The sequence below is a fragment of the Furipterus horrens genome, unplaced genomic scaffold (assembly GCF_987537825.1).
Source record: "Furipterus horrens unplaced genomic scaffold, mFurHor1.1.pri manual_scaffold_16, whole genome shotgun sequence".
NCBI lineage: Eukaryota > Metazoa > Chordata > Mammalia > Chiroptera > Furipteridae > Furipterus > Furipterus horrens.
Window position 1 is genome coordinate 9,142,742 of NW_028327186.1, and position 288,358 is coordinate 9,431,099.

General features: G+C 46.9%; 4 long non-coding RNA genes across 5 annotated transcripts; all 4 read left to right on the forward strand.

The window, feature by feature from the left end:
* Positions 1 to 14,324: 14,324 nt before the first annotated feature.
* On the forward strand, positions 14,325 to 189,000 carry LOC149992057 (uncharacterized). Of its 2 annotated transcripts, none has more exons than XR_016508470.1 (3): positions 14,325 to 14,378; positions 20,517 to 20,672; positions 188,696 to 189,000. It is a non-coding gene; the product is annotated as an uncharacterized LOC149992057 (long non-coding RNA). The 2 variants fall into 2 exon arrangements; XR_016508471.1 differs by lacking the exon at positions 188,696 to 189,000 and adding an exon at positions 184,992 to 185,545.
* On the forward strand, positions 23,478 to 86,707 carry LOC149992058 (uncharacterized). The gene is made up of 2 exons (XR_016508492.1): positions 23,478 to 23,565; positions 86,660 to 86,707. It is a non-coding gene; the product is annotated as an uncharacterized LOC149992058 (long non-coding RNA).
* Positions 129,004 to 136,665, forward strand: LOC149992059 (uncharacterized). Its single transcript, XR_016508508.1, has 2 exons — positions 129,004 to 129,085; positions 136,618 to 136,665. It is a non-coding gene; the product is annotated as an uncharacterized LOC149992059 (long non-coding RNA).
* Positions 144,680 to 147,267, forward strand: LOC149992060 (uncharacterized). Its single transcript, XR_016508512.1, has 2 exons — positions 144,680 to 144,761; positions 147,220 to 147,267. It is a non-coding gene; the product is annotated as an uncharacterized LOC149992060 (long non-coding RNA).
* Positions 189,001 to 288,358: the final 99,358 nt, after the last annotated feature.

Genomic DNA, 288,358 nt, shown 5'->3' on the forward strand with positions numbered 1-288,358 from the left:
TTACAGAGTAGCTGTGTTAATGAGGACGTTTTCATGACTAACTAAATGCACAGCAATGAGCATTTTTATCATGAAAAGGGCAAATCTTCTCTACATAATCAAGCTCTTGTTATCAGCAAACTCCTGGTAAATAACTCCTCGTTCCTAAATGGAAGCCACACACACCACAAACTCTCTCCCTGGGGAAGCAGAGACTTTGAAGCAGGCATTTAACATAAGACACTCTCAGAAAGTGCTCCGAGGACCGAGGACTCTGCATTTCTGTCTTCCAGTGACTCCCAAGGCCCTCCCAGCCGAGCCCGCCAGTAGCAGCCAGCCGGCTGAGTTTCGGGACGCTTCCAACTCCCAGTGCGGTACTTCTCCAGGTACCACGCCACAGCTCTTCTTCCTGCTCAGCATAAAAACCAGCTAAGGCAGCCTCGTTTTCACCCTGGTCTCCAGACATCAGATTGACCCTGTGTCCCTGGAGTTGGTGAGGCTTTTGTGGCAGAGAGGCTTTGACACCTCGGCCCCCTGGCCAGACCCCATAATCCCATTCGTAATGACCTTCTCAGGAACGTGAGATGCAAAACCAGAAACTGGGACGGCTAATAGGGCACCCCTGCCCCGCCCTTCCGTGTACCATCTCTGGCACCCGTGGGTGTGCCTCCCCTGAGGTGTCCCTCCTTGGCCTAACCCAGACGGCTCCTTCTCTTTCCGAGTCTCTCAGTCCAGCTACTAAGACACTTCTAAATTGTATCTTGACAAGTGACTTCTCCGCCTTTCCCTCATTTCAAACCAAAGCCTTTTGCTGGAATCTTCTTTTCTCTCCCTCATTAAATAGGAAATTACTACACTATTAACACAAGCGCACTTCTTACAATCTCCCTTGGGCGCAGCCGGCGAGTGCTTTGCAGGGCAGAGAAGAGGGAGCCAGCAGCACATCCTGAGAGGGACCCACTGTCGCACCCTCAGGCCTGGGCTCCGTTTCCGGCCGCGCTGCGTAGCGGCTGTGAGGACCTGGGCAGCTTACGTGCTTCCACGGGGCGCTGCAGTCCTGGCCTGCACAGGCGGGTGGCGGGCCCGCCGGGAAGGTCGGCGAGGGCAGTGTCGGGGTAGGGGACGGAGAGCGTGGGGTGCAGTGCCCAGTGCATGGTGCTGCTCTTATTGTTTTTGTTTCTGATAATATTAGTTCAGCTGCAGGGCGGAGAGGTTGGCCTCTGTGTCTGGTATTGCGTGTTGGGATTGCTGTAAATTCAGAGACACCGTGACAGTCTGTACCCGAGATTTTCAACCCGTGTGCTCCAAGTATTCTTTAAATGTGTGATTCCTGGCTATTTAGTCAGGGACATTGGCCTCTTTTCCCTTAAATTGTTAAAAGAAATGACAACAGCCAACACAATAATAACCATCTGGTGTGAATGAATCAAAATTATACCTAATTTTTTGCCAGATCGGCCAAAAAAATGTTTTTTGGGGTGCCACAGAGTTCTAGTAAGTAGTTTACGTGCGCCACAAGACGAGAAAGGTTGGCAATCGCTCTTCATTGTAATGTCACAGCAGGGCTAATTTTTCAGTGTCTCACCTGGACCACAGCCTCCCAGCGTGGCTTTCATTTTTAATCTCTTCCAATTTATCATCCAACTCATTCTTTTCAACACTGCTACCGCCATGTCCCTTAGGGGCATCTGTGATTATGTCATGTGTCCATTGTGCAGGTCTCTAAGGGCAGACTGCATCACACTATCGGAACGTCTGCAGTCCGCTAAAGTCTCACTTCAAACTCCCGTTAACCTCCCAGCTTTCACCACAAGGCTACCCAGTGTGTCAGCTGTAACCCGTCTAGTGTCGTGACTTCTGTAGGGACCTGCGTTTAAGCCTTCAGTGCTGGGCTGGCAGCCACAGCGTACAGAATACAGCAGACACTGCTCACTGGTATCATGGATGCAACTTTAGACTTCAGGTGCTGCAACCTAGTCCTCATCCTGCTTGGTACTCAGTGTGCGGTGCTGTGAATGGTACCCAGCTTCCCGGGGCCCTGTTAGATCAGCAGTAAATGGGTCAGATCATAATGATCAGTCTGCCTCACAAAGTTGCGTCAGAATGAACAGAGAGAATAAGTATGGAAATGCCTTGAAAAATCATAAGTACTGTGTGCATGACTATGTGTTTGCTCTGGATTATTTTTCCATCTCTGTCCTAATTTTTCCCATGGTAATGACTAGCAGAAAGCAGAACATTAAGAAACAAGACAACAAAGTCAAAAACAAATCTAGAGAAGTCAAACCAATAACAACAAAAAAACTAGAATTAATGGGAGGAGACTCACTTCTAATAAACAAAATGATTATTTGATTGTAAATGAGTAGCATAAAACTTGGCATAATTATGCCATTTTTCAGTAAAATTTTAGATAACTTCAGCTCTATTTAAAAATGCCACTGATTAGCACAGGGGACTAGAAGTTGGCACACTGGGCCTTTACGAGAACTTTAAAATGAAGTGGCCACGCCTCCTTGGGCAGGCCCCTTCCCCCACGTGGGTCCGGTTTCCGTGGAGAAGGGATGTGCCGCAGTATCACCCCTTAAACGTCCCCATCTTGATACTTCCAGGGCATAAACTAAGAGGAAAAGCCCACCCCTCCTTGTCTGGGACATGGGCCGTCTGTTTCAGGCAGACCCAGGAAGTGTGGGCATCCGAGCAGAGCGCATTGCCTGCATCCCTTTGCATGTGGGACCAGACACGTTCCGCTGTTCGGGGGTGGCTGGAGGGCAGGCCCCGGGGCTGTGATGGCAGAGTTTATCCTTCCCATCGCAACAATACTGTTACTGCTCTGGGCTCCGAGCTCCTTCCGCCCTGAGGCGCTCAGCAGGTGAGGAGTGGAGGGGCTTGCTCAGTGCACCTTCGCCTGGGCAACCAAAAGGTCTGCCCCCGGTGTGCCCAGTGGTCACTCCCACTGCTACGTGCACTTCTTTTGGGATAACGATGGCACCCAGAGGAAGCAGCCATAACAGCGTCACGTTAGACCATTTGGGAGACATCTACCTGCCTCCAACAGGTCTCTAGCTCCTTTCCTTCCTCTGCCTCAGTTTTCGTATCTTTTAAAACTGTGTGTAAGAAAAGCACAAACTACTCAAGGTCAGCGTGTTTAATTGATTTAATTTTTGCAGCTAATAAAAGGAGCAGCACTTAATTCGGGGGCCAGCTCTGAGGAGCTGCCGGGCCCATGGGGGCTCCGAGTTTGAAGGGTGATCTGGCCTTGTGTTTTGATGTCCAAAGCTAATCTCATTTCACACGGAGATCTCAGATGCCCTAAGCGCAGTCTCTCCTCCCAGGCAGAGCTCTCACTGCAAAGCCCGTAGGCCTGAAGGTACTAGAGAAAGCACACCCCCTCTCCCCCAGAGAAAGCTATGGCCTTCAAAGTCCAAGGTAATAAGGTTCGCTGAGGAGCCATAGCGCCCTGCGCCTCCGTCGCCTGGGCGACCCCTGCTGTGCTGCTGCCTCTTCACTCAGAGGCACACGGCAGAGGAATCCAGGGACCTGTGGTTCAGGACGGACACGTAGATGCAGCATATCTGAGATCCCTCGTCTGGAGGAGGAGATGTTTCAGCAGAAACAAGGGACCGCTGAGGGTAGGCTTGTTCTCTGTAAATGTTTCTTTGGTCAAAACACTAAGATGCAGCCAGCCTTGCCGGGTAGTAGATCAGTTGGCTAGAGAATCATTCAATACGTGGAGGTTGTGGGTTCATTCTCCAGTCAGGGCACACACAAGAAACAGCCAATGAATCCATAAGTAAGTGGAGCAATAAATCAATGTTTCTCTTTCTCTCTCCCCCTCTCTCAAATTTTTTTTTTTTAAAAAGTGTAACTGATTGCCTCTCACTGACTCAGCAACATCCCCATCATCCCAACCCCAAGAAACCTCATGGATACGAGGATGAGAAGTAGGTAAACCCCATGTGGTCACAGTAATAAACACCAGAGTCCTGCAGGATTTAAGCTCTGGCCTCTTAGGAGATGACATTTTTATCCATCACCAGAGCACGAGACGAGGCAAAGCAAAAGCAGTGCCAGGGATTTGAAATAACCGGGCGCAGTGATAGAGTCGGAGCCTAGACAGGAAAACTAGGTAAGATTTTTGTCCAAAGAAAGCTGAGTGATGAGTTACAAGGGACCGGAAAACCGGGTAACGATGACCAGGTGTGTGTGCTCGGTAATTATTTCCTATCCCCTGTGTAACTGTGGGACTTGTTTCTGAGTCAAGAATCAATGTAGCTGAGTGTGGGCCTACATGGGGTCAGGCAGATTATGATGTTTATGGTAATGTCACGTTATTTTTAGTCTCCATTTGGGGCCAAAAATATCAAACAGCACCATTTTTAGACGCAGCAAGATCACATACTCCTACAGCAAAGGAGCCTCAGACAGCTCACCTAATCTTCATTTTCCAACTCCAGGCACAGATGAATAGTTGGAAGCGTTCCACTTGGACTCCAGCAAGGGCATTTCTCCAGGATTCCCCCACGGTGGCCTTACCCGCAGCTTCCTGGGGTTTTGATGATTCATCCTAAGTGGGCCGTGAAGGGCAGCTTGAGTAGAGGGTCCGAAAGCCAGGACAGGGTTTGAAGAAAGAGTCAGGGTATTGGATGCAGCACAGTCCTTACAGTCAGACATACCTGGGGTTCAACTCCAAGCTTAGCCAATTTTTATGTGAGCGTTGGCCAGTTATGCTAGCAGTGGGGAGCTAGCCGGGATTCAAACGCTGTCTGAATAGTTAAGTGGAAGAAAGTGAATTCAGGATTCACACAGGTAATGGGTGAGCTTAGCAATATAATAGGAGATAGTCAGGGGGTCCAGACATTAGTCATCTCGGGAAGCCACCGCTCCTAGACCAGAGGGGACAGAGGGAGAGAGTGCTAATGAGTGCTGTGACTCAGAGGCTGGGAGCACCTGACAGGAGCTGGTATAATGGCAGCCTCTGTGTCAGGAGCAGAAACTGAGGAAGAAACACAGCCCCTGCAGGAGACTCGGGGCAGAAACGGGGGTAGGAATATCCTGGCCTCCCTTCCACCGGCCTCTCCGCAGTTTCCTGTTCTTCCCTGGCCAGGCGCCTGCTCACGGGGGACTGTGAAGGGGTCCCTGCCCCGTGATATGGAGCTTTGCAATGTGGGTAGTCAGTCTTAAATGGTTATCGTTATTAAAACAGTCAGGGTCAGTATTTAAGGTCGAACCAGTGGTAAACCGGAGAACAGGTAACAGACTCTGTGGGGAAAGCCCTAATTCGTTGTTGGTTTCCATGGTGTGAATACCCCCCTCTGGCTAATTTCAAACATGCAGTGTGAAGGCAGTGACCATGGCTTTGAGGAGACTGGTTCACACAAATATATGTGCGTGACTCCGTCACACGTGAAGGCAAACACACCCGTGCAGTTCTCGAACAGCTCCAGGATCAGTAGATAGATGGATTGTTTCACTGCTCAGTTAAACATTCTCGGCTTTGGGCTTGTATTCCCTTTTGGGTCTGTTTGTTCCTCATCGCTTGGGGCCACATCAGTAGACAGTAGGGCATTCTTTACAGATGTTTTGGGGGAGCGCTGCATTACGTGGGTGGTTGGCCATAGGGTGTCTGAGTCTGCTCCCCAGAGACATGGATCCCAAGCCGCCACCCTGCTTTGCAGCCACGTAGCAACCATCTCTAACCCTCATTAGCTGCTCCTGATGTCACTGGAATGACATCAGCCCTTAATACTGGAACTCGCAGTAGGAGCTGTTTTGCATCTCATTTTTATGCCAATGACATCTTAATGCAGTCTTGCTGCTTTTGCAGACTTTCTTATTTCGTCTGTGTCTCTTATTCCCTTTGTCGTCCTGACTAAACGAACTAAGGTCAAGCTGCTAGAGCTCCTTGCAGCCACGAATACATTGCTGCTTGGTTACCGATTTGCTGATTTCTGTAATTATGTACAAGTGCCCCAGCCATCCCTAGACTGGTCCCTTCTTCTAAGGCGCTCCCCATGGAGCGGAGTCCCATCAGTGGGGCTCGGGTGCCCACCGGAGTGTGTGTGTGTGTGTGTGTGTGTGTGTGTGTGTGTGCGCGCACGCGCGCACTCCATGCAGGTCATCTGCACCTTCCTCTGCAGTTTGTCTTTATCTCTTACTTCAGTCACCAACCCAACGCTAAAAAAGCTACCATTTTTCCAAATGCTTACATCCTTAACACCCCCCCCACCCCCCGCCCAGTCTGCCGGAGTCTTCCTCAGGTGCTCTGATGTCACCACAGCAAGCTGATGAGGATGGACACACCAAGTGGGTTCCTCAAATAATAAGCTGTCCCTGTGGATGTTTGTGGAAGACCGTCTCTTCCTAATGCATTTGCCACAGAGACGGCTAAATCGGTTTGATTTTCCTCTGCCTGCCTGTCTTCGCTTCCCCATGGGAAGAAGACCTTTGGAGTTAAGACTCCTCCAGGGTCTTAAATCTGAAACTGTCGTTTTTGCCTCTCCTTGGGCTGGTCAGAATCTCTTTGAATTGCAGCCTTCTCATACCCAGAGGGGCCTCCCAGGCTTGCTGAGTGTAATAGGCCTCACCACATGTAAACCCCACCCCCCACCCCCGGGACTCCTGTGCGTAGCTCAGGCTGATCCCCTCTGACTCGTGTTGTCTCTTCCCATCTGCCTGTCTCAGCGATATTTCCTCCAGGTGACGAGATCAGAACACCGCATTTTGTTCCTCAGTTACAAAGGTGTAAATTTGCGATCCACTCAGAAGAAGTATCATTTAAAACAAACAAACAAAAAACATCTACAGTACGAAAGATGTCGTTATGAGAAAGATAGACTCAGACCTGGCTTGAGTGTCAGCCCTGGCCTGGATTTTAATCAGCGCAGCCTGTGACCAGGTTGGGGCCGAATTACTGTAACACGCAGCATGAAATTGACCAGGTCTGTACAACCATATAGGCCTGGTTGCACAATAAACAGAGGGCAAAAGTGAAGTTTTATTAAAATGGCCTCATGGTCAGGGGCCGGGGCAGATAACCAGGGTAGGGGCTTGAAGGACAGAGGTCGGAAGGAAGACGGCCCCGCAGCGGGAGGCTGGGAGGCACCAAGGCTGACCTGTTCCTACAGCTCTCACCGCGGACCCACACAGCTCTTAGCATCTCTGCAGACTGGGTCCTGGAGAGAAGACAGACAGTAAGACCTGGCGTCTTGCCCGGACCCTGGATTCTCCTCTAGCTGCCCCTCCGCCTAAACAGGCTTGCCTTCTTCCTGCTGCCCCCTGCCCACGTGCCTCTGCCCGCCGTCGCCCGTGATACATCAGGCTTACGCTGTTAGGCCAGGTTCAGCTTTATGGAACTTGCAGCTTGCAGGAGAATGGAGATCTTGGCTGCTTTTAGCAAACCCTTCACTAACCTGCCAACATAAACAGTGGCTGGATGAACGGACACATGATTCAGTAAACGCCCCTCCCCTGATGATCCCCTCACCTGAGCCTTCACGTCCAATTCCAGATGTCGCTCTGGGGCCTGGGAGCGGTGCCCATTCAGAGTGAGCGGGGCCTGGCTGACTGCTGAGTCTGCTCCGTGCTGTAAGAACTTTGAAACTTCGATCATCTGTGTTTCCTGCATCCTGGAAGCCTGGGCTTCCAAATACAGCCTTAGAGGAAGAGAAACCACTTTTTTGGGTTAGCAGCAAGAAGGCCCCTCAACCCCAGGAAAGGAAGAATTTAATGTTCCTAAACTCCATAAATCTGGCCTCATTCAACTTGAATCCCTGAAACCTGATTCAGATGTATTTTGTGAACCTACTGAAGCCATCAGGAGAGACGCTTAACCCCCCTCCCCATCCCCCACCGTGGGCCTGAGCTCATAGGAGAAGCCAAGAGATCTCTCCCGGGAAAGGCTAGGGGGTCCACTAAGAGGAAGCTGCTGGCGTCCTGCAAGCCTCGGTCAGAATCCTGGTTCTGTATTGCTTGGCTCTGTGAGATTTGGGATAACTTATCCCATTTTTGAGAGATCCATTCTCTCATTGGACTGTGGTGATGCTAATTCCTTGCCACTAGCCTTGCAGAGTGAGGAGTCGGTGGCCTGGCAGATGGGAATGTCTCCAGCATAATGCCTGGCATTCAACCCACGCATCTTCCCGCACCTCCCAGAGCAGCAGGCGCCTGCAGGCTGTCTCTGGGCCAAACTTCAGACGTTGGGCTGTCTTTCCTCCATCCCTTAAAACCCACGGTGTCAGAATCCTGGACTCCAGCTTCTGTCCTGCTCACTGTCCTCTCTGCTCTTTCAGTTGCCGTAGACCTTTTCAGTTACAGAAATCTGTTTTGAAAATCCCAGTGCCTCTGGCAAGTTCACGTTTACATTGAAAACTTGATTTTTAAAGTTTGAAATTACTCAGAGAGCTCCAAGGAACTTGACTTATAAGAAGAGTTCATTTATGTTGCAAGTTCTGCCAGACCCTTCCCTCCAGAATAGCCTGATCCCAGATTTATACATTAGGGTATATAACGACGCCATCTATCAAACGTGGGATTCCAGTTCCTACTGACATGATCCCTGAGCCAGTGCACGCCCAGGTATATATAAAACGTGGTTCTGTGGCCGCGTCAGCCAGTTGCGAGATTAATCAGAAATCAGATCTCGCGTTGCAATCTATTCATTACTCTTTTTCATTTTCTAACTTACCAATTTCCACTTTTACAATCATTTTATGAGCTTTTAAACCAACTCTGAGTATATTTTGATTTTTTTCTTCTTCATCAAATATGTAGAATTCACTTAATTTTATTTTTTTTTAACTTCTCTCCCGTTTTGCTCGTCTCCACCCCCGCCCCACTTCCAGTGGTCACCAGTTTGTTGTCTGTATCTGTTGATTGCTTTGTTGAAATTCTATATACAAGTGAGATCACACAGTATTTGTTTTTCTCAGCCCAATGCCCTCAGGTTCCATCCATGTTGTCACAAAAGGCAGGATTGCCATATATATGGAAAAATATATAGGGAAAAAATATACACATAACCACATTTTCTTTATCCATTCATCCATCAGTGCACCCATAGGGTGTTTCCATATATTGGCCATTGTAAATAATGCTGCAATGAATGTGATTTGAAATAGTGATTTCATTTTCTCCAGATAAATACACAAGAGTAGAATTCCTATGTCATATGGTAGTTTTATTCTTTAATATTTTGAGGAAACTCCATACTATTTGTTGCAGTGGCTGAATCAATTTACATTGCTGTCAGCAGCGCACACGGGTTCTCTCTGCTCCACGTCCTCACCAGCATTTGCTACTTTTGTTGTCTTTCTGGTGACAGTCATTCTACCAGGTGTGAGGTGATATCTCATTGGGGTTCTGCTTGCATCTCCCTGATGATTAATGAGGTTGAGCTTCTGTTCATGTGCCTGTCGTCATCTGCGAGTCTTCTTTGAAAGTGTTCATTCAGATCTTCTGCTTCTTTTTAATTGGATTGATTTTTCTATTAAGGTGTATGAGTCCTTTATATATTGGATATTAACCCCTTATCAGAGATATAATTTGCATATAGTGTCTTCCATTCTGTAGGGTGTCTTTTTATTTTGTTGGTGGTTTCTTTTGCTGTCCGGAAGCTTTTTAGTTTGATGTTGTTCGACTTGTTTCTTTTTGCTTTTGTTGCCTTTGCTTTTGATGACAAACCCAAACAATCGCTGGTGAGATCGATGGGTGGGAGCTTTCCTCCTCCGTTTTCTTGGAGGAGTTTGATGGGTTCAGGGCTTATGTTCACGTCTTCAATCCATTTTTTAGTTGATTTCTGTGTATGGTGTAAGATAGTGGCTTATTTTTGCTCTTTTCCATGTGGCTGCCCAGATATCAGGAGAAAGCGCTGTTTTTCCAATAGCGTTTGCTGGCGGAACCGCCCCGCCCCACACTCCGGCCACCGTGGCCCTGGGTTAACTGACCACAGAGGCGTGGGCTTCTCCCCGGGTGCCCTGTGCTGGGCCGTTGCCCTGCGAGTCAGTGTTTATGCTGCAGTGTAGTTTGAAACCCCGACGTGTGACGTCTCCACCTCTTTCTTTCTCAAAATTGATTTGGTTGTTTGGGTTTTTTTGTGGTTTCCTGCAATTTTCAGGGTTGTTTGCTCTATTTCTGTAAAATACGCCATTGGAATTTTGATAGGGCCTGCACTGAGTCTGCAGATTGTTTGGGTAGTGTGAACATATCACAGTATTAAATCTCCCCATCTATAAACACAGAATCTCTTTCCATTTATCCGTATTTTCTTAAGTTTTGGTCATCAGTGTCTTACAGTGTTCACTGTACCGGTCTTTCACTCCATTATTTCTAGATACTTTAATCCTTTTGATGAAGGATCCATTTAATTTTAATTACTTTTTTGTAATGATGATAGCCTTTGAAGCTATGAATTTATCTCTGTCTATAGCTCTAATTAAACTCTACAAATTCTGATAGGTATTGATTTCCTAATTGCTACACTCTTAATATTCAATAGTTACAGGTCTGGATGGCCTGTGTCTATTTAAGAAAATAAGATAAAACTAGTCGAGTATATTTTATTGTTTATAGCTTTGTTTTTAATTGCCATTTTTATTGATTGAAGAATCTTCTAATTTTTTAAATTAAGTTTATCTTTATAATCTAATATATGGACAGTTTTAATAAATTTTGAAGGTATGCCTGCTGGTCATGGACTAGTCTAGGTCCCCATTCTGATATGGTGATGACGAGGAAGAGAAACCTCCTTATCTGCAGTGAGTCTGTGTACTTCTCGTTACTGCCCACGAGAAGTTCCTTAAACAGCTCCCTGACCGTCCCAATTAGCATCTCTGGAGGGGAAAGCAGACCTCAGTGCCACGGAAAGCGCACTGAGGGGCCTGAGTAAGTGCGGCCGCCGCAGCACGTCCGTGCGCGGGCCATCCCCGCCCCACGCCGCGTGCCGGACTCCTGCTTTCTCTCCGTTTCATGGGCATTCTGCTTCATCTTGCACGCACACATCACGTCAGCTTGGTAACAGTTCTTAGGAACGACACAGTCATTTACTTATTTATGTGTTTATTTTTGAAAGCTGCCGTAAATCCGAGTTAGGTTTTCAGTTGTTGGTTTGGGTGGGGTTTGCCTGGGGACGCAGGAAAGGTGGGGAGAGTAGAGCACCACCCCCCCCTTTCCAGTCTGAACAGCCATCTGTTGGAAGTCTGGGGCCTCACACATTTCTCTGGTCGCCCCAGATGGGCATTTGCCAGGAAATGATTTTCGATCTGCTTCCCCTAAGAGCTGTGTGTGTGCCTTCAAAGCTCATGGCAGCAGCACCCACGGTCCCCCTGCCCAGGTGCCCCTCCTGTGGCAGAGTCTGTGGTTCTCGGATCTTCTCCTTGCTAGTTTCATGCTCTCAGCTCCGGGGACCACACGACTACTCCCCCAGTAGGGCCTCCCTCCTCTGGGAAGGCCCGCGGCCAGCCCGCTGAGGACGTTCACCTCCGCTGGAGCGGGGTGTCTTAGGCTGCGGCGCTGAAACAGCTGCCAGGACGAGCGCGTCCCAGGCGAGCCCGACGGGCCTCTGCTGCTGCGGGACCTCGCGGCCCGTCACCTCTCCGGGTTCCCTCACCGTCGTCCACCTTCTTCCTGGCTGGGTGTGCCGGGGAACGAAGAGGTTGAACCTCTCTCCTCCCTCTGATTCACGTCCAGATTTCTTTCAAGACTAATTTATATAAATTTGCTTCACAAAATACAAAGTGCCATAGAACCTCAAGAAATTTCTGATGATGTCTTCTAAAGCAGATTAAGCTTGCGCAAACATCTGCTCGGGCAGAAGGCTGTCGCGCAGGGACTAACCATGCCCTGGTAACTTCCAGAAGCCGCTGGCCCATCTCCTGCCATAGCAAAGCCACAAAGGCGGCATCTCTGATATTAACTTGATGCGATGCCGACGTTCCACGCGGGGCTTTGCTGAAACTGCTCTCATGAGGGAGGCGAGACGTGCCGTGTCTGCAGACTGTTGGAGTGGCAGCGAGGGAACGGGTACACCCGAAGGAGAGGACTGAGGTGTGTGTATCTTAGCAAGGCTTTCTTCTTGTACTACACAGTCACAGGCAATGCAGTTACTCTGTCTGAGAGTCACATAGCTCACCCTTCAAGTGTGCACAGAAAAATACACTCTCAGTGACTGTGGAGACTAGAGGCGCAGGTCAGTTACCGGGCACCACGCCCAGCACTGGTCAGGGGCCCAGCAGTGGTCGCTCATGTTATGTCTAAACGACCCAGGAGTCCTTTTGTTTGATGAGCACTATTCATGGTGGCTCTGTGGTCCCGTTGTTTCCCTTCCAGATCTATCTAGCAGCTCTGTTTAGGCACAAAGTTATACTTTAAACTTCTAGCTTAAAAAATCCCGTCAGCTAAAGTACAGAGACACGTTCTGATGAGAAAGCCATGGTCTGTCTCCATCATTCCAAGTCCTTGGCCAGGACCATGCCTCTTTTTATGGGTGTAGGCCCTGGTTCTAAGGTGAAAATGTAGAAGAAAAGATGTGTGTGTCACGGAACGCTTCTGTTGTTGCTCGTCCAGTGTCTGTTTCTCTCTCTCCGTAAATCGGCTTTCTGACTTTCTCTGGGGACCACCTCGCGTGTTCTCATCCCAGGTTGTATGACAGGTGAGAGGCAGGCCCCCCTCCGGTTCTGGCAGTCCTCACGCACGAGCTCACGAGCTAGCCCAGGCCAGAGCGACTCCACATAAGGCTCATCAGAGGGCTAAAGCTGTTGTCAACAGAGGGTGGATGTCTGTCACGAATGACAGCCATCTTGCTCCTGTTACAGGAAGCCAGACTGAACATGGACTCACACCGAAGGTAGGGGGAGAGAGAGAGATGAGGGGTGTGACACCAAGTGCCCACAGCACAACGCGAGGCCCTGGTCCAGACGTACTTAATTTTTCATGCTTTATTTTGTCTGCGTTAGAAGCTGTGTTCCTGTCACTTTCAACTAAAAATTACTGACTGACATACAGGGTGGGTCCAGATTTCGTGGAGCATAACGTTTATATAATTTGGGATGATCTCTTTTTTTTAACATTTTCTTTATTGATTTAAGAAAGAGGAAGGGGAGGAGAGAGAGAGAGAGAGACATCAGTTAGTTGTTCCACCCATTTATGCATTCATTGGCTGATCCTAATATGTGTGACTGGGGATTGAACCTGCAACCCTTGCCTAGCGGAACCACCAGCTGAGCTGCCGGCCAGGACTGGGATGCCCTCTTTAAGAAAAGAATACAACACTTTAGAAAGAAGATAACATGTAAAGAATTATTTATTAAAAAGTTGAGAAGAAATTATGACAAATGTAAATTTTAAAGGGCTAACAAATACCACAAACTGTATAAAAATAAAAAATAACATTTTTATTAAGTATTTATACATACCACTTCTTTAAAAACTATCGATTTGACTTTTGATTGTTTTTATTTGCCTTTTTACAGACAAGTATTTTTTGTTTCATTTTTCTAAAGATGGAGTGGCACTTATATTTTCTCTAACACTGGATCAAAATTTGTTTTTGTTTTAAAATTTTAATAGTTCAGACTTTTTTTAGATACACAAACCATTATTGGTAAGAAAAATATTGTGAAAAGGTGAATGATTTGGTATTCTTTCACATATGAACTGTAAGATTTTACAGAATTTCAAGTTTTCTTGTATAGTGACATCCTTTGCATAGCCTTTGAACTGCTGCCACTATTTACTTTGTCATAATTACTGTCGGTGTCACAGTTATAATGGTATAAATGAGTTTTCTTATCTTTGTCCATGTCAATATTTTATGTAACATTAAAAGAATATGTTTAATTATTTTCTAGCATGTTCAAACAATTCATTCCTCTTCATTAATTGGATTATCATGCAGTCCTAGCACCTACTTTTGTATGAAGTGTAGTTGACAAGCAATATTATATTATTAGTTTCAGGTATACAACATAGTGATTAGACATACTTTACAGACTGATCACCACTTCGTGTAATCTGTCACCGTACAAAGCTATTATGATATTATTAACCACGTCCCCTGTCCTGTGTGTTACGTCCCCATGATTTATTTATAGCTGCAAGGTTGTACCTCTTACTCCCCTTCACCAAACCCGCCCTTTCTCCCCCATCCCCTCCTGCAACATCAGTTTGTCCACTGCACCCATGAGACTGTTTCTGTTCTGTTTTGTTTTTCTAGATTACAAACAGAAGTGAAACCCTATGATATGGGCCTGCCTTGTCTTGCTGGGCTTTGCTTTATTGTATTTCAGAGATGCTGTGTTTTGTGCAAGTAGAAGGCAGGACTCTCCACCAGCAGGAAGACTACAACTCTCTTAGGATACTCACTTCACTGCCGTGATCTGGCCCCCAGCCCTCAGAGCTCCGAGGTATGTCTGTATTCGCCTTTCTGTGACTGACTTATTTCACTGAGCATCATGCCCTCTTGGCTTGTCCATGTTGTCACAAATGATAAGACTTCATTCCTTTGTTATGGCCAAGTATTCCCGTGTGTGTGTGTGTGTGTGTGTGTGTGTGTGTGTGTGTGTGTGTGTGTGAACCTGAAGCTTAATCTTCATTAAAATATTACCTGTGCCGATACAGGAGTTGTGGGGGTCCTGGAAAACTGTGGGACCTCTCAGTTGTAGTTCTTGGGCCACTGGGACCCGTCAGAAGGCGGGACCATCACGTGGACCCGTCACTGCTGTGAGGGCTCAGGACACTCCTTGAGCGGTGACACAACGGCCACACCTGTGATGCCCTGGTGGCCTCCCCGTGGCTTCTTAAACATTTACGCGGTGATCTTTGGGTTCGTGCTGTCGTATTGGGCGGCATGCCATCCCTGGTCCAGGCGAAGAGGGTGCCGTGCTGTGCCTTGGCTTCCACAGCAGCCCTCAGAGTCATTTTCGCGAAGACAAGAGACTTTCTCTTTATCAATCTCAAAAGATTAGGTTTTCTTGTCTAAATATCCCCGATATCCCATTGTTTTCCTTTTAGACCCTGAATTGTGTTCCTAGGGACTAAGTGACTTACATCTGAGACACTGAAAATTAATGAAAGACCTTGGATAATACAAGATCAATGTGAATAATAGGGGATTTGAAGGAGCTTTTTCCTAGGTCAGAGCAGGTCACATGCCAAGAAAGACTTACGCTGATTTAGTCGGAGAGGAGAAATTGTGGATTAGATTTTCAATTTGAGACACAAAATGGAGCATGGGGGATTGAATCGGCCATTCTTCGTGTGCTTCGCTAGTTAACCGCAGTCTCTCGCTCTGTCTGTTACGTGGAAGTAGGCAGAGTGAGTGGATCGTGACCGGTCTCTCTCCCGAGTGCAGACTGCAGGCGGGAGGCACACCTGCAACTGGAGGGCCTCTGGTCGGGGCCCCGCGTCCTCCCACGGGCCTGTCCCCCACACACCTCTCTGGAGGTGGCGGCAAGCACACAGCTGAAGGGCCAGGAGGCCTGGCGCCGGCCACGAAGGCTCCGCGCAGAAAACTTATTGGGGAACCCCCTGCGCCAGAGGCATGGACACTGCTGTGCGCGTCCCTTGTGACGTGGCAGAAGCTCAGCTGAACCTAGAAGGTGTAGCTCCGGATGAGGGTGGGCACAGCTCACAAGCCTCGCGGGAAACTGAGTTCCTGGCTGGTGTTGAGGACAGCTGAGCGTGTATGTCTTGTATATTCTTACAGGAGTCACAGTTTTCACATTACAGTCCAAGTGTTCATCAGTGCATCAGTGGTATTAGAACACGTTCACATTTTCAAAATAAGTGACTATATAGGAATCATGGCAACAGAAGACTATACACCTGGCTGGACGGCAGCCCTTGTCAAACATACATCAACTCCTTGACAGTGAGACTGTGTGGTATTGTGTGTGTGTGGGCGGGGGTGGGGGGGGCGTGCCCCTGTGACAGGAAGCTGTGTGGTCCCGGCCCCTGGACAGGGCTTCGCAGCAGCAGGCTCCCTCCGAGTCAGCGGGAGCCAAGGCTGTCTGGGCCATACTTCCTCAGAGGGGGGACAGTGAGGGAACAGATAGTCTGGGGGGGGGGGGTTCAGACATCCATCCTGGGGGTCAGTTTCTCACCTGGCAGTGGCCTGGGTAGCATAGATCTCTCAGTCTCTAAAACACTGTCTCACTCTGGTGTGTTTTTAGCCCCCAAAGAATCAGTGTTTCTTCCTGCTTTTTCTTGGGCACGATTGCCTTTGTCAGGTCAAAAGGAAGCCGATCTTTGCGGGAAGGCACCAAGTACTGCTCCCTAGCCAGGGCCCACTGCAGAGGGAAAAGTAACCCAAGAACGCAGTTTAATGAGAAAGATACACATGGCTATAAGTGAACTCAGATGAACTTTATTTTATAACCTCTATAATTTGGAAAGTGCCCCTGACTTCAATCCAACCCCTTCACGAGGTCACTTAAAGCCCAGCCAATAGAGAACGATGTCCAAGATCAAATAGCAATTTAGTGTCAGAGCAAAGAAAGGAAAAGAGCTCGGGCTCTCTTAACAGCTTTCAGTGTGATGGCTGTGTATAATTTTCAAATCTTATGAAACCTCAAAACCTTTTGCACAAAAATAGCCTTTTTCTAGCTGTCCTTCACAGCTGCCAAAAGAAAGTATTAAGAGACTGTATTAAGACTAGTTAATTCTGTCATTTCTTCAGCCATTCATTATTTCCCTCGCTGTTAACACCTGAAATGAACAGGAAGCTGGATGCATTCTAAGAGGGGCTAATGCAACAGGAGCGGAGAGAAGGAGGAGCTAGAGAAGCAGACATCAGTCTTGTGAAGTCACCCTATTTACAACCTCGTTCTTGGCCTCCCACCTTAGATTGAATCTCTCCCCCAAGGAAACGTGTTCTGAAAGACTTCATTTCCTCCTCTCACTACTGTGGTCCCAAGCACTGGACTCCTATGACATCAAGACCGGATAGTCGTTGTTTATTTTAAAATGGGGCTTTCCCATTGGACGGTTTGGAAACTCAGTCCTCAATCTTTTGCAATCTCTGCTGTAAAAAGGATCAAGTAGCCTTACCGTTTTAAGTTCCTTTCAGAAGATGTGCCATCATCTCCCATCATCAAAACCGAAGTGGTTACCATGGCAACCTCCTCCTCCAACCCATCACATTTTACGACAATACTGTTTCATTCTGTCCCTGGGATCACATTGGCGTTTCACAAAAAAATAATAATAAAACTCTCAAACATGAAGTTAGGAAGATACCAACAGGCAATACTAAAGTAAATGTAATCCCAGCCAATACCCTGAGCACAGTGAGACGGAGAGATGAAAACATGCCCAGGTAGTGGTGGGTTCAGGGTGTTAATGAAGGCGTCACACAAAGAGTGACAGCGTAAAGGGGGGGTGGGAGGACGGAGGCAGCAGAGAGCCGGCCACAAAGAGCCAGGGCTGCACCGTGGTTTGGGGCAGCGGCTCTCCTTCTTGCCTTGTCTTCTCTGATAAGCAAGCACTCGGTTGCCGGCATTGAAGCAGAATTACACGAAACCTGCCAGTGAGGCTTCTGCCAGGAGAGCTGACCCTTGCAGTGTTCAGAGCACGGCAGTTTCGGAAGGTGGGGCTGGAAGGACGGAAACTGCGTCCTCCTGTCACTCACAGCGCTGTCCGGGGTCAGGCTCTTGTGGTGGAAGTCAGGGTTTGAGAGGTGGCCAGGGCAGAGTCCACCTGTCTTACTCAGCAGTTATAGTTCTGGTCCCATCTAACATTAGCCAGTTCCGACTGTGACAAACACCCGTTTCTCCTCTGTAGCCTGGGCCGGGAGACTATCCATCTCTCATCTTCTGAATCCCAGTCTGCTTTAGTCAGGACGACCTCATTTCCTGGATAATTGATTTTTTTTTTCTTTATTTGTGGTCATCAATCCCACTGGGTTATGAGCTCTTTGGAGGCGAGGAAGGTGGTCCTCCCGTCCCCACATCCTGTACCATAACATCACCCTTTGGACTCCCAGGGACCCGAGTGTGTGTGATATGCACCCAGGGCAGGCAAGTCCAGCCACCGGTGGTCAGGATGCCTTCGCTCTGAACCCAGGAAATTGTAAAGAAAGAGGATTGGTTCCCTGGAGATTTTCTTCCTGTGGCATTGCCAGAAAAATAAAAAAAGGTTTTCATATCCAAATAATGGGTTTTCTTGGGGAAGTAAAGCCATGTAAGGGTCCAGTTCGGTGGCCTTACGGTGACACAGACATGGACCTTGTCAAAAACAGAATTCTTGACTCTAAACACAAGGAAAGATATTTGGGGAGTGAGTGACCCAACCTTAGAGTAAACATCACAGGCCACTGATTTCAGCTGATTTCGGTGTTGCTTCAAAAAAGGGAAGAGTTGGAAAGCAGTGGGATTATGGAGGACATTTTCATAAACTCCAGGGTGGATTTCCTTTTTTTATTTCATGTTTCACATAGTTTATGTTCAATATCATTCTGTATTGGTTTCAGGTGTACAGCCTGGTGGTCAGACAGTCACGTACTTCACAGAGTGGTCCCCTTCTTCCCTCTCTTTACACCTTACCGAGCGCCAGAATGGGGACGTGGGTTCTAAGCTATTTGTCCAGGAGAGGGAACCTCTCCCGGACATTCGATGTTGCCGCACGAGGGATTCTGTGGAGCGCTGTGGCAGAGACGCCTCGGGCTCCCGTGTCTCCGTGCGGACTTGAACCTGATGCGGAGACCCAGGGGACCCACCGTGCTGCTGTGCAAGCCATGTGGGCAAGGGAGACAGGCCTCACGTCTCAGCCCAGCTCAGCCTTGACTTATGCTAATTGCCTTCCCAGTGCTGGTTAAGAAAAACACATATTGCCAAGCTGGGGCTTTGAAAGAGAAAACAATGAATATATCTTTGCCCCCTTTTCTCCTTTCTGCTGCAACTAATTGGTCCATTTCTCTGCTGCAGTCACTGGGAAGATGGATCCCCCTCCTCTTCCATTTGTAGAATAAACTGAAATCTGTTTTTCTTCTGTGTCCATTGCAGCTACCTCCTCACTAATTGTGCCTAAAATGAGTGGGCCCTTCACTCATTACATTGGGGGAGTTTTTTGTTGTTCTCATAACATTTTTCAGAGGACTTTTTTCTTCCCCTTAAGAACTGAAGCAGTGCTTGGACTCTTTTACATTTCAAGTAAAACCCTTTCAAAATAAAAGGGAAACATATTTCAGACCTTGCCATTTCAAGCCCTATTGTGTCTGTGCAGCGGGAGCAGTTAACGTAGCACGACAGTCCACGGACACAGGAGCACCGCTTCCACGGATGCTGATAGGTTTCTGGGGGCAGGTCTGGTATTTAAGGCCTTGAGTGCGTCACTGTCACTAAGGTGACACAGGGGTGTAACAGGAGCGGTGAGGGAAGATACGCAGGTGTTCTGTCATCAAGGTACGCAGAACTCTCTGTGGTGTATACAGGCCAGCAGGGGGTGTGCAAATTGAATCTGTCAACATGTGCTCGCTTGATCATCATGTCTTTTGACTTTTTTTGAGTAATTATTAATGTAACAGCTTAGATTTTTATTTCACCTAACAGGAATGATACCCTAATTTCAAACTAACCTATCCACATGAATACATAAAGGGAAAGTACCTACCATAAGCTAACCTAGGCAATACCGCCTGTAAAAATGTCCGCAGACCTCAGCTGGCCTGGAACACTTGGGATGTCCCGACCGCTGACCTGTGAATGTGAGACACTGGCTAAGCTGGGCTCCCCGCTCTACTGAGAACAGGTATGCCCACTACATTTATCTTAACATTAAATGTTGTAGCGTTCGCATGGCATGTCAGTGTTTTCACACACTATTTTATTTAATCCTAAGTACAGGAGCCACTGACAGAAGTGTTAGCCCTACTAAGTGAGCACAGCTCATTTCTCAGGACTGCGTATTTTATGGAAATTTCATAAAATTGGACTATTTGTTACGTAACCTCTAAAAGAGTTGATAAACTGTGACATTGACCCCGACGGCCAAGACTCAGGAACACAAGCAGGTGTCCAGGAGGCTGCTGCACAGACAGGTCAGGGGCAAGTGAGTGACGTCTCTGTGCAGCCCCGTCATAGGATCCAGGGCCTTAACTGTCAGGTGATCCATTAGCATTCTTAGAGCTGGTCACCCATACTGTTCTTATCCCACATTCACGGAAGAGGAACGGACCTGGGATTCCCAGCCTGTGTTCACACCCTGCACGCAAGTGTCTGGGGAAGACTCTATTGGTCTGCGCGTCCACTACTCCTTTCTTCATCATTCGCTTGGGTCCTCAGAAAAGTGTTTTCGTGATTACCACTTAAATTCATTTTAGTTGCTTTATAGGCCTAACATGCGGGATGAGGTTCACAACAGTCTTATTAAAATGTAACAAGGTACCAAGATTGTAGTATTTGTTTACATCATTAGCTGAGAATTTCCTGCCAATTCTTTTCAATAAAAATGGTCTTCTTTTCTTTGTAAGGACTGGCTGTTATATTCAAGTTGTGAATGCTGAAGCTGAAAAAGACTTAAATGTTGTCATTGTTTTCCACTTCCAGATAAAAGAGAAAATTCTACAGCACCAACTATTCACTCTCCAAAGTGCTTCCGTACCAGGTGAGATTTCAGATGATCAGTCGCTGGATAACAACTCAGCTCGGACTTAAAAAATACAAAGAATACCAGGGAACTCAGAAATGTCTACAGAGTATCAGGTAGAAAATTCCTCTAATGCTTCAGTACATATTTGGACAAATTGGCCTATTTAGCAACTGCACACTGGTGTGCCTAGACTACTCCCGCCTCGCTTAGCCTGGCCAGGCCTCGTCGGCCCACCCTTGGCTCCGCGGCCGGCACCAGTGAGAGAGGCCTGCCTGCCAACCTCACACTCTGGTCTAGTCTACTCTAGTCTGGCATGGTCTAGCCTGGCCGCCTCCAGTCTCGCCTGTTCTAGTCTCAGTGGGATGTAGCCGCAAGGGGACGTTAGTGTGCGGAGCTGGGGGGCAGCTAGAGGTGTAAGGGAGACCGGGCAGCTGGGGAGAAGCTGCAGCAGGGAGCAGTATGGGGAACTAACGGGTGAGAGGGGCGAGCTGAAGTGGGGAGCCACGGGTGTAGCTAGACTGGGGAGTAAGAGAGAGAAGCTAGTGGGGTGAGCTGGAGGGGCACGAAATAGTGGGGGTAAAGTGAGGCGTCAGGGGCACGGACTAGGAAGGTGACCTAGCCTGGGGAGGGGGGGGGGACCTGGAGCAGGGAGCTAAGGGGCTGAACTAGGTCAGGGATCGGAGAGGGGAGCCGGGGTGAGGAGCCGGAGGGGTGAGGCAGGGGGGTGAGCCGGAGTGGGGACCTGGGAACAACCTAGAGGGTCAAGCTACGGAGGCAGCAAGGAGTCCCACCAGAGTGGGGACCAGAGGGGTGAGCTACAGCGGGGAGCTGGGCTGGAGAACTAGACGGCAGAGCTGGAGAGCAGGGAGAGGGTAGCTGGCTATAGCTAGACTGGGGAGTCAGGGGGCAGGTTCGAGGGGTGAACTAGAGTAGGGGGCTAGGGAGAGCTGGGTGGGAGCTAGGGGGGAAAGAGAGGAGCAAGCTGAAGGGGTGGGGGCGAGGCAGATGGGCAGCTAGCCGGTGGCGGGTGAACCAGAGGGGCCAGCTAGGATGGGGGAGACAGCTAGGCAGAGTGGGGAGCCAGTGGAGAACTAGATTAGGGAACCTAAAGAGTGAACTTGGGGTGCTTGCTAGGGGATGAGCTATGGAGACAAGCTAGAGTGGGGGGCTGAATGGAGAGCTGGGTCTTGATGTGGGGGAGCTGAACTGGGGAGCTGGAAGGGTGAACGGGGTGTGCGCTGCAGGGGCCAGTGGAGCCAGAGGGCAGACTAAGCAGCTGAGCTAGAGGTAACTTACGAGCGAAAGAAGGGAGCTAGGGGGCCAGCCGGGGAGCATTATGAGGGGAAAGCTGGAGCCAGGGACTGCAACGGGGAGCGAGCGGGGAGCGAGGAGGGTGCCCTAGGCTTGGGGTTAGAAGGGGCTAAGCAGGGCGGGCGGTAGACTAGGAATCTAGCTGGGGCAGGGACGTCCCTGAGGGGTGAGGCGGAGTGGGTGTCGGGGTTGGGAGCGAGGGTGGCACTCCAGCTGGGGGTCCAAGGCATCAGGCTGGGAAGGGCTGGGGGCGTAACCTAGCAGGGACCGCTGTGGGGAGCAGGCCCAGGGGGTGTCCACATTGGGGAGCGAGAGATGGCAGCCAGGAGGGCCACTAGGCAGGGAAAATCTTCTGGGGAACTAGAGGTTGAGCTAAAATGGGGAGCCGAGTCACGTGGAGGTGGGGTAGGTGGCAGGGGCAGGGACATGGTGTGGAAATAGGGGTGTGTGTGGTTATAGCACAGTGGGTGTTAGTGAGGAGTTAGGGAAACAGCCGGCATGGGAAGCTAGCCAGGGGTCAGGTGGGGAATGTTCCCATGGAGATCGGGGCGGGGGGCCCCCTACCAGAACGCAAGTTTAAAGAGCTAGGGGTCTAGTTAGAGGGCCTGGCCTAGGCTGTAGTAGGGGAGGAGCTGGGGGTAAGTTAAGTCATGTCAGGATTGACATGTTTCTGGGACTTCCAAACAGGTCAGGTGGTGAATGAGAGCAGGGAACTGGGGGTGAGCTAGAGGGGGGACCAGTGTGGGAAGCTACAGGCCAAGGTAGTGAGGAAGTTCAAGGGGTGAAATAAAGGTGCAGTTGAGAGAGGGAATCTAAACGGGGTAGCGAGAATGAGCAGCTTGCCTGGGTAGCTATGGGGCAAGGAGAGGAAGAGGCAGAGTGGGGTGCGATAGGAGCACGCGCGAGGGGGGACCTACAGCGGGGTAAAGGAGGGCACGGGGGCTAACTAGGGTGGTGAGGTACAATGGAGCCACAGGGGAGAGGTAGGAAGCCAGTCTAGAGGAGGCCAATATAGAGGGGGCCAAGCTAGAGGGTCTGTTAGCATGGACAGCTAAAGCTGTGAGTTGGGGGTGAGCTCCATTGGGGAGCTAGCAGAGGAAATTCGGGGGTGACCTACAGGAGCTAGGCTATGCTAGGCTAAGATAAACTACGATAGGTTAGGATAGACTATGTTAGGCTAGGATAGACTACACAGGCTAGGATAGACTATGATAGACTATGCTAGGCTAGGATAGACTACACAGGCTAGGATAGACTATGATAGACTATGCTAGGCTAGGATAGACTACACAGGCTAGGATAGACTATGCTAGGCTACGATAGACTACACAGGCTAGGATAGACTATGCTAGGCTAGGATAGACTACACAGGCTAGGATAGACTATGATAGACTATGCTAGGATAGGATAGACTACACAGGCTAGGATAGACTATGCTAGGCTACGATAGACTACACAGGCTAGGATAGACTATGCTAGGCTAGGATAGACTACACAGGCTAGGATAGACTATGATAGACTATGCTAGGTTAGGATAGACTACACAGGCTAGGATAGACTATGCTAGGCTAGGATAGACTACACAGGCTAGGATAGACTATGATAGACTATGCTAGGCTAGGATAGACTACACATGCTAGGATAGACTATGCTAGACTATGCTAGGCTAGGATAGACTACGATAGACTATGCTAGGCTAGGATAGACTACATAGGCTAGGATAGACTACGCTAGACTATGCTAGGCTAGGATAGACTACACAGGCTAGGATAGACTATGCTAGACTATGCTAGGCTACGATAGACTACACAGGCTAGGATAGACTATGCTAGACTATGCTAGGCTAGGATAGACTACACAGGCTAGGATAGACTATGATATACTATGCTAGGCTAGGATAGACTACACAGGCTAGGATAGACTATGCTAGACTATGCTAGGCTAGGATAGACTATGCTAGACTATGCTAGGCTAGGATAGACTATGATAGACTATGCTAGGCTAGGATAGACTATGCTAGACTATGCTAGGCTAGGATAGACTACACAGGCTAGGATAGACTATGATAGACTATGCTAGGCTAGGATAGACTACACAGGCTAGGATAGACTATGATAGACTATCCTAGGCTAGGATAGACTATGATAGACTATGCTAGGCTAGGATAGACTATGCTAGACTATGCTAGGCTAGGATAGACTACATAGGCTAGGATAGACTATGCTAGACTATGCTAGGCTAGGATAGACTACACAGGCTAGGATAGACTATGATAGACTATGCTAGGCTAGGATAGACTACACAGGCTAGGATAGACTATGCTAGACTATGCTAGGCTAGGATAGACTACACAGGCTAGGATAGACTATGCTAGACTATGCTAGGCTAGGATAGACTACACAGGCTAGGATAGACTACACAGGCTAGGATAGACTATGCTAGACTATGCTAGGCTAGGATAGACTACACAGGCTAGGATAGACTATGCTAGACTATGCTAGGCTAGGATAGACTACACAGGCTAGGATAGACTATGCTAGACTATGCTAGGCTAGGATAGACTATGTTAGACTATGCTAGGCTAGGATAGACTATGATAGACTATGCTAGGCTAGGATAGACTACACAGGCTAGGATAGACTATGATAGACTATGCTAGGCTAGGATAGACTATGATAGACTATGCTAGGCTAGGATAGACTACACAGGCTAGGATAGACTATGCTAGACTATGCTAGGCTAGGATAGACTATGATAGACTATGCTAGGCTAGGATAGACTACACAGGCTAGGATAGACTATGATAGACTATGCTAGGCTAGGATAGACTACATAGGCTAGGATAGACTATGCTAGACTATGCTAGGCTAGGATAGACTATGATAGACTATGCTAGGCTAGGATAGACTACACAGGCTAGGATAGACTATGATAGACTATGCTAGGCTAGGATAGACTACACAGGCTAGGATAGACTATGCTAGACTATGCTAGGCTAGGATAGACTACACAGGCTAGGATAGACTATGCTAGACTATGCTAGGCTAGGATAGACTACACAGGCTAGGATAGACTATGCTAGACTATGCTAGGCTAGGATAGACTATGATAGACTATGCTAGGCTAGGATAGACTATGATAGACTATGCTAGGCTAGGATAGACTACACAGGCTAGGATAGACTATGCTAGACTATGCTAGGCTAGGATAGACTACACAGGCTAGGATAGACTATGATAGACTATGCTAGGCTAGGATAGACTATGATAGACTATGCTAGGCTAGGATAGACTACACAGGCTAGGATAGACTATGATAGACTATGCTAGGCTAGGATAGACTACACAGGCTAGGATAGACTATGATAGACTATGCTAGGCTAGGATAGACTATGATAGACTATGCTAGGCTAGGATAGACTACACAGGCTAGGATAGACTATGATAGACTATGCTAGGCTAGGATAGACTATGATAGACTATGCTAGGCTAGGATAGACTACACAGGCTAGGATAGACTATGATAGACTATGCTAGGCTAGGATAGACTACACAGGCTAGGATAGACTATGATAGACTATGCTAGGCTAGGATAGACTATGATAGACTATGCTAGGCTAGGATAGACTACACAGGCTAGGATAGACTATGATAGACTATGCTAGGCTAGGATAGACTACACAGGCTAGGATAGACTATGCTAGACTATGCTAGGCTAGGATAGACAACACAGGCTAGGATAGACTATGATAGACTATGCTAGGCTAGGATAGACTACACAGGCTAGGATAGACTATGCTAGACTATGCTAGGCTAGGATAGACTACACAGGCTAGGCTAGACTATGCTAGACTATGCTAGGCTAGGATAGACTATGATAGACTATGCTAGGCTAGGATAGACTACACAGGCTAGGATAGACTATGCTAGACTATGCTAGGCTAGGATAGACTACACAGGCTAGGATAGACTATGCTAGACTGTGCTAGGCTCGGATAGACTATGCTAGACAATGCTAGGCTAGGATAGACTACACAGGCTAGGATAGACTATGCTAGACTATGCTAGGCTAGGATAGACTACACAGGCTAGGATAGACTATGCTAGACTATGCTAGGCTACGATAGACTACACAGGCTAGGATAGACTATGCTAGACTATGCTAGGCTAGGATAGACTACACAGGCTAGGATAGACTATGATATACTATGCTAGGCTAGGATAGACTACACAGGCTAGGATAGACTATGCTAGACTATGCTAGGCTAGGATAGACTATGCTAGACTATGCTAGGCTAGGATAGACTATGATAGACTATGCTAGGCTAGGATAGACTATGCTAGACTATGCTAGGCTAGGATAGACTACACAGGCTAGGATAGACTATGATAGACTATGCTAGGCTAGGATAGACTACACAGGCTAGGATAGACTATGCTAGACTATGCTAGGCTACGATAGACTACACAGGCTAGGATAGACTATGCTAGACTATGCTAGGCTAGGATAGACTACACAGGCTAGGATAGACTATGATATACTATGCTAGGCTAGGATAGACTACACAGGCTAGGATAGACTATGCTAGACTATGCTAGGCTAGGATAGACTATGCTAGACTATGCTAGGCTAGGATAGACTATGATAGACTATGCTAGGCTAGGATAGACTATGCTAGACTATGCTAGGCTAGGATAGACTACACAGGCTAGGATAGACTATGATAGACTATGCTAGGCTAGGATAGACTACACAGGCTAGGATAGACTATGATAGACTATCCTAGGCTAGGATAGACTATGATAGACTATGCTAGGCTAGGATAGACTATGCTAGACTATGCTAGGCTAGGATAGACTACATAGGCTAGGATAGACTATGCTAGACTATGCTAGGCTAGGATAGACTATGCTAGACTATGCTAGGCTAGGATAGACTACACAGGCTAGGATAGACTATGCTAGACTATGCTAGGCTAGGATAGACTACACAGGCTAGGATAGACTATGGTAGACTATGCTAGGCTAGGATAGACTATGCTAGACTATGCTAGGCTAGGATAGACTATGATAGACTATGCTAGGCTAGGATAGACTACACAGGCTACGATAGACTATGCTAGACTATGCTAGACTATGCTAGGCTAGGATAGACTATGATAGACTATGCTAGGCTAGGATAGACTACACAGGCTAGGATAGACTATGATAGACTATGCTAGGCTAGGATAGACTACACAGGCTAGCATAGACTATGCTAGACTATGCTAGGCTAGGATAGACTATGCTAGACTATGCTAGGCTAGGATAGACTACACAGGCTAGGATAGACTATGCTAGACTATGCTAGGCTAGGATAGACTATGCTAGACTATGCTAGGCTAGGAGAGACTACACAGGCTAAGATATACTATGCTAGACTATGCTAGGCTAGGATAGACTATGCTAGACTATGCTAGGCTAGGATAGACTATGATAGACTATGCTAGGCTAGGATAGACTACACAGGCTAGGATAGACTATGATAGACTATGCTAGGCTAGGATAGACTACACAGGCTAGGATAGACTATGCTAGACTATGCTAGGCTAGGATAGACTATGATAGACTATGCTAGGCTAGGATAGACTACACAGGCTAGGATAGACTATGCTAGACTATGCTAGGCTAGGATAGACTACACAGGCTAGGATAGACTATGCTAGGCTAGGATAGACTATGCTAGACTATGCTAGGCTAGGATAGACTATGATAGACTATGCTAGGCTAGGATAGACTACACAGGCTAGGATAGACTATGATAGACTATGCTAGGCTAGGATAGACTATGATAGACTATGCTAGGCTAGGATAGACTACACAGGCTAGGATAGACTATGATAGACTATGCTAGGCTAGGATAGACTACACAGGCTAGGATAGACTATGATAGACTATGCTAGGCTAGGATAGACTATGATAGACTATGCTAGGCTAGAATAGACTACACAGGCTAGGATAGACTATGATAGACTATGCTAGGCTAGGATAGACTACACAGGCTAGGATAGACTATGCTAGACTATGCTAGGCTAGGATAGACTACACAGGCTAGGATAGACTATGCTAGACTATGCTAGGCTAGGATAGACTATGATAGACTATGCTAGGCTAGGATAGACTACACAGGCTAGGATAGACTATGCTAGACTATGCTAGGCTAGGATAGACTACACAGGCTAGGATAGACTATGCTAGACTGTGCTAGGCTCGGATAGACTATGCTAGACAATGCTAGGCTAGGATAGACTACACAGGCTAGGATAGACTATGCTAGACTATGCTAGGCTAGGATAGACTACACAGGCTAGGATAGACTATGCTAGACTATGCTAGGCTACGATAGACTACACAGGCTAGGATAGACTATGCTAGACTATGCTAGGCTAGGATAGACTACACAGGCTAGGATAGACTATGATATACTATGCTAGGCTAGGATAGACTACACAGGCTAGGATAGACTATGCTAGACTATGCTAGGCTAGGATAGACTATGCTAGACTATGCTAGGCTAGGATAGACTATGATAGACTATGCTGGGCTAGGATAGACTATGCTAGACTATGCTAGGCTAGGATAGACTACACAGGCTAGGATAGACTATGATAGACTATGCTAGGCTAGGATAGACTACACAGGCTAGGATAGACTATGATAGACTATCCTAGGCTAGGATAGACTATGATAGACTATGCTAGGCTAGGATAGACTATGCTAGACTATGCTAGGCTAGGATAGACTACATAGGCTAGGATAGACTATGCTAGACTATGCTAGGCTAGGATAGACTATGCTAGACTATGCTAGGCTAGGATAGACTACACAGGCTAGGATAGACTATGCTAGACTATGCTAGGCTAGGATAGACTACACAGGCTAGGATAGACTATGGTAGACTATGCTAGGCTAGGATAGACTATGCTAGACTATGCTAGGCTAGGATAGACTATGATAGACTATGCTAGGCTAGGATAGACTACACAGGCTACGATAGACTATGCTAGACTATGCTAGACTATGCTAGGCTAGGATAGACTATGATAGACTATGCTAGGCTAGGATAGACTACACAGGCTAGGATAGACTATGATAGACTATGCTAGGCTAGGATAGACTACACAGGCTAGCATAGACTATGCTAGACTATGCTAGGCTAGGATAGACTATGCTAGACTATGCTAGGCTAGGATAGACTACACAGGCTAGGATAGACTATGCTAGACTATGCTAGGCTAGGATAGACTATGCTAGACTATGCTAGGCTAGGAGAGACTACACAGGCTAGGATATACTATGCTAGACTATGCTAGGCTAGGATAGACTATGCTAGACTATGCTAGGCTAGGATAGACTATGATAGACTATGCTAGGCTAGGATAGACTACACAGGCTAGGATAGACTATGATAGACTATGCTAGGCTAGGATAGACTACACAGGCTAGGATAGACTATGCTAGACTATGCTAGGCTAGGATAGACTATGATAGACTATGCTAGGCTAGGATAGACTACACAGGCTAGGATAGACTATGCTAGACTATGCTAGGCTAGGATAGACTACACAGGCTAGGATAGACTATGCTAGGCTAGGATAGACTATGCTAGACTATGCTAGGCTAGGATAGACTATGATAGACTATGCTAGGCTAGGATAGACTACACAGGCTAGGATAGACTATGATAGACTATGCTAGGCTAGGATAGACTATGATAGACTATGCTAGGCTAGGATAGACTACACAGGCTAGGATAGACTATGATAGACTATGCTAGGCTAGGATAGACTACACAGGCTAGGATAGACTATGATAGACTATGCTAGGCTAGGATAGACTATGATAGACTATGCTAGGCTAGAATAGACTACACAGGCTAGGATAGACTATGATAGACTATGCTAGGCTAGGATAGACTACACAGGCTAGGATAGACTATGCTAGACTATGCTAGGCTAGGATAGACTACACAGGCTAGGATAGACTATGCTAGACTATGCTAGGCTAGGATAGACTACACAGGCTAGGATAGACTATGCTAGGCTAGGATAGACTATGATAGACTATGCTAGGCTAGGATAGACTACACAGGCTAGGATAGACTATGATAGACTATGCTAGGCTAGGATAGACTATGATAGACTATGCTAGGCTAGGATAGACTACACAGGCTAGGATAGACTATGATAGACTATGCTAGGCTAGGATAGACTACACAGGCTAGGATAGACTATGCTAGACTATGCTAGGCTAGGATAGACTACACAGGCTAGGATAGACTATGATAGACTATGCTAGGCTAGGATATACTACACAGGCTAGGATAGACTATGCTAGACTATGCTAGGCTAGGATAGACTACACAGGCTAGGATAGACTATGCTAGACTATGCTAGGCTAGGATAGACTATGATAGACTATGCTAGGCTAGGATAGACTACACAGGCTAGGATAGACTATGCTAGACTATGCTAGGCTCGGATAGACTATGCTAGACTATGCTAGGCTAGGATAGACTACACAGGCTAGGATAGACTATGCTAGACTATGCTAGGCTAGGATAGACTACACAGGCTAGGATAGACTATGCTAGACTATGCTAGGCTACGATAGACTACACAGGCTAGGATAGACTATGCTAGACTATGCTAGGCTAGGATAGACTACACAGGCTAGGATAGACTATGATATACTATGCTAGGCTAGGATAGACTACACAGGCTACGATAGACTATGCTAGACTATGCTAGGCTAGGATAGACTATGCTAGACTATGCTAGGCTAGGATAGACTATGATAGACTATGCTAGGCTAGGATAGACTACACAGGCTAGGATAGACTATGCTAGACTATGCTAGGCTAGGATAGACTACACAGGCTAGGATAGACTATGCTAGGCTAGGATAGACTATGATAGACTATGCTAGGCTAGGATAGACTACACAGGCTAGGATAGACTATGATAGACTATGCTAGGCTAGGATAGACTACACAGGCTAGGATAGACTATGCTAGACTATGCTAGGCTAGGATAGACTACACAGGCTAGGATAGACTATGCTAGACTATGCTAGGCTAGGATAGACTATGCTAGACTATGCTAGGCTAGGATAGACTACACAGGCTAGGATAGACTATGCTAGACTATGCTAGGCTAGGATAGACTACACAGGCTAGGATAGACTATGCTAGACTATGCTAGGCTAGGATAGACTACACAGGCTAGGATAGACTATGATAGACTATGCTAGGCTAGGATAGACTACACAGGCTAGGATAGACTATGATAGACTATGCTAGGCTAGGATAGACTATGCTAGACTATGCTAGGCTAGGATAGACTATGATAGACTAGGCTAGGATAGACTACACAGGCTAGGATAGACTATGATAGACTATGCTAGGCTAGGATAGACTATGCTAGACTATGCTAGGCTAGGATAGACTATGATAGACTATGCTAGGCTAGGATAGACTACACAGGCTAGGATAGACTATGATAGACTATGCTAGGCTAGGATAGACTACACAGGCTAGGATAGACTATGCTAGACTATGCTAGGCTAGGATAGACTATGCTAGACTATGCTAGGCTAGGATAGACTATGATAGACTATGCTAGGCTAGGATAGACTACACAGGCTAGGATAGACTATGCTAGGCTAGGATAGAATACACAGGCTAGGATAGACTATGATAGACTATGCTAGGCTAGGATAGACTATGATAGACTATGCTAGGCTAGGATAGACTACACAGGCTAGGATAGACTATGATAGACTATGCTAGGCTAGGATGGACTACACAGGCTAGGATAGACTATGATAGACTATGCTAGGCTAGGAGAGACTACACAGGCTAGCATAGACTATGCTAGACTATGCTAGGCTAGGATAGACTATGATAGACTATGCTAGGCTAGGATAGACTACACAGGCTAGGATAGACTATGCTAGACTATGCTAGGCTAGGATAGACTATGATAGACTATGCTAGGCTAGGATAGACTACACAGGCTAGGATAGACTATGCTAGACTATGCTAGGCTAGGATAGACTACACAGGCTAGGATAGACTATGCTAGACTATGCTACGCTAGGATAGACTATGATAGACTATGCTAGGCTAGGATAGACTATGCTAGACTATGCTAGGCTAGGATAGACTACACTGGCTAGGATAGACTATGATAGACTATGCTAGGCTAGGATAGACTACACAGGCTAGGATAGACTATGATAGACTATGCTAGGCTAGGATAGACTATGATAGACTATGCTAGGCTAGGATAGACTATGATAGACTATGCTAGGCTAGGATAGACTACACAGGCTAGGATAGACTATGATAGACTATGCTAGGCTAGGATAGACTACACAGGATAGGATAGACTATGATAGACTATGCTAGGCTAGGATAGACTATGATAGACTATGCTAGGCTAGGATAGACTACACAGGCTAGGATAGACTATGCTAGACTATGCTAGGCTAGGATAGACTACACAGGCTAGGATAGACTATGCTAGACTATGCTAGGCTAGGATAGACTATGATAGACTATGCTAGGCTAGGATAGACTACACAGGCTAGGATAGACTATGATAGACTATGCTAGGCTAGGATAGACTATGCTAGACTATGCTAGGCTAGGATAGACTATGCTAGACTATGCTAGGCTAGGATAGACTACACAGGCTAGGATAGACTATGCTAGACTATGCTAGGCTAGGATAGACTAAGATAGACTATGCTAGGCTAGGATAGACTACACAGGCTAGGATAGACTATGATAGACTATGCTAGGCTAGGATAGACTACACAGGCTAGGATAGACTATGATAGACTATGCTAGGCTAGGATAGACTACACAGGCTAGCATAGACTATGCTAGACTATGCTAGGCTAGGATAGACTATGATAGACTATGCTAGGCTAGGATAGACTACACAGGCTAGGACAGACTATGCTAGACTATGCTAGGCTAGGATAGACTATGATAGACTATGCTAGGCTAGGATAGACTACACAGGCTAGGATAGACTATGCTAGACTATGCTAGGCTAGGATAGACTACACAGGCTAGGATAGACTATGCTAGACTATGCTACGCTAGGATAGACTATGATAGACTATGCTAGGCTAGGATAGACTATGCTAGACTATGCTAGGCTAGGATAGACTACACTGGCTAGGATAGACTATGATAGACTATGCTAGGCTAGGATAGACTACACAGGCTAGGATAGACTATGATAGACTATGCTAGGCTAGGATAGACTATGCTAGACTATGCTAGGCTAGGATAGACTATGATAGACTATGCTAGGCTAGGATAGACTACACAGGCTAGGATAGACTATGCTAGGCTAGGATAGACTACACAGGCTAGGATAGACTATGATAGACTATGATAGGCTAGGATAGACTACACAGGCTAGGATAGACTATGATAGACTATGCTAGGCTAGGATAGACTATGCTAGACTATGCTAGGCTAGGATAGACTACACAGGCTAGGATAGACTATGCTAGACTATGCTAGGCTAGGATAGACTACACAGGCTAGGATAGACTATGATAGACTATGCTAGGCTAGGATAGACTACACAGGCTAGGATAGACTATGCTAGACTATGCTAGGCTAGGATAGACTACACAGGCTAGGATAGACTATGCTAGACTATGCTAGGCTAGGATAGACTACACAGGCTAGGATACACTATGATAGACTATGCTAGGCTAGGATAGACTACACAGGCTAGGATAGACTATGATAGACTATGCTAGGCTAGGATAGACTACACAGGCTAGGATAGACTATGCTAGACTATGCTAGGCTAGGATAGACTACACAGGCTAGGATAGACTATGCTAGACTATTCTAGGCTAGGATAGACTATTATAGACTATGCTAGGCTAGGATAGACTATGATAGACTATGCTAGGCTAGGATAGACTACACAGGCTAGGATAGACTATGCTAGACTATGCTAGGCTAGGATAGACTACACAGGCTAGGATAGACTATGCTAGACTATGCTAGGCTAGGATAGACTATGATAGACTATGCTAGGCTAGGATAGACTACACAGGCTAGGATAGACTATGATAGACTATGCTAGGCTAGGATAGACTACACAGGCTAGGATAGACTATGCTAGACTATGCTAGGCTAGGATAGACTACACAGGCTAGGATAGACTATGCTAGACTATGCTAGGCTAGGATAGACTATGCTAGACTATGCTAGGCTACGATAGACTATGATAGACTATGCTAGGCTAGGATAGACTACACAGGCTAGGATAGACTATGATAGACTATGCTAGGCTAGGATAGACTATGATAGACTATGCTAGGCTAGGATAGACTACACAGGCTAGGATAGACTATGCTAGACTATGCTAGGCTAGGATAGACTATGCTAGACTATGCTAGGCTAGGATAGACTATGATAGACTATGCTAGGCTAGGATAGACTACACAGGCTAGGATAGACTATGCTAGACTATGCTAGGCTAGGATAGACTATGCTAGACTATGCTAGGCTAGGATAGACTATGATATACTATGCTAGGCTAGGATAGACTACACAGGCTAGGATATACTATGATAGACTATGCTAGGCTAGGATAGACTACACAGGCTAGGATAGACTATGCTAGGCTAGGATAGACTATGATAGACTATGCTAGGCTAGGATAGACTACACAGGCTAGGATAGACTATGATAGACTATGCTAGGCTAGGATAGACTACACAGGCTAGGATAGACTATGCTAGACTATGCTAGGCTAGGATAGACTACACAGGCTAGGATAGACTATGCTAGACTATGCTAGGCTAGGATAGACTATGCTAGACTATGCTAGGCTAGGATAGACTATGCTAGACTATGCTAGGCTAGGATAGACTATGATAGACTATGCTAGGCTAGGATAGACTACACAGGCTAGGATAGACTATGCTAGGCTAGGATAGACTATGATAGACTATGCTAGGCTAGGATAGACTACACAGGCTAGGATAGACTATGATAGACTATGCTAGGCTAGGATAGACTACACAGGCTAGGATAGACTATGCTAGACTATGCTAGGCTAGGATAGACTACACAGGCTAGGATAGACTATGATAGACTATGCTAGGCTAGGATAGACTACACAGGCTAGGATAGACTATGCTAGACTATGCTAGGCTAGGATAGACTACACAGGCTAGGATAGACTATGCTCGACTATGCTAGGCTAGGATAGACTATGATAGACTATGCTAGGCTAGGATAGACTACACAGGCTAGGATAGACTATGCTAGACTATGCTCGTCTAGGATAGACTACACAGGCTAGGATAGACTATGCTAGACTATGCTAGGCTCGGATAGACTATGCTAGACTATGCTAGGCTAGGATAGACTACACAGGCTAGGATAGACTATGCTAGGCTAGGATAGACTACACAGGCTAGGATAGACTATGCTAGACTATGCTAGGCTAGGATAGACTACACAGGCTAGGATAGACTATGATAGACTATGATAGGCTAGGATAGACTATGCTAGACTATGCTAGGCTAGGATAGACTATGATAGACTATGCTAGGCTAGGATAGACTATGATAGACTATGCTAGGCTAGGATAGACTACACAGGCTAGGATAGACTATGCTAGACTATGCTGGGCTAGGATAGACTATGATAGACTATGCTAGGCTAGGATAGACTACACAGGCTAGGATAGACTATGATAGACTATGCTAGGCTAGGATAGAGTATGCTAGACTATGCTAGGCTAGGATAGACTATGATAGACTATGCTAGGCTAGGATAGACTACACAGGCTAGGATAGACTATGCTAGGCTAGGATAGACTACACAGGCTAGGATAGACTATGATAGACTATGCTAGGCTAGGATAGACTACACAGGCTAGGATAGACTATGCTAGACTATGCTAGGCTAGGATAGACTATGATAGACTATGCTAGGCTAGGATAGACTACACAGGCTAGGATAGACTATGCTAGACTATGCTAGGCTAGGATGGACTACACAGGCTAGGATAGACTATGCTAGGCTAGGATAGACTACACAGGCTAGGATAGACTATGATAGACTATGCTAGGCTAGGATAGACTATGCTAGACTATGCTAGGCTAGGATAGACTATGCTAGACTATGCTAGGCTAGGATAGACTATGATAGACTATGCTAGGCTAGGATAGACTACACAGGCTAGGATAGACTATGCTAGGCTAGGATAGACTACACAGGCTAGGATAGAATATGATAGACTATGCTAGGCTAGGATAGACTACACAGGCTAGGATAGACTATGATAGACTATGCTAGGCTAGGATAGACTATGATAGACTATGCTAGGCTAGGATAGACTACACAGGCTAGGATAGACTATGATAGACTATGCTAGGCTAGGATAGACTACACAGGCTAGGATAGACTATACTAGACTATGCTAGGCTAGGATAGACTACACAGGCTAGGATAGACTATGATAGACTATGCTAGGCTAGGATAGACTACACAGGCTAGGATAGACTATGCTAGACTATGCTAGGCTAGGATAGACTACACAGGCTAGGATAGACTATGCTAGGCTACGATAGACTATGATAGACTATGCTAGGCTAGGATAGACTACACAGGCTAGGATAGACTATGCTAGACTATGCTAGGCTAGGATAGACTACACAGGCTAGGATAGACTATGCTAGACTATGCTAGGCTCGGATAGACTATGCTAGACTATGCTAGGCTAGGATAGACTACACAGGCTAGGATAGACTATGCTAGACTATGCTAGGCTAGGATAGACTACACAGCCTAGGATAGACTATGCTAGACTATGCTAGGCTAGGATAGACTACACAGGCTAGGATAGACTATGCTAGACTATGCTAGGCTAGGATAGACTACACAGGCTAGGATAGACTATGATATACTATGCTAGGCTAGGATAGACTACACAGGCTAGGATAGACTATGCTAGACTATGCTAGGCTAGGATAGACTATGCTAGACTATGCTAGGCTAGGATAGACTATGATAGACTATGCTAGGCTAGGATAGACTACACAGGCTAGGATAGACTATGCTAGACTATGCTAGGCTAGGATAGACTACACAGGCTAGGATAGACTATGCTAGACTATGCTAGGCTAGGATAGACTATGATAGACTATGCTAGGCTAGGATAGACTACACAGGCTAGGATAGACTATGATAGACTATGCTAGGCTAGGATAGACTACACAGGCTAGGATAGACTATGCTAGACTATGCTAGGCTAGGATAGACTACACAGGCTAGGATAGACTATGCTAGACTATGCTAGGCTAGGATAGACTACACAGGCTAGGATAGACTATGCTAGACTATGCTAGGCTAGGATAGACTACACAGGCTAGGATAGACTATGATAGACTATGCTAGGCTAGGATAGACTACACAGGCTAGGATAGACTATGATAGACTATGCTAGGCTAGGATAGACTATGATAGACTATGTTAGGCTAGGATAGACTATGCTAGACTATGCTAGGCTAGGATAGACTACACAGGCTAGGATAGACTATGATAGACTATGCTAGGCTAGGATAGACTACACAGGCTAGGATAGACTATGCTAGACTATGCTAGGCTAGGATAGACTATGATAGACTATGTTAGGCTAGGATAGACTATGCTAGACTATGCTAGGCTAGGATAGACTACACAGGCTAGGATGGACTATGCTAGACTATGCTAGGCTAGGATAGACTACACAGGCTAGGATAGACTATGCTAGACTATGCTAGGCTAGGATAGACTATGATAGACTATGCTAGGCTAGGATAGACTACACAGGCTAGGATAGACTATGATAGACTATGCTAGGCTAGGATAGACTACACAGGCTAGGATAGACTATGCTAGACTATGCTAGGCTAGGATAGACTACACAGGCTAGGATAGACTATGCTAGACTATGCTAGGCTAGGATAGACTACACAGGCTAGGATAGACTATGCTAGACTATGCTAGGCTAGGATAGACTACACAGGCTAGGATAGACTATGATAGACTATGCTAGGCTAGGATAGACTACACAGGCTAGGATAGACTATGATAGACTATGCTAGGCTAGGATAGACTATGATAGACTATGTTAGGCTAGGATAGACTATGCTAGACTATGCTAGGCTAGGATAGACTACACAGGCTAGGATAGACTATGATAGACTATGCTAGGCTAGGATAGACTACACAGGCTAGGATAGACTATGATAGACTATGCTAGGCTAGGATAGACTATGATAGACTATGCTAGGCTAGGATAGACTATGATAGACTATGCTAGGCTAGGATAGACTACACAGGCTAGGATAGACTATGATAGACTATGCTAGGCTAGGATAGACTATGATAGACTATGCTAGGCTAGGATAGACTACACAGGCTAGGATAGACTATGCTAGACTATGCTAGGCTAGGATAGACTACACAGGCTAGGATAGACTATGATAGACTATGCTAGGCTAGGATAGACTACATAGGCTAGGATAGACTATGATAGACTATGCTAGGCTAGGATAGACTACACAGGCTAGGATAGACTATGCTAGACTATGCTAGGCTAGGATAGACTACACAGGCTAGGATAGACTATGCTAGGCTAGGATAGAATACACAGGCTAGGATAGACTATGATAGACTATGCTAGGCTAGGATAGACTACACAGGCTAGGATAGACTATGATAGACTATGCTAGGCTAGGATAGACTATGATAGACTATGCTAGGCTAGGATAGACTACACAGGCTAGGATAGACTATGCTAGACTATGCTAGGGTAGGATAGACTACACAGGCTAGGATAGACTGTGATAGACTATGCTAGGCTAGGATAGACTACACAGGCTAGGATAGACTATGCTAGACTATGCTAGGCTAGGATAGACTACACAGGCTAGGATAGACTATGCTAGACTATGATAGGCTAGGATAGACTATGATAGACTATGCTAGGCTAGGATAGACTACACAGGCTAGGATAGACTATACTAGACTACGCTAGGCTAGGATAGACTACACAGGCTAGGATAGACTATGCTAGACTATGCTAGGCTCGGATAGACTACACAGGCTAGGATAGACTATGATAGACTATGCTAGGCTAGGATAGACTATGCTAGACTATGCTAGGCTAGGATAGACTATGCTAGACTATGCTAGGCTAGGATAGACTATGATAGACTATGCTAGGCTAGGATAGACTACACAGGCTAGGATAGACTATGCTAGGCTAGGATAGACTACACAGGCTAGGATAGACTATGATAGACTATGCTAGGCTAGGATAGACTACACAGGCTAGGATAGACTATGATAGACTATGCTAGGCTACGATAGACTATGATAGACTATGCTAGGCTAGGATAGACTACACAGGCTAGGATAGACTATGCTAGACTATGCTAGGCTAGGATAGACTACACAGGCTAGGATAGACTATGCTAGACTATGCTAGGCTAGGATAGAGTATGCTAGACTATGCTAGGCTAGGATAGACTATGATAGACTATGCTAGGCTAGGATAGACTACACAGGCTAGGATAGACTATGCTAGGCTAGGATAGACTATGATAGACTATGCTAGGCTAGGATAGAGTATGCTAGACTATGCTAGGCTAGGATAGACTATGATAGACTATGCTAGGCTAGGATAGACTACACAGGCTAGGATAGACTATGCTAGGCTAGGATAGACTACACAGGCTAGGATAGACTATGATAGACTATGCTAGGCTAGGATAGACTACACAGGCTAGGATAGACTATGATAGACTATGCTAGGCTAGGATAGACTATGATAGACTATGCTAGGCTAGGATAGACTACACAGGCTAGGATAGACTATGATAGACTATGCTAGGCTAGGATAGACTACACAGGCTAGCATAGACTATGCTAGACTATGCTAGGCTAGTATAGACTATGATAGACTATGCTAGGCTAGGATAGACTACACAGGCTAGGATATACTATGATAGACTATGCTAGGCTAGGATAGACTATGCTAGACTATGCTAGGCTAGGATAGACTATGCTAGACTATGCTAGGCTAGGATAGACTATGATAGACTATGCTAGGCTAGGATAGACTACACAGGCTAGGATAGACTATGCTAGGCTAGGATAGACTACACAGGCTAGGATAGACTATGATAGACTATGCTAGGCTAGGATAGACTACACAGGCTAGGATAGACTATGATAGACTATGCTAGGCTAGGATAGACTATGATAGACTATGCTAGGCTAGGATAGACTACACAGGCTAGGATAGACTATGCTAGACTATGCTAGGCTAGGATAGACTACACAGGCTAGGATAGACTATGCTAGACTATGCTAGGCTAGGATAGACTACACAGGCTAGGATAGACTATGATAGACTATGCTAGGCTAGGATAGACTACACAGGCTAGGATAGACTATGCTAGACTATGCTAGGCTAGGATAGACTACACAGGCTAGGATAGACTATGCTAGACTATGCTAGGCTACGATAGACTATGATAGACTATGCTAGGCTAGGATAGACTACACAGGCTAGAATAGACTATGATAGACTATGCTAGGCTAGGATAGACTACACAGGCTAGGATAGACTATGATAGACTATGCTAGGCTAGGATAGACTATGATAGACTATGCTAGGCTAGGATAGACTACACAGGCTAGGATAGACTATGATAGACTATGCTAGGCTAGGATAGACTACACAGGCTAGGATAGACTATGCTAGACTATGCTAGGCTAGGATAGACTACACAGGCTAGGATAGACTATGATAGACTATGCTAGGCTAGGATAGACTACACAGGCTAGGATAGACTATGATAGACTATGCTAGGCTAGGATAGGCTATGCTAGACTATGCTAGGCTAGGATAGACTATGATAGACTATGCTAGGCTAGGATAGACTACACAGGCTAGGATAGACTATGCTAGACTATGCTAGGCTAGGATAGACTATGATAGACTATGTTAGGCTAGGATAGACTATGCTAGACTATGCTAGGCTAGGATAGACTACACAGGCTAGGATAGACTATGATAGACTATGCTAGGCTAGGATAGACTACACAGGCTAGGATAGACTATGATAGACTATGCTAGGCTAGGATAGACTATGATAGACTATGCTAGGCTAGGATAGACTATGATAGACTATGCTAGGCTAGGATAGACTACACAGGCTAGGATAGACTATGATAGACTATGCTAGGCTAGGATAGACTATGATAGACTATGCTAGGCTAGGATAGACTACACAGGCTAGGATAGACTATGCTAGACTATGCTAGGCTAGGATAGACTACACAGGCTAGGATAGACTATGATAGACTATGCTAGGCTAGGATAGACTACACAGGCTAGGATAGACTATGATAGACTATGCTAGGCTAGGATAGACTACACAGGCTAGGATAGACTATGCTAGACTATGCTAGGCTAGGATAGACTATGATACACTATGCTAGGCTAGGATAGACTACACAGGCTAGGATAGACTATGATAGACTATGCTAGGCTAGGATAGACTATGATAGACTATGCTAGGCTAGGATAGACTACACAGGCTAGGATAGACTATGCTAGACTATGCTAGGGTAGGATAGACTACACAGGCTAGGATAGACTATGCTAGACTATGCTAGGCTAGGATAGACTATGATAGACTATGCTAGGCTAGGATAGACTACACAGGCTAGGATAGACTATGATAGACTATGCTAGGCTAGGATAGACTATGCTAGACTATGCTAGGTTAGGATAGACTATGCTAGACTATGCTAGGCTAGGATAGACTATGATAGACTATGCTAGGCTAGGATAGACTACACAGGCTAGGATAGACTCTGCTAAGCTAGGATAGACTACACAGGCTAGGATAGACTATGATAGACTATGCTAGGCTAGGATAGACTACACAGGCTAGGATAGACTATGATAGACTATGCTAGGCTAGGATAGACTATGATAGACTATGCTAGGCTAGGATAGACTACACAGGCTAGGATAGACTATGCTAGACTATGCTAGGGTAGGATAGACTACACAGGCTAGGATAGACTATGCTAGACTATGCTAGGCTAGGATAGACTACACAGGCTAGGATAGACTATGCTAGACTATGCTAGGCTAGGATAGACTACACAGGCTAGGATAGACTATGATATACTATGCTAGGCTAGGATAGACTACACAGGCTAGGATGGACTATGCTAGACTATGCTAGGCTAGGATAGACTATGCTAGACTATGCTAGGCTAGGATAGACTATGATAGACTATGCTAGGCTAGGATAGACTACACAGGCTAGGATAGACTATGCTAGACTATGCTAGGCTAGGATAGACTACACAGGCTAGGATAGACTATGCTAGACTATGCTAGGCTAGGATAGACTATGATAGACTATGCTAGGCTAGGATAGACTACACAGGCTAGGATAGACTATGATAGACTATGCTAGGCTAGGATAGACTACACAGGCTAGGATAGACTATGGTAGACTATGCTAGGCTAGGATAGACTACACAGGCTAGGATAGACTATGCTAGACTATGCTAGGCTAGGATAGACTACACAGGCTAGGATAGACTATGATAGACTATGATATGCTAGGATAGACTATGCTAGACTATGCTAGGCTAGGATAGACTATGATAGACTATGCTAGGCTAGGATAGACTATGATAGACTATGCTAGGCTAGGATAGACTACACAGGCTAGGATAGACTATGCTAGACTATGCTGGGCTAGGATAGACTATGATAGACTATGCTAGGCTAGGATAGACTACACAGGCTAGGATAGACTATGATAGACTATGCTAGGCTAGGATAGAGTATGCTAGACTATGCTAGGCTAGGATAGACTATGATAGACTATGCTAGGCTAGGATAGACTACACAGGCTAGGATAGACTATGCTAGGCTAGGATAGACTACACAGGCTAGGATAGACTATGATAGACTATGCTAGGCTAGGATAGACTACACAGGCTAGGATAGACTATGATAGACTATGCTAGGCTAGGATAGACTATGATAGACTATGCTAGGCTAGGATAGACTACACAGGCTAGGATAGACTATGATAGACTATGCTAGGCTAGGATAGACTACACAGGCTAGGATAGACTATGCTAGACTATGCTAGGCTAGGATAGACTATGATAGATTATGCTAGGCTAGGATAGACTACACAGGCTAGGATAGACTATGATAGACTATGCTAGGCTAGGATAGACTATGCTAGACTATGCTAGGCTAGGATAGACTATGCTAGACTATGCTAGGCTAGGATAGACTATGATAGACTATGCTAGGCTAGGATAGACTACACAGGCTAGGATAGACTATGCTAGGCTAGGATAGACTACACAGGCTAGGATAGAATATGATAGACTATGCTAGGCTAGGATAGACTACACAGGCTAGGATAGACTATGATAGACTATGCTAGGCTAGGATAGACTATGATAGACTATGCTAGGCTAGGATAGACTACACAGGCTAGGATAGACTATGATAGACTATGCTAGGCTAGGATAGACTACACAGGCTAGGATAGACTATGCTAGACTATGCTAGGCTAGGATAGACTACACAGGCTAGGATAGACTATGATAGACTATGCTAGGCTAGGATAGACTACACAGGCTAGGATAGACTATGCTAGACTATGCTAGGCTAGGATAGACTACACAGGCTAGGATAGACTATGCTAGACTATGCTAGGCTACGATAGACTATGATAGACTATGCTAGGCTAGGATAGACTACACAGGCTAGGATAGACTATGCTAGACTATGCTAGGCTAGGATAGACTACACAGGCTAGGATAGACTATGCTAGACTATGCTAGGCTCGGATAGACTATGCTAGACTATGCTAGGCTAGGATAGACTACACAGGCTAGGATAGACTATGCTAGACTATGCTAGGCTAGGATAGACTACACAGGCTAGGATAGACTATGCTAGACTATGCTAGGCTAGGATAGACTACACAGGCTAGGATAGACTATGATATACTATGCTAGGCTAGGATAGACTACACAGGCTAGGATAGACTATGCTAGACTATGCTAGGCTAGGATAGACTATGCTAGACTATGCTAGGCTAGGATAGACTATGATAGACTATGCTAGGCTAGGATAGACTACACAGGCTAGGATAGACTATGCTAGACTATGCTAGGCTAGGATAGACTACACAGGCTAGGATAGACTATGCTAGACTATGCTAGGCTAGGATAGACTATGATAGACTATGCTAGGCTAGGATAGACTACACAGGCTAGGATAGACTATGATAGACTATGCTAGGCTTCGATAGACTACACAGGCTAGGATAGACTATGCTAGACTATGCTAGGCTAGGATAGACTACACAGGCTAGGATAGACTATGCTAGACTATGCTAGGCTAGGATAGACTACACAGGCTAGGATAGACTATGCTAGACTATGCTAGGCTAGGATAGACTACACAGGCTAGGATAGACTATGCTAGACTATGCTAGGCTAGGATAGACTACACAGGCTAGGATAGACTATGATAGACTATGATAGGCTAGGATAGACTATGCTAGACTATGCTAGGCTAGGATAGACTATGATAGACTATGCTAGGCTAGGATAGACTACACAGGCTAGGATAGACTATGCTAGACTATGCTAGGCTAGGATAGACTACACAGGCTAGGATAGACTATGCTAGACTATGCTAGGCTACGATAGACTACACAGGCTAGGATAGACTATGCTAGACTATGCTAGGCTAGGATAGACTACACAGGCTAGGATAGACTATGCTAGGCTAGGATAGACTACACAGGCTAGAATAGACTATGATAGACTATGCTAGGCTAGGATAGACTACACAGGCTAGGATAGACTATGATAGACTATGCTAGGCTAGGATAGACTATGATAGACTATGCTAGGCTAGGATAGACTACACAGGCTAGGATAGACTATGATAGACTATGCTAGGCTAGGATAGACTACACAGGCTAGGATAGACTATGCTAGACTATGCTAGGCTAGGATAGACTATGATAGACTATGTTAGGCTAGGATAGACTATGCTAGACTATGCTAGGCTAGGATAGACTACACAGGCTAGGATAGACTATGATAGACTATGCTAGGCTAGGATAGACTACACAGGCTAGGATAGACTATGATAGACTATGCTAGGCTAGGATAGACTATGATAGACTATGCTAGGCTAGGATAGACTATGATAGACTATGCTAGGCTAGGATAGACTACACAGGCTAGGATAGACTATGATAGACTATGCTAGGCTAGGATAGACTATGATAGACTATGCTAGGCTAGGATAGACTACACAGGCTAGGATAGACTATGCTAGACTATGCTAGGCTAGGATAGACTACACAGGCTAGGATAGACTATGATAGACTATGCTAGGCTAGGATAGACTACACAGGCTAGGATAGACTATGATAGACTATGCTAGGCTAGGATAGACTACACAGGCTAGGATAGACTATGCTAGACTATGCTAGGCTAGGATAGACTACACAGGCTAGGATAGACTATGCTAGGCTAGGATAGACTACACAGGCTAGGATAGACTATGATAGACTATGCTAGGCTAGGATAGACTACACAGGCTAGGATAGACTATGATAGACTATACTAGGCTAGGATAGACTATGATAGACTATGCTAGGCTAGGATAGACTACACAGGCTAGGATAGACTATGCTAGACTATGCTAGGGTAGGATAGACTACACAGGCTAGGATAGACTATGATAGACTATGCTAGGCTAGGATAGACTACACAGGCTAGGATAGACTATGCTAGACTATGCTAGGCTAGGATAGACTACACAGGCTAGGATAGACTATGCTAGACTATGATAGGCTAGGATAGACTATGATAGACTATGCTAGGCTAGGATAGACTACACAGGCTAGGATAGACTATGCTAGACTACGCTAGGCTAGGATAGACTACACAGGCTAGGATAGACTATGCTAGACTATGCTAGGCTCGGATAGACTACACAGGCTAGGATAGACTATGATAGACTATGCTAGGCTAGGATAGACTATGCTAGACTATGCTAGGCTAGGATAGACTATGCTAGACTATGCTAGGCTAGGATAGACTATGATAGACTATGCTAGGCTAGGATAGACTACACAGGCTAGGATAGACTATGCTAGGCTAGGATAGACTACACAGGCTAGGATAGACTATGATAGACTATGCTAGGCTAGGATAGACTACACAGGCTAGGATAGACTATGATAGACTATGCTAGGCTACGATAGACTATGATAGACTATGCTAGGCTAGGATAGACTACACAGGCTAGGATAGACTATGCTAGACTATGCTAGGCTAGGATAGACTACACAGGCTAGGATAGACTATGCTAGACTATGCTAGGCTAGGATAGAGTATGCTAGACTATGCTAGGCTAGGATAGACTATGATAGACTATGCTAGGCTAGGATAGACTACACAGGCTAGGATAGACTATGCTAGGCTAGGATAGACTATGATAGACTATGCTAGGCTAGGATAGAGTATGCTAGACTATGCTAGGCTAGGATAGACTATGATAGACTATGCTAGGCTAGGATAGACTACACAGGCTAGGATAGACTATGCTAGGCTAGGATAGACTACACAGGCTAGGATAGACTATGATAGACTATGCTAGGCTAGGATAGACTACACAGGCTAGGATAGACTATGATAGACTATGCTAGGCTAGGATAGACTATGATAGACTATGCTAGGCTAGGATAGACTACACAGGCTAGGATAGACTATGATAGACTATGCTAGGCTAGGATAGACTACACAGGCTAGGATAGACTATGCTAGACTATGCTAGGCTAGGATAGACTATGATAGACTATGCTAGGCTAGGATAGACTATGCTAGACTATGCTAGGCTAGGATAGACTATGCTAGACTATGCTAGGCTAGGATAGACTATGATAGACTATGCTAGGCTAGGATAGACTACACAGGCTAGGATAGACTATGCTAGACTATGCTAGGCTAGGATAGACTACACAGGCTAGGATAGACTATGCTAGACTATGCTAGGCTACGATAGACTACACAGGCTAGGATAGACTATGCTAGACTATGCTAGGCTAGGATAGACTACACAGGCTAGGATAGACTATGCTAGGCTAGGATAGACTACACAGGCTAGAATAGACTATGATAGACTATGCTAGGCTAGGATAGACTACACAGGCTAGGATAGACTATGATACACTATGCTAGGCTAGGATAGACTATGATAGACTATGCTAGGCTAGGATAGACTACACAGGCTAGGATAGACTATGATAGACTATGCTAGGCTAGGATAGACTACACAGGCTAGGATAGACTATGCTAGACTATGCTAGGCTAGGATAGACTATGATAGACTATGTTAGGCTAGGATAGACTATGCTAGACTATGCTAGGCTAGGATAGACTACACAGGCTAGGATAGACTATGATAGACTATGCTAGGCTAGGATAGACTACACAGGCTAGGATAGACTATGATAGACTATGCTAGGCTAGGATAGACTATGATAGACTATGCTAGGCTAGGATAGACTATGATAGACTATGCTAGGCTAGGATAGACTACACAGGCTAGGATAGACTATGATAGACTATGCTAGGCTAGGATAGACTATGATAGACTATGCTAGGCTAGGATAGACTACACAGGCTAGGATAGACTATGCTAGACTATGCTAGGCTAGGATAGACTACACAGGCTAGGATAGACTATGATAGACTATGCTAGGCTAGGATAGACTACACATGCTAGGATAGACTATGATAGACTATGCTAGGCTAGGATAGACTACACAGGCTAGGATAGACTATGCTAGACTATGCTAGGCTAGGATAGACTACACAGGCTAGGATAGACTATGCTAGGCTAGGATAGACTACACAGGCTAGGATAGACTATGATAGACTATGCTAGGCTAGGATAGACTACACAGGCTAGGATAGACTATGATAGACTATACTACGCTAGGATAGACTATGATAGACTATGCTAGGCTAGGATAGACTACACAGGCTAGGATAGACTATGCTAGACTATGCTAGGGTAGGATAGACTACACAGGCTAGGATAGACTATGATAGACTATGCTAGGCTAGGATAGACTACACAGGCTAGGATAGACTATGCTAGACTATGCTAGGCTAGGATAGACTACACAGGCTAGGATAGACTATGCTAGACTATGATAGGCTAGGATAGACTATGATAGACTATGCTAGGCTAGGATAGACTACACAGGCTAGGATAGACTATGCTAGACTACGCTAGGCTAGGATAGACTACACAGGCTAGGATAGACTATGCTAGACTATGCTAGGCTCGGATAGACTACACAGGCTAGGATAGACTATGATAGACTATGCTAGGCTAGGATAGACTATGCTAGACTATGCTAGGCTAGGATAGACTATGCTAGACTATGCTAGGCTAGGATAGACTATGATAGACTATGCTAGGCTAGGATAGACTACACAGGCTAGGATAGACTATGCTAGGCTAGGATAGACTACACAGGCTAGGATAGACTATGATAGACTATGCTAGGCTAGGATAGACTACACAGGCTAGGATAGACTATGATAGACTATGCTAGGCTACGATAGACTATGATAGACTATGCTAGGCTAGGATAGACTACACAGGCTAGGATAGACTATGCTAGACTATGCTAGGCTAGGATAGACTACACAGGCTAGGATAGACTATGCTAGACTATGCTAGGCTAGGATAGAGTATGCTAGACTATGCTAGGCTAGGATAGACTATGATAGACTATGCTAGGCTAGGATAGACTACACAGGCTAGGATAGACTATGCTAGGCTAGGATAGACTATGATAGACTATGCTAGGCTAGGATAGAGTATGCTAGACTATGCTAGGCTAGGATAGACTATGATAGACTATGCTAGGCTAGGATAGACTACACAGGCTAGGATAGACTATGCTAGGCTAGGATAGACTACACAGGCTAGGATAGACTATGATAGACTATGCTAGGCTAGGATAGACTACACAGGCTAGGATAGACTATGATAGACTATGCTAGGCTAGGATAGACTATGATAGACTATGCTAGGCTAGGATAGACTACACAGGCTAGGATAGACTATGATAGACTATGCTAGGCTAGGATAGACTACACAGGCTAGGATAGACTATGCTAGACTATGCTAGGCTAGGATAGACTATGATAGACTATGCTAGGCTAGGATAGACTATGCTAGACTATGCTAGGCTAGGATAGACTATGCTAGACTATGCTAGGCTAGGATAGACTATGATAGACTATGCTAGGCTAGGATAGACTACACAGGCTAGGATAGACTATGCTAGGCTAGGATAGACTATGATAGACTATGCTAGGCTAGGATAGACTACACAGGCTAGGATAGACTATGCTAGGCTAGGATAGACTACACAGGCTAGGATAGACTATGATAGACTATGCTAGGCTAGGATAGACTACACAGGCTAGGATAGACTATGCTAGGCTAGGATAGACTATGATAGACTATGCTAGGCTAGGATAGACTACACAGGCTAGGATAGACTATGCTAGGCTAGGATAGACTACACAGGCTAGGATAGACTATGATAGACTATGCTAGGCTAGGATAGACTACACAGGCTAGGATAGACTATGATAGACTATGCTAGGCTAGGATACACTATGATAGACTATGCTAGGCTAGGATAGACTACACAGGCTAGGATAGACTACGCTAGACTATGCTAGGCTAGGATAGACTACACAGGCTAGGATAGACTATGCTAGACTATGCTAGGCTAGGATAGACTACACAGGCTAGGATAGACTATGATAGACTATGCTAGGCTAGGATAGACTACACAGGCTAGGATAGACTATGATAGACTATGCTAGGCTAGGATAGACTACACAGGCTAGGATAGACTATGATAGACTATGCTAGGCTAGGATAGGCTATGCTAGACTATGCTAGGCTAGGATAGACTATGATAGACTATGCTAGGCTAGGATAGACTACACAGGCTAGGATAGACTATGCTAGACTATGCTAGGCTAGGATAGACTACACAGGCTAGGATAGACTATGCTAGACTATGCTAGGCTAGGATAGAGTATGCTAGACTATGCTAGGCTAGGATAGACTATGATAGACTATGCTAGGCTAGGATAGACTACACAGGCTAGGATAGACTATGCTAGGCTAGGATAGACTATGATAGACTATGCTAGGCTAGGATAGAGTATGCTAGACTATGCTAGGCTAGGATAGACTATGATAGACTATGCTAGGCTAGGATAGACTACACAGGCTAGGATAGACTATGCTAGGCTAGGATAGACTACACAGGCTAGGATAGACTATGATAGACTATGCTAGGCTAGGATAGACTACACAGGCTAGGATAGACTATGATAGACTATGCTAGGCTAGGATAGACTATGATAGACTATGCTAGGCTAGGATAGACTACACAGGCTAGGATAGACTATGATAGACTATGCTAGGCTAGGATAGACTACACAGGCTAGGATAGACTATGCTAGACTATGCTAGGCTAGGATAGACTATGATAGACTATGCTAGGCTAGGATAGACTATGCTAGACTATGCTAGGCTAGGATAGACTATGCTAGACTATGCTAGGCTAGGATAGACTATGATAGACTATGCTAGGCTAGGATAGACTACACAGGCTAGGATAGACTATGCTAGGCTAGGATAGACTATGATAGACTATGCTAGGCTAGGATAGACTACACAGGCTAGGATAGACTATGCTAGGCTAGGATAGACTACACAGGCTAGGATAGACTATGATAGACTATGCTAGGCTCGGATAGACTACACAGGCTAGGATAGACTATGATAGACTATGCTAGGCTAGGATAGACTATGCTAGACTATGCTAGGCTAGGATAGACTACACAGGCTAGGATAGACTATGATAGACTATGCTAGGCTAGGATAGACTATGATAGACTATGTTAGGCTAGGATAGACTATGCTAGACTATGCTAGGCTAGGATAGACTACACAGGCTAGGATAGACTATGATAGACTATGCTAGGCTAGGATAGACTACACAGGCTAGGATAGACTATGCTAGACTATGCTAGGCTAGGATAGACTATGATAGACTATGTTAGGCTAGGATAGACTATGCTAGACTATGCTAGGCTAGGATAGACTACACAGGCTAGGATGGACTATGCTAGACTATGCTAGGCTAGGATAGACTATGATAGACTATGCTAGGCTAGGATAGACTATGCTAGACTATGCTAGGCTAGGATAGACTATGCTAGACTATGCTAGGCTAGGATAGACTATGATAGACTATGCTAGGCTAGGATAGACTACACAGGCTAGGATAGACTATGCTAGGCTAGGATAGACTATGATAGACTATGCTAGGCTAGGATAGACTACACAGGCTAGGATAGACTATGCTAGGCTAGGATAGACTACACAGGCTAGGATAGACTATGATAGACTATGCTAGGCTAGGATAGACTACACAGGCTAGGATAGACTATGCTAGGCTAGGATAGACTATGATAGACTATGCTAGGCTAGGATAGACTACACAGGCTAGGATAGACTATGCTAGACTATGCTAGGCTAGGATAGACTACACAGGCTAGGATAGACTATGATAGACTATGCTAGGCTAGGATAGACTACACAGGCTAGGATAGACTATGATAGACTATGCTAGGCTAGGATAGACTACACAGGCTAGGATAGACTATGCTAGACTATGCTAGGCTAGGATAGACTACACAGGCTAGGATAGACTATGCTAGGCTAGGATAGACTACACAGGCTAGGATAGACTATGATAGACTATGCTAGGCTAGGATAGACTACACAGGCTAGGATAGACTATGATAGACTATGCTAGGCTAGGATAGACTATGATAGACTATGCTAGGCTAGGATAGACTACACAGGCTAGGATAGACTATGCTAGACTATGCTAGGGTAGGATAGACTACACAGGCTAGGATAGACTATGCTAGACTATGCTAGGCTAGGATAGACTACACAGGCTAGGATAGACTATGCTAGACTATGCTAGGCTAGGATAGACTACACAGGCTAGGATAGACTATGATAGACTATGCTAGGCTAGGATAGACTATGATAGACTATGCTAGGCTAGGATAGACTACACAGGCTAGGATAGACTATGATAGACTATGCTAGGCTAGGATAGACTACACAGGCTAGGATAGACTATGCTAGACTATGCTAGGCTAGGATAGACTACACAGGCTAGGATAGACTATGATAGACTATGCTAGGCTAGGATAGACTACACAGGCTAGGATAGACTATGCTAGACTATGCTAGGCTAGGATAGACTACACAGGCTAGGATAGACTATGCTAGACTATGCTAGGCTACGATAGACTATGATAGACTATGCTAGGCTAGGATAGACTACACAGGCTAGGATAGACTATGCTAGACTATGCTAGGCTAGGATAGACTACACAGGCTAGGATAGACTATGCTAGACTATGCTAGGCTCGGATAGACTATGCTAGACTATGCTAGGCTAGGATAGACTACACAGGCTAGGATAGACTATGCTAGACTATGCTAGGCTAGGATAGACTACACAGGCTAGGATAGACTATGCTAGACTATGCTAGGCTAGGATAGACTACACAGGCTAGGATAGACTATGATATACTATGCTAGGCTAGGATAGACTACACAGGCTAGGATAGACTATGCTAGACTATGCTAGGCTAGGATAGACTATGCTAGACTATGCTAGGCTAGGATAGACTATGATAGACTATGCTAGGCTAGGATAGACTACACAGGCTAGGATAGACTATGCTAGACTATGCTAGGCTAGGATAGACTACACAGGCTAGGATAGACTATGCTAGACTATGCTAGGCTAGGATAGACTATGATAGACTATGCTAGGCTAGGATAGACTACACAGGCTAGGATAGACTATGATAGACTATGCTAGGCTTCGATAGACTACACAGGCTAGGATAGACTATGCTAGACTATGCTAGGCTAGGATAGACTACACAGGCTAGGATAGACTATGCTAGGCTAGGATAGACTACACAGGCTAGGATAGACTATGATAGACTATGCTAGGCTCGGATAGACTACACAGGCTAGGATAGACTATGATAGACTATGCTAGGCTAGGATAGACTATGCTAGACTATGCTAGGCTAGGATAGACTACACAGGCTAGGATAGACTATGATAGACTATGCTAGGCTAGGATAGACTATGATAGACTATGTTAGGCTAGGATAGACTATGCTAGACTATGCTAGGCTAGGATAGACTACACAGGCTAGGATAGACTATGATAGACTATGCTAGGCTAGGATAGACTACACAGGCTAGGATAGACTATGCTAGACTATGCTAGGCTAGGATAGACTATGATAGACTATGTTAGGCTAGGATAGACTATGCTAGACTATGCTAGGCTAGGATAGACTACACAGGCTAGGATGGACTATGCTAGACTATGCTAGGCTAGGATAGACTATGATAGACTATGCTAGGCTAGGATAGACTATGCTAGACTATGCTAGGCTAGGATAGACTATGCTAGACTATGCTAGGCTAGGATAGACTATGATAGACTATGCTAGGCTAGGATAGACTACACAGGCTAGGATAGACTATGCTAGGCTAGGATAGACTATGATAGACTATGCTAGGCTAGGATAGACTACACAGGCTAGGATAGACTATGCTAGGCTAGGATAGACTACACAGGCTAGGATAGACTATGATAGACTATGCTAGGCTAGGATAGACTACACAGGCTAGGATAGACTATGCTAGGCTAGGATAGACTATGATAGACTATGCTAGGCTAGGATAGACTACACAGGCTAGGATAGACTATGCTAGACTATGCTAGGCTAGGATAGACTACACAGGCTAGGATAGACTATGATAGACTATGCTAGGCTAGGATAGACTACACAGGCTAGGATAGACTATGATAGACTATGCTAGGCTAGGATAGACTACACAGGCTAGGATAGACTATGCTAGACTATGCTAGGCTAGGATAGACTACACAGGCTAGGATAGACTATGCTAGGCTAGGATAGACTACACAGGCTAGGATAGACTATGATAGACTATGCTAGGCTAGGATAGACTACACAGGCTAGGATAGACTATGATAGACTATGCTAGGCTAGGATAGACTATGATAGACTATGCTAGGCTAGGATAGACTACACAGGCTAGGATAGACTATGCTAGACTATGCTAGGGTAGGATAGACTACACAGGCTAGGATAGACTATGATAGACTATGCTAGGCTAGGATAGACTACACAGGCTAGGATAGACTATGCTAGACTATGCTAGGCTAGGATAGACTACACAGGCTAGGATAGACTATGCTAGACTATGCTAGGCTAGGATAGACTATGATAGACTATGCTAGGCTAGGATAGACTACACAGGCTAGGATAGACTATGATAGACTATGCTAGGCTAGGATAGACTATGCTAGACTATGCTAGGCTAGGATAGACTATGCTAGACTATGCTAGGCTAGGATAGACTATGATAGACTATGCTAGGCTAGGATAGACTACACAGGCTAGGATAGACTATGCTAGGCTAGGATAGACTACACAGGCTAGGATAGACTATGATAGACTATGCTAGGCTAGGATAGACTACACAGGCTAGGATAGACTATGATAGACTATGCTAGGCTAGGATAGACTATGCTAGACTATGCTAGGCTAGGATAGACTACACAGGCTAGGATAGACTATGATAGACTATGCTAGGCTAGGATAGACTACACAGGCTAGGATAGACTATGATAGACTATGCTAGGCTAGGATAGGCTATGCTAGACTATGCTAGGCTAGGATAGACTATGATAGACTATGCTAGGCTAGGATAGACTACACAGGCTAGGATAGACTATGCTAGACTATTCTAGGCTAGGATAGACTATGATAGACTATGCTAGGCTAGGATAGACTACACAGGCTAGGATAGACTATGCTAGACTATGCTAGGCTAGGATAGACTACACAGGCTAGGATAGACTATGCTAGACTATGCTAGGCTAGGATAGACTATGATAGACTATGCTAGGCTAGGATAGACTACACAGGCTAGGATAGACTATGATAGACTATGCTAGGCTAGGATAGACTACACAGGCTAGGATAGACTATGCTAGACTATGCTAGGCTAGGATAGACTACACAGGCTAGGATAGACTATGCTAGACTATGCTAGGCTAGGATAGACTACACAGGCTAGGATAGACTATGCTAGACTATGCTAGGCTAGGATAGACTACACAGGCTAGGATAGACTATGCTAGACTATGCTAGGCTAGGATAGACTACACAGGCTAGGATAGACTATGATAGACTATGATAGGCTAGGATAGACTATGCTAGACTATGCTAGGCTAGGATAGACTATGATAGACTATGCTAGGCTAGGATAGACTACACAGGCTAGGATAGACTATGCTAGACTATGCTAGGCTAGGATAGACTACACAGGCTAGGATAGACTATGCTAGACTATGCTAGGCTACGATAGACTACACAGGCTAGGATAGACTATGCTAGACTATGCTAGGCTAGGATAGACTACACAGGCTAGGATAGACTATGCTAGGCTAGGATAGACTACACAGGCTAGAATAGACTATGATAGACTATGCTAGGCTAGGATAGACTACACAGGCTAGGATAGACTATGATAGACTATGCTAGGCTAGGATAGACTATGATAGACTATGCTAGGCTAGGATAGACTACACAGGCTAGGATAGACTATGATAGACTATGCTAGGCTAGGATAGACTACACAGGCTAGGATAGACTATGCTAGACTATGCTAGGCTAGGATAGACTACACAGGCTAGGATAGACTATGAGAGACTATGCTAGGCTAGGATAGACTACACAGGCTAGGATAGACTATGATAGACTATGCTAGGCTAGGATAGGCTATGCTAGACTATGCTAGGCTAGGATAGACTATGATAGACTATGCTAGGCTAGGATAGACTACACAGGCTAGGATAGACTATGCTAGACTATGCTAGGCTAGGATAGACTATGATAGACTATGTTAGGCTAGGATAGACTATGCTAGACTATGCTAGGCTAGGATAGACTACACAGGCTAGGATAGACTATGATAGACTATGCTAGGCTAGGATAGACTACACAGGCTAGGATAGACTATGATAGACTATGCTAGGCTAGGATAGACTATGATAGACTATGCTAGGCTAGGATAGACTATGATAGACTATGCTAGGCTAGGATAGACTACACAGGCTAGGATAGACTATGATAGACTATGCTAGGCTAGGATAGACTATGATAGACTATGCTAGGCTAGGATAGACTACACAGGCTAGGATAGACTATGCTAGACTATGCTAGGCTAGGATAGACTACACAGGCTAGGATAGACTATGATAGACTATGCTAGGCTAGGATAGACTACACAGGCTAGGATAGACTATGATAGACTATGCTAGGCTAGGATAGACTACACAGGCTAGGATAGACTATGCTAGACTATGCTAGGCTAGGATAGACTATGATAGACTATGCTAGGCTAGGATAGACTACACAGGCTAGGATAGACTATGATAGACTATGCTAGGCTAGGATAGACTATGATAGACTATGCTAGGCTAGGATAGACTACACAGGCTAGGATAGACTATGCTAGACTATGCTAGGCTAGGATAGACTACACAGGCTAGGATAGACTATGCTAGACTATGCTAGGCTAGGATAGACTATGATAGACTATGCTAGGCTAGGATAGACTACACAGGCTAGGATAGACTATGATAGACTATGCTAGGCTCGGATAGACTATGCTAGACTATGCTAGGCTAGGATAGACTACACAGGCTAGGATAGACTATGCTAGGCTAGGATAGACTACACAGGCTAGGATAGACTATGCTAGACTATGCTAGGCTAGGATAGACTACACAGGCTAGGATAGACTATGATAGACTATGATAGGCTAGGATAGACTATGCTAGACTATGCTAGGCTAGGATAGACTATGATAGACTATGCTAGGCTAGGATAGACTATGATAGACTATGCTAGGCTAGGATAGACTACACAGGCTAGGATAGACTATGCTAGACTATGCTGGGCTAGGATAGACTATGATAGACTATGCTAGGCTAGGATAGACTACACAGGCTAGGATAGACTATGATAGACTATGCTAGGCTAGGATAGAGTATGCTAGACTATGCTAGGCTAGGATAGACTATGATAGACTATGCTAGGCTAGGATAGACTACACAGGCTAGGATAGACTATGCTAGGCTAGGATAGACTACACAGGCTAGGATAGACTATGATAGACTATGCTAGGCTAGGATAGACTACACAGGCTAGGATAGACTATGATAGACTATGCTAGGCTAGGATAGACTATGATAGACTATGCTAGGCTAGGATAGACTACACAGGCTAGGATAGACTATGATAGACTATGCTAGGCTAGGATAGACTACACAGGCTAGGATAGACTATGCTAGACTATGCTAGGCTAGGATAGACTATGATAGACTATGCTAGGCTAGGATAGACTACACAGGCTAGGATAGACTATGATAGACTATGCTAGGCTAGGATAGACTATGCTAGACTATGCTAGGCTAGGATAGACTATGCTAGACTATGCTAGGCTAGGATAGACTATGATAGACTATGCTAGGCTAGGATAGACTACACAGGCTAGGATAGACTATGCTAGGCTAGGATAGACTACACAGGCTAGGATAGAATATGATAGACTATGCTAGGCTAGGATAGACTACACAGGCTAGGATAGACTATGATAGACTATGCTAGGCTAGGATAGACTATGATAGACTATGCTAGGCTAGGATAGACTACACAGGCTAGGATAGACTATGATAGACTATGCTAGGCTAGGATAGACTACACAGGCTAGGATAGACTATGCTAGACTATGCTAGGCTAGGATAGACTACACAGGCTAGGATAGACTATGATAGACTATGCTAGGCTAGGATAGACTACACAGGCTAGGATAGACTATGCTAGACTATGCTAGGCTAGGATAGACTACACAGGCTAGGATAGACTATGCTAGACTATGCTAGGCTACGATAGACTATGATAGACTATGCTAGGCTAGGATAGACTACACAGGCTAGGATAGACTATGCTAGACTATGCTAGGCTAGGATAGACTACACAGGCTAGGATAGACTATGCTAGACTATGCTAGGCTCGGATAGACTATGCTAGACTATGCTAGGCTAGGATAGACTACACAGGCTAGGATAGACTATGCTAGACTATGCTACGCTAGGATAGACTACACAGGCTAGGATAGACTATGCTAGACTATGCTAGGCTAGGATAGACTACACAGGCTAGGATAGACCATGCTAGACTATGCTAGGCTAGGATAGACTACACAGGCTAGGATAGACTATGATATACTATGCTAGGCTAGGATAGACTACACAGGCTAGGATAGACTATGCTAGACTATGCTAGGCTAGGATAGACTATGCTAGACTATGCTAGGCTAGGATAGACTATGATAGACTATGCTAGGCTAGGATAGACTACACAGGCTAGGATAGACTATGCTAGACTATGCTAGGCTAGGATAGACTACACAGGCTAGGATAGACTATGCTAGACTATGCTAGGCTAGGATAGACTATGATAGACTATGCTAGGCTAGGATAGACTACACAGGCTAGGATAGACTATGATAGACTATGCTAGGCTAGGATAGACTACACAGGCTAGGATAGACTATGCTAGACTATGCTAGGCTAGGATAGACTACACAGGCTAGGATAGACTATGATAGACTATGCTAGGCTAGGATAGACTACACAGGCTAGGATAGACTATGCTAGACTATGCTAGGCTAGGATAGACTACACAGGCTAGGATAGACTATGATAGACTATGCTAGGCTAGGATAGACTACACAGGCTAGGATAGACTATGATAGACTATGCTAGGCTAGGATAGGCTATGCTAGACTATGCTAGGCTAGGATAGACTATGATAGACTATGCTAGGCTAGGATAGACTACACAGGCTAGGATAGACTATGCTAGACTATGCTAGGCTAGGATAGACTATGATAGACTATGTTAGGCTAGGATAGACTATGCTAGACTATGCTAGGCTAGGATAGACTACACAGGCTAGGATAGACTATGATAGACTATGCTAGGCTAGGATAGACTATGATAGACTATGCTAGGCTAGGATAGACTATGATAGACTATGCTAGGCTAGGATAGACTATGATAGACTATGCTAGGCTAGGATAGACTACACAGGCTAGGATAGACTATGATAGACTATGCTAGGCTAGGATAGACTATGATAGACTATGCTAGGCTAGGATAGACTACACAGGCTAGGATAGACTATGCTAGACTATGCTAGGCTAGGATAGACTACACAGGCTAGGATAGACTATGATAGACTATGCTAGGCTAGGATAGACTACACAGGCTAGGATAGACTATCATAGACTATGCTAGGCTAGGATAGACTACACAGGCTAGGATAGACTGCTAGACTATGCTAGGCTAGGATAGACTATGATAGACTATGCTAGGCTAGGATAGACTACACAGGCTAGGATAGACTATGATAGACTATGCTAGGCTAGGATAGACTATGATAGACTATGCTAGGCTAGGATAGACTACACAGGCTAGGATAGACTATGCTAGACTATGCTAGGCTAGGATAGACTACACAGGCTAGGATAGACTATGCTAGACTATGCTAGGCTAGGATAGACTATGATAGACTATGCTAGGCTAGGATAGACTACACAGGCTAGGATAGACTATGATAGACTATGCTAGGCTAGGATAGACTATGCTAGACTATGCTAGGCTAGGATAGACTATGCTAGACTATGCTAGGCTAGGATAGACTATGATAGACTATGCTAGGCTAGGATAGACTACACAGGCTAGGATAGACTATGCTAGGCTAGGATAGACTACACAGGCTAGGATAGACTATGATAGACTATGCTAGGCTAGGATAGACTACACAGGCTAGGATAGACTATGATAGACTATGCTAGGCTAGGATAGACTATGATAGACTATGCTAGGCTAGGATAGACTACACAGGCTAGGATAGACTATGCTAGACTATGCTAGGGTAGCATAGACTACACAGGCTAGGATAGACTATGATAGACTATGCTAGGCTAGGATAGACTACACAGGCTAGGATAGACTATGCTAGACTATGCTAGGCTAGGATAGACTACACAGGCTAGGATAGACTATGCTAGACTATGATAGGCTAGGATAGACTATGATAGACTATGCTAGGCTAGGATAGACTACACAGGCTAGGATAGACTATGCTAGACTACGCTAGGCTAGGATAGACTACACAGGCTAGGATAGACTATGCTAGACTATGCTAGGCTCGGATAGACTACACAGGCTAGGATAGACTATGATAGACTATGCTAGGCTAGGATAGACTATGCTAGACTATGCTAGGCTAGGATAGACTATGCTAGACTATGCTAGGCTAGGATAGACTATGATAGACTATGCTAGGCTAGGATAGACTACACAGGCTAGGATAGACTATGCTAGGCTAGGATAGACTACACAGGCTAGGATAGACTATGATAGACTATGCTAGCCTAGGATAGACTACACAGGCTAGGATAGACTATGATAGACTATGCTAGGCTACGATAGACTATGATAGACTATGCTAGGCTAGGATAGACTACACAGGCTAGGATAGACTATGCTAGACGATGCTAGGCTAGGATAGACTACACAGGCTAGGATAGACTATGCTAGACTATGCTAGGCTAGGATAGAGTATGCTAGACTATGCTAGGCTAGGATAGACTATGATAGACTATGCTAGGCTAGGATAGACTACACAGGCTAGGATAGACTATGCTAGGCTAGGATAGACTATGATAGACTATGCTAGGCTAGGATAGAGTATGCTAGACTATGCTAGGCTAGGATAGACTATGATAGACTATGCTAGGCTAGGATAGACTACACAGGCTAGGATAGACTATGCTAGGCTAGGATAGACTACACAGGCTAGGATAGACTATGATAGACTATGCTAGGCTAGGATAGACTACACAGGCTAGGATAGACTATGATAGACTATGCTAGGCTAGGATAGACTATGATAGACTATGCTAGGCTAGGATAGACTACACAGGCTAGGATAGACTATGATAGACTATGCTAGGCTAGGATAGACTACACAGGCTAGGATAGACTATGCTAGACTATGCTAGGCTAGGATAGACTATGATAGACTATGCTAGGCTAGGATAGACTACACAGGCTAGGATAGACTATGATAGACTATGCTAGGCTAGGATAGACTATGCTAGACTATGCTAGGCTAGGATAGACTATGCTAGACTATGCTAGGCTAGGATAGACTATGATAGACTATGCTAGGCTAGGATAGACTACACAGGCTAGGATAGACTATGCTAGGCTAGGATAGACTACACAGGCTAGGATAGACTATGATAGACTATGCTAGGCTAGGATAGACTACACAGGCTAGGATAGACTATGATAGACTATGCTAGGCTAGGATAGACTATGATAGACTATGCTAGGCTAGGATAGACTACACAGGCTAGGATAGACTATGCTAGACTATGCTAGGCTAGGATAGACTACACAGGCTAGGATAGACTATGCTAGACTATGCTAGGCTAGGATAGACTACACAGGCTAGGATAGACTATGATAGACTATGCTAGGCTAGGATAGACTACACAGGCTAGGATAGACTATGCTAGACTATGCTAGGCTAGGATAGACTACACAGGCTAGGATAGACTATGCTAGACTATGCTAGGCTACGATAGACTATGATAGACTATGCTAGGCTAGGATAGACTACACAGGCTAGAATAGACTATGATAGACTATGCTAGGCTAGGATAGACTACACAGGCTAGGATAGACTATGATAGACTATGCTAGGCTAGGATAGACTATGATAGACTATGCTAGGCTAGGATAGACTACACAGGCTAGGATAGACTATGATAGACTATGCTAGGCTAGGATAGACTACACAGGCTAGGATAGACTATGCTAGACTATGCTAGGCTAGGATAGACTACACAGGCTAGGATAGACTATGATAGACTATGCTAGGCTAGGATAGACTACACAGGCTAGGATAGACTATGATAGACTATGCTAGGCTAGGATAGGCTATGCTAGACTATGCTAGGCTAGGATAGACTATGATAGACTATGCTAGGCTAGGATAGACTACACAGGCTAGGATAGACTATGCTAGACTATGCTAGGCTAGGATAGACTATGATAGACTATGTTAGGCTAGGATAGACTATGCTAGACTATGCTAGGCTAGGATAGACTACACAGGCTAGGATAGACTATGATAGACTATGCTAGGCTAGGATAGACTACACAGGCTAGGATAGACTATGATAGACTATGCTAGGCTAGGATAGACTATGATAGACTATGCTAGGCTAGGATAGACTATGATAGACTATGCTAGGCTAGGATAGACTACACAGGCTACGATAGACTATGATAGACTATGCTAGGCTAGGATAGACTATGATAGACTATGCTAGGCTAGGATAGACTACACAGGCTAGGATAGACTATGCTAGACTATGCTAGGCTAGGATAGACTACACAGGCTAGGATAGACTATGATAGACTATGCTAGGCTAGGATAGACTACACAGGCTAGGATAGACTATGATAGACTATGCTAGGCTAGGATAGACTACACAGGCTAGGATAGACTATGCTAGACTATGCTAGGCTAGGATAGACTATGATAGACTATGCTAGGCTAGGATAGACTACACAGGCTAGGATAGACTATGATAGACTATGCTAGGCTAGGATAGACTATGATAGACTATGCTAGGCTAGGATAGACTACACAGGCTAGGATAGACTATGCTAGACTATGCTAGGCTAGGATAGACTATGATAGACTATGCTAGGCTAGGATAGACTACACAGGCTAGGATAGACTATGATAGACTATGCTAGGCTAGGATAGACTATGCTAGACTATGCTAGGCTAGGATAGACTATGATAGACTATGCTAGGCTAGGATAGACTACACAGGCTAGGATAGACTATGCTAGGCTAGGATAGACTACACAGGCTAGGATAGACTATGATAGACTATGCTAGGCTAGGATAGACTACACAGGCTAGGATAGACTATGATAGACTATGCTAGGCTAGGATAGACTATGATAGACTATGCTAGGCTAGGATAGACTACACAGGCTAGGATAGACTATGCTAGACTATGCTAGGGTAGGATAGACTACACAGGCTAGGATAGACTATGCTAGACTATGCTAGGCTAGGATAGACTACACAGGCTAGGATAGACTATGCTAGACTATGCTAGGCTAGGATAGACTACACAGGCTAGGATAGACTATGATATACTATGCTAGGCTAGGATAGACTACACAGGCTAGGATAGACTATGCTAGACTATGCTAGGCTAGGATAGACTATGCTAGACTATGCTAGGCTAGGATAGACTATGATAGACTATGCTAGGCTAGGATAGACTACACAGGCTAGGATAGACTATGCTAGACTATGCTAGGCTAGGATAGACTACACAGGCTAGGATAGACTATGCTAGACTATGCTAGGCTAGGATAGACTATGATAGACTATGCTAGGCTAGGATAGACTACACAGGCTAGGATAGACTATGATAGACTATGCTAGGCTAGGATAGACTACACAGGCTAGGATAGACTATGCTAGACTATGCTAGGCTAGGATAGACTACACAGGCTAGGATAGACTATGCTAGACTATGCTAGGCTAGGATAGACTACACAGGCTAGGATAGACTATGCTAGACTATGCTAGGCTAGGATAGACTACACAGGCTAGGATAGACTATGCTAGACTATGCTAGGCTAGGATAGACTACACAGGCTAGGATAGACTATGATAGACTATGATAGGCTAGGATAGACTATGCTAGACTATGCTAGGCTAGGATAGACTATGATAGACTATGCTAGGCTAGGATAGACTACACAGGCTAGGATAGACTATGCTAGACTATGCTAGGCTAGGATAGACTACACAGGCTAGGATAGACTATGCTAGACTATGCTAGGCTACGATAGACTACACAGGCTAGGATAGACTATGCTAGACTATGCTAGGCTAGGATAGACTACACAGGCTAGGATAGACTATGCTAGGCTAGGATAGACTACACAGGCTAGAATAGACTATGATAGACTATGCTAGGCTAGGATAGACTACACAGGCTAGGATAGACTATGATAGACTATGCTAGGCTAGGATAGACTATGATAGACTATGCTAGGCTAGGATAGACTACACAGGCTAGGATAGACTATGATAGACTATGCTAGGCTAGGATAGACTACACAGGCTAGGATAGACTATGCTAGACTATGCTAGGCTAGGATAGACTACACACGCTAGGATAGACTATGAGAGACTATGCTAGGCTAGGATAGACTACACAGGCTAGGATATACTATGATAGACTATGCTAGGCTAGGATAGGCTATGCTAGACTATGCTAGGCTAGGATAGACTATGATAGACTATGCTAGGCTAGGATAGACTACACAGGCTAGGATAGACTATGCTAGACTATGCTAGGCTAGGATAGACTATGATAGACTATGTTAGGCTAGGATAGACTATGCTAGACTATGCTAGGCTAGGATAGACTACACAGGCTAGGATAGACTATGATAGACTATGCTAGGCTAGGATAGACTACACAGGCTAGGATAGACTATGATAGACTATGCTAGGCTAGGAAAGACTATGATAGACTATGCTAGGCTAGGATAGACTATGATAGACTATGCTAGGCTAGGATAGACTACACAGGCTAGGATAGACTATGATAGACTATGCTAGGCTAGGATAGACTATGATAGACTATGCTAGGCTAGGATAGACTACACAGGCTAGGATAGACTATGCTAGACTATGCTAGGCTAGGATAGACTACACAGGCTAGGATAGACTATGATAGACTATGCTAGGCTAGGATAGACTACACAGGCTAGGATAGACTATGATAGACTATGCTAGGCTAGGATAGACTACACAGGCTAGGATAGACTATGCTAGACTATGCTAGGCTAGGATAGACTATGATAGACTATGCTAGGCTAGGATAGACTACACAGGCTAGGATAGACTATGATAGACTATGCTAGGCTAGGATAGACTATGATAGACTATGCTAGGCTAGGATAGACTACACAGGCTAGGATAGACTATGCTAGACTATGCTAGGCTAGGATAGACTACACAGGCTAGGATAGACTATGCTAGACTATGCTAGGCTAGGATAGACTATGATAGACTATGCTAGGCTAGGATAGACTACACAGGCTAGGATAGACTATGATAGACTATGCTAGGCTAGGATAGACTATGCTAGGCTAGGATAGACTATGCTAGACTATGCTAGGCTAGGATAGACTATGATAGACTATGCTAGGCTAGGATAGACTACACAGGCTAGGATAGACTATGCTAGGCTAGGATAGACTACACAGGCTAGGATAGACTATGATAGACTATGCTAGGCTAGGATAGACTACACAGGCTAGGATAGACTATGATAGACTATGCTAGGCTAGGATAGACTATGATAGACTATGCTAGGCTAGGATAGACTACACAGGCTAGGATAGACTATGCTAGACTATGCTAGGGTAGGATAGACTACACAGGCTAGGATAGACTATGCTAGACTATGCTAGGCTAGGATAGACTACACAGGCTAGGATAGACTATGCTAGACTATGCTAGGCTAGGATAGACTACACAGGCTAGGATAGACTATGATATACTATGCTAGGCTAGGATAGACTACACAGGCTAGGATAGACTATGCTAGACTATGCTAGGCTAGGATAGACTATGCTAGACTATGCTAGGCTAGGATAGACTATGATAGACTATGCTAGGCTAGGATAGACTACACAGGCTAGGATAGACTATGCTAGACTATGCTAGGCTAGGATAGACTACACAGGCTAGGATAGACTATGCTAGACTATGCTAGGCTAGGATAGACTATGATAGACTATGCTAGGCTAGGATAGACTACACAGGCTAGGATAGACTATGATAGACTATGCTAGGCTAGGATAGACTACACAGGCTAGGATAGACTATGCTAGACTATGCTAGGCTAGGATAGACTACACAGGCTAGGATAGACTATGCTAGACTATGCTAGGCTAGGATAGACTACACAGGCTAGGATAGACTATGCTAGGCTAGGATAGACTACACAGGCTAGGATAGACTATGCTAGACTATGCTAGGCTAGGATAGACTACACAGGCTAGGATAGACTATGATAGACTATGATAGGCTAGGATAGACTATGCTAGACTATGCTAGGCTAGGATAGACTATGATAGACTATGCTAGGCTAGGATAGACTACACAGGCTAGGATAGACTATGCTAGACTATGCTAGGCTAGGATAGACTACACAGGCTAGGATAGACTATGCTAGACTATGCTAGGCTACGATAGACTACACAGGCTAGGATAGACTATGCTAGACTATGCTAGGCTAGGATAGACTACACAGGCTAGGATAGACTATGCTAGGCTAGGATAGACTACACAGGCTAGAATAGACTATGATAGACTATGCTAGGCTAGGATAGACTACACAGGCTAGGATAGACTATGATAGACTATGCTAGGCTAGGATAGACTACACAGGCTAGGATAGACTATGATAGACTATGCTAGGCTAGGATAGACTACACAGGCTAGGATAGACTATGCTAGACTATGCTAGGCTAGGATAGACTACACAGGCTAGGATAGACTATGATAGACTATGCTAGGCTAGGATAGACTACACAGGCTAGGATAGACTATGATAGACTATGCTAGGCTAGGATAGGCTATGCTAGACTATGCTAGGCTAGGATAGACTATGATAGACTATGCTAGGCTAGGATAGACTACACAGGCTAGGATAGACTATGCTAGACTATGCTAGGCTAGGATAGACTATGATAGACTATGTTAGGCTAGGATAGACTATGCTAGACTATGCTAGGCTAGGATAGACTACACAGGCTAGGATAGACTATGATAGACTATGCTAGGCTAGGATAGACTACACAGGCTAGGATAGACTATGATAGACTATGCTAGGCTAGGATAGACTATGATAGACTATGCTAGGCTAGGATAGACTATGATAGACTATGCTAGGCTAGGATAGACTACACAGGCTAGGATAGACTATGATAGACTATGCTAGGCTAGGATAGACTATGATAGACTATGCTAGGCTAGGATAGACTACACAGGCTAGGATAGACTATGCTAGACTATGCTAGGCTAGGATAGACTACACAGGCTAGGATAGACTATGATAGACTATGCTAGGCTAGGATAGACTACACAGGCTAGGATAGACTATGATAGACTATGCTAGGCTAGGATAGACTACACAGGCTAGGATAGACTATGCTAGACTATGCTAGGCTAGGATAGACTATGATAGACTATGCTAGGCTAGGATAGACTACACAGGCTAGGATAGACTATGATAGACTATGCTAGGCTAGGATAGACTATGATAGACTATGCTAGGCTAGGATAGACTACACAGGCTAGGATAGACTATGCTAGACTATGCTAGGCTAGGATAGACTACACAGGCTAGGATAGACTATGCTAGACTATGCTAGGCTAGGATAGACTATGATAGACTATGCTAGGCTAGGATAGACTACACAGGCTAGGATAGACTATGATAGACTATGCTAGGCTAGGATAGACTATGCTAGACTATGCTAGGCTAGGATAGACTATGCTAGACTATGCTAGGCTAGGATAGACTATGATAGACTATGCTAGGCTAGGATAGACTACACAGGCTAGGATAGACTATGCTAGGCTAGGATAGACTACACAGGCTAGGATAGACTATGATAGACTATGCTAGGCTAGGATAGACTACACAGGCTAGGATAGACTATGATAGACTATGCTAGGCTAGGATAGACTACACAGGCTAGGATAGACTATGATAGACTATGCTAGGCTAGGATAGACTATGCTAGACTATGCTAGGCTAGGATAGACTATGCTAGACTATGCTAGGCTAGGATAGACTATGATAGACTATGCTAGGCTAGGATAGACTACACAGGCTAGGATAGACTATGCTAGGCTAGGATAGACTACACAGGCTAGGATAGACTATGATAGACTATGCTAGGCTAGGATAGACTACACAGGCGAGGATAGACTATGCTAGACTATGCTAGGGTAGGATAGACTACACAGGCTAGGATAGACTATGATAGACTATGCTAGGCTAGGATAGACTACACAGGCTAGGATAGACTATGCTAGACTATGCTAGGCTAGGATAGACTACACAGGCTAGGATAGACTATGCTAGACTATGCTAGGCTAGGATAGACTACACAGGCTAGGATAGACTATGCTAGACTATGCTAGGCTCGGATAGACTACACAGGCTAGGATAGACTATGATAGACTATGCTAGGCTAGGATAGACTATGCTAGACTATGCTAGGCTAGGATAGACTATGCTAGACTATGCTAGGCTAGGATAGACTATGATAGACTATGCTAGGCTAGGATAGACTACACAGGCTAGGATAGACTATGCTAGGCTAGGATAGACTGCACAGGCTAGGATAGACTATGATAGACTATGCTAGGCTAGGATAGACTACACAGGCTAGGATAGACTATGATAGACTATGCTAGGCTAGGATAGACTATGATAGACTATGCTAGGCTAGGATAGACTACACAGGCTAGGATAGACTATGCTAGACTATGCTAGGCTAGGATAGACTACACAGGCTAGGATAGACTATGCTAGACTATGCAAGGCTAGGATAGACTACACAGGCTAGGATAGACTATGATAGACTATGCTAGGCTAGGATAGACTACACAGGCTAGGATAGACTATGATAGACTATGCTAGGCTAGGATAGACTATGATAGACTATGCTAGGCTAGTATAGACTACACAGGCTAGGATAGACTATGCTAGACTATGCTAGGCTAGGATCGACTACACAGGCTAGGATATACTATTCTAGGCTAGGATAGACTACACAGGCTAGGATAGACTATGCTAGGCTAGGATAGACTATGCTAGACTATGCTAGGCTAGGATAGACTATGATAGACTATGCTAGGCTAGGATAGACTACACAGGCTAGGATAGACTATGATAGACTATGCTAGGCTAGGATAGACTACACAGGCTAGGATAGACTATGCTAGACTATGCTAGGCTCGGATAGACTACACAGGCTAGGATAGACTATGATAGACTATGCTAGGCTAGGATAGACTATGCTAGACTATGCTAGGCTAGGATAGACTATGATAGACTATGCTAGGCTAGGAGAGACTACACAGGCTAGGATAGACTATGCTAGGCTAGGATAGACTACACAGGCTAGGATAGACTATGATAGACTATGCTAGGCTAGGATAGACTACACAGGCTAGGATAGACTATGATAGACTATGCTAGGCTAGGATAGACTATGATAGACTATGCTAGGCTAGGATAGACTACACAGGCTAGGATAGACTATGCTAGACTATGCTAGGCTAGGATAGACTACACAGGCTAGGATAGACTATGCTAGACTATGCTAGGCTAGGATAGACTACACAGGCTAGGATAGACTATGATAGACTATGCTAGGCTAGGATAGACTACACAGGCTAGGATAGACTATGCTAGACTATGCTAGGCTAGGATAGACTACACAGGCTAGGATAGACTATGCTAGGCTAGGATAGACTATGATAGACTATGCTAGGCTAGGATAGACTACACAGGCTAGGATAGACTATGCTAGACTATGCTAGGCTAGGATCGACTACACAGGCTAGGATAGACTATGCTAGACTATGCTAGGCTAGGATAGACTACACAGGCTAGGATAGACTATGCTAGACTATGCTAGGCTAGGATAGACTACACAGGCTAGGATAGACTATGATATACTATGCTAGGCTAGGATAGACTACACAGGCTAGGATATACTATTCTAGGCTAGGATAAACTACACAGGCTAGGATAGACTATGATAGACTATGCTAGGCTAGGATAGACTATGATAGACTATGCTAGGCTAGGATAGACTACACAGGCTAGGATAGACTATGCTAGACTATGCTAGGGTAGGATAGACTACACAGGCTAGGATAGACTATGATAGACTATGCTAGGCTAGGATAGACTACACAGGCTAGGATAGACTATGCTAGACTATGCTAGGCTAGGATAGACTACACAGGCTAGGATAGACTATGCTAGACTATGATAGGCTAGGATAGACTATGATAGACTATGCTAGGCTAGGATAGACTACACAGGCTAGGATAGACTATGCTAGACTATGCTAGGCTAGGATAGACTACACAGGCTAGGATAGACTATGCTAGACTATGCTAGGCTCGGATAGACTACACAGGCTAGGATAGACTATGATAGACTATGCTAGGCTAGGATAGACTATGCTAGACTATGCTAGGCTAGGATAGACTATGCTAGACTATGCTAGGCTAGGATAGACTATGATAGACTATGCTAGGCTAGGATAGACTACACAGGCTAGGATAGACTATGCTAGGCTAGGATAGACTACACAGGCTAGGATAGACTATGATAGACTATGCTAGGCTAGGATAGACTACACAGGCTAGGATAGACTATGATAGACTATGCTAGGCTAGGATAGACTATGATAGACTATGCTAGGCTAGGATAGACTACACAGGCTAGGATAGACTATGCTAGACTATGCTAGGCTAGGATAGACTACACAGGCTAGGATAGACTATGCTAGACTATGCTAGGCTAGGATAGACTACACAGGCTAGGATAGACTATGATAGACTATGCTAGGCTAGGATAGACTACACAGGCTAGGATAGACTATGCTAGACTATGCTAGGCTAGGATAGACTACACAGGCTAGGATAGACTATGATAGACTATGCTAGGCTAGGATAGACTATGATAGACTATGCTAGGCTAGGATAGACTACACAGGCTAGGATAGACTATGCTAGACTATGCTAGGCTAGGATCGACTACACAGGCTAGGATAGACTATGCTAGACTATGCTAGGCTAGGATAGACTACACAGGCTAGGATAGACTATGCTAGACTATGCTAGGCTAGGATAGACTACACAGGCTAGGATAGACTATGATATACTATGCTAGGCTAGGATAGACTACACAGGCTAGGATATACTATTCTAGGCTAGGATAGACTACACAGGCTAGGATAGACTATGCTAGGCTAGGATAGACTATGCTAGACTATGCTAGGCTAGGATAGACTATGATAGACTATGCTAGGCTAGGATAGACTACACAGGCTAGGATAGACTATGCTAGGCTAGGATAGACTACACAGGCTAGGATAGACTATGCTAGACTATGCTAGGCTAGGATAGACTACACAGGCTAGGATAGACTATGATAGACTATGCTAGGCTAGGATAGACTATGATAGACTATGCTAGGCTAGGATAGACTACACAGGCTAGGATAGACTATGCTAGACTATGCTAGGCTAGGATAGACTACACAGGCTAGGATAGACTATGATAGACTATGCTAGGCTAGGATAGACTACACAGGCTAGGATAGACTATGCTAGACTATGCTAGGCTAGGATAGACTACACAGGCTAGGATAGACTATGCTAGACTATGCTAGGCTAGGATAGACTACACAGGCTAGGATAGACTATGATAGACTATGCTAGGCTAGGATAGACTACACAGGCTAGGATAGACTATGATAGACTATGCTAGGCTAGGATAGACTATGCTAGACTATGCTAGGCTAGGATAGACTATGATAGACTATGCTAGGCTAGGATAGACTATGATAGACTAGGCTAGGATAGACTACACAGGCTAGGATAGACTATGATAGACTATGCTAGGCTAGGATAGACTACACAGGCTAGGATAGACTATGCTAGACTATGCTAGGCTAGGATAGACTACACAGGCTAGGATAGACTATGATAGACTATGCTAGGCTAGGATAGACTATGCTAGACTATGCTAGGCTAGGATAGACTATGATAGACTATGCTAGGCTAGGATAGACTACACAGGCTAGGATAGACTATGCTAGACTATGCTAGGCTAGGATAGACTATGATAGACTATGCTAGGCTAGGATAGACTACACAGGCTAGGATAGACTATGATAGACTATGCTAGGCTAGGATAGACTATGCTAGACTATGCTAGGCTAGGATAGACTATGATAGACTATGCTAGGCTAGGATAGACTATGATAGACTAGGCTAGGATAGACTACACAGGCTAGGATAGACTATGATAGACTATGCTAGGCTAGGATAGACTATGCTAGACTATGCTAGGCTAGGATAGACTATGATAGACTATGCTAGGCTAGGATAGACTACACAGGCTAGGATAGACTATGATAGACTATGCTAGGCTAGGATAGACTACACAGGCTAGGATAGACTATGCTAGACTATGCTAGGCTAGGATAGACTATGCTAGACTATGCTAGGCTAGGATAGACTATGCTAGACTATGCTAGGCTAGGATAGACTATGATAGACTATGCTAGGCTAGGATAGACTACACAGGCTAGGATAGACTATGCTAGGCTAGGATAGACTATGATAGACTATGCTAGGCTAGGATAGACTACACAGGCTAGGATAGACTATGATAGACTATGCTAGGCTAGGATAGACTACACAGGCTAGGATAGACTATGATAGACTATGCTAGGCTAGGATAGACTATGATAGACTATGCTAGGCTAGGATAGACTACACAGGCTAGGATAGACTATGATAGACTATGCTAGGCTAGGATAGACTACACAGGCTAGGATAGACTATGCTAGACTATGCTAGGCTAGGATAGACTACACAGGCTAGGATAGACTATGATAGACTATGCTAGGCTAGGATAGACTATGATAGACTATGCTAGGCTAGGATAGACTACACAGGCTAGGATAGACTATGCTAGACTATGCTAGGCTAGGATAGACTACACAGGCTAGGATAGACTATGCTAGACTATGCTAGGCTAGGATAGACTACACAGGCTAGGATAGACTATGATAGACTATGCTAGGCTAGGATAGACTACACAGGCTAGGATAGACTATGCTAGACTATGCTAGGCTAGGATAGACTACACAGGCTAGGATAGACTATGCTAGGCTAGGATAGACTATGATAGACTATGCTAGGCTAGGATAGACTACACAGGCTAGGATAGACTATGCTAGACTATGCTAGGCTAGGATCGACTACACAGGCTAGGATAGACTATGCTAGACTATGCTAGGCTAGGATAGACTACACAGGCTAGGATAGACTATGCTAGACTATGCTAGGCTAGGATAGACTACACAGGCTAGGATAGACTATGATATACTATGCTAGGCTAGGATAGACTACACAGGCTAGGATATACTATTCTAGGCTAGGATAAACTACACAGGCTAGGATAGACTATGATAGACTATGCTAGGCTAGGATAGACTATGATAGACTATGCTAGGCTAGGATAGACTACACAGGCTAGGATAGACTATGCTAGACTATGCTAGGGTAGGATAGACTACACAGGCTAGGATAGACTATGATAGACTATGCTAGGCTAGGATAGACTACACAGGCTAGGATAGACTATGCTAGACTATGCTAGGCTAGGATAGACTACACAGGCTAGGATAGACTATGCTAGACTATGATAGGCTAGGATAGACTATGATAGACTATGCTAGGCTAGGATAGACTACACAGGCTAGGATAGACTATGCTAGACTATGCTAGGCTAGGATAGACTACACAGGCTAGGATAGACTATGCTAGACTATGCTAGGCTCGGATAGACTACACAGGCTAGGATAGACTATGATAGACTATGCTAGGCTAGGATAGACTATGCTAGACTATGCTAGGCTAGGATAGACTATGCTAGACTATGCTAGGCTAGGATAGACTATGATAGACTATGCTAGGCTAGGATAGACTACACAGGCTAGGATAGACTATGCTAGGCTAGGATAGACTACACAGGCTAGGATAGACTATGATAGACTATGCTAGGCTAGGATAGACTACACAGGCTAGGATAGACTATGATAGACTATGCTAGGCTAGGATAGACTATGATAGACTATGCTAGGCTAGGATAGACTACACAGGCTAGGATAGACTATGCTAGACTATGCTAGGCTAGGATAGACTACACAGGCTAGGATAGACTATGCTAGACTATGCTAGGCTAGGATAGACTACACAGGCTAGGATAGACTATGATAGACTATGCTAGGCTAGGATAGACTACACAGGCTAGGATAGACTATGCTAGACTATGCTAGGCTAGGATAGACTACACAGGCTAGGATAGACTATGATAGACTATGCTAGGCTAGGATAGACTATGATAGACTATGCTAGGCTAGGATAGACTACACAGGCTAGGATAGACTATGCTAGACTATGCTAGGCTAGGATCGACTACACAGGCTAGGATAGACTATGCTAGACTATGCTAGGCTAGGATAGACTACACAGGCTAGGATAGACTATGCTAGACTATGCTAGGCTAGCATAGACTACACAGGCTAGGATAGACTATGATATACTATGCTAGGCTAGGATAGACTACACAGGCTAGGATATACTATTCTAGGCTAGGATAGACTACACAGGCTAGGATAGACTATGCTAGGCTAGGATAGACTATGCTAGACTATGCTAGGCTAGGATAGACTATGATAGACTATGCTAGGCTAGGATAGACTACACAGGCTAGGATAGACTATGCTAGGCTAGGATAGACTACACAGGCTAGGATAGACTATGCTAGACTATGCTAGGCTAGGATAGACTACACAGGCTAGGATAGACTATGATAGACTATGCTAGGCTAGGATAGACTATGATAGACTATGCTAGGCTAGGATAGACTACACAGGCTAGGATAGACTATGCTAGACTATGCTAGGCTAGGATAGACTACACAGGCTAGGATAGACTATGATAGACTATGCTAGGCTAGGATAGACTACACAGGCTAGGATAGACTATGCTAGACTATGCTAGGCTAGGATAGACTACACAGGCTAGGATAGACTATGCTAGACTATGCTAGGCTAGGATAGACTACACAGGCTAGGATAGACTATGATAGACTATGCTAGGCTAGGATAGACTACACAGGCTAGGATAGACTATGATAGACTATGCTAGGCTAGGATAGACTATGCTAGACTATGCTAGGCTAGGATAGACTATGATAGACTATGCTAGGCTAGGATAGACTATGATAGACTAGGCTAGGATAGACTACACAGGCTAGGATAGACTATGATAGACTATGCTAGGCTAGGATAGACTACACAGGCTAGGATAGACTATGCTAGACTATGCTAGGCTAGGATAGACTACACAGGCTAGGATAGACTATGATAGACTATGCTAGGCTAGGATAGACTATGCTAGACTATGCTAGGCTAGGATAGACTATGATAGACTATGCTAGGCTAGGATAGACTACACAGGCTAGGATAGACTATGCTAGACTATGCTAGGCTAGGATAGACTATGATAGACTATGCTAGGCTAGGATAGACTACACAGGCTAGGATAGACTATGATAGACTATGCTAGGCTAGGATAGACTATGCTAGACTATGCTAGGCTAGGATAGACTATGATAGACTATGCTAGGCTAGGATAGACTATGATAGACTAGGCTAGGATAGACTACACAGGCTAGGATAGACTATGATAGACTATGCTAGGCTAGGATAGACTATGCTAGACTATGCTAGGCTAGGATAGACTATGATAGACTATGCTAGGCTAGGATAGACTACACAGGCTAGGATAGACTATGATAGACTATGCTAGGCTAGGATAGACTACACAGGCTAGGATAGACTATGCTAGACTATGCTAGGCTAGGATAGACTATGCTAGACTATGCTAGGCTAGGATAGACTATGCTAGACTATGCTAGGCTAGGATAGACTATGATAGACTATGCTAGGCTAGGATAGACTACACAGGCTAGGATAGACTATGCTAGGCTAGGATAGACTATGATAGACTATGCTAGGCTAGGATAGACTACACAGGCTAGGATAGACTATGATAGACTATGCTAGGCTAGGATAGACTACACAGGCTAGGATAGACTATGATAGACTATGCTAGGCTAGGATAGACTATGATAGACTATGCTAGGCTAGGATAGACTACACAGGCTAGGATAGACTATGATAGACTATGCTAGGCTAGGATAGACTACACAGGCTAGGATAGACTATGCTAGACTATGCTAGGCTAGGATAGACTACACAGGCTAGGATAGACTATGATAGACTATGCTAGGCTAGGATAGACTACACAGGCTAGGATAGACTATGCTAGACTATGCTAGGCTAGGATAGACTACACAGGCTAGGATAGACTATGCTCGACTATGCTAGGCTAGGATAGACTATGATAGACTATGCTAGGCTAGGATAGACTACACAGGCTAGGATAGACTATGCTAGACTATGCTCGTCTAGGATAGACTACACAGGCTAGGATAGACTATGCTAGACTATGCTAGGCTCGGATAGACTATGCTAGACTATGCTAGGCTAGGATAGACTACGCAGGCTAGTATAGACTATGCTAGGCTAGGATAGACTACACAGGCTAGGATAGACTATGCTAGACTATGCTAGGCTAGGATAGACTACACAGGCTAGGATAGACTATGATAGACTATGCTAGGCTAGGATAGACTATGCTAGACTATGCTAGGCTAGGATAGACTATGATAGACTATGCTAGGCTAGGATAGACTATGATAGACTATGTTAGGCTAGGATAGACTACACAGGCTAGGATAGACTATGCTAGACTATGCTAGGCTAGGATAGACTACACAGGCTAGGATAGACTATGCTAGACTATGCTAGGCTAGGATAGACTATGATAGACTATGCTAGGCTAGGATAGACTACACAGGCTAGGATAGACTATGATAGACTATGCTAGGCTAGGATAGAGTATGCTAGACTATGCTAGGCTAGGATAGACTATGATAGACTATGCTAGGCTAGGATAGACTACACAGGCTAGGATAGACTATGCTAGGCTAGGATAGACTACACAGGCTAGGATAGACTATGATAGACTATGCTAGGCTAGGATAGACTACACAGGCTAGGATAGACTATGATAGACTATGCTAGGCTAGGATAGACTACACAGGCTAGGATAGACTATGATAGACTATGCTAGGCTAGGATAGACTATGATAGACTATGCTAGGCTAGGATAGACTACACAGGCTAGGATAGACTATGATAGACTATGCTAGGCTAGGATAGACTACACAGGCTAGGATAGACTATGCTAGACTATGCTAGGCTAGGATAGACTATGATAGACTATGCTAGGCTAGGATAGACTACACAGGCTAGGATAGACTATGATAGACTATGCTAGGCTAGGATAGACTATGCTAGACTATGCTAGGCTAGGATAGACTATGCTAGACTATGCTAGGCTAGGATAGACTATGATAGACTACGCTAGGCTAGGATAGACTACACAGGCTAGGATAGACTATGCTAGGCTAGGATAGACTACACAGGCTAGGATAGACTATGATAGACTATGCTAGGCTAGGATAGACTATGATAGACTATGCTAGGCTAGGATAGACTACACAGGCTAGGATAGACTATGATAGACTACGCTAGGCTAGGATAGACTACACAGGCTAGGATAGACTATGATAGACTATGCTAGGCTAGGATAGACTACACAGGCTAGGATAGACTATGCTAGACTATGCTAGGCTAGGATAGACTACACAGGCTAGGATAGACTATGATAGACTATGCTAGGCTAGGATAGACTACACAGGCTAGGATAGACTATGCTAGACTATGCTAGGCTAGGATAGACTACACAGGCTAGGATAGACTATGCTAGGCTACGATAGACTATGATAGACTATGCTAGGCTAGGATAGACTACACAGGCTAGGATAGACTATGCTAGACTATGCTAGGCTAGGATAGACTACACAGGCTAGGATAGACTATGCTAGACTATGCTAGGCTCGGATAGACTATGCTAGACTATGCTAGGCTAGGATAGACTACACAGGCTAGGATAGACTATGCTAGACTATGCTAGGCTAGGATAGACTACACAGGCTAGGATAGACTATGCTAGACTATGCTAGGCTAGGATAGACTACACAGGCTAGGATAGACTATGCTAGACTATGCTAGGCTAGGATAGACTACACAGGCTAGGATAGACTATGATATACTATGCTAGGCTAGGATAGACTACACAGGCTAGGATAGACTATGCTAGACTATGCTAGGCTAGGATAGACTATGCTAGACTATGCTAGGCTAGGATAGACTACACAGGCTAGGATAGACTATGCTAGACTATGCTAGGCTAGGATAGACTACACAGGCTAGGATAGACTATGCTAGACTATGCTAGGCTAGGATAGACTATGATAGACTATGCTAGGCTAGGATAGACTACACAGGCTAGCATAGACTATGATAGACTATGCTAGGCTAGGATAGACTACACAGGCTAGGATAGACTATGATAGACTATGCTAGGCTAGGATAGACTATGCTAGACTATGCTAGGCTAGGATAGACTATGATAGACTATGCTAGGCTAGGATAGACTACACAGGCTAGGATAGACTATGCTAGACTATGCTAGGCTAGGATAGACTATGATAGACTATGCTAGGCTAGGATAGACTACACAGGCTAGGATAGACTATGATAGACTATGCTAGGCTAGGATAGACTACACAGGCGAGGATAGACTATGATAGACTATGCTAGGCTAGGATAGACTACACAGGCTAGGACAGACTATGCTAGACTATGCTAGGCTAGGATAGACTACACAGGCTAGGATAGACTATGCTCGACTATGCTAGGCTAGGATAGACTATGATAGACTATGCTAGGCTAGGATAGACTACACAGGCTAGGATAGACTATGCTAGACTATGCTCGTCTAGGATAGACTACACAGGCTAGGATAGACTATGCTAGACTATGCTAGGCTCGGATAGACTATGCTAGACTATGCTAGGCTAGGATAGACTACGCAGGCTAGTATAGACTATGCTAGGCTAGGATAGACTACACAGGCTAGGATAGACTATGCTAGACTATGCTAGGCTAGGATAGACTACACAGGCTAGGATAGACTATGATAGACTATGCTAGGCTAGGATAGACTATGCTAGACTATGCTAGGCTAGGATAGACTATGATAGACTATGCTAGGCTAGGATAGACTATGATAGACTATGCTAGGCTAGGATAGACTACACAGGCTAGGATAGACTATGCTAGACTATGCTAGGCTAGGATAGACTACACAGGCTAGGATAGACTATGCTAGACTATGCTAGGCTAGGATAGACTATGATAGACTATGCTAGGCTAGGATAGAATACACAGGCTAGGATAGACTATGATAGACTATGCTAGGCTAGGATAGAGTATGCTAGACTATGCTAGGCTAGGATAGACTATGATAGACTATGCTAGGCTAGGATAGACTACACAGGCTAGGATAGACTATGATAGACTATGCTAGGCTAGGATAGACTACACAGGCTAGGATAGACTATGATAGACTATGCTAGGCTAGGATAGACTATGATAGACTATGCTAGGCTAGGATAGACTACACAGGCTAGGATAGACTATGATAGACTATGCTAGGCTAGGATAGACTACACAGGCTAGGATAGACTATGCTAGACTATGCTAGGCTAGGATAGACTATGATAGACTATGCTAGGCTAGGATAGACTACACAGGCTAGGATAGACTATGATAGACTATGCTAGGCTAGGATAGACTATGCTAGACTATGCTAGGCTAGGATAGACTATGCTAGACTATGCTAGGCTAGGATAGACTATGATAGACTATGCTAGGCTAGGATAGACTACACAGGCTAGGATAGACTATGCTAGGCTAGGATAGACTACACAGGCTAGGATAGACTATGATAGACTATGCTAGGCTAGGATAGACTATGATAGATTATGCTAGGCTAGGATAGACTACACAGGCTAGGATAGACTATGATAGACTATGCTAGGCTAGGATAGACTACACAGGCTAGGATAGACTATGCTAGACTATGCTAGGCTAGGATAGACTACACAGGCTAGGATAGACTATGATAGACTATGCTAGGCTAGGATAGACTACACAGGCTAGGATAGACTATGCTAGACTATGCTAGGCTAGGATAGACTACACAGGCTAGGATAGACTATACTAGACTATGCTAGGCTCGGATAGACTATGCTAGACTATGCTAGGCTAGGATAGACTACACAGGCTAGGATAGACTATGCTAGACTATGCTAGGCTAGGATAGACTACACAGGCTAGGATAGACTATGCTAGACTATGCTAGGCTAGGATAGACTACACAGGCTAGGATAGACTATGCTAGACTATGCTAGGCTAGGATAGACTACACAGGCTAGGATAGACTATGATATACTATGCTAGGCTAGGATAGACTACACAGGCTAGGATAGACTATGCTAGACTATGCTAGGCTAGGATAGACTATGCTAGACTATGCTAGGCTAGGATAGACTATGATAGACTATGCTAGGCTAGGATAGACTACACAGGCTAGGATAGACTATGCTAGACTATGCTAGGCTAGGATAGACTACACAGGCTAGGATAGACTATGCTAGACTATGCTAGGCTAGGATAGACTATGATAGACTATGCTAGGCTAGGATAGACTACACAGGCTAGGATAGACTATGATAGACTATGCTAGGCTAGGATAGACTACACAGGCTAGGATAGACTATGCTAGACTATGCTAGGCTAGGATAGACTACACAGGCTAGGATAGACTATGCTAGACTATGCTAGGCTAGGATAGACTACACAGGCTAGGATAGACTATGCTAGACTATGCTAGGCTAGGATAGACTACACAGGCTAGGATAGACTATGCTAGACTATGCTAGGCTAGGATAGACTACACAGGCTAGGATAGACTATGATAGACTATGATAGGCTAGGATAGACTATGCTAGACTATGCTAGGCTAGGATAGACTATGATAGACTATGCTAGGCTAGGATAGACTATGATAGACTAGGCTAGGATAGACTACACAGGCTAGGATAGACTATGATAGACTATGCTAGGCTAGGATAGACTATGCTAGACTATGCTAGGCTAGGATAGACTATGCTAGACTATGCTAGGCTAGGATAGACTACACAGGCTAGGATAGACTATGCTAGACTATGCTAGGCTCGGATAGACTATGCTAGACTATGCTAGGCTAGGATAGACTACACAGGCTAGGATAGACTATGCTAGACTATGCTAGGCTAGGATAGACTACACAGGCTAGGATAGACTGTGATAGACTATGCTAGGCTAGGATAGACTATGCTAGACTATGCTAGGCTAGGATAGACTATGCTAGACTATGCTAGGCTAGGATAGACTACACAGGCTAGGATAGACTATGCTAGACTATGCTAGGCTCGGATAGACTATGCTAGACTATGCTAGGCTAGGATAGACTATGCTAGACTATGCTAGGCTAGGATAGACTACACAGGCTAGGATAGACTATGCTAGACTATGCTAGGCTAGGATAGACTATGCTAGACTATGCTAGGCTAGGATAGACTATGATAGACTATGCTAGGCTAGGATAGACTACACAGGCTAGGATAGACTATGCTAGACTATGCTAGGCTAGGATAGACTATGATAGACTATGCTAGGCTAGGATAGACTACACAGGCTAGGATAGACTATGATAGACTATGGTAGGCTACGATAGACTACACAGGCTAGGATAGACTATGCTAGACTATGCTAGGCTAGGATAGACTACACAGGCTAGGATAGACTATGCTAGACTATGCTAGGCTAGGATAGACTACACAGGCTAGTATAGACTATGCTAGACTATGCTAGGCTAGGATAGACTACACAGGCTAGGATAGACTATGCTAGACTATGCTAGGCTAGGATAGACTACACAGGCTAGGATAGACTATGATAGACTATGATAGGCTAGGATAGACTATGCTAGACTATGCTAGGCTAGGATAGACTATGATAGACTATGCTAGGCTAGGATAGACTACACAGGCTAGGATAGACTATGCTAGACTATGCTAGGCTAGGATAGACTACACAGGCTAGGATAGACTATGCTAGACTATGCTAGGCTACGATAGACTACACAGGCTAGGATAGACTATGCTAGACTATGCTAGGCTAGGATAGACTACACAGGCTAGGATAGACTATGCTAGGCTAGGATAGACTACACAGGCTAGAATAGACTATGATAGACTATGCTAGGCTAGGATAGACTACACAGGCTAGGATAGACTATGATAGACTATGCTAGGCTAGGATAGACTATGATAGACTATGCTAGGCTAGGATAGACTACACAGGCTAGGATAGACTATGATAGACTATGCTAGGCTAGGATAGACTACACAGGCTAGGATAGACTATGCTAGACTCTGCTAGGCTAGGATAGACTACACAGGCTAGGATAGACTATGAGAGACTATGCTAGGCTAGGATAGACTACACAGGCTAGGATAGACTATGATAGACTATGCTAGGCTAGGATAGGCTATGCTAGACTATGCTAGGCTAGGATAGACTATGATAGACTATGCTAGGCTAGGATAGACTACACAGGCTAGGATAGACTATGCTAGACTATGCTAGGCTAGGATAGACTATGATAGACTATGTTAGGCTAGGATAGACTATGCTAGACTATGCTAGGCTAGGATAGACTACACAGGCTAGGATAGACTATGATAGACTATGCTAGGCTAGGATAGACTACACAGGCTAGGATAGACTATGATAGACTATGCTAGGCTAGGATAGACTATGATAGACTATGCTAGGCTAGGATAGACTATGATAGACTATGCTAGGCTAGGATAGACTACACAGGCTAGGATAGACTATGATAGACTATGCTAGGCTAGGATAGACTATGATAGACTATGCTAGGCTAGGATAGACTACACAGGCTAGGATAGACTATGCTAGACTATGTGCTAGGCTAGGATAGACTACACAGGCTAGGATAGACTATGATAGACTATGCTAGGCTAGGATAGACTACACAGGCTAGGATAGACTATGATAGACTATGATAGGCTAGGATAGACTACACAGGCTAGGATAGACTATGCTAGGCTAGGATAGACTATGATAGACTATGCTAGGCTAGGATAGACTACACAGGCTAGGATAGACTATGATAGACTATGCTAGGCTAGGATAGACTATGATAGACTATGCTAGGCTAGGATAGACTACACAGGCTAGGATAGACTATGCTAGACTATGCTAGGCTAGGATAGACTACACAGGCTAGGATAGACTATGCTAGACTATGCTAGGCTAGGATAGACTATGATAGACTATGCTAGGCTAGGATAGACTACACAGGCTAGGATAGACTATGATAGACTATGCTAGGCTAGGATAGACTATGCTAGACTATGCTAGGCTAGGATAGACTATGCTAGACTATGCTAGGCTAGGATAGACTATGATAGACTATGCTAGGCTAGGATAGACTACACAGACTAGGATAGACTATGCTAGGCTAGGATAGACTACACAGGCTAGGATAGACTATGATAGACTATGCTAGGCTAGGATAGACTACACAGGCTAGGATAGACTATGATAGACTATGCTAGGCTAGGATAGACTATGATAGACTATGCTAGGCTAGGATAGACTACACAGGCTAGGATAGACTATGCTAGACTATGCTAGGGTAGGATAGACTACACAGGCTAGGATAGACTATGCTAGACTATGCTAGGCTAGGATAGACTACACAGGCTAGGATAGACTATGCTAGACTATGCTAGGCTAGGATAGACTACACAGGCTAGGATAGACTATGATATACTATGCTAGGCTAGGATAGACTACACAGGCTAGGATAGACTATGCTAGACTATGCTAGGCTAGGATAGACTATGCTAGACTATGCTAGGCTAGGATAGACTATGATAGACTATGCTAGGCTAGGATAGACTACACAGGCTAGGATAGACTATGCTAGACTATGCTAGGCTAGGATAGACTACACAGGCTAGGATAGACTATGCTAGACTATGCTAGGCTAGGATAGACTATGATAGACTATGCTAGGCTAGGATAGACTACACAGGCTAGGATAGACTATGATAGACTATGCTAGGCTAGGATAGACTACACAGGCTAGGATAGACTATGCTAGACTATGCTAGGCTAGGATAGACTACACAGGCTAGGATAGACTATGCTAGACTATGCTAGGCTAGGATAGACTACACAGGCTAGGATAGACTATGCTAGGCTAGGATAGACTACACAGGCTAGGATAGACTATGCTAGACTATGCTAGGCTAGGATAGACTACACAGGCTAGGATAGACTATGATAGACTATGATAGGCTAGGATAGACTATGCTAGACTATGCTAGGCTAGGATAGACTATGATAGACTATGCTAGGCTAGGATAGACTACACAGGCTAGGATAGACTATGCTAGACTATGCTAGGCTAGGATAGACTACACAGGCTAGGATAGACTATGCTAGACTATGCTAGGCTACGATAGACTACACAGGCTAGGATAGACTATGCTAGACTATGCTAGGCTAGGATAGACTACACAGGCTAGGATAGACTATGCTAGGCTAGGATAGACTACACAGGCTAGAATAGACTATGATAGACTATGCTAGGCTAGGATAGACTACACAGGCTAGGATAGACTATGATAGACTATGCTAGGCTAGGATAGACTATGATAGACTATGTTAGGCTAGGATAGACTACACAGGCTAGGATAGACTATGATAGACTATGCTAGGCTAGGATAGACTACACAGGCTAGGATAGACTATGCTAGGCTAGGATAGACTACACAGGCTAGGATAGACTATGCTAGACTATGCTAGGCTAGGATAGACTACACAGGCTAGGATAGACTATGATAGACTATGCTAGGCTAGGATAGACTACACAGGCTAGGATAGACTATGCTAGACTATGCTAGGCTAGGATAGACTACACAGGCTAGGATAGACTATGATAGACTATGCTAGGCTAGGATAGACTACACAGGCTAGGATAGACTATGATAGACTATGCTAGGCTAGGATAGGCTATGCTAGACTATGCTAGGCTAGGATAGACTATGATAGACTATGCTAGGCTAGGATAGACTACACAGGCTAGGATAGACTATGCTAGACTATGCTAGGCTAGGATAGACTATGATAGACTATGTTAGGCTAGGATAGACTATGCTAGACTATGCTAGGCTAGGATAGACTACACAGGCTAGGATAGACTATGATAGACTATGCTAGGCTAGGATAGACTACACAGGCTAGGATAGACTATGATAGACTATGCTAGGCTAGGATAGACTATGATAGACTATGCTAGGCTAGGATAGCCTATGATAGACTATGCTAGGCTAGGATAGACTACACAGGCTAGGATAGACTATGATAGACTATGCTAGGCTAGGATAGACTATGATAGACTATGCTAGGCTAGGATAGACTACACAGGCTAGGATAGACTATGATAGACTATGCTAGGCTAGGATAGACTACACAGGCTAGGATAGACTATGCTAGACTATGCTAGGCTAGGATAGACTACACAGGCTAGGATAGACTATGATAGACTATGCTAGGCTAGGATAGACTACACAGGCTAGGATAGACTATGATAGACTATGCTAGGCTAGGATAGACTATGATAGACTATGCTAGGCTAGGATAGACTACACAGGCTAGGATAGACTATGATAGACTATGCTAGGCTAGGATAGACTATTATAGACTATGCTAGGCTAGGATAGACTACACAGGCTAGGATAGACTATGCTAGACTATGCTAGGCTAGGATAGACTACACAGGCTAGGATAGACTATGCTAGACTATGCTAGGCTAGGATAGACTATGATAGACTATGCTAGGCTAGGATAGACTACACAGGCTAGGATAGACTATGATAGACTATGCTAGGCTAGGATAGACTATGCTAGACTATGCTAGGCTAGGATAGACTATGCTAGACTATGCTAGGCTAGGATAGACTATGATAGACTATGCTAGGCTAGGATAGACTACACAGGCTAGGATAGACTATGCTAGGCTAGGATAGACTACAAAGGCTAGGATAGACTATGATAGACTATGCTAGGCTAGGATAGACTACACAGGCTAGGATAGACTACGATAGACTATGCTAGGCTAGGATAGACTACACAGGCTAGGATAGACTATGATAGACTATGCTAGGCTAGGATACACTATGCTAGACTATGCTAGGCTAGGATAGACTATGCTAGACTATGCTAGGCTAGGATAGACTATGATAGACTATGCTAGGCTAGGATAGACTACACAGGCTAGGATAGACTATGCTAGGCTAGGATAGACTACACAGGCTAGGATAGACTATGATAGACTATGCTAGGCTAGGATAGACTACACAGGCTAGGATAGACTATGCTAGACTATGCTAGGGTAGGATAGACTACACAGGCTAGGATAGACTATGATAGACTATGCTAGGCTAGGATAGACTACACAGGCTAGGATAGACTATGCTAGACTATGCTAGGCTAGGATAGACTACACAGGCTAGGATAGACTATGCTAGACTATGCTAGGCTAGGATAGACTACACAGGCTAGGATAGACTATGCTAGACTATGCTAGGCTCGGATAGACTACACAGGCTAGGATAGACTATGATAGACTATGCTAGGCTAGGATAGACTATGCTAGACTATGCTAGGCTAGGATAGACTATGCTAGACTATGCTAGGCTAGGATAGACTATGATAGACTATGCTAGGCTAGGATAGACTACACAGGCTAGGATAGACTATGCTAGGCTAGGATAGACTACACAGGCTAGGATAGACTATGATAGACTATGCTAGGCTAGGATAGACTACACAGGCTAGGATAGACTATGATAGACTATGCTAGGCTAGGATAGACTATGATAGACTATGCTAGGCTAGGATAGACTACACAGGCTAGGATAGACTATGCTAGACTATGCTAGGCTAGGATAGACTACACAGGCTAGGATAGACTATGCTAGACTATGCTAGGCTAGGATAGACTACACAGGCTAGGATAGACTATGATAGACTATGCTAGGCTAGGATAGACTACACAGGCTAGGATAGACTATGCTAGACTATGCTAGGCTAGGATAGACTACACAGGCTAGGATAGACTATGATAGACTATGCTAGGCTAGGATAGACTATGATAGACTATGCTAGGCTAGGATAGACTACACAGGCTAGGATAGACTATGCTAGACTATGCTAGGCTAGGATCGACTACACAGGCTAGGATAGACTATGCTAGACTATGCTAGGCTAGGATAGACTACACAGGCTAGGATAGACTATGCTAGACTATGCTAGGCTAGGATAGACTACACAGGCTAGGATAGACTATGATATACTATGCTAGGCTAGGATAGACTACACAGGCTAGGATATACTATTCTAGGCTAGGATAGACTACACAGGCTAGGATAGACTATGCTAGGCTAGGATAGACTATGCTAGACTATGCTAGGCTAGGATAGACTATGATAGACTATGCTAGGCTAGGATAGACTACACAGGCTAGGATAGACTATGCTAGGCTAGGATAGACTACACAGGCTAGGATAGACTATGATAGACTATGCTAGGCTAGGATAGACTACACAGGCTAGGATAGACTATGATAGACTATGCTAGGCTAGGATAGACTATGATAGACTATGCTAGGCTAGGATAGACTACACAGGCTAGGATAGACTATGCTAGACTATGCTAGGCTAGGATAGACTACACAGGCTAGGATAGACTATGCTAGACTATGCTAGGCTAGGATAGACTACACAGGCTAGGATAGACTATGATAGACTATGCTAGGCTAGGATAGACTACACAGGCTAGGATAGACTATGCTAGACTATGCTAGGCTAGGATAGACTACACAGGCTAGGATAGACTATGATAGACTATGCTAGGCTAGGATAGACTATCATAGACTATGCTAGGCTAGTATAGACTACACAGGCTAGGATAGACTATGCTAGACTATGCTAGGCTAGGATCGACTACACAGGCTAGGATAGACTATGCTAGACTATGCTAGGCTAGGATAGACTACACAGGCTAGGATAGACTATGCTAGACTATGCTAGGCTAGGATAGACTACACAGGCTAGGATAGACTATGATATACTATGCTAGGCTAGGATAGACTACACAGGCTAGGATATACTATTCTAGGCTAGGATAGACTACACAGGCTAGGATAGACTATGCTAGGCTAGGATAGACTATGCTAGACTATGCTAGGCTAGGATAGACTATGATAGACTATGCTAGGCTAGGATAGACTACACAGGCTAGGATAGACTATGATAGACTATGCTAGGCTAGGATAGACTACACAGGCTAGGATAGACTATGCTAGACTATGCTAGGCTCGGATAGACTACACAGGCTAGGATAGACTATGATAGACTATGCTAGGCTAGGATAGACTATGCTAGACTATGCTAGGCTAGGATAGACTATGCTAGACTATGCTAGGCTAGGATAGACTATGATAGACTATGCTAGGCTAGGATAGACTACACAGGCTAGGATAGACTATGCTAGGCTAGGATAGACTATGATAGACTATGCTAGGCTAGGATAGACTATGCTAGGCTAGGATAGACTACACAGGCTAGGATAGACTATGATAGACTATGCTAGGCTAGGATAGACTATGATAGACTATGCTAGGCTAGGATAGACTACACAGGCTAGGATAGACTATGCTAGACTATGCTAGGCTAGGATAGACTACACAGGCTAGGATAGACTATGCTAGACTATGCTAGGCTAGGATAGACTACACAGGCTAGGATAGACTATGATAGACTATGCTAGGCTAGGATAGACTACACAGGCTAGGATAGACTATGCTAGACTATGCTAGGCTAGGATAGACTACACAGGCTAGGATAGACTATGCTAGGCTAGGATAGACTATGATAGACTATGCTAGGCTAGGATAGACTACACAGGCTAGGATAGACTATGCTAGACTATGCTAGGCTAGGATCGACTACACAGGCTAGGATAGACTATGCTAGACTATGCTAGGCTAGGATAGACTACACAGGCTAGGATAGACTATGCTAGACTATGCTAGGCTAGGATAGACTACACAGGCTAGGATAGACTATGATATACTATGCTAGGCTAGGATAGACTACACAGGCTAGGATATACTATTCTAGGCTAGGATAGACTACACAGGCTAGGATAGACTATGATAGACTATGCTAGGCTAGGATAGACTATGATAGACTATGCTAGGCTAGGATAGACTACACAGGCTAGGATAGACTATGCTAGACTATGCTAGGGTAGGATAGACTACACAGGCTAGGATAGACTATGATAGACTATGCTAGGCTAGGATAGACTACACAGGCTAGGATAGACTATGCTAGACTATGCTAGGCTAGGATAGACTACACAGGCTAGGATAGACTATGCTAGACTATGATAGGCTAGGATAGACTATGATAGACTATGCTAGGCTAGGATAGACTACACAGGCTAGGATAGACTATGCTAGACTATGCTAGGCTAGGATAGACTACACAGGCTAGGATAGACTATGCTAGACTATGCTAGGCTCGGATAGACTACACAGGCTAGGATAGACTATGATAGACTATGCTAGGCTAGGATAGACTATGCTAGACTATGCTAGGCTAGGATAGACTATGCTAGACTATGCTAGGCTAGGATAGACTATGATAGACTATGCTAGGCTAGGATAGACTACACAGGCTAGGATAGACTATGCTAGGCTAGGATAGACTACACAGGCTAGGATAGACTATGATAGACTATGCTAGGCTAGGATAGACTACACAGGCTAGGATAGACTATGATAGACTATGCTAGGCTAGGATAGACTATGATAGACTATGCTAGGCTAGGATAGACTACACAGGCTAGGATAGACTATGCTAGACTATGCTAGGCTAGGATAGACTACACAGGCTAGGATAGACTATGCTAGACTATGCTAGGCTAGGATAGACTACACAGGCTAGGATAGACTATGATAGACTATGCTAGGCTAGGATAGACTACACAGGCTAGGATAGACTATGCTAGACTATGCTAGGCTAGGATAGACTACACAGGCTAGGATAGACTATGATAGACTATGCTAGGCTAGGATAGACTATGATAGACTATGCTAGGCTAGGATAGACTACACAGGCTAGGATAGACTATGCTAGACTATGCTAGGCTAGGATCGACTACACAGGCTAGGATAGACTATGCTAGACTATGCTAGGCTAGGATAGACTACACAGGCTAGGATAGACTATGCTAGACTATGCTAGGCTAGGATAGACTACACAGGCTAGGATAGACTATGCTAGACTATGCTAGGCTAGGATAGACTACACAGGCTAGGATAGACTATGATAGACTATGATAGGCTAGGATAGACTATGCTAGACTATGCTAGGCTAGGATAGACTATGATAGACTATGCTAGGCTAGGATAGACTATGATAGACTAGGCTAGGATAGACTACACAGGCTAGGATAGACTATGATAGACTATGCTAGGCTAGGATAGACTATGCTAGACTATGCTAGGGTAGGATAGACTATGCTAGACTATGCTAGGCTAGGATAGACTACACAGGCTAGGATAGACTATGCTAGACTATGCTAGGCTCGGATAGACTATGCTAGACTATGCTAGGCTAGGATAGACTACACAGGCTAGGATAGACTATGCTAGACTATGCTAGGCTAGGATAGACTACACAGGCTAGGATAGACTGTGATAGACTATGCTAGGCTAGGATAGACTATGCTAGACTATGCTAGGCTAGGATAGACTATGCTAGACTATGCTAGGCTAGGATAGACTACACAGGCTAGGATAGACTATGCTAGACTATGCTAGGCTCGGATAGACTATGCTAGACTATGCTAGGCTAGGATAGACTATGCTAGACTATGCTAGGCTAGGATAGACTACACAGGCTAGGATAGACTATGCTAGACTATGCTAGGCTAGGATAGACTATGCTAGACTATGCTAGGCTAGGATAGACTATGATAGACTATGCTAGGCTAGGATAGACTACACAGGCTAGGATAGACTATGCTAGACTATGCTAGGCTAGGATAGACTACACAGGCTAGGATAGACTATGCTAGACTATGCTAGGCTAGGATAGACTACACAGGCTAGGATAGACTATGATAGACTATGATAGGCTAGGATAGACTATGCTAGACTATGCTAGGCTAGGATAGACTATGATAGACTATGCTAGGCTAGGATAGACTACACAGGCTAGGATAGACTATGCTAGACTATGCTAGGCTAGGATAGACTACACAGGCTAGGATAGACTATGCTAGACTATGCTAGGCTACGATAGACTACACAGGCTAGGATAGACTATGCTAGACTATGCTAGGCTAGGATAGACTACACAGGCTAGGATAGACTATGCTAGGCTAGGATAGACTACACAGGCTAGAATAGACTATGATAGACTATGCTAGGCTAGGATAGACTACACAGGCTAGGATAGACTATGATAGACTATGCTAGGCTAGGATAGACTATGATAGACTATGCTAGGCTAGGATAGACTACACAGGCTAGGATAGACTATGATAGACTATGCTAGGCTAGGATAGACTACACAGGCTAGGATAGACTATGCTAGACTCTGCTAGGCTAGGATAGACTACACAGGCTAGGATAGACTACACAGGCTAGGATAGACTATGATAGACTATGCTAGGCTAGGATAGACTACACAGGCTAGGATAGACTATGATAGACTATGCTAGGCTAGGATAGACTACACAGGCTAGGATAGACTATGATAGACTATGCTAGGCTAGGATAGACTATGATAGACTATGCTAGGCTAGGATAGACTACACAGGCTAGGATAGACTATGCTAGACTATGCTAGGCTAGGATAGACTACACAGGCTAGGATAGACTATGCTAGACTATGCTAGGCTAGGATAGACTACACAGGCTAGGATAGACTATGATAGACTATGCTAGGCTAGGATAGACTACACAGGCTAGGATAGACTATGCTAGACTATGCTAGGCTAGGATAGACTACACAGGCTAGGATAGACTATGATAGACTATGCTAGGCTAGGATAGACTATGATAGACTATGCTAGGCTAGGATAGACTACACAGGCTAGGATAGACTATGCTAGACTATGCTAGGCTAGGATCGACTACACAGGCTAGGATAGACTATGCTAGACTATGCTAGGCTAGGATAGACTACACAGGCTAGGATAGACTATGCTAGACTATGCTAGGCTAGGATAGACTACACAGGCTAGGATAGACTATGATATACTATGCTAGGCTAGGATAGACTACACAGGCTAGGATATACTATTCTAGGCTAGGATAGACTACACAGGCTAGGATAGACTATGCTAGGCTAGGATAGACTATGCTAGACTATGCTAGGCTAGGATAGACTATGATAGACTATGCTAGGCTAGGATAGACTACACAGGCTAGGATAGACTATGCTAGGCTAGGATAGACTACACAGGCTAGGATAGACTATGATAGACTATGCTAGGCTAGGATAGACTACACAGGCTAGGATAGACTATGATAGACTATGCTAGGCTAGGATAGACTATGATAGACTATGCTAGGCTAGGATAGACTACACAGGCTAGGATAGACTATGCTAGACTATGCTAGGCTAGGATAGACTACACAGGCTAGGATAGACTATGCTAGACTATGCTAGGCTAGGATAGACTACACAGGCTAGGATAGACTATGATAGACTATGCTAGGCTAGGATAGACTACACAGGCTAGGATAGACTATGCTAGACTATGCTAGGCTAGGATAGACTACACAGGCTAGGATAGACTATGATAGACTATGCTAGGCTAGGATAGACTATCATAGACTATGCTAGGCTAGTATAGACTACACAGGCTAGGATAGACTATGCTAGACTATGCTAGGCTAGGATCGACTACACAGGCTAGGATAGACTATGCTAGACTATGCTAGGCTAGGATAGACTACACAGGCTAGGATAGACTATGCTAGACTATGCTAGGCTAGGATAGACTACACAGGCTAGGATAGACTATGATATACTATGCTAGGCTAGGATAGACTACACAGGCTAGGATATACTATTCTAGGCTAGGATAGACTACACAGGCTAGGATAGACTATGCTAGGCTAGGATAGACTATGCTAGACTATGCTAGGCTAGGATAGACTATGATAGACTATGCTAGGCTAGGATAGACTACACAGGCTAGGATAGACTATGATAGACTATGCTAGGCTAGGATAGACTACACAGGCTAGGATAGACTATGCTAGACTATGCTAGGCTCGGATAGACTACACAGGCTAGGATAGACTATCATAGACTATGCTAGGCTAGGATAGACTATGCTAGACTATGCTAGGCTAGGATAGACTATGCTAGACTATGCTAGGCTAGGATAGACTATGATAGACTATGCTAGGCTAGGATAGACTACACAGGCTAGGATAGACTATGCTAGGCTAGGATAGACTATGATAGACTATGCTAGGCTAGGATAGACTATGCTAGGCTAGGATAGACTACACAGGCTAGGATAGACTATGATAGACTATGCTAGGCTAGGATAGACTATGATAGACTATGCTAGGCTAGGATAGACTACACAGGCTAGGATAGACTATGCTAGACTATGCTAGGCTAGGATAGACTACACAGGCTAGGATAGACTATGCTAGACTATGCTAGGCTAGGATAGACTACACAGGCTAGGATAGACTATGATAGACTATGCTAGGCTAGGATAGACTACACAGGCTAGGATAGACTATGCTAGACTATGCTAGGCTAGGATAGACTACACAGGCTAGGATAGACTATGCTAGGCTAGGATAGACTATGATAGACTATGCTAGGCTAGGATAGACTAAACAGGCTAGGATAGACTATGCTAGACTATGCTAGGCTAGGATCGACTACACAGGCTAGGATAGACTATGCTAGACTATGCTAGGCTAGGATAGACTACACAGGCTAGGATAGACTATGCTAGACTATGCTAGGCTAGGATAGACTACACAGGCTAGGATAGACTATGATATACTATGCTAGGCTAGGATAGACTACACAGGCTAGGATATACTATTCTAGGCTAGGATAGACTACACAGGCTAGGATAGACTATGATAGACTATGCTAGGCTAGGATAGACTATGATAGACTATGCTAGGCTAGGATAGACTACACAGGCTAGGATAGACTATGCTAGACTATGCTAGGGTAGGATAGACTACACAGGCTAGGATAGACTATGATAGACTATGCTAGGCTAGGATAGACTACACAGGCTAGGATAGACTATGCTAGACTATGCTAGGCTAGGATAGACTACACAGGCTAGGATAGACTATGCTAGACTATGATAGGCTAGGATAGACTATGATAGACTATGCTAGGCTAGGATAGACTACACAGGCTAGGATAGACTATGCTAGACTATGCTAGGCTAGGATAGACTACACAGGCTAGGATAGACTATGCTAGACTATGCTAGGCTCGGATAGACTACACAGGCTAGGATAGACTATGATAGACTATGCTAGGCTAGGATAGACTATGCTAGACTATGCTAGGCTAGGATAGACTATGCTAGACTATGCTAGGCTAGGATAGACTATGATAGACTATGCTAGGCTAGGATAGACTACACAGGCTAGGATAGACTATGCTAGGCTAGGATAGACTACACAGGCTAGGATAGACTATGATAGACTATGCTAGGCTAGGATAGACTACACAGGCTAGGATAGACTATGATAGACTATGCTAGGCTAGGATAGACTATGATAGACTATGCTAGGCTAGGATAGACTACACAGGCTAGGATAGACTATGCTAGACTATGCTAGGCTAGGATAGACTACACAGGCTAGGATAGACTATGCTAGACTATGCTAGGCTAGGATAGACTACACAGGCTAGGATAGACTATGATAGACTATGCTAGGCTAGGATAGACTACACAGGCTAGGATAGACTATGCTAGACTATGCTAGGCTAGGATAGACTACACAGGCTAGGATAGACTATGATAGACTATGCTAGGCTAGGATAGACTATGATAGACTATGCTAGGCTAGGATAGACTACACAGGCTAGGATAGACTATGCTAGACTATGCTAGGCTAGGATCGACTACACAGGCTAGGATAGACTATGCTAGACTATGCTAGGCTAGGATAGACTACACAGGCTAGGATAGACTATGCTAGACTATGCTAGGCTAGGATAGACTACACAGGCTAGGATAGACTATGCTAGACTATGCTAGGCTAGGATAGACTACACAGGCTAGGATAGACTATGATAGACTATGATAGGCTAGGATAGACTATGCTAGACTATGCTAGGCTAGGATAGACTATGATAGACTATGCTAGGCTAGGATAGACTATGATAGACTAGGCTAGGATAGACTACACAGGCTAGGATAGACTATGATAGACTATGCTAGGCTAGGATAGACTATGCTAGACTATGCTAGGGTAGGATAGACTATGCTAGACTATGCTAGGCTAGGATAGACTACACAGGCTAGGATAGACTATGCTAGACTATGCTAGGCTAGGATAGACTACACAGGCTAGGATAGACTATGCTAGGCTAGGATAGACTACACAGGCTAGGATAGACTATGCTAGACTATGCTAGGCTAGGATAGACTACACAGGCTAGGATAGACTATGATAGACTATGATAGGCTAGGATAGACTATGCTAGACTATGCTAGGCTAGGATAGACTATGATAGACTATGCTAGGCTAGGATAGACTACACAGGCTAGGATAGACTATGCTAGACTATGCTAGGCTAGGATAGACTACACAGGCTAGGATAGACTATGCTAGACTATGCTAGGCTACGATAGACTACACAGGCTAGGATAGACTATGCTAGACTATGCTAGGCTAGGATAGACTACACAGGCTAGGATAGACTATGCTAGGCTAGGATAGACTACACAGGCTAGAATAGACTATGATAGACTATGCTAGGCTAGGATAGACTACACAGGCTAGGATAGACTATGATAGACTATGCTAGGCTAGGATAGACTATGATAGACTATGTTAGGCTAGGATAGACTACACAGGCTAGGATAGACTATGATAGACTATGCTAGGCTAGGATAGACTACACAGGCTAGGATAGACTATGCTAGACTATGCTAGGCTAGGATAGACTACACAGGCTAGGATAGACTATGATAGACTATGCTAGGCTAGGATAGACTACACAGGCTAGGATAGACTATGATAGACTATGCTAGGCTAGGATAGGCTATGCTAGACTATGCTAGGCTAGGATAGACTATGATAGACTATGCTAGGCTAGGATAGACTACACAGGCTAGGATAGACTATGCTAGACTATGCTAGGCTAGGATAGACTATGATAGACTATGTTAGGCTAGGATAGACTATGCTAGACTATGCTAGGCTAGGATAGACTACACAGGCTAGGATAGACTATGATAGACTATGCTAGGCTAGGATAGACTACACAGGCTAGGATAGACTATGATAGACTATGCTAGGCTAGGATAGACTATGATAGACTATGCTAGGCTAGGATAGACTATGATAGACTATGCTAGGCTAGGATAGACTACACAGGCTAGGATAGACTATGATAGACTATGCTAGGCTAGGATAGACTATGATAGACTATGCTAGGCTAGGATAGACTACACAGGCTAGGATAGACTATGCTAGACTATGCTAGGCTAGGATAGACTACACAGGCTAGGATAGACTATGATAGACTATGCTAGGCTAGGATAGACTACACAGGCTAGGATAGACTATGATAGACTATGCTAGGCTAGGATAGACTACACAGGCTAGGATAGACTATGCTAGACTATGCTAGGCTAGGATAGACTATGATAGACTATGCTAGGCTAGGATAGACTACACAGGCTAGGATAGACTATGATAGACTATGCTAGGCTAGGATAGACTATTATAGACTATGCTAGGCTAGGATAGACTACACAGGCTAGGATAGACTATGCTAGACTATGCTAGGCTAGGATAGACTACACAGGCTAGGATAGACTATGCTAGACTATGCTAGGCTAGGATAGACTATGATAGACTATGCTAGGCTAGGATAGACTACACAGGCTAGGATAGACTATGATAGACTATGCTAGGCTAGGATAGACTATGCTAGACTATGCTAGGCTAGGATAGACTATGCTAGACTATGCTAGGCTAGGATAGACTATGATAGACTATGCTAGGCTAGGATAGACTACACAGGCTAGGATAGACTATGCTAGGCTAGGATAGACTACACAGGCTAGGATAGACTATGATAGACTATGCTAGGCTAGGATAGACTACACAGGCTAGGATAGACTACGATAGACTATGCTAGGCTAGGATAGACTACACAGGCTAGGATAGACTATGATAGACTATGCTAGGCTAGGATACACTATGCTAGACTATGCTAGGCTAGGATAGACTATGCTAGACTATGCTAGGCTAGGATAGACTATGATAGACTATGCTAGGCTAGGATAGACTACACAGGCTAGGATAGACTATGCTAGGCTAGGATAGACTACACAGGCTAGGATAGACTATGATAGACTATGCTAGGCTAGGATAGACTACACAGGCTAGGATAGACTATGCTAGACTATGCTAGGGTAGGATAGACTACACAGGCTAGGATAGACTATGATAGACTATGCTAGGCTAGGATAGACTACACAGGCTAGGATAGACTATGCTAGACTATGCTAGGCTAGGATAGACTACACAGGCTAGGATAGACTATGCTAGACTATGCTAGGCTAGGATAGACTACACAGGCTAGGATAGACTATGCTAGACTATGCTAGGCTCGGATAGACTACACAGGCTAGGATAGACTATGATAGACTATGCTAGGCTAGGATAGACTATGCTAGACTATGCTAGGCTAGGATAGACTATGCTAGACTATGCTAGGCTAGGATAGACTATGATAGACTATGCTAGGCTAGGATAGACTACACAGGCTAGGATAGACTATGCTAGGCTAGGATAGACTACACAGGCTAGGATAGACTATGATAGACTATGCTAGGCTAGGATAGACTACACAGGCTAGGATAGACTATGATAGACTATGCTAGGCTAGGATAGACTATGATAGACTATGCTAGGCTAGGATAGACTACACAGGCTAGGATAGACTATGCTAGACTATGCTAGGCTAGGATAGACTACACAGGCTAGGATAGACTATGCTAGACTATGCTAGGCTAGGATAGACTACACAGGCTAGGATAGACTATGATAGACTATGCTAGGCTAGGATAGACTACACAGGCTAGGATAGACTATGCTAGACTATGCTAGGCTAGGATAGACTACACAGGCTAGGATAGACTATGATAGACTATGCTAGGCTAGGATAGACTATGATAGACTATGCTAGGCTAGGATAGACTACACAGGCTAGGATAGACTATGCTAGACTATGCTAGGCTAGGATCGACTACACAGGCTAGGATAGACTATGCTAGACTATGCTAGGCTAGGATAGACTACACAGGCTAGGATAGACTATGCTAGACTATGCTAGGCTAGGATAGACTACACAGGCTAGGATAGACTATGATATACTATGCTAGGCTAGGATAGACTACACAGGCTAGGATATACTATTCTAGGCTAGGATAGACTACACAGGCTAGGATAGACTATGCTAGGCTAGGATAGACTATGCTAGACTATGCTAGGCTAGGATAGACTATGATAGACTATGCTAGGCTAGGATAGACTACACAGGCTAGGATAGACTATGCTAGGCTAGGATAGACTACACAGGCTAGGATAGACTATGATAGACTATGCTAGGCTAGGATAGACTACACAGGCTAGGATAGACTATGATAGACTATGCTAGGCTAGGATAGACTATGATAGACTATGCTAGGCTAGGATAGACTACACAGGCTAGGATAGACTATGCTAGACTATGCTAGGCTAGGATAGACTACACAGGCTAGGATAGACTATGCTAGACTATGCTAGGCTAGGATAGACTACACAGGCTAGGATAGACTATGATAGACTATGCTAGGCTAGGATAGACTACACAGGCTAGGATAGACTATGCTAGACTATGCTAGGCTAGGATAGACTACACAGGCTAGGATAGACTATGATAGACTATGCTAGGCTAGGATAGACTATCATAGACTATGCTAGGCTAGTATAGACTACACAGGCTAGGATAGACTATGCTAGACTATGCTAGGCTAGGATCGACTACACAGGCTAGGATAGACTATGCTAGACTATGCTAGGCTAGGATAGACTACACAGGCTAGGATAGACTATGCTAGACTATGCTAGGCTAGGATAGACTACACAGGCTAGGATAGACTATGATATACTATGCTAGGCTAGGATAGACTACACAGGCTAGGATATACTATTCTAGGCTAGGATAGACTACACAGGCTAGGATAGACTATGCTAGGCTAGGATAGACTATGCTAGACTATGCTAGGCTAGGATAGACTATGATAGACTATGCTAGGCTAGGATAGACTACACAGGCTAGGATAGACTATGCTAGACTATGCTAGGCTAGGATAGACTACACAGGCTAGGATAGACTATGCTAGACTATGCTAGGCTCGGATAGACTACACAGGCTAGGATAGACTATGATAGACTATGCTAGGCTAGGATAGACTATGCTAGACTATGCTAGGCTAGGATAGACTATGCTAGACTATGCTAGGCTAGGATAGACTATGATAGACTATGCTAGGCTAGGATAGACTACACAGGCTAGGATAGACTATGCTAGGCTAGGATAGACTACACAGGCTAGGATAGACTATGATAGACTATGCTAGGCTAGGATAGACTACACAGGCTAGGATAGACTATGATAGACTATGCTAGGCTAGGATAGACTATGATAGACTATGCTAGGCTAGGATAGACTACACAGGCTAGGATAGACTATGCTAGACTATGCTAGGCTAGGATAGACTACACAGGCTAGGATAGACTATGCTAGACTATGCTAGGCTAGGATAGACTACACAGGCTAGGATAGACTATGATAGACTATGCTAGGCTAGGATAGACTACACAGGCTAGGATAGACTATGCTAGACTATGCTAGGCTAGGATAGACTACACAGGCTAGGATAGACTATGATAGACTATGCTAGGCTAGGATAGACTATGATAGACTATGCTAGGCTAGGATAGACTACACAGGCTAGGATAGACTATGCTAGACTATGCTAGGCTAGGATCGACTACACAGGCTAGGATAGACTATGCTAGACTATGCTAGGCTAGGATAGACTACACAGGCTAGGATAGACTATGCTAGACTATGCTAGGCTAGGATAGACTACACAGGCTAGGATAGACTATGATATACTATGCTAGGCTAGGATAGACTACACAGGCTAGGATATACTATTCTAGGCTAGGATAGACTACACAGGCTAGGATAGACTATGCTAGGCTAGGATAGACTATGCTAGACTATGCTAGGCTAGGATAGACTATGATAGACTATGCTAGGCTAGGATAGACTACACAGGCTAGGATAGACTATGCTAGGCTAGGATAGACTACACAGGCTAGGATAGACTATGATAGACTATGCTAGGCTAGGATAGACTACACAGGCTAGGATAGACTATGATAGACTATGCTAGGCTAGGATAGACTATGATAGACTATGCTAGGCTAGGATAGACTACACAGGCTAGGATAGACTATGCTAGACTATGCTAGGCTAGGATAGACTACACAGGCTAGGATAGACTATGCTAGACTATGCTAGGCTAGGATAGACTACACAGGCTAGGATAGACTATGATAGACTATGCTAGGCTAGGATAGACTACACAGGCTAGGATAGACTATGCTAGACTATGCTAGGCTAGGATAGACTACACAGGCTAGGATAGACTATGATAGACTATGCTAGGCTAGGATAGACTATCATAGACTATGCTAGGCTAGTATAGACTACACAGGCTAGGATAGACTATGCTAGACTATGCTAGGCTAGGATCGACTACACAGGCTAGGATAGACTATGCTAGACTATGCTAGGCTAGGATAGACTACACAGGCTAGGATAGACTATGCTAGACTATGCTAGGCTAGGATAGACTACACAGGCTAGGATAGACTATGATATACTATGCTAGGCTAGGATAGACTACACAGGCTAGGATATACTATTCTAGGCTAGGATAGACTACACAGGCTAGGATAGACTATGCTAGGCTAGGATAGACTATGCTAGACTATGCTAGGCTAGGATAGACTATGATAGACTATGCTAGGCTAGGATAGACTACACAGGCTAGGATAGACTATGATAGACTATGCTAGGCTAGGATAGACTACACAGGCTAGGATAGACTATGCTAGACTATGCTAGGCTCGGATAGACTACACAGGCTAGGATAGACTATGATAGACTATGCTAGGCTAGGATAGACTATGCTAGACTATGCTAGGCTAGGATAGACTATGCTAGACTATGCTAGGCTAGGATAGACTATGATAGACTATGCTAGGCTAGGATAGACTACACAGGCTAGGATAGACTATGCTAGGCTATGCTAGGCTAGGATAGACTACACAGGCTAGGATAGACTATGATAGACTATGCTAGGCTAGGATAGACTATGATAGACTATGCTAGGCTAGGATAGACTACACAGGCTAGGATAGACTATGCTAGACTATGCTAGGCTAGGATCGACTACACAGGCTAGGATAGACTATGCTAGACTATGCTAGGCTAGGATAGACTACACAGGCTAGGATAGACTATGCTAGACTATGCTAGGCTAGGATAGACTACACAGGCTAGGATAGACTATGATATACTATGCTAGGCTAGGATAGACTACACAGGCTAGGATAGACTATGCTAGGCTAGGATAGACTACACAGGCTGATAGACTATGCTAGGCTAGGATAGACTACACAGGCTAGGATAGACTATGCTAGACTATGCTAGGCTCGGATAGACTACACAGGCTAGGATAGACTATGATAGACTATGCTAGGCTAGGATAGACTATGCTAGACTATGCTAGGCTAGGATAGACTATGCTAGACTATGCTAGGCTAGGATAGACTATGATAGACTATGCTAGGCTAGGATAGACTATGATAGACTATGCTAGGCTAGGATAGACTACACAGGCTAGGATAGACTATGCTAGACTATGCTAGGCTAGGATAGACTACACAGGCTAGGATAGACTATGATAGACTATGCTAGGCTAGGATAGACTACACAGGCTAGGATAGACTATGCTAGACTATGCTAGGCTAGGATAGACTACACAGGCTAGGATAGACTATGCTAGACTATGCTAGGCTAGGATAGACTACACAGGCTAGGATAGACTATGATAGACTATGCTAGGCTAGGATAGACTACACAGGCTAGGATAGACTATGATAGACTATGCTAGGCTAGGATAGACTATGCTAGACTATGCTAGGCTAGGATAGACTATGATAGACTATGCTAGGCTAGGATAGACTATGATAGACTAGGCTAGGATAGACTACACAGGCTAGGATAGACTATGATAGACTATGCTAGGCTAGGATAGACTACACAGGCTAGGATAGACTATGCTAGACTATGCTAGGCTAGGATAGACTACACAGGCTAGGATAGACTATGATAGACTATGCTAGGCTAGGATAGACTATGCTAGACTATGCTAGGCTAGGATAGACTATGATAGACTATGCTAGGCTAGGATAGACTACACAGGCTAGGATAGACTATGCTAGACTATGCTAGGCTAGGATAGACTATGATAGACTATGCTAGGCTAGGATAGACTACACAGGCTAGGATAGACTATGATAGACTATGCTAGGCTAGGATAGACTATGCTAGACTATGCTAGGCTAGGATAGACTATGATAGACTATGCTAGGCTAGGATAGACTATGATAGACTAGGCTAGGATAGACTACACAGGCTAGGATAGACTATGATAGACTATGCTAGGCTAGGATAGACTATGCTAGACTATGCTAGGCTAGGATAGACTATGATAGACTATGCTAGGCTAGGATAGACTACACAGGCTAGGATAGACTATGATAGACTATGCTAGGCTAGGATAGACTACACAGGCTAGGATAGACTATGCTAGACTATGCTAGGCTAGGATAGACTATGCTAGACTATGCTAGGCTAGGATAGACTATGCTAGACTATGCTAGGCTAGGATAGACTATGATAGACTATGCTAGGCTAGGATAGACTACACAGGCTAGGATAGACTATGCTAGGCTAGGATAGACTATGATAGACTATGCTAGGCTAGGATAGACTACACAGGCTAGGATAGACTATGATAGACTATGCTAGGCTAGGATAGACTACACAGGCTAGGATAGACTATGATAGACTATGCTAGGCTAGGATAGACTATGATAGACTATGCTAGGCTAGGATAGACTACACAGGCTAGGATAGACTATGATAGACTATGCTAGGCTAGGATAGACTACACAGGCTAGGATAGACTATGCTAGACTATGCTAGGCTAGGATAGACTACACAGGCTAGGATAGACTATGATAGACTATGCTAGGCTAGGATAGACTATGATAGACTATGCTAGGCTAGGATAGACTACACAGGCTAGGATAGACTATGCTAGACTATGCTAGGCTAGGATAGACTACACAGGCTAGGATAGACTATGCTAGACTATGCTAGGCTAGGATAGACTACACAGGCTAGGATAGACTATGATAGACTATGCTAGGCTAGGATAGACTACACAGGCTAGGATAGACTATGCTAGACTATGCTAGGCTAGGATAGACTACACAGGCTAGGATAGACTATGCTAGGCTAGGATAGACTATGATAGACTATGCTAGGCTAGGATAGACTACACAGGCTAGGATAGACTATGCTAGACTATGCTAGGCTAGGATCGACTACACAGGCTAGGATAGACTATGCTAGACTATGCTAGGCTAGGATAGACTACACAGGCTAGGATAGACTATGCTAGACTATGCTAGGCTAGGATAGACTACACAGGCTAGGATAGACTATGATATACTATGCTAGGCTAGGATAGACTACACAGGCTAGGATATACTATTCTAGGCTAGGATAAACTACACAGGCTAGGATAGACTATGATAGACTATGCTAGGCTAGGATAGACTATGATAGACTATGCTAGGCTAGGATAGACTACACAGGCTAGGATAGACTATGCTAGACTATGCTAGGGTAGGATAGACTACACAGGCTAGGATAGACTATGATAGACTATGCTAGGCTAGGATAGACTACACAGGCTAGGATAGACTATGCTAGACTATGCTAGGCTAGGATAGACTACACAGGCTAGGATAGACTATGCTAGACTATGATAGGCTAGGATAGACTATGATAGACTATGCTAGGCTAGGATAGACTACACAGGCTAGGATAGACTATGCTAGACTATGCTAGGCTAGGATAGACTACACAGGCTAGGATAGACTATGCTAGACTATGCTAGGCTCGGATAGACTACACAGGCTAGGATAGACTATGATAGACTATGCTAGGCTAGGATAGACTATGCTAGACTATGCTAGGCTAGGATAGACTATGCTAGACTATGCTAGGCTAGGATAGACTATGATAGACTATGCTAGGCTAGGATAGACTACACAGGCTAGGATAGACTATGCTAGGCTAGGATAGACTACACAGGCTAGGATAGACTATGATAGACTATGCTAGGCTAGGATAGACTACACAGGCTAGGATAGACTATGATAGACTATGCTAGGCTAGGATAGACTATGATAGACTATGCTAGGCTAGGATAGACTACACAGGCTAGGATAGACTATGCTAGACTATGCTAGGCTAGGATAGACTACACAGGCTAGGATAGACTATGCTAGACTATGCTAGGCTAGGATAGACTACACAGGCTAGGATAGACTATGATAGACTATGCTAGGCTAGGATAGACTACACAGGCTAGGATAGACTATGCTAGACTATGCTAGGCTAGGATAGACTACACAGGCTAGGATAGACTATGATAGACTATGCTAGGCTAGGATAGACTATGATAGACTATGCTAGGCTAGGATAGACTACACAGGCTAGGATAGACTATGCTAGACTATGCTAGGCTAGGATCGACTACACAGGCTAGGATAGACTATGCTAGACTATGCTAGGCTAGGATAGACTACACAGGCTAGGATAGACTATGCTAGACTATGCTAGGCTAGCATAGACTACACAGGCTAGGATAGACTATGATATACTATGCTAGGCTAGGATAGACTACACAGGCTAGGATATACTATTCTAGGCTAGGATAGACTACACAGGCTAGGATAGACTATGCTAGGCTAGGATAGACTATGCTAGACTATGCTAGGCTAGGATAGACTATGATAGACTATGCTAGGCTAGGATAGACTACACAGGCTAGGATAGACTATGCTAGGCTAGGATAGACTACACAGGCTAGGATAGACTATGCTAGACTATGCTAGGCTAGGATAGACTACACAGGCTAGGATAGACTATGATAGACTATGCTAGGCTAGGATAGACTATGATAGACTATGCTAGGCTAGGATAGACTACACAGGCTAGGATAGACTATGCTAGACTATGCTAGGCTAGGATAGACTACACAGGCTAGGATAGACTATGATAGACTATGCTAGGCTAGGATAGACTACACAGGCTAGGATAGACTATGCTAGACTATGCTAGGCTAGGATAGACTACACAGGCTAGGATAGACTATGCTAGACTATGCTAGGCTAGGATAGACTACACAGGCTAGGATAGACTATGATAGACTATGCTAGGCTAGGATAGACTACACAGGCTAGGATAGACTATGATAGACTATGCTAGGCTAGGATAGACTATGCTAGACTATGCTAGGCTAGGATAGACTATGATAGACTATGCTAGGCTAGGATAGACTATGATAGACTAGGCTAGGATAGACTACACAGGCTAGGATAGACTATGATAGACTATGCTAGGCTAGGATAGACTACACAGGCTAGGATAGACTATGCTAGACTATGCTAGGCTAGGATAGACTACACAGGCTAGGATAGACTATGATAGACTATGCTAGGCTAGGATAGACTATGCTAGACTATGCTAGGCTAGGATAGACTATGATAGACTATGCTAGGCTAGGATAGACTACACAGGCTAGGATAGACTATGCTAGACTATGCTAGGCTAGGATAGACTATGATAGACTATGCTAGGCTAGGATAGACTACACAGGCTAGGATAGACTATGATAGACTATGCTAGGCTAGGATAGACTATGCTAGACTATGCTAGGCTAGGATAGACTATGATAGACTATGCTAGGCTAGGATAGACTATGATAGACTAGGCTAGGATAGACTACACAGGCTAGGATAGACTATGATAGACTATGCTAGGCTAGGATAGACTATGCTAGACTATGCTAGGCTAGGATAGACTATGATAGACTATGCTAGGCTAGGATAGACTACACAGGCTAGGATAGACTATGATAGACTATGCTAGGCTAGGATAGACTACACAGGCTAGGATAGACTATGCTAGACTATGCTAGGCTAGGATAGACTATGCTAGACTATGCTAGGCTAGGATAGACTATGCTAGACTATGCTAGGCTAGGATAGACTATGATAGACTATGCTAGGCTAGGATAGACTACACAGGCTAGGATAGACTATGCTAGGCTAGGATAGACTATGATAGACTATGCTAGGCTAGGATAGACTACACAGGCTAGGATAGACTATGATAGACTATGCTAGGCTAGGATAGACTACACAGGCTAGGATAGACTATGATAGACTATGCTAGGCTAGGATAGACTATGATAGACTATGCTAGGCTAGGATAGACTACACAGGCTAGGATAGACTATGATAGACTATGCTAGGCTAGGATAGACTACACAGGCTAGGATAGACTATGCTAGACTATGCTAGGCTAGGATAGACTACACAGGCTAGGATAGACTATGATAGACTATGCTAGGCTAGGATAGACTACACAGGCTAGGATAGACTATGCTAGACTATGCTAGGCTAGGATAGACTACACAGGCTAGGATAGACTATGCTCGACTATGCTAGGCTAGGATAGACTATGATAGACTATGCTAGGCTAGGATAGACTACACAGGCTAGGATAGACTATGCTAGACTATGCTCGTCTAGGATAGACTACACAGGCTAGGATAGACTATGCTAGACTATGCTAGGCTCGGATAGACTATGCTAGACTATGCTAGGCTAGGATAGACTACGCAGGCTAGTATAGACTATGCTAGGCTAGGATAGACTACACAGGCTAGGATAGACTATGCTAGACTATGCTAGGCTAGGATAGACTACACAGGCTAGGATAGACTATGATAGACTATGCTAGGCTAGGATAGACTATGCTAGACTATGCTAGGCTAGGATAGACTATGATAGACTATGCTAGGCTAGGATAGACTATGATAGACTATGTTAGGCTAGGATAGACTACACAGGCTAGGATAGACTATGCTAGACTATGCTAGGCTAGGATAGACTACACAGGCTAGGATAGACTATGCTAGACTATGCTAGGCTAGGATAGACTATGATAGACTATGCTAGGCTAGGATAGACTACACAGGCTAGGATAGACTATGATAGACTATGCTAGGCTAGGATAGAGTATGCTAGACTATGCTAGGCTAGGATAGACTATGATAGACTATGCTAGGCTAGGATAGACTACACAGGCTAGGATAGACTATGCTAGGCTAGGATAGACTACACAGGCTAGGATAGACTATGATAGACTATGCTAGGCTAGGATAGACTACACAGGCTAGGATAGACTATGATAGACTATGCTAGGCTAGGATAGACTACACAGGCTAGGATAGACTATGATAGACTATGCTAGGCTAGGATAGACTATGATAGACTATGCTAGGCTAGGATAGACTACACAGGCTAGGATAGACTATGATAGACTATGCTAGGCTAGGATAGACTACACAGGCTAGGATAGACTATGCTAGACTATGCTAGGCTAGGATAGACTATGATAGACTATGCTAGGCTAGGATAGACTACACAGGCTAGGATAGACTATGATAGACTATGCTAGGCTAGGATAGACTATGCTAGACTATGCTAGGCTAGGATAGACTATGCTAGACTATGCTAGGCTAGGATAGACTATGATAGACTACGCTAGGCTAGGATAGACTACACAGGCTAGGATAGACTATGCTAGGCTAGGATAGACTACACAGGCTAGGATAGACTATGATAGACTATGCTAGGCTAGGATAGACTATGATAGACTATGCTAGGCTAGGATAGACTACACAGGCTAGGATAGACTATGATAGACTACGCTAGGCTAGGATAGACTACACAGGCTAGGATAGACTATGATAGACTATGCTAGGCTAGGATAGACTACACAGGCTAGGATAGACTATGCTAGACTATGCTAGGCTAGGATAGACTACACAGGCTAGGATAGACTATGATAGACTATGCTAGGCTAGGATAGACTACACAGGCTAGGATAGACTATGCTAGACTATGCTAGGCTAGGATAGACTACACAGGCTAGGATAGACTATGCTAGGCTACGATAGACTATGATAGACTATGCTAGGCTAGGATAGACTACACAGGCTAGGATAGACTATGCTAGACTATGCTAGGCTAGGATAGACTACACAGGCTAGGATAGACTATGCTAGACTATGCTAGGCTCGGATAGACTATGCTAGACTATGCTAGGCTAGGATAGACTACACAGGCTAGGATAGACTATGCTAGACTATGCTAGGCTAGGATAGACTACACAGGCTAGGATAGACTATGCTAGACTATGCTAGGCTAGGATAGACTACACAGGCTAGGATAGACTATGCTAGACTATGCTAGGCTAGGATAGACTACACAGGCTAGGATAGACTATGATATACTATGCTAGGCTAGGATAGACTACACAGGCTAGGATAGACTATGCTAGACTATGCTAGGCTAGGATAGACTATGCTAGACTATGCTAGGCTAGGATAGACTACACAGGCTAGGATAGACTATGCTAGACTATGCTAGGCTAGGATAGACTACACAGGCTAGGATAGACTATGCTAGACTATGCTAGGCTAGGATAGACTATGATAGACTATGCTAGGCTAGGATAGACTACACAGGCTAGCATAGACTATGATAGACTATGCTAGGCTAGGATAGACTACACAGGCTAGGATAGACTATGATAGACTATGCTAGGCTAGGATAGACTATGCTAGACTATGCTAGGCTAGGATAGACTATGATAGACTATGCTAGGCTAGGATAGACTACACAGGCTAGGATAGACTATGCTAGACTATGCTAGGCTAGGATAGACTATGATAGACTATGCTAGGCTAGGATAGACTACACAGGCTAGGATAGACTATGATAGACTATGCTAGGCTAGGATAGACTACACAGGCGAGGATAGACTATGATAGACTATGCTAGGCTAGGATAGACTACACAGGCTAGGACAGACTATGCTAGACTATGCTAGGCTAGGATAGACTACACAGGCTAGGATAGACTATGCTCGACTATGCTAGGCTAGGATAGACTATGATAGACTATGCTAGGCTAGGATAGACTACACAGGCTAGGATAGACTATGCTAGACTATGCTCGTCTAGGATAGACTACACAGGCTAGGATAGACTATGCTAGACTATGCTAGGCTCGGATAGACTATGCTAGACTATGCTAGGCTAGGATAGACTACGCAGGCTAGTATAGACTATGCTAGGCTAGGATAGACTACACAGGCTAGGATAGACTATGCTAGACTATGCTAGGCTAGGATAGACTACACAGGCTAGGATAGACTATGATAGACTATGCTAGGCTAGGATAGACTATGCTAGACTATGCTAGGCTAGGATAGACTATGATAGACTATGCTAGGCTAGGATAGACTATGATAGACTATGCTAGGCTAGGATAGACTACACAGGCTAGGATAGACTATGCTAGACTATGCTAGGCTAGGATAGACTACACAGGCTAGGATAGACTATGCTAGACTATGCTAGGCTAGGATAGACTATGATAGACTATGCTAGGCTAGGATAGAATACACAGGCTAGGATAGACTATGATAGACTATGCTAGGCTAGGATAGAGTATGCTAGACTATGCTAGGCTAGGATAGACTATGATAGACTATGCTAGGCTAGGATAGACTACACAGGCTAGGATAGACTATGATAGACTATGCTAGGCTAGGATAGACTACACAGGCTAGGATAGACTATGATAGACTATGCTAGGCTAGGATAGACTATGATAGACTATGCTAGGCTAGGATAGACTACACAGGCTAGGATAGACTATGATAGACTATGCTAGGCTAGGATAGACTACACAGGCTAGGATAGACTATGCTAGACTATGCTAGGCTAGGATAGACTATGATAGACTATGCTAGGCTAGGATAGACTACACAGGCTAGGATAGACTATGATAGACTATGCTAGGCTAGGATAGACTATGCTAGACTATGCTAGGCTAGGATAGACTATGCTAGACTATGCTAGGCTAGGATAGACTATGATAGACTATGCTAGGCTAGGATAGACTACACAGGCTAGGATAGACTATGCTAGGCTAGGATAGACTACACAGGCTAGGATAGACTATGATAGACTATGCTAGGCTAGGATAGACTATGATAGATTATGCTAGGCTAGGATAGACTACACAGGCTAGGATAGACTATGATAGACTATGCTAGGCTAGGATAGACTACACAGGCTAGGATAGACTATGCTAGACTATGCTAGGCTAGGATAGACTACACAGGCTAGGATAGACTATGATAGACTATGCTAGGCTAGGATAGACTACACAGGCTAGGATAGACTATGCTAGACTATGCTAGGCTAGGATAGACTACACAGGCTAGGATAGACTATACTAGACTATGCTAGGCTCGGATAGACTATGCTAGACTATGCTAGGCTAGGATAGACTACACAGGCTAGGATAGACTATGCTAGACTATGCTAGGCTAGGATAGACTACACAGGCTAGGATAGACTATGCTAGACTATGCTAGGCTAGGATAGACTACACAGGCTAGGATAGACTATGCTAGACTATGCTAGGCTAGGATAGACTACACAGGCTAGGATAGACTATGATATACTATGCTAGGCTAGGATAGACTACACAGGCTAGGATAGACTATGCTAGACTATGCTAGGCTAGGATAGACTATGCTAGACTATGCTAGGCTAGGATAGACTATGATAGACTATGCTAGGCTAGGATAGACTACACAGGCTAGGATAGACTATGCTAGACTATGCTAGGCTAGGATAGACTACACAGGCTAGGATAGACTATGCTAGACTATGCTAGGCTAGGATAGACTATGATAGACTATGCTAGGCTAGGATAGACTACACAGGCTAGGATAGACTATGATAGACTATGCTAGGCTAGGATAGACTACACAGGCTAGGATAGACTATGCTAGACTATGCTAGGCTAGGATAGACTACACAGGCTAGGATAGACTATGCTAGACTATGCTAGGCTAGGATAGACTACACAGGCTAGGATAGACTATGCTAGACTATGCTAGGCTAGGATAGACTACACAGGCTAGGATAGACTATGCTAGACTATGCTAGGCTAGGATAGACTACACAGGCTAGGATAGACTATGATAGACTATGATAGGCTAGGATAGACTATGCTAGACTATGCTAGGCTAGGATAGACTATGATAGACTATGCTAGGCTAGGATAGACTATGATAGACTAGGCTAGGATAGACTACACAGGCTAGGATAGACTATGATAGACTATGCTAGGCTAGGATAGACTATGCTAGACTATGCTAGGCTAGGATAGACTATGCTAGACTATGCTAGGCTAGGATAGACTACACAGGCTAGGATAGACTATGCTAGACTATGCTAGGCTCGGATAGACTATGCTAGACTATGCTAGGCTAGGATAGACTACACAGGCTAGGATAGACTATGCTAGACTATGCTAGGCTAGGATAGACTACACAGGCTAGGATAGACTGTGATAGACTATGCTAGGCTAGGATAGACTATGCTAGACTATGCTAGGCTAGGATAGACTATGCTAGACTATGCTAGGCTAGGATAGACTACACAGGCTAGGATAGACTATGCTAGACTATGCTAGGCTCGGATAGACTATGCTAGACTATGCTAGGCTAGGATAGACTATGCTAGACTATGCTAGGCTAGGATAGACTACACAGGCTAGGATAGACTATGCTAGACTATGCTAGGCTAGGATAGACTATGCTAGACTATGCTAGGCTAGGATAGACTATGATAGACTATGCTAGGCTAGGATAGACTACACAGGCTAGGATAGACTATGCTAGACTATGCTAGGCTAGGATAGACTATGATAGACTATGCTAGGCTAGGATAGACTACACAGGCTAGGATAGACTATGATAGACTATGGTAGGCTACGATAGACTACACAGGCTAGGATAGACTATGCTAGACTATGCTAGGCTAGGATAGACTACACAGGCTAGGATAGACTATGCTAGACTATGCTAGGCTAGGATAGACTACACAGGCTAGTATAGACTATGCTAGACTATGCTAGGCTAGGATAGACTACACAGGCTAGGATAGACTATGCTAGACTATGCTAGGCTAGGATAGACTACACAGGCTAGGATAGACTATGATAGACTATGATAGGCTAGGATAGACTATGCTAGACTATGCTAGGCTAGGATAGACTATGATAGACTATGCTAGGCTAGGATAGACTACACAGGCTAGGATAGACTATGCTAGACTATGCTAGGCTAGGATAGACTACACAGGCTAGGATAGACTATGCTAGACTATGCTAGGCTACGATAGACTACACAGGCTAGGATAGACTATGCTAGACTATGCTAGGCTAGGATAGACTACACAGGCTAGGATAGACTATGCTAGGCTAGGATAGACTACACAGGCTAGAATAGACTATGATAGACTATGCTAGGCTAGGATAGACTACACAGGCTAGGATAGACTATGATAGACTATGCTAGGCTAGGATAGACTATGATAGACTATGCTAGGCTAGGATAGACTACACAGGCTAGGATAGACTATGATAGACTATGCTAGGCTAGGATAGACTACACAGGCTAGGATAGACTATGCTAGACTCTGCTAGGCTAGGATAGACTACACAGGCTAGGATAGACTATGAGAGACTATGCTAGGCTAGGATAGACTACACAGGCTAGGATAGACTATGATAGACTATGCTAGGCTAGGATAGGCTATGCTAGACTATGCTAGGCTAGGATAGACTATGATAGACTATGCTAGGCTAGGATAGACTACACAGGCTAGGATAGACTATGCTAGACTATGCTAGGCTAGGATAGACTATGATAGACTATGTTAGGCTAGGATAGACTATGCTAGACTATGCTAGGCTAGGATAGACTACACAGGCTAGGATAGACTATGATAGACTATGCTAGGCTAGGATAGACTACACAGGCTAGGATAGACTATGATAGACTATGCTAGGCTAGGATAGACTATGATAGACTATGCTAGGCTAGGATAGACTATGATAGACTATGCTAGGCTAGGATAGACTACACAGGCTAGGATAGACTATGATAGACTATGCTAGGCTAGGATAGACTATGATAGACTATGCTAGGCTAGGATAGACTACACAGGCTAGGATAGACTATGCTAGACTATGTGCTAGGCTAGGATAGACTACACAGGCTAGGATAGACTATGATAGACTATGCTAGGCTAGGATAGACTACACAGGCTAGGATAGACTATGATAGACTATGATAGGCTAGGATAGACTACACAGGCTAGGATAGACTATGCTAGGCTAGGATAGACTATGATAGACTATGCTAGGCTAGGATAGACTACACAGGCTAGGATAGACTATGATAGACTATGCTAGGCTAGGATAGACTATGATAGACTATGCTAGGCTAGGATAGACTACACAGGCTAGGATAGACTATGCTAGACTATGCTAGGCTAGGATAGACTACACAGGCTAGGATAGACTATGCTAGACTATGCTAGGCTAGGATAGACTATGATAGACTATGCTAGGCTAGGATAGACTACACAGGCTAGGATAGACTATGATAGACTATGCTAGGCTAGGATAGACTATGCTAGACTATGCTAGGCTAGGATAGACTATGCTAGACTATGCTAGGCTAGGATAGACTATGATAGACTATGCTAGGCTAGGATAGACTACACAGACTAGGATAGACTATGCTAGGCTAGGATAGACTACACAGGCTAGGATAGACTATGATAGACTATGCTAGGCTAGGATAGACTACACAGGCTAGGATAGACTATGATAGACTATGCTAGGCTAGGATAGACTATGATAGACTATGCTAGGCTAGGATAGACTACACAGGCTAGGATAGACTATGCTAGACTATGCTAGGGTAGGATAGACTACACAGGCTAGGATAGACTATGCTAGACTATGCTAGGCTAGGATAGACTACACAGGCTAGGATAGACTATGCTAGACTATGCTAGGCTAGGATAGACTACACAGGCTAGGATAGACTATGATATACTATGCTAGGCTAGGATAGACTACACAGGCTAGGATAGACTATGCTAGACTATGCTAGGCTAGGATAGACTATGCTAGACTATGCTAGGCTAGGATAGACTATGATAGACTATGCTAGGCTAGGATAGACTACACAGGCTAGGATAGACTATGCTAGACTATGCTAGGCTAGGATAGACTACACAGGCTAGGATAGACTATGCTAGACTATGCTAGGCTAGGATAGACTATGATAGACTATGCTAGGCTAGGATAGACTACACAGGCTAGGATAGACTATGATAGACTATGCTAGGCTAGGATAGACTACACAGGCTAGGATAGACTATGCTAGACTATGCTAGGCTAGGATAGACTACACAGGCTAGGATAGACTATGCTAGACTATGCTAGGCTAGGATAGACTACACAGGCTAGGATAGACTATGCTAGGCTAGGATAGACTACACAGGCTAGGATAGACTATGCTAGACTATGCTAGGCTAGGATAGACTACACAGGCTAGGATAGACTATGATAGACTATGATAGGCTAGGATAGACTATGCTAGACTATGCTAGGCTAGGATAGACTATGATAGACTATGCTAGGCTAGGATAGACTACACAGGCTAGGATAGACTATGCTAGACTATGCTAGGCTAGGATAGACTACACAGGCTAGGATAGACTATGCTAGACTATGCTAGGCTACGATAGACTACACAGGCTAGGATAGACTATGCTAGACTATGCTAGGCTAGGATAGACTACACAGGCTAGGATAGACTATGCTAGGCTAGGATAGACTACACAGGCTAGAATAGACTATGATAGACTATGCTAGGCTAGGATAGACTACACAGGCTAGGATAGACTATGATAGACTATGCTAGGCTAGGATAGACTATGATAGACTATGTTAGGCTAGGATAGACTACACAGGCTAGGATAGACTATGATAGACTATGCTAGGCTAGGATAGACTACACAGGCTAGGATAGACTATGCTAGGCTAGGATAGACTACACAGGCTAGGATAGACTATGCTAGACTATGCTAGGCTAGGATAGACTACACAGGCTAGGATAGACTATGATAGACTATGCTAGGCTAGGATAGACTACACAGGCTAGGATAGACTATGCTAGACTATGCTAGGCTAGGATAGACTACACAGGCTAGGATAGACTATGATAGACTATGCTAGGCTAGGATAGACTACACAGGCTAGGATAGACTATGATAGACTATGCTAGGCTAGGATAGGCTATGCTAGACTATGCTAGGCTAGGATAGACTATGATAGACTATGCTAGGCTAGGATAGACTACACAGGCTAGGATAGACTATGCTAGACTATGCTAGGCTAGGATAGACTATGATAGACTATGTTAGGCTAGGATAGACTATGCTAGACTATGCTAGGCTAGGATAGACTACACAGGCTAGGATAGACTATGATAGACTATGCTAGGCTAGGATAGACTACACAGGCTAGGATAGACTATGATAGACTATGCTAGGCTAGGATAGACTATGATAGACTATGCTAGGCTAGGATAGCCTATGATAGACTATGCTAGGCTAGGATAGACTACACAGGCTAGGATAGACTATGATAGACTATGCTAGGCTAGGATAGACTATGATAGACTATGCTAGGCTAGGATAGACTACACAGGCTAGGATAGACTATGATAGACTATGCTAGGCTAGGATAGACTACACAGGCTAGGATAGACTATGCTAGACTATGCTAGGCTAGGATAGACTACACAGGCTAGGATAGACTATGATAGACTATGCTAGGCTAGGATAGACTACACAGGCTAGGATAGACTATGATAGACTATGCTAGGCTAGGATAGACTATGATAGACTATGCTAGGCTAGGATAGACTACACAGGCTAGGATAGACTATGATAGACTATGCTAGGCTAGGATAGACTATTATAGACTATGCTAGGCTAGGATAGACTACACAGGCTAGGATAGACTATGCTAGACTATGCTAGGCTAGGATAGACTACACAGGCTAGGATAGACTATGCTAGACTATGCTAGGCTAGGATAGACTATGATAGACTATGCTAGGCTAGGATAGACTACACAGGCTAGGATAGACTATGATAGACTATGCTAGGCTAGGATAGACTATGCTAGACTATGCTAGGCTAGGATAGACTATGCTAGACTATGCTAGGCTAGGATAGACTATGATAGACTATGCTAGGCTAGGATAGACTACACAGGCTAGGATAGACTATGCTAGGCTAGGATAGACTACAAAGGCTAGGATAGACTATGATAGACTATGCTAGGCTAGGATAGACTACACAGGCTAGGATAGACTACGATAGACTATGCTAGGCTAGGATAGACTACACAGGCTAGGATAGACTATGATAGACTATGCTAGGCTAGGATACACTATGCTAGACTATGCTAGGCTAGGATAGACTATGCTAGACTATGCTAGGCTAGGATAGACTATGATAGACTATGCTAGGCTAGGATAGACTACACAGGCTAGGATAGACTATGCTAGGCTAGGATAGACTACACAGGCTAGGATAGACTATGATAGACTATGCTAGGCTAGGATAGACTACACAGGCTAGGATAGACTATGCTAGACTATGCTAGGGTAGGATAGACTACACAGGCTAGGATAGACTATGATAGACTATGCTAGGCTAGGATAGACTACACAGGCTAGGATAGACTATGCTAGACTATGCTAGGCTAGGATAGACTACACAGGCTAGGATAGACTATGCTAGACTATGCTAGGCTAGGATAGACTACACAGGCTAGGATAGACTATGCTAGACTATGCTAGGCTCGGATAGACTACACAGGCTAGGATAGACTATGATAGACTATGCTAGGCTAGGATAGACTATGCTAGACTATGCTAGGCTAGGATAGACTATGCTAGACTATGCTAGGCTAGGATAGACTATGATAGACTATGCTAGGCTAGGATAGACTACACAGGCTAGGATAGACTATGCTAGGCTAGGATAGACTACACAGGCTAGGATAGACTATGATAGACTATGCTAGGCTAGGATAGACTACACAGGCTAGGATAGACTATGATAGACTATGCTAGGCTAGGATAGACTATGATAGACTATGCTAGGCTAGGATAGACTACACAGGCTAGGATAGACTATGCTAGACTATGCTAGGCTAGGATAGACTACACAGGCTAGGATAGACTATGCTAGACTATGCTAGGCTAGGATAGACTACACAGGCTAGGATAGACTATGATAGACTATGCTAGGCTAGGATAGACTACACAGGCTAGGATAGACTATGCTAGACTATGCTAGGCTAGGATAGACTACACAGGCTAGGATAGACTATGATAGACTATGCTAGGCTAGGATAGACTATGATAGACTATGCTAGGCTAGGATAGACTACACAGGCTAGGATAGACTATGCTAGACTATGCTAGGCTAGGATCGACTACACAGGCTAGGATAGACTATGCTAGACTATGCTAGGCTAGGATAGACTACACAGGCTAGGATAGACTATGCTAGACTATGCTAGGCTAGGATAGACTACACAGGCTAGGATAGACTATGATATACTATGCTAGGCTAGGATAGACTACACAGGCTAGGATATACTATTCTAGGCTAGGATAGACTACACAGGCTAGGATAGACTATGCTAGGCTAGGATAGACTATGCTAGACTATGCTAGGCTAGGATAGACTATGATAGACTATGCTAGGCTAGGATAGACTACACAGGCTAGGATAGACTATGCTAGGCTAGGATAGACTACACAGGCTAGGATAGACTATGATAGACTATGCTAGGCTAGGATAGACTACACAGGCTAGGATAGACTATGATAGACTATGCTAGGCTAGGATAGACTATGATAGACTATGCTAGGCTAGGATAGACTACACAGGCTAGGATAGACTATGCTAGACTATGCTAGGCTAGGATAGACTACACAGGCTAGGATAGACTATGCTAGACTATGCTAGGCTAGGATAGACTACACAGGCTAGGATAGACTATGATAGACTATGCTAGGCTAGGATAGACTACACAGGCTAGGATAGACTATGCTAGACTATGCTAGGCTAGGATAGACTACACAGGCTAGGATAGACTATGATAGACTATGCTAGGCTAGGATAGACTATCATAGACTATGCTAGGCTAGTATAGACTACACAGGCTAGGATAGACTATGCTAGACTATGCTAGGCTAGGATCGACTACACAGGCTAGGATAGACTATGCTAGACTATGCTAGGCTAGGATAGACTACACAGGCTAGGATAGACTATGCTAGACTATGCTAGGCTAGGATAGACTACACAGGCTAGGATAGACTATGATATACTATGCTAGGCTAGGATAGACTACACAGGCTAGGATATACTATTCTAGGCTAGGATAGACTACACAGGCTAGGATAGACTATGCTAGGCTAGGATAGACTATGCTAGACTATGCTAGGCTAGGATAGACTATGATAGACTATGCTAGGCTAGGATAGACTACACAGGCTAGGATAGACTATGATAGACTATGCTAGGCTAGGATAGACTACACAGGCTAGGATAGACTATGCTAGACTATGCTAGGCTCGGATAGACTACACAGGCTAGGATAGACTATGATAGACTATGCTAGGCTAGGATAGACTATGCTAGACTATGCTAGGCTAGGATAGACTATGCTAGACTATGCTAGGCTAGGATAGACTATGATAGACTATGCTAGGCTAGGATAGACTACACAGGCTAGGATAGACTATGCTAGGCTAGGATAGACTATGATAGACTATGCTAGGCTAGGATAGACTATGCTAGGCTAGGATAGACTACACAGGCTAGGATAGACTATGATAGACTATGCTAGGCTAGGATAGACTATGATAGACTATGCTAGGCTAGGATAGACTACACAGGCTAGGATAGACTATGCTAGACTATGCTAGGCTAGGATAGACTACACAGGCTAGGATAGACTATGCTAGACTATGCTAGGCTAGGATAGACTACACAGGCTAGGATAGACTATGATAGACTATGCTAGGCTAGGATAGACTACACAGGCTAGGATAGACTATGCTAGACTATGCTAGGCTAGGATAGACTACACAGGCTAGGATAGACTATGCTAGGCTAGGATAGACTATGATAGACTATGCTAGGCTAGGATAGACTACACAGGCTAGGATAGACTATGCTAGACTATGCTAGGCTAGGATCGACTACACAGGCTAGGATAGACTATGCTAGACTATGCTAGGCTAGGATAGACTACACAGGCTAGGATAGACTATGCTAGACTATGCTAGGCTAGGATAGACTACACAGGCTAGGATAGACTATGATATACTATGCTAGGCTAGGATAGACTACACAGGCTAGGATATACTATTCTAGGCTAGGATAGACTACACAGGCTAGGATAGACTATGATAGACTATGCTAGGCTAGGATAGACTATGATAGACTATGCTAGGCTAGGATAGACTACACAGGCTAGGATAGACTATGCTAGACTATGCTAGGGTAGGATAGACTACACAGGCTAGGATAGACTATGATAGACTATGCTAGGCTAGGATAGACTACACAGGCTAGGATAGACTATGCTAGACTATGCTAGGCTAGGATAGACTACACAGGCTAGGATAGACTATGCTAGACTATGATAGGCTAGGATAGACTATGATAGACTATGCTAGGCTAGGATAGACTACACAGGCTAGGATAGACTATGCTAGACTATGCTAGGCTAGGATAGACTACACAGGCTAGGATAGACTATGCTAGACTATGCTAGGCTCGGATAGACTACACAGGCTAGGATAGACTATGATAGACTATGCTAGGCTAGGATAGACTATGCTAGACTATGCTAGGCTAGGATAGACTATGCTAGACTATGCTAGGCTAGGATAGACTATGATAGACTATGCTAGGCTAGGATAGACTACACAGGCTAGGATAGACTATGCTAGGCTAGGATAGACTACACAGGCTAGGATAGACTATGATAGACTATGCTAGGCTAGGATAGACTACACAGGCTAGGATAGACTATGATAGACTATGCTAGGCTAGGATAGACTATGATAGACTATGCTAGGCTAGGATAGACTACACAGGCTAGGATAGACTATGCTAGACTATGCTAGGCTAGGATAGACTACACAGGCTAGGATAGACTATGCTAGACTATGCTAGGCTAGGATAGACTACACAGGCTAGGATAGACTATGATAGACTATGCTAGGCTAGGATAGACTACACAGGCTAGGATAGACTATGCTAGACTATGCTAGGCTAGGATAGACTACACAGGCTAGGATAGACTATGATAGACTATGCTAGGCTAGGATAGACTATGATAGACTATGCTAGGCTAGGATAGACTACACAGGCTAGGATAGACTATGCTAGACTATGCTAGGCTAGGATCGACTACACAGGCTAGGATAGACTATGCTAGACTATGCTAGGCTAGGATAGACTACACAGGCTAGGATAGACTATGCTAGACTATGCTAGGCTAGGATAGACTACACAGGCTAGGATAGACTATGCTAGACTATGCTAGGCTAGGATAGACTACACAGGCTAGGATAGACTATGATAGACTATGATAGGCTAGGATAGACTATGCTAGACTATGCTAGGCTAGGATAGACTATGATAGACTATGCTAGGCTAGGATAGACTATGATAGACTAGGCTAGGATAGACTACACAGGCTAGGATAGACTATGATAGACTATGCTAGGCTAGGATAGACTATGCTAGACTATGCTAGGGTAGGATAGACTATGCTAGACTATGCTAGGCTAGGATAGACTACACAGGCTAGGATAGACTATGCTAGACTATGCTAGGCTCGGATAGACTATGCTAGACTATGCTAGGCTAGGATAGACTACACAGGCTAGGATAGACTATGCTAGACTATGCTAGGCTAGGATAGACTACACAGGCTAGGATAGACTGTGATAGACTATGCTAGGCTAGGATAGACTATGCTAGACTATGCTAGGCTAGGATAGACTATGCTAGACTATGCTAGGCTAGGATAGACTACACAGGCTAGGATAGACTATGCTAGACTATGCTAGGCTCGGATAGACTATGCTAGACTATGCTAGGCTAGGATAGACTATGCTAGACTATGCTAGGCTAGGATAGACTACACAGGCTAGGATAGACTATGCTAGACTATGCTAGGCTAGGATAGACTATGCTAGACTATGCTAGGCTAGGATAGACTATGATAGACTATGCTAGGCTAGGATAGACTACACAGGCTAGGATAGACTATGCTAGACTATGCTAGGCTAGGATAGACTACACAGGCTAGGATAGACTATGCTAGACTATGCTAGGCTAGGATAGACTACACAGGCTAGGATAGACTATGATAGACTATGATAGGCTAGGATAGACTATGCTAGACTATGCTAGGCTAGGATAGACTATGATAGACTATGCTAGGCTAGGATAGACTACACAGGCTAGGATAGACTATGCTAGACTATGCTAGGCTAGGATAGACTACACAGGCTAGGATAGACTATGCTAGACTATGCTAGGCTACGATAGACTACACAGGCTAGGATAGACTATGCTAGACTATGCTAGGCTAGGATAGACTACACAGGCTAGGATAGACTATGCTAGGCTAGGATAGACTACACAGGCTAGAATAGACTATGATAGACTATGCTAGGCTAGGATAGACTACACAGGCTAGGATAGACTATGATAGACTATGCTAGGCTAGGATAGACTATGATAGACTATGCTAGGCTAGGATAGACTACACAGGCTAGGATAGACTATGATAGACTATGCTAGGCTAGGATAGACTACACAGGCTAGGATAGACTATGCTAGACTCTGCTAGGCTAGGATAGACTACACAGGCTAGGATAGACTACACAGGCTAGGATAGACTATGATAGACTATGCTAGGCTAGGATAGACTACACAGGCTAGGATAGACTATGATAGACTATGCTAGGCTAGGATAGACTACACAGGCTAGGATAGACTATGATAGACTATGCTAGGCTAGGATAGACTATGATAGACTATGCTAGGCTAGGATAGACTACACAGGCTAGGATAGACTATGCTAGACTATGCTAGGCTAGGATAGACTACACAGGCTAGGATAGACTATGCTAGACTATGCTAGGCTAGGATAGACTACACAGGCTAGGATAGACTATGATAGACTATGCTAGGCTAGGATAGACTACACAGGCTAGGATAGACTATGCTAGACTATGCTAGGCTAGGATAGACTACACAGGCTAGGATAGACTATGATAGACTATGCTAGGCTAGGATAGACTATGATAGACTATGCTAGGCTAGGATAGACTACACAGGCTAGGATAGACTATGCTAGACTATGCTAGGCTAGGATCGACTACACAGGCTAGGATAGACTATGCTAGACTATGCTAGGCTAGGATAGACTACACAGGCTAGGATAGACTATGCTAGACTATGCTAGGCTAGGATAGACTACACAGGCTAGGATAGACTATGATATACTATGCTAGGCTAGGATAGACTACACAGGCTAGGATATACTATTCTAGGCTAGGATAGACTACACAGGCTAGGATAGACTATGCTAGGCTAGGATAGACTATGCTAGACTATGCTAGGCTAGGATAGACTATGATAGACTATGCTAGGCTAGGATAGACTACACAGGCTAGGATAGACTATGCTAGGCTAGGATAGACTACACAGGCTAGGATAGACTATGATAGACTATGCTAGGCTAGGATAGACTACACAGGCTAGGATAGACTATGATAGACTATGCTAGGCTAGGATAGACTATGATAGACTATGCTAGGCTAGGATAGACTACACAGGCTAGGATAGACTATGCTAGACTATGCTAGGCTAGGATAGACTACACAGGCTAGGATAGACTATGCTAGACTATGCTAGGCTAGGATAGACTACACAGGCTAGGATAGACTATGATAGACTATGCTAGGCTAGGATAGACTACACAGGCTAGGATAGACTATGCTAGACTATGCTAGGCTAGGATAGACTACACAGGCTAGGATAGACTATGATAGACTATGCTAGGCTAGGATAGACTATCATAGACTATGCTAGGCTAGTATAGACTACACAGGCTAGGATAGACTATGCTAGACTATGCTAGGCTAGGATCGACTACACAGGCTAGGATAGACTATGCTAGACTATGCTAGGCTAGGATAGACTACACAGGCTAGGATAGACTATGCTAGACTATGCTAGGCTAGGATAGACTACACAGGCTAGGATAGACTATGATATACTATGCTAGGCTAGGATAGACTACACAGGCTAGGATATACTATTCTAGGCTAGGATAGACTACACAGGCTAGGATAGACTATGCTAGGCTAGGATAGACTATGCTAGACTATGCTAGGCTAGGATAGACTATGATAGACTATGCTAGGCTAGGATAGACTACACAGGCTAGGATAGACTATGATAGACTATGCTAGGCTAGGATAGACTACACAGGCTAGGATAGACTATGCTAGACTATGCTAGGCTCGGATAGACTACACAGGCTAGGATAGACTATCATAGACTATGCTAGGCTAGGATAGACTATGCTAGACTATGCTAGGCTAGGATAGACTATGCTAGACTATGCTAGGCTAGGATAGACTATGATAGACTATGCTAGGCTAGGATAGACTACACAGGCTAGGATAGACTATGCTAGGCTAGGATAGACTATGATAGACTATGCTAGGCTAGGATAGACTATGCTAGGCTAGGATAGACTACACAGGCTAGGATAGACTATGATAGACTATGCTAGGCTAGGATAGACTATGATAGACTATGCTAGGCTAGGATAGACTACACAGGCTAGGATAGACTATGCTAGACTATGCTAGGCTAGGATAGACTACACAGGCTAGGATAGACTATGCTAGACTATGCTAGGCTAGGATAGACTACACAGGCTAGGATAGACTATGATAGACTATGCTAGGCTAGGATAGACTACACAGGCTAGGATAGACTATGCTAGACTATGCTAGGCTAGGATAGACTACACAGGCTAGGATAGACTATGCTAGGCTAGGATAGACTATGATAGACTATGCTAGGCTAGGATAGACTAAACAGGCTAGGATAGACTATGCTAGACTATGCTAGGCTAGGATCGACTACACAGGCTAGGATAGACTATGCTAGACTATGCTAGGCTAGGATAGACTACACAGGCTAGGATAGACTATGCTAGACTATGCTAGGCTAGGATAGACTACACAGGCTAGGATAGACTATGATATACTATGCTAGGCTAGGATAGACTACACAGGCTAGGATATACTATTCTAGGCTAGGATAGACTACACAGGCTAGGATAGACTATGATAGACTATGCTAGGCTAGGATAGACTATGATAGACTATGCTAGGCTAGGATAGACTACACAGGCTAGGATAGACTATGCTAGACTATGCTAGGGTAGGATAGACTACACAGGCTAGGATAGACTATGATAGACTATGCTAGGCTAGGATAGACTACACAGGCTAGGATAGACTATGCTAGACTATGCTAGGCTAGGATAGACTACACAGGCTAGGATAGACTATGCTAGACTATGATAGGCTAGGATAGACTATGATAGACTATGCTAGGCTAGGATAGACTACACAGGCTAGGATAGACTATGCTAGACTATGCTAGGCTAGGATAGACTACACAGGCTAGGATAGACTATGCTAGACTATGCTAGGCTCGGATAGACTACACAGGCTAGGATAGACTATGATAGACTATGCTAGGCTAGGATAGACTATGCTAGACTATGCTAGGCTAGGATAGACTATGCTAGACTATGCTAGGCTAGGATAGACTATGATAGACTATGCTAGGCTAGGATAGACTACACAGGCTAGGATAGACTATGCTAGGCTAGGATAGACTACACAGGCTAGGATAGACTATGATAGACTATGCTAGGCTAGGATAGACTACACAGGCTAGGATAGACTATGATAGACTATGCTAGGCTAGGATAGACTATGATAGACTATGCTAGGCTAGGATAGACTACACAGGCTAGGATAGACTATGCTAGACTATGCTAGGCTAGGATAGACTACACAGGCTAGGATAGACTATGCTAGACTATGCTAGGCTAGGATAGACTACACAGGCTAGGATAGACTATGATAGACTATGCTAGGCTAGGATAGACTACACAGGCTAGGATAGACTATGCTAGACTATGCTAGGCTAGGATAGACTACACAGGCTAGGATAGACTATGATAGACTATGCTAGGCTAGGATAGACTATGATAGACTATGCTAGGCTAGGATAGACTACACAGGCTAGGATAGACTATGCTAGACTATGCTAGGCTAGGATCGACTACACAGGCTAGGATAGACTATGCTAGACTATGCTAGGCTAGGATAGACTACACAGGCTAGGATAGACTATGCTAGACTATGCTAGGCTAGGATAGACTACACAGGCTAGGATAGACTATGCTAGACTATGCTAGGCTAGGATAGACTACACAGGCTAGGATAGACTATGATAGACTATGATAGGCTAGGATAGACTATGCTAGACTATGCTAGGCTAGGATAGACTATGATAGACTATGCTAGGCTAGGATAGACTATGATAGACTAGGCTAGGATAGACTACACAGGCTAGGATAGACTATGATAGACTATGCTAGGCTAGGATAGACTATGCTAGACTATGCTAGGGTAGGATAGACTATGCTAGACTATGCTAGGCTAGGATAGACTACACAGGCTAGGATAGACTATGCTAGACTATGCTAGGCTAGGATAGACTACACAGGCTAGGATAGACTATGCTAGGCTAGGATAGACTACACAGGCTAGGATAGACTATGCTAGACTATGCTAGGCTAGGATAGACTACACAGGCTAGGATAGACTATGATAGACTATGATAGGCTAGGATAGACTATGCTAGACTATGCTAGGCTAGGATAGACTATGATAGACTATGCTAGGCTAGGATAGACTACACAGGCTAGGATAGACTATGCTAGACTATGCTAGGCTAGGATAGACTACACAGGCTAGGATAGACTATGCTAGACTATGCTAGGCTACGATAGACTACACAGGCTAGGATAGACTATGCTAGACTATGCTAGGCTAGGATAGACTACACAGGCTAGGATAGACTATGCTAGGCTAGGATAGACTACACAGGCTAGAATAGACTATGATAGACTATGCTAGGCTAGGATAGACTACACAGGCTAGGATAGACTATGATAGACTATGCTAGGCTAGGATAGACTATGATAGACTATGTTAGGCTAGGATAGACTACACAGGCTAGGATAGACTATGATAGACTATGCTAGGCTAGGATAGACTACACAGGCTAGGATAGACTATGCTAGACTATGCTAGGCTAGGATAGACTACACAGGCTAGGATAGACTATGATAGACTATGCTAGGCTAGGATAGACTACACAGGCTAGGATAGACTATGATAGACTATGCTAGGCTAGGATAGGCTATGCTAGACTATGCTAGGCTAGGATAGACTATGATAGACTATGCTAGGCTAGGATAGACTACACAGGCTAGGATAGACTATGCTAGACTATGCTAGGCTAGGATAGACTATGATAGACTATGTTAGGCTAGGATAGACTATGCTAGACTATGCTAGGCTAGGATAGACTACACAGGCTAGGATAGACTATGATAGACTATGCTAGGCTAGGATAGACTACACAGGCTAGGATAGACTATGATAGACTATGCTAGGCTAGGATAGACTATGATAGACTATGCTAGGCTAGGATAGACTATGATAGACTATGCTAGGCTAGGATAGACTACACAGGCTAGGATAGACTATGATAGACTATGCTAGGCTAGGATAGACTATGATAGACTATGCTAGGCTAGGATAGACTACACAGGCTAGGATAGACTATGCTAGACTATGCTAGGCTAGGATAGACTACACAGGCTAGGATAGACTATGATAGACTATGCTAGGCTAGGATAGACTACACAGGCTAGGATAGACTATGATAGACTATGCTAGGCTAGGATAGACTACACAGGCTAGGATAGACTATGCTAGACTATGCTAGGCTAGGATAGACTATGATAGACTATGCTAGGCTAGGATAGACTACACAGGCTAGGATAGACTATGATAGACTATGCTAGGCTAGGATAGACTATTATAGACTATGCTAGGCTAGGATAGACTACACAGGCTAGGATAGACTATGCTAGACTATGCTAGGCTAGGATAGACTACACAGGCTAGGATAGACTATGCTAGACTATGCTAGGCTAGGATAGACTATGATAGACTATGCTAGGCTAGGATAGACTACACAGGCTAGGATAGACTATGATAGACTATGCTAGGCTAGGATAGACTATGCTAGACTATGCTAGGCTAGGATAGACTATGCTAGACTATGCTAGGCTAGGATAGACTATGATAGACTATGCTAGGCTAGGATAGACTACACAGGCTAGGATAGACTATGCTAGGCTAGGATAGACTACACAGGCTAGGATAGACTATGATAGACTATGCTAGGCTAGGATAGACTACACAGGCTAGGATAGACTACGATAGACTATGCTAGGCTAGGATAGACTACACAGGCTAGGATAGACTATGATAGACTATGCTAGGCTAGGATACACTATGCTAGACTATGCTAGGCTAGGATAGACTATGCTAGACTATGCTAGGCTAGGATAGACTATGATAGACTATGCTAGGCTAGGATAGACTACACAGGCTAGGATAGACTATGCTAGGCTAGGATAGACTACACAGGCTAGGATAGACTATGATAGACTATGCTAGGCTAGGATAGACTACACAGGCTAGGATAGACTATGCTAGACTATGCTAGGGTAGGATAGACTACACAGGCTAGGATAGACTATGATAGACTATGCTAGGCTAGGATAGACTACACAGGCTAGGATAGACTATGCTAGACTATGCTAGGCTAGGATAGACTACACAGGCTAGGATAGACTATGCTAGACTATGCTAGGCTAGGATAGACTACACAGGCTAGGATAGACTATGCTAGACTATGCTAGGCTCGGATAGACTACACAGGCTAGGATAGACTATGATAGACTATGCTAGGCTAGGATAGACTATGCTAGACTATGCTAGGCTAGGATAGACTATGCTAGACTATGCTAGGCTAGGATAGACTATGATAGACTATGCTAGGCTAGGATAGACTACACAGGCTAGGATAGACTATGCTAGGCTAGGATAGACTACACAGGCTAGGATAGACTATGATAGACTATGCTAGGCTAGGATAGACTACACAGGCTAGGATAGACTATGATAGACTATGCTAGGCTAGGATAGACTATGATAGACTATGCTAGGCTAGGATAGACTACACAGGCTAGGATAGACTATGCTAGACTATGCTAGGCTAGGATAGACTACACAGGCTAGGATAGACTATGCTAGACTATGCTAGGCTAGGATAGACTACACAGGCTAGGATAGACTATGATAGACTATGCTAGGCTAGGATAGACTACACAGGCTAGGATAGACTATGCTAGACTATGCTAGGCTAGGATAGACTACACAGGCTAGGATAGACTATGATAGACTATGCTAGGCTAGGATAGACTATGATAGACTATGCTAGGCTAGGATAGACTACACAGGCTAGGATAGACTATGCTAGACTATGCTAGGCTAGGATCGACTACACAGGCTAGGATAGACTATGCTAGACTATGCTAGGCTAGGATAGACTACACAGGCTAGGATAGACTATGCTAGACTATGCTAGGCTAGGATAGACTACACAGGCTAGGATAGACTATGATATACTATGCTAGGCTAGGATAGACTACACAGGCTAGGATATACTATTCTAGGCTAGGATAGACTACACAGGCTAGGATAGACTATGCTAGGCTAGGATAGACTATGCTAGACTATGCTAGGCTAGGATAGACTATGATAGACTATGCTAGGCTAGGATAGACTACACAGGCTAGGATAGACTATGCTAGGCTAGGATAGACTACACAGGCTAGGATAGACTATGATAGACTATGCTAGGCTAGGATAGACTACACAGGCTAGGATAGACTATGATAGACTATGCTAGGCTAGGATAGACTATGATAGACTATGCTAGGCTAGGATAGACTACACAGGCTAGGATAGACTATGCTAGACTATGCTAGGCTAGGATAGACTACACAGGCTAGGATAGACTATGCTAGACTATGCTAGGCTAGGATAGACTACACAGGCTAGGATAGACTATGATAGACTATGCTAGGCTAGGATAGACTACACAGGCTAGGATAGACTATGCTAGACTATGCTAGGCTAGGATAGACTACACAGGCTAGGATAGACTATGATAGACTATGCTAGGCTAGGATAGACTATCATAGACTATGCTAGGCTAGTATAGACTACACAGGCTAGGATAGACTATGCTAGACTATGCTAGGCTAGGATCGACTACACAGGCTAGGATAGACTATGCTAGACTATGCTAGGCTAGGATAGACTACACAGGCTAGGATAGACTATGCTAGACTATGCTAGGCTAGGATAGACTACACAGGCTAGGATAGACTATGATATACTATGCTAGGCTAGGATAGACTACACAGGCTAGGATATACTATTCTAGGCTAGGATAGACTACACAGGCTAGGATAGACTATGCTAGGCTAGGATAGACTATGCTAGACTATGCTAGGCTAGGATAGACTATGATAGACTATGCTAGGCTAGGATAGACTACACAGGCTAGGATAGACTATGCTAGACTATGCTAGGCTAGGATAGACTACACAGGCTAGGATAGACTATGCTAGACTATGCTAGGCTCGGATAGACTACACAGGCTAGGATAGACTATGATAGACTATGCTAGGCTAGGATAGACTATGCTAGACTATGCTAGGCTAGGATAGACTATGCTAGACTATGCTAGGCTAGGATAGACTATGATAGACTATGCTAGGCTAGGATAGACTACACAGGCTAGGATAGACTATGCTAGGCTAGGATAGACTACACAGGCTAGGATAGACTATGATAGACTATGCTAGGCTAGGATAGACTACACAGGCTAGGATAGACTATGATAGACTATGCTAGGCTAGGATAGACTATGATAGACTATGCTAGGCTAGGATAGACTACACAGGCTAGGATAGACTATGCTAGACTATGCTAGGCTAGGATAGACTACACAGGCTAGGATAGACTATGCTAGACTATGCTAGGCTAGGATAGACTACACAGGCTAGGATAGACTATGATAGACTATGCTAGGCTAGGATAGACTACACAGGCTAGGATAGACTATGCTAGACTATGCTAGGCTAGGATAGACTACACAGGCTAGGATAGACTATGATAGACTATGCTAGGCTAGGATAGACTATGATAGACTATGCTAGGCTAGGATAGACTACACAGGCTAGGATAGACTATGCTAGACTATGCTAGGCTAGGATCGACTACACAGGCTAGGATAGACTATGCTAGACTATGCTAGGCTAGGATAGACTACACAGGCTAGGATAGACTATGCTAGACTATGCTAGGCTAGGATAGACTACACAGGCTAGGATAGACTATGATATACTATGCTAGGCTAGGATAGACTACACAGGCTAGGATATACTATTCTAGGCTAGGATAGACTACACAGGCTAGGATAGACTATGCTAGGCTAGGATAGACTATGCTAGACTATGCTAGGCTAGGATAGACTATGATAGACTATGCTAGGCTAGGATAGACTACACAGGCTAGGATAGACTATGCTAGGCTAGGATAGACTACACAGGCTAGGATAGACTATGATAGACTATGCTAGGCTAGGATAGACTACACAGGCTAGGATAGACTATGATAGACTATGCTAGGCTAGGATAGACTATGATAGACTATGCTAGGCTAGGATAGACTACACAGGCTAGGATAGACTATGCTAGACTATGCTAGGCTAGGATAGACTACACAGGCTAGGATAGACTATGCTAGACTATGCTAGGCTAGGATAGACTACACAGGCTAGGATAGACTATGATAGACTATGCTAGGCTAGGATAGACTACACAGGCTAGGATAGACTATGCTAGACTATGCTAGGCTAGGATAGACTACACAGGCTAGGATAGACTATGATAGACTATGCTAGGCTAGGATAGACTATCATAGACTATGCTAGGCTAGTATAGACTACACAGGCTAGGATAGACTATGCTAGACTATGCTAGGCTAGGATCGACTACACAGGCTAGGATAGACTATGCTAGACTATGCTAGGCTAGGATAGACTACACAGGCTAGGATAGACTATGCTAGACTATGCTAGGCTAGGATAGACTACACAGGCTAGGATAGACTATGATATACTATGCTAGGCTAGGATAGACTACACAGGCTAGGATATACTATTCTAGGCTAGGATAGACTACACAGGCTAGGATAGACTATGCTAGGCTAGGATAGACTATGCTAGACTATGCTAGGCTAGGATAGACTATGATAGACTATGCTAGGCTAGGATAGACTACACAGGCTAGGATAGACTATGATAGACTATGCTAGGCTAGGATAGACTACACAGGCTAGGATAGACTATGCTAGACTATGCTAGGCTCGGATAGACTACACAGGCTAGGATAGACTATGATAGACTATGCTAGGCTAGGATAGACTATGCTAGACTATGCTAGGCTAGGATAGACTATGCTAGACTATGCTAGGCTAGGATAGACTATGATAGACTATGCTAGGCTAGGATAGACTACACAGGCTAGGATAGACTATGCTAGGCTAGGATAGACTATGATAGACTATGCTAGGCTAGGATAGACTATGCTAGGCTAGGATAGACTACACAGGCTAGGATAGACTATGATAGACTATGCTAGGCTAGGATAGACTATGATAGACTATGCTAGGCTAGGATAGACTACACAGGCTAGGATAGACTATGCTAGACTATGCTAGGCTAGGATAGACTACACAGGCTAGGATAGACTATGCTAGACTATGCTAGGCTAGGATAGACTACACAGGCTAGGATAGACTATGATAGACTATGCTAGGCTAGGATAGACTACACAGGCTAGGATAGACTATGCTAGACTATGCTAGGCTAGGATAGACTACACAGGCTAGGATAGACTATGCTAGGCTAGGATAGACTATGATAGACTATGCTAGGCTAGGATAGACTACACAGGCTAGGATAGACTATGCTAGACTATGCTAGGCTCGGATAGACTACACAGGCTAGGATAGACTATGATAGACTATGCTAGGCTAGGATAGACTATGCTAGACTATGCTAGGCTAGGATAGACTATGCTAGACTATGCTAGGCTAGGATAGACTATGATAGACTATGCTAGGCTAGGATAGACTACACAGGCTAGGATAGACTATGCTAGGCTAGGATAGACTACACAGGCTAGGATAGACTATGATAGACTATGCTAGGCTAGGATAGACTACACAGGCTAGGATAGACTATGATAGACTATGCTAGGCTAGGATAGACTATGATAGACTATGCTAGGCTAGGATAGACTACACAGGCTAGGATAGACTATGCTAGACTATGCTAGGCTAGGATAGACTACACAGGCTAGGATAGACTATGCTAGACTATGCTAGGCTAGGATAGACTACACAGGCTAGGATAGACTATGATAGACTATGCTAGGCTAGGATAGACTACACAGGCTAGGATAGACTATGCTAGACTATGCTAGGCTAGGATAGACTACACAGGCTAGGATAGACTATGATAGACTATGCTAGGCTAGGATAGACTATGATAGACTATGCTAGGCTAGGATAGACTACACAGGCTAGGATAGACTATGCTAGACTATGCTAGGCTAGGATCGACTACACAGGCTAGGATAGACTATGCTAGACTATGCTAGGCTAGGATAGACTACACAGGCTAGGATAGACTATGCTAGACTATGCTAGGCTAGGATAGACTACACAGGCTAGGATAGACTATGCTAGACTATGCTAGGCTAGGATAGACTACACAGGCTAGGATAGACTATGATAGACTATGATAGGCTAGGATAGACTATGCTAGACTATGCTAGGCTAGGATAGACTATGATAGACTATGCTAGGCTAGGATAGACTATGATAGACTAGGCTAGGATAGACTACACAGGCTAGGATAGACTATGATAGACTATGCTAGGCTAGGATAGACTATGCTAGACTATGCTAGGGTAGGATAGACTATGCTAGACTATGCTAGGCTAGGATAGACTACACAGGCTAGGATAGACTATGCTAGACTATGCTAGGCTAGGATAGACTACACAGGCTAGGATAGACTATGCTAGGCTAGGATAGACTACACAGGCTAGGATAGACTATGCTAGACTATGCTAGGCTAGGATAGACTACACAGGCTAGGATAGACTATGATAGACTATGATAGGCTAGGATAGACTATGCTAGACTATGCTAGGCTAGGATAGACTATGATAGACTATGCTAGGCTAGGATAGACTACACAGGCTAGGATAGACTATGCTAGACTATGCTAGGCTAGGATAGACTACACAGGCTAGGATAGACTATGCTAGACTATGCTAGGCTACGATAGACTACACAGGCTAGGATAGACTATGCTAGACTATGCTAGGCTAGGATAGACTACACAGGCTAGGATAGACTATGCTAGGCTAGGATAGACTACACAGGCTAGAATAGACTATGATAGACTATGCTAGGCTAGGATAGACTACACAGGCTAGGATAGACTATGATAGACTATGCTAGGCTAGGATAGACTATGATAGACTATGTTAGGCTAGGATAGACTACACAGGCTAGGATAGACTATGATAGACTATGCTAGGCTAGGATAGACTACACAGGCTAGGATAGACTATGCTAGACTATGCTAGGCTAGGATAGACTACACAGGCTAGGATAGACTATGATAGACTATGCTAGGCTAGGATAGACTACACAGGCTAGGATAGACTATGATAGACTATGCTAGGCTAGGATAGGCTATGCTAGACTATGCTAGGCTAGGATAGACTATGATAGACTATGCTAGGCTAGGATAGACTACACAGGCTAGGATAGACTATGCTAGACTATGCTAGGCTAGGATAGACTATGATAGACTATGTTAGGCTAGGATAGACTATGCTAGACTATGCTAGGCTAGGATAGACTACACAGGCTAGGATAGACTATGATAGACTATGCTAGGCTAGGATAGACTACACAGGCTAGGATAGACTATGATAGACTATGCTAGGCTAGGATAGACTATGATAGACTATGCTAGGCTAGGATAGACTATGATAGACTATGCTAGGCTAGGATAGACTACACAGGCTAGGATAGACTATGATAGACTATGCTAGGCTAGGATAGACTATGATAGACTATGCTAGGCTAGGATAGACTACACAGGCTAGGATAGACTATGCTAGACTATGCTAGGCTAGGATAGACTACACAGGCTAGGATAGACTATGATAGACTATGCTAGGCTAGGATAGACTACACAGGCTAGGATAGACTATGATAGACTATGCTAGGCTAGGATAGACTACACAGGCTAGGATAGACTATGCTAGACTATGCTAGGCTAGGATAGACTATGATAGACTATGCTAGGCTAGGATAGACTACACAGGCTAGGATAGACTATGATAGACTATGCTAGGCTAGGATAGACTATTATAGACTATGCTAGGCTAGGATAGACTACACAGGCTAGGATAGACTATGCTAGACTATGCTAGGCTAGGATAGACTACACAGGCTAGGATAGACTATGCTAGACTATGCTAGGCTAGGATAGACTATGATAGACTATGCTAGGCTAGGATAGACTACACAGGCTAGGATAGACTATGATAGACTATGCTAGGCTAGGATAGACTATGCTAGACTATGCTAGGCTAGGATAGACTATGCTAGACTATGCTAGGCTAGGATAGACTATGATAGACTATGCTAGGCTAGGATAGACTACACAGGCTAGGATAGACTATGCTAGGCTAGGATAGACTACACAGGCTAGGATAGACTATGATAGACTATGCTAGGCTAGGATAGACTACACAGGCTAGGATAGACTACGATAGACTATGCTAGGCTAGGATAGACTACACAGGCTAGGATAGACTATGATAGACTATGCTAGGCTAGGATACACTATGCTAGACTATGCTAGGCTAGGATAGACTATGCTAGACTATGCTAGGCTAGGATAGACTATGATAGACTATGCTAGGCTAGGATAGACTACACAGGCTAGGATAGACTATGCTAGGCTAGGATAGACTACACAGGCTAGGATAGACTATGATAGACTATGCTAGGCTAGGATAGACTACACAGGCTAGGATAGACTATGCTAGACTATGCTAGGGTAGGATAGACTACACAGGCTAGGATAGACTATGATAGACTATGCTAGGCTAGGATAGACTACACAGGCTAGGATAGACTATGCTAGACTATGCTAGGCTAGGATAGACTACACAGGCTAGGATAGACTATGCTAGACTATGCTAGGCTAGGATAGACTACACAGGCTAGGATAGACTATGCTAGACTATGCTAGGCTCGGATAGACTACACAGGCTAGGATAGACTATGATAGACTATGCTAGGCTAGGATAGACTATGCTAGACTATGCTAGGCTAGGATAGACTATGCTAGACTATGCTAGGCTAGGATAGACTATGATAGACTATGCTAGGCTAGGATAGACTACACAGGCTAGGATAGACTATGCTAGGCTAGGATAGACTACACAGGCTAGGATAGACTATGATAGACTATGCTAGGCTAGGATAGACTACACAGGCTAGGATAGACTATGATAGACTATGCTAGGCTAGGATAGACTATGATAGACTATGCTAGGCTAGGATAGACTACACAGGCTAGGATAGACTATGCTAGACTATGCTAGGCTAGGATAGACTACACAGGCTAGGATAGACTATGCTAGACTATGCTAGGCTAGGATAGACTACACAGGCTAGGATAGACTATGATAGACTATGCTAGGCTAGGATAGACTACACAGGCTAGGATAGACTATGCTAGACTATGCTAGGCTAGGATAGACTACACAGGCTAGGATAGACTATGATAGACTATGCTAGGCTAGGATAGACTATGATAGACTATGCTAGGCTAGGATAGACTACACAGGCTAGGATAGACTATGCTAGACTATGCTAGGCTAGGATCGACTACACAGGCTAGGATAGACTATGCTAGACTATGCTAGGCTAGGATAGACTACACAGGCTAGGATAGACTATGCTAGACTATGCTAGGCTAGGATAGACTACACAGGCTAGGATAGACTATGATATACTATGCTAGGCTAGGATAGACTACACAGGCTAGGATATACTATTCTAGGCTAGGATAGACTACACAGGCTAGGATAGACTATGCTAGGCTAGGATAGACTATGCTAGACTATGCTAGGCTAGGATAGACTATGATAGACTATGCTAGGCTAGGATAGACTACACAGGCTAGGATAGACTATGCTAGGCTAGGATAGACTACACAGGCTAGGATAGACTATGATAGACTATGCTAGGCTAGGATAGACTACACAGGCTAGGATAGACTATGATAGACTATGCTAGGCTAGGATAGACTATGATAGACTATGCTAGGCTAGGATAGACTACACAGGCTAGGATAGACTATGCTAGACTATGCTAGGCTAGGATAGACTACACAGGCTAGGATAGACTATGCTAGACTATGCTAGGCTAGGATAGACTACACAGGCTAGGATAGACTATGATAGACTATGCTAGGCTAGGATAGACTACACAGGCTAGGATAGACTATGCTAGACTATGCTAGGCTAGGATAGACTACACAGGCTAGGATAGACTATGATAGACTATGCTAGGCTAGGATAGACTATCATAGACTATGCTAGGCTAGTATAGACTACACAGGCTAGGATAGACTATGCTAGACTATGCTAGGCTAGGATCGACTACACAGGCTAGGATAGACTATGCTAGACTATGCTAGGCTAGGATAGACTACACAGGCTAGGATAGACTATGCTAGACTATGCTAGGCTAGGATAGACTACACAGGCTAGGATAGACTATGATATACTATGCTAGGCTAGGATAGACTACACAGGCTAGGATATACTATTCTAGGCTAGGATAGACTACACAGGCTAGGATAGACTATGCTAGGCTAGGATAGACTATGCTAGACTATGCTAGGCTAGGATAGACTATGATAGACTATGCTAGGCTAGGATAGACTACACAGGCTAGGATAGACTATGCTAGACTATGCTAGGCTAGGATAGACTACACAGGCTAGGATAGACTATGCTAGACTATGCTAGGCTCGGATAGACTACACAGGCTAGGATAGACTATGATAGACTATGCTAGGCTAGGATAGACTATGCTAGACTATGCTAGGCTAGGATAGACTATGCTAGACTATGCTAGGCTAGGATAGACTATGATAGACTATGCTAGGCTAGGATAGACTACACAGGCTAGGATAGACTATGCTAGGCTAGGATAGACTACACAGGCTAGGATAGACTATGATAGACTATGCTAGGCTAGGATAGACTACACAGGCTAGGATAGACTATGATAGACTATGCTAGGCTAGGATAGACTATGATAGACTATGCTAGGCTAGGATAGACTACACAGGCTAGGATAGACTATGCTAGACTATGCTAGGCTAGGATAGACTACACAGGCTAGGATAGACTATGCTAGACTATGCTAGGCTAGGATAGACTACACAGGCTAGGATAGACTATGATAGACTATGCTAGGCTAGGATAGACTACACAGGCTAGGATAGACTATGCTAGACTATGCTAGGCTAGGATAGACTACACAGGCTAGGATAGACTATGATAGACTATGCTAGGCTAGGATAGACTATGATAGACTATGCTAGGCTAGGATAGACTACACAGGCTAGGATAGACTATGCTAGACTATGCTAGGCTAGGATCGACTACACAGGCTAGGATAGACTATGCTAGACTATGCTAGGCTAGGATAGACTACACAGGCTAGGATAGACTATGCTAGACTATGCTAGGCTAGGATAGACTACACAGGCTAGGATAGACTATGATATACTATGCTAGGCTAGGATAGACTACACAGGCTAGGATATACTATTCTAGGCTAGGATAGACTACACAGGCTAGGATAGACTATGCTAGGCTAGGATAGACTATGCTAGACTATGCTAGGCTAGGATAGACTATGATAGACTATGCTAGGCTAGGATAGACTACACAGGCTAGGATAGACTATGCTAGGCTAGGATAGACTACACAGGCTAGGATAGACTATGATAGACTATGCTAGGCTAGGATAGACTACACAGGCTAGGATAGACTATGATAGACTATGCTAGGCTAGGATAGACTATGATAGACTATGCTAGGCTAGGATAGACTACACAGGCTAGGATAGACTATGCTAGACTATGCTAGGCTAGGATAGACTACACAGGCTAGGATAGACTATGCTAGACTATGCTAGGCTAGGATAGACTACACAGGCTAGGATAGACTATGATAGACTATGCTAGGCTAGGATAGACTACACAGGCTAGGATAGACTATGCTAGACTATGCTAGGCTAGGATAGACTACACAGGCTAGGATAGACTATGATAGACTATGCTAGGCTAGGATAGACTATCATAGACTATGCTAGGCTAGTATAGACTACACAGGCTAGGATAGACTATGCTAGACTATGCTAGGCTAGGATCGACTACACAGGCTAGGATAGACTATGCTAGACTATGCTAGGCTAGGATAGACTACACAGGCTAGGATAGACTATGCTAGACTATGCTAGGCTAGGATAGACTACACAGGCTAGGATAGACTATGATATACTATGCTAGGCTAGGATAGACTACACAGGCTAGGATATACTATTCTAGGCTAGGATAGACTACACAGGCTAGGATAGACTATGCTAGGCTAGGATAGACTATGCTAGACTATGCTAGGCTAGGATAGACTATGATAGACTATGCTAGGCTAGGATAGACTACACAGGCTAGGATAGACTATGATAGACTATGCTAGGCTAGGATAGACTACACAGGCTAGGATAGACTATGCTAGACTATGCTAGGCTCGGATAGACTACACAGGCTAGGATAGACTATGATAGACTATGCTAGGCTAGGATAGACTATGCTAGACTATGCTAGGCTAGGATAGACTATGCTAGACTATGCTAGGCTAGGATAGACTATGATAGACTATGCTAGGCTAGGATAGACTACACAGGCTAGGATAGACTATGCTAGGCTAGGATAGACTATGATAGACTATGCTAGGCTAGGATAGACTATGCTAGGCTAGGATAGACTACACAGGCTAGGATAGACTATGATAGACTATGCTAGGCTAGGATAGACTATGATAGACTATGCTAGGCTAGGATAGACTACACAGGCTAGGATAGACTATGCTAGACTATGCTAGGCTAGGATAGACTACACAGGCTAGGATAGACTATGCTAGACTATGCTAGGCTAGGATAGACTACACAGGCTAGGATAGACTATGATAGACTATGCTAGGCTAGGATAGACTACACAGGCTAGGATAGACTATGCTAGACTATGCTAGGCTAGGATAGACTACACAGGCTAGGATAGACTATGCTAGGCTAGGATAGACTATGATAGACTATGCTAGGCTAGGATAGACTACACAGGCTAGGATAGACTATGCTAGACTATGCTAGGCTAGGATCGACTACACAGGCTAGGATAGACTATGCTAGACTATGCTAGGCTAGGATAGACTACACAGGCTAGGATAGACTATCCTAGACTATGCTAGGCTAGGATAGACTACACAGGCTAGGATAGACTATGATATACTATGCTAGGCTAGGATAGACTACACAGGCTAGGATATACTATTCTAGGCTAGGATAGACTACACAGGCTAGGATAGACTATGATAGACTATGCTAGGCTAGGATAGACTATGATAGACTATGCTAGGCTAGGATAGACTACACAGGCTAGGATAGACTATGCTAGACTATGCTAGGGTAGGATAGACTACACAGGCTAGGATAGACTATGATAGACTATGCTAGGCTAGGATAGACTACACAGGCTAGGATAGACTATGCTAGACTATGCTAGGCTAGGATAGACTACACAGGCTAGGATAGACTATGCTAGACTATGATAGGCTAGGATAGACTATGATAGACTATGCTAGGCTAGGATAGACTACACAGGCTAGGATAGACTATGCTAGACTATGCTAGGCTAGGATAGACTACACAGGCTAGGATAGACTATGCTAGACTATGCTAGGCTCGGATAGACTACACAGGCTAGGATAGACTATGATAGACTATGCTAGGCTAGGATAGACTATGCTAGACTATGCTAGGCTAGGATAGACTATGCTAGACTATGCTAGGCTAGGATAGACTATGATAGACTATGCTAGGCTAGGATAGACTACACAGGCTAGGATAGACTATGCTAGGCTAGGATAGACTACACAGGCTAGGATAGACTATGATAGACTATGCTAGGCTAGGATAGACTACACAGGCTAGGATAGACTATGATAGACTATGCTAGGCTAGGATAGACTATGATAGACTATGCTAGGCTAGGATAGACTACACAGGCTAGGATAGACTATGCTAGACTATGCTAGGCTAGGATAGACTACACAGGCTAGGATAGACTATGCTAGACTATGCTAGGCTAGGATAGACTACACAGGCTAGGATAGACTATGATAGACTATGCTAGGCTAGGATAGACTACACAGGCTAGGATAGACTATGCTAGACTATGCTAGGCTAGGATAGACTACACAGGCTAGGATAGACTATGATAGACTATGCTAGGCTAGGATAGACTATGATAGACTATGCTAGGCTAGGATAGACTACACAGGCTAGGATAGACTATGCTAGACTATGCTAGGCTAGGATCGACTACACAGGCTAGGATAGACTATGCTAGACTATGCTAGGCTAGGATAGACTACACAGGCTAGGATAGACTATGCTAGACTATGCTAGGCTAGGATAGACTACACAGGCTAGGATAGACTATGCTAGACTATGCTAGGCTAGGATAGACTACACAGGCTAGGATAGACTATGATAGACTATGATAGGCTAGGATAGACTATGCTAGACTATGCTAGGCTAGGATAGACTATGATAGACTATGCTAGGCTAGGATAGACTATGATAGACTAGGCTAGGATAGACTACACAGGCTAGGATAGACTATGATAGACTATGCTAGGCTAGGATAGACTATGCTAGACTATGCTAGGGTAGGATAGACTATGCTAGACTATGCTAGGCTAGGATAGACTACACAGGCTAGGATAGACTATGCTAGACTATGCTAGGCTCGGATAGACTATGCTAGACTATGCTAGGCTAGGATAGACTACACAGGCTAGGATAGACTATGCTAGACTATGCTAGGCTAGGATAGACTACACAGGCTAGGATAGACTGTGATAGACTATGCTAGGCTAGGATAGACTATGCTAGACTATGCTAGGCTAGGATAGACTATGCTAGACTATGCTAGGCTAGGATAGACTACACAGGCTAGGATAGACTATGCTAGACTATGCTAGGCTCGGATAGACTATGCTAGACTATGCTAGGCTAGGATAGACTATGCTAGACTATGCTAGGCTACGATAGACTACACAGGCTAGGATAGACTATGCTAGACTATGCTAGGCTAGGATAGACTACACAGGCTAGGATAGACTATGCTAGGCTAGGATAGACTACACAGGCTAGAATAGACTATGATAGACTATGCTAGGCTAGGATAGACTACACAGGCTAGGATAGACTATGATAGACTATGCTAGGCTAGGATAGACTATGATAGACTATGTTAGGCTAGGATAGACTACACAGGCTAGGATAGACTATGATAGACTATGCTAGGCTAGGATAGACTACACAGGCTAGGATAGACTATGCTAGACTATGCTAGGCTAGGATAGACTACACAGGCTAGGATAGACTATGATAGACTATGCTAGGCTAGGATAGACTACACAGGCTAGGATAGACTATGATAGACTATGCTAGGCTAGGATAGGCTATGCTAGACTATGCTAGGCTAGGATAGACTATGATAGACTATGCTAGGCTAGGATAGACTACACAGGCTAGGATAGACTATGCTAGACTATGCTAGGCTAGGATAGACTATGATAGACTATGTTAGGCTAGGATAGACTATGCTAGACTATGCTAGGCTAGGATAGACTACACAGGCTAGGATAGACTATGATAGACTATGCTAGGCTAGGATAGACTACACAGGCTAGGATAGACTATGATAGACTATGCTAGGCTAGGATAGACTATGATAGACTATGCTAGGCTAGGATAGACTATGATAGACTATGCTAGGCTAGGATAGACTACACAGGCTAGGATAGACTATGATAGACTATGCTAGGCTAGGATAGACTATGATAGACTATGCTAGGCTAGGATAGACTACACAGGCTAGGATAGACTATGCTAGACTATGCTAGGCTAGGATAGACTACACAGGCTAGGATAGACTATGATAGACTATGCTAGGCTAGGATAGACTACACAGGCTAGGATAGACTATGATAGACTATGCTAGGCTAGGATAGACTACACAGGCTAGGATAGACTATGCTAGACTATGCTAGGCTAGGATAGACTATGATAGACTACGCTAGGCTAGGATAGACTACACAGGCTAGGATAGACTATGATAGACTATGCTAGGCTAGGATAGACTATTATAGACTATGCTAGGCTAGGATAGACTACACAGGCTAGGATAGACTATGCTAGACTATGCTAGGCTAGGATAGACTACACAGGCTAGGATAGACTATGCTAGACTATGCTAGGCTAGGATAGACTATGATAGACTATGCTAGGCTAGGATAGACTACACAGGCTAGGATAGACTATGATAGACTATGCTAGGCTAGGATAGACTATGCTAGACTATGCTAGGCTAGGATAGACTATGCTAGACTATGCTAGGCTAGGATAGACTATGATAGACTATGCTAGGCTAGGATAGACTACACAGGCTAGGATAGACTATGATAGACTATGCTAGGCTAGGATAGACTACACAGGCTAGGATAGACTACGATAGACTATGCTAGGCTAGGATAGACTACACAGGCTAGGATAGACTATGATAGACTATGCTAGGCTAGGATACACTATGCTAGACTATGCTAGGCTAGGATAGACTATGCTAGACTATGCTAGGCTAGGATAGACTATGATAGACTATGCTAGGCTAGGATAGACTACACAGGCTAGGATAGACTATGCTAGGCTAGGATAGACTACACAGGCTAGGATAGACTATGATAGACTATGCTAGGCTAGGATAGACTACACAGGCTAGGATAGACTATGCTAGACTATGCTAGGGTAGGATAGACTACACAGGCTAGGATAGACTATGATAGACTATGCTAGGCTAGGATAGACTACACAGGCTAGGATAGACTATGCTAGACTATGCTAGGCTAGGATAGACTACACAGGCTAGGATAGACTATGCTAGACTATGCTAGGCTAGGATAGACTACACAGGCTAGGATAGACTATGCTAGACTATGCTAGGCTCGGATAGACTACACAGGCTAGGATAGACTATGATAGACTATGCTAGGCTAGGATAGACTATGCTAGACTATGCTAGGCTAGGATAGACTATGCTAGACTATGCTAGGCTAGGATAGACTATGATAGACTATGCTAGGCTAGGATAGACTACACAGGCTAGGATAGACTATGCTAGGCTAGGATAGACTACACAGGCTAGGATAGACTATGATAGACTATGCTAGGCTAGGATAGACTACACAGGCTAGGATAGACTATGATAGACTATGCTAGGCTAGGATAGACTATGATAGACTATGCTAGGCTAGGATAGACTACACAGGCTAGGATAGACTATGCTAGACTATGCTAGGCTAGGATAGACTACACAGGCTAGGATAGACTATGCTAGACTATGCTAGGCTAGGATAGACTACACAGGCTAGGATAGACTATGATAGACTATGCTAGGCTAGGATAGACTACACAGGCTAGGATAGACTATGCTAGACTATGCTAGGCTAGGATAGACTACACAGGCTAGGATAGACTATGATAGACTATGCTAGGCTAGGATAGACTATGATAGACTATGCTAGGCTAGGATAGACTACACAGGCTAGGATAGACTATGCTAGACTATGCTAGGCTAGGATCGACTACACAGGCTAGGATAGACTATGCTAGACTATGCTAGGCTAGGATAGACTACACAGGCTAGGATAGACTATGCTAGACTATGCTAGGCTAGGATAGACTACACAGGCTAGGATAGACTATGATATACTATGCTAGGCTAGGATAGACTACACAGGCTAGGATATACTATTCTAGGCTAGGATAGACTACACAGGCTAGGATAGACTATGCTAGGCTAGGATAGACTATGCTAGACTATGCTAGGCTAGGATAGACTATGATAGACTATGCTAGGCTAGGATAGACTACACAGGCTAGGATAGACTATGCTAGGCTAGGATAGACTACACAGGCTAGGATAGACTATGATAGACTATGCTAGGCTAGGATAGACTACACAGGCTAGGATAGACTATGATAGACTATGCTAGGCTAGGATAGACTATGATAGACTATGCTAGGCTAGGATAGACTACACAGGCTAGGATAGACTATGCTAGACTATGCTAGGCTAGGATAGACTACACAGGCTAGGATAGACTATGCTAGACTATGCTAGGCTAGGATAGACTACACAGGCTAGGATAGACTATGATAGACTATGCTAGGCTAGGATAGACTACACAGGCTAGGATAGACTATGCTAGACTATGCTAGGCTAGGATAGACTACACAGGCTAGGATAGACTATGATAGACTATGCTAGGCTAGGATAGACTATCATAGACTATGCTAGGCTAGTATAGACTACACAGGCTAGGATAGACTATGCTAGACTATGCTAGGCTAGGATCGACTACACAGGCTAGGATAGACTATGCTAGACTATGCTAGGCTAGGATAGACTACACAGGCTAGGATAGACTATGCTAGACTATGCTAGGCTAGGATAGACTACACAGGCTAGGATAGACTATGATATACTATGCTAGGCTAGGATAGACTACACAGGCTAGGATATACTATTCTAGGCTAGGATAGACTACACAGGCTAGGATAGACTATGCTAGGCTAGGATAGACTATGCTAGACTATGCTAGGCTAGGATAGACTATGATAGACTATGCTAGGCTAGGATAGACTACACAGGCTAGGATAGACTATGATAGACTATGCTAGGCTAGGATAGACTACACAGGCTAGGATAGACTATGATAGACTATGCTAGGCTAGGATAGACTATGCTAGACTATGCTAGGCTAGGATAGACTATGCTAGACTATGCTAGGCTAGGATAGACTATGATAGACTATGCTAGGCTAGGATAGACTACACAGGCTAGGATAGACTATGCTAGGCTAGGATAGACTACACAGGCTAGGATAGACTATGATAGACTATGCTAGGCTAGGATAGACTACACAGGCTAGGATAGACTACGATAGACTATGCTAGGCTAGGATAGACTACACAGGCTAGGATAGACTATGATAGACTATGCTAGGCTAGGATAGACTATGCTAGACTATGCTAGGCTAGGATAGACTATGCTAGACTATGCTAGGCTAGGATAGACTATGATAGACTATGCTAGGCTAGGATAGACTACACAGGCTAGGATAGACTATGCTAGGCTAGGATAGACTACACAGGCTAGGATAGACTATGATAGACTATGCTAGGCTAGGATAGACTACACAGGCTAGGATAGACTATGCTAGACTATGCTAGGGTAGGATAGACTACACAGGCTAGGATAGACTATGATAGACTATGCTAGGCTAGGATAGACTACACAGGCTAGGATAGACTATGCTAGACTATGCTAGGCTAGGATAGACTACACAGGCTAGGATAGACTATGCTAGACTATGCTAGGCTAGGATAGACTACACAGGCTAGGATAGACTATGCTAGACTATGCTAGGCTCGGATAGACTACACAGGCTAGGATAGACTATGATAGACTATGCTAGGCTAGGATAGACTATGCTAGACTATGCTAGGCTAGGATAGACTATGCTAGACTATGCTAGGCTAGGATAGACTATGATAGACTATGCTAGGCTAGGATAGACTACACAGGCTAGGATAGACTATGCTAGGCTAGGATAGACTACACAGGCTAGGATAGACTATGATAGACTATGCTAGGCTAGGATAGACTACACAGGCTAGGATAGACTATGATAGACTATGCTAGGCTAGGATAGACTATGATAGACTATGCTAGGCTAGGATAGACTACACAGGCTAGGATAGACTATGCTAGACTATGCTAGGCTAGGATAGACTATGCTAGACTATGCTAGGCTAGGATAGACTACACAGGCTAGGATAGACTATGATAGACTATGCTAGGCTAGGATAGACTACACAGGCTAGGATAGACTATGCTAGACTATGCTAGGCTAGGATAGACTACACAGGCTAGGATAGACTATGATAGACTATGCTAGGCTAGGATAGACTATGATAGACTATGCTAGGCTAGGATAGACTACACAGGCTAGGATAGACTATGCTAGACTATGCTAGGCTAGGATCGACTACACAGGCTAGGATAGACTATGCTAGACTATGCTAGGCTAGGATAGACTACACAGGCTAGGATAGACTATGCTAGACTATGCTAGGCTAGGATAGACTACACAGGCTAGGATAGACTATGATATACTATGCTAGGCTAGGATAGACTACACAGGCTAGGATATACTATTCTAGGCTAGGATAGACTACACAGGCTAGGATAGACTATGCTAGGCTAGGATAGACTATGCTAGACTATGCTAGGCTAGGATAGACTATGATAGACTATGCTAGGCTAGGATAGACTACACAGGCTAGGATAGACTATGCTAGGCTAGGATAGACTACACAGGCTAGGATAGACTATGATAGACTATGCTAGGCTAGGATAGACTACACAGGCTAGGATAGACTATGATAGACTATGCTAGGCTAGGATAGACTATGATAGACTATGCTAGGCTAGGATAGACTACACAGGCTAGGATAGACTATGCTAGACTATGCTAGGCTAGGATAGACTACACAGGCTAGGATAGACTATGCTAGACTATGCTAGGCTAGGATAGACTACACAGGCTAGGATAGACTATGATAGACTATGCTAGGCTAGGATAGACTACACAGGCTAGGATAGACTATGCTAGACTATGCTAGGCTAGGATAGACTACACAGGCTAGGATAGACTATGATAGACTATGCTAGGCTAGGATAGACTATCATAGACTATGCTAGGCTAGTATAGACTACACAGGCTAGGATAGACTATGCTAGACTATGCTAGGCTAGGATCGACTACACAGGCTAGGATAGACTATGCTAGACTATGCTAGGCTAGGATAGACTACACAGGCTAGGATAGACTATGCTAGACTATGCTAGGCTAGGATAGACTACACAGGCTAGGATAGACTATGATATACTATGCTAGGCTAGGATAGACTACACAGGCTAGGATATACTATTCTAGGCTAGGATAGACTACACAGGCTAGGATAGACTATGCTAGGCTAGGATAGACTATGCTAGACTATGCTAGGCTAGGATAGACTATGATAGACTATGCTAGGCTAGGATAGACTACACAGGCTAGGATAGACTATGATAGACTATGCTAGGCTAGGATAGACTACACAGGCTAGGATAGACTATGCTAGACTATGCTAGGCTCGGATAGACTACACAGGCTAGGATAGACTATGATAGACTATGCTAGGCTAGGATAGACTATGCTAGACTATGCTAGGCTAGGATAGACTATGCTAGACTATGCTAGGCTAGGATAGACTATGATAGACTATGCTAGGCTAGGATAGACTACACAGGCTAGGATAGACTATGCTAGGCTAGGATAGACTATGATAGACTATGCTAGGCTAGGATAGACTATGCTAGGCTAGGATAGACTACACAGGCTAGGATAGACTATGATAGACTATGCTAGGCTAGGATAGACTATGATAGACTATGCTAGGCTAGGATAGACTACACAGGCTAGGATAGACTATGCTAGACTATGCTAGGCTAGGATAGACTACACAGGCTAGGATAGACTATGCTAGACTATGCTAGGCTAGGATAGACTACACAGGCTAGGATAGACTATGATAGACTATGCTAGGCTAGGATAGACTACACAGGCTAGGATAGACTATGCTAGACTATGCTAGGCTAGGATAGACTACACAGGCTAGGATAGACTATGCTAGGCTAGGATAGACTATGATAGACTATGCTAGGCTAGGATAGACTACACAGGCTAGGATAGACTATGCTAGACTATGCTAGGCTAGGATCGACTACACAGGCTAGGATAGACTATGCTAGACTATGCTAGGCTAGGATAGACTACACAGGCTAGGATAGACTATGCTAGACTATGCTAGGCTAGGATAGACTACACAGGCTAGGATAGACTATGATATACTATGCTAGGCTAGGATAGACTACACAGGCTAGGATAGACTATGATAGACTATGCTAGGCTAGGATAGACTATGATAGACTATGCTAGGCTAGGATAGACTACACAGGCTAGGATAGACTATGCTAGACTATGCTAGGGTAGGATAGACTACACAGGCTAGGATAGACTATGATAGACTATGCTAGGCTAGGATAGACTACACAGGCTAGGATAGACTATGCTAGACTATGCTAGGCTAGGATAGACTACACAGGCTAGGATAGACTATGCTAGACTATGATAGGCTAGGATAGACTATGATAGACTATGCTAGGCTAGGATAGACTACACAGGCTAGGATAGACTATGCTAGACTATGCTAGGCTAGGATAGACTACACAGGCTAGGATAGACTATGCTAGACTATGCTAGGCTCGGATAGACTACACAGGCTAGGATAGACTATGATAGACTATGCTAGGCTAGGATAGACTATGCTAGACTATGCTAGGCTAGGATAGACTATGCTAGACTATGCTAGGCTAGGATAGACTATGATAGACTATGCTAGGCTAGGATAGACTACACAGGCTAGGATAGACTATGCTAGGCTAGGATAGACTACACAGGCTAGGATAGACTATGATAGACTATGCTAGGCTAGGATAGACTACACAGGCTAGGATAGACTATGATAGACTATGCTAGGCTAGGATAGACTATGATAGACTATGCTAGGCTAGGATAGACTACACAGGCTAGGATAGACTATGCTAGACTATGCTAGGCTAGGATAGACTACACAGGCTAGGATAGACTATGCTAGACTATGCTAGGCTAGGATAGACTACACAGGCTAGGATAGACTATGATAGACTATGCTAGGCTAGGATAGACTACACAGGCTAGGATAGACTATGCTAGACTATGCTAGGCTAGGATAGACTACACAGGCTAGGATAGACTATGATAGACTATGCTAGGCTAGGATAGACTATGATAGACTATGCTAGGCTAGGATAGACTACACAGGCTAGGATAGACTATGCTAGACTATGCTAGGCTAGGATCGACTACACAGGCTAGGATAGACTATGCTAGACTATGCTAGGCTAGGATAGACTACACAGGCTAGGATAGACTATGATATACTATGCTAGGCTAGGATAGACTACACAGGCTAGGATATACTATTCTAGGCTAGGATAGACTACACAGGCTAGGATAGACTATGCTAGACTATGCTAGGCTAGGATAGACTATGATAGACTATGCTAGGCTAGGATAGACTACACAGGCTAGGATAGACTATGCTAGGCTAGGATAGACTACACAGGCTAGGATAGACTATGATAGACTATGCTAGGCTAGGATAGACTACACAGGCTAGGATAGACTATGATAGACTATGCTAGGCTAGGATAGACTATGATAGACTATGCTAGGCTAGGATAGACTACACAGGCTAGGATAGACTATGCTAGACTATGCTAGGCTAGGATAGACTACACAGGCTAGGATAGACTATGATAGACTATGCTAGGCTAGGATAGACTACACAGGCTAGGATAGACTATGCTAGACTATGCTAGGCTAGGATAGACTACACAGGCTAGGATAGACTATGCTAGACTATGCTAGGCTAGGATAGACTACACAGGCTAGGATAGACTATGATAGACTATGCTAGGCTAGGATAGACTACACAGGCTAGGATAGACTATGATAGACTATGCTAGGCTAGGATAGACTATGCTAGACTATGCTAGGCTAGGATAGACTATGATAGACTATGCTAGGCTAGGATAGACTATGATAGACTAGGCTAGGATAGACTACACAGGCTAGGATAGACTATGATAGACTATGCTAGGCTAGGATAGACTACACAGGCTAGGATAGACTATGCTAGACTATGCTAGGCTAGGATAGACTACACAGGCTAGGATAGACTATGATAGACTATGCTAGGCTAGGATAGACTATGCTAGACTATGCTAGGCTAGGATAGACTATGATAGACTATGCTAGGCTAGGATAGACTACACAGGCTAGGATAGACTATGCTAGACTATGCTAGGCTAGGATAGACTATGATAGACTATGCTAGGCTAGGATAGACTACACAGGCTAGGATAGACTATGATAGACTATGCTAGGCTAGGATAGACTATGCTAGACTATGCTAGGCTAGGATAGACTATGATAGACTATGCTAGGCTAGGATAGACTACACAGGCTAGGATAGACTATGCTAGGCTAGGATAGACTACACAGGCTAGGATAGACTATGATAGACTATGCTAGGCTAGGATAGACTACACAGGCTAGGATAGACTATGCTAGACTATGCTAGGGTAGGATAGACTACACAGGCTAGGATAGACTATGATAGACTATGCTAGGCTAGGATAGACTACACAGGCTAGGATAGACTATGCTAGACTATGCTAGGCTAGGATAGACTACACAGGCTAGGATAGACTATGCTAGACTATGCTAGGCTAGGATAGACTACACAGGCTAGGATAGACTATGCTAGACTATGCTAGGCTCGGATAGACTACACAGGCTAGGATAGACTATGATAGACTATGCTAGGCTAGGATAGACTATGCTAGACTATGCTAGGCTAGGATAGACTATGCTAGACTATGCTAGGCTAGGATAGACTATGATAGACTATGCTAGGCTAGGATAGACTACACAGGCTAGGATAGACTATGCTAGGCTAGGATAGACTACACAGTCTAGGATAGACTATGATAGACTATGCTAGGCTAGGATAGACTACACAGGCTAGGATAGACTATGATAGACTATGCTAGGCTAGGATAGACTATGATAGACTATGCTAGGCTAGGATAGACTACACAGGCTAGGATAGACTATGCTAGACTATGCTAGGCTAGGATAGACTACACAGGCTAGGATAGACTATGCTAGACTATGCTAGGCTAGGATAGACTACACAGGCTAGGATAGACTATGATAGACTATGCTAGGCTAGGATAGACTACACAGGCTAGGATAGACTATGCTAGACTATGCTAGGCTAGGATAGACTACACAGGCTAGGATAGACTATGATAGACTATGCTAGGCTAGGATAGACTATGATAGACTATGCTAGGCTAGGATAGACTACACAGGCTAGGATAGACTATGCTAGACTATGCTAGGCTAGGATCGACTACACAGGCTAGGATAGACTATGCTAGACTATGCTAGGCTAGGATAGACTACACAGGCTAGGATAGACTATGCTAGACTATGCTAGGCTAGGATAGACTACACAGGCTAGGATAGACTATGATATACTATGCTAGGCTAGGATAGACTACACAGGCTAGGATATACTATTCTAGGCTAGGATAGACTACACAGGCTAGGATAGACTATGCTAGGCTAGGATAGACTATGCTAGACTATGCTAGGCTAGGATAGACTATGATAGACTATGCTAGGCTAGGATAGACTACACAGGCTAGGATAGACTATGCTAGGCTAGGATAGACTACACAGGCTAGGATAGACTATGATAGACTATGCTAGGCTAGGATAGACTACACAGGCTAGGATAGACTATGATAGACTATGCTAGGCTAGGATAGACTATGATAGACTATGCTAGGCTAGGATAGACTACACAGGCTAGGATAGACTATGCTAGACTATGCTAGGCTAGGATAGACTACACAGGCTAGGATAGACTATGCTAGACTATGCTAGGCTAGGATAGACTACACAGGCTAGGATAGACTATGATAGACTATGCTAGGCTAGGATAGACTACACAGGCTAGGATAGACTATGCTAGACTATGCTAGGCTAGGATAGACTACACAGGCTAGGATAGACTATGATAGACTATGCTAGGCTAGGATAGACTATCATAGACTATGCTAGGCTAGTATAGACTACACAGGCTAGGATAGACTATGCTAGGCTAGGATCGACTACACAGGCTAGGATAGACTATGCTAGACTATGCTAGGCTAGGATAGACTACACAGGCTAGGATAGACTATGCTAGACTATGCTAGGCTAGGATAGACTACACAGGCTAGGATAGACTATGATATACTATGCTAGGCTAGGATAGACTACACAGGCTAGGATATACTATTCTAGGCTAGGATAGACTACACAGGCTAGGATAGACTATTCTAGGCTAGGATAGACTACACAGGCTAGGATAGACTATGCTAGGCTAGGATAGACTATGATAGACTATGCTAGGCTAGGATAGACTATGCTAGACTATGCTAGGCTAGGATAGACTATGCTAGACTATGCTAGGCTAGGATAGACTATGATAGACTATGCTAGGCTAGGATAGACTACACAGGCTAGGATAGACTATGCTAGGCTAGGATAGACTATGATAGACTATGCTAGGCTAGGATAGACTATGCTAGGCTAGGATAGACTACACAGGCTAGGATAGACTATGATAGACTATGCTAGGCTAGGATAGACTATGATAGACTATGCTAGGCTAGGATAGACTACACAGGCTAGGATAGACTATGCTAGACTATGCTAGGCTAGGATAGACTACACAGGCTAGGATAGACTATGCTAGACTATGCTAGGCTAGGATAGACTACACAGGCTAGGATAGACTATGATAGACTATGCTAGGCTAGGATAGACTACACAGGCTAGGATAGACTATGCTAGACTATGCTAGGCTAGGATAGACTACACAGGCTAGGATAGACTATGCTAGGCTAGGATAGACTATGATAGACTATGCTAGGCTAGGATAGACTACACAGGCTAGGATAGACTATGCTAGACTATGCTAGGCTAGGATCGACTACACAGGCTAGGATAGACTATGCTAGACTATGCTAGGCTAGGATAGACTACACAGGCTAGGATAGACTATGCTAGACTATGCTAGGCTAGGATAGACTACACAGGCTAGGATAGACTATGATATACTATGCTAGGCTAGGATAGACTACACAGGCTAGGATATACTATTCTAGGCTAGGATAGACTACACAGGCTAGGATAGACTATGATAGACTATGCTAGGCTAGGATAGACTATGATAGACTATGCTAGGCTAGGATAGACTACACAGGCTAGGATAGACTATGCTAGACTATGCTAGGGTAGGATAGACTACACAGGCTAGGATAGACTATGATAGACTATGCTAGGCTAGGATAGACTACACAGGCTAGGATAGACTATGCTAGACTATGCTAGGCTAGGATAGACTACACAGGCTAGGATAGACTATGCTAGACTATGATAGGCTAGGATAGACTATGATAGACTATGCTAGGCTAGGATAGACTACACAGGCTAGGATAGACTATGCTAGACTATGCTAGGCTAGGATAGACTACACAGGCTAGGATAGACTATGCTAGACTATGCTAGGCTCGGATAGACTACACAGGCTAGGATAGACTATGATAGACTATGCTAGGCTAGGATAGACTATGATAGACTATGCTAGGCTAGGATAGACTACACAGGCTAGGATAGACTATGCTAGGCTAGGATAGACTACACAGGCTAGGATAGACTATGATAGACTATGCTAGGCTAGGATAGACTATGCTAGGCTAGGATAGACTATGATAGACTATGCTAGGCTAGGATAGACTACACAGGCTAGGATAGACTATGATAGACTATGCTAGGCTAGGATAGACTACACAGGCTAGGATAGACTATGATAGACTATGCTAGGCTAGGATAGACTATGATAGACTATGCTAGGCTAGGATAGACTACACAGGCTAGGATAGACTATGATAGACTATGCTAGGCTAGGATAGACTACGCAGGCTAGGATAGACTATGCTAGACTATGCTAGGCTAGGATAGACTACACAGGCTAGGATAGACTATGATAGACTATGCTAGGCTAGGATAGACTACACAGGCTAGGATAGACTATGCTAGACTATGCTAGGCTAGGATAGACTACACAGGCTAGGATAGACTATGCTCGACTATGCTAGGCTAGGATAGACTATGATAGACTATGCTAGGCTAGGATAGACTACACAGGCTAGGATAGACTATGCTAGACTATGCTCGTCTACGATAGACTACACAGGCTAGGATAGACTATGCTAGACTATGCTAGGCTCGGATAGACTATGCTAGACTATGCTAGGCTAGGATAGACTACGCAGGCTAGTATAGAATATGCTAGGCTAGGATAGACTACACAGGCTAGGATAGACTATGCTAGACTATGCTAGGCTAGGATAGACTACACAGGCTAGGATAGACTATGATAGACTATGCTAGGCTAGGATAGACTATGCTAGACTATGCTAGGCTAGGATAGACTATGATAGACTATGCTAGGCTAGGATAGACTATGATAGACTATGTTAGGCTAGGATAGACTACACAGGCTAGGATAGACTATGCTAGACTATGCTAGGCTAGGATAGACTACACAGGCTAGGATAGACTATGCTAGACTATGCTAGGCTAGGATAGACTATGATAGACTATGCTAGGCTAGGATAGACTACACAGGTTAGGATAGACTATGATAGACTATGCTAGGCTAGGATAGAGTATGCTAGACTATGCTAGGCTAGGATAGACTATGATAGACTATGCTAGGCTAGGATAGACTACACAGGCTAGGATAGACTATGCTAGGCTAGGATAGACTACACAGGCTAGGATAGACTATGATAGACTATGCTAGGCTAGGATAGACTACACAGGCTAGGATAGACTATGATAGACTATGCTAGGCTAGGATAGACTATGATAGACTATGCTAGGCTAGGATAGACTACACAGGCTAGGATAGACTATGATAGACTATGCTAGGCTAGGATAGACTACACAGGCTAGGATAGACTATGCTAGACTATGCTAGGCTAGGATAGACTATGATAGACTATGCTAGGCTAGGATAGACTACACAGGCTAGGATAGACTATGATAGACTATGCTAGGCTAGGATAGACTATGCTAGACTATGCTAGGCTAGGATAGACTATGCTAGACTATGCTAGGCTAGGATAGACTATGATAGACTACGCTAGGCTAGGATAGACTACACAGGCTAGGATAGACTATGCTAGGCTAGGATAGACTACACAGGCTAGGATAGACTATGATAGACTATGCTAGGCTAGGATAGACTATGATAGACTATGCTAGGCTAGGATAGACTACACAGGCTAGGATAGACTATGATAGACTATGCTAGGCTAGGATAGACTACACAGGCTAGGATAGACTATGCTAGACTATGCTAGGCTAGGATAGACTACACAGGCTAGGATAGACTATGATAGACTATGCTAGGCTAGGATAGACTACACAGGCTAGGATAGACTATGCTAGACTATGCTAGGCTAGGATAGACTACACAGGCTAGGATAGACTATGCTAGGCTACGATAGACTATGATAAACTATGCTAGGCTAGGATAGACTACACAGGCTAGGATAGACTATGATAGACTATGCTAGGCTAGGATAGACTACACAGGCTAGGATAGACTATGATAGACTATGCTAGGCTAGGATAGACTATGATAGACTATGCTAGGCTAGGATAGACTACACAGGCTAGGATAGACTATGCTAGACTATGCTAGGCTAGGATAGACTACACAGGCTAGGATAGACTATGCTAGACTATGCTAGGCTAGGATAGACTACACAGGCTAGGATAGACTATGATAGACTATGCTAGGCTAGGATAGACTACACAGGCTAGGATAGACTATGCTAGACTATGCTAGGCTAGGATAGACTACACAGGCTAGGATAGACTATGATAGACTATGCTAGGCTAGGATAGACTATGATAGACTATGCTAGGCTAGGATAGACTACACAGGCTAGGATAGACTATGCTAGACTATGCTAGGCTAGGATCGACTACACAGGCTAGGATAGACTATGCTAGACTATGCTAGGCTAGGATAGACTACACAGGCTAGGATAGACTATGATATACTATGCTAGGCTAGGATAGACTACACAGGCTAGGATATACTATTCTAGGCTAGGATAGACTACACAGGCTAGGATAGACTATGCTAGACTATGCTAGGCTAGGATAGACTATGATAGACTATGCTAGGCTAGGATAGACTACACAGGCTAGGATAGACTATGCTAGGCTAGGATAGACTACACAGGCTAGGATAGACTATGATAGACTATGCTAGGCTAGGATAGACTACACAGGCTAGGATAGACTATGATAGACTATGCTAGGCTAGGATAGACTATGATAGACTATGCTAGGCTAGGATAGACTACACAGGCTAGGATAGACTATGCTAGACTATGCTAGGCTAGGATAGACTACACAGGCTAGGATAGACTATGATAGACTATGCTAGGCTAGGATAGACTACACAGGCTAGGATAGACTATGCTAGACTATGCTAGGCTAGGATAGACTACACAGGCTAGGATAGACTATGCTAGACTATGCTAGGCTAGGATAGACTACACAGGCTAGGATAGACTATGATAGACTATGCTAGGCTAGGATAGACTACACAGGCTAGGATAGACTATGATAGACTATGCTAGGCTAGGATAGACTATGCTAGACTATGCTAGGCTAGGATAGACTATGATAGACTAGGCTAGGATAGACTACACAGGCTAGGATAGACTATGATAGACTATGCTAGGCTAGGATAGACTACACAGGCTAGGATAGACTATGCTAGACTATGCTAGGCTAGGATAGACTACACAGGCTAGGATAGACTATGATAGACTATGCTAGGCTAGGATAGACTATGCTAGACTATGCTAGGCTAGGATAGACTATGATAGACTATGCTAGGCTAGGATAGACTACACAGGCTAGGATAGACTATGCTAGACTATGCTAGGCTAGGATAGACTATGATAGACTATGCTAGGCTAGGATAGACTACACAGGCTAGGATAGACTATGATAGATTATGCTAGGCTAGGATAGACTATGCTAGACTATGCTAGGCTAGGATAGACTATGATAGACTATGCTAGGCTAGGATAGACTACACAGGCTAGGATAGACTATGCTAGGCTAGGATAGACTACACAGGCTAGGATAGACTATGATAGACTATGCTAGGCTAGGATAGACTACACAGGCTAGGATAGACTATGCTAGACTATGCTAGGGTAGGATAGACTACACAGGCTAGGATAGACTATGATAGACTATGCTAGGCTAGGATAGACTACACAGGCTAGGATAGACTATGCTAGACTATGCTAGGCTAGGATAGACTACACAGGCTAGGATAGACTATGCTAGACTATGCTAGGCTAGGATAGACTACACAGGCTAGGATAGACTATGCTAGACTATGCTAGGCTCGGATAGACTACACAGGCTAGGATAGACTATGATAGACTATGCTAGGCTAGGATAGACTATGCTAGACTATGCTAGGCTAGGATAGACTATGCTAGACTATGCTAGGCTAGGATAGACTATGATAGACTATGCTAGGCTAGGATAGACTACACAGGCTAGGATAGACTATGCTAGGCTAGGATAGACTACACAGGCTAGGATAGACTATGATAGACTATGCTAGGCTAGGATAGACTACACAGGCTAGGATAGACTATGATAGACTATGCTAGGCTAGGATAGACTATGATAGACTATGCTAGGCTAGGATAGACTACACAGGCTAGGATAGACTATGCTAGACTATGCTAGGCTAGGATAGACTACACAGGCTAGGATAGACTATGCTAGACTATGCTAGGCTAGGATAGACTACACAGGCTAGGATAGACTATGATAGACTATGCTAGGCTAGGATAGACTACACAGGCTAGGATAGACTATGCTAGACTATGCTAGGCTAGGATAGACTACACAGGCTAGGATAGACTATGATAGACTATGCTAGGCTAGGATAGACTATGATAGACTATGCTAGGCTAGGATAGACTACACAGGCTAGGATAGACTATGCTAGACTATGCTAGGCTAGGATCGACTACACAGGCTAGGATAGACTATGCTAGACTATGCTAGGCTAGGATAGACTACACAGGCTAGGATAGACTATGCTAGACTATGCTAGGCTAGGATAGACTACACAGGCTAGGATAGACTATGATATACTATGCTAGGCTAGGATAGACTACACAGGCTAGGATATACTATTCTAGGCTAGGATAGACTACACAGGCTAGGATAGACTATGCTAGGCTAGGATAGACTATGCTAGACTATGCTAGGCTAGGATAGACTATGATAGACTATGCTAGGCTAGGATAGACTACACAGGCTAGGATAGACTATGCTAGGCTAGGATAGACTACACAGGCTAGGATAGACTATGATAGACTATGCTAGGCTAGGATAGACTACACAGGCTAGGATAGACTATGATAGACTATGCTAGGCTAGGATAGACTATGATAGACTATGCTAGGCTAGGATAGACTACACAGGCTAGGATAGACTATGCTAGACTATGCTAGGCTAGGATAGACTACACAGGCTAGGATAGACTATGCTAGACTATGCTAGGCTAGGATAGACTACACAGGCTAGGATAGACTATGATAGACTATGCTAGGCTAGGATAGACTACACAGGCTAGGATAGACTATGCTAGACTATGCTAGGCTAGGATAGACTACACAGGCTAGGATAGACTATGATAGACTATGCTAGGCTAGGATAGACTATCATAGACTATGCTAGGCTAGTATAGACTACACAGGCTAGGATAGACTATGCTAGGCTAGGATCGACTACACAGGCTAGGATAGACTATGCTAGACTATGCTAGGCTAGGATAGACTACACAGGCTAGGATAGACTATGCTAGACTATGCTAGGCTAGGATAGACTACACAGGCTAGGATAGACTATGATATACTATGCTAGGCTAGGATAGACTACACAGGCTAGGATATACTATTCTAGGCTAGGATAGACTACACAGGCTAGGATAGACTATGCTAGGCTAGGATAGACTATGCTAGACTATGCTAGGCTAGGATAGACTATGATAGACTATGCTAGGCTAGGATAGACTACACAGGCTAGGATAGACTATGATAGACTATGCTAGGCTAGGATAGACTACACAGGCTAGGATAGACTATGCTAGACTATGCTAGGCTCGGATAGACTACACAGGCTAGGATAGACTATGATAGACTATGCTAGGCTAGGATAGACTATGCTAGACTATGCTAGGCTAGGATAGACTATGCTAGACTATGGTAGGCTAGGATAGACTATGATAGACTATGCTAGGCTAGGATAAACTACACAGGCTAGGATAGACTATGCTAGGCTAGGATAGACTATGATAGACTATGCTAGGCTAGGATAGACTATGCTAGGCTAGGATAGACTACACAGGCTAGGATAGACTATGATAGACTATGCTAGGCTAGGATAGACTATGATAGACTATGCTAGGCTAGGATAGACTACACAGGCTAGGATAGACTATGCTAGACTATGCTAGGCTAGGATAGACTACACAGGCTAGGATAGACTATGCTAGACTATGCTAGGCTAGGATAGACTACACAGGCTAGGATAGACTATGATAGACTATGCTAGGCTAGGATAGACTACACAGGCTAGGATAGACTATGCTAGACTATGCTAGGCTAGGATAGACTACACAGGCTAGGATAGACTATGCTAGGCTAGGATAGACTATGATAGACTATGCTAGGCTAGGATAGACTACACAGGCTAGGATAGACTATGCTAGACTATGCTAGGCTAGGATCGACTACACAGGCTAGGATAGACTATGCTAGACTATGCTAGGCTAGGATAGACTACACAGGCTAGGATAGACTATGCTAGACTATGCTAGGCTAGGATAGACTACACAGGCTAGGATAGACTATGATATACTATGCTAGGCTAGGATAGACTACACAGGCTAGGATATACTATTCTAGGCTAGGATAGACTACACAGGCTAGGATAGACTATGATAGACTATGCTAGGCTAGGATAGACTATGATAGACTATGCTAGGCTAGGATAGACTACACAGGCTAGGATAGACTATGCTAGACTATGCTAGGGTAGGATAGACTACACAGGCTAGGATAGACTATGATAGACTATGCTAGGCTAGGATAGACTACACAGGCTAGGATAGACTATGCTAGACTATGCTAGGCTAGGATATACTACACAGGCTAGGATAGACTATGCTAGACTATGATAGGCTAGGATAGACTATGATAGACTATGCTAGGCTAGGATAGACTACACAGGCTAGGATAGACTATGCTAGACTATGCTAGGCTAGGATAGACTACACAGGCTAGGATAGACTATGCTAGACTATGCTAGGCTCGGATAGACTACACAGGCTAGGATAGACTATGATAGACTATGCTAGGCTAGGATAGACTATGCTAGACTATGCTAGGCTAGGATAGACTATGCTAGACTATGCTAGGCTAGGATAGACTATGATAGACTATGCTAGGCTAGGATAGACTACACAGGCTAGGATAGACTATGCTAGGCTAGGATAGACTACACAGGCTAGGATAGACTATGATAGACTATGCTAGGCTAGGATAGACTACACAGGCTAGGATAGACTATGATAGACTATGCTAGGCTAGGATAGACTATGATAGACTATGCTAGGCTAGGATAGACTACACAGGCTAGGATAGACTATGCTAGACTATGCTAGGCTAGGATAGACTACACAGGCTAGGATAGACTATGCTAGACTATGCTAGGCTAGGATAGACTACACAGGCTAGGATAGACTATGATAGACTATGCTAGGCTAGGATAGACTACACAGGCTAGGATAGACTATGCTAGACTATGCTAGGCTAGGATAGACTACACAGGCTAGGATAGACTATGATAGACTATGCTAGGCTAGGATAGACTATGATAGACTATGCTAGGCTAGGATAGACTACACAGGCTAGGATAGACTATGCTAGACTATGCTAGGCTAGGATCGACTACACAGGCTAGGATAGACTATGCTAGACTATGCTAGGCTAGGATAGACTACACAGGCTAGGATAGACTATGCTAGACTATGCTAGGCTAGGATAGACTACACAGGCTAGGATAGACTATGATATACTATGCTAGGCTAGGATAGACTACACAGGCTAGGATATACTATTCTAGGCTAGGATAGACTACACAGGCTAGGATAGACTATGCTAGACTATGCTAGGCTAGGATAGACTATGATAGACTATGCTAGGCTAGGATAGACTACACAGGCTAGGATAGACTATGATAGACTATGCTAGGCTAGGATAGACTACACAGGCTAGGATAGACTATGATAGACTATGCTAGGCTAGGATAGACTACACAGGCTAGGATAGACTATGATAGACTATGCTAGGCTAGGATAGACTATGATAGACTATGCTCGGCTAGGATAGACTACACAGGCTAGGATAGACTATGCTAGACTATGCTAGGCTAGGATAGACTACACAGGCTAGGATAGACTATGATAGACTATGCTAGGCTAGGATAGACTACACAGGCTAGGATAGACTATGCTAGACTATGCTAGGCTAGGATAGACTACACAGGCTAGGATAGACTATGCTAGACTATGCTAGGCTAGGATAGACTACACAGGCTAGGATAGACTATGATAGACTATGCTAGGCTAGGATAGACTACACAGGCTAGGATAGACTATGATAGACTATGCTAGGCTAGGATAGACTATGCTAGACTATGCTAGGCTAGGATAGACTATGATAGACTATGCTAGGCTAGGATAGACTATGATAGACTAGGCTAGGATAGACTACACAGGCTAGGATAGACTATGATAGACTATGCTAGGCTAGGATAGACTACACAGGCTAGGATAGACTATGCTAGACTATGCTAGGCTAGGATAGACTACACAGGCTAGGATAGACTATGATAGACTATGCTAGGCTAGGATAGACTATGCTAGACTATGCTAGGCTAGGATAGACTATGATAGACTATGCTAGGCTAGGATAGACTACACAGGCTAGGATAGACTATGCTAGACTATGCTAGGCTAGGATAGACTATGATAGACTATGCTAGGCTAGGATAGACTACACAGGCTAGGATAGACTATGATAGACTATGCTAGGCTAGGATAGACTATGCTAGACTATGCTAGGCTAGGATAGACTATGATAGACTATGCTAGGCTAGGATAGACTATGATAGACTAGGCTAGGATAGACTACACAGGCTAGGATAGACTATGATAGACTATGCTAGGCTAGGATAGACTATGCTAGACTATGCTAGGCTAGGATAGACTATGATAGACTATGCTAGGCTAGGATAGACTACACAGGCTAGGATAGACTATGATAGACTATGCTAGGCTAGGATAGACTACACAGGCTAGGATAGACTATGCTAGACTATGCTAGGCTAGGATAGACTATGCTAGACTATGCTAGGCTAGGATAGACTATGCTAGACTATGCTAGGCTAGGATAGACTATGATAGACTATGCTAGGCTAGGATAGACTACACAGGCTAGGATAGACTATGCTAGGCTAGGATAGACTATGATAGACTATGCTAGGCTAGGATAGACTACACAGGCTAGGATAGACTATGATAGACTATGCTAGGCTAGGATAGACTACACAGGCTAGGATAGACTATGATAGACTATGCTAGGCTAGGATAGACTATGATAGACTATGCTAGGCTAGGATAGACTACACAGGCTAGGATAGACTATGATAGACTATGCTAGGCTAGGATAGACTACACAGGCTAGGATAGACTATGCTAGACTATGCTAGGCTAGGATAGACTACACAGGCTAGGATAGACTATGATAGACTATGCTAGGCTAGGATAGACTACACAGGCTAGGATAGACTATGCTAGACTATGCTAGGCTAGGATAGACTACACAGGCTAGGATAGACTATGCTCGACTATGCTAGGCTAGGATAGACTATGATAGACTATGCTAGGCTAGGATAGACTACACAGGCTAGGATAGACTATGCTAGACTATGCTCGTCTACGATAGACTACACAGGCTAGGATAGACTATGCTAGACTATGCTAGGCTCGGATAGACTATGCTAGACTATGCTAGGCTAGGATAGACTACGCAGGCTAGTATAGACTATGCTAGGCTAGGATAGACTACACAGGCTAGGATAGACTATGCTAGACTATGCTAGGCTAGGATAGACTACACAGGCTAGGATAGACTATGATAGACTATGCTAGGCTAGGATAGACTATGCTAGACTATGCTAGGCTAGGATAGACTATGATAGACTATGCTAGGCTAGGATAGACTATGATAGACTATGTTAGGCTAGGATAGACTACACAGGCTAGGATAGACTATGCTAGACTATGCTAGGCTAGGATAGACTACACAGGCTAGGATAGACTATGCTAGACTATGCTAGGCTAGGATAGACTATGATAGACTATGCTAGGCTAGGATAGACTACACAGGCTAGGATAGACTATGATAGACTATGCTAGGCTAGGATAGAGTATGCTAGACTATGCTAGGCTAGGATAGACTATGATAGACTATGCTAGGCTAGGATAGACTACACAGGCTAGGATAGACTATGCTAGGCTAGGATAGACTACACAGGCTAGGATAGACTATGATAGACTATGCTAGGCTAGGATAGACTACACAGGCTAGGATAGACTATGATAGACTATGCTAGGCTAGGATAGACTATGATAGACTATGCTAGGCTAGGATAGACTACACAGGCTAGGATAGACTATGATAGACTATGCTAGGCTAGGATAGACTACACAGGCTAGGATAGACTATGCTAGACTATGCTAGGCTAGGATAGACTATGATAGACTATGCTAGGCTAGGATAGACTACACAGGCTAGGATAGACTATGATAGACTATGCTAGGCTAGGATAGACTATGCTAGACTATGCTAGGCTAGGATAGACTATGCTAGACTATGCTAGGCTAGGATAGACTATGATAGACTACGCTAGGCTAGGATAGACTACACAGGCTAGGATAGACTATGCTAGGCTAGGATAGACTACACAGGCTAGGATAGACTATGATAGACTATGCTAGGCTAGGATAGACTATGATAGACTATGCTAGGCTAGGATAGACTACACAGGCTAGGATAGACTATGATAGACTATGCTAGGCTAGGATAGACTACACAGGCTAGGATAGACTATGCTAGACTATGCTAGGCTAGGATAGACTACACAGGCTAGGATAGACTATGATAGACTATGCTAGGCTAGGATAGACTACACAGGCTAGGATAGACTATGCTAGACTATGCTAGGCTAGGATAGACTACACAGGCTAGGATAGACTATGCTAGGCTACGATAGACTATGATAGACTATGCTAGGCTAGGATAGACTACACAGGCTAGGATAGACTATGCTAGACTATGCTAGGCTAGGATAGACTACACAGGCTAGGATAGACTATGCTAGACTATGCTAGGCTCGGATAGACTATGCTAGACTATGCTAGGCTAGGATAGACTACACAGGCTAGGATAGACTATGCTAGACTATGCTAGGCTAGGATAGACTACACAGGCTAGGATAGACTATGCTAGACTATGCTAGGCTAGGATAGACTATGCTAGACTATGCTAGGCTAGGATAGACTATGCTAGACTATGCTAGGCTAGGATAGACTACACAGGCTAGGATAGACTATGCTAGACTATGCTAGGCTAGGATAGACTACACAGGCTAGGATAGACTATGATAGACTATGCTAGGCTAGGATAGACTATGCTAGACTATGCTAGGCTAGGATAGACTATGATAGACTATGCTAGGCTAGGATAGACTATGATAGACTAGGCTAGGATAGACTACACAGGCTAGGATAGACTATGATAGACTATGCTAGGCTAGGATAGACTATGCTAGACTATGCTAGGCTAGGATAGACTATGCTAGACTATGCTAGGCTAGGATAGACTACACAGGCTAGGATAGACTATGCTAGACTATGCTAAGCTCGGATAGACTATGCTAGACTACGCTAGGCTAGGATAGACTACACAGGCTAGGATAGACTATGCTAGACTATGCTAGGCTAGGATCGACTACACAGGCTAGGATAGACTATGCTAGACTATGCTAGGCTAGGATAGACTACACAGGCTAGGATAGACTATGCTAGACTATGCTAGGCTAGGATAGACTACACAGGCTAGGATAGACTATGATATACTATGCTAGGCTAGGATAGACTACACAGGCTAGGATATACTATTCTAGGCTAGGATAGACTACACAGGCTAGGATAGACTATGCTAGACTATGCTAGGCTAGGATAGACTATGATAGACTATGCTAGGCTAGGATAGACTACACAGGCTAGGATAGACTATGCTAGGCTAGGATAGACTACACAGGCTAGGATAGACTATGATAGACTATGCTAGGCTAGGATAGACTACACAGGCTAGGATAGACTATGATAGACTATGCTAGGCTAGGATAGACTATGATAGACTATGCTAGGCTAGGATAGACTACACAGGCTAGGATAGACTATGCTAGACTATGCTAGGCTAGGATAGACTACACAGGCTAGGATAGACTATGATAGACTATGCTAGGCTAGGATAGACTACACAGGCTAGGATAGACTATGCTAGACTATGCTAGGCTAGGATAGACTACACAGGCTAGGATAGACTATGCTAGACTATGCTAGGCTAGGATAGACTACACAGGCTAGGATAGACTATGATAGACTATGCTAGGCTAGGATAGACTACACAGGCTAGGATAGACTATGATAGACTATGCTAGGCTAGGATAGACTATGCTAGACTATGCTAGGCTAGGATAGACTATGATAGACTATGCTAGGCTAGGATAGACTATGATAGACTAGGCTAGGATAGACTACACAGGCTAGGATAGACTATGATAGACTATGCTAGGCTAGGATAGACTACACAGGCTAGGATAGACTATGCTAGACTATGCTAGGCTAGGATAGACTACACAGGCTAGGATAGACTATGATAGACTATGCTAGGCTAGGATAGACTATGCTAGACTATGCTAGGCTAGGATAGACTATGATAGACTATGCTAGGCTAGGATAGACTACACAGGCTAGGATAGACTATGCTAGACTATGCTAGGCTAGGATAGACTATGATAGACTATGCTAGGCTAGGATAGACTACACAGGCTAGGATAGACTATGATAGACTATGCTAGGCTAGGATAGACTATGCTAGACTATGCTAGGCTAGGATAGACTATGATAGACTATGCTAGGCTAGGATAGACTATGATAGACTAGGCTAGGATAGACTACACAGGCTAGGATAGACTATGATAGACTATGCTAGGCTAGGATAGACTATGCTAGACTATGCTAGGCTAGGATAGACTATGATAGACTATGCTAGGCTAGGATAGACTACACAGGCTAGGATAGACTATGATAGACTATGCTAGGCTAGGATAGACTACACAGGCTAGGATAGACTATGCTAGACTATGCTAGGCTAGGATAGACTATGCTAGACTATGCTAGGCTAGGATAGACTATGCTAGACTATGCTAGGCTAGGATAGACTATGATAGACTATGCTAGGCTAGGATAGACTACACAGGCTAGGATAGACTATGCTAGGCTAGGATAGACTATGATAGACTATGCTAGGCTAGGATAGACTACACAGGCTAGGATAGACTATGATAGACTATGCTAGGCTAGGATAGACTACACAGGCTAGGATAGACTATGATAGACTATGCTAGGCTAGGATAGACTATGATAGACTATGCTAGGCTAGGATAGACTACACAGGCTAGGATAGACTATGATAGACTATGCTAGGCTAGGATAGACTACACAGGCTAGGATAGACTATGCTAGACTATGCTAGGCTAGGATAGACTACACAGGCTAGGATAGACTATGATAGACTATGCTAGGCTAGGATAGACTACACAGGCTAGGATAGACTATGCTAGACTATGCTAGGCTAGGATAGACTACACAGGCTAGGATAGACTATGCTCGACTATGCTAGGCTAGGATAGACTATGATAGACTATGCTAGGCTAGGATAGACTACACAGGCTAGGATAGACTATGCTAGACTATGCTCGTCTACGATAGACTACACAGGCTAGGATAGACTATGCTAGACTATGCTAGGCTCGGATAGACTATGCTAGACTATGCTAGGCTAGGATAGACTACGCAGGCTAGTATAGACTATGCTAGGCTAGGATAGACTACACAGGCTAGGATAGACTATGCTAGACTATGCTAGGCTAGGATAGACTACACAGGCTAGGATAGACTATGATAGACTATGCTAGGCTAGGATAGACTATGCTAGACTATGCTAGGCTAGGATAGACTATGATAGACTATGCTAGGCTAGGATAGACTATGATAGACTATGTTAGGCTAGGATAGACTACACAGGCTAGGATAGACTATGCTAGACTATGCTAGGCTAGGATAGACTACACAGGCTAGGATAGACTATGCTAGACTATGCTAGGCTAGGATAGACTATGATAGACTATGCTAGGCTAGGATAGACTACACAGGCTAGGATAGACTATGATAGACTATGCTAGGCTAGGATAGAGTATGCTAGACTATGCTAGGCTAGGATAGACTATGATAGACTATGCTAGGCTAGGATAGACTACACAGGCTAGGATAGACTATGCTAGGCTAGGATAGACTACACAGGCTAGGATAGACTATGATAGACTATGCTAGGCTAGGATAGACTACACAGGCTAGGATAGACTATGATAGACTATGCTAGGCTAGGATAGACTATGATAGACTATGCTAGGCTAGGATAGACTACACAGGCTAGGATAGACTATGATAGACTATGCTAGGCTAGGATAGACTACACAGGCTAGGATAGACTATGCTAGACTATGCTAGGCTAGGATAGACTATGATAGACTATGCTAGGCTAGGATAGACTACACAGGCTAGGATAGACTATGATAGACTATGCTAGGCTAGGATAGACTATGCTAGACTATGCTAGGCTAGGATAGACTATGCTAGACTATGCTAGGCTAGGATAGACTACACAGGCTAGGATAGACTATGCTAGACTATGCTAAGCTCGGATAGACTATGCTAGACTACGCTAGGCTAGGATAGACTACACAGGCTAGGATAGACTATGCTAGACTATGCTAGGCTACGATAGACTACACAGGCTAGGATAGACTATGCTAGACTATGCTAGGCTAGGATAGACTACACAGGCTAGGATAGACTATGATATACTATGCTAGGCTAGGATAGACTACACAGGCTAGGATAGACTATGCTAGACTATGCTAGGCTAGGATAGACTACACAGGCTAGGATAGACTATGCTAGACTATGCTAGGCTAGGATAGACTACACAGGCTAGGATAGACTATGATAGACTATGCTAGGCTAGGATAGACTACACAGGCTAGGATAGACTATGCTAGACTATGCTAGGCTAGGATAGACTATGCTAGACTATGCTAGGCTAGGATAGACTACACAGGCTAGGATAGACTATGCTAGACTATGCTAGGCTAGGATAGACTATGCTAGACTATGATAGGCTAGGATAGACTACACAGGCTAGGATAGACTATGCTAGACTATGCTAGGCTAGGATAGACTACACAGGCTAGGATAGACTATGATATACTATGCTAGGCTAGGATAGACTACACAGGCTAGGATAGACTATGCTAGACTATGCTAGGCTAGGATAGACTATGCTAGACAATGCTAGGCTAGGATAGACTATGATAGACTATGCTAGGCTAGGATAGACTACACAGGCTAGGATAGACTATGCTAGACTATGCTAGGCTAGGATAGACTACACAGGCTAGGATAGACTATGCTAGGCTAGGATAGACTATGATAGACTATGCTAGGCTAGGATAGACTACACAGGCTAGGATAGACTATGATAGACTATGCTAGGCTAGGATAGACTACACAGGCTAGGATAGACTATGCTAGACTATGCTAGGCTAGGATAGACTATGATAGACTATGCTAGGCTAGGATAGACTACACAGGCTAGGATAGACTATGCTAGACTATGCTAGGCTAGGATGGACTACACAGGCTAGGATAGACTATGCTAGGCTAGGATAGACTATGATAGACTATGCTAGGCTAGGATAGACTACACAGGCTAGGATAGACTATGCTAGACTATGCTAGGCTAGGATAGACTATGATAGACTATGCTAGGCTAGGATAGACTACACAGGCTAGGATAGACTATGCTAGACTATGCTAGGCTAGGATAGACTACACAGGCTAGGATAGACTATGCTAGGCTAGGATAGACTATGCTAGGCTAGGATAGACTACACAGGCTAGGATAGACTATGCTAGGCTAGGATAGACTACACAGGCTAGGATAGACTAGCGTAGGCTAGATGACAGAAGAGTGTTTTGTAGGTAAGTAGGCGTTTTCCCTCGGAGCCTAGGCTTGTGGGGGGAGCTGTGTCAGGGGGTATGAACGCCGCTGCCTTTGAGGTAGCTTTTCGGGGCCATGTAGGGGGGCGTGGGTCTGGGGGTTTGTGGGATTCCTTGGCGAAGCAGGACACGTCGCTCCAGCTGCTATGTGTCCCAGCACAGTATGTATGAGTCGTGAGAGTAGGGGCTAAAAAGACAGGTGTTGCCCCCTGATGTTATTTACGGAGGTCATCCTCACTTCGGTGTGCGTGGCAAGACCCCCCAGTGTGAATGCGAGTGACAACATCAGGGCATGTCTCCTGAGGCTCCTCTGGAAGTCCCGGGAAACGAGTTCTGTGGGAAAGAAAGAAAGAGAACAAAAGTAAGTTTGTTGCTAGGTATGGGCCTGAGCTGCGCTGGCCCTCCGGCACCCTCGGCCCGGGCCCGCTGCCGAGCCTCGGCGCGCCCGAAAGGCCCCTAGACTCCGGCCTGAGCTGCGCTGGCCCTCCGGCACCCTCGGCCCGGGCCCGCTGCCGAGCCTCGGCGCGCCCGAAAGGCCCCTAGACTCCGGCCTGAGCTGCGCTGGCCCTCCGGCACCCTCGGCCCGGGCCCGCTGCCGAGCCTCGGCGCGCCCGAAAGGCCCCTAGACTCCGGCCTGAGCTGCGCTGGCCCTCCGGCACCCTCGGCCCGGGCCCGCTGCCGAGCCTCGGCGCGCCCGAAAGGCCCCTAGACTCCGGCCTGAGCTGCGCTGGCCCTCCGGCACCCTCGGCCCGGGCCCGCTGCCGAGCCTCGGCGCGCCCGAAAGGCCCCTAGACTCCGGCCTGAGCTGCGCTGGCCCTCCGGCACCCTCGGCCCGGGCCCGCTGCCGAGCCTCGGCGCGCCCGAAAGGCCCCTAGACTCCGGCCTGAGCTGCGCTGGCCCTCCGGCACCCTCGGCCCGGGCCCGCTGCCGAGCCTCGGCGCGCCCGAAAGGCCCCTAGACTCCGGCCTGAGCTGCGCTGGCCCTCCGGCACCCTCGGCCCGGGCCCGCTGCCGAGCCTCGGCGCGCCCGAAAGGCCCCTAGACTCCGGCCTGAGCTGCGCTGGCCCTCCGGCACCCTCGGCCCGGGCCCGCTGCCGAGCCTCGGCGCGCCCGAAAGGCCCCTAGACTCCGGCCTGAGCTGCGCTGGCCCTCCGGCACCCTCGGCCCGGGCCCGCTGCCGAGCCTCGGCGCGCCCGAAAGGCCCCTAGACTCCGGCCTGAGCTGCGCTGGCCCTCCGGCACCCTCGGCCCGGGCCCGCTGCCGAGCCTCGGCGCGCCCGAAAGGCCCCTAGACTCCGGCCTGAGCTGCGCTGGCCCTCCGGCACCCTCGGCCCGGGCCCGCTGCCGAGCCTCGGCGCGCCCGAAAGGCCCCTAGACTCCGGCCTGAGCTGCGCTGGCCCTCCGGCACCCTCGGCCCGGGCCCGCTGCCGAGCCTCGGCGCGCCCGAAAGGCCCCTAGACTCCGGCCTGAGCTGCGCTGGCCCTCCGGCACCCTCGGCCCGGGCCCGCTGCCGAGCCTCGGCGCGCCCGAAAGGCCCCTAGACTCCGGCCTGAGCTGCGCTGGCCCTCCGGCACCCTCGGCCCGGGCCCGCTGCCGAGCCTCGGCGCGCCCGAAAGGCCCCTAGACTCCGGCCTGAGCTGCGCTGGCCCTCCGGCACCCTCGGCCCGGGCCCGCTGCCGAGCCTCGGCGCGCCCGAAAGGCCCCTAGACTCCGGCCTGAGCTGCGCTGGCCCTCCGGCACCCTCGGCCCGGGCCCGCTGCCGAGCCTCGGCGCGCCCGAAAGGCCCCTAGACTCCGGCCTGAGCTGCGCTGGCCCTCCGGCACCCTCGGCCCGGGCCCGCTGCCGAGCCTCGGCGCGCCCGAAAGGCCCCTAGACTCCGGCCTGAGCTGCGCTGGCCCTCCGGCACCCTCGGCCCGGGCCCGCTGCCGAGCCTCGGCGCGCCCGAAAGGCCCCTAGACTCCGGCCTGAGCTGCGCTGGCCCTCCGGCACCCTCGGCCCGGGCCCGCTGCCGAGCCTCGGCGCGCCCGAAAGGCCCCTAGACTCCGGCCTGAGCTGCGCTGGCCCTCCGGCACCCTCGGCCCGGGCCCGCTGCCGAGCCTCGGCGCGCCCGAAAGGCCCCTAGACTCCGGCCTGAGCTGCGCTGGCCCTCCGGCACCCTCGGCCCGGGCCCGCTGCCGAGCCTCGGCGCGCCCGAAAGGCCCCTAGACTCCGGCCTGAGCTGCGCTGGCCCTCCGGCACCCTCGGCCCGGGCCCGCTGCCGAGCCTCGGCGCGCCCGAAAGGCCCCTAGACTCCGGCCTGAGCTGCGCTGGCCCTCCGGCACCCTCGGCCCGGGCCCGCTGCCGAGCCTCGGCGCGCCCGAAAGGCCCCTAGACTCCGGCCTGAGCTGCGCTGGCCCTCCGGCACCCTCGGCCCGGGCCCGCTGCCGAGCCTCGGCGCGCCCGAAAGGCCCCTAGACTCCGGCCTGAGCTGCGCTGGCCCTCCGGCACCCTCGGCCCGGGCCCGCTGCCGAGCCTCGGCGCGCCCGAAAGGCCCCTAGACTCCGGCCTGAGCTGCGCTGGCCCTCCGGCACCCTCGGCCCGGGCCCGCTGCCGAGCCTCGGCGCGCCCGAAAGGCCCCTAGACTCCGGCCTGAGCTGCGCTGGCCCTCCGGCACCCTCGGCCCGGGCCCGCTGCCGAGCCTCGGCGCGCCCGAAAGGCCCCTAGACTCCGGCCTGAGCTGCGCTGGCCCTCCGGCACCCTCGGCCCGGGCCCGCTGCCGAGCCTCGGCGCGCCCGAAAGGCCCCTAGACTCCGGCCTGAGCTGCGCTGGCCCTCCGGCACCCTCGGCCCGGGCCCGCTGCCGAGCCTCGGCGCGCCCGAAAGGCCCCTAGACTCCGGCCTGAGCTGCGCTGGCCCTCCGGCACCCTCGGCCCGGGCCCGCTGCCGAGCCTCGGCGCGCCCGAAAGGCCCCTAGACTCCGGCCTGAGCTGCGCTGGCCCTCCGGCACCCTCGGCCCGGGCCCGCTGCCGAGCCTCGGCGCGCCCGAAAGGCCCCTAGACTCCGGCCTGAGCTGCGCTGGCCCTCCGGCACCCTCGGCCCGGGCCCGCTGCCGAGCCTCGGCGCGCCCGAAAGGCCCCTAGACTCCGGCCTGAGCTGCGCTGGCCCTCCGGCACCCTCGGCCCGGGCCCGCTGCCGAGCCTCGGCGCGCCCGAAAGGCCCCTAGACTCCGGCCTGAGCTGCGCTGGCCCTCCGGCACCCTCGGCCCGGGCCCGCTGCCGAGCCTCGGCGCGCCCGAAAGGCCCCTAGACTCCGGCCTGAGCTGCGCTGGCCCTCCGGCACCCTCGGCCCGGGCCCGCTGCCGAGCCTCGGCGCGCCCGAAAGGCCCCTAGACTCCGGCCTGAGCTGCGCTGGCCCTCCGGCACCCTCGGCCCGGGCCCGCTGCCGAGCCTCGGCGCGCCCGAAAGGCCCCTAGACTCCGGCCTGAGCTGCGCTGGCCCTCCGGCACCCTCGGCCCGGGCCCGCTGCCGAGCCTCGGCGCGCCCGAAAGGCCCCTAGACTCCGGCCTGAGCTGCGCTGGCCCTCCGGCACCCTCGGCCCGGGCCCGCTGCCGAGCCTCGGCGCGCCCGAAAGGCCCCTAGACTCCGGCCTGAGCTGCGCTGGCCCTCCGGCACCCTCGGCCCGGGCCCGCTGCCGAGCCTCGGCGCGCCCGAAAGGCCCCTAGACTCCGGCCTGAGCTGCGCTGGCCCTCCGGCACCCTCGGCCCGGGCCCGCTGCCGAGCCTCGGCGCGCCCGAAAGGCCCCTAGACTCCGGCCTGAGCTGCGCTGGCCCTCCGGCACCCTCGGCCCGGGCCCGCTGCCGAGCCTCGGCGCGCCCGAAAGGCCCCTAGACTCCGGCCTGAGCTGCGCTGGCCCTCCGGCACCCTCGGCCCGGGCCCGCTGCCGAGCCTCGGCGCGCCCGAAAGGCCCCTAGACTCCGGCCTGAGCTGCGCTGGCCCTCCGGCACCCTCGGCCCGGGCCCGCTGCCGAGCCTCGGCGCGCCCGAAAGGCCCCTAGACTCCGGCCTGAGCTGCGCTGGCCCTCCGGCACCCTCGGCCCGGGCCCGCTGCCGAGCCTCGGCGCGCCCGAAAGGCCCCTAGACTCCGGCCTGAGCTGCGCTGGCCCTCCGGCACCCTCGGCCCGGGCCCGCTGCCGAGCCTCGGCGCGCCCGAAAGGCCCCTAGACTCCGGCCTGAGCTGCGCTGGCCCTCCGGCACCCTCGGCCCGGGCCCGCTGCCGAGCCTCGGCGCGCCCGAAAGGCCCCTAGACTCCGGCCTGAGCTGCGCTGGCCCTCCGGCACCCTCGGCCCGGGCCCGCTGCCGAGCCTCGGCGCGCCCGAAAGGCCCCTAGACTCCGGCCTGAGCTGCGCTGGCCCTCCGGCACCCTCGGCCCGGGCCCGCTGCCGAGCCTCGGCGCGCCCGAAAGGCCCCTAGACTCCGGCCTGAGCTGCGCTGGCCCTCCGGCACCCTCGGCCCGGGCCCGCTGCCGAGCCTCGGCGCGCCCGAAAGGCCCCTAGACTCCGGCCTGAGCTGCGCTGGCCCTCCGGCACCCTCGGCCCGGGCCCGCTGCCGAGCCTCGGCGCGCCCGAAAGGCCCCTAGACTCCGGCCTGAGCTGCGCTGGCCCTCCGGCACCCTCGGCCCGGGCCCGCTGCCGAGCCTCGGCGCGCCCGAAAGGCCCCTAGACTCCGGCCTGAGCTGCGCTGGCCCTCCGGCACCCTCGGCCCGGGCCCGCTGCCGAGCCTCGGCGCGCCCGAAAGGCCCCTAGACTCCGGCCTGAGCTGCGCTGGCCCTCCGGCACCCTCGGCCCGGGCCCGCTGCCGAGCCTCGGCGCGCCCGAAAGGCCCCTAGACTCCGGCCTGAGCTGCGCTGGCCCTCCGGCACCCTCGGCCCGGGCCCGCTGCCGAGCCTCGGCGCGCCCGAAAGGCCCCTAGACTCCGGCCTGAGCTGCGCTGGCCCTCCGGCACCCTCGGCCCGGGCCCGCTGCCGAGCCTCGGCGCGCCCGAAAGGCCCCTAGACTCCGGCCTGAGCTGCGCTGGCCCTCCGGCACCCTCGGCCCGGGCCCGCTGCCGAGCCTCGGCGCGCCCGAAAGGCCCCTAGACTCCGGCCTGAGCTGCGCTGGCCCTCCGGCACCCTCGGCCCGGGCCCGCTGCCGAGCCTCGGCGCGCCCGAAAGGCCCCTAGACTCCGGCCTGAGCTGCGCTGGCCCTCCGGCACCCTCGGCCCGGGCCCGCTGCCGAGCCTCGGCGCGCCCGAAAGGCCCCTAGACTCCGGCCTGAGCTGCGCTGGCCCTCCGGCACCCTCGGCCCGGGCCCGCTGCCGAGCCTCGGCGCGCCCGAAAGGCCCCTAGACTCCGGCCTGAGCTGCGCTGGCCCTCCGGCACCCTCGGCCCGGGCCCGCTGCCGAGCCTCGGCGCGCCCGAAAGGCCCCTAGACTCCGGCCTGAGCTGCGCTGGCCCTCCGGCACCCTCGGCCCGGGCCCGCTGCCGAGCCTCGGCGCGCCCGAAAGGCCCCTAGACTCCGGCCTGAGCTGCGCTGGCCCTCCGGCACCCTCGGCCCGGGCCCGCTGCCGAGCCTCGGCGCGCCCGAAAGGCCCCTAGACTCCGGCCTGAGCTGCGCTGGCCCTCCGGCACCCTCGGCCCGGGCCCGCTGCCGAGCCTCGGCGCGCCCGAAAGGCCCCTAGACTCCGGCCTGAGCTGCGCTGGCCCTCCGGCACCCTCGGCCCGGGCCCGCTGCCGAGCCTCGGCGCGCCCGAAAGGCCCCTAGACTCCGGCCTGAGCTGCGCTGGCCCTCCGGCACCCTCGGCCCGGGCCCGCTGCCGAGCCTCGGCGCGCCCGAAAGGCCCCTAGACTCCGGCCTGAGCTGCGCTGGCCCTCCGGCACCCTCGGCCCGGGCCCGCTGCCGAGCCTCGGCGCGCCCGAAAGGCCCCTAGACTCCGGCCTGAGCTGCGCTGGCCCTCCGGCACCCTCGGCCCGGGCCCGCTGCCGAGCCTCGGCGCGCCCGAAAGGCCCCTAGACTCCGGCCTGAGCTGCGCTGGCCCTCCGGCACCCTCGGCCCGGGCCCGCTGCCGAGCCTCGGCGCGCCCGAAAGGCCCCTAGACTCCGGCCTGAGCTGCGCTGGCCCTCCGGCACCCTCGGCCCGGGCCCGCTGCCGAGCCTCGGCGCGCCCGAAAGGCCCCTAGACTCCGGCCTGAGCTGCGCTGGCCCTCCGGCACCCTCGGCCCGGGCCCGCTGCCGAGCCTCGGCGCGCCCGAAAGGCCCCTAGACTCCGGCCTGAGCTGCGCTGGCCCTCCGGCACCCTCGGCCCGGGCCCGCTGCCGAGCCTCGGCGCGCCCGAAAGGCCCCTAGACTCCGGCCTGAGCTGCGCTGGCCCTCCGGCACCCTCGGCCCGGGCCCGCTGCCGAGCCTCGGCGCGCCCGAAAGGCCCCTAGACTCCGGCCTGAGCTGCGCTGGCCCTCCGGCACCCTCGGCCCGGGCCCGCTGCCGAGCCTCGGCGCGCCCGAAAGGCCCCTAGACTCCGGCCTGAGCTGCGCTGGCCCTCCGGCACCCTCGGCCCGGGCCCGCTGCCGAGCCTCGGCGCGCCCGAAAGGCCCCTAGACTCCGGCCTGAGCTGCGCTGGCCCTCCGGCACCCTCGGCCCGGGCCCGCTGCCGAGCCTCGGCGCGCCCGAAAGGCCCCTAGACTCCGGCCTGAGCTGCGCTGGCCCTCCGGCACCCTCGGCCCGGGCCCGCTGCCGAGCCTCGGCGCGCCCGAAAGGCCCCTAGACTCCGGCCTGAGCTGCGCTGGCCCTCCGGCACCCTCGGCCCGGGCCCGCTGCCGAGCCTCGGCGCGCCCGAAAGGCCCCTAGACTCCGGCCTGAGCTGCGCTGGCCCTCCGGCACCCTCGGCCCGGGCCCGCTGCCGAGCCTCGGCGCGCCCGAAAGGCCCCTAGACTCCGGCCTGAGCTGCGCTGGCCCTCCGGCACCCTCGGCCCGGGCCCGCTGCCGAGCCTCGGCGCGCCCGAAAGGCCCCTAGACTCCGGCCTGAGCTGCGCTGGCCCTCCGGCACCCTCGGCCCGGGCCCGCTGCCGAGCCTCGGCGCGCCCGAAAGGCCCCTAGACTCCGGCCTGAGCTGCGCTGGCCCTCCGGCACCCTCGGCCCGGGCCCGCTGCCGAGCCTCGGCGCGCCCGAAAGGCCCCTAGACTCCGGCCTGAGCTGCGCTGGCCCTCCGGCACCCTCGGCCCGGGCCCGCTGCCGAGCCTCGGCGCGCCCGAAAGGCCCCTAGACTCCGGCCTGAGCTGCGCTGGCCCTCCGGCACCCTCGGCCCGGGCCCGCTGCCGAGCCTCGGCGCGCCCGAAAGGCCCCTAGACTCCGGCCTGAGCTGCGCTGGCCCTCCGGCACCCTCGGCCCGGGCCCGCTGCCGAGCCTCGGCGCGCCCGAAAGGCCCCTAGACTCCGGCCTGAGCTGCGCTGGCCCTCCGGCACCCTCGGCCCGGGCCCGCTGCCGAGCCTCGGCGCGCCCGAAAGGCCCCTAGACTCCGGCCTGAGCTGCGCTGGCCCTCCGGCACCCTCGGCCCGGGCCCGCTGCCGAGCCTCGGCGCGCCCGAAAGGCCCCTAGACTCCGGCCTGAGCTGCGCTGGCCCTCCGGCACCCTCGGCCCGGGCCCGCTGCCGAGCCTCGGCGCGCCCGAAAGGCCCCTAGACTCCGGCCTGAGCTGCGCTGGCCCTCCGGCACCCTCGGCCCGGGCCCGCTGCCGAGCCTCGGCGCGCCCGAAAGGCCCCTAGACTCCGGCCTGAGCTGCGCTGGCCCTCCGGCACCCTCGGCCCGGGCCCGCTGCCGAGCCTCGGCGCGCCCGAAAGGCCCCTAGACTCCGGCCTGAGCTGCGCTGGCCCTCCGGCACCCTCGGCCCGGGCCCGCTGCCGAGCCTCGGCGCGCCCGAAAGGCCCCTAGACTCCGGCCTGAGCTGCGCTGGCCCTCCGGCACCCTCGGCCCGGGCCCGCTGCCGAGCCTCGGCGCGCCCGAAAGGCCCCTAGACTCCGGCCTGAGCTGCGCTGGCCCTCCGGCACCCTCGGCCCGGGCCCGCTGCCGAGCCTCGGCGCGCCCGAAAGGCCCCTAGACTCCGGCCTGAGCTGCGCTGGCCCTCCGGCACCCTCGGCCCGGGCCCGCTGCCGAGCCTCGGCGCGCCCGAAAGGCCCCTAGACTCCGGCCTGAGCTGCGCTGGCCCTCCGGCACCCTCGGCCCGGGCCCGCTGCCGAGCCTCGGCGCGCCCGAAAGGCCCCTAGACTCCGGCCTGAGCTGCGCTGGCCCTCCGGCACCCTCGGCCCGGGCCCGCTGCCGAGCCTCGGCGCGCCCGAAAGGCCCCTAGACTCCGGCCTGAGCTGCGCTGGCCCTCCGGCACCCTCGGCCCGGGCCCGCTGCCGAGCCTCGGCGCGCCCGAAAGGCCCCTAGACTCCGGCCTGAGCTGCGCTGGCCCTCCGGCACCCTCGGCCCGGGCCCGCTGCCGAGCCTCGGCGCGCCCGAAAGGCCCCTAGACTCCGGCCTGAGCTGCGCTGGCCCTCCGGCACCCTCGGCCCGGGCCCGCTGCCGAGCCTCGGCGCGCCCGAAAGGCCCCTAGACTCCGGCCTGAGCTGCGCTGGCCCTCCGGCACCCTCGGCCCGGGCCCGCTGCCGAGCCTCGGCGCGCCCGAAAGGCCCCTAGACTCCGGCCTGAGCTGCGCTGGCCCTCCGGCACCCTCGGCCCGGGCCCGCTGCCGAGCCTCGGCGCGCCCGAAAGGCCCCTAGACTCCGGCCTGAGCTGCGCTGGCCCTCCGGCACCCTCGGCCCGGGCCCGCTGCCGAGCCTCGGCGCGCCCGAAAGGCCCCTAGACTCCGGCCTGAGCTGCGCTGGCCCTCCGGCACCCTCGGCCCGGGCCCGCTGCCGAGCCTCGGCGCGCCCGAAAGGCCCCTAGACTCCGGCCTGAGCTGCGCTGGCCCTCCGGCACCCTCGGCCCGGGCCCGCTGCCGAGCCTCGGCGCGCCCGAAAGGCCCCTAGACTCCGGCCTGAGCTGCGCTGGCCCTCCGGCACCCTCGGCCCGGGCCCGCTGCCGAGCCTCGGCGCGCCCGAAAGGCCCCTAGACTCCGGCCTGAGCTGCGCTGGCCCTCCGGCACCCTCGGCCCGGGCCCGCTGCCGAGCCTCGGCGCGCCCGAAAGGCCCCTAGACTCCGGCCTGAGCTGCGCTGGCCCTCCGGCACCCTCGGCCCGGGCCCGCTGCCGAGCCTCGGCGCGCCCGAAAGGCCCCTAGACTCCGGCCTGAGCTGCGCTGGCCCTCCGGCACCCTCGGCCCGGGCCCGCTGCCGAGCCTCGGCGCGCCCGAAAGGCCCCTAGACTCCGGCCTGAGCTGCGCTGGCCCTCCGGCACCCTCGGCCCGGGCCCGCTGCCGAGCCTCGGCGCGCCCGAAAGGCCCCTAGACTCCGGCCTGAGCTGCGCTGGCCCTCCGGCACCCTCGGCCCGGGCCCGCTGCCGAGCCTCGGCGCGCCCGAAAGGCCCCTAGACTCCGGCCTGAGCTGCGCTGGCCCTCCGGCACCCTCGGCCCGGGCCCGCTGCCGAGCCTCGGCGCGCCCGAAAGGCCCCTAGACTCCGGCCTGAGCTGCGCTGGCCCTCCGGCACCCTCGGCCCGGGCCCGCTGCCGAGCCTCGGCGCGCCCGAAAGGCCCCTAGACTCCGGCCTGAGCTGCGCTGGCCCTCCGGCACCCTCGGCCCGGGCCCGCTGCCGAGCCTCGGCGCGCCCGAAAGGCCCCTAGACTCCGGCCTGAGCTGCGCTGGCCCTCCGGCACCCTCGGCCCGGGCCCGCTGCCGAGCCTCGGCGCGCCCGAAAGGCCCCTAGACTCCGGCCTGAGCTGCGCTGGCCCTCCGGCACCCTCGGCCCGGGCCCGCTGCCGAGCCTCGGCGCGCCCGAAAGGCCCCTAGACTCCGGCCTGAGCTGCGCTGGCCCTCCGGCACCCTCGGCCCGGGCCCGCTGCCGAGCCTCGGCGCGCCCGAAAGGCCCCTAGACTCCGGCCTGAGCTGCGCTGGCCCTCCGGCACCCTCGGCCCGGGCCCGCTGCCGAGCCTCGGCGCGCCCGAAAGGCCCCTAGACTCCGGCCTGAGCTGCGCTGGCCCTCCGGCACCCTCGGCCCGGGCCCGCTGCCGAGCCTCGGCGCGCCCGAAAGGCCCCTAGACTCCGGCCTGAGCTGCGCTGGCCCTCCGGCACCCTCGGCCCGGGCCCGCTGCCGAGCCTCGGCGCGCCCGAAAGGCCCCTAGACTCCGGCCTGAGCTGCGCTGGCCCTCCGGCACCCTCGGCCCGGGCCCGCTGCCGAGCCTCGGCGCGCCCGAAAGGCCCCTAGACTCCGGCCTGAGCTGCGCTGGCCCTCCGGCACCCTCGGCCCGGGCCCGCTGCCGAGCCTCGGCGCGCCCGAAAGGCCCCTAGACTCCGGCCTGAGCTGCGCTGGCCCTCCGGCACCCTCCGGCACCCGCCCGCGTCGTCAAAGCGAGCGCTACGCGCTCTTGATTGACCGCTCGGCAGATAAACTCAGCCATTCGTCACCCCACCGCAATATATAGGGGAGCAGCGGATGTGGCTCCCATTGGTCAGTGTCATGGAAACACTGGTATCCGGGGAGGGACTGTGGATTCCACGTGCGGGCCTCTCGTGGGGCCTGTGGATGGCCGGCGATGGGACTCACCTGTGCGTGCGTCCTGGGTCTGGCTGATGAGGGGCCGCATCATGTCTGTCATCTCCGAGCCGTTGCAACCCGTCTGGGCTGCTCTCTGTGTGCTGCTGCTGCCTGTCCGGCTGCTTGTGCTCCTTCCTGTTCTCTCTCTGGGGCCGCAGGTGGTCCCAGTCTTCGGGGGTCCCATGGAGCCGTCGCCCTTGGGCCCGGGCCCTGCTCCACCTGCACCTGGTCGCTCCTTCCCTGCAGCAAGGTGCCCCTCAGGTCACCGCCTCCAAGGTCTGCAGGCTGCCGTGGCCTTCAGTCCGGGAATCTCGGCCCCGTCTAGGCGGGTCCCAGCCAGCAGGCCTGTATATCGAGCAGGCTTGGCCGCTGGCCACCCTTCCTGAGGAGGATTGATGGCCGAGAGGGCAAAGGTTGCGCTGCCTGAGTGGAGACAATGACAATGCGAGGTGTGAGTTACCAGGTCTCCGTCGTCTGCCTCCTCTCACTCGGCAGGCCCGACCCACCGCGCCAGAGCCACGGGCCTCCTCTCTCCCTGCGCACTGCCTTCCCTCCCCCACGGCCTCGGCCTCGTGGTCCCCAAGCACACGGCCGCGCCCACGCTTCCACCGCCACGCCCCTCTGCTCCAGGGGCCAGGGCCCAGGACACACGCACACGGCGCCGTTGGTGGCCGACGGCAGGAATGACCCTCAACTGCCACCTGATTCTCACAGGGAGCTGAGGACGGGGGACCCCTCCACTGGCTTCAGGAACGCATACCACAGGGAGTGCCTGTGCACGTTGGGACGTGGCCCGCCCACCTTCTGTCCTCGAGGCCCCTCCCGGCACGGCAGACTACGCTGTTCTGCAAACCAGGCCTTCCAAAGCGGCTGCCTTTGGGGGTGGGGGCCGACTGCGGGACACCCCCTTCCCAATACGAGCCCAGCGCCCCGGAACACCCTCTTAAATACCGCCAGACCCCGCCCGCCAGTCCCTGCACCAGCCCCTCGAGGCACTGACACCAGATGCTGCCAGCTTTGCTCACCTGTGGCCGAGTTCCAACTGGTCTCTATGTCCGCCCCTGCTTTTCTATTTCACAAAAACTAAAGCAAAGATCTTTACAATGACCCGCCGGGCTCTGCAAGATCTAAACCCTCGTTACTTCTCTGACCTCCCTCCTCACTCCCTCATCCGGCAACACAGCTATTACACTGCTGTGTGCAAAGCACTGTGCCCATCACCGATGGCCTTGAACCTTAAGAACTTCATACACCAGTGCAGGGACACACGTCTTTATAACTAACAGGGTGGAAAGTTCCATAATTCAACTAAAAACTTAAGCAGACAAAAAACCCGGGGGCAAGGTTACTTTACGTAAAATACAGAAGTTTCGTGACGAGACATCTTTTTAGGCGGCCTCTGGACAGAAATGTCACTAAGTAGGAACGGAGGAGAGGCAGGAGACACTGGGAGTTCTGTGCAGACGTTGCTTCACCCACACCGGTAGGTACCTGCCGAGAACCTCCTGTGTGTCAAGACGTGTTCAGTGCAGAAACGGGGGTCCTCCTTCTGAAGGGAGGGGAGCTACGACAGCTGAGGACGGCAGGCGGCCAAGGGCTGCTCAGCTCCACAAGCCTCCTGGCTGGGACCCCCCTAGACAGGGCCATGATCCCTAGAGTCAAGGACATGGGAGCCCCCAGACTTTTACACATTCACCATGAGCACTGTGTATTTACATACATACAATCTCTGTGGACCACAGTCACATCAAGGAACACAGTCCCACCCGCCCTGACAGTGTACACGGGTGCACAAAACCTGCCCACTTAGCGCAGGGGCCCTGGCTCGTGAGCCAGCCCAGCCCTCACAGAACTGTTTCCGTGACCTCGTCTGCCCGTGAGCAGGCGCGTCCCAGCGCGTCCCACGCTGCACAGCAGTACGAGCAGCGCAGCTGCCCCCGAAGTCAAACATGGGCGCCTGGCTTCCTTCCCTCCGCCGCGGCCCTCCAGTGCTACTGCGTCCCACCCCCTCAGGGCGTCCTGCCGGCTCTGGGGCACACACAACTGAGGACGGACTCCGCCGGGGCCCCACAGAAGTGCCGGCCAGGCCACGGTCTCTGGGAGCCTGCAGATGAAGGGCGGCTGCCCCCCACCGGGACAGGCCACATGCTGCTGGGAGAGCGGGGGCAGGCGGCAGAGGACTCGGAGCGGACGTGTCAGACAGAAGCCAAGGCCACCCCTCCCTCTGCTCAGCCTGAAGACTGGGAACTCATGAGGGAGCTCAGTCATGGTCCCCAAGGTGGCTGGGCCCACGGCACAGCCACCACTCGGGTTGGCACAGCCAGAGAGAGTCCCAAACAGATGGAAGCGGAGGGCGCGCCCGACCCCGGGGCTCTGTCCACAGCCTCCTTCCCCTCCCTGTCCGATGACTGCCTACTGTGGGCTTTTCAGATTCAGCCTCCACGCTCCGGACAGCTGTACTCAGCTGATGACACCACACGCCTACAGACCGGAACTCTGCAGCTCCTTCCTAGGCCCCCTCGTCCCAAAGACCCCCGTCCTTCAGCCACTCAGCCCAAAAGTCTAGGCATCTTCCTTGACTCCTGTTTCTCTTGACAGCCCGTCTAGAACCTGCTGAACCAGCGGTCCTGCCAGCGCCATGTTAGAATTACACTATGAGCTCCATCAATTCTTACAAAGTCCACGGCTAACGCTGGAAGCCAACCCCACTCATTTCTCCCCTGAATCACCACCTAGACCCATGGACTTCGGCCCAGTCCCAGTCCCCGGCCTCTGGGCTTGCCGCCTGCTGCCCTGTGCCCTCCGCAGGGGCTTCTGCGTGCCCAGCAGCTGGAGGGACCCTTTTTAGCAGGAAACCCAGAGCATGTCCTTGCCCTGCTCAAAACCCTCCACAGACTTCCCACCAGGTCCTGAATAAGACATCTCTAGCAGGGCCCATGAGGTCCTGCATGGCCTGTCCCCAATCACTGCTTCAACGCCACCTCCACTCACCTCTCCATCAGTCAACATGGTCAGTTCTCTCCTGCCTCCGGGACTTGACACTGACTGTTACCTCTTCCCAGAACGTGTCCCCGGGAGACTGGCAGGGCCACACACGGCACATCGTGGGCGTTTTGGTTCAGGTACTACCTGCTAGACCATCCTACCTAACGCAGCCTTATCCCCACCCTCTGCACACAGCCCCGACCACATCATCGTCCCAGTGCTGACACCGCCTGGGACCCCATTACATTTGTTTGCTTGTTGAATACCTGTAGCTTTCAAAAGAAAATAGTCTCCCTACTAGGTCAACACTTTCTTCCTTCACCGCTGTTTCTTCAAACCAGAGACCTGTGTGTGGTGCAGGCCAGGTGCTGAGTCGTGTTTGTTCAAGCAAAACAGTCTTTGGGGCAGAGCAAGGCGTGGCAGCCTGCCAGCCACAGTGCATGGTGGCGGCAGAACCGCTTGGGGTCAGTGTCAAGGGACACACTGTTTCTGCGCGCCACCTTATACAGTCCGTGCTCACCATGCACTGTTCCCTGTTTCCTTTCTTCTCTCTTTAATGAGCACAAATGAGACGCGTGGCCACAGCCTCTGCTGCTTTGCATAGCAGTGCCTCCCTTGAGTGTTGGAATGGAAAGAGAGCTGAAGACAGTTGTTCTGAAAGCCCTGAGGAAGGATGAAAACGTGTGCTCAAGCTGTGATCCCAGGCCCACGGACAAGAGTAGAGGAGGCCCTCTACCCCCGTGCAGGAGACCCTGTCTCTGAATTAGGATCGGGGCACCGAGGAAAGGTTTGAGCACAGGGTGACCTAAATGAGATTCACAATTTAATTACACTCCTGTGTATGCTTACACTATAATGGATCTTACCAAAAATATGAAATAAAGCCAATGTCCTTTGCTTATCTTTTAAATTCCTAATAAAAAGAAAGATACAAAAAGTATGAATTCTGGCGGACACGTGAGAGAGTTACTCAACCTTAGGCGTTCCGTCTGAAAATATAAAACTAATGATATCTACCCCACACGGCTACAGAATTACCCAGGAAACAGGAGGTCAGTAGGCTTGGATACCTGGAAAGAGCTATAGAAACGTGAGGATTATGGAGTGTACTGTCAGCCCAAGGGGTTCCGTTAACTGCGGGAGGTCCCCAGACTTGATGAGTCACATGGTCTGACCAAACTGCACCCCTTCCCTCGCCAGACCCACAACAAACATCTGGGATGCGGTGCGCTGTGACCCTGTTCCCAGCTCCAGCCTCAGCACTCTGAGCATCCTCGGGCCCTTCCCAGCATCTCTGTCCTTGACTTTGCTGCCTCACTGTCTGCCAGCCGCACAGCCGCTGCGTTTTCCATCCCTTGCTACAACCGTCTGATGCTGCGCAACGGGGAGAACGGGAGCGGGCGCTGTGCCCCTCCTCGTGTTTCCTGCCGGCACATCCCAGTGGACTGAGGCACTCCAGTTAGAGCTGGGCCACAGTGTTAGGGACCATGACAGGCACCCTGTGGACACTGCACTTTACCCCAAGAGACAGAGACTAGACCCCGAGGGCAGAAGAATAACAGCCCCTATGACACTGCTTTTCTCCAGCTTGACAGAAGCTTCGTGAAGTCTTTTGCTTTACGAAGTGGGTGGGTGTCTGTCCCTGTCTCTGTTTCTTCCAACCGAATACAATGCAAAGCCCTAGCGGGGCAATACAAGTGCGCTCAGTCTGTCAAAGTTCTTCCATCAGCACAAACTTAAAAAATTAAAGATTTGCTTTTAACTTAAAAGGTGAAATGGAAAAGCGGCCCCCTGCCCCGCGCACGCACACACACCGCGATACTGAGATTCCGTTCTTCCCTCTGCGCGAGGTCTCTGGCCTGTGGACACTGCAGAGAACAAACAGAAGATGGTTTCCCTCGGTTGCCTACGCTGCATCAGTTGGACACCCCGAGGAAGGAGAGCACATTTTTTAGAGTAACTAAGACCTCAAACTTCAAGGCAGAGGGGGAGGAGGAGAGAAAGAAGTAAGTTTCCTGAGACACACATGAAAAAATTAGTATCAGGCAAGTGTTTGGCACAGGAAGGTCCCCTAGGGAATGAAATCTGCCCAAGGCTCTGGTTTAGGAATAGAAGGGTCTGGTGGAGCAGGCGCAGTCCTCGGAAAACTACACACCCAGTTCCTGGTAGGGTTGGCTTACCTCTTCATCCTTCTCTTCAAAAGTAGATCCCTTCAGTTGGGAGTCTAGTACTTCTTTTTCCAACCACAGCATGGAAAGCCAACAGCAGGGATGCTCCAAAGAGCTGTTAACAACCCCCTCCTTAGCATCGTTTCCTTCCAAAGGAAGACGGTAAAAATGCTTGCCTGTGGGTCAGTTTCCTGCACGCGCTCACTGCCGTTTCATCAGAGAAGTTAGGAGCACATTTGCCAGAAGGATGCCGGGAACATGGCGGGATCTTGTATGATCTCATATCCCCCAACCCCTGCTTTTTTTCACAGAAAATCACAGATTTTTACTAAAAATTAAGAAAACAAGCCACTGGTATTATGGGAAGAAGGAACCCATAAACCTTCCCAACTTTACAATGCTGGGAAGTTACCGATTTTTAGAAAGTAGGGAGTAGGGAAAAGAGCCTCGAAGTCCCAGTGATCTACCCTACAGACACCCCTGCTCTGCTCTGCCACATAACGATGTGCAAAGACGCGGAATTGAGAATACTACTTCTTGTGATTCGAAGGTCCCTAAAATCGATACAATGACTTGACGATCCTATGACAAAAGTAAAAGGCATCGGGGTATCGCCATTATTGCGCAGGGAAAGTACGCGCTGAGTAAAGGTCTGTGGATGAGCAAGCAAGCGCGTCCCGCCTCGGCTGTGGTTTATGTACGTACTCCCAAGTAACCCAGTCCAATCAGCACTGCACTAGGGATTTGAGTTCGCTTATCAGGGCTAGCAACCCTCCCAGGGTGCCGAACGACCCACTAGGATGCAGAAAGAAATGGCTCGACTTTCTATTGACAGTGTTAAGCTAAAGAAAGAAAACAAGATTTGGAAGACGCTCGCACTACCAGGCAGACTGTGAGCAGGGCCCTCTCATGGACCGTGCCTTAGATGGTCCCACGACTTGCTGGCACTCAGGAGTGCCCTGTGGGGAGACTGGGGCCCCAAGATGGGTCAAACAGCTCTGACCTTTCTCGTTTGTGTGCTTTGAGCCATGCTGGCATGCTGGGGCTTCTGCGGGCCCGGCTGAGCGGAGTACTGTATTAAATTATCAGGCTTTAATTAAACTCCCACAGAACGGACAAGGTGCTTAAAAAGATTTTTCCCTCAAACAGGTGCAGACTGAAGATAATACGAATAATGCAAATAAAAGTGAGTTGCTCAAAACGGGCAAGGCCACATGCCCCCCTCACCTTGCAGGAGTAGCTGTTCACCGGCCACACGAGGACGCGAGAACGACCACAGCGCACTCACTTCTGACCGGGCAGCAGCAAAAACTACTCCCAAGTATCAGGAAGACCTTTTGAACTATGTACGTCTGCTATTGTTAACAATAAACGTCCTGAGTTATATTTGTTATAAGCTGTTAGCACAGAGCATCCTTCATGCATCGGCGACGGAAGGGCATTGACCATCCCGTTCTGACACTCCAAGGAACCTCGCGGGGACTGCGGCGAGGAGTCGGGCAGCCATGTCGGCCAGACAGCTTTCTCTTCAAGGCACCTTTCACTCCCGAGAGCAGGTGTTCAGTGACCTCTGCGGCGGCCAGGAGTCCCCTGCCGCTGCTCACATCAGCTCATCTGACAAAGCCTGGCTGGAGCCCGTTCATTTTAATTAGAAACCCTGCCCATTGCCCCACAGCCCCTCCTGACTTTGACCCCAGAGACCCTTCTGGACACCGTTTCTTCCCTAGCCTGTGTGCTGAGGCACTCCCTTGGTTTCATTCCTCCGGGTTTTCAATCACAGGGTTTTGTAGCATCCACAGCTTCTGACATGTCACAGCCTGCCTGCTGACAGCAGCCCTCCCGGCCCCTAATGCGCCACTGTTTGTCTGTCTTCCTGCCTTTCCTGGGGCCGAGGGCCAGAGCAGGTAGCCCCACAAAGGATCCATCGGCGCCCCGGAATTCCTTTAGCATGAGGACAGGCAGCTGGGGCTGTGCTGGGCTCTTTGAAAACCAAGGAAACGGCTCTCATGACTTAGAAAGATGTATTCTAGCGGTTTGAGTCAGGGCTCCTGAATTATTTACCAGACCAGGCTGAGCAGCGAGAACTGACAGAAACAAACAGAACACATCTGCGGGAAAACTGGGCGGCCAGCAACGGGGGCTTTTACACACACGCCTGCAGCCCTCAGCTCACGGCCGCGTCCCTCGCACGGCAGCGGCTTCGGGACGCGCGGGCCCCCCCACATGCGTGGCAAGGGCCTTAAGAGTTGAAATGATAACAAGCTGAATTTCAACCAGTCTGTTAAAACGGCTCTTCCCTTTCACTCTCCTGTTCGCTCCCACTGGACGTGGTCACTTACATTCCCTAAGAGTGTTCTGAAATTTTAATTTAATTGTTTCTAAGACATTCTAACCTGCCAAAAGGAGAGAGAAGCGAAAGGATTACATGCAGTTTTTGTTTTTTTCCCACATAGCTCCTTTAGGAAATCTGTCAAAGTCATTGAAAGGGGCCGTTTGATTAGGTTACACACACAGGATGTACCAAAATTTCCACAGCGTCTACTGCGGCAGATCAGGGTCACGCTCAGTGCCCTCCAAGCCACCTACCAGTGAGCATCACCCTTTCTTCGGTGCTGCCCTCATTTTCTCTGTCACATCTGAATCCCAGACCGCGTTCTACTTCCCATCCATGGTCCTTACTTGGTCTGCTCTGGCCTGGCCCTGCCCCCTCCCTCCCTGCCACTGGGCTGCCATCGCGCTGCCTTTGCCGCTGCCCTGAGTCCCCACCTCTCCCCTGTCCTGACTAGCTCCGTGCATGCTGGGAGTCCCAGTCCCTTTCCCTAAAAAGGCTTTTCTCACCTTGCCATACAAATCCAGAGCGCCCTGAACTTTTCCTTGAGAGCAGTGATCAAAATCATGACTTCATACCGCTGTTGCACGTCCCTGAGATCATGTGTAAGGCACACCAGGCCACGGGTGTGCAGCCCACGCACAGGAGGCCCCTAAAGCATAGTTGCCGCGTTCCACAAACAAGGCCGGGGGGGGGGGTTGTCCAGATGAACCAGGGCTCAGGCACGCCCTTCAGGAGCCGCCCGTCGTGTGCCCTCGGCGACACAGTGCAGAGCACTGCATAGCGGGCACTGCTCTCACGCCTTGCCCTTCGTACAGCCCTGGCCTCTCACCCCTGCTGGGACCTACACTCGCCGTTGGTTGTGTGGATACAGTCCATCCAAGGAGGGGAAGAGACCTGAGTATATTCCTTGGCCTTAGCATCTCTAGGTAAATCACACAAGCCTCTGAGCCACGGTTTCCTCATCTGTCACACACAGGCCAGCTGGGGTGTGAACACACGGCCACCTAAGCACAAAGCTCTGCACTAACCTGGAGCCTATCACTGCCCGCGTCCCAAGTCCACACGGGGACTGCATCGCACAGGCAGGACGGTGGCCCACGTGGCTGATCCCCATCTCAAAGTCTGACCGGCCCTGTGTGACTCAAAACACCCCCCTTAAGACTTACCACCTGGCATGGCCCCAAGTCCCTCCCCCAGGGGTACCGTTAGGCTACGCAGGGCGAGCCGGGCCCCGGGCGGACAAGGCCCCTCCGGTCGGGCACGCCACTGCGGGCTTCGAGATCCCCTTCTCGAAGGCCAAGGCCAGCCTCCTTTCGGGGGCGGTGCACTGCGTCCTACACAAACCTGCGCCTCAGGCCTGCTCCCAGTGCTCAGGGGCACCTTCCTCATCAGCGCCAGGGCCTGCCTCAGCTTCCCTGGAGCACTCCCGTGTCTTGATTCCTTCTCTTTGGCCTTTGCAACAGACTCATCTACAAGTTAGTTTTTGTCCACCCCCCCCCCACACACACACGCTTTTTAAAAATTCTTTTGTAGAGGATTTCACCACCAAGCAGTCAACAGACACTGTGTCCTTTCTTCTGTCTCTCTGCTACCAATTTCCACTTGGCCTGCAGACAAAGGAACAGGCCGCAGAGAGTGTTAGACACTCTTCAGAGTATTAGCCTTTATCGGCCTGGCTGTAGAGGCCATTTCAGAGGCCGGGAGGCCACTCGGGAACTCACTCCGTTTCACAAAGTGGGCTCCCCAGAAGCGTTCACTGTAGTCTGCAGACGGGCTGCAGGGGACCGGGGCACCCCCACCCACCAGCATCCCCTTCCCTGCTGTTCTGTCTCACGCCATCACCGGAAATAGGTCAACCGAGTTCACTAGGTTTAGTGTATAAGATGCCATTACCTCAAGGAACAACCTTATCAACAAATGCGACCCCAGAACTAGTAACTGTAAATGCTTAACTGGTCTTATAAAAGGTAAGTTATGGGTTCTGCCTGTGGTTCACATCTGCATTGATTTTATGTCTTAAGGCAAAACAGGATCCATTTGCAAACAGGTAGAGCAGGGTTCTGTCTTTTCTCTTTCTCGGTTCATTTCAAGTGAAAGGGAAGTAGCTGCCTAGGACACACGCTTCAATATCACATGATCTAAACATGCCCTCCCAGAGCACCTGCCTCAGTCACAGATTCCAGCTGCTCACGTGGCCTCCCCTAGCCAGCGCCCCACACCAGCCGTGTTCTCAGACCTCACGCCGCTCCCGGCAGTGCAGGGAGCACCCTGCTGGGGTAATTCTCTCACGGGTCCACGGGTTCCTGATGAGCCCGTAAACTCTAAAGAGAGATGCTGAACTCTCGGCCAAGAAGCCCCAAATTCAGTGTCTCCACTGATGTTGGCCACAGTCTAGAGCTGTTTTCATCGCACTTGAGAACGCAAAATGCAGAAGGATGGGCGTGGGAGCTCGCTGTGCAGAAAACACACACAAACTGGACATTGTAAATGGAACTTTTATAGACTCATCACTGGGATGCACTATAAGGAAAGGGAGAGAAAGCTTTTTCCTTTTTATCCTACTTAGTTCTGTATTTTCCTCTCAGATAAATATATCCATGTATATCTTATGGAAGAATAAAATTTAAAAACAAAAAAAGGATGGGTATTTTTTCCTGTAAATATATATATTTGCATTGCAAACTCCCAACTACTAATCTCAGTACAAATGTAACATTATTCTGTATCATTCACAAATATGACCCTTTCACTCTCGTCGGGTTGATCACCTTACAATTCCAAACACACCCCTTGTCCATCTGTCCTTCTTTGCTCTGGCCTCTGGCCACCGCACGGAGCTGGCCCTGCTGTCTCAGCAGCTGTCCTCCCGGCTCCCCGACCTCCCATCGCTCAGCTCCTAAATCCCAGCTGCTGCGGGGCCTTCCCGTGCCCATTTTCCCTGGCAGGCCGAACATGGCCTGCTCCTGCTTCTCAAGCCCCCTTTCCCCCCAGCACTGCTCACACCTGTTACGCACCCCATGCTCTCCAGGGACGCTCAGACCCAGATCACACTAGAGCCCCCGTTAGTCCCCCTCTCCCTTTTTTCCCCGCTGTGCTCGTCCACGTCCCTGTGGGCACACACGGGTGTCACTTCTCTATCAGGGGTTCGTGTACAGGAAAGGCAGACGTGAGAGGTGATGAATGCCCTCATTAACTCCATGGGGGGCATCCGTCAATAAAGCCGGAAAATAAAATAAAGTCTGACCTCCGAGTATTTCTCCCTGTATTCTCACTACCATGCTTTCTACATTTTCATGACAATAAAAGCCCCACCAGTTTTCTAGCACGTGTCTCTGCCTCCCGCCCCACGTACATCGATAACAGCGTTTGCGCGGCAGGAGGTCCTCTCTTCCTTCCCGTTGTATCATTTACCCAGTGTCTGCTGTGCTCAACAGGCACTCGAGAACCATCTGTTGAATTGAACGGATTTTCCTAATCAGATCGTAATGCTTTAGAAATAGACTCTTCTGCACAAGAAAACATGTTGACACTTAGTAGGAGCTTAATAAATATTCACTGATTGATTAGAACTGGCTGGCGTGGTTTCATTGTTCAGGCAAAATGAAATACAGAAAACAAATGTCCACCTCAGGATGGCATCCCCTCCCGAAACAAGTGGAGACCACCTGCCCCCCTGAGGTATATAAGACGAGCATCTGGCCTGGCTGCCACAGAAAAGGGGAGATCAGGTTTTTACAGCACTTTCAGGGTGAACAAGGTAAGATGCCATTAGTAACGACGGTGAGGAGTCATTATTGATATAGGTTACGACCTTTATCCTGATGTGCTGGAATAAGAGACTTATGTACCCAAATGGGACGAAAGGTTCATGTTCATCAAGAATTTGGAAACAAAGGGCAGAAACTCACATTGGGAACATTCAGGTTTATCTACGGACCCGTGGGAAGAAGGCACTGCCATTTCCCACGGCCTATGCACGGACTTCAAGACAGAGCCTGCCCAGCGGAAGAAAGGGTTCAGGACCAAGAAAGCTACTTTTTTACATATAAATATGCAAGTAGTAACCAGCAACCATTTAAGAGAACATAAAGAAAATCCAAAACCAGCATGTGTCAAATTAATGAGATTTGGGGGAACAAAAAATTTTTAAAAAGACACTCTTTTAAAGTTTGCTTCAGTACAACAGGGCCGCTTTAACACACACCTCATTAGATGGAACAGAGGTTAAAGAGATTCAACCAATCTTAGCCCAGATTTATTAAATACTATGCAGATCTTATAAACTCATTAGAGAGTCAATACTCGTTTCCGTGAAATCAGTAAATCTTCCTTCATGCTTGTTAGCACTCTATCATTTAACAAGGAGCTGGGTGTAACCGGTGCTAAGATTTAATATTTAGAGTTTTATTGAGGGAAAAAACAATGTAAAGATTTATTCAATATGCTTAACACTTAACAAACAGTGTCGCAACTCAGGGAAGTAAATATGGAATGAAAACAGTCCTAATTGCTTGCTCTGAGGCAAGTGTTCAATCTGCCAATTTTTAAAATGTATTTAATAAGTAGATTATTAAATCGAGTGCAACGCTCATTAAAGATCATATCAATTTAAGGCATTCATCTCAGCTATGATTTATCCAGCCCAGCGCCCCAGTGAGTGAATGTTCTTTAGGTCTCGACAGCCCACTTCAGGTTTAATAGGAATCTGGTCGATTTAGAGATGCGTTCAGCAGGCGCGAGGGCCCGTGAGTAAGGAACCAACCTGCACACTCGGTGCCGCCGGCCAGTAAGGTTGGGACACACGTAGTGGACTTGGAAGCAGTTCAGAGGGGAAATATGGCAGTTCTGTGCGCTTCTGAAGTGCCTCTAAGTGGGACACATGAGAGCAAAGAACAGACCCTGGGGGAGGGTGTCAGCCTGGAGGAGTCCTGCGGAGCAGAGCTGGGATGTGAGTTTCTGGGGTACCCGTCTAATGGCTGGGGCGCCTCCCCTGGGAGTCATGTGGATTTGGGCCATAACCCTATCTCGGAGTCCCCATGATGTGGTTCATTCTTCTACGCGTGTTGCTCCCTGGGCATCTATATAGAATGACAGCTTTGGTTAAGTTCTACCTGATGTAATATCATTATTCCAAGTTGTTATTCCTGCTGGTTTCGCTGTTTTGTGTGATGATAGATACAGGACAGACGTATAAAGCAAGCTCCATGCTGAAACAATGTCTTGGCTGCTACATGCATATTGTGACTCTGTTTATGAACAGAAGATAACATACCATTTTTTACCTAACTATTAAGTCAAAGCCCCTGGGTACTAGAGTAGGGGAATAGCAGAGCTCAGACATAATCCTTTCATTTGCCTTTTTAAGACTAAACGATAATATGTTAGCTTCAATTTATTTAGTAGCCACTATATAGTGGATATTACATCTTTTATTATTTTTAAAAAATCCTCAAAGTAGTACTACATATCTGTATGTACAGAATAATAACCTGAAACTTAGTAATTAAATAACATGCCCTAATTTACATAGTTAATAAGTGGCAGAAATGAATCTGAAATACCAGTTCTCTCACTACAAAGCCATATTCTATGGCTTCCATGGACCGTCCAAGACAGAGTCCATTAAGACCACGAGCTGAGCAGCTACCATACTTTCCCGACACAGTGCTAACTACCAAGGCTACGGGGATGAACCGACAAGCCTCTCTTCAAGTAAATCACTGTCTTATTGTGGTGACAGCCAAATAAAGAGAAAATCAGCACACAGTAAGCCAAGCTATATGCCACCCCAAAAGCGGTACTTAGCCACGCTGCACGGGAAAATCAAGGGCGGGTCCTCAGACTGTGAAGCTGTGTGTGGGGTGGCACTAAAGAGAAAAGAAAAAATGAGGCGGTGGCAGAAGACACCGCACGTGCAAAGGCGGGGTGTGAGGGTCCGTGACATCTGAAGTGCTGTGAAGTCACCCAGTACCTCTGAAACCCCGTGGGACCCTGGCCACGTCATTCCCCAGTGCTTCGGAGAATGCATTCTGGTGCCAATGCCACAAATACAATAAATGCGATAAGGACGTCCTTCCCAACAGATGGTGCTGGGACAAAGAATGTCCAAATGAAAAGTATAATCTGTGACCTCAAATTCAGTTCAGATACAAAACTAATTTGAGACGGAAGAGTGGTCTACTTGGAAAACTCAGGACCATAAAGTTTCTAAAGGAAAATATCTTTACAAATTTGCACTCGGCAAATATTTCTTAAATGGGACACAGAAATCACTAATCACAAAAGAAAAATATGATGGATAGGACGTCCTTAAGACTAAAAGTGTACACTCATCAAAACGCATCATTAAGAAAATAAATTGCTAAGTTACAGACAAGAAAATGTTTGTGTATCGGACAAGGAAATTAAATCCAGAATATATAAAGATTACTACAACCCAGTAACAAAAAGACCATCCAGTTTTCTAATGGGCAAGAGACTGAGATAAATTACAAAGAAAAACATGTGAATGGACAATAAGTTTATAATAAGGCACTCAATTAGTCGTTGGGAAAATGCTACTTCAAACCACAATAAGAGTCATTTAGTGTCTTCTAGAATGGCTACACATAAAAAAAGCCGGTAACTGCAAATGTTGTGGAGGAAATAAAGCAGCCAAAACGAATACACTGGCTTTAGGTTCTGAACACTCACTGGTCAGTATTTTTATGAAATTAGGCACACATACAGTCTGTACCCCAACAATCCTAATCCTAGTCTGTACCCAAGAGAAACAAGAATAAGTATCCACACGAGACTTACACAAGAAACTTTAAAGCATCCTTTTTATAGCCTCAAACTACACAGAGCCATTGAGAGGTATATGATATTGTGCATTTGACAGCTGCTAGGAGAGTCTATCTGGAATGTTCAGGAAAAAAAGATATATGGATAACCACATTGTAGCTCATTTCTATGAGGGAATATTCCTCAGCAGCAAAGACTGAAGAAACTACGGATACGTGTAACACTAGGGATACATCTCAAAAAGTATGCTATGCGTATACAAATGAAATTAGACAATAAGTAATCCATACACCTGCAGAAGTCAATGACCTCTCTGGGGTTTGGGACGGAGTTGAACTAGAGAGGGTCATGAGGAAACATTCTGGGGTTCAAAACTCATTCAACTGAAGATCTTAACGTTGTAATTTTGAAATGTACACCACAAGAGCAGACAGGCACTCCTCAGAAGCCGTAATAAGGGCCCCTTCAAATCCCCCCCTCCGGCTGCCACGCACAACTGAGAGCAACGAGGGGGTGGCCAGTCCTACGTCCTTCAAGCTGGAAAGGCAGGTCCCCGGAAGGCTCCCTCGCTGGAGTGCAGAGCACGCTCTGTGCCTCACTTCGTATTTTAACCCACTGGATGAACGAGGCCAGCCGTGGGCTTTGCGCTCCTGAATAACCGTTAGCGGTTGGAGATCAGAATCGTCTACTGGGAAGAAAGCACACGAGGCTTTAGAAGGCCTGGGCCTGTGAGTACCAAGTCAGCAATGGTCTGTGGGACTTCAAGCAAGTCCATGGCCGGTCCATCCTGGAGCCGGGCTTCCCATGACGGTCATGTGTGTGTGGGTGGTCGTGGTAGGCGCTGTAGTATGTAGTGAGCGACAAATAGTCTGTGGCTGATACAACCAGAGAGGGGACACAAAGAACACAGTGTAACTGCACACGCCCAGAGCAATAGGACCTGACCTCTGGATTCTAAGACGCGTTAAGGCACAGAGCAGTCCATTTGACCTTGGTCTTCTGATTCAGATGGTAAAGGACTTTCCACAGCCCTAACCCGTCTGACGTCTACCTAGTGTCTAGAATCTTTGCTACTTTTTGCTATAAAAGCCACAGAGCTTATCTGTCACATGAAAAGCGACAACTCATGTCCTTGATTTCAAGCTGCTACCCTTTAGCAGGGAAGGGAAAAAAAGGACGTCAGAATTTAAGACAAACAGACCTGGAGGGAAAGTAGGCTAAATACAAGTAAGCTTAGTTATCCCTAGCTAATGCTCTTCTAAAATTGATCAGCCAAAGGGATTTCTGGGGGGAAAAAAGGAGGAACCATCACTCAGACGAGATAACAATCTTAATTGAAATCAGAAAACCTTCAAACCTCTTTGTATATAAATGTGTGTGCTGTAAGAGTGAACATTTAGAATCCCTTTGGGATTTTTAAAATTCTGGACAGTGTTTTATCACTTTTTTTTCTCCACTCGGAAGGGGCAGGGTGGAGGGAGGGGTGGGAACCGTCCTCAGCCTGGCTCACTGGAATCCAGACTCACAGGGACGCAGCGACAGGGAATTCCAGCTACGGTGCGAGCTATGGCTGCAGCGAGCCAAGGACTCCTCTGGGTGGTGGGAACGGAGTGAAGGTCTTTATCTCAACACAATGAGAACAGAGATGAGGTGGGGAGGAGAGCTGACTGCTGCAGCTGAGCACACAACATCCTCTGGACAGTTATAAAATGCAGGTAGATGGCGCATCCTTTATAAATATGTACTTTTAATTTACTGGTGTTTAGAGAAAGGGAAGGAGGGAGGAAGGAAGAGGGAGAGAGACACCGATTTGTTGCTCCCCTCATTCACGCATCCTTGGTTGCTTCCTGCACGTGCCCGGACTGGGGATAGAACCCCAACCTTGGCCTATCAGGACGACGCTCTAGCCAATGGAGCTGCCCAGCCAGGGCTAAGAGGCGCATCCTTGAGTACAGCTGTCCCAAGGGCTGCTACTCTCTTTTGTTCTCAAGCATCAGATTCAAGAGAGATTTCCGGGGAAAACCAAGTTTAAAAAGTTATTGACATGAGTCTCTAGCCAAGACGTGGGAGGCCGCACAGCCCCGGAGGACATGTTCCTGTACCGTCCCTGGGGCTCTTCAGAACAAAGACCACCCTCCCTAACCCCTCCTGCGGAGCGCGGCAGGGTGTGGGTCCTCGGAGCACCAAAGAGAACACCGAGACATCCACTTTCAGCTCCAATGGCTCAAGATCTTTGAAGTCGCCACTCCTGTTCTCAGGAGAACAATCCAGGCAATGGCAACCCGATGACTTTCTCTGACTCATCCAAGAAACAGGTCTGCACAGCGAGCCACCAGCCTGGCACTGGCCAGAGATGCACCCCAAGAGTCACCGCCAATACCTGCTTGCATAGAACTGCAGCCGCCAGAGGCAGCAATGGGTGGGACACTGAGACGATCACTGGGATGAATTCGAGGGGCGTGAGTGTGGCCTGTGGAGACTGAGAAGCCTTGGGGGCTCCCGCACATCTGTGGGACTTACCTCCAAGAATCCCCAAATCGCCACAGGGTGAACGTCAGGAAGGACCCCCTGGCACCGGCAGGGGGAGAACCCCGCCTCAGAGCCATGGAGGAGAGCGGTCCTCTCACGCTAGGCCCCTCCGGCCTTCCTTTCCCACCAGACGGGAAGCGGCAGCCCTTCCGCAGCTCATGGCCCAGAGAAGCGGGGCTGCCCGAGGACAGAGACGAAGGGGAAGCGCGTGGCACGCCCTTTCCCCACAGCCCCGGGGCCGCAGCCGTTTTCCGGGCTCCGGCCTTCGTGGTGAGGTCCCGTGGAAGCTCGGGTTCTTGAGAGAGACCCGAGGGTCAAGAGCTCGATCGGAGCAAGTTGTCATGGAGCAGGGCAGGCTTGGGCAAGGCCTCTCGGCCCTCTGAGCGCCCGCTTCCCCGCTGCACAGGCTCTCGGGTGAGCTCACCCACGGCCCTTTCGGTGTTTGTCGGCTGTGCACTAACTGTGACTGCCGTTCCCCTCCAGGTACCGGGACAGCGCTAACTAGCGCACCCTCGACAATGTACCTGTGGTCGCTTTGCACCGAGTACAGGGAAGGCTGGGTCACGGCTGTAAGGAAACTACAACTATGAAACTACACAGACACGCGCACACACACACGTGGCCGCCTTTGGGGCGGCGAGCGAGGGCGGCGGGAAGACGAGGGGACGCCGGTGTGCCGAGGAGCAGAAATCCAACAGGCCTCACTGCCCAGCTCACACGTCGTCAGCCACCACTGAACTAGCATGTCACTCCAGAATCAAATTAATTCAGAAAAGTGAAAGTCTTGTCAGAGAGAAAAAGAAAGGCTATCAGCCATTACAGTACAATTGCCGATGTATGCAGGACTCCTCGAAATTCATTCTTTTCTCCCCTGACCTGTTTCACCACTTCATCCCACTTCGGGACCCCCCGAAGGCCCTGCACGCTGCAGAGCACAGAGGGGCAGTGTCCTGCTGACACTGTCCACGCCGCCTCCGCCTCCCTGCTCTGGCCGGCCTGGCTGAAAGGCACAGAGCAGAGGCATACGGAGGGCCCAGATGTCTCTCCTGGACAATCCCAAGTCCGTTACAAAATGACGGCACCTCTCCTGGCTCTGGGATGGCCTGCAGAACTTCCACCAGTCCCATTTTACCCATCTCTTTGGAGCCTACATTAAAAAAAACATCCTTTAATGTCAAACCTCCCTTCCCCTGGCCCGAGGCACTGCCCCGCCTACGGGCACAGATGCGGTGACATGCTGAAGGCAGCCCGCGTGACCAGCAAAGCGTATCAGCGAGCCCAGGGCTGTGTCTCTCTGGGTTGTGAATAAACTCTAGGAAATCTCACTCCCCAATTCCAGCAACGAATTTTCCATCTTTAATGGGTCATTTTGTTACAGAAACAGGGGAGTCCAAAAACAAACCCCAGAGTTTGCAGCTGGGAGATAGGGAGCAGGAAGCAGCTTTCAGGATGCCCTTGCATGCCTGGAGCTAGTGGCTGGATACATTGTTGCAAAGAGCCGCTTTACTTCCAAGACTCAGGAAGATGGGAGGGATCTTGGACTGTGGGCTGGTAGGAAGAAGCAGACAGAGCCTACGGAGGGTTCTGTGAATGGTCAGGACGGTTTGCAACACCCATTGTGTGAGAGGACGCAGGGGGAGAGAGGAGGCAGGGAGGAAGAGGGAAGGAGCTGCGGACATATTTTTGGGGGGCTGGCTCTGGCTCTAGGAGGCTCTCTCTCTCAGGCTCTCTCTGGCCCTCACGCCCTCACTCTCTGGCTCTCGTGGGCTCCCTCCATGTGGCTTGGAGAAGGGGTCTCCAGGCGGCTTTAAGAAGAGGCTCTTGCCAGGCTGCTTGGAGAAGGAGAGGAGATCCATGCGGTTTTCAGGAAGAAGGCAGTTTACAAGGAGGCTGAGAATCCAGGCGGTCCTGCATTGAGAGCTGGAGGGCACCACAGCACAGAAAGGACCTCCCCAATCAGAACTGAGTGATTGGCAGCTACCGGTAAAGCTGAACTGTGCCTAGGAAGTAGGGAAACGGGGTTTCTGACTTTCCTAAGACTGGCCAGGTCTGGGAGGGGGAGGCAGGACTTTGTGTAAATAAACAATTCTTTTTCTTTTCACCAAACTCTGGTATTCACAGTTATAGTTCTGGCGGCGGGCAATCGGGCCCCTGACTAAACAGCCCGTGCGTTCTGTTTCAATCGGAGCAGCCCAGGGGTTCTGTTACAATTTTTGGTGACCGCGGCAGGACATTAATAATTGCCCGTGGCAGAGGAGGTAAGATGGCGGAGGAGTGAGGAGAGGTTGCGGTTTTAGGCTCCGGAGACCCGTCTGCAGTTTGGTCTAATTGCAGACAGAACATCTCAGTGAGCAGCTGGACATTGGCGGGAGTTGAGCCAAGGCACTGCTGGATTAGAGAAAATCCATCTGGGAACAACCTGTTTAGTGAGGATAGCGGAGGAAAAGGGGACGAAACGGGATTCCTGACTGGGGCGGCTGCCCGAGCTGCGGCAGGAAGCACACAAAGGATTTTTGGTGACCACAGGCTACCCCAGAGAGGAGTCAGGCGGAGAGCGGATCTCTGCCCGCTGGCAGAGACGGGACTCGACCAAGTGGCATTGGCGCTGAAGGACAGGAGACAGCATGCTGCTGGGCAAGTGAGAACATAATTCTCCTTTATATTTTTCTCTAGTGGACGGTGGAGACGGGAGGAAAGTTTGGGGGTGGTAGGCCGTTCTGGAGGAGCCCAGGCGCAGAGGCCCGCTCATCCACTCCTCAACCCTACCCTTGGGTCGCGGGGGCGCACATAGGGAAGTGCCCTCATTCACTGGCCCAGGTGCGCGGGGCTGTGAGTCCAGGCGTCCCTCGGACACTCCCCAACGGACATAAGATCAGTGCCCCAACGGGCACAGGGAGGGCCCACTGAACACGCAGAGGACTGTGCACAGACACCCCTAGACAGCTCCCGTGGGCGCAGGGCCCCAGGCCGGAAAGCAGACCACTAGCGCAGGCTCTGTTTGTGCCTGCCCAGACGGGTGAGGGAAGGTGGGCAGCTGCAGCACGGGAACAGCGGGAGGCGGCGACCCACGGACACTCGATTCCACTGAGCACAAGTGTCCCCGGCCCTGCCCTAAGAGGCGAGAGACCAACTCCCGGAGCTCGGCTCAGCGGGACTGAGGGCAGGGGGCGGCGCGCGAGCGCAAAAGCACCTCAGCCCGGGGTCAGTTGGCGCCAATCCCGGGGAAAGCTCTCGGGCCGCCCGCGCGGGCAGGGACACCTCGGCGCGAACGGGGAACCGCCGCGGCCCAGCGAAAGCAGGAGCCAATCCCGGGGAAAGCGCTCGGGCCGCCCGCGCGGGCAGGGGCACCTCGGCGCGAACGGGGAACCGCCGCGGCCCAGTGAAAGCAGGAGCCAATCCCAGTGAAAGCAGGAGCCAATCCCGGGGAAAGCGCTCGGGCCGCCCGCGCGGGCAGGGGCACCTCGGCGCCAACGGGGAACCGCCTCGGCCCAGCGAAAGCAGGAGCCAATCCCGGGGAAAGCTCTCGGGCCGCCCGCGCGGGCAGGGGCACCTCGGCGCGAACGGGGAACCGCCACGGCCCAGCGAAAGCAGGAGCCAATCCCGGGGAAAGCGCTCGGGCCGCCCGCGCGGGCAGGGGCACCTCGGCGCGAACGGGGAACCGCCGCGGCCCAGTGAAAGCAGGAGCCAATCCCGGGGAAAGCGCTCGGGCCGCCCGCGCGGGCAGGGGCACCTCGGCGCGAACGGGGAACCGCCGCGGCCCAGTGAAAGCAGGAGCCAATCCCGGGGAAAGCGCTCGGGCCGCCCGCGCGGGCAGGGGCACCTCGGCGCGAACGGGGAACCGCCGCGGCCCAGTGAAAGCAGGAGCCAATCCCGGGGAAAGCGCTCGGGCCGCCCGCGCGGGCAGGGGCACCTCGGCGCGAACGGGGAACCGCCGCGGCCCAGAGAAAGCAGGAGCCAATCCCGGGGAAAGAGCTCGGGCCGCCCGCGCGGGCAGGGACACCTCGGCGCGAACGGGGAACCGCCGCGGCCCAGAGAAAGCAGGAGCCAATCCCGGGGAAAGAGCTCGGGCCGCCCGCGCGGGCAGGGACACCTCGGCGCGAACTGGGAACCGCCGCAGCCCGGCAGCAGTGGGCTCCAACCGCGGGGCAAACTCTCGGGCCGCCCAAGAGCGCAGGGGCTTGCGCGCAAGGGCACCTCAACTGGCTACAGCGGGCAGCAAGGGAGCGCGCCGTGCCGGCAACCGGGGGCGCACACCAGTCCTGCAAAAAACAAGAACCTCTGACCTGCCACACTAGACCAGCTGCGGACCCAGAAAAAGAAGGCAACACACCAAGGCTAAAACGGAGTAAAAACATCGATTTTTTTTTTTTCCAAATTTTTTCTCCCAAATTTTTTCTCCCTTGTTCTTTCTTTCTTCTTATTTCTTTTCTTTCCTTCTTTCTTTACTCTTTTCCTGGGGTTTTTTGGGGGGGTTTTGGGGGGGTATATATATATTTTTTTTAATTTTTTTCTCTCTTTTTTCTTTCTTTCTTTCTTCTTTATTCTTTCTTTTCTATCTTTCTTTGTTCCTTTCTTTCTTCCCTTTTGGGGTTTTTTTTAGGGGGGGTTTTGTGGTAAATTTTTTATTTTCTTCTCTTTCTCTCTTCTTTCTTCTATTTTCTTGGGGATTTTTTGGGGGGGGTGTTTTTCCTTCACCTCTTCCAATAATAACAAACTTTATCTCTAACGTGTTGCATATAACCTCTCCTTCTCATCCTTTCTCTTTAATCGTGGTTTATTCATTTGTGTGTCTAGCTTAGCCCCCCTATCACTCTAAATAATATAATATAATTACTATATAAACCCAAATACAATACAATCCCACTTTCTTACTATACTATGTATTTTTCTATCCTTTTCTTCTATTTTTATTAACATACAATGTAAATATTACTAACTGGCTTGCACAGTCTCAACTATTATTAATCTATCAACCCCTCTATCAAAAATTATATTTTTCCTCCCCCAAAACAACTCTTATCAATTCTTCTTATAGTATAAAAGCTCAAATCTCTTTACATTTATATTAATACGGGCTAGTTGGCTAACGATAGCGGGATAGAGAGTGGGGGATACTTTCTGAGGGTGTGGGTCTCCTGCCTGGGCTGTGTGTTTATGTCTTTAACAGCATATCCACAAAAGAACTCAAGACAAAGCGGATAGAGTGACTCTCAACCAAGTAGCCAGAAGGAAGATCCTATCAAAGAACATCTGAAATATAACCGAACAGCATAAACAAACGACATAAAGGGTAACTCAAGACCATCAGGCTCAGGATATCAAAGAGACTGCACCACTGAAACTCCCAGACCTTCGATAAAGAATATTACACCACAAAGGAGGGAAGTCAAAGCAGACTACCCCCCCTAAATAAATAAATAAATAAATAAAAACAAAAAGAATCCAACATGGTAAGACGCAAAAATAACCCCTCAATGAAAAGAAAAGAGGAATCCTCAGAAAGAGAGATAGACGAAATAGACATAGCCCAAATGTCAGACATGGAATTCAAAACAATGGTGGTAAAGAAGCTCAATATACTCGACATCCTTAAAATCAACTATGACAACCTTCAAGGAAGTTACCAGCAGCTCCAAGAAAATTACAGGGAACTTGCAGAGAACTACACCAGCATAAAAAAAGACATAGAAATTGTTAACAGGAACCAGGAAGAACTTAAGAATACAATCTCTGAACTGAAAAACACAGTAGAATCAGTCAAAAGCAGACTTAACGAAGCAGAGGATCGGATTAGTGAGTTAGAAGATAATGTAGAGAAAAACTCCCAGATAATACAGCAAAATGAAAAACGATTGAAAAAATATGAACAAGATGTAAGGGAATTACAGGATAGCATTAGGAAAAATAATTTAAGGATCATCGGAATACGAGAGGGAGAAGAAAAGGAACATGGAATTGAAAATCTGATAGGAGAAATAGTGACAGAAAATTTTCCGAACCTGATGAGAGGAAAAGCTATGCAAGTCCAAGAAGCACTGAGAGTTCCAATCAAGAGGAACCCCCAAAAACCCACTCCAAGGCACATCATAGTTAAAATGGCAACATTCCAAGACAAAGAGAGAATCCTAAAAGCAGCAAGAGAAAAGCAGCAAATAACATACAAGGGAGCTCCGATAAGGCTATCAACTGATTTCTCAACAGAAACATTACAAGCCAGAAGGGAATGGTCAAAAATATTTCAAGCAATGAAAAACAAAGGCCTACAACCAAGAATACTCTACCCAGCAAGGCTCTCATTCAAAATAGAAGGTGAAATAAGGAGTTTCTCAGACAAAGGAAGACTGAAAGAATACATCTCCACCAAACCAGCAATGCAAGAGATGCTAAAGGGACTGTTCTAAGAAAAAAAGAAGAAAAAAACAAGAGAGGAGAGGAACAGAGGTACAAAGGGAAATGAATAAATACACGTCAATAATAACCTTAAATGTAAATGGATTAAATGCTCCAATTAAAAGACATAGGGTAACGGAATAGATAAGAAAACAGGACCCACATATTTGCTGTCTACAAGAAACACACCTCAAAACAAAAGATTTACACAGACTGAAAGTAAAGGGATATAAAAAAATATTCCAAGCAAACGGACCGGAAAAAAAAGCCGGGGTAGCAGTTCTCATATCAGACAAAATGGATTTCAAAGCAAGGACAATAAAAAGAGACAAAGAAGGACACTTCATAATACTTAAAGGAACAATCCATCAAGAAGATATGACTTTGATAAACATATATGCACCCAACATAGGAGCACCCAAATACATAAAGCAAATACTAGAAGACCACAAAAAGGATATCAACAACAACACACTCATAGTAGGGGACTTCAACACTCCATTATCAACAATAGACAGATCATCAAAGCAAAGAAACACCAAGGATATACAGGCATTGAACAACACACTAAACCACATGGATCTAACTGATATATATAGAACTTTTCACCCCAAAGAAGCAAAATATACATTCTTTTCAAGTGCACATGGGACATTTTCAAAGATAGACCACATGATAGGTCACAAAACAAGCCTCAACAAATTCAAGAAAATTGAAATCATATCAAGCATCTTTTCAGATCACAATGCCCTGAAACTAGAAATCAACCTCAGAGAAAAAAAATCAAAGACACCCAAACTCATGGAGATTGAATAACATGCTATTAAATAATGAATGGGTTAACAATGACATCAAAGAAGAAATCAAGAAATTTCTAGAAACTAATGATAATGAGCACACAACAACCCAAAACCTGTGGGACACAGCAAAAGCAGTCCTGAGAGGGAAGTTTATAGCAATACAGGCATATCTGAAAAGGCTAGAAGAATCTCAAATAAAAAACCTAACCACAATGCTACAAGAACTAGAACAACAACAACAAACAAAGCCTAGGGCAAGAAGAAGGAATGAAATCATCAAGATCAGAGCAGAACTAAATGACATAGAGACTAAACAAACAATCCAAAAGATCAACAAAACTAGGAGCTGGTTCTTCGAAAAAATCAACAAAATCGACAAGCCTCTAGCCAGTCTAATCAAGAAAAAAAGAGAGAAGACACAAATAAACAAAGTCAGAAATGAAAGAGGAGAAATCACGACTGATACCTCAGAAATACAAATGATAGTTAGAAATTACTTCAGACAACTGTATGACAAGAAATTTGACAATCTAGAAGAAATGGACAAATTTCTAGAAACATACAACCTTCCAAAACTAAATCAAGAAGAAGTGGAAAGTCTCAACAAACCAATAACAAAAAAGGAAATTGAAACAGTAATCCAAAATCTCCCTGCACACAAAAGCCCTGGACCAGATGGCTTCACAGGCGAATTCTACAAAACATTCAGGGAAGAACTAACTCCTATCCTCCTCAAACTGTTCCAAAAAATCCAAGAAGAGGGGAAAATCCCAAACTCTTTCTATGAAGCCAGTATTATCCTAATCCCCAAACCAGGTCAAGACACGACAAAGAAAGAAAACTACAGGCCAATATTACTGATGAACATCGATGCTAAAATCCTCAATAAAATATTGGCAAACAGGATCCAGCAATACATCAAAAAGATCATACATCATGATCAAGTGGGCTTCATTCCAGGGATGCAAGGATGGTTTAATATTCGCAAATCAATAAATATAATACATCACCTAAACAGAATGAAAGACAAAAATCACATGATCATATCAATAGATGCAGAAAAAGCATTTGATAAAGTACAACACCCATTTAGGATGGTTTAATATTCGCAAATCAATAAATATAATACATCACCTAAACAGAATGAAAGACAAAAATCACATGATCATATCAATAGATGCAGAAAAAGCATTTGATAAAGTACAACACCCATTTATGATGAAAACACTCAGCAAAATGGGAATAAAGGGAGCATATCTTAACATAATTAAGGCTATATATGAGAAGCCTGAGGCCAACATCATACTCAATGGACAAAAACTGAAAGCATTCCCCCTGAACTCAGGAACTAGACAAGGTTGTCCACTCTCTCCACTCCTTTTCAACATAGTGTTGGAAGTCCTAGCCACAGCAATCAGACAAGAAAAAGAAATAAAAGGCATCCAAATTGGGAAAGAGGAAGTGAAACTTTCATTATATGCAGATGACATGATAGTATACCTAGAAAATCCTATAAACTCCACTAAAAGACTACTCAATATAATAAGTGAATTTGGCAAAATCGCAGGGTACAAAATAAATATACAGAAATCTAAGGCATTTCTGTACACCAACAATAAAATAGCAGAGACAGAGACAAAAAAGAAAATACCATTTACTATAGCAACAAGAAAAATAAAGTACCTAGGAGTAAACTTAACCAAAGAGATAAAAGACCTGTACTCTGAAAATTACATAACATTGAAGAAAGAAATTAAGGAAGAAACAAATAAATGGAAGCAAATACCATGTTCTTGGATGGGAAGAATCAACATCATCAAAATGGCCATACTACCCAAAGCAATTTACAAATTCAATGCAATCCCTATTAAAATACCAATGACATATTTCACAGACCTAGAACAAATACTCCATAAATTCATATGGAACCAAAAAAGACCCCGAATAGCAAAAGCAATCTTGAGACAGAAGAACACAGCAGGAGGAATCACAACACCAGATATCAAACAATACTACAAAGCCACTGTAATCAAAACAGTATGGTACTGGCATAAGAACAGACATATAGATCAGTGGAACAGAATAGAGAGTCCAGAAATAAACCCAGGCCTCTATGGTCAACTAATCTTTGATAAAGGAGGAAGGAACATAAAATGGAGTGAGAAGAGCCTCTTTAACAAATGGTGCTGGGAGAACTGGATAGGGACCTGCAAAAAAATGAAACTAGACCACCAACTTACACCACACACGAGAATAAACTCAAGATGGATCAAAGACTTAAATGTAAGCCGTGACACCATGAAAGTCCTAGAGGAAAACATAGGCAAGAAAATATCAGATATCTCACGTAACAATCTCTTCACGGATACATCTCCTAAAGCAAGAGAAATAAAGGAAAAAATAAATAAATGGGATTACATCAAACTGAAGAGTTTCTGCTCAGCAAAAGAAAACATCAGCAAGATGAAAAGGAAACCAACCATATGGGAAAACATATTTGCCAATGACATCACAGACAGGGGACTGATTTCCAAAATATATAAAGAGCTGATACGACTCAACATCAAGAAAACAAACAACCCAATTAAAAAATGGGCAAGGGACCTGAACAAACACTTCTCCGAAGAGGACATACAGAAGGTCCATAGACACATGAAAAAATGCTCAACATCATTAGCCATCAGGGAGATGCAAATAAAAACCACAATGAGATACCACCTCACACCAGTCAGAATGGCCATCATCAACAAATCAACAAACAACAAGTGCTGGCGAGAATGTGGAGAAATGGGAACCCTGGTGCACTGTTGGTGGGAATGCAGACTGGTGCAGCCACTGTGGAGAACAGTATGGAATTACCTCAAAAGATTAAAAATGGAACTGCCTTTTGAACCAGCAACTCCACTACTAGGATTATACCCTAAGAATCTTGAAACCCCAATTCAAAAGAACTTATGCACCCCTATGTTCATTGCAGCACTGTTTACAATAGCCAAGTGCTGGAAACAGCATAAGTGCCCATCTGTAGATGAGTGGATCAAAAAACTGTGGTACATTTACACAATGGAATACTATGTAGCAGAAAGAAAGAAGGAACTCCTGCCATTTGCAACAACATGGATTGAACTAGAGAGAATTATGCTTAGTGAAATAAGCCAGGCAAAGAAAGAAAAATACCATATGATATCACCTAATACAGGAAACTAAAGAACAACACAAACAAAGGAACTAAATAGAACAAAGAGCAGAATAGCAGTCAATAGGGGGGAGGGGAGAGGGAGAGAAGGGGGATAAGTAAGGGAAGGGTCAGGTCAAAGAACCCGTATAAAAGACTCATGGACATGGACAACGGGGAGGGATATGATTGTGGGAGAGGGGGTGGGTTGGGTGGGGGAGAGAAATTGGGGGAAAAGGGGACAACTGTAATTGAAAAACCAAAATAAAAAAATTAAAAAATAAATAAATAAATAAATAAATAATTGCCCGTGGCAGGTCGACCCCCTTGGGAGACACCTTCTGAGGGCGCCGGCCACCCAAGTACGCCTGTGTGGTGAAAAGAAAATAGAACTGGGAAGAGATTAGATAAGTAAGATTGTTTGCTAAAAATTATTTCTGAGCATTTTTGAAATAATGGCATCGTGGATACTAGATCTGTTTGTCCAATTAGGAGAATTCTTGGAAGTAATAGAATTATGGATGCCTGAGTGGTTCATATGTTTTCTGGTCCTTGGGATTTTTCTGAATATAGCCATTAGCATGTATGTCTGGGTTAATAAAAGCAGTTCTGGGCAAGTCCCTGATGGCAGCACACTGGAGAGAATTTTGGAAACTTGGGATATGTACTGTCATTATCCTATGACTAAGAAAATATTAATTTATTACTGTAACATTGTCTGGCCTGAGTATGTTCTGGGTGGTAAGAAAAGGTGGCCTGTGAATGGTTCTCTGAATCACCTTATGATGAATCAATTAAAGGGGTACTGTCTGCAATCGGGAAATTGGGAAGAGGTTTATTATCTAAATGCATTTGTAGAGTTGCATAATAAGACCTTAGCAGAAATGGAGGCCCAAATAATGGTGCAGAGGAAAAAAGAGGTCGCAAATCCTTTTCCTGAGAGTCAAACGCCGGAAGAAAGGGAAAATGAGGAAGTAGCCCTCTTTAAGTCTCTAAATCTGGGAGACGAAGGTCCTAATTTGGTGCCAAGCCAGGCACAGGTGGGGGCAGTGGCTCCACCTCTGCAGGTGGCCCAGGCTTCGGGGGCGGCGGTTCCTGCGGCGCAGCACCCTCTGCAGGCGGCCGCTGCTTCCACCACACCACCTCCAGGGATGGAAGTGGCTTCCGCGGTGCCCGCCCTTTTGCAAACTCAAGGGACTTCTCTCGCGCCACCCCTTCTGGAGCCGGCCTCTGAAGTGACTGCAAAGTCAATGACTCCACCCTTACAGGAGGAGGAGAGGGTCTCCCCCGCCAGAACCCGCCAAGGAACTCAGTATAGTCAGGGGGCCTCCCAATTCGGAGCAAGCCAATTCCCTCTACGACAGAACCCAACAGGTGGAATAGATCAGCAAGGCCAGCCCTCTGGCTGCTATTGGGCCCATACTCCGTTTTCCACTTCAGATTTGCTAAATTGGAAAAATTCTAACCCCTCATATAGGGAAGATCCTCAGAAAATGGCAGAGCTTGCTGCCTCCATTTTTGCCACCCATAACCCGAACTGGGCAGATGTACAGGCTCTCCTAAATATTCTGCTAACTGGGGATGAGAGGCGACTGGTTACAAGTAAGGCTAATGAAGAGGCTCAGCGTCTCCATGGAGAGGATCCCCATGGGACCCCCGACCCAACTGTGGCAATTCCTTGGACAGAGCCTAACTGGGACCCAAATGGTGGAGGCCTAGTTCCTTTGAAACACTACAGGAAGTGTATATTGGAAGGACTTAGAAAAGGGGTACCCAAGCCAAAAAGCCTGAATATGGTACAGACTATTCAGCAAAAAACAGATGAGGATCCTTCTGAGTTCTTAGAGAGGATCTATCAAGCCTACAGCAAGTACACTGATGTTGATCCACAGGCACAAGAGAACTTAAGAATGGTGAACATGACATTTATTGGGCAGAGTGCCCCAGATGTTAGACGGAAACTCCAGCGTATAGATGGAGTATTAGGAATGAGCCCCTCTCAGTTAGTGGACATCGCATTTAAAGTTTACCACGCAAGGGGAGCAGGAAAGAGGAGACAGGACCTGATGTTCTTTAAAACAGGCTGGAGAGGCCAAAGGAAGAGACAGGACCCTAAAGAGAGGAGGAAAGAGCCATTGGGCAAGGACCAGTGTGCCTATTGCAGAAAGAAGGGCCATTGGAAAAATGAGTGTCCAGATCGTAAGAAGGGAAGTAGAAATGAAAACCCTTGCACCCATTTGGACCTGGGGACAGAGTCTTACTGAAGACCTGAAAGACGCAAGGTCCCGAACAGCAGCTGGCTGAACAATGGACTGGTCCCTATGATGATCTGCTAACAACACTTGCTTCGCTGAAGCTGGTAGGAATCAAGTCCTGGATACACCACACATGGGTAAAACGAGCACCGCCTGAGGAGGACACAGACCCTGCTGCTGTGACTGACAAATACTGAGTTTGAGTATAGTCCTTTACAGTGTGAAAAAGAACCAGAATTGGAAAATAGGTTATGGTTAAAACTAAATGAGTAAATATATGGAAAGTTTGGAAATGTTGCAAAAGGTCTATGGAAAACTCATAAAAATGTATAATAAGGTTGTGGAAGTCTTTAAACCTGGGGAAAGGAAACCTCAACAACTTGTGGTCTAATTGTATGGTTACTGTACCTCTGTATTGGCATTTAGCCTTGGGACCTAGAAAAGGTCATTTGGAATTCCCTGTGTTGGTTTGGCATTAGCCATTGGAGACCTATGAAAGGTCTAGAATTCTCTGAGACCTAGGAAGGGTCTGGAATTCTCTGTATTGGTATTGGCCATATAATCTAAAAGGAAAATTAAAGTTTCCCAGGGAAAGTTAAAACTTCACAAGAAAGTGAAAAAAAGAAAGTATAAGGTATGGAAATGCATTTCAGTGAATATTAGAAGGACAAGGATTTTCCTTCACACTGTGTATTTTTCTCCTTACCTGATCCCTCCAGAATTTGGCAATTAGGAAGGATTAAGTAATGACATTAGGTTTCTTTGCATAAAACTAAGAAGACCAGTTGTTAATAGAGGTTTTTACCAAGACTTTGGCTGGAATGACATGCCTGAGGGAGGCATGCTTGGGCTCTGGTTGTCACCAGAAAGCCCCGAGGAACTGGACTTGACTTTGGAAGCTAAGGAAAGCCCATGAGGAAAAAGGCCTGACACCTTGATTGGTTGTGCGGTTCATGGCAATCTTTCCAGTGAAGGAACGAAGGTTGCTTTCCTGAAGGAGGGCTAGAAGGAACCTCAAGGCACAATGGAAAAACCTGAAGGACTTGGAGAAGCAGGTGTTTGCAGGCAAGGCTGAATGGCAGGTGTGTGGCTCAGCTTCTGTGCCCTGATGGGCAAACTAAAAGTCAACATGAAGGTTCCTACTGTAAGTTCCAGCAAAGTAGACTTAAAGATCAATGTGATCAATCACTGCTCTTGTTGTTTTTATGCAAATGAACAGGCTAAATTATAAATGGACTTAATGCAGTCCCTTTACTGACAAAGAGGGTGATCTTAGGGAGAAAAATCAAGACTCAAGGAAAATCATAATGCTCACAGTGGTAGACCATAAACTAGTGCAGCTAACTGTCCCTAAAGTTTATTTTCATTTAAAGGTTGTTTTCATTTAAAAGTTGGACTAGGTCTGTGACATTATAAAGAATGCTTTATTTACAGGCAAGAAGAATGTCAAATGCCTTGCAACTGGAAGTCTTCCCAATAAGACAGTCTCTCAGATTTGGAGACTGGTTTGTGAATTGTGTTGTGTGAATTTAACATGTGTATTTTTTTTCTGTTTACATAGCGCATAAGCCTATGATCTCTACCTAAGTGATTATCTGCACCTATAGGCCTCACCTAAGAAGCCCATCTGCATTGCTGCCTCCTGAGACTCAACGGTTTGGCTGAACTAAGTGGTTGAGTTGGTGAAGTATGGGGTGGTCTGTGGGCTTCACTTTAAAACTCGTCTTTCCGTTTCTGACTTTCCTAAGACTGGGCAGGTCTGGGAGGGGGAGGCAGGACTTTGTGTAAATAAACAAATTCTTTTTCTTTTCACCAAACTCTGGTATTCAGAGTTATAATTCTGGCGGCGGGCAATCGGGCCCCTGACTAAACAGCCCGTGGGTTCTGTTTCAATCAGAGCAGCCCAGGGGTTGTTACAATTTCACATTCAGCCATGTTGTGGGCGAACATGGCTTCGGTTTTCATCAGGATGTTTCCCCGATATTTTAACAGTTTACCTTGGGTTGTGTTTCTTAGAAGGATGACAATAAGATGCCCACTGAATATTTTAAAAAAGAGGGGAGAAAAGAGAAGGGGAGAGAAAAGGAAAGACGGGACAAGAAGGGGAGCCTGAGCCTCCCTGGGTGAGTGGGAGCTGGGCCGCCCAGGCCAGAGTGGACCATGCTTCTGAAGCCCCCGTGGGGGATGGGAAGCAGGGAGCAGCACCCACCCACTGCCTCGGAGACAAAGCCAATTACCCCCAGTGACAGGAAATGATTAGTCACGCTAATTTCGTTCACACTTCTAAAAAGGTCAGACGAGCAGCTCTTTGGAAGATTGAGCATGCGTGCATTTTTCCTTGATTTCCTATTCAAAGTCTAATTAGTCACAATTCGTTGTTAAAAGCGATCATTTTTCTGATGGTGTTGCTTCATTACTGCGGCACCATTATCCTTAATACTGTCACGGGTTGGGGTGCTCTCTACTCTTCTGAGCTAACGAGATAAGGGGCAGGGGTTTCCTCCAGCACTACGGATTGAATCCAGAAAATCATAAAAGGGCTCTGCGTCCATGTCTGGGTTACATGTTTTTCATGTTAAAAAGGAGGAGGGGACAAAAATATAATAAACAAAGCTTAGCCTTTGGGGTCAGACAGGCCAGTTTCAATCCCAGCTCTGTCACCTCCACACAGTGTGACTGTGGCTGACCCACTTTCCCGCTCACATCATAGCACCCCCCCCTCCCCCAGTTTGAAAACAGAGACAATCATGCCTACATCTGCCCAGCCGTCAGGGGAAAAAAAATGTTAGAACCCAATGCCTAGCATGGGGCCCACCCTTCAGAAGCGTCTCAACCAATATTAGTGACAAAAAGCCCATCTGAGAGACAATGACTCTGTCTGTCCTTCACTCATGTAGGGTCTAAATGATAGCATTAAAAATAACCTATAGGACTTCCGACCAAGATGGAGATGTAGAGAGACGCTGTGTCTCCTTCCACAACTAAGAAGAAACACAACTACCTCAAAACTAGAAACAACCAGAGTTCCAGAAAATAAAACTGCATGGAAGTTGAGGAAACAAAGATATAAAGAAGAAATACTCATCCAGACACGTAGAAGAGGCAGAGCCGGGGCAGAGAGGACGCGGTGTGGTGGCGGCAGCTGCACGTCGGGAGAAAGCTCAGTCACATGTTTTAAATAGTCAGGAGGGACACCTGGGGAGCGTTCCCAATCCTCACCTGACCTAGAAGCTCACGGTCCCAGCACCAGGGAAAATCAAGCCTCATTGCCTTTGACGGTGTAGACCAGTGGGGGTTGGGGCGGAGGCAGAGACTGCCGGTCTCTCAGCAGAGTCCGCTTGTTTAAAGGGCCCCTGTGGTCCTAGAACATCCACAGACCTGCCCACTCTGGGGACGACAGCCAGGGCAGCAGCTAGAGGGGCACCAGTCCGATGCGGAAATGGGAGAGGTGCTTGGAAAAGGGGCACGTGCTGGGCAGGCGGCATTGTTCCCTCTCAGACCCCTCCCCCACACACAGCGCCACAACGTGGTGAAACGGGTCGCTGATACTGACGCGTCCCTAAGGCTCCGCCCCTTACAGCGTAACAGGAGCGACAGCTCTGCCTGGGACACGGAGGCAAACACACACAGGAGCCTGTCAGAATGAGGAGGCAGAGAAGTATGGCCCAAGAGGGGGAACGGATCAAGGTTCCAGTAGGAGAACTAAGTGACGAGGAGGTAGCCAACCTAACAGATGCAGAATTCAAATCACTGGTGATAAAGATGCTCACAGACCTGACACATATGCCTGAGTATGGCAAACGCATAAGGGAAGAAGCAAAGGCTATATGCTAAGTGAAACGAAGGGAAATCCATGCAAAACCAATGGTGAAGGGAAGGAAACCGGGGTTCAAATCAATTATTTGGACTATAAGGAAGAAAAAAACAGTCAACCAGTGCAGAATGAGGAAGAAAGAATTGAAAAAAATGAGGAAAACTTCCCAAATTTTGTGAAGGAGATGGGCATACAGGTCCAGGAAGCACGGAGGGTCCCCGGAGAGCTGGACCCAGAGGGGACCACACCAGGACGCATCATGATTGAGATGCCAAAGTTGAAAGATAAAGACAGAGTCCTGGGGGCAGCAGGAGAGAGGTAGAGAGTTGCCTACAGGGGGGCGCCTGTAGGACTATCAGCTGATTTCTCAGAAGACACTTTGCAGGCAGGAAGGGACTGGCAAGCAGTATTCCATGTGATGAAAAGCAACCTACAACCAGGATTACTCTATCCAGCAAGGCTATCATTTGGAATGGAAGGGCAGATGAAGTGCTTCCCAGTCGAGGTGAAGCTAAAGGAGTTCATCATTGCCAAGCCCTTATTATATGAAATGTCAAAGGGACTTACTTAAGAAAAAGAAGATCAAAACTATGAACACTAAAATGACAGCAAACTCACACCTGTCAACAACTGAATCTAAAAAATAAAAACAAAATCCCACTAAGCAAACCAGAACAGGAACAGAATCACAGGTGTGGGGATCATCTGGAGGGTTATCAGCTGGGAGGGGGAAGGGGGAGAAATGGGGAAATGGTGCAGGGACTAAGAAGCATAATCGGTTGGCACAAAATAGACAGGGGAGAGTTAAGAAAAATATAGGAAAGGGTGAAGCCAAAGAACTTATATGCACGACCCATGGACATGAACCAAGGGGGATGGGATTGCTGGAGGGAAGGGGGTACTGGGCAGAGGGAAGCAAAGTAGAAAAAAATTGAAACTACTGTAACAACATAATCAATAAAATATACTTAAAAAAAAACCTATACTTAGATCTTTAACATTCACAGTATTCTTTTACATGAATCACAGCCCTTGAACTCCCTGCTGGCTGATGAGCTACGACACCTGAGGGGCATCAGGTGGCCTGTGCAAAGTTACACACGGAGTACTCGGTAAAGCCAGGCCTCACACCGTTTGCAACACACCTGTGTTTAACACACAACCCCGTGTAGTGCTGGTTGCCCGTGGTAACAGACCACAGGCAGCGCAAGGCAGGGTGGCCTTTGATACTCACTGGTCCCTTCAGGAAACTGAGGACAAAACTCTTCAGGTGAGACGAAGGCTTGGAACAAAGGCCTCATGGCAAATTCCCACCCAATAAAACAGGTCATCTGGCAGCCATCCCGCACAGCGTCCCACCCTGGCCCGCGGCGAACCCTGGAGGGCGAACTCGCGTCACCGTTTAGCCCCGACCTGTTCCCATTTGCAGGACGGAGGCGGAGTCTGTGTCTGGTAACACACTGCGGTCATGCTCGGTGGGCATCAGTGCGGCGATTCCCTGGGTGAGAGCGCACCTGTCACCTAATGCAAACTTTGAAAAAGCAAATATGCAAGGGCAGTTTGGGAAGAGGATATCATTTCATCCAAAGAACTACTTTTGCACCCCAAGGGTGAGGGCATGTATCTCCCTGGCTCAGGGGCCGAGCCGCACGAAGCCGCAGGCCCCCACAGCGGCCTGTGCACCTGCAGGTTATGAACGGCTGTCTGGCCTCAAGCTGGCCTGGGTCCACATTAATAACGGGAAAATTCTTCTCAATCTTCTCCAAACCACAGGTCTCAGAATTACGGAACAGGTCTTCCAGGAAGAGATTTCTCTCAATGACATTTATGTGACCATGTAGGTAAGCGTGTGTTTGTGTGTATGATCACGTATATTCTCTAAAAATGTAAAATAGAGCCAGCAAGAACTTTACATCGTTGACGTCCACCTTGATTAAAAGCAGGAAGCGGAGTGACCCAGAAAAGAGAAGCAAACTCACGTTCACCTCCCGTCTAATGCCGGAATCGCCTTCCAGGTCACCTTCTGCCGTGACGACGCGGAGACGGGTTCAGCGCGGTGGTGCAGAGAAACGAACCCGCACTCGCTGCTGGTGTGAATATAAACTGGTGCTGTCCCCGTGGAAACCAGTATGGAGGTTCCCCCCAAAAATTAAGAATAGAGTTACCATACGACCCAGCAAGCCCCTTCCTGGTATTGACACACACCCTCTAATGTGAAAACCCCTACGGCCATTGCAGCACCACTCACGGTGGCCACCACACGGAAACCATCAGCGTCCTTCTATACAGGGCTGGGTGCAGAGGCTGCGGCACACATGTACAAGGCACACTACTCAGCACGAGAAGAGATGAAATGCTGCTATTCGCAGCCACACGGCTGGATCTTGAGACGATCACGCTAAGCGAAATAAGTATAGCAGAAAAAGTTAAGAAGCACAAGATTTCAGTCATAGGTGGGATATAAAACTGAAAGCAACATATGAACAAAGAAGAACTCCCATGCACAGGTAACAGTATGGTGAGTACCACCATAGGAAAGGGGGGCTGGGGGAGGCAAAGGATAAAGGGGGTCAAGTGCATGGCGATGAAGGAGGTCTGACCCCGGGTGCTGAGCACACAATGCGCTATGAAGATCATGCATCACAGGAATGTCCACCTGAAACCTACATAGTCCTATAAAGCAGCGTCACCCCAATACATGCGATAAAGAGGAAGGCTAAAAGGGGTTCTCTGCAGCTGTCCCAGATCATCTCCCTCCCAGCCTCCCTCGTCTCGGCCGGGCCATACTCCCCCCGTGACTTCAGCTCTCCTTCCCGCTGTAGCTACAGGGGACGTGGCATCCATCCGCCCGGGCCGTTTCCCCAGCGGACCACCACCAGCCACCCGTCAACAACTTGCAACGACATTAAGAGGCAAAACAGAACCGGCTCTGGCAGACAGCCGGTGAGCCAAAGCAGCTCAGCACGCCGTCCTGGTTTTCTGTCTGTGGACAGTTTTGTGAGAAGCTTGTTTATAATCCTACTGAAAATAAAGTGCTCAAAACTAAAAAGCCGTTTGGTCTTTTTAGTCTAACTGCTCTTTGTCTGAGGCACATTAATGGAGCAATTTTTAAATAATGACAATTTTTTTTCTGTGTGAAAGATGCTTTGTGCAATCAAAAGTGGACTCTTTATTGTCTAGGCTGGCACTCACATGTATCAGGGCTAGCTGCATCTGAGGAGCCGAGGTTTATCTGCCGAGCTGGAAATGGGACATTAACATTTTAAGAAGACGATGGACATGCTTTTAGAGACTGCACCCCCCGCCCTGTTCTGTTGTCGCCGTCTCAGGAACCGCAACATATTTCTCCCTAAGAAACAATGAGTTTATAATAAACGGTTTAGCACTAAGTGCATAATCATTTTGCAACCTCCCCCTTCTCAAAAAATCAAAGTTTGGGTAACAAACGAAGGGTCCGTGAATATGAGAGACGCCCGGAATTACGTGCACCTCCAGCTCAGGCCAGCGACGGATCTCCCCGTGTAAGTAAACACCCACAACAAGGCACCTACAGCGCTGCGCTGTCTCAGTGGGGGGCCGTCCACCTCTCAGCTCCTGCGCGCCGCTGCCCTGGGTCACCCCTCAGCACACAGACAGGCTCCGGTGTCTCCGTGTAACCCGGCCTCACCGCCGCCCCCATCCACCTGCGGCTTCCTCTCCCGCGTCTGCGCGAGCCGGGCGTCCCCGTGCTGTTGACACTACACGTACAGCCCCCGTTTCAGTCCTCTCTCCTCCGACTTCAGTCCCTGCCACCCTACAGCATTTTCTTTTGCCAAGTCACCGAAGAGAGCCGTTTTGGCAGATGGTGCCATCACCTCTCCGTTATCATTTTACTCCGCTTGGCTGGAACAACAAAAGGAACCACTCTTCCGTGCTGGTGACAGGGACAAAAATCCACCTCCTAGGCAAGGACCCGGCACCCAGACCACAGCACAGTAAGTGCCGCTCAGGCCTGATCTGTACGCATTCGTATCTTCGAACAGATCAGGACAAACCGACCAGCGGTTACTCTGTAAGAACTTCCCTGTGAAACTTCACCTCCTCCAGCAAAGCGGTTTTGGGGCCAGTGACCTATTTGAGTCCTAGTGGTCAACTTATTTTTCTTCTAATCCTGCCTTTTACTCATATTTCATGTATTGAAGAAAAAAAGGAAACTCAAAGCGAATTTTTATCCTTCCAAACACCTTTGATTTGTCCGCTTTCACCCCTGTGGAGGCGCCCAGGAAAACTGCTCCAGGAGTGAATTCTGGGGACTCATCACAGACCTGTTGTTGTTTCTTTGCTGGTTTTACGGATCTAAGCTAAGTCAGCAATGACGCAGACGGAGCGGCGGGTGTCTGAAGGTATTTGCAGAACAAACGGGGAATAAACCGGTCCACCAGCTCTTAGCAGCCGGCCCTCTGAGGGCTTCGGGGAGCGTGCCTTTTGAAACCAGAGCTGCTGCCTCACTAGTGCACGTCTGTGCCATGTGCCGACTGTCCCTTGGGGCATTCGCCTCTGTCACAGCCCCGTCTTCAGTGCTTGTCCACACCGCTTGTTCTCCACCGCTCTCCCCCACCAAACAGCCTGCCTGACGTCCCACATGCTGTCTACCTGTCTGCCCCCCGCGGTGGCGCTCCTGGGGGCCACCAGGAACAGCGGGCACTCTGGCATCCCGCTGCGTCCACGTGGCGGCTGCCCTTGGCTGCCCTCAGAAGGAGCGGGTGAGGACCCCACAAGAGGAAACACCAACACGATGGTCCTGCAGTGTCTCCGGAACCCGGGGTTTAGGGGAACCAGAGCAACTCAGTCCCAGGGACACGCGTGAACCGCAAAGTTCCTTGCATTTCCCGACTAGAAGAGCTTTCCTTTCCCTGCAGCCGCTGCCCGGGGGTCTGTCTGACACATCCCTGGGACTACAGGTTTCCGCTTTGGATGGAATGCCCGGGAGGCTTCTCCGACAAGGGTTCCTAGTGCCACACGGCCCACCGTGGAGTCTCTTTGTGAAACCACCAGCAGGGAGGTCCGTGGGGGCGCCGCTGCATCACTCCCTGTGGCTTTGCAGGAACACGTCACGCTCCATTGAGGAAGAGGAGGAGGACGGGGCTGTGTGCAGGGAGCGAGGCCCAGGGCTCAGAGGGGGACCCGCACACTCAGTCCATCCACCTGATCCCAAAAGTGACCGAGACTGAGCTGGGCAACAACAGACGGCCCCGCCTTTCCCACTGCCGGGCCTCCACCGAAGACGTAGGAGTCCGGCTCACACCCCTGCCTACTCGCTGTCCGCTGCCACCTACGTGGAGCACACTGGGATAGAGCCACGCGCATGCGGTCATCGTGAGTGACTAATATCCATCGCACAGCCGGCCCACCAGTGAGCGAGAGAACTAAGGCTCAGAGAACCCGAGTTTTTCGCTCAGAGCCCCTTGAGAGCTGCGAGTCAGGTCTCAGTGGGCCCGACTCCTGGCTAGCGCACTACACACTTGCCCATTGTATAAATGGCACTGCATTAGCAACAATATCCGTAATGGTTTCTCTTATGTGTTTGCAAATTACTAGGTGCCGGTCTGCTTCTGCGGGGTCTACGCGTATTAACTCCCACGTCACAGCCGCCTCAGGAAGTGCACCCTGGCCTTTCACAGGCGGGGGGCAAAGGCATAATGAGGGCAACGTGGGGCCAAGGTTAAGCAGCGAACTCAGGGCAAAGCTGGAGCCAAACCAGGCAGTTTATCCGCAAAGCCCACCCCCCACCGTCCGAGAAACCACCAGAAGGCAGCCCCTGCTGTCTGGGGCCGTCCTCAGGGCTGACAGCGGGGCCCCTTTGCACACGGACAGTCACCGCACAGCCATCTCACTTCTGCTCTCACAGGGGTGGGAACGTCGGCCGCAGATGGCCCCGTCCCTAATCGGCAGGGTCACCTCTTGAAGGAGAGAAAAAGAGAAGGGCTCGCGCACACTCAGCGCCCTTGAAGACGAAGAACAACGCAAGACACTATCTTTTACGTTCTGTGTTTCCTTTAAAACTCGCAAGTCTTATGAGATGGGTGTTATCCCAGTTTTAGCAAAACAAAAAAGGAACCTGAGAGAGTTTTCCAAGCCTGTCACAAAGTCACACAATTAATCATGTGAGAACCAGTAGGTGGGAACTGAAGCCCAGTGGGACGAAGGGAGGGAGAGAGAGAATGAGGCGGGGGTGGGGGTGGGGGGACATTGGAAGAAGGAGCTACTGAATTATGTTTCTAAAAAAACTACTTTACATTCACATTTCCCCCCAAATGAGCCATTCCACAGCACAATAAAACACCACAGCACAGGATGCAATCTAACGCCACCCACTTGTTTAATCGGTATATCCTCCCCGCCTCCCCAGACACCCACCCCGCAGGCCCCAGGACGGGTGCAGGCGCTGGCCGGACGTCCCCATAACGCGTCCCCGCGGCCAGCTGGGAGCTGGGCCGGCGCCTCCGCGCCCTGGTCTGGGCTGAGTCCTTGGAGGCCTGAATGCTTTGGAGCGATTAGCTCTGCTTGAAGATAACGACATTACCCTGAGTGTCCACTGGGAGGAAGCGACCGGCAGGTGGAGCAGCAAACACCCGGGATTCTTGGGGCGCACAAAGGGACCAAGGAGAGGAGAGGACAGCTGCGTGCCTGTGGTCACAGCTCTGTCAGACTCTGACAGACAAGATGTCCACCCTGCAGGAAGTGGCTGATCGTACTTGCTGACGGGCACGAGGGCCATGTGAAAGGCAAACGTTAGGGGGTTTGCGAAGCGTCTGTGTCCGTAGACCGCTCCCGGGCTCACCAAGCGCAGAGGCATCTCTGACCCGTAGACACCGGCTTAGACGGCCCTCCGATCCCGTCTAATTTAGAATGACCCTCTCCCCGCAGGCCAGGGAGTCCAGAGCCTGTGCTTTATGCCTGCTCAGCACACGGGGCCATGTGGCCACATGGTCAGCAGGTGGGTACACGAGACACAAAGATTAGTAGATAATTTTGGATGTTTCCAGGAGCAAAAATCAGTTGAATATTCTTTCCTAATGTTAAGTTGAGCTCCTATTAAAGGTCAACAGTAGAAGGCCCCAGAGGGTTTATACATAAAACGATGGGCCAAAGATTGGACTGTAATGGGACACAGATGTGGGTCCTGGAGGCTGTTGTTAAAGACGGGCACCCATTCCAGAGAAAAGCATCCCTGTCCGCGCGCGCGCGCACGAGAGAGAGAGAGAGAGAGAGAGAGAGAGAGAGAGAGAGAGAGAGAGAGAGAGAAAGCCTCATCTTTCTGAAGACCAAAACCCTGGTTTCTCACCCTGGTCTGTTTAGTTTTTCGTTTCCAATGAAGAAGGGGAGACAGGACAGAATGATGCAGCCACAGCTCTGAGATTCAAGCTGGGACGTGTGTTGGCCTGCCCTGCGTGTAACAGTTTTCACAGATGGAGGTAAAAAACACACAGTTGGTGCAATCTCTGCCAGATAATTACTTGGTGACCCTCACGTCTGAATTCTGGCTGACCTATTACAAAGCTGCCATGAACTTTATTTCACACGACACCAGGGAGGGGGACAGGGAGGGGCTGAAAAGGTGGAGAGCTCAGATAGTCCATATGCTAACGTGGTCATAAAAATCGATGTGAAATTTAATGCACACGGGCTGTGGGCATCCCACCATTCGAGTCAGGAGATGAGGCAGGCGGGAAGGAGGTGGACGGCGGAAAGCAGGGTATTTCCTCGGATATTACTGAAAGGTATACAGTTGTGAGCCAACCCACGTGTGAGTGAACTATGTTCTCAGGCATGTTTGGGACCCCACTGGCCATTCGGAGAAAGTAACCGCCATCAGAATAAAAGTAAAAACAGCTCTTGTTGGACTTGCTTTGTGTGGCAGGCATGGTGCCAGGCAGTTACAGGCCTGCAAAGTCTCCTAACAATCCTGAGTGTTTTATTACTTCATCCCACAGAGGACTGTTCTTAGAGGTTAAGATCCTGTCCCATGTCACGCATCAAAGTCATGATTATTTGACTCCAAAAAGCCACTATCTTTCCAAAATACACCCAGATCCAGTTTCTACATACACAGCACTGATATGGGAACTTCTACTTATTGACTGGACAAACCCACGGGAAGGGAATCGTGGTTTCTTCTTTGAAACTCTGCAGTAAAAGTCACAATACTTCATTGGCAAGACTGGATTTTCCTTGGCTAATATCAGGTGATTTCCCTGAGCACCTGGCTCCTCCTCACCTGCATCACAAATGGTGAGAAATCACTTGTCTACACAAAGGAGAAACAAACCCAAACCAGGAAGTCGTGGCTTTAAAAGAATTAATGGAAGAACATGACACAAACCAAGTCCCCTCGTCATAAAGGAGAGTCGTAAGATGTTACCGGGGTATCGGAAAAGATGAAGAAAGAATGATTTCAAAATCGATAACCTGAGAAACAGGTTTAAAATTAGAAATCAATATCATCCTTAAGTATTTATACAGAAATAAATCCTGCCAGAATCCCTCCTTCTCTTCTGGGCGGTGTCAGGTGACGGCACCTACGGACACAATACATGCCTTGTCACGCGACAGTAACACCGAGGAGTGACACTAAGAGCTGGCCCAGATGAAAAACAAGAAAACGTCATGCAGGGCAACTGAGGCCCCGTCATCAAGACGCCCTGGAATGACCCTGTAGCTCCCGCAGCTGCCTGAGCAGGAAGCTTGTCCCATAATTATGGGACCTTGTGTCCTCTGGAAGCCCTCAAGGGGCAGGCAACTCCTTTAAAGAGCTGGGGTGAGTTCAGAGGGGGTGATAATCCCAGGCACCGTTTCCCATGGACACAACTACCCTGGCTTTCCTTGCACTCAAATTGTCGTATAACGTGCAGGTGCCCTGGAAGCTCCAGAAGCAAATGGCCAGTCACCTGCTCAGATGTTCTCTCCTCCCTCTGCCTGGTCTGGGACCCAAGCGGGCATGTTGCAGACAAAAGCACCCTCAGGCTGAGACGCGCCCAGGGAAACACCCTTCCCACGGGAGAAACTAGGCTCTGGGGTCCCCGGGGCAGCTGCAGAGCAGAGGAGGACACCGCTGATACGGGTCACCGCGGGACAGAGGAAGAGATGTGAAGACGGATGACATGCACCGCCGTCTCCTCATTACTGTCCCTGCTCATTGCAAGGGCATTTTTGTGCAGAATATGCCGTCCACCAGCTGTGTGACCTTTAGCATCCCCCCTAGGCTCTCTGGATCTTGGCTTATTTCAAAACCAGGATGGAGGGAAACATGAGTCATGAGGCTCCTCCCGGTTCTAAAATGTTAGGGTTTTAACACTCACCGTGTACACAGCGTCATAGAGTTTGTGAGTTTGGAAAGGCCTTGCCCAGTGTCGCAGGCCATCCCGACCACCTGGGACCAGGCACAGCACAGACGAGGGGACGGGGAAGCAAAGACCACAACCTAACGAGCCGCAGAACTGAAGTCCAAGCCGGCTGCAGGAGGCGCCAGCAAACCACAGCGCGCAGCCCAGCCCGGCCTCCCACCCGGCTTTGGAAACAGCTTCCCTGGAAGGGAGCCGCCCGCGTCTGCGGATGGGCTGTGCTTTCGCAGCGACGAGGAGGGTCCCATTGGGCCTTCACAGAAACTATTCGTCGATTCCTGCTCAAGAGCCAAAATTCGTCCTTTTCCACCATAATATCTAGCTCCTAACTCGGCAAGACCACGCTCATCTTTTCCTGACATCATTGTCATCAGCCCTTTATCCCTCTTCCGTGGCCCCTGCCTCCCAGGCCCTAACTGAGCTGGAAAACCACCCGCAGGACAGAATACCAGAATTACATCCGCTTGATTCAGAACTCAGCATGCACGTTATTCATTTCTACATCAAATGCAGCGCTGGAAAAATAAAAAGGAAAGAGAGGGACCTTTCATCACTGACAGCCCTGCTTGAGGAGAGCGCGTGCTACAGCAGATACGCTGGCCCGTCGCTATTACTGGGGGGCCGGCCACGAGGGGCAATAAATCCCACCAAGCCACGCTCACTAGCCCAAAGCCTGTCTGCGGAAGCCAAACACACAGCTCGGAAACAGGAGCAGCGCAGGGACAACTGGGGAACGCTCCGAGGCGTGATGGCCTGAGACGCCCGCACCGACTGAGGACGCTCACGCGGGACCGCGAGCCGCAGTGGCAGCGGCATGCAGCGGCTGTGCGTGGCGGGGACTTCTGACGCGGCGCGCACATACATGATGATGCTTCCGTTGCTATAGCTCCACCGCTTTTGTGACTGGCTTTAATTACTCATGAGACTATTTCTCTGTACGAGCTGAGCATATGGGCACTTTGCAGCTTTAAAATCCTCCTTTTGCAGTTATCCATGGGCTGAAAAACCAGAGAATTTTTTTTTCCCAAGTGGAAACAAGGTGTTTGGGAAGCCTTCAAACCAGCGACAGGAGGGAGCCAGCCTGCAGGGCCCACACTGCGCCCCTCCTGGGAGCCCCACCTGGAGAACTTCCCCCACCGTGCCAGGTTTCTGGGTTTGGGGGCTGCTGTCACCTGCTTAGCAAAGCTGTGCTGGAGAACCACCGCGGATGGAGCGCCGGGGGAGGACGAGACACGGAGAGAGGATCCTGGTTTTAACAATACCAGTGCATAATAAAGTAGTTATTAAAGCACGCACCCATTTTGCAACAGTTTACCGAGGACCTATTACAGGGCAAGTACTATGCCAGACACTGCAGAGAATAGTTTAAAATGTGTGTGTGTTGTGTGTGTGTGTGTGTGTGTGTCCGTGTGTGTGTCTGTGTGTGTGTCTGTGTGTGTGTGTGTGTCTGTGTGTATGCATTTACTGGCCCTTACTGAGCTGAAATATTTTTTAAATGTATGTAAGAACTTACAACACATACCTAACGAAGGACTCATTCCTATGATAAAGAACTTTTAACTTTATAAGAAAAAGATGGAAAACCTAACAGAAAAATGGGCAGACTTTACACAAGAAGATATTCAAATGACAACTAAGTCTAGAAATAATTACTCAACTCCACCACTCCTTAGAGAATTACAAAGAAACACTACAATATGAAGTCACTAAATATCCACTTTAGAACGGCTAAAATTTAAAATCCAGAAAATCCCAAGTGCTGACAATGACAGGAATAAGTAAAACTAGAGTTCTCAGCTGGCAGCAGCACTGACTGGGCACGGCAGTACCAACTCGAGCAGAAAATACCCATGAGCTGGTACTTCCCACTCACACCCACGTTCCCCAGAAGACGCAAACCGCAGCGTTCCCAGCAGCACGATGTGGAATGACTGCCAACTGAGAGCGGCCCAAACACCCGTCAGCAATACCGCGGGGTGGAGCGTAGGAGGCCCACGCCATGGAACACTGGTACCCCAGCAAAGGGAGCCAGTGGCCCGCAGGTTTTCTACCAGTATCAGCGAATGTCAGGAACGAAGGGCTGACCCCTAAGACAATGACTGGGGGGAAAGACTGGTGACTGTGACTCTGCTGAAGCTACAGAAACCCGCGGAGCAGTGACACCGGGAGTCAGGAAGGCGGTTACCACCGCAGCGGGGTGAGGGCTGTAACTCAGCGGACGGAGGCCACCGAGCGCTCCTGCTGCCGCCCACGCTCCCTTTCCTTGCGTGCTGGTGCTGGGAGTGCATCACCTTCTGAAAACCTCTTCGTCTACACACGTAGGAGTTGTTTCATTTCAACTGCATGGAGGACATTTCACAACAGAGAATTAAAATAAATTCGGCGGCGAGTTCATGGGAGGGGGCTAGCTGTATCTTACAAGAGGCAGAGCCTCCAGGGTGGTGTTTGGGCTAAGCTTCAAAGGGGGATGGGGTCAACCCACGGAGAGGAGATGAGGAATGAAATGTTCTCTGCAGAAGAGGAGACACGGGAAAACGGGGAGCAACGCATGGACCTTGAGATTTCCATGGGAAGGGGAAACAAAGCGGGAAAGGTAGGCCTGAGCCGGCGCGGGGGGCACCGATGGAGGCCTCCAGCCTCTGTGCAGTAGGCCGCGGGGAGCCGTCAGAGGCTTCTGAGCGGGGCGGGGATGATCGCCGCTGTGTTCGGGGAAGATTAACTTGGCAGTTACACCGCAGAATGGATTGGAAAGCAAAGAAACTGAGGGAAGGGAGACCAATTTGGACGTAATTGCGATTGTCTGGGTGATACGTAATTAGGCCTAAATTAGGGTGGTAGTGAGGGCTGAAAAGAGGAAATGTGTGTAAGAGGCATTAGAGGAGACAAAGCAACTTATTGGATTTTTCTGTCCAGGGAGAGAGAAGAGTCCAAAGAGGCCAGTCTGGGAGATTGGAAGATAAATCATGCCGTTAACTGAAAGAGATGAATTAGGCGCTCTTCCTTCAGAGCAACAGCTGAGCACGGGCTTTTTTATTATTTTATTTAAATCTCAGATTCCAGAGCTACTCCCTGACACAGAGGATGCATGTGGCCTCTGAGGCCCCTCGGGAAGACCTCATACCGCTTTGCCAGCCATCTGTACAGGAGACAGAGCTGCTTTTCCGACAGAATGGAAGCTGCCCGGCTAAAAGGTGCATTGACCAACTTCTCTGCACACGAGGCTGGCTGGAAACAGGAGAGGGTTGCGAGAAGTAAGTTATATAATTTTGAGTCTGTACCTTAAAGGGAAATACAATGTTGCTCCCCTCCTCTCTCCCTCATCCTGCCGGCTGAAAGGCAGAGGTGATGGCAGGAGCTACAGCAGCCCTCAGGGACCATGGGGGGCAGCCACAGGAGAAGAGTGTTACAGCAACAGGACAGAGGTGGCCGAAGTTCCTGCTGGCTGTATAACTCTTCGCCAGCCCAGGAATCCCCCTGCGCCTTTATGCGGCAGAGAAACAAATTCTTGCTTGTTTATATCACTGTTAACTTGAGTCTCTCTCTATGACTGTAAATTCATATCCTACATCACAGCACATGCTTGTGGTTCTGAATCCCTGAGATAGCCTTCCTTATATTAAAATAGCACATTCTATGTAATTATTAGGTACTGGGGACTAGGTGGGGGAGATAAAATAACATAATGCTGGGAACAGCCTTCCTGAAAATATGTTGCAATGTCTCACAGAGAGCTTAATCATAACAGAAATCGCCATTTTTGGAGTACTTTCAAAATGCAAGCACTGAGTTTATAAAAGCATCTCAAGAACATTGTGAGCCACGTCCTAGTTTTTACCCCCATTTTGCAGATGAGGAAACTAACCACCAAGAAGTTTGAAAACAGCCCCCAAGGTCATGTAGCTAATGGCCATTTTTCAGTCTCCAAAATCCAATAGTCATGACCTGATACTACAAACAAGCTCACTGAAAGAACACAGATATCAATCAGCCTGTATTTATCCCTCCCACTGGCAAACACTTAAACCCTCCCGAGTTTAGTAAATGAATTTAGGAAGCGACAGGAAAATACTTTTACATATTTATGAGAATATCGGGTGTGGATGGGATGAGTACAGCCCATGAGAGACATGTCATTTTCATGCAGAAGTGCTGAAGGGCTTATTCAAAAACCCGTAACAACCACAACAAATCTTTCCTTTTCTAGTCAAGCAATATATTCAATCATTCTGTGTGTCTGACAGAAGAAAAGTGGTACGTCCACCTTAGAGCGCGCCACTCTGAGGGTGATGACATCGCACACTGTCCCGCTCCTTCCCACCCAGGTTATAAAATCATCCTTTTGTCCAGCATCTCCAGGTTGTAAGATGCTCCCCTCCTGTGAGTCATTCAGTAGCCCTCCCTGTGATCAGATTTCGGCTGTTCACATGGCCCTGATTTTATTTACCGAGGCCACATTCACAGAACCTGTATTACATTATGTTGCTATAATTGTTTTTTTTATTGTATTAGTTATTGATGTTAATCTCTAACTGTGACTAATTTATAAATTAAACTTGCCACAGGGTATAGGGTATAGGGTAAAACATAGTATACGAGGTCTGTCCAGAGAAAGTCTAGCCATTGTTAATATGACAGGAACAATCTGTGTGACATCGATGTAACCCGGCAGCCAAGGAGAGGGGACTGGAATGCGTGTGCGTGAACAATGACACTTTCACTGTACTAGTCAGTGGGGGCAGTAGATGCCATTGAGTGAGCGTGTGTACTGTGTGGCCGTCACATTCAAAATGACTGAGCAAGTAGAACAATGAATCGGCATCAAATTTTGCGTTAGGCTTGAACATTCCTCTGTGGAAACTATTCAGATGATTCAGAAGGCCACAGCTATGGGAAGCTAGTGATTGGCAGCTTCAACATGACAATGCACGTGATGTCTTATACAGTTTTCTGGTGGTACATCAGATCACCCAGGTGACGCAGCCCCCATACAGCCCAGGTTTGGGGCCTGGTGACTTCTGATTTTTCCCAAAATGAAAATCACCTTCGAAAATGAAGAGATGTCAGACCATCAATGAGAGTCAGGAAATTACAACTGGGTCACTGATGGCAATTGGGAGAACTGGGTGAGGTGCCAAGGTGCCTACTTTGAAGGGGGATAGGGTGTCATTGTCCTATGTACAGTGTTTCTCGTATCTTGTATCGTTTTCAATAAATGTCTCTATTTTTCATACTACGTGGCTGGATGCCTTCTGGACAGACCTCGCATATATCCGGTTGGGTACTATCTGTGAGACATGTGCCCCTCAGATAAGGGGAGACTAGAGATGTCTCACCAGAGGAACACATTGATGAATTAATAAAAAGCAGGCAGCAGGCCCTGGCTGGGTGGCTCAATTGGTTGGAGCATTGTCCCACACACCAAAAGGTTGGGGGTTCGATTCCCAGTCAAGGCACATACCTAGATTACAGGTCTGATCCCTGGTCAGGGCATGTATGGGAGTAAACTGATTGATGCTTCCCTCGCTCTATTCCTCTCTTTTAAAAATCAATAAACACACAGCATTCCCTCACTTATCGCAGGTATTACATTCCAGACCCCCCTGCGAAGTAGGAACCTTACATTTAACCTACACTCTTAAACCTACATCACTTTAACAACATACGTATACAGGACCACAACATCCTGCACTATAGCAAAAAATCTGCGATAAATAATTAAATATAATATTTTTAAAAATCCCGTGATACAGTGAGGCCGCGATATGTGAACTGCGATGTAATGAGGGACTGCTGTAGATTCTCATGAGGGTTTAAAAAAAAAACGGACAGCAGTGGAAGACATATCTCGAGTCTTGGTTTTTTTGTTTTTGTTTTTGCAGAGCCACCAACGAAGCAAATGGTTTCTCAAAAGTCACAAGGATTCTCTCAGCATAATTTAAAGCATATCATTCAATTTCATGGAAATTAAAATAATTTTCAAGTTAGTAAATAAAAGGCAGGCCCTCATTTTTCTTGTAAGAGAATAAAGTAAATGTGGGCATTTGGCCCACAGGCCAGGAATATAATTCCAAGTTCTTACTGTATCCATGGGCAATCTAGTTCTTTTAACATAATTTGCCATAAATGTCTGTATGCATCTCTCTAAATAATATCTGCAATCTAATCTAAGAAAAAAAATACACATCACTAGATGGTATATGGAATTGCGAAGGGCGTATGATTTTATAGACCCTCCCAGGATCCTTGAGAAATGGCCAGAGAAAATGGGACAGGCCAGACCTTGTGGAGGTAGCAGAGACAGCGGGTCAGTTCCCCACCTCCCCACACCCGGCTGCTCAGGAACGGCCAATGTCAGCAGCTGAAGAACACCGTCTACATACGCACGCGATGTGACCCACACCCCCTAAGCAAGCCTCCACCCGCACAATCGGGAACCAGGGTCTGATTAAGTGTTGTTATGAGAGCTGAAATACGAGCAGCCTTAGATTATTATAAAAATAATGCTGCCTTATGGTGCCCTGCTCCGGCCACGTTCCCGGTACAGCCGTAACGGACTGTGAATTCTATTAATACGTTAGGTTCGAAGCCGTCCTTCAGGCACAGAGCATTACAGTGTCATTCCCACACAGCTCCGGAATGGGGTTACCGGAACCTAATCCTGTTTCAGAAGCAGATTCCTGGGATGAAGTGCTGTGGCCGTGCAGGGCCGCCAGTCACTAGGGAAATAAAACCTGGGTCCCGTCTCGCGTTGTATCACAGACCTGCAACTCTACGAATGTGCGCGCAGTACGAGCTGTGACTCTAGGATGCTAATGATTCTGCCTGCCAACAGAAAACCTGCTCCAGCTGCTCACCCCACGTCAGGTGAGACACCAGCAACTTGGAGAGTGAGCAGGGCCTGCCGGGACGTCCAGTGGCCTTGCATGTCCACTGAGCACGCTTCTGAGCCTCCCTGAGCTGTGGTTTACTCCTTAAAGTGAGCACAGAGATTCCTGCCCCACTAGGTTAGCAACATGATTGGCAAGAGGCAACTGCAGTCGGTAGAACCTCTTACTGTTATAAAGAAAAAATGAGACTCCGGACAACAAAGAGGAATACTTGAACTCTTCTTGTGGTTTAGAAAAGGGATACATTTCACTGTGGAGACAGAACAGGAAAAGAAAAGTCTCCTGTCATTACTGCCATTCAAGTTTTCAAGGGCAATTCTTCAAATTAATCCTCCACGTTGCTTCATTATTTTGGCCTCTCCATTAGAAAGTGCGTTTTCTCATTTGATAAAAGGAAGACTCCAGACCAGCAATGACTTGGGCTTTGGTATCAAGGGTGCTCAGCCGCATGTGAACGACCCGCCGCCCCGAATGCACCCTGTGCTCAGTGCGGTGCTGCTGCTCCTGCTTCTGAGAGTTTCTGGACGCTGCTCCTTGCTAAAATGCCCTTCATCTCCACGTTTACTAGAACGACTCAGCCCAAACGCTCCCCACCTAGCCATTTCGGCAGGGGGCCTTGGGTCTCAGCTTAGCCTCTCCCAGGTGCCTCCAACGACCACCTGCAGATCACCCCGGAGCTCACACCAGGTGGCGCTGGGAAGGGCATAGGCTGCTGACCTTCGCCTACACCTCCTAAGAGGCCCCAGGGCCGACATACCCAGAGGACAACTTCAGACCACGCTGATGCACCACCCGTCCACCTCCACGAAGGACATACTCAGGGCAGACTCAGCAGGCACTACAGCCCCGTGGGAGGAGAGAGAGTTAGGGGAGGGTGCAGACCAGCACAGATGGCAGGGAGGGAAGCGCGTGTCCCAGGGCCTGACCTGGAGGCCCGAGGGTGAAGGAAGAGCAGGAGGCCGGCCTCCCTCCCCTGGGGCACAGCGAGAGCTGCGTGGCTCTGCCGGCAGCCTGTCCATGGACTTGGGTTTGTGAGCCTGCCCTAGTGGCCTGGGCCCCAAGCATATGAGCACGGGCCAGGGTGACCTACAGACTACAAAGCCATTCTAGAAAGTTCTGCTGTGAGTAAGGAGCAAACTATGTCACTTTGTACTCAGGTTATATTTGAGGAGCAATTTCATGTCTTTTAAAATTCTGCATCGGCACCCCCCTGCACCCAGCCCACAAAGGCACCCAAGGGTGGGCATCGTCCCGATGCTGAGCACAGGTGTAAAGTCACAGATATGATGGGTCAGGACAGGAAAATGGGACTGCAGCAGCGAGGATCAGTGATTCTGCGCAGGAAGGCGGGGAAGATGCTGCTCGCTGCAGTCTGCCTGAAATGGGGACAGAACTGAACGGACGAGATGAGTTTGTGCTTTGGAAACTGTGACACTGGCCGTGAGCTCTGTCCTCCCTGATCGGGGAAGCAGCTGGAGTTAATGATGCTCTTGCAGAACATCCAGGGCTTGCCAGCAGATCTTGGTGTGAAGATGGCTGGCTGATCGCTGTCCTCAACTGGGGAGGACAGGAAAGGTGGTAACACCGAAGGACAGAGACCCGGCAGCAATGCCACGGGAAAAAACGTCCCTTCGCGTTCTAATGATTCAGATAAACACCATGCGCACCTTTCCCACGGCACCCTATGATCTTCAGGCTAGGCGACAGAGCACGCAGAATTCCTGAAATTATCTGGGGTAAAATCTACTTATAAAAATGATGTAATTCAAGAATAGCATTATCTTAAGCCTTATATCATATTGCAACTTGCTTACATCCACATCTGGATTGAGGTCAAAACACGTAATGACCTTTCCACTGGCAATAACTGGCGGCGGAGGAAGGCATTTTTGTTGTCACAGTCAGATGACAACCACCATCACGTTAATCCCGCAACGCACTGCATTCGCCGGTGCTGCTTTTATGCAGCGAGGCAGCAGCCTCGCAGAAAAACAGGGAAGTTTGAGGAAAAAAACATTCAACTTCTTCATTAAAAATAAAGATTCTGTGTCTCTAGTGCACTGTCCACAGTAAATACTCATTTAATGAACAGAGGAGGACTCAGCTCTGCGCAGTTAGACCACTAGGCCCCTCAGCAGGCCCCTCTGGATAAACGCTCTCAGCGAGTGTGGTCCGCGCTACGAACCCGAGGAGGAGAGAGCCGGCCACCTCGGAGCTCGTCGGCCCCTGCACGTGGCTGCCCGTCCTGCGGTCCAGGACGGGTCCCCTGTTTCCCTCTGCATCCCGCCCGCCCAGCGACCTGGCCCTCTGCCGTCGGGCCACTAACACCTCCCGCTTCCTCTCTCCCACAGCCACCATCACTCGGGCCGGGTGGGGCAGGTCAAAGCGCTGAGACCTGGAGGAGTGAGACTGCGGGGACTCGGTGCCTTGAAGTGTCTGTCACAAAAGACACGCTTTTCATTCTCACCAATGATTTCACTGCTTTGGATAGTCTGAGCATGTCGGCTGTCTCCTGCTATTGGCGTCTAGTGGGCAGAGGCCAGGGGCGCCGCTAAACATCTTCCAGTGCACAGGCAGCCCCACAGCAAAGAGGTACGTGGCCTAAATGTCAACGGTGCCAAGAGACTTCACAAACCACTTCTGACGCGTGTGATCGGTCCCAGCCCCTTGGCCATGCGCTGCACAAACCTTTTCCTGTGTTTCTGTAGTGCTTCCACTTTCCGTGAAATAATAAAGCGTAATACGCTGGAAGTGATGCGCAGCTTCTCCCAGGTTCCACACTGAAGCGGCTGCACAAAAATTCACCGACTTTGATAAGTGTTTTTTAAGTGCGCGCTGATATGACAGCTGTCACAACACAATCTAACAAAACTGTTTCCAATGAAGTGAAAGACAGCGAAGCACCACCTGAGCCATCGTACACAAACAACCAAACGAACTTTTTGGCCAACCCAGTAACTTACTGCCTCCAGCCCCGACGTGGTGATTTCACGTCAAAGCTCTAACTCGACGGAGTCTTCCCACACCTTCGCCCTGTGCACTACAGCTTTGCTGGGAAAATGTAGAGTAATGTTTGGGAAGGGTCTAAGATCTGTGACAGCTTCAAGCTTAAGCTACAATTACGTTAAGAATTAATAGTGCACTTGTTAAAGTCATTTATATTCTTGGTTTCATTTTTTACTCCTTTTCTTCCTTGCTATTGTTATGTACATGATATTTTTAAAGAACAGACATTATATTATAAAAAATGAGATGCAACAGGAAAGAGTCCTTTATGCAAATGCTAAGGAATGCACAAAAGTAAATGAAAACAATTTATAATACGGAAAGTTCTAAATCATCTGGTGTTTAATCAAAAAAAACAAAGCTTAGACCAACGTTCCCCATAAATCACTTCGGAGTTTATTTAGCCTCCTTTTCCCTCGGAACACAAAACCTTCCAGCTAAGCTGGGGCAATGGCTCAGGGAGGTGTTGACGGCGAGTCCCCGCTGCATCGCCTCTGTCCCTCTTCTGGTTTTTGTGTTTCTGATTTTATGTTGTCTGGACCAGTCGGGGCAGCATCTGTGTGTGTGTGCGCGCACGCAGAAAACTAATTTGCCATGTATGACAAGTCTGCATCGTTGCTATTGGGAGGGAAAGAAAGGAACACAGCACCTACCCCTGCAGGAGGGGAGCCGAGCTGTTCTGAGCCCGGAGATGGGTGCCGACAGAGCCCCCCTGCACGGCGAGGGGCAGGAAGCTCTCTCCCACACAAGGCCTCTCACGGACAGAGGCAGGCTTTGCCACCTGCCGTGGACGAGACGAGAGAAGCGCTGAGAACCTCTGCCTTTCCATCCGGAACACAGAGCCCACCCAAGTGAGAAAGGATCAGATCAGAACAGACCCTTTTTGATCAATAATGTAACCCTAAGTGAACACAGCCTGCGGCTCACAGCGGGGAAGAGGGGGGCTACCCGCTCTGTGGCACCGACGGACGGTGACGGCTGAAAGCTGCGAGGGGCACGGGCATTGAGAATAATCTCCTGGTACCTCAGCTTCCACTCGAAGAAGAAGCAAGCAGAGGGATTTGAAGGCGATGGTGCATCGTCAGTAACCACAATGACAACAAAACCACCCTATCCCAGCTCCTGACTAGGTTCCCTCGCTCTCTACATGGACCGCCTGAGCAGAGGGATGCCCACTTCCACGCGGACACACTGTGCGCCTCAGTCTGCCACGCGGTGCAACGGTATGCATGTCATGCGGGTCAAGGGGAAGGAAACTACTTTAAAAAACCAAGTGATCAGCACAGTTAGACTTAGAGCTTACGCAGGTGCTGGAACTGAATTGTAAAATTGCTACGATTAGTATGTTAAAGGATCGAGGGAAAACAAACAATATGTGTGAACAGATGGGAAATTTATGCAGGGAAATGGAAACCACAAAAACGAGTTAAATGGAAATGTCACAATACATTTTTTAAAAGTATATCAAAGATGAAGAATTCCTTGAATGGGCTTATCAGCTGTCTCAAATGAGCCACAAAAATATGTAATAAATTTGAGAATAAGTCAATAGAAATTTCCCAAACAAAAACACAAAGAGTAAAATAAATAAAAATTCTGCATTTAAGGTTGTATGACAATGACGGATCATCCATGATGTGTGATTATACTCTCACAAATAGAAAAGAGGAAAATTGGAAATGAGAAAATATATGAACAAATAAATGCCAAAGTGTGGTATTTTTCATTTTAACTAAGATCCAAGCAGTATAGTGAACCTTCAAGCAAGACTTTTTTCCATTAAAAAAGAACAGACTTATTAAATATCAAAACATATTTTTCAAACTGAGTAAAACCAATAATAAAGAGAAAATTTTTAAGGGCACTAAGTGGAAAAAAAGACACATATATACAAAGGACCAAACATGAAAGAATCACCACATATTTCTTGGCAGAGCAATGGAAACCAGGAGAAAAATGTAATGACATCTTTTAAATTCCGAAGAGAAAGTAAACTGTCAACCTACACGTTTATACCCAGCAAAAAACACATTTTAAAACTTAACATGAAATAGATACATTTTCAGAAAAGGAACACGACAAGCAATCAAAACCTTGGCTGTCTTTATGGTCCGTGGACTCATACCACAGGAAATATCAAAGGGGCTTTTTCACTCGGAAGAAGTACGAATCCAAATCTAAATTATGTTGTGCCCAAAAACACAATGATGTCTGGAAGTGTGTGAAATAAAAGTCAGTATGAAAAGACGATTTTCTTCATTGTAACCGCTCTAAGAGAGCGGACTGACGGAAAGGACAGTGCCTGTCTGGCTGGGGTCTGTAAGGACGCGGGTGAAAGCCCACTGGGGGGGGGGCTGGGGACGGCAGAGTGGGAGGAACTGGAAGGGCGCTCTTCAGTGTTCTTGCACCTTCCGTGAGCGTGCGGAGTACCGTTTGAAGGTAGACTGTGATAATTTCATGTAAATATTCTAAACATCTTGACTGAAAGAAATGTCATATTGGAGTAAAAAATAAGGTCCAATTACAGGCTGCTTTTAAGGAACATACTGTAAGCATAAAGTACACCTACAGAGTAACAAAGTAGAAAAACACCTGCCATGAAACACTAATCCGAAGGCAGCTGGAGCGGCGCCCCTTCCTCGGGCCACATCCCACTCTGACAAGGGAGCTGAGCAGTTCAAGCAGAGACCAGGGGACCTGCAGACTGGGAAGGAGTTACCATACAGCCCATTATACAAAAAGGGTGCCGGGGATTTCCCTGCAGATCCTGTCGACATTAAAGAATAAATATAGTTTTTAAAACGTATGCCAATAATTTGAGAAATTAGGTGAAATAAACAAATTTCTCAGAAGACACGAACGACCAAAGCTCACCCCAGGAGAAATGAATAACCTGAATAATTATATAAATATATTACAGAAATTGATGTTGTGGTTAAAATCTTTCCCGCAGAAAACGTCACCTGGGAAAGTCTGCCGAACATTTAAAGAAGAAACAAAACCATTTCTGCATAAGCTTTTCCAGGAAACAGGAGAGAAAGGAACATTTCCCAACGCATGTTGCAAAGCCAGAATTTCCCTGAGATCAAAACAAATGAAAACAACAACAACAAAAAAAAAACACTTCAAGAACAGAAATTTGCAAAACAATACTCCACATACATACAGGATCAAAAAATCCTCAAAAACATATTAGGAAATTGAGTCCGGCAATATTAAAAAAGAAAAAACACCGTCATGACCAAAGGAGCTTATCCTGGGAACGCAAGTTTGGGTCAACATTAGGAAACCGATCCGTGTAAGGCGCCACTGTAACAGACTAAAGAAGGAAAACCATGCAGTCATCTCAATAGGTGCAGAAAAACCTTTAACCCAGTCTGATACCGATTCATGATAAATACGCTCAACAAGCTAGGAGGGGCAGGGGACTTCCTCGTGATGATAAAGGTCACCCACAAAGAACACCTAGAGCAAATATCACACTTGCTGCTGAAAGACTGACTGTCGTCCCCACAGACTGTCTCTACATTACACTGTTTTATTCTCCTATATTGGTTTAGCTCTTCCTACCAATTATTTTCTTTACAAATTTCTAATAGAACGAAAGAAGGAAGCTTACGAAGTATTCTCATGGTAGCTTTTGACCTAATTGAGGGGATAAGTTAAAAATTCCTCAGTAGTGATACAGTCGTGAAAAAATAAGACTGATGGAAATAAGAAGACATTTAGCTGCCATCAAAATGCCCCATGGCTGTGTGTGCACGGTGTCACATGGCAGGGGCAGGGCCAGGGCCAGGGCAGGCCCAGGGCTGGCCTCCGCAGTCAGGTGGCCCCCTGCGCTGGCGCCGTCTGGGATGTGTTTCCGGTGGGAGGAGGAGTTGACAGTGACAATGCAGAAGCAACTCCATGCAGGGATACAGAGCCTACCACAAAATGCAGCTCTCCCTCTTATCTCAAGAGGAAAGGTGCCGTTCTCTCTGAGACACAGACCTGGGATTAGGAATAGAAACTTTGGGAAACCTGCAAGAGCCCTGACCCAATGGCTCTGTAGAACTCTCCAGCCATTGACCGTCACAGAGGCACAGAAACAAGTGCGGCCCCGTTCAGGCTCTCTGCCCTCCTGGAAGCCACCCCAGGGCCAGAGGGGAGAGCCCGGCACCGCCTCTGACCCTCTGGTCGGTGGGGTCCGCACAGAGCGTGCAGAATGAAGGACCGGGCCGTGTGCTGGCAGCTCACACCCTCTGTGCCAAGAGCCAGTTTTCACAGAACCTGGTCCTGGGTAAACAACGTCTGGCCCATCAGCAAGGCAAGGCAAAGATCAAAGTTACATTTGTTATATAACCCTTGGCTTACAAAACTATTTTGGGTCACACAGTCACTAAGCAGAACCAAACCGATGCAGTTTACCTGGGGCATCAGTTTTTTAATCCCCCAAGCAAATACTAAAGGCTCACAGGAGAGGTGTGTGTTTGCAGGCAACAGGGTGCTGCACTGTCCTAGCCATAGAGGGACACCCACACGACCCCTTCCCGAGGAACGGGGATCTGCAGGTCCTAAGGCACCCGCTGTCCCGGGAAAGACGCTGAGGCGAGGGCTGACCCCGCCGCTGCCCCCCGCCAGTCTTCCTCAGCACAGCTGAGTTCCACAAGGAGCAGTGACAGACGGATCTAGGGGAGGGGAACTAAAAGGAAGAGACTGTGAACAAACCACTTCAAAACCACGTAAGACAAAAGAGAGGGCATTGCTTAGGCAAAGGATGGCAGGAGCGAGCCGGGCCTTCTGAGAAACAGAAATGATGGCGAAATCTCAGCGCGGACCTTCCACAAAATTTATTCTTCTAAAAACCTGTGCTTACCAGAAAGTGAAATCTGTGTGTCATAAAACGATACAGGGTCATATGGGACGCATTTTTGGAAAAAAGGTAATTAACTAAATAACATGATGGCAGATAATACATGCGCATCTTGCGACCTGGAAAAGGGGAGAGAGGCACGTCCGCGCTCAGTTCCCTGCTTTGGGGACAACCCCTGGCAGCGTTTCCAGAGTTCGGTCGCCTCCTGTAACTGCTCCGGTAACTCGGCCACATGCACAGGGCCTTGAAAATGCCATTTACCTTTCCAGAGACAGAGAGAATATAGCAACCACATTTCAGCAAAATCTGAGGCCTCAACTCTGTACAGGGTGAGAAAATTAGCCAGGTAATGTTCCAAATTAGCCTTCCTTTGCTTACAGACTGATGAAGCTCTGTCTGAACCTCTGTTTCTTAGCCTTTCCTAGTTAAAATCCTCCAGTGACTTCCCAGCAGTGACGAAGTAAGCTCCATCCGCCTCTGATAGCCCCAGGATCAAAAGTCCCCACCCCAAGTTCCCTCCTGCAGCCCTTCCTTACGACTGCACGGGCTGCGTGCTGTCTGCGGGGAGAACGCCCCTAACCATCTGTCTTCTTCAGAATCACGTCCTCATCCTTAAAGACACAGCCAGGCCTCACCTCCTTGGGGAAGATGTATTTTTCTCCTCTCTCTTCTAAAGTTCGTTTTCTCTTCCCCATCACATCAGTTTCTCTGTATTTAGTCCTGTGTTTACAAAACTGCATTTTTTCCTCGTGATCAAAGAAAGCCTTGCTTACTTCCAAAACATGTGATTCATCACGGAGCTCTGTGGCGGTGTCCGGTCCCTCTGTTGCATGGCGTATTTTAGGCGTCTGTCTTTCTGTCCCCACTACAGAACACACGCTGCCCCAGGCCTGGGACTGTGGTCCATTCAGAACAGTGCCTATCCTTTGCCTCCAGGTTCAACTACCAAGTTCAGCTGCTCTCCACATACAGCCTCCTCACCTCCCACCTTTGCCTGGATAGATCCTAGAACGGAAAAGGCCCTTCTTGTCCCTCCCTCTTGGGAGAACTGATATCTCATTTTTTACAACCTGAGCAGCCTGCACGGAAAGTCCCTTTGGCTCCTATGCCATCTTGTGCTTATCTTCATATGAGTTCCCACCACACTCCCGAAGTACTATCATTGCTTATTAATTGTGTCCCTTAGGTCGGAAGCCTGTAGGATACCAGGGCGGTGCTTTCGTCTCTGCAGCCACAGCAGCGTCGAGGCTGCCACAGGTAAGTCACGCGGATGCTCAGTAACGGGAGTGGTTCATGGCGGGTCGCCTCCCTCCAAAGGTCTGGCTCCACCTCCAGCTCCGAGCCTGGGGGAGCTGGGGAGGGATGTCCTTCCTCCCTCGAGCTTTCTTACACCCTTCCGCAAGGCTGAGTCAACTCCGCAAACCTCCTTGGTCACGGAGGAGCCAGCCCAGGTTAAAATAAATTCTGATCGCCCTCACGTGGATTCCCGTCCTCTGAGCAGCCAGAAATGAGAATCCTCAGTTCTTATTGCCACTAGCTCCAAGTTCTCGGTCTTTCAGTCTCCCTAACGCCAGCATGGCCCAGAAGCCTCGTCCGAGTCACCCCAACCTCCTCTCCCAAGGGTGCATGTCTGGGGCCCCCTCACAGCTCCCACGGCGGGAGCGGCAGCCACAGGGCCTGCCTTTAGAGGTCCTGCAGACTTGGGCTACGCCCAGACGCGCACAGGCCGATGCCGACAAAGGCTTTTGTTTTACACTAGCGCACTAGTCATCACACAGTTATTAAGAAATGAATTATCCAGTGTTGGGATACTCTAGCCCTCTTAATGCTTCACCAAAAGGGTAACCATGGAAAAGCAAAGATGCTGAAATTTCAGAGCAGTCAGTTCTGTTCTTTGCTAAATTTGTTCTCTGTGTCCTGGGCCCTCCACTTCTCTCTTAAATCTCCTTATGCCTGGGGACCCCGAGGTTCAGAACCAAAGCCCTCAGCTTTTTTTGCCTCTAAATCAATACTTTTCAAATGTCTTTTAATTGCAATCCTTTTTATCAAAAAACAAGATCAAATGCAAATTCTCTCTATATATTTGAAAACACTTGTATGTTTGGCACAGACGTATTTTAAACGCTACATAATAGCAGTTACTGCTTAAAAAATAAACCAACAAGAACAAGGTCCACTTAAAAAAAACCAAAATGTTTACCAGATGAGTTTTGGGGCGCAGGGTTGTTACATGTTGGGTTTTAGTTGCTTTGTATCTAGATAATCTTGATCCTCACGGATAAATTGTTGCAAACAGTAATAGTTTGGTTTCTGAATTTTTACACTGTTTTTCCTGAGTATTCAGTGTACTTGATACTTTGCTTCACAGCTGAATCCCTTGCAATGATCACCCAGCGCTACCCGGGGGCGTTCCAACTGTTTACACCTAATGCTGTCGCTACGGGATGTGTGACTGAATCTGCTGGTACTAGTTCCCACAACTGGACACAGAAACGCCTCAACGGAGGAGAAAACAGGACAAACCCGTGGCTCCTGGACCAAAAGATCAAACATATATCCAGGAGCAGAAAAAGCTTAATCTAACATCTGCACAAAATGAATTGTACCAGCAGCAGAGTTAAAGCATAAGCATGCTCTAATATATTGAAATTTCTTAGAGAACATATTTGCTGGTTTGTTTGTAACTTATTTGATTTTAATCTTTTTCTAAGTAGTTAGCAACATATTAAAGTTTATCTTTTTGGCTTTTTTAGTTAAGTTTTTGTAAAGCTCCTGCATTTATTCACATGTTTGAAGACCATCTTGCAAACGTAGTGCTGATGTCCCCGCCTGCATGCAGGGGCCAAGGGCAGTTCCTGCTCCAGCCCTGACCTCACCTGTCATTCCGTCCCGCTGATAGTCGGCTCCTGATATCTGATATCTGGTGGCTCTTTCATATAAAATGGGCAAAACCTCCTATTGTTCCCCTAAAACAAACTCCCCAGCTATTTTGATGAGGCCTGGCACCTCTTTCTGCCTAATCTGCAACACCTTATCTGCAGCCAAAATTTTGACAATTAATAAATTAATTGTGTGAGGCTAATTCTGTAAGTAATTTATTACATTTGTAAATGGTCTCTCTGACACATTTTGCGGACTGTGAGGTCAGGTATCCCAGCCGGCACGTCTGCCATTTCCCCAGTCACAGGAACAAGGCTAAGTGCAGAGGAGACATTCAATACATTTTGTGAATTAAAACTGGATAAAACAAGATTTTATAGTTGAACCCATGATCCTTATTCCCAATATGCGTGGATTACAGTTTCTAATATAAAAGGCACCACCGTAACGAAAGCAACTTTTCACTTAAATCCTCTTCTTCTTACTCAGCTCATAGTACTTTCCTGGTTTCATCATGTTTTCTTCCAAAGGACACCCCTGAGATGGGAGGAAAAAGAAAAGAGAAAGCAGATCTTCTGATACAGGGGCTAGAAAAATCTAACCACGGCCAGATTTAATCTAACAGGCTGTTTTCCACCTCTGTGGGAAGAAACACCGCCCACCTCGCAGGGCTAACGGAAAAGAGTAGCAGGCAAAGGTCCCTCGGAGCGCAGGAAGAGTAATAGTTCCCTGTACCCGTCCTTCTCGCAAAGTCCCCTGAGGAGCCTACGGGGACTTGAGGCATCCAAGTTTCCTTCCAACTAAAAAAAAAAAGGAACATGCCTCCAGATTTGCAACCGACTCAATAAACCAGGATTTATGCCTTGGCTCAGGGGGATTCAATAACTTCATGCCCTTGGGCAAGGCACTTAGTCAGAGTGAATTGCTGTTTCTTATCCATGTTTTGAAATGAAAGCTCAAATCAGTGGTGCCAGGTTTTGCCAGAGGAGAAGTAGTGGGACCCAGAACACCCCGAACAAGGAAGCTGCTGGAAGACCCTCTCAAGGCTATATTGAAAATAAAAGATGCTGAGGGTTATCGATTATTGTGCTCTGACTGTGTACCAGGCTAACACCCATATATTTCTACACCCACCAATGTCCTGTGATGAGGTTACTGTACACCCATGTTTCTGAGGAGAGTAACCGCCCGACCCCTGCTCCGTGGGATTCAGGGTCCAGACGGAGCCCTCCTCCTGCAACCCCGAAGGGGGCTCTCTCCGGCTCGGCAGCACTGCCTGCTACAGGAGATGCCATTCACGGAGATGCAGCCCCCAAGCACAGCAGAACTGAAGAGTCCCAAGGGACAAAGGGCCCAAGGCTGTGGGCCAATGGAGCCCTGCCTCTGTCGGACCCAGAGCATCAAGACAGTTGGCTGGTTACGAGGGGCTTCTTTCAGGACAGAGAGAGACGTGAACGGTCTCACTCATCCACTTCTCAGATGGATAGCTGGGCACATGATATTCTATTCTTATGCGCTTCGAGTAATTTTAAAACAATTCTGGGCAGAGACTTCAGTTTCCTAAGTGAAGAGCTGAAGAAAAAGAGTGGGAACTCGTTCCAAGGGGCTCTCACAGGGCCGGAGGGACAGAGCAGGGCCACGTCCTAGCGCTTGCCCAGCATCTGTGCTTTATTAGCTGTTTGCCTTCTCTTGCAAAATGGCCATGTATTTGTTATTTTAAAATACAGACTCTTTTAATCTTTGGCTGTTTCATTCATATGCAGTTTAATGGATGCATTTAACTTTATTTTTGCCTCCTAATGTGAATTAATCCCCGAGGACACACACTTTATTGAAAAGGGAAAATAATAAAATGACTGAGTGAAAAGTTACGCTATTTCTATTCTAGTCTATTTCGTAAGAACTGGCTCACTGAGAGAAGCCTTTTCACGGGATTATCTGCACATCAGGCCTCAGTGGGGCATTTGTGCCAAATAAAAAGAATGAGAGATTTTTCTTTCTGTTGACTTATATGAGTTCCTTATATATTTTGGATATTAACCCCTTATTGGAAATAGCATTTGCAAGTATCATTCCCATTCAGCAGGTTGCCTTTTCATTTTGTTGCTGGTTTCCTTCACTGCGCAGAAGCCTTTTAGTTTGATGTAGTCCCACTTGTTTATTTTTTACTAGTTTCCTTTCTTTTTGGAGACATAAATAGTTCTCCAAAGAAGACACACAGATGGCCAACAGACATATGAAAAGATACTCTACATCACCAAGCATCAGGGAGACGCAAATCCAAACCACAATGAGACACCAACCCACATGTGTCAGGATGGCCGTTATCAAAGAGCCAACAAATGGCAAGTGTCGGCAAGGAAGCAGAGGAAGGGAGCCCTCGCGCGCTGCCGGGGGGACTGTGAATCGGTGCAACAACTACAGAAAACAGGGTGGAGGTCCCTCAAAACCAAACACTGAACTACCATACAACCCAGCAATTCTAATTCTAGGCAGTAACCCAAAGAAAACGAAAACAACAATCCGAAAAGATATTCACCCAATGTTTACTGCAGCACTGCTAGTAATAGCCAAGATATGGAAGTAACCGAGGCGTCCATCAGTGGTTAGGCGGATATAGAATGTATGGTGCATACACACATACAGGGAGAGGACTCAGCCATAAAAAAAGTGAAATCTTGCCATTTGTGACAACATGGATGGACCTAGAGGGCACTGTGCTGAGAGAAGTCAGTCAGAGTGAGAAGGACAAATATCACATGATTGCACTTACGTGTAAAATTTAAAACAGAAAAACCGAATACATGAATAAACAAAACAAAAACAGACTCATAGAAACAGAACAAACTGATGGTTGCCAGAGGGAAGGGGGACGGGTAAAAAAGTGAAGATTAGAGTGACAAACTTCCAGTTACAAAGTAAATACGCCACAGAGACATGGCGTACAGCGCAGGGAAGAGAGGAAATCATATTGTAATGACCTGGCACAGTGACAAACGGTCACGGAATGCAGTGCGGTGGTCACATCATAAGGTGTACAAATACTGAAACACTGCGTTCTACACCTGAAACCAATATACAATTGTATGCCAACTATATTTTAATAAAAAACAATTTTTTTTAAGAATGAGACAGAAATGTGGATTGTGTATGCGAGCATTTTGGGTAATTTCACGAGTTAAAAAATAATAATAAAACTCCTGGATGGGAAAAGCCTCCATGGCTCCAAATGAAGTAAAAATCTGAAATGAACAGTGTCAGCAGCCAGCTCACATAACTGAGACCTAGTATTTACTCTGGGCCTGGATATGAATCCAGAGATCACAGAGAATACAAACCTTCTTTTAGATTGATGAACATTCTCCTCTGTGGTCTTAGGCAACTGAGTACACCGAGATAAATAAAATGTTAGAGGTTGGGAAATAAATTGAAGGCAATAAAGAGTTGCAAACAAACAAACACATCCCAGAGTATTTGCCCAGAAAAGAGTGGATTGTAAGGAGCCAGTATGGCAGAAATTCTTAGGGCTCATCAAACACCCAACAAATGTCAAACTGCCACTGTTTTGCAGAGAGGCAATATGACAGGCCAACGGGACATGAGGGACAGGGATGTCAAGTACCTCCCAGATGACCCCTTAACTCCTGCCTGGAGCCCTCGCTTTGCTGCCACAACAAGCCTGGAGGTCACAGGACAGCATCACTCCAAGATGGCGGAAGGCCACTGATGAACACACTCCGCTTCTGGCAAGCACTTAGTTGTTCTGGTGTTAAGACGAGACAGGGTACATGGCAGAACAGCTGCGGCTGATAAAAGCTACAGGGGCTGTCGAGACGAAAGTAAGGCCACCACCCCCACTAGACTCATGGCTTCAAACCGTCAGAGACCAGCTCAATCCAGCACGGAGACCGATTTCACCCGGTGGCAACCCCCAGCCTCGCCCTGTGCTCCCTGTAACACATCAGCAGCTGGACGACGCGCCCCGTGCCACCAGGATGCAAACAGAACACCCACCTAAGGACACACAACACCTGATGGAGCTCCTCTGAGAAATCGCCACCTTTTCCAAGGAAGAACCTGACTATGTCTCCCCCTTACCGAATACCCCGCCCCTCAATTAAATGAACCTCAATAAAGGGAGAAAAGTCCTCTAATGGGGGCCTTCACTAATAAACTCACTTCTACTTTCAACTCTGCGCTGGCTTGCGTTTGAAACCTTTCTCACCTACAGACAAGGACCCAGAGTTGGTTGCAAACCTTTGGGTCCCTGGGCCCCCAGAAGGCCTGCATCGAACACTGTGAGATTTGGGGGTTTAGCTGTGGTCATAAAGAGGATTTGTTTACCTTGACTGTTGTACAATTATTTAAGACCTTAGCTATTCTGAAGTTACTGTTAAGAGTTAGCATGAATATAGCTTTTCTGCTATCATCCAAAAAGAACAAGATGTCACAGAATGATCAAGAGATTAGGGAAAGATGCTGACTTGACTAAGTCTCAGACATGGAAATGATCTACCAAGAGACAACCCTGCAGTTCTCCCTTAAAAAACGTTTAGCAAAAGATCAAGAAATCTATTGTCAACAATGATTCCACACTGTATTGCACTGTATGTATTCAAAGCATTTTTTCATGATCATTTAAATGAAGTTTTGACCAGATTTTGTCACAAAATTTGTTTCTGCCTTATATTTCTGGATTGAACACATGCTCCACCTCCCACCCCCAGCATTTATGGTAAGAGATTTCTCTCCATTTTATCTTACACACACATACGGCATCCACAGCTGAAAGCCAGGCACACACACCGAAGAACTGCTGGATAATGGCCTTGGTTTATCTCATAGCATTTTGTGTCTGCCCCTCAGGCAAGCAATTCATCATCACAATCTCACCCCTGAATCACCGGCTCACACAGTTAGAAATCCTGCCTTCCGGAATGAACCTTTAGCTTCCACCGGTAAGAAATAATCCCAGGGAAACCAGCTGACCTGTCGGATGTGCCTCCATAACACTGAACCCCGGCCCCTCATGCAGGGGGGCCCCTGTCAGGAACAGGAAAGATCGGTGTAAAAACAAGCCTCATGCTATTGACCCGCTCTGCTACAGCTGCTTTGAAAATAATGGGATTTCACTTTTGCCCTTTAATTTCTCCATCTTAATCACATTCTGCCAAGGCCAGGGCACACGTATTATGCAGAGAAAGGTCAAGAATACCCTTGCGTGCTGCCTGACCCGACATGGAGATGTGTCTCGGACATCGGCACACGTGCATACAAAACTGCCCACACACAGGCCTCTTTGAACTGGGCCAGCCAAGAAATAGATATACATCTTGATTGGACATGAATCTCTAGGGAGAATTTATAGTCCGAGGCATGAAAATAAAAAGGCATCAGTAGCCATATTCAAGTTACAGGTAACTCTCTTTTAATGAACTTACACTCCAGCTCCGAATAATGGAATGCTCCCTCTTCTATCTCCTGGGACACTGCAGCCGATTTATGACCAGCCTCGTTGGATGAGGACACACATTTTCTCCACTTTGATGGCCAGGCTTTGACCTAATCATACATGTTGCTTCCATCTTGATGGCGGTTGGTGATATTCATGGGCTGGTTCTTCTTGAACCCTGCTGACTCTAAGATCTATTGAGCTTTATCTTTAGCCAGTGGAACACTGTGGGGTGGGGGCACCCCTAATGATGCACCTGGAAAGGTAACTCCTACCTTCTAGGTGTCGGTTCTGGGCTCACTATTGAGGTTTTTCTTGGGAAATATCGGTAATTACCCTTTTCTTTTTCAAGACTCTTGACATTAAGATTTTGACAGAACCATAGAGACTTGGAGTGTTTCTTAATGTCCCTCAGGGGCCTTTTATGAGTCTCACTTAAATACCTCATCTTTGCCTCTCTTTGCTCTCTGGCCTTCTACACACACACACACACACACGCTATCATTGTTATACAGACAATATATTCACAAAACTTTCCTCCTTTTGCAGATTTCATAAGCTTCTCTGGTAGGTCTTCCCAGCTCATGTTACATCTATTCCTTTACTGACGAGAAAATAAAGACCAATCGAGTGGGAGAAATAGTCTATTTACTCTGAACATGCTTGCCTTCTTGTGGTAGATGGAGCAGGGACCCCGGAACACTACATTTATAGGATATGGCACAGATTCACAGAAACAGTAGAATATGTGCTTGAAATTGGCACTGTCCTAGAAAATTCAGAATGTCTGTTTCCCTGAACTACACGCCACTTTACCAAACAGTCTAATTCGTTCCATCTTGGAACAATGTGACAGAGAAAGAATATCTCTGCGTTTGTTTTGTATCAGGATAGACAAGTGACAAAGAGGATGAAAAAAGACTACAAAATATCAGTGCAGACCATCTTAACAGCAGATGTTAACAATGCCTCCCCCTTCCCAAGCCCCATCCTGGCAATGACCTTGACTTTGCCCAAGTGTTCCTTTGAGGAAAAGAGGAAACTCCTGGCCCCTGTCCTAAACAAGGCTGCAATTTGCCTTTGGCTGTAGATTGCCAGTCCCTGACCCAGGCTAATAGAATCTTTCATTAATGTTTTTAAGGAAATAGAAAAAGGCCAACCCATCCACAGAGTCTGACCCAGTGGGGCTTGTTTCAAGGGTCACGAACAGCATTTAATGAGCCTGGCTTGGTACTATCAGGGACGGTAGCTCTGTTTCCTTTGAGGATGACCCCTTAATTACTCAATCAGTATTAAATCGATGAATGAAATTAAAACCATATGAGTTAGGAAGCCATGACTGAGATGAAAATAATATATTTGTAACTTTTGTCTTCCCTACTTTGGAACAATAAAGCCCTGAAATATACTAATTTGTTTTTTGTTTCTTATTCTATTTGCTGAAGTTATTGGTGCCCCCATCCTGGTGGTTCAAAGGTCAGGTTGTCTCTTCGCGCTTCTGTCTCTGTATGAAGGGCTCTCGTTGAGAAGGAAGATTTGAGATGAAATAGGAAGAATGAACACAGATAATGGCTTATTTTGTCTCAGTACAAAGAAAGAAATTTCCGTCAATTGGCTTTGTCTTCAAAAATATAAGCTACCAGGGAAAGTTATGCATTCCCTGTCACTAGAGATATTCAAGATAAGACCAAGTGTCAATTTTACCGTCACTGCAAGACATTTGTTATTGCTTTTTTTATTTCCCCAAATCTTATGTTTTTTCATTACATTAAGGTTCAGTGATATTTTATTCTTCGGAAACTCTTCTTATATCATTTCAGTCTGCCTCTTTTCTTTCAGTTCTGAAACATCCTCCCAATATCACTTTATCATTTCTGTCCCCCTCCTCCCCTCTCCCTGCAGGCAATGACAGTCTCCTCATCACCATGTGTAAATTTCATTCAATTAAACTTAGTTCAATGAACATTGGCTGAGGTCCCATTGTACTTAAGTTCTGAGATGAGCATAATGGGGGGTGCAGGGAACGTGAACTTGAATAGCATGGAGGACTAGGACTAAAGGACGTTGCAAGATCTGACAAAACGAAGAACACAGCATGGAAATAGCTATTGTATAGACAGAAGATAACCACTGCCATTTTAAAATATCCGTGGAGATCACTTCTACTGAAACATTGCTCAGGGAGGAGATTGCACCTGGAAAGACCTTGAATAATGGAGATGGATTCCATGACCAAAATTAGAGAAAGACGGGCATTTATGACATAATTAATAGCTTGGTTATAGACAGAGAAGCAGGAAAAGGCTGGATGTGACTGGGACCAGAAAATAGCACATATTTCAGGGCTAATGTCTTTGGCATGATCTGGTGAGCAACGTGGGCATGGAACATTTAGCAGAGAACTTCAAAGTTCAACAAAAGGAATTTTTATGGATGATAATGAATCAAGAAGCGATCACAGAGCATTGAAGTTAACAGAGAACTATTGGTATGAAAAGATATATCCTTATAGGAAAATTCCTGTGCTAATCTTATTTAGGAAGGACTGGTATAGAAAAAGCCAAAGCTGTGGGATTTAGCAGGTCTCTGCGATCGGCTGAGAAACAGCAAGATCTCAAAGAGGGTACCTGTGACAGTGTGAAGGGGCGATGGAATTCCGGTTGGAGACTTTTCTATTCTTCGTTACGCATTTATGCTCAGTGGAGAGAAACCCAGAAAATACAAAGAAAGTACAAGAAGAAAATTAAAATAGCCAATAATCCCACCGATTCCAACAACAGAGATTGACATTTTTATGTATATCCATTTCCTAAAATTTCTTGTATTTTTTTCTTACAAATTTGGTGATATCCGCCAGACCACCTTGTGCATTGTTTTTCAACTGGTAACACATCAAGAGGTTTTTTTCCCATGTTCAGGAAATGTATTTTTATATATCATGTTAATAACTGCAGAGTATCCAATATACATGTGTATTAATTATGTTTACTGAACTAGCTCCCCACTGGAAGTCTTAGATAATTTCTACTTTTCCCATATCATGAGAGGGCTGTCACACACACCTGTGCATCTATATTTTTGACTATTTTTCGGATGACCTCCTTAGACGGACTAATGAGAATGGAAGGGGTCAGAGACCCCTGCTCGGCCACACCCAGTGGGGGTCCCCTGCTTTCCTGTCAGTGTCTGGATTCTGAATTTGCAGGGGGCCGGCAGCAACAGCACCCCTCGCAGCGGACGCCGCAGGCGCTGGGATCCCCTGGAGGGCGGCGTGTGGCTTCTGCACAGCGCCGCGGAAAGGCAGCGAGCGCTTCCCGTCCTCCCTCTGCAGTGCTGAAGGGGCTCGGAGGCAGGGGAAGCGCGAACGGAACGCACCCTCTGCGTCTCTGGCGTTGTCCAGGCGGTGACGAAGCAGCCCAGGACCGCCCGCGTGCGTCTGGCCAGTCCCTTTCGAAGCGGGCTTCCCCTCCAACACAGCTGAACTAACCCTAACTCAAACAACGGCTTTCCGAGCTGGCGCTGCTGAAAGCTTTCTGCACACACTGCCAACTCTGAGTCCAGGAGGGCTGTGCTGATGATACTGCCACCGGGGGCGACGTGCAGGTGACAGCGGCAGTCCCACCTACTCCAGGCGGCACGGGCAGCGCAGCACAGTCTTGTCTTTGCCGATCGACAGCTGATCGATGGCATCTCTTTGTTTGTATTTGCACTTCTGGCTCATTCGTTTCAGCCTTTCCCCATTCCCTTCCCACCGCCACCCCCACATAAGCCTCTCTCTGAACAGAATTCAGACGTCTCTGCATTGCCCTGATGAGGCACCAGCTGGTTTCTGCTGCTCTCTAACCTCTTCCTGCCTTCCGTTCTGGGACGTGAGGCTTCTCTCTGACCCAGAGACAACGCACCCGGCGGCTCCTGCCTCGACTTGCGCTGATTTTCTTTCCTCGTCTGCCCGCCCTGGCCCGGCACAGCATGCTCGGCCAGCTCCGGGGGGCTCTCCCGCTGTTGCAGAAGGACCGCCAGGGCGCGGACGTCAGCAGACTGTGCAAACCACCCGTGTACGGAGAGCTGTGCCCACGTCCCCTTCCGGTCCTCTCTTCCCGTGGGCTCTCAAGGAGCTCGTTTCCAATGCACCTCCGTCTTTGGGGAGGCAGCTTCTTTTCTGACCAGCCTGCGAATTTCCTGCAGTTATCAATCAAAACCTTTCTCCTTAACTCCAAGAGAAGGGACCCTAATCTGCAGCCCCTCTCAATGTTTCCCTTAGACTCTCTCTGAAATAAATCCCTTCTCTTCCCATAAGAGTCTACTCCCTTGACCCTAACCTGCTTCAAAGACAATGACAAAACAACTTAAGAACAAGTGATAATTTTTAAAAACACATTAAAACTCTCCAACCAAAGGCTTCCAGATGCAGGCCAATCGTCCTGATTCACGTTTTTCCCCCAACCTAACCTAGCCACTCTGTTCCCCTCCACGTTCCCATCCCGCAGCGAGACTCTCCACTGCCCCCCAGAGGGTCATTGCTAAACATACACCTGCACACCTACCGCCCCGTCTTACAGCAGCGTGATAACCATTGCCATCCAGGAAATCAGCTGCTGCTTTCAACTCCAGGTCCCTGAGCCACGCAGACTTCTCTCAAATCCAGTAATATTTCTAAGGAAGGGGTAGAGAAAATGGGGGTACACTGCTTACTGTTTTCTCCACTCTCTTTCTTACTTAAGGATCAGGAAACTTTGGAATCCCTAGTCCATCATCTCTCCTGACTGCAGGTCCCGTTTCTGAGGCCACCCCGTGTTTTATCTGAGAGCCTTCAGGAATTTGTGTTGCTTTGACCCCCTCTCAATATGAGACACTTATTGAGCACCTACTATGGGTCAGGCGCCTTCCCTGCATCTGCTAGTTTAATTCTCAAAATGCCATTCTGAGGCAAGGACTAAAGATGGAAGCAGGAAGTCTCAAAGTCACAGCTGCGAGTGGGGGAGACAAGCTTTAAACCCTGACAGTCGGAAACTGTTTGCATCCCGGGCGGGCGGCGACACTCTGTTGCCTCGTCCTCAATTCCTCCGGCTCTCCCTCTCCTGCCCGTGTATTCTCTTTCCTGTTCTGTCACTTCTGACACCCTTGTACGGAGGTCCTCCTGCCATCTGCATCTGAATTCCACTAACTCCTGACTCACCGGGGCCTACAATTCTAATAATAATGAGACTGTTCCCTTTGGCCATCACACGCCTTACGACTGGGAAGGGTGGGGTCAGCGGCGATGGGAGCAGCCTGTTTTTTGATGAGAACAGGAAACACGTAAGTCAGAGCTAACGATGTATCAGAAGGTATGCGGAGTGAGCTCTTCTGCATGACATCACCGCACCCACCCACTGACCACAGGGAAGGGCACTGTCATTGTCCCCAGTTTCCAAATGAGAAAACAGGAGCCTTCTAGTACCTGGTGCAGCTCTGTGTGTGATCGTCCAGCAGACCCCAATCTCGTCCACATCGACCCAAAGTCAGGACCTGCATTCTCAACCACCTTAGTACAATGCTTCCTCTTCTCAACACTGCTAGTATCTTATTAAAATAGCAGCAACCCACAAGGGAAATAATTACCTAACAGCAAATCCCCAAATTCAATCAACTTTCTTTCATTCCTATAACCCAATCCACGACCGTGTACATATCCAATTTTACCTGTTTACATTAAGAAACATTATGGAGAAAATTACACTTTTCTACATTTTCCATTAAATTTTTGTCAAGCATGTAACTCTCTGGCAATACATTTGAAAACCTGAATGGAACAGATTACTTCCTAGCAACATATCAATTACCAAAACTGACCCATTAAGAATTGGAAAATTTGAATAGGCTTATTATCATAGAAGGGGTAACAAGAAGCACCAGGGTCAGGTGAATTTCCAGCTGAGTTTATCTAATCTTTATATGGTAGGTAATCCCAATGTTATTTAAAGCAGCCATAGATACAACGATGGACATTTATTCAAATCATTTATGTGTACAGTTTAATAACACAACATACTAAAGATGCCACAAGAAAGGAAAATATTGTACAACCCCAATTCAAATCGAATATTAGAAAAGGGAACCTGCAAAGTTATTTTAAAAATACTATGTTATGACCAAGTAAGGTTTATTCCAGGAAATCAGGATTTTTTTCTTAATATAAATAAGGGTATGGCAGGAGAGCTATTAGCAAAAAAGAGGAATGATTATTTTTAGACCAGGAGAGGGCTCGTGTGATGGATTTCCTTGCTGCTCTTTGACCAGAGAATTCCAGACTGGTCGATTACGATTATGTTTCTGGGAGAGGTTAAAACTGCAATTAAATCAGGTATTAAATCTAGTTTGGTGTCACGGGCTTTTAGCGCCAGCGATGCCATCCTGGGCCTGTGATTTTCTCTCCAATAACAGCAAAGCTCCACACTGAGACCTGCAGCTTTAACCCAACCCCCACAAGACACCCAGTGAGCTTCTCTGTAAGAAATTTATAAACTGATCCTAGAATTCAAATGGAAACTCAAGGGACCCAGATTAGGCAAAATAATCTTGGGAAAGAACCAGTCTGGAGGACTCTTATTTTCTGATTTCAGAATTTACAGCACATTAATAATCAAAGCAATGAAGACAGTGTGGCTCTGGCGCATGTACAGACATAGAGATCGATGGAATAGGAGGAAGAGTGCAGAAATAAACTCAGATCATCTATGGTCCCTGACTTGCATCAACGGTGCCAAGAATATTCAATGTCGAAAAAGTAGTCTGTTCAACAAACGGTGCTGGGACAACTGGACATGCCCATGGAGGACATTTCACCCCCTACTTTACACTGGATACAAAAACTCTCCCCAAAGAGATCTAAACCCTACGTGCAGGAGCAAGAGCTATGAAACTCTTGGGAGAGAACAGAGAGAACCCTTTGTGACGTCTGATTTAGCAGTGGGTTCTCAAAAGCACAAGCAAAAAAGAAAAAAAAAATAGATGAATTTGACTTGTTCAAAATGAGTAACATCTTTGCTTCCAATAGAGACACCATCAAGAAAGGGAACAAGAACCCACAGAATGGGAGAAAATACTTGTAAATAAACCACGTACCTGATAAGGACCCAGTATAGGAATATGTAAAGAACTTCTACAACTCTTCTATGAAAAGGAAAATAATCCAATTTAAAAATGTACGAAGTACCTCGACAGACATTTCTCAAAGACAATACGCAAACGACCAGAAAGCACATGGAAAGATTCTCGCATCGTTAGTTATCAAGGAAATGCAAACCAAATCACAGTGGTATTCCACTTCATACCCACTGGAGGGGCTGTAATGAAAAAGACCAACAGCAAATGCTGGCCAGGCTGCAGAGACACCAGAACGCTCAGACATCGCTGGTGCCTGTGTAAATTGAGAAATGGTGTAGACGTTTTGGAAACTGAAATGTAAAGTTTCCATTTGACCTAGCAATTCCACACCTAGGTGTACATACAAGAGAAGTGAAGATATCTGTCCGCACAAAAACATTTACATGAATGTTTCTAACAGCATTATTCATGTTGTCCATCAACTGATGACTCGACATACAAACGTGGTCACTTCCTACAATGGAATATTATTCAGCCATAAAAAGGAAGAAAGTACTGACAAGTGCTCCTGAAGACAGGATCCTAAATGAAAGGAGTCTGTATTGTTTGATTCTGTTCATACGAAATGTTCAGAACAGGCAAACCTGTAAAGACCATGTAAATTAGTGGTTGACTAGGGTTGAGGCAACTAGGGGAGTCATGGGGAGTAACTGCTAGTGTGTTTGGGGTTTCCTCGTGGGGTGGTGAAAATGTTCTAAAATTCATTGTGGAGAGAGTTGCAGAGTTCCGTGACTACAGTAAGACCCACTGAATTGTGTATTTAAATCTGTGAATTGTACGGTAGGTGAATTATATCCCAATAAATCTGTTATTAAATATATATAAAAATCAACTATTCTCCACCATCATATTTCTTTCTTTGATTTATACTTGAATATCTAGGAAAGGTGTCAAGTTATCAATTTCTTAGGCAAGAATAGCATTACTATTTTCAAATAGACATGAAAAGTCATACTTCTCACCTGAAGATTTAAAACTCTGAAGACATTTTCCCATCGGTTTTCAAGTCCAACTCTATGAATGAACTTCACATTTGTGAATTAAGCGTTTCTTTCTTTCTTCTTCCTTTTTTTTTTTTTTTTGTCACTTAGACCTACATGTTAATGCTAAGCAGACTAAGATACAATCCTAAATTAGGCAGCTGATGATTTATTTAAGGGGGAGCCTGTGTGAAGGATGCACACAGAAAGAAGCACAACTATTTACACAGAATCTATCAAAGTTTCATTGGATAATTAAGAGTTTGCCTTCTACACTCTGAGGAAATTTGATTAATGGAATCATGAAAAATTAGAGCTGAGAGAAACTCTAGAGATCATCTAGTCCAAATGATTAATTTTTGAAAATGAGGATCCGGAAACTCAGAAAGGGGAAATGTTCTGTTCAAGGTCATTTGGGCAAAGTTAGGTCACATGTTCAGACTTTTTTTTTTTTTTCCTTTCTTTTTTCTGAGCTACTTAGGCTGCTTAAGAGAAGTTCAGAATTATGTTCATTAAAAAGAAACCTCTGGGAAAAGGACTGCAGACTATTCCAATATGGGGATAACCGACCTTCAACTAAAAAGCATTTGTATAAAGTGTAAGTCCAATATTGACAGAAGCCTAATATTGAAACTGATCCTGCTCCACACAGAATATGTCAGTTGAAGTCCATGCAGAAGAAACGGGACGGAAAAGAAACCTTGCGTTAGTGACTTTGGCATGTGGACAGTTGAAAAGGAACCTGGAATATATAGAAAAACTGTGAATTCAGTAAAGAGAAACAGCCTAAGGAAGCTGACCAGGACCTGACTGGAGGTAATTCTGATGATTAGAAAGGTCAGCCTTCCATTGATTAAAAAGCTGCTTTCCTGAAATTGTCACCATCAATCCTAGTTCTCTCCGGATCAATGCACAAGAAGTTTGTTTCTTCTTCAACAAAACTGCCTTTAATATTTAAAAATTTCCCCATTTCCTTTAATTACCTTTTTGCTAAATCAATCATGCCCTGGTCTGGCAATAAACCCTCATCTAACAAGACTTTGTGGACAGCCACAGTTCTAATCTCCTGTGAGGTTCTCATGGAACATGCTGATCTGCAGGGATCCTTAGTGATTTCTTTAAAAAAAAATTTCTGTATCCTCACCCAAGGACATTTTTTCATTGCTTTTTAGAGAGAGAGAAAGGCGTGGGAGAAACATCGATTAGAGAGAGAAGCATCGATTGGTTGCCTGTGTACATGCATGTGTGCCAACCAGGACGGAACCCACAGCCTAGGTCTGCGCCCTGACCAGAACCGAACTCGCGCACTTTCGGTGACGGGACGACGCTCCAACCAGCTGAGCCACACCGGCCAGGGGAAGCCTTAGTAATTCTTAGCCCAGATATTCCACCCTGTCCTCTAGCTGTCTCTCTTACTGCCCCCATCGCTCTTGCTACTTCATGGCACTATTATAAGATTAATTAAAATCATATCTGCGCAACAGCTCTGAAAATTACTGATGTATGTACTTGTACATTTCTATAACAAGTCCATCAACCTTTCCTTTTTAGGAGATTGGAAATCCTTATCTCAAGAACTAGTCATCTGGTACATAAGTAACGGAGGGGATATTTTCAATCGTATTTCCAACCCTCAGTTAGAGAGACAGCACCTTCGCTGCTTCCGCCATCTCTGCACACCAGAGGGAAGCTAAGAAGCCCAGACCGGACGGAGGACAGCCCCGAGGAGCACATCTGTGGTCGTGTTCTCACACGCCCCCCGCCCCCTTAGGAGTCCTGCACATGAACGGCGCCACCACACCAGAGCATGCTCTCTCTCCTTGGGCCCCGGGTCCTGTCAGTGCGCTTGTGACTGCTATTTCTCTTACAGAGAACTGTCAAGGCATGGTCACACCACGTTATCCTCAGGGAAAACCCATAAGCAGAGCAAAAGTTATTCCCACTTTTAGATGGGAAATGGGGTCCCAGGAAGATCAACTGCCCCTCACCACCACGCAGGCACATATCAAACTGGTGAGTCCCAAAGAACAAAAACTCCTCCGATTCCAGAGTCACTATTCCAACTACTACGTCATGCAAAGTTTTCTATTGTAAAGAATTATTTTAAAAGAATTATCTGTCGTTTACTTGAACTTGATCAACTATGTACCAATGGTGTGCCACTTTCCAAGACTCCTGTAGCCCAAGGGACAAATTTGTGGTTTGTTACGTTCCAGTGTAGGAAGGCAGACAGTAGACCAAAGGCCAAACAGATACGTATTCAGTCGGAAGGTGAGAACTGCTATGAAGAGGGAAACAAAGGACTAGAAGGAGGACCACGAGGGCAGGGGAATAAGAGGAGTTCTCATTTCATGTATTTGGAAACAGAATGTATTTCACAGAGTGACGGAATACAGTCCATTGCTGTAAGCTGCAGGAAGGACACACACACGCCGCCTTCAGGCGTCACCAGGGCAGTGACACCGGCCCACGCAGCAGCAGCAGGGGGCTAATAGCCTCGGCTCCCGGCACAGGGCGAACGGGGCTTACAGTCAGAGCGAACTACGGTTCCAGTTCTGACCGGGTCCTGACTCAGACCCCCAGAAAGACTCGCTGCCGCGCCCGCACCTCACTCCTCAGACTTGGAAAGAACGCATTCACGATAAGGAAAGCTCCCTGGGAACTCAGGCTGTGTCTAGACAAAGCTTCCCAGAGAGTAATAAATTGCACATAAAAGAAGTGCCTGTCATAAGAATAGTAGACGAGGGATTCTGGAGACACGGAGGCTTACATTCCCACTGTGGTTCCACGCGCCATCTGTCACTTTCCGGGGGAAGGCAGGCACCGGGGGGTGACAGATGACGGGACGTGCGAGAGCCCTCCAGCTGACCGCCGTCACCACCCCGGGCCCGCGCCCGGCCATCCGTCAGTGTCCTGCAGCGGGCGCCCTGGAGCCAGAGATGCAGCACGTTCGCTTCCCTTTCCCGGCTCCTCCTGGAGCGAGTCCTGCTGCTTTCCATATTCTCAACAGAAAACGGAGTCTTACTCCAAGGCCTCCGACGTATCACAGGACTCCAAGAGGTTAACGAACGCAGAGAGAAGAAAGGGGAGGAACCCATCGTCTGACTATCAAATATTCTCCATCTATACTTATCAAGAGTCTACTATGCTCAAAAGCACCTACTACGTGCACGGTCTTCATGTGGATATTTTCCATGGGCCTCCTCTACCTCATCTTCTTTTAAAAGTGCACGCCCCTCCTAAATTTATATTCACAGAGCAGTGTGCCTTCGGAACAGGAGACGGCAAATATGTTCAATTTTCCTGTTGACTTTGATCAATTCATCATGCCTACCTGGGATACCAGGTGGAAGGGCACGAAATCATTCAGCGCCTTGGAAGCTAGTGCCATGATGGATTAGCAATGTCTGCCGCGGCCTCGGGAGACAAAAGCTTCGGAACTGCTGCTGTGATTCAGAAAAGCATTAGGGGAACAGCCACGAAAACAAAAACAAACACACGAAATTGCAGATACTCGGGTAGTTTTTAAAGCTTTCAGGAACCTCAGTGATCAGGGTCATTTTGAAACTCACATCTGGTTACGGGCTGAACAGCAGGCTCAAACATCACATACCGCCGTGTGAAAACATCACACATACGACCATAACCCGGGGCCCTTTTTGATCAGACGGCCTGGAGCTCATCATAGTCCATTTCTGTGGCTTGCCAGCGGGGAGAATTTGGATAACTTATTTATCCTCTGTACTGCTTAATTCACTCATATATTAAGTAATAATAATGAAAATACCCACCTTTCACCGATGTTAAGACCAATTAAGTCATGCATACAAGTGAAGTATTTACCACGGCGCCCGGCAAAGGACAGGAGGCTCAGTAAATGGAAGCTATTATTGTACTTAAATATAATTTAGGGCACAATAAATTATTCTTTTCTGTGCTTTTAAAACACTGTTTATAACTTTATGGTGGAATTATTACACTGTAATATAGTTTTATTTTTTTACCATTTATCTTTCTTTTATTGTGAGCTATACAGGCCAGAGGGACCATGTCTTATTCATCGATTCCCAGGATATAATTTAATGCCTAACAGATAGGAGGCAGAAAAAGGTGTGGGCTGAATGAAAAAGAAAATGACAATAAAACATGTAAAAACATCTATCACCGTGTGCATGCACCTCGCTTGCTAGCAAAGTTTAATTAAAAATCACAGCTCAGATATCTAAAGAATCTTTCACTGATTTTGTGCTTTTCTTTGTACCCACTCCAGCCTTTGGCTACGAAATGGAAAGCTCGTGCCACAGAAGAGAACATGTAAACAGAGAAGCAGATGCTGGGGAGACTCTATTCCTGCACCCCATTAATTGCCGTGTTCGACTGTAAGCTCTACCTTGATTATAGTGGTGGGGATTTATATTGTTTCTCATCTTAAAATAATATTTTTGAAATGTAAATTCCTAATACATTTCTCCACTATTTAAGTCTCGGGTGGCTTCTTATACGACACTTAGAATAAAATCCAAGGTTTTCACCCCAGCTTATTTTATCCACAACAATGGGACGGGATGATCCATACACAATAGACTATTATGTAATTGTTAAGAAGGGTAAAGAGGTATATAAGCACTGATACAGAATTATGACTACGATATGATGCTAAGTCAAAATTCAAGATGCAGAGCAGCTTGGCTCATATGACACGGCCTGTATAAATTATGAGTATGAGCCTGCTAGTACCTGAAGGTAGCAATGGGCGCCTCTGGGGGCGGGGGGGTCCTGGTTAGCTTGGTGATGATAAGAATGAGATTTATTTCTTCTTGCACACCCATTAGTATTTCCTGGGTTTTGAAAACTTGTCCATGTGTCAGTACATTGAATTAAAATTTAACATAATAGAGGAATACGCTGCTATCCGAAAGGATCACCACATCGACGTCTCCGTTTATCTGACTGGCTAGGAAGAATTCCTCAAGTTCAACATAAGCAAAACTAGAATGCTCATCTCACTTACAATTCTGGGCTGAATATCAGTTGTGCAGAGACTTCTTTGCAGGCCACTGTGGGTTCTCTGCCCCCAGGACTACGATTCCTGCCTCCTCCCGCAGACTTCCCATTCCGCCCAGCACCAGCCATAACCCAGCGACCTTGGCAACCCCACTGCCTAAGAGACTCGGGTTCACGGAAGGCTTGTGATATAATGAAAATGGTCTTGCCTGTGAATTATACTCTAGGATGTCCAACACATCATTAACTGAACGAAAATACCACTTAGAGAAACACTTTCATCAGTTCACAACCTGCTGGGAAAGTACTACATATGCTCTCATTCATGTTTAATTATTTTAATTTTTATTGATCCCAAGAAACCCAAAACACTAATTCAAAAGAACATAAGCACACCTATATGTTCACTGCAGCATTATCTACAATCACCAAAATGTGGAAGCAGCCTGAATGCCCATCGGCAGATGCATGGATAAAGCAGCCATGGTTCATTTCCACCGTGGAATACAACTCGGCCGTAAAAAGAAGATCGAGGGAGAAAAAGAGGGAAAAAGCAGGTGGGGGAGAGAGAGAGGCAAACAGGTATCATTACATACACAGATATGTACATATATGTGCATGTATTTATTATTGTTTAAAATAACGTAATAACTTTTCCCACACAATCACGTCATGTAAATTTCTTCAAGAGCTAATAAGTTGTGTAACGTTCTATAATATTTCCAATATCCAACCATTCCACTTCTAATAGAAATTCACCGTTTTCTCTTTTCTTGGCACAACAAAGAGGGACGCCACAGAAATCCTTATGGACACCCCATGTCCTCACCTACGGGTGCATTTGTTTTTCTGGGAGGGCTTCCCCAAGTGGGATGTTGGGGGTCAAAGGACATTTTTAATTTCATAGCGATTGCCAGACTGCTGTTCAAAAGAGCTACAATAAAGCCCATTTCCAGTAGCAGTACGTTCAAGTCCCCTTCCCTCTGTACCTCCGCCAGCAACAGGTGTCCCCGCGCTGTTCAGGGTCTGCCGGTCTGCCGGGCATACGGGGACGTCTCGTCACTTTCATTTGCACTCACGGACGACTGGAGAGGCTGGCCATCTGGAACTGCCTTTCTGTGCATTGCTCTGCCCAGTCTTTGCTAATCTTCCCAGTGGGATGTTTCAAAGGGCTGCTCGTGTAAAATGGATGTCTGCTCATATCATTTACATTAAATATTCTCCCCAACGCCATCACTGTTTCCTATTCCCTTTATTTATGAAAAATTGTCCCATACAAAAGTTTTTAAATTTTGTGTGGTCCATAAACATATGATTTGGTTTTATCCTATCCCTACATAAAACATGAAGTGTCCTAAATATTAATTTTCTAATACTTTATTGTCTTATTCTTTTCTCTTTTAATCTTTAACCCTCCTGGAGTTATTGTGTGTTTGGGGTGAGATGGGGATTAATTTTCCTTCCTTCCAGGGGGACAGCCAGCTATGCCAATGCCACTCATAAATAATCCATGTTTTTCTACCGGTCGCGATATCCGTGTCATTGTGCATTCAATTTTCATTGATCTTCAGAGAGAGCCCTGGAGTCTCTGATTGGTTTTACTAATCTATATGCCTATTTAATACTCTGGGGCTATGATAAACTGACTTGAGTGGCTATTTTAAATGGTATTTCATATAAGCCAGGTTCTCCCTTTCTATTCTTTTGCATGCTTTTCTTGGCAATTTTCTGACATTTATTCACTCATATAAACTCTTAGGATAATTTTATCCAGTTTCAAAAGAAAAACATGTCATGATTATAACTGCAATTATATTTAAACTACGCACAGAGTTCAGGAGAATTGGCATTTTATTTATCAACCATGGCATGTCTTTCTGGTTGTTCATATTTTGGCTTATGTGTTTTTATACAAGTTTGTACAAATTTTATTTATAAAAGTTTCTACTTCTTTCATATTGTTTAATACTAAGATTTTACTCTTCTTTTTCTTGGCATTGTGAATATAATTTTGGTTCCACTTCAATTTCTAAGTGCTTATTGCTATATCAAAGAAAAGCTTTGCTTTTTGTAATTTTATCATATCAAATCTCTTTACTGAATTCTTTTATCACTTGAAGAAAGCCTTTGTTTTCATTTTTAACACTGACTTTTGTATTTTCTAGGTGTAAAATAATTTCATCATCTAAAGGAGACGGGGTCATCACTTTTCCCCTCCTATCTTTTGAATACGTATAGTCTGAGTCCCGCCAATGTTCTAAATTCTGATATTGGCTCTATTAGAATTTTTGGTTGCTTCATTCTGTTTTATCAGGAGATCAATTATGTTCTTTTTCTCATCTCTACTGTTTCTTTTAACTCTCTAATTAACCCTCTCATTTTCATCACTACAATTTCAGAGCCATGTGAGATAATAGTAGTGATTGCATGAATTCTTCTATACCATTCCCGACTTCAGTGAGAATTATTTTAAAGACTTATTGTTAATTACGATGCTGGCTATTAATCTTATTTAGCGTTCTTCATCAAATTCTCCCTGGCTCAATAAGACCTTTTGATCAGGAATGAATATGGGTTTTCTCACAATCCCAAGTCTTAATTTCCCTGTCTGTGGCAACTGGGGCTAGACCGCCTCACTGAGTCCAGTCAAATAAAAGCTGACTCGGGGGTTTCTTTTAACATTTTCTAACCGGCTCTGGGATAGTACTGTCTCCAAGCCTAGCTTCCTCGTTGGTGGGAAAGCTCTGACTAACCATGTTCACCTTGTCATGTTTTAAGGATTAGCGAGAATATATGTCAAGTCCCTGACATGAAATAAACATCTGGGAAACAGGAACTTCTCTTTTTTTACGGCTTCTAAACCTTCCCAGCTCTCCAACGCTACGGTGTAAATGCTAGGGCGCGCGCTGCATGTGGCCTTCCACAACCTAGAGCCCCCTACGTCGCCAACGGCACGGCCGAAGACTTACCCTAGCTTGAAGGGAGTGGAAGGATGAACTTCAGCTTGCCGAAGGGCAGGCTGAATTTCCCCATCAGGACCCCGGCGGTTTACCTATGGCACATCCATCTGCCACAAAAGCGTGAAAGGAAAAAAGAACAGGGGAGCTGGAAGAGGGGTGTGCGTCCTACTCCCACCACCTCACCTCAGAACGCGGTGCCTGCTGTGTCTGGATTCAGAGAGGCCTCTGAGTCATAAGGCAGCCATTCCGTCCCAGACACGGCATCGCCACGGTTCCCATGACGTCACCGTGACATCGTTTGTTCCGCCATTCACCACCCCTTTCACCAATGCAGCTTTTAAGGTAAGTAACAGCCTGCTGCCACAGCTAATCTGTGTACGCGCCTCACGTCTCCCGGGCCACGCACCAGGTAACAGTCCAGCCAGTGGCTGGTCTTAGGAGGTGAGGCCAAATGCCCGAGGAGACCCGCATGAACGAACGGATGCCCCGATGAATGAATTAACAAGTTAATCAACTACCTCTGTGCTTTTCCCATCTGCTTCCATTCACTAGGTTTAAACATAAAGAAAAAATTAATAATTTCTGTGCAATCGTGTAAAAAGGTAACTCAGGGGTCACACTGCCCTCCATCACCGATCATCATTTCTATTAATTAATTAGTTGGTTAAGCTAGCTCAATTTGATTATAGTATTCTTGGAGGCGCGTGTGAAGGGTGAATCAGTGTCTTTGCACACACCTCCAAGCATATACATGTGTATATGTGTATGTATGTGTGTGTGTGTGTGTGTGTGTGTGTGTATATATATACTATATATAAATATACAATATATATCTACATACTGTGTGTAAATATGTGTGTCTACCTTATTTATATGCAGTTTGTGGATATGTACACTATTTTGCATTGATATTTATATTTGGTACAGACCCCAGAACTTTTTCCTGGACCCTGTAGCTTGCTAACTCATCTTGAACAACGAGTTCCTGGAAGGGACAGGGCGGAAGGCTCGTTCAGTGTCACAGGAGAGAGGATTGCGGGAGACCTGCTGCTCGGGGCCCTTTTCTCCCCAGACGCCTGACCACCCCCGAGCCCACAGTGGGCTGTCCTGAGGACGTCTGCCAGCAGTTACGGAGCTTCTAATTAATTCTTTGTAATTGCACAGTCTTTCCTGCCTCCGTTTCACTCCGGTGTCCCAGCTTTGGGAACAAGATGCCCCACCTCTGGAGACCACCCTGGTAAGAACCTGCTAATAAATAATCCAGTTTGGAGACTCCTGCAGTGGTGAATCATGACTGGAGATCGTGTGACAGCCGTCTCCATGGTAACGCACCAATAGGAACCGAACCGCTCTGTGTCTCTTCTCAGACGTGCGGAGAGAGTGGGGGCAAAGGCATAGATGAAAAGGGGATTTGTCATTGTACTTTTCATTTTCATTTTATTTTCGGGAAAGTCCGTGACTGAATTTAGAATTCACGAAAGGCTACGTTTCTCGCCAATGAAATACGACGTGCCACTGGGCGCCGAATCTTCCTCTGCTGCTCTTCCCGCCCCAGCCCCTCTGTTCTCGGGTGCCTCCTCGCCCCTCAGGGGGGGATCTGACCGCCGACCACAGGCCGGTACTCAGTGCCCGCAGCGGCTCTCCCACTGGTGTGTCTGCCCCTCCCCTCTTAACTTGGCCTGCGATTTAAACTAACATTCCGTAGGAGACAAAGAACTTGGGTTTTGGAGTCTGGACTCCATGACCAGCCTCTCCGATTCGCTAACTGTAATGTAGGAACGTTACCGAATCTATGTCACTGCCCCTAAAGTAAAAACCAGAATTGTTTGCAGGGTCACAGGGAGGGAAGCTGAAATGGGGGAGCATAGATTAGCGGCTTAGGAGAGCAGATTTTTCCATCTATTGTCTGGGTTTCAATCTTCTCTTTGCCTTTTGCTCATTTTCTCTTTTAGGGCAAATGAATTTCCCTAAGTCTCAATTTCTTATCTGAAAACTTGAAGCAACACTTCTGCTTCATGGACTTATATGGAATATTAATTTACTGGATGTAGGGAGTGGGCAAAAATAGGCTTACAGCTGTGAATACACGAAACACAGCTTATTCTTGTATTGTTGTTTATTAATTATTGCATTAGGAATTGTATTGTGGAAAGCCATAGTATCAGGTCTTGGGACTAGCTATACAGTGATCACTGTAACAACGATGCATGTTTTCTGCTTGATTTTTTCCACCTTTTCCTCCCACCTGAAATAAAGCACCCTACACGTTGCCGGCATTATAATCTGAGTTCCAGGTAGATGTGGAACTGAACGGACAATGGGGTGCTAACGAGATTTCTTCTCTGGTTTGGAGATAAGGGACTCTTTCCGGAATGAAAGGCAGGAATGGAAGCTGAGTGGCACAGAGGGCGGGCTGTGCTGGCAATTGCTCACCAGACCCCCAAGGCTCTACTTTCTCTGCCCTGCTCTGTGCCACCTGGAAGGCGGCTCCTGCCAGCACCTGCTGCTGGCTTCAGGGTGGGTGTGCCCAGGGGGAAGCATCCACAAGGATGGGGGAAGGGAAGAGAGAGACCTGGGGGAAGAGAGCTGGGGCTCCCCCTGCCCGGCTCTTCTGCACCCAGTGCCCTTCCCTGACTTACACTTTCTGCCTGGCCATGCCTCTCCCCACCTCCTGCTGCCCCCTTGTTCCTCTTCAGGTACAGGGGTGCTGATGGCCCACGGGGCCATATCTGGGTGCCTCACCCCCCTGGGTGTGCTCTTTTATTTAATTGATTTTAAGGGGGGGGGCGCGAAATATCAATTTGTTGTTCCACTTCTTCATGCACTCACTGGTTGCTTCTTGTATGTGCCCTGACCAAGGACTGAACCCCCAACTGTGGTGTATGGAGACGATGCTCCAACAAGCTGAGCTCCCCGGCCATAGCCTGTGTGCACTCTGAACCCTGACAGCTCCTCTGTAAGGAACCGCTTCACTTAAGCACTTTCATGTGAACCAGATTCTGCTTCCTAGCAGGACTGTAACTCACATAATATCCCACAGAGAACCTGCCCCTGGACACGGACATGACCCCTGTACGGCCTACAGACAGGTTCTCCGTAGAGGTATGTGAAAATGCAAGGAGAGTGGGATCAGGGTTACGCAGGAGAACCTAGAAGGAGATCCGCCACGGCACGGGCATCACTCAGGGCAACGCTGACTCCCATCCGCTCTCAGTGCCTGTAGGTAAGTGCTGAAGTCCTGGCTTTGTCCCCTCTGCATGTCAGTCACCAACAGCCATCATATGAAGAAAACTCAAGCATCTTAAGAATGGTTCACCTGCTGCTGAGAACTATTCCCATTTTCTTCCCCAAGCTGACTGGCATCTGCGGTTACAACCACGGGTAACAGCAGCGTCTCAATGAAGCAGATTTCAAGGTGCCCATGAAGTAAGAAATAACTGCCGATAACTAAATACTGGCAACAACGTCTCAGGACCCACCGGGACAACGGGGCCTGGAAGCAGTGAACTGTCACCAAACAGGCCCTAAGCTGCAGCCTAGAGCCAGCGCGGCAGGTTCTTCACAGGCAAACTCTCTGCAGGCTGGTCTCTTACCCCGTCTCTGAGGGGGAGTTTGGCAGCCACAGTTAGTTTGCTGTTCTGCCCTCCACACGTCCCTTCTGTCTTATTTGTGTCACATTAGTGCCTGCCAATCCTACAGGAGAGGACAACTGAAAAGAAAGAAAGCTCCACAGGACCCCTAGCTTCTCCCTTTCAATCTCCAAGACAATTTCATTTCAAGCTTCGGGGGCAGCTCTTGCCTCTCCCTGCCGTCTGCACTTTGTCACTTCCGTCTTAGACACTTATCCAGTCTCTGTGTCCTGCAACCCCAGTGACCCCTTTCTGTAGCCCACGAGTCTGCAGCCCTGCCTCGCGTGTTCTCCTGGCCGGGCCTGGCCTGTGACATCCAGTTTCTGCCGGCTTCCCGCCCTTGCCAGGCGCAGGGTACCTTACGCACAGCCTGACTGGTGGGTTTCACTGGGAGCAGTGCGGGCCCACCCCAGCGCATGCTTGGGAGCGGCAGGTGCAATCTGAGTCCTCCAAGATGCCGCGGATGCACGTAAACCTGATTGTCTCACTGACTCCGGGAAAATCGCTGGGTCTCGTTTCCGGCCTACGTCCCCGGAGCGCTCACATTAACTTCTGGCAGTAATGTGGCTGGGCCGGCTCATCCATCACCAGTAACTACACTGAACACGCATAGGTTGAATACGTTGACAGGCAGATTGGGGCTGCTTTCCAGTAAAGCGAATTTCAGTAACTCGGCCCCTCTGGCCCCTTTTGACTCTTTCCTCTACCCCAGAAAGGCTTCCCCTTGTGAATGTGGGGTGGACAGGGGTTCTTTTTCTTCTGCCATTACTTGGGGAAAGAAGCAAGACCACGTGGCTATGGAGTTCTTTCCTGGTCGATATGCCATGTCAAGAAAAAGAATGTCATGCTAGGTCCTCGTTTTTTTAATTCCCCTAAGATTTATTGAGCTTATCCCAATAACAGAAGTAGGCCTTGGCGGGGGTTGTGAATAAAGCGGAGAAAACAAATGTCCGCATATCTGCATTCTAATATTCACAGAGGCTCTATGTGCACCTGCCCAAACTGGAAACCCTGCAATGCCCGTCAGCAGGTGACTGGACAAAGAAACTGTGGCGAATTACTCCTCAGGAAGAAAAAAGAATTAACCGTCAACACACACAACAACATAGATGAATCTCAACGTCACCTACTGAGTGAAGGAAACCAGACAAAAAGGGGTCTGTACTGTGTGATTTCACTTATATGAAATTCTAGAGACCTGCACCCCAATCTGTAAGATCAGAAAGCAGACTGCAGTTGCCTCGGGGTGAACTAGGGGGCCTGGGGACGGAGAGGGGCATGCATTATCTTAATCTTAGTGTTTTCACAGGTATGTGTGTCTGTCAAAATACAGCAACCTGTATGCTTTAAAGAACTGCTTACTGACTATCATTTAGGTCTCCATGAAAACAAACAGGTAAAACAAAACACGACAAAACAAAACAAAGAAGCCAGGGGTCTGGAGTCCGATTCCCTGGGTTCAAATCCCGGCACCCGCACGCCTGAGCCGTGGGATGCTAGCCATCTCTCCTTCTCCATGGTCAAAGGGGAAAGTGTTAATCTCGTCTGAGTCCTACACCTGTCCATCATGGAAAGCACTTGAAACAATGTCCAGCACATAGTAAGGACTCAAAAATGTCAGCTACTGTCATGTTCACTGTGTGTCTGGCGACTGATAGGCACCCTCTCATTTGATCCTCCCGACGACCTGGTGAGGTGCTCACGCTCACTGCACAGAGCCGAAGGCTGATGGCCTCTGTCTCATGGCCAATGACAAAGCCGTAATCACTAATCTGGCCTGTCTTAACTCCAGGTCCCTCCTGTTTTGTCTCCAACAAGCCACAAGTCCAGTCCAAGACCTGGGATAACCCCTTTAAGGGACTCCCTGCATCTTTGGCATAGCCTGAGGAAAATGGGAAATAGAAGAGTTGCAGAGGGCTCTGCTCAGTGGTCGCCACCATGAATTTCTGCGTCATTTTGGCCAGAAGACATTCTGGCCTTGGGTACTGGTACTTCCAAATAAGTCCTCGGCAGGCTTATTGATGGGCGCCCATCGTAACTGGGTACCGCGTGGAAGTTTTGTGTATTCAAACGCGGCTTTGTTTGTATGTGCATTCTCTCTTCCTTTCCTTTCTTTTGTTATTTTTTCCTTCTATTTTCTGCTTGTCTGTCTCAGCGAGCACGCAGGCGCACAGACCCGCTAGGCCCACGCTGCGGGGAGGCCCGACGAAGGGCGCTGCACTTGGACAGCCCACGGGACCTGAGCCTGCCCTCGGCGCTGACCCGCCCTAGGCCTGCCGGCCGCGGGGAGGCCACACCAGGCAAAGGAGGGCAGCCCGCCGCTTCTCACCTGCTGGCCCTGGATGCGTCGTGACTTCTCCCCCGGTCTCAGAATTTTCTGCACAAGAACAACCCTGGCCCTGCCCTGGAAGGCACTTCCTGGTGTCACACGGTACGCATGCTGCCTTGTCACGTGTTCCTTACAGCAAGGTAAGTATTGCGTTCGCTAACGGAATTGGGAATTCAGAGAGGTTCAATAATGTTGTTTAAAGCTAGTTAGTGGTAAAGCAGCGATTAAAACCCTTGCCTTAAAGAGCTGGGGTGAGACACAAGAGAGGTGTCGCATACAGAGCACACTCACCAAATTGCAGATCCCCGTTTCACAGGAGGATGTGGGGAGCCCCTGAGACACACCCTGGAGACCCCTGGCTTTGAAGTCAGCTTCTCAGCCTCTGATTCCATCTCTGCCTCTGACTACCTGTGTGCTCTGAAGAAGTTACTTAACTTCTATGTGACTCTGTTTCCTCACCTGTAGAATACATTTTTTTCCCCTGAGTGATTACTACTAGCTAATGATTTTTATAAAGAATCAAACGATTTTCTTCTGGTCACTGAACTTCCCCCATCCCATTACATTCAGCAGGTTTCTTTCTAGAAGCGGACTGCAAAGGAAAAGGAACAGTAGGGGGTGAGGCGGGACTTGGGGACAGGATCTCAGAAGGCGTTAGGCCTATGTAACAGACCACATAACAACCCGTCATGTTTTAAGATTTCATTTTCTCTTTCTCATGTTGAATGATCCCAATTACTGGGAGTACTCTTCACAAGTCCTGTTTTCCAGAGATGTAATCATTCCCTTTGCTTTGTTCTGGACGGCGTCAAACTTCTTTGAGTGTGCTCTTTCGGTCAAAGGGGAACAAGCCACTCAAGGAGCAAGCTGATGATGACCGCCCATCCCAAGCGAAGAACTCTGGGCACGGGGGTTGACATAACAATCTAGTTAATATAATTGTTATATAGACAGAAACACCAAAAATTCTAACAAGACTTTTTATAGTCTGAGTTCTTCAGTTTGCCCTTTTCTCTACAAGCTCCCTTTTTAGAGTTCTTCATCCCTGAGATCAGCAGTAGGTTGGGGGGGGGGTGGAATCTGTAAGTTCCTGGATCTACTCCAAAGCATTTTCATATCTGTAGAATATTGTCATATCAGTGTCATCCTAGAACTGGTGTCCTCAGACCACAGCCACCGCCTGGTTTTGTAAGCAAAGCTGGACCGGAACACGCACGGCTGTTTGCACACTGCCTGCAGCGGCGCCGGCATCACAATGGCTATTTGTAACGGATACCTAATGGCCTGCAAGGCCTGTAATACGTACTAACTGGCCCTTGCAGGAGACACTGCCAACCCCAGTCCTATGGGACAGAGAAGTAATTCTGGTGGTCACTTCAAAGCAAATACGAAAGGTTTAAAGGGTGCCAAAATACAGTGAGGTTGATCAGTTCCTTACTTAATCCAGGACACATTTTTCTTTTAAGTCAAACTGAGAAAGTGAACTCCAGATGGTTAAGTAAATCACCCTGACCCAGCAAAGACAACGGATCACCTAGGATGCCTGCCACATGACTTGCTATTTGCCAAGTGCTTTCGTCTCTGCGATTATTAAATTACCACTGAAACTCCATCAGATCGATATCAAATAGACAAGACGAGTATTATTTTATTTGCCTTTCAAAAAGGATGTCAGGGAAGGAAGCTCAGAGAAGATAAACAAGAGTCTACAGCATTCTGACTGCAAGTAAGGGGGCCTTTCTGCACAAGGGCTCCCACTAATTGTCTCGCTCAGTCCTCGGAACCACACCCAATGGCAAGAGTTAGTCATTGTGCCCATTAGACAGATGAGGAAATTGAGACGTAGAATAAATTTAAGAGAGTTGCTGAGAGCCATGCACTTTTTAATACATTTGTGCTAAGTCAACAACCCAAGTACCCATCTTAGGGTTTGCTTTGTTTCGTTTTGCTTTTAAACAAGAGACCTGAGACATTTATTTCTGCCCCCAACAATGCAGACTTTAAGGGAGACCTAGAATGCAAATGGCATTGAAAACCATCCTCGGCACATTACTGAGCACCTCTCAGGCACCCACCTATGGGGCTGAAGGTGGGTGCTGGGCTGAGCTTATAAGAAGAGAAACTGGTATTTGCTGGTACCCAAAGGCGCAGTGCCCGGTGTGAGGTCCCGACACCTGCTCCCAAAGCTCCCCGTGCAGCACAGGGAAATGAAGGCACATCCGGAGTTACAGGGACAGAAGAACTGGAGCCCTGCCAGAAGCCACTAGTAACGGCCTACAGGCCCTGCCAGGAGCGATCCCACCCCACTGAGCTGTCTGTGGGCAGCAGCGCCTCAGCCGGGCAGGGCGGGCCGAGGGCCACCCTAGCCCGTGGGCCACGCTCTCACACTTCCACTCTCCCGAAAGTGGTCAGCGGTCCTTCAGTCACCGAGGCCACGGCTTCGTGACCGGCCAGACACGAAACTACAATACGTTATAACCGAACTGTTTTTACCATCGTGACACACACGGACGGCCAGCAGGCTCAGCGAGGGCTGACAGCGTCTGGGCCCAGCACGGGTTAGTGGGGCCGAAGAAGAGAAGGAATCACTTCGTGTTCACGAAGGGGTCTGCCAAAAAGAGGGACAAATCCAAGTTCATTCCCGGTATGGAGAGTCTGTGACGGGTCCTTTGGAAAAGCCAGGAAACTGAAAATAGACATTTTAGAAACTACTTCTAATGTCCTTACTAAGGTGGAAATCCATCCGAAGGCAGCTCCAAACCCAATGGGAAGCCCTTGGCTGAACAGAGCTGAAGGGGGCAGACGAAGGAAGAGCTGGACCCTAAACACACGTCTTTTGTCCTTAAGGGAAGAGGAAGCAAGGAAACAGAAGGCTGACGCACGGCCCGGGAGCACTGCCCGGGAGCGGTGCAGCTGAGACGGGGAGCCATCTGAGTGAGGTGGGCGGGGGCGTCCGCACCGGGGCCCTTCACCTCAGCAGTGGGATTCCTTTCCCGAAGCTTTAGACGTGGTACAGAGTTTAGCCCTCGGGGACGCATGCAGGGAGACGTTCTGCGCCCTCCTCAGGGAAAGAAAGCAAGGGTGTTCTTCCCACCCCTGATCTCCTACATGCGCCCCACTTCTTGCTTTGGAATTCCTTAATATTTTTCTAACAGCTTATTTCTCCCAGAATGCACTATTTGCATTTTTCCAAACTCTTTTTCTTCCTATTTTCCTGCCATGTTTCTAAACCTGGGTGCACCCTACTAACGAGATCAGCAGCCCTGTCAAATTAAATTCGTACACCGTGTGCTTCTTCTTCCACATCATTAAGAAAGATGCTGAATAAGACGGGGTCTGTTCCGCTGCCTTTCCAGAAGGCTCTGGTTTCTGCTACACCCCCGACCCCTTCCCAAGCCAGCAGACGGGCGGGCTCCCACAATGCTCACCCCCACGTGGACGTCAAGACCCTGAGGGGCTGTCGTGTTGTGAAGTGCTCGGTGCCATGTGTTAATAAAGTCAAGACCGGGACATTGACTGTATTTTATATTTGTCCTCACGTTCGCTAATTAAAGCCAATAATGCAGTTGAGATCCGTCTGGCAAGGTTCCCTTTACTACTAGGGCTACAATGAGGTGTGTCTGCATTGTTCTCCTCACTTAGATGCCTACACACACACACGTGCACACACACTTCTTATAACCGGCACGTCTTCATTTTAATTTGCTGTTAAGAAAATTGAATTCAACACTGAGCCTGCTGATTATAGAGAGTATATTCTGGAAGAATCATGGGGCGGTGCAAGGACAAACGCCTTCGTCAAAGCCTGGGAGTCAGAGCCAGCCCAGAACTATTGGCCAGCTCTTGGCTCCGGGTTGGGTTTCAGGGCTGGACCAAGGGTAAAGGTTTCCTACTGAATGCAGCTCCAGTTGCCAAAAACAACCCACTGTGAGAAGCTGAGGTTTAAATAAAGGAGTGAAAACATCCAAGTGCCAAATCTAGGAACTGCAGGCAAGAATCAAAGCTGGTTCTACACGGGCATAATGGTGGGGAAACGGGATCCGAGTAAGAGACCAGGAGGGTATGAGCATTAAATGGGTGGGGAGGTGCCCCTCTCTCATCAGCGCGAAATCAGAGCGGGTAAAGACCACCAACATTAGCATCGCCATCACCAACCCAGGGGCAGGCGTTTTATCACAGAACGTGAGAACTTGGAGTAAGAGAGGGTTCTGGAGATAATCGAGTTCTCCTGGGTTCTAACCCCCCCGAATCCCATACGCTTCCGGTCCGCACCCACAGCGAGGGCGTCGTGGATGGACAGTGCTGTCGCTGGAGACAATGCTCAGAGAAGCATGGCACAAAGGAAGAACTGAAGGAGACCAAATCCATAGAAAACACTTTTTGAGGAGGATGTCAATGAGTTAAGCCTGGCAGAGGTGAGCAGGAGCCAAAGAAACAACATTGCATTCGCTGCGTAAAGAGGCTGAGACAGTAGCCTAAGAACGAATGGGAGTCACCGAGAGGGGTTAAGCAGGGCCGTGAGCTGTCCTCTCTACTTTCTGGTAAGACGAGCCTGGAGGTAAAGCTGCACTCTGGGTGGGCTTACGACTGGAGCCAGGAGACCTCAGAGGAGACTGTGGCAGAAGGAAGGGTCACATGTGGCCTAAGCTGGGGGGCAGTAAGGAGAAAAGTAGCTACTTCTTCAAGTGCTAGAAGGGACGTTAGCCACGAGGATGAGATCGGAGGCAGTGGTCAGAAACTGCCAGGTGATTTACGTGAGGGTGCTGTCATTCACTGGAAGGCAGCACCTGAGGACAAACGAGTAATTAATAATAGATATGATAACCACCTTTATTGAAGTTTATCTCTTCGCCTCAATAATATGTGACAATTATATTATTAGCCCCAGGTAGATCCCTACCCTTTCTGATATGTGCAGATACAAGAAGTCTGGGACCTGGAAGAGAGCCCTCATCTGACCATGCTGGCTCCCGAATCTGGGATTTCCAACCTGCGGAACCGTGAAAGATAAATCTCTGCTGTCCGTAAGCCAGCCCGTCTGCAGGATTTTATTACGGGAGCCTCGCTGCACTAACGGAGGGAGCAGAGCAGGGCTGACTTACACAGGATGCAGGGCGTGGGGAGCTGTGGGCTGGGAGACTCAGAAGCAGCAGCGTTTGGGGATTGGCTGGCCTTTGGCAGGAGCAGCGTGGTTACTCAAGCGAGACTGGTTCTGACTGGCTGACTTCCTGAGAGAAGGCGTGAGGCCGTTGACAACGGACTGATTGCAGAAGCATAAGGCTATCTGATTGGCTAGTCTTCCTAAGTCTGACGACTTAAGCCACCTGTCACTGGTCACTTAAGAACACTTAAAACCAATTCTTATACTTCTTCCTTGGTCACAGAACTATCAGACTTTTTCTAAGAGGATAAGAACTTTTATTCTCAAGAGTTAATTAGCATATAATGGTATAAGATCTATTGGTTATAACGCATTTGGATCTGACCAAAAGGTATTGATTGATGTAAAGGACACACAATGATCATCTCTAGTATTTTCCATGAAGACACTACTAGGCTATGCGGCTGATCATTCCAGTTGTATATTTATAAAACTAAAGCAAATGTATTTAAAAAATTCACTTGCACCTAAGTATTCGACTCTGTACAATCTTAGTCTGTTTATATTCTTTAAATAGTTCAGGCTCTCTACTGTTGCTAGTTTTAGCTGTTTTAATGAAGTGGTCTGTTCTGGTTATGAAAGGAGATTATCAAGTGATAAAGCGAATAAGCCAGGCTGTGTGGATTAAGAAGTCATAGCCAAAGCCCCGTGTAGCCACCTGACTGCTGCTTGAACTAACTGCCAAGGTGGACTGAGACGTCCCCTGAGTGAGCAGTACCATTGGTCAACTAAGCCTCCGCTACAGCTATTCCATCACAGCACCCCCTCCACCCAGCAAACGCCCATGATCCGCCGCCCCCAACCACAAGGAAGAATGACTCATTCTGTGTGAAATCTATTTTCTAGGTTGGGGGCAGCAAAGACAACCTGACCTTGTGTCTAGTTGATTTTGGCCACAACTGCACGGCTCTTGAACAACTGGCTTATTCTCTCCACTCAGTAAAAAACAAACATCAGACCCAGCTCACACAGAATTGTGTGTACTACACAGATCATTTTTTTTTAACATGTCCTTTAATTTTTATTTGTAACTTTTCAGCTGGCTACTTCTGTGTGGATGCAGAAGATGCAAACTTGATCATTCCTCACGTGTCCCAACTGAGTTACAGTCCCCATGACTACCTGAGTGACTCCAACAATCGGGCTGCTTTTTTCAGTCACTTCACCTACTTCCACCACCAGGACAGCCAAGCTAAACTGTCTGGTAACGCCTGGGCAGGCTCGCTGCGGTCCCCGTGCTGATACCATTAAGACCGTTGTCGCTGAATGAAACATCACCGCGCGTCCTGAAGCACGCGTTTCCAGTGTGATGGTGGGGTACTGAATGTTACGGACCCCTCCCTCAGTTTTTCCCTTTGCACTGCTGTGATGTGAACCTCAGGGCCGTAACAGACTTTCTTAGATAAACTGATGAAAAACACTTTTTAAGTTAAAAATGAAAAAAAGCACACGATACCTGCCTAGCAGCCTCCCAACTTGTCTTCGTCTTAGAGAGATGCCCTGGTCTCCTCCAGTGATGCTCATAACCCCGTTCACCCTATTTCCTTTGAACCCCCGTCCCTCAAGCAGGCCCTCTCTCTGTTTGACTTGGCCCATGGTCCCAGGACCGTCTGATTCCCATACCCGCAAGCACTGGGCTGACTTAATGCCTGTGTCATTAATTTGAATTTGACAGAGGGGTTAAGTAACTGGCCTGAGTTACAATGGGGTCCACCCTTCAGCTAAGTCACTGTGGCCAAGAGAATAAAGTCCCATCCCAAACAAAGGTATTTTGGGCAACGACAAGATTTTTTGGTAAGTTAAGTTGGTAAGGAAGCAACAACCCACATAAGAAGTAGTTATTCATAGACTTCCTCCTTCTCAATTCTTCTGGCCTGGCTAGGTGTCTGTTTGTGCATAAATACTGATATTTTTCCCAGAAGATGCTAATTTGGCTTTTCTTAGTTTGATGATCGCAAGGGGAAGCATGAAACAAAGCCTTTGGTGATAAGCGAAAGGTCAGTTCGTGGAGGTGTAACATCACTGGGGACTCAGGGCTTTGCAAGTGAGTCTCAAAGCTTATGACAGTGTTCCCATGGAGAGGGCAGGCGCCTGACATCACTGCCAGTGATGCGAGCATTCTGTCCTTTATATGATACGTGCATTCCTAAAAGGTTGTGTGGGAATCAATTTTTTACATTTGGGAGACAGTTCCAATCTCAGTTTCTTCACTGATAAATGGGGAAAATCAAATTGTATTTCAAACCCACCAGGAAGCATTATATTATTTAAGAGCCATGTTGTGAATTTTCTCTGTGGCTGGAACGCGGGTCCACTAATTGATCTGTTTTGCAAATTTGGGTTTTTATCTACAGGCTTTCTTGAATCCGTCATAGAAAGCCTGGCGGCAGCTGAATGTGAAACCCAGAACTCTTTAAGTTCTGCTCAGCAATCTAAGTAAATTACATCTATTCAAAGATGATCATCACTGATCCAATGTAACTGGGTTCTTTTTTTCTTTTTTTCATGTTCTTTGCATTTTAACAGTCTCCGCCTCTGTAAGTAACAAGCACATTTCTGTAAAGAACCCATTTCAGCTCTCTGCTTAAAAGCTCTGCTCTTTCCCTTTGAAGAAATAAAGGCCAGGGAGTTGAGTAAAAAATTGTAGATGGCGCGCAACCTTCATTCAGAAAACATGCTGGTGACTTGGCAAAATGGCATTTTGTGCCAAGAAGCCAAGAGCTGAGCTGCTACACCAAATCCTCAGCGGAACCCACTATTCCCACCTGGGGGTGCCCAGAGACAGCGGGCCCCTGGGTGCAGAAACACAGTTACCAGAAGGAAAGAAAAAGGACTGACTCTTTTTGTTATGAGAATGAAATCATGGGAAGGTCGTTCATCATGGATCAAGGATATCCCAAGCATGGTTCATCCTGTCCGATGGCCAGTAGTGCTCCGATCCTGCCCGTTATGTACTCGCTGAGTACTTTATCATTCGCATCTAAAATAGTATTTTACTCCCTTCTCCCAGGCAATCACCCCACCTATGCTGCCAGCCCTGAAATAGAGCTACTTTAAATAAATAAGACCGATAGTCACATTTTAAGAAGGGTGAGCCTTTCGGAATCCTTTTCTCCTCACGACACATAATTAAGGGAATTACTGCAATTCTAATAATAACCTTTATGAATTTGAAATCGTAAGGGAGCACCATCAAAATACTCTAAATGTGGGGGGAAATCACAGAGTGATCAGTAAAGGTCCAAGACTTTTGCTGACCATCTTCACACATTTACAGATAGCTAAAAACATCGCTCCTGGTTTATTGATGGGGAAAGGGGGACTAACTGTGCCTTCTCGGAAAGCAGATTTGTAATGCCTAAATCATTCCCGTAACATATTAATCGACCACTTGCCCTCTCTGTACAACACTGACATGCTTTAAATGACGGGGTCACCCTCATTCACTCCCCAGCCAGCAGGACACCAAAGGTCGCAGGAACTGCCCTTCACGAAGGAGGCTGGAGAAACGCCCGTGATGATGTGGGGGAGGAAACCCTTCCTTCTACCCTTTCAGGTTCTGTGACTGGACCTGAGAAGTAAACTTACATGATTCACAGGAGAAAAGCAAACAAGTTGTATTTAATATCTTTCTGTGCATGAAAATATTCATAAAAAAAATGAAGACCCATAAAACACGTTGGGCCCAAAAGCTTTTGGAACACAGAGGAATAAATTGTGGGGCTGTGAAAAGACAAAGGTGCCCGGGCAAGGGCAGTAAATCACAGGGATGGAAGAGAAGAGCCATTTTAGCAGCTTTGTCTGTACAGATACTCCGCTGCCCTGACCACCAATTTCTGGTGATAAAAGTGGTCTCTTCCTGGTACAGGGAGGTAACCTTGCTCATAGGAGATTTTCTGACCTGCCGTTTGGGAGAAATGGGAGATCAGAAAGCTGTTCCTATATCTGCTGTTTGTCACGTGCCTTCAGCCCCAAATAATCAATATGTCAAAGCAGTATATTTGGGGGTGGCATGTTCTGAACCCCTTCAAGGACAAGGAACTCAAAACACTTTGAGGAGTGAGGAGGATGTCTTTTAAGAGAGCAGGCAGTAGGGTCATCCTAAGCCAACGGGGGCAGAGTCGGATGCCTCTCGTCTTCCCTTCCAAAAACACAGAAGGCCACGCTGACTTGATCAAAAATAGCGTAGAAGGATTTCAGAAGAGACGGCGGCGCCTTACACACTGAGGAACGACTTGGCAGAAGGAAGACGTGAAAGAGCTCCATGATGTGTATAAAACTCACACGGCGCACGGCAGCCAGTCCCGCTGGGGCCGCGCACGAGGAAAGTACGCCCCGGCTCCTCTGCCCAAAGACCTGCGTGACGCTGGGGGAATCGCCTCCCTGCCCTCCTACATGTCAAGTGTTTTAAGAATAATTGCCAAGTTATGTCTTGCCTCCATTTTCCAGCTTCTGGGTCAAGGCGGGCTTGAGACTTGAGGAGCTGGTGAGGTTGGAGATCCTGGGGAAACTATCCCAACGACACTTGTCAGCTCGTAAATGCCGAAAGGAGATAAATACATTCGGCACTTGAAAATATAAAAACACACTCTATCTATCAAGAGAGAGGCCCCTCACAAACATGTAGGTACTATTTGGGCATTATGTATTTATTTACAGGGAGAGGCATATTTAATAAGTGGGAGCCAGATGCAGAATTATATCCCTTTCTTCAGGAACAGACCTCCAAGCAAGACTCAAAAGCTGTATTTCTCCACTGCTTGTCTGGCAGGTCTCAGAAGGTCAAGGTTTTGTGTTGCCCTGGCAACAGCTGATAGCATCACTATCTCCTGAAGCTGCCCAGGGGCTGCCGCTCAGCATTGCTGTAAGGAGCTATGATGCTATCGCAGTTGCTGGGGAAACGCACCGCCTCGCTCCAGGCAGGTGGGGGACCGGTGGGGTTGACTTCCCACCATTTTGCCTTGAACGGTCTATACTGGCAAACGCATTTCTCGCTGCATAAATGCTGTCAACAATTCGAGATCTTAGAGAGTTTTAGTCATGTGTTTCCTTTTTAAAAAGCTCTTAAATGGTTCACCTTTACCACCTAAAATATAGTGCTTCTCTTGAAAAATAAAAATAAAATCGGGTATATTGCTCTGTTTTAAATGAAACTGCCACCTACACTAAGTGAGCCAGGGTTACTCTTCCCTTCCCCAGTGTGCCTGCCCCTAATCAAGCCTGTATAGATTTTCTGCTCTGTCTGCAGGGGAAAAATGTCTTAAGATAATATTGGATCTTTAAAAGTAGACTCATAAAAGCAGAGAAGTCCTGTTCATCGTCTGAGTCATTCTTGATCAGCTAACTATCTTTTAAAATGTATCCCTTGTCTTTCTTATAACCAAGGGCTTTAAAATTCAAGCGTTCACGAACACCGTCTTTATTAAAATTAGGGCTTGGGGAAATGGCTTGGAAAAGGGAGACAAGAATATTACCCAGCCGTTTTAAAAATGCTAATTAATGATGTTCTTAAAGCCCAGAGAGGACATTCCATACAGCAAGGGGCTCTGTACTAAGGGGAATGAAACTCATCTAAAAGCAAAACGAAACAAAACAACAATCAGAATAAAGTACAGTTGAAGTCCATGAACCCACGCCCTCGCCCGGGAGCTGGAGCCACCACGGGAGCTCTGTCCAAAGGCCAGATCTTGGCTTTGCCTGCCTGCAAGCGGGACACAATGAACGTCCCTGGTCTACCCCCACCTCGGCCTCTGAGCTGTCAGGGATCTGTCTTGAATGCTCAGCAGAAGGCAGCTCACCCCCGTGATTTTAATCCACTGCTTGTCCTCAGCACCGATCACATGCTCACCGTGCTGGGGGCCAAGGACGGGAGGATGGAGGCTCCCCGATGCCTGGCTCCATCTCTTTCCTGGCCAGAAGCTCCTTTCATTTTTAATTACAGTGAGGGCAGTGCATCTCTCTCTCTCCCTTTCTCCCTCTCTCTCTCTCTCTCTCTCTCTCTGATACTGCTGCTATGGTCCCAAAACTCTCCCTGGGGTGAAAAATAGATTCCTTGGTAGAAAAGTAAATAAACAACCCCAGCTCTATAACAGAACATTCATCATTTCCTAATACTGAGATATGGATCAGATCATCCGTTTGCCACCTACAGGAAGGGCCAGAGCTGGGAGGGGTCAGTGCTCGCAAAAGAGCTGGGTAACCCACCCGGGGAGGGCGGGGGAGGGACAACCACCTGGCGCTCACAGCCAGAGCTCAGAAAGCAGGGTTTGGGAGAGCCTGCTGCTCTGTGAACAAACCTCTCTCCGATCTCCGCTTCAGAACCTGCCCAGTCATGGAAAACATGCACCTGGGCATCTGTTGCGAAATGAAACCAGTTAGAACAAGGAAGAGATCTCCTGCAAACTGCAGAATGGCATACACATATTAAAACTAGAACCAAGGAGGCAGCGAGAAAGAAAACTAGAAGGATAGTAAGAAGGAGCTGGCCTGCGTCCGAGAGTGCAGACGTGGTAGACTATTTCTCGGGGGCCGGAGGAAGCTTGAGTCGCAGAAGTCAGGTGAAGCACACTTGCTGTAGTGAATGATGGATTCAGTTATGTACACTTTATTATATCTGTGCATAAAAAGTACAATAGAGACACACTGTTATTATTCTATTGGGCAATGTTCATGCCAACCCAAAGGTGTTCAAAGTGGTCAGATTCTACCTACATAAAAACGCTTCAGGAAAAAGAATAATGCTGGAGCCCACCTAATGTGACTTAGTCCCCTGGATGGCCTGTCCCCTTATTATGGGGGTTCTATAGGGAAACATGTATGCATGGATACACCGGTGGATGAATGGATGATGGATGAATGGACGGATGATGGAGGAGATGGATAATTGAGGATAAATGCATTAATGATGAGTGATGGATGGATGAATGGATGATGGATGGGTGATGGACAGCTGGACACATGGATGGATCTTGGATGATGGCGGGATGGATGAATAAAAGATGGATAGATGGACAGACAGATGGATGGATGGATGATAGCTGGATAGGAAGATGAAAGGATGAATGATGAATGGAAGGAAGGAAAGAAGCAAGGAAGGAAGCCTGGACTGATGAAGACACTGGTTGACCTCCTGCAACGTGCCCCGACATTCCATTTAAACACACCCCCACTGTTCATGGTCTTCCTCGCATCTCTACGGCCATCCACACCCCGCTAGCTGTTGAAATGCCCATCCCTGTTCAGGGCCAATGCCAGCCCCTCCGGGATGTCTGCCTCTCCAGGACAATCCCCTCAGCAGACTGGCCCTGCGTTCTGCACCTGGGCCACGTCTGGCATCAGGTATTTGAGGATCAGTGTGCAAACTCCACAGGCCTTCTGGATGAAAATTCGTGGAAGGCCAATTCATCACCCCTCATCTGGGCAGCAACCTGATGCCCTGTGCAGGGCGGGCTGGAGATGGGAGCTCGCTGAATTTAACAGATCCACATCCAATCAGGCGGGACAGGTGTAATCCGCTGTGGCCATGAACTCACCCAATGGCCCACCCAATTCCTGGGTCCTATCAACCAGGGCGGGCCTCCCTGAGGTACTTCACCCCATCAGCAACTGAGGTCTTAGATTAGGCTGGCTGCTGAGTCCCACTGCAGTTCAGAGCAGCCGTTAGAATACCCCTCGTTGTGAAAGTTACAATCACAATCAGCCATGTTCTTGGAAGGAGGGCAGATACTATTGGATCATCTCTGGGGGAAAGACAGTTAGGCCATCTCAGGTCTACCCCCTGGCACCCCAAATATTCCTAGGTCCCGAATTCGACTTCTCTCCTCCTCTTCCTCCTGTTCTCTCTGTCCCACTGCTTCGCCCCACCGCTCTTTCTCTTCCCTTCTTTTCCTGCCTCTGTCCTCAGTCTTTGCTCCCCTGTCTCTGGCTCTGTTCACCTCGCTCCTCTCCCACAACACTGAATAAAAAATGGCCAAACCTTGATCTTTGACGCTTCCTTTTTCTAGAGTTTATCAGTTCTCTGGAGACAGTCTCTCTGCAGTTCTGCTAATGCCACTGACTGGAGTCCTGCTTCCTAGTCCATCAGCCACATCCCAGCTGGGTCTTTGTAAGTTAGGCCTCAGCGTGCCTCATGGGACTTCGGTGTCACTCAGATCTCCAGAGCCACACACGTAGGTGGCCCATTTTAGGAGCGCTTCACTCCACACAGGGTTAACCTCACTCTTTCTGTGTGGATTTTTCCCTAGTTTCTCTCACAGAGAGTAACTTATTCTGAAGTTCCAGGAGCACTTTACTGTAACCTCTCATTTACGGACTATAATAACAATAATAACCATTTTAGGGGTGCTTATTATACATCAATCACAGTGTTAAGTGCTTTGTATAAAGTTCATTGATTTAATTTCCACAATAACTCTATGAGATGGGGGAGGGGGTACATTTTTTAAAAAATGTTTTTGCCTTACTGCACAGATGGGAAAACGAGACCTAAAGAGGTTAATGAAACTTCCAAAGGCCCTGACAGGGGCTGGGTTCCTTACCAATGTCCCTTTCTTCCACAACGCCCTTGAACGTGCTGGGCCACGGAGCCCCTGACTCCGAGGCCGGTGCTGCAGCCTTCCAGGACAGGGTCACCTGCATAGCCCTGCCCCCACCTGAAGTCTCACCTCCCCCGGCTGTCCCTCCATCACCACGTCCCAGGACCGGGAGGCACCATCACACCTCTGGACATGCCCGGCTTAACTCATAGTGAGAATTTCTACCTGAAGAGAGACAGCTCTGTGACCCGAGAGTTTGGATTACAACCCAACTGAGTGACAGGGACCGTGCATGCAGAAGGACAGAGAACACGGAGATGACAAAAGGTGGGGCACTCAATGTCACTGTCATGGAGATGGGCCCTCAAGAAAGGCCACCATGTGGACAGAGAGAGGAGCGTCCGAAGGGATGGAAAATGGCCCGAGCCGCATGTCACAGGCAGGAATGTACCTGCCACCTCTGGGGACACCACAAGTCAGTGTTTTCTTACAAAAATCAGGAGAAGAGAAAAGAATATGGCATCAGATTACAAAGTCACGAGAACTTTCAAGAAAAGAAACCTTACATGCAGTGTCTGTACTCAAAAGTTCATTTTCCACGAAGAGGATTTACACACATAAAAAAAATATGGTCCTTTGACTATTAGGGATTGGGGACACCTCACGCATGGTTTAGTTTATCCAATGTCACCTAGAGTTCATCCCTATAAGGCAAAGACAAAGACAGCTGCTTTTCTGAAAGTTTTCTGAACTGTACAAATTAAAGGCATGTGATTTTATTCAAAAATAACATACATACAGTTTTCTCAGCCTGAGGCAGAACTCACTGGCATGCGGGTGCCGCTTCCACTCCTTGTCACTACCAAGCACAGGCCGATCATTTCTCATTTTGTCCATCACACTTCTGTAGTCAATACCTGCTGGGTCAGCACTTGGATTTACTTTTAAATTAGACAGCAGACCCCAGGAAGGTGAAGAACTTATCCTACATGTTGGCACTACCACACAGTTCCGTGTTGAAGCCACAGTGACCTTTCCAGCATGCCAGGAATTAACCGTACCCCTCCCCAGCTGCAAATCCCTCAGTGAGTCTCCACAGATGGAGGGGTCGCACCCCGTGACGTGACTCCCACTGCTTTGCATATCTGGCCTCAGCAGCCCTTGAACCCAAAGGCCCAGCTCTGTCCCTGCTTTGCAGGCCACTCCATTTGCACTTGCACGCACCATCGCTTCTACCTGAAAGGTCTGGGGTGACAGTGTTCCCAAAGGAATTAACTTATGTAACAGTTACGCAATTTGTTGTACTTCCCTGCATTTATCAAGCACTTATTCTACGCCTGGCACTGGGTTTGTGAAGGAGTAGCATATTAAGGGAGTTATTATTAGAATTCCCACTTCGTAAATGGGTAAACTGAGGTCCACTGATCTTAATACATCTTCTCAAGGTCAAAACCCACGAAGTTCCAGAGTCTGGATTGGAACCCAGGTGCCCGAGAGCCCTGTCTGTCCGGCAAACACGGGCGGCTCCTTGTGGGGCGACGCAGACACGAGCCTGCTGCAGAACGCAGGCTCCGCCATGGCTTCCAGACTTGCAATGGAGGATCGCATACGTCCAGGAAGATGAGTCCCGGAAAGCCCTCTCCCTGGGAAGGGGCGGCTGTATTCCCCCTCCTCCCCCGAAAATTCCCTTCTCAGAGCTGCCTACAGCAAACAGCTTTCCTTGGGTGGCTCCTGCTCCAAGCGTGAGCTCTCAATGCCCAGCGGGTCTGGCCAAACCTCTGGCCCGTTACCTAACACGAGGCGGGCTCATGGATTTCCTTTCTCCCTTCCTGTCTCCAGAGAATAGCTCTATTCACACCATAGCTGCATCACCTCTCCCTGCCTCAGTGTTTTAAATGGGGTGTCAACACTGCCACACAAAGGCTCCCAGGCCCCTGGGGAACTGGCAGTCCTGTCTGCAGTGGGCCCCTTACCTGAAGAGACTGAGTAGTTAGAGTATGAGACACCAGAGGGAAAAGAAATGAAGCCTAAAGTAAAATATGTGTTTGAAGCCATGATTTTACACCCCTGCTGTACACAACACCTATTAATAACTCGTGGAATTCACATGATAAATGTTTGCAGCTGATGAACCGTAAGTTTTATAAATACTAGTTACTACATCCCTGTGTTAGAGAGTCACATCCGATGCTCGCATATTAAAGTCACGCAGAAGTCCTGTAGAGTGGGCTTTAACTCAAATGTCTGGCCTCACTCGGGCACGGCATCTCTCTTTCCTTACCCTTGATGCGTATGCGATCTATTAATAACTCACAGAGCTTAGATCCCATGAGTCACAGTTTGGGGAACAGTGCTTTAAAGTACAGAGTTTAACAGCCTATTTTTAGACTGGCAGGTAATCTCTAGAGCTGCGCCGTTGGGAAGAAGGGACAGTCCCGTCCATAAGTTCTCTGTGTTCGTACAGTGGCCTTGCCCACAGTGCCTGCCACCTGAGCAGCTGTCGGCACTCACATCCCTGGGACCGCGAGGGACAAGAACGGGTCCCCAGCCCAGCCCTGGCCACCGCCTTCCTTCTTCTCACAAGGCCAGCGCAGGCCTTGCCACGGGCCCACCACTGCGGCCACTTCCCCACTGTCTGCTGGCGGTCTTTCCCGCTGCAGCACACAGGAGCACGCAGCACAGACCAGCAGGTTTTCCCAAATACTGCTCCGATCCAAGATGCGGCCTGGATCAGCTGCTCTATCTGACACTTTCCGCACACTGGCCTGGACACTCTGTCGCCTCCTCGCGGTCACGACGTGGCTGCTGTAGCGCCAAGCAGGCTTCAGCACTGTTCCCTCCTTCTTGTGCACTGAATTGGTGCCCCTCAAAGCCCTTGGGTCGGAGTCCTAACCCCCACTACCTCAGAGTGTGACCAGATTTGGAGACAGGGCATGACAGAGGTAATCACGGTGAAAGGAGGTCATCAGGGTGGGCCCTAATCCCATGTGATTGGTGTCATACCGGACACAGGGACACGCATGCGGGGAGAACAGCCTGTGAAGATGAAGATGGCCATCTGAACCCAAGGAAGGAGACCGGCCGCAGAGCGTCCATAGCCCGCAGAAGGAAGCCGCTCTGCCGGCACCTTGATTCCAGACGCCCAGCCCCCAGAGCTGCGGGACCGTATACTGCTGTTGTTGAGGCCACCTGGTCTGTGGCGCTTCACTGCAGCAGCCTGAGCAAACTAAAACACTCCTCCTCTTACTAGTTTGGGACATTTATCCCCAAAGTGCCCTAGAAGCTTTCTCCCCATTGCCCACGATTGGATCCGGCATCCACGCTTAAATCAATTAGTGGGAAAGGAATCCAAATGAAACAATTCGATTAAACAAATCAGTCTACATCCCTGCGACTAAAAGAGAGGTCACCTTGTCTTAACATAAGGAAGAGTTAATTCCTGAAAAAAAAAAAAAACAATCAGAACTGGGTCGATGTGCCCGGGGACAGAGGAAGGGCTACTGAAGAGGCTGTCCCCTCCGCTGGGGCCCAGGCGCTGCCAGACGGCTGGACTCACAGGCCTCCGTTCTCGCAGACCCCAGAAAGTAAGAAGAACCGGGACGCAGGAGACCCGGGAGGGACGCGCGCAAGGGAAGCCAGAGGAAGAGCGTGGTTCAGGACGGAGGGGAACTGCCCGGTGCTGCAGGCGGTCGGGCGAGGTGAGAACTGAGAAGAAACCGTTAGATCCGGCAATTAAGGCTTCGAGGTGACTTTATCGAGAATAATTCTACCAGTGCGGTGACGCGGGCTAAGTGCGTGCTCCACAGACCGAGGAGCTGGGGGGCAAGGGAGGCAGGCGGCGCTGCTGTGAGTCGCCCTGCCCGGCGCCCCGGGTCGCTGCAGGAAGGGGGGCACACGGCGAGGAGAAGGCCAGGGGAAGAAACGGCCTCTGAGAAGCCTGCCACAGCTGCTGCTGAGGCTTTTTAACTGGGAGACATGCTCTGGGATCTGGGGGTATAGGAAAGGACTGGGCGGAAGAGAACCGTAGACAATGCATGCACCTCGCCTCCGCTGACACGCGTGGCAGGCACCCTGGTCAAGGGCTTAGACACGCTGAAGTCTGGGGCGACAACAGTGTGCACGGGCCACCCCAGGGCCCATGGCTATGGCATCAACACCCTACGAGTAGAAAATACACCCCCTCAGATAGCCCTCCAAATCTCTCCTGGGACTGTTAAGGCGAGAGGACCCCAGGAAATACCTGCTGTTTTAATTACTATTGTTGCATGACAAATCAGCCCCAAAACTTACTGGCTTAAGATAAGAACAATTCTTCCGGCATATCTCAGATCCCACGAGCCAGAGCACTGGGAAGCATCTGGCTGGACCGTTCTGCCTTGGGATTGTCCCCGCTGTTACAGGTACGCAGTGGCGCGCCTGGGGACAGTGGTGTCAGGACATGTTGCTGTGGCCTCCTCACAGTAGTTGCCACTTTGTGCTGCTTCAAACAGTCCACCCAGATTCAAGAGGCAGAGGGAGGGAGGGCCCAGGT